The following is a 280305-nucleotide window of genomic DNA, read 5'->3' as shown; positions in this document are numbered from 1 at the left end:
ATAAGTTGTTACAACTTATCTGAAGTTACCAAAGTGGGAAAAGACAGCAAAATAATGTCGAGAGAAATGTTTAGTTTAAAACTTTTTTCTATATAGCGCAAAATAAATTTGTTAGCTCTTTTCTCAAGCGACTTTGGGAAATCAGCTGCTAGTAACATTGCTATGTTTTCTGTATCAGGTGTACAGCAAATATAAATTCTACATTTTTATATGTATTTTGGGTTAATGACAGACATAAAAATATAAAATGACAACTTATCATCTTCTTCTTATTTAAAACAAAGTGCTTCCTCAGCCAGTTAATGCTGGTAACTTACACCGTGACAAATACTGCTTAGTTGCTTGGTTTTGTTTCTCAGTTATTCAATACATTTGTGTTATTTACAAAGACCTTTAAAAGGGATGGGATTGGAAATATTCTCCACATTCTATTAATTTGTGAAACATAGAGCATTACCATAGAAGTCTCCACAACACACACACACACACACACACACACACACAAATGTAACGTCAGCACTGGCACATTTTGTGGTGTCAAAATGATCTCTCTCACTTTATGCTGGACCCCATGCGTTCAAATGTTCCTGTTGCATTATAGTTTGGGATGATTGCTAGGCATGAACTACTCTCCTGCAATGTGCCCTAATAAATAATGTTGCTGTTTCAAAGGGCCTGTTTTAAAATACTTCTAAGTATAACTTTAGATGCACTTTATTGTGGCCTAATTCACAGTATTGTACATGATCAAAACTTGGAAATGAATAAAGCAAGAACAGGATGTTGATGCTGGATGCTAATATAATAAAGCATTACATGCTGCCAAGAACAGAATTCTACTTTAGACTATCATTGTTACGGAGCTGAGAATAGGTAGTAGTGGTTTATAAAACCATTGTGCCCTTCACATTCACACATTTGATCTATTTAACATTGAATTTAATATTATGAACAAAATGCTTGTGCACGAGAAAAATAGAAGACTGCCACAGGATTAAATATCTGCCTCTTAATTTCTTTTGAAAGAGAGCTGTAATTTAATGCTATTTTAATGATCCTTTATGCGAAATTGAGGAACAACTAGGTATAAGTCAAGTATTCCCTATTAGATAAACCTAAATGGACACATTGCTGTGTTTTTAAATATAGCTCTCATGTCATCGTTCTGGTTACAGAAGGGTGAAACTGGGCATTATCTATTTGCTCCAGAACAGTCCCAGTAATAATAGCAGGACTTGAACTGAAGTCAGTGAGTTGCTGAACTCCTGCCTACATCAAGTTCATATTGACAGATAAACGACAGCAATTCCATAGTGATTTGTGCAGTCCTATAAATACTACTGTTGGCCAGTTTTGATGGTGAAATTTCGCTTGCATTACAATTCACAAGGTAAGTTGAAAAACAACATATCTTTCTCAATGGTGGGAAGGTTTAATTGTTTCCAAATTAGTCCTATATGCACTTACTTTCCTTTCTATATGTAAACCTCATTTATTGGCAGGGTACAGATTTTTTATATTTTAGAATGCTGCTTTTTACTTAATGACCATCATATCCCTATCCCGCAGAATACATAAATGGGCACTACCAAATTGTGTTTCATTTTTTAAAAAAGAAAAGATGCTGACACCGCAATAGAGGGAGCAGAGCTAATTAGGTTAAAGAAGGGGCTGGGTACATTTATTTATAGTAAATAAGGAACTTGGAACAACTTGCAAATAGTTCCCAGGCAGTTTCTAATCAAGTGTTAGACCAGCTTAGTTTCAGTAGTACAACTTTTATGATGTGTGCTCATCACCCAAAGAATGGTCTGAAGTGGCCATGAGCGAATTTAGGTTGAATTCACAAATATTCTATTAACAGCTAAAAAATTGCAGAATATAGTTTTGCATGGTATTTAAGTCAGGGGTGACTAACCTGTGGGCTATATGGTCCACCAGGAGGTTTTAAGTGGCCTATGGGGAACCTTCCAACAATTCAGTAGCTTTAAAAAATACTTTTCCGATTTACCCCCTTTTTCTGTTTTACACAGCTGTTTAGTTCCATTGGGTTTGCTCATGTGCCCTTTGTTATATTGGGAGTGACTTCCATTTCTGGGGGGCTTATTTTAAAGTCTGTTGTATGATCTCTGTCTGAGGATGCTTCAGTTTTTGGATGTGACATCAATAGCCCCACTCAAAGAATTGTAGAGTTGGAAGGGGCCGCAGGCGTCATCTAGTCCCACCCCCTGAAAAGCAGGATCCTGCCCACAGCCATCCCTGGGTAGGCTTGGACCACCAACCTTCTGGTTAACAGCCAGATCCACTGGCCCATTGTTTTGCTATACCATCGGCAGCTGAAGACTTGACGATCTGCCCTGCCTGCTGCCCAATTCACCACAGCTGGAAAAAACCGAATAGGCAGTAAGTAGCACCTCTTGAATATATTGGTGAGCAAATGAAAATGAAGTTGGAGGACGGAAGAAGGAGCAGAAATGGAATTCATGGAGGCAAAAACCAAATCTGGAAGGAATAAGTTAATAACAAAATTGATTTGCAGGAAGTAAGCAGAATGAATGAAAACAAGGGAATGAAATTGAGGGCAAAAAGGAAGAAATGAATAACATCATTTTCCCCTTTTTTTGGGGGGGGAGAGTTCTGCCTCAGCCATGTCTAGTTTTCTATGTGGCCTCGTAAGCTTTGATAATGGGTCAAAGTACTGCATAGAACATTGGATAGCTTGGAGGGGCACCTGATTTTCTGAGTGATTGCTTGTCCTGGTGTTTGACACCACGGCAAGAGCACAAACGGTTCTGCTTAAGTCCCATCAAAAACAAGGGCACTTGTTAGCTTTTACTGGTGTCCTTGATTTTAATGGGATAATAATGACTGACTGCCTCTCTCTGGACAAGTTCTGTGCAGTCAGGAAGGCATTTCTGCTTAGGTTGAAAGAATAGTTTAGGGAAGGGGTTGGCTGCCGTGCATTGTGGGACTCTGCTCTCGTCAGTTGCTCTCGTAAAGTCTTCCCATAACACATTTGCTCTGCTTTTGTAACTTGCTGCTTTCTAGATGAACCTGCTGAGTGGATGTTCTTGTGTTATGGAGCAGGCATTGGACTAGATCGGATGTTCCCGATGTGAAGCCCACATGTGAAGTCTACATTCCTCCCCTTCCCTCAGGGCCATAGCTGTCAATTTTCAGATTTGAAAATAAGGGATCAGCAGCCTCACCTGTTCCAGGGACAATCTACGGAATATCTAACAATCCAGGATAGCAGTGGGGGAAGCCGCAGGAAACTGCGCTGGAATAAGGGAATTTCCTGCAAAAAAAGAGAAGGTTGACAGCTATGCTCAGGGCTGTCTTTGCCAAGAGTTACCATTTTTGCCTGGAGCACTGTAGAGGGTTGGGAGAGGAAGTTCGAAGAGTGTTGCTCCTCCCTAGTTCCTCTTCTGGTTCTCTGTGGTTCTAAGCTGAGAATGCCACCTGAGAGGAAGGAAGCTTCCTCTATTCCTGATCGCAGCCACCAGAATGGAAGGTGAGATAGCATTTTGGAAGTAGTTGTGTAAGAAAGTAAGGTGGGAAGGAGAGGCCTAACTGGGTACCAAGGATAAGGAAAAGGAACAGAATTTGTGTGTTTTGTTTTTTCCTTTTCCTGAAGTTGAGGGTGTGTGCCCCCCCCAGGGGGGTCTGTTTTTGAATTTTGGGTTTCCACCCTCGCTGGGGAGACGTCTTGCATATTATCGTCCTCCCTCTGGGGGTGTCTGTGTTCAAAGCTGTCCCTGTGCTCTGGGCACCTGTAGGCTTGTTTCCCTCTTCTTGGGGAGCCGTTCCACTTGTTTTTCCTTCCCATTTGGTGTTCTGTAACTCTTGGTTCGCCAACCCTTTGGAATCTTTGGGGGAAGTCTTCCATTTGGCTTCCCCTTCTTCCGGCCGGCCAACCTGTCTCCCAACACCGAAGAAATGCACACGTACAAGCTAGCAAGGGGACACCCCCAACCATCCGTGGCTAGGTGTGCCTTCTCAAGGCCCCGGCAGCCATTTTGTGACTGGCAAAGCCCCTTAAGCCATTTCCCAGTGGGGCTACTAAAACCTTTTGAAAACTTCACATGTACCCACTGGCCCAGATGAATTAGGGACCCATGGATTAGATAAATTGGAAAGTTTGAGCCCATTCTAACGGATTATCCCTATGGCTTCTTGATTCAAATTATCTTTATCTCCCATCCACCCCCATAGGAAAAATCTTAGTGAGGAAAAAATCCTTCATTTTTGTGTATTTTAAACATGGTAATGCTTTTGAGAGTGGGTCATATGCATGTGGGACCAGCAGTCGTTTCAAATGTTTATATGCTACTCGTGTGTCCTTTGTGTACAGTGATTTATTCGCAGTATTTTTCGCTTCTAGAAGGCACTAACTTTAAATGAAAACGGCCAGTTCTGAAGCAAGCAATTCCATTTATTTTAGTAACTATACTCTTAAATGTTCTGGTTTGGCGACCACATCCTCCTGATCTCAGCAGATAGCTTTCAGCATTTTTAGTATTTTCTTCTTCCTAAAAGTCTGTTTAATTTGCTGAGGTTGGAGCCGATTTCTAAATAAAAAAAATACTAAAAAGATGTAAGCCGAGAACCAGTGTTTAAATTAGCTTTGGTACTGTTCCCATAAGCTGACCTACGTACCGTTTAATGTATATTTACATGGACTAAAATTTAAACGTAAATTTGACTAGCAGCCTTCCTTTATCCATTAATTCTTCAAACTAAATATTACGACTGTGGCTAAAATGAAACATGGGACACGGTATCCTGGCTTTAAACCTTCATTTCAAGGGGATTTTGTTTTCAAATTATTAAAAGGCCTTAATAATGTAAATTGTGCCTGGACTGCTTTTATGGAAACTGCATACACCAAGTCCCTCTGGAATTAATTTGATGCAAGTCCCTGCGATTTCTCTGGATTGTAACCAAAAGCAACACTTGTAATTGGTTTGGAAGGAAGGAAGACGCTGTGTGTCAACAGAGTGCTGAGAATCTTCACGTTTGATTACTTGCCGTGTCCAGGTATAGTAAAACAAGGAACTCTCATACCTATCTGCAAGGTACATTTGGATATTAATGCGAGCTGATGGGAAAAAAGAAAAACAAGGTAATGTTTTCTCCAATTAGCTCCTGTCCCATTACTTCATTTTTACCCACTCCTATAAAGTAGTTGGTGGGTTTTCCTTTTCTTTATCATTGTAGCTATTCTGTGTTAATAGGTGTATATTATATTGTAACCAGCACTGGGGCTGAAAACATATATAAATACATTGTAAAACTTTTAAATGAAGCAAGTGATTAAAATGTAGAAAGTGATTAAAATGTAGTATTAGGAAGAACTCCACTGAGCCACCTATTTGGGAGAGATGCTAAAATCATTTGGCGTGAGGCTGCATTCCAGATAAGGTTTTTTTACATAACTTATGGCGTTTAGTAATCAAAACAATGAGAAGATATACGAAACTGAGGCAAATGCTAGTCAGAACTATCTCTTTAGCTGCAGGCTTCTACATTCCTTTAAACTCATTTATCTTTCTATGGTTCTCAACATACAAAGATTATCTTTTCCTCCCTGTTGGACATACGCCATCATCTATCACACAGATTTTGGTTTTTCTTCAAGTTCCTTTATAATCGCTATCAGACTATAATCAGGTCAGCTTTGACAGGCACCATTTATGTATTGTTGCCATCGCCAACTCATTACTTCCCATTTTGTAGTTTATGCAAATTTCTTTATATTGAAATAAAGAAATGTGCATGTGCCATGCATGATATTTAACTGTACTGCATTCCCCACTCTCAGATTTGTTTAGATTGCTTTAAATTATCTGGGGGCATAACAGCATTGCTTCCCTTCCTTCTCTTGATTCCACTCATGATTTACCTCTTCGAACACAGGTGTGTTTTCCATGAGCTTGAAAGCCCTGAATTTTTTGTTTGAGAAATTTTAGGCATCATCTTAAAAGTTCCCTAAACTAGACATATTCATAAAGCAAATGTTAGCCTATGGGTTTTGTTTTGTGTTTTCATTTTTAAAATATTACCTCTTATCACACAGGATTTAACACGGTGCTAACCCTAGCAAACCACTGAGAAAACTGATATAATTAGCGCACCGACCCCTCTCACTCTCCAGGCTTCAGCGAAAGCCTGCATTCGCCCCATAGGACACACACACATTTCCCCTTCATTTTTGGAGGGGGAAAAGTGTGTCATATAGGGCGAAAAATGTGGTATGTTACATCGTTGAAAAGCTTGAGATGTTCAATGTGAATGCCATCTAGCCAGCTTAAGATTCGTCCTTTCAATAGCAGTTCATTAGTACAGACACAGGTTGGAATCCTAAACATACAGAGAAGCAAACCCCCACTGAATACAGTGTAACTTCTGAGTACACATGCTTAAGAGTTGCTCTACATTTGGAGTAGCTGACATGGTGCCCTCCAGACTTTCATCAGTCACAGCCAGCATGGCCAACAGTCAAAAGAGTTGATGTGAATTGTAGTTCAGCATCTGGAGAGCACTATATCTACCCCTGCTTTACATATTTGAAAACATCTGAAGTTAAACACTAGCTGGGTGATGAGGATTCCTGCTAAATCCCCAGTGTTGCTGCCCTTAAAATGTAGGGCCCAAACTATTTTGCCAGTCGTGATTCATCACCAGAATACAGGAGCTCCAGCCATAGCTTAGTGATCCCAGTTTCATCTTCCATTTAAAAGAGGCAGCTGAGAGCCAACCCAGTCAAGAGTTGGCCATACTGAGTTAAGATAGACAAGTAGCAAGGTTCCTATGCCCATCCCAAGGGACATGGCAGTATTACTCTGCCTCCAAACTCACTCTATTAAAACTTGTGGTTGTTTTTTCAGCTGCCTCTCTTTTCCAATGTTTAGCAGATAGGGAACTTCACCATTCCTGACTCTCATTCTCTTCGAAAGTCTTCAGGATGGGACCGCCATCTGGATTTTCACTCAAGCTGTGGCTTTGCCATTGGAGCACTAGCAAGGAGAAAGCTTGAAAGTCCTTGCAGCTTAATGTCTATCATTATCTCTTCTCCTTGCCCCATTTATAATAATAATAATAATAATTTATTATTTATACCCCGCCCATCTGGCTGGGCCCCCCAGCCACTCTGGGCGGCTTCCATAAAAACCAAAAATACAATAAAATATCACACGTTAAAAACTTCCCTGAACAGGGCTGCCTTAAGATGTCTCCTTAATGTCAGGTAGTTGTTTATCGCTTTGACATCTGCTGGAAGGGCGTTCCACAGGGCAGGCGCCACTACCGAGAAGGCCCTCTGCCTGGTTCCCTGTAGCTTTGCTTCTCGCAATGAGGGAACCGCCAGAAGGCCCTCGGCGCTGGACCTCAGCGTCCGGGCAGAATGATGGGGGTGGAGACGCTCCTTCAGGTATACTGGACCGAGGCCGTTTAGGGCTTTAAAGGTCAGCACCAATTTACTGTTGATGTGATTAGCCTTGCATTGCTATGAGGGAGGTTGGGGGTGATTTATGAAGAGGTGTGCTGGGTAAATAACCAGCAGGTACATGAATGAGTTCATTTGACTGATCCCTCTTTCCCCCCTTCTTGAGCTATTTTCTTCAGTTCTTCTGATGCTACAGAGGAAGCATAGGATGCTAGCTAGCTCCATTGATGTAAAGATCCAAGGTTGATGTGGTGGTCTTTAATATGACCATGGGGCTGCCTTGCCCAGCTTTCTAGCAATGGTTCTACAGGAGAGCTGCTCCTTTTGCAAAAGTTTAGCTATGCCAGTTTGTTTTATACTGTACTAAAACAGTTCTTTTGAACAAGAACTGCAAAAATGGCTAAATCTTGCCTTAACCAGATGTTAGTGCAAATCTCTACAGATTCATTCAGAAGGTTTTGAGAGAGAGATTGTCTCAATGAGCTTATCTTTGCAAGCTTCCAGTAACTGCATATTGTCATGTTCTGAAGACAATTTTCTTGAATTATGAACCTTCCTCATAATACTATGTACTGTATATGCTTCCTGTACTGCATTGCACAAGTTGTAGGGGTGCACATATCATGTACAGATAGAAATATTACTTTTCTCTGGAAACATCGGAGCCTTGTGGCATCTTAAAGGTGAGAAATGTTATTTAATATGGCCATAAGATGAAATCTCAGGCTATAATAAATTTGTTACGCAGTTGCTTGTGTGAATAGCAGGTGAAAGGGAGAATCGTGGGTTCATTTATTGACTTTTTGGGGGTGGCATGAAAAGCAAATCATTAAGCAAAACCTAAAAATGGAGCACTGGGGAAAAGAAGGAAACTTCCATGCTGTAGGTTACAATACCTTGACATTTTCTGCCATATATCTTTATATGAAACTTATTAAATGTCTGGGAGATTGCCTCATCACATCTCTTCCCCCACCCTGACAAAGAGCAGATTCAGAGGAGGGGAAGGGTTAAATTCCCTCTACATGGCTGAGCCTCCAGTGTCTGCAATCTGTGTTGCATCTTCAATGCAAAGACATCTCCTTTGGTCCTTAGTTTTGGGTTGCAGGCCTAGTTATATGCTTTTCTTTGAAAACTTCCACACTCCACATCCAGTGCTGAACTGCGGCCTGTAAAAATCCACTCTGAACTCATGCTTCCTTATGACCTGGTCGGTCCACGTTGATTCCTGACACTGTTGACTTTTAGATTTAAAACAAAACCCGCACATGTGTTCTTGAACAAAAGTCCAGGAAGCGAAGTTGCATTCTGAAGGAACTGCAGTAGTCAGCTGAGTTCACAGAAAGGGGGAATCTATAATATAGCGGCCAGCTCAAGTGATAAAGTGGTTATTGACTGCCTGTGGTGTACTGCTGGGCTCTCGTGGTGAGAAATTAAGTGTCATGGCTTCTGTTGTTAAGGATGAAGAATGCTGATGGGCTGCTGAGCGGGAAGCAGCGTTCTGTACCATGCAGCAGTGTGTGTGTGTGTGTGTAAGTTACGTACCAAGGCTGGTCCAGCTCTACCTCTGCTTCTCCATCCATCAGATCTTCTTAAGAGACGCAAGTTGGATTTAGCTCAGGCTTGTGTGCAAATAGGAACATCTACTGGATTAGCAGTGCCCATCCAGATTATGCCTCTGGTCTCCCCGCTCCCACTGCCCAATAAAAGCATGGTGGACTTTTTCAGAGCCCATGATCTCCAGTGTGGAGGAGTGGGTTGGAGTGCTAGACTAGGAACTATAGTTTACCCTCCACAGTTGCAATTCCTAGCACCCTTAACTATAAATTTCCAGGTTTCTCGGGCGAGGGGCGTGCTTTAAATGTACGGTTTGTATGCAGTCGTCTACAGTTCAAAGCACTGCTTAACTCGATGCCCTCCCACTGCTGCCAGGAAATCTGGATCCCAAATCTGGGGGTGCCACCACAGGGAAGACCCTCTCCCCACTGAGCACTTGGTGGGGAATGTGTTGTGGCTGCTGCTGTTGCAGTTCCCTTATCTTGCCACAGGGAGTTTGCCTGACCCCTCTACTGTTCCCTCTCCTGTTGTAGGCCTGATGAGGCGAATGGCGGTGACTGCCTTGGGTGGCAGACTCTGGACAGTTGGGAAGGCTGGCAGATCCACACCTGAGGGAGATAGATTCAGCTGCTGTAAACCAAGCCCCTTTGCTGGGTCTATCTCCCACAGTAGGGTTGCCATATGCCTGGAATTTCCTGGACATAGCTGGCAATTGGCCTTCAGGAGCAGTGTCCTGGCAGAAATTGCTGAAAAGTCCAGGAAAAGCCATGTCAGCAGTGTCTTTTTTGGCAATTTTCCTTAAAAATAGCTCAAAAGCTTCCTCCTTTTTTTGAGATTTTGCAAAAAAAGCCCAACAACTTTTCTGTCCAGATTTTCACTTTTTGAAATATGGCAGCCCTATCCCTCAGGAAAGAAAAAGGAAAAAGCAGTCACCAGAGAGGCATGGGCATGCCTGTGAACCAACCAATGTGTGTCATTTTCTGGTTTGCCTCAGGCAGCAAAACATCTTGGGCTGGCCCTGGCTTGGATTGGAGAAATATTTAACCCAATCAGAGGCAGGAGTTGAGGCGTCCTGTGATGAACTCTCTTCCATTAAACCCAGGCCACCAGTTCCCAGAATCTCTTTTCCCTCTGTTTCATTACTGCTAGTAGCAATTCCTGCCACTGGGTTTTTGTATATTCGGCTTTTTGTTTTTGAGCAGACTCTTGGGATGGTACTGCTGTGTTTGTTTGTTGGAGTTGCTTTAGATTCCCTTCATTGTAAGGATATTTTGGTTGTTTTATCCCATGGCTGCCTGTTGTTGTTCTGTAACCCTAAAGCCCAGGGCGTGGATAGGGGGACGTTCTCGAGAGAGATACTATCCATTGCGCAGGGGAGAAAAAACGAGGTTCCCCCGCCGCTGCCCAGGTGGACTGTGTAGTTTGAGCTGATCTTGCCCGGGAACCCGATTTGCCATTTGAACGATCGGAAGAAGAGCGCGGAATATGCACGGTGCCCCGTCCAGCTGCCCTGTAGGCAAACCCTTATTCCAAGAGACGGCGACACTTTGAAATAATAGTAATACCAAAGTTTTCTTGCCAGGAAATCACCACCATCATATTTTATAACGGGCATGCCTTTATTTCAAATCATTCCAGTGCACATGTAAAGCATCGGCTCCGATTTGGAAACTTTTACGCGGGGGCAAGAGATCAAGTGGGATGCGCATGTGGCTTCCGTCGCTGCTGCTGCTGCTGCGAGCTTGATGGTTGGCCAGCTGGGCCGGCCGGGCGTGGAGGGCACGAAGGGTGGGTGGGGGAGGAGAACGAGAAATAACTGAATGAGATTTCTCGGTCTCTTCCAAGAGATTAAAACGGCTAAAACCCCTTCATAAAAAAAAGGAGAGAGGAGCAAGCCGGCCTGGAGGGGGCGGCGAGCGCCTGCTGCGAGCCACGTGCTCGCTCCCGTTCCAGCGCGACTCCCGCGCGTCCCTCCCCGCGCTCCACGCTTGGAGGCGCTTGAATGAGCTGCACGTGGCGCTGCCCCCATTCAAGACTTGCATCCCTGCGGACGCCCTTAATCGGGGCGAGTAATCAAGCTCCACTTCCGGGATTTAAAACAAGAGATAATCCTGGGCCGAGCTGTCCCTGTCCGCTTTCACTGGAGATGAGGGAGCGGGGGGTGGGGCGGGGGAGGGAAAAGGAGGAGGAGGAGGTGGGGCCGCCTGCCTGCCTGGGTCCCTCTCTCCGATTGTCAATGGCGAGCCCCCCTCCCCGCCCTACACTCCCCCTGGAGCGGCTTGGGGGGGGGGAGGAGGGAGGGAAGAGATTGAGCAAGGGCAGCGCGGCTGCTCCGGCTCCCTCCTCCGCCGTAAGGCGCTTACCTCGTGGCAGATGTCGCCAGGCTCCCAGCCAGCTCGGATCCAGTCGGTGGGAGGCGAGCCGCGAGCCGCCAGACTCCGGGGAAGCCCCCTGTCCTCGGGAGTAGGGAAGCGCAGCGCAGCGCGCCCGGGTCTTTTTCCCGCCTTGCAAGGCCTGTTTGGCGCGCCGCGAGGGGAGCCTCCCTGCCTGCTCGCCGGCCCCAGGCGCCTCCCCCTGGGCTGGAGCCCGGCCAGGGCTAGTCCCGCAGCTGGGATCGAACGGGCGGCGGCGGGACGGAGCGGGTCTTGCGGGGCTTCCCCGCTTTGGACGCGAAGGAGCCAGAAGCAAAACCCAAACCCCTCGCCGATTCTGCTGCTTTTCCTCTTCCCGCCCCTCTCCTCCTCTGCCCGCCTTTCCGTTTGGTTCGCTCGCCGCCTCCCGCGATCCCGATGGCGAAGATCCGGGTGTCTTACGAGTACACCGAAGCCGAGGACAAGAGCATCCGGCTGGGCTTGTTCCTTATCGCCACGGGCATCGTGTCTCTCTTCATCCTGGGCTTCTGCTGGCTCAACCCGGCCCTGCAGGACCTGCAGGGCAAAGCGGCCAACTGCACGGTGGTGTCGGTGCAGCAGGTCGGCGAGCTCTTCGAGTGCACTTTCACGTGCGGCGCCGACTGCAAGGGCACCGCGCTCTACCCCTGCCTCCAGATCTACGTCAACAACTCCGAGTCCGACGCCCGGGCGCTGCTGCACCAGGACGAGCACGAGCTGCTCGCCAACCCCAAGGTAAGCCCGGCGGAGGCGCAGCCCCGGAACCCTCCTCGGCAAGCGCTCCTCGCCAGCGGGAGCGCCCTCTGGGCACGTGCAGAGGGCAACCCGCTGAAATCTTGGGACCCAGGGGGAAAGGTTGGGGAGGGGGGGGCGAACGGGAGTGATTTGAACAGGGGCGCGTTGGGGGTTTGAGAAAGGAAGCCCCGTTACTCGCCGGCCCGATCCGTCAGGGGATCCGCAGAAAGGTCCACAGGCGGGATTCGTGCCCTAGTCCTGGAGTTGGGCGAGTGTAAGCAGGCGCAGCCTGTTGCGCCTCCGTGCGTCCCCAGGTGTCTCCACTGGACTCTGCGGGCAACGATCGACTCTCGGAGCAAGAAAGAGGGTCAGGAGGCTCCGGGGATGTTCCGGGACTCGAGACAGCTGGCAACTCTTGAGGATTCGTCAGTGCTGGAGAAGCTTGCCAGGGATCTGTCCAACTGGCCGGGGACCCGAGTCCAGAGCGCAGCCCCGGAGCCCAGAACATCCTGTCCGTTCCATAGAATGCAGGACCTCCCTCCCATTGGGCCGCCCACGCTCTAGAAGTCGCCCGCTCCAGTAGGAAGCCGGAGCTCCGGTTCTTTTCAGAGTAGCCAGAGGCGCAGCGAGCGCAGCTTTGGAAAGTTTGCGCCGTTGCCCTTTTGCGCTGGTGGGGATGTCTTTCCTCACTGCGCCTCCTTCCCGCTTTCCTGATTGTGATCGCTGCAGGAACATGGAACATGTGGTATAACGGGGTTCCTGAGAGTGTGCAGAGCGCTGTTACTTACAGAGCTGTTCTGCCCTCTCATTACACCTCACGGGTAAGGAAGGTTGCCCAATACTGGCATGTTGTAGTGGTTAGAGTGCCTCAAATCCCTATTGTGTGGCAAAGCTCACCGGGTGACCTTGGGACATCCGTTCTTTCTTACCGCATAGCCTCCCTCACAGGGTTGTTGTTGTGGGGATAAATTTCAAGGGGAGGGTACATTCACCACCCTGGGCTCCTTAGGGTTTGAACCACAAGTGATGTTAAACGAGTGCATTGGCATTGCTTGTATCTTTTTAAAACTGTAAATAGCTGCAGAGGTGGAGTGTGTGTGTGATCGGACCTGGGACCCATGAGCATGCAGGTTTGAATCCTCCTTGCAGCACCATGGTCCTGATGCAAATTGTCCCCCCCACCTGAAGCTTCTATTTGCCACAGGAGGAATATTACTGTTGTTGTTTAGTCGTTTAGTCGTGCCCGACTCTTCATGACCCCATGGACCAGAGCACGCCAGGCACTCCTGTCTTCCACTGCCTCCCGCAGTTTGGTCAAACTCATGCTGGTAGCTTCGAGAACACTGTCCAGCCATCTCGTCCTCTGTCGTCCCCTTCTCCTTGTGCCCTCCATCTTTCCCAACATCAGGGTCTTTTCCAGGGAGTCTTCTCTTCTCATGAGGTGGCCAAAGTATTGGAGCCTCAGCTTCAGGATCTGTCCTTCCAGTGAGCACTCAGGGCTGATTTCCTTAAGAATGGAGAGGTTTGATCTTCTTGCAGTCCATGAGTCTCCTCCAACACCATAATTCAAAAGCATCAATTCTTTGGCGATCAGCCTTCTTTATGGTCCAGCTCTCACTTCCATACATCACTACTGGGAAAACCATAGCTTTAACTATACGGACCTTTGTTGGCAAGGTGATGTCTCTGCTTTTTAAGATTCTGTCTAGGTTTGTCATTGCTTTTCTCCCAAGAAGCAGGCGGAAGTAGGAATATTACTATTGCTCCTTAAAACCTTGTGAAGTAAGGTGTTGGTGTTCCTATTTCACAGATCGGAAAACTGAGCTGGGTGAAGTAAATTGCCCACTGTTCTCTTTGTATAGTGTGAATGTTCAAATTTCCCCCCATAAATCATTTCTGTTCTTGTTCTTTCACCTCTTCTTGGCAGTGGATGTGCCTGCTAAGGGTTTGGCGTTAAAGTAGGCCTGGATTTGGAGGGGAATCTGGGCAGAACCTGATTTAAAAGGAAAGGAGATTTCTAATTAATTTCAGGGAAGGAGCCAAAAATTGATTGATCGTTGCCTGAGGCACTGGAATCTATTAGAAGTAGTGGAGGCAACCGTGACAGGCTTGGGCCATGTCCACTGAGATGCAGATATCTCACTTAAACATATTTGTATCCCCCCCCCCGCGCCCCCAGTTGCAATAAAGGGATTAAGCTGCAAGCAGAAAGTCCCCAGTTCAGATTTCATCTCTGCCCCGAGCTCCCTAGGTAGCCATTGGGGAACCACTTCCCATCTGAAATATGAGAGGTGTTTATACAGATTTACCTTGCATGGTTTGGCGTGTAGATCACCTGCTTTACTCCCTCCCCCCCCCCAATTTTTTAATCACACACTACACAGAGGTAAGCCAAGGTTTGGCTCTTAGTGTGTCGTTTGAACCTGGGCTTGCAGTTAAACTCTCTCCTTGCTAACCACGAGCTCTAGCCAAGAACAAATCCTAACTGCAATCCCATGCCTGGATGACACGCTAAGCCAAACCTTGGCTTGGCTGGTGTGCTGCACTGAGTTAAAAGGCCCAGGGAGGAGCAAAATGGGTGTGATCTCCCCACGGGGAGTCCGCGCATTTGCACTGACCTATGGTTTGGCTTTGCTCTATGTGCAAACATGGGCAGCGTACACGAAGCACCTTGAGCACTTGAATATCCAAGTGTTGGGTGGTGCTACTATTGTAATTTTTTTGTTGTTGCACTTTTATCCACTTGCAGTTCAAGTAGGTAGGTTCACTTGGACTCTTTGAGTCACTGCATCCAGCTGCAAACTCCCAGCTGCTTGAACGTATACCCAAAAGGCAGCTGCAACCTGTAACAGTGGCCTGACAAAGTTTCCTGTATGAGGCATATGTTTCCAAATTTCCACCTCACATTTTCTGGGGGTACACTTAGTTGTTCTCATCAGGCCTGTAAACCCAGTGTGCAAGGTGGGGGGGGGGAATTAACATGAGTTTTATTTTTAAAAAAACACACAGCAATTTGGCTCTGTTTTGTAGGAGAGACGAAGAACATCCTGCAATTTATGTGCGCTAATGAAATCCAGATAATGCCTTGAGATTCTTACTTGCACCATCTTTTTCTTTAGTAGTGGCAATTTAAAAGTGTGACTGGTTTCTTTCTTTTCCTCGGGTGGCGAAAGCTCTCTGTCCATTATTCATTGCAAAAGTTGTAGATGGCAAATGAATTGCTCTTGCTTTTTTAAAAAAAAGTATGGTGGCTAAAGCAATAAAAAGGTGGGTGGCAGAATCATGGCTACTCCTGAGGCAACCTCTAAAATAAATGGATAGCTATCTCCTCCTGTATCCACCTCAAGCATCAGATTAAATGGGCTATTGGTTTTGAAGGTTCATGCTACAGTAAGCGCATTAGATGGGCAGTGAAGGTGTGTCCACTTTCCTAGTACCGGTACTTCTGCTCTTATAAGCTAACTGGCTATTCATCTTCACCTCTGATCTTCCTCTAAGAATTCTCAAAATGCAGGATCAGGTCCACCGGTAGGTCTTGGAAACATCCAAGGTAGTTGCTGTGATTTTTAAGAGCAGTGAAGCAGAGGCAGTCACTACTAGGAAAATAAGGACAAGATAGTGCTATCCTTTCATTCCATGCATACAGCCTGACCGGACTGACAGCTGAAACTTCCTATCAACCCTGGCATTGGGACAGTGTCCTCCACTGCACTTGGGGACAGCTGGCAAATTTAGGGTATGCAAGGCAGGGCATGCGGCATGCACAGCACCTGTACTACAACACCATGCTCACTGGTTCCTGCTCAAACAATAGCTATAATGTAGCAATGGTAGCACCAGTATGCATCAGCTGAGTGGGCAATCTGTGCACATGTGCAATGTCTGCTGGAAGTGCGTGACCTCCTTCCTTGGTCAGGGGCCTTTCCCAACAGTGTTATCTGTGATGTGTTGCGAGAAGGCGACTAGGCAAGATGGCCAGCCAACTGTTTTGTTCTGCTCCCCAGGAAGAGATCACTGAACAAGGCAGGTTGAGTTCTTTCAGCACCAAGGAGAGCTCCTAGTGAGCAACTTTCTCCATTGAAGGCTGGAGGTGAATTGAGACCTTCTGAGTGTCTGCTGCCAATTCCACCTCTTCTGTGCGCTGCCCTTTTTGTTGAAGAACTGCAGTTCTTGAAAGGCCAACCTTCTGACCCGAAGACTGATGCTTCTCCTTTGCTGCATGGGCTCTCACCTGGTGCACTTTCTGGGAGACAGTCAGTTCCTTGGGCCCAGAGAAGTGCCTACAAGGGTCCTGGCTCTGCTTCTACAGACTCTGGTGCTGTGGGATCTGGTTCGGCAGGTGCCTGTCTGCCAGCCTTGTGTTCAGAGCTAGGAACCTGGTCCAGCTCCTCAACTGGTGGCATTGTAGTTTCTGACTCAGTGGCTTGGTCACTGCTGGTCCCTAGGGTCATGACACCAACTAATGCCAGCAACAAGCAAACATTGCCACTGCCAAGTCACCAGCTTAGGAAGATAGAAAGGGCCAAGGAAGCTCAAGAGAAATGGCTCCAGGGGCAGGGGCATGCTACTTGTCCCAGTATCTGCTGCCTGAGGTAGCTACCTCACTCTGCTTAAAGATAGGACCTGATGTGATGTAAAATAAGAAACATATTGTTCCTTGTGGTAGTTGAGCTCTCTTGTTCTTTAGCTTTGACCTTGCTGCCTGCCTGCATCTACCATCATCCCCTCCCTTTCCTCTCCTCCTTCTTGCCCTCGTTTACTTACATCATTGCTGTGTTCCCTTGTGGCACAGACATATTTTAAGCAGGTTCAGAAAATGGAAAAACACCTATTGTGCTTAGGAACATCAGAAGCTGCTTCATTCCAAGTCAAACCATTGTTCCATCTGACTTACTGTCTATACTGATGAGAGCGACCTGCCAGCGTTGGAGAATGAGCAGGGAAAGGTGTGGTGTGAGAATCTAGTAGAAAGATGCTAGTCATCTTGTGACTAGTAGCTCATGGCTTTGTCTTATTGTTTGGGTAGCTCTGGAAGAGCCGCTTAGAATGGCTGTTCTCCTGCGACAACCATGTTGCACATGCATCCTCAAAGTGATACAAAGAAGATGCCCCATTATCATTTAAAAAGATGCTATGAAGTTTTGGGTGGGTTCTTTTGTCCCTTATATTTGGCTCAAATCTGAAAGTTCCTTATTTAAATGCTGGGAAGAGTGTATTGTGATTGATTGTGATGTCTTACAGCACCAAGCTGCTCATAAGCGTGATGTTCTGAATGAAAAGAAACTGCTGAGCAGAATCAAGTATGGATATAAATGGCTGTTAGGACTTTTGAGCATAAAAAGTCAAAAACTTTACAGTGGTACCTTGGGTTACATACGCTTCAGGTTACATATGCTTCAGGTTACAGACTCTGCTAACCCAGAAATAGTACCTCGGGTTAAGAACTTTGCTTCAGGATGGGAACAGAAATTGCACAGCAGCAGCGCAGTGGCAGACCCCATTAGCTAAAGTGGTGCTTCAGGTTAAGAACAGTTTCAGGTTAAGAACGGACCTCCGGAATGAATTAAGTTCTTAACCTGAGGTACCACTGTACAGTGCAGGGCAGAGGAGGAAAGAGAAAACCAGTTGTTCAGTGGTGCAGCAAAGCTTAGCTGTGGTTACAGGGCTGGACATACCATGAAGCGACATGAAGCTGGGCAGAAGTTTCTCGAGAGACTGCCAACTCACTTCCTTCCCCCAGTCGAGGTATCTGATTGGATACTTTGAGAAGCAGCTTGCTGGATTAGATGGATCTTTAGTTTGACCCAGCACAGCTATTCTTATGTTGCTTGCATGTCTCTTTAAAAAAAGTGAGCTCCACTTTTTAAGCAGGGTTACCATTCTGCCTTTTTAACTTCAGGTGCAAATGGGTCTAAGATCAGCAGCAAGTTGATAGACTGGGCCAAGCTGAGGGGTGCTGGCTGGCTGAGGGCTGGGGAGTTGCTGGACATTGCTCAGCATGTTCTCTTGCCAACACACACCTGAGGGGAAGCCTGGTGAACTGAAATGGACAAAGAGATGAGAAGAAAGGGGAGAAAATGAATTCAATAAATAAACTGCGGAAATAAGAGAGAGCCTGAAAAACAATGGTCATTAACTGGAACTGGAGGCATCTCCAAGTGGAACAGGAAGCACAATTGAGGCTTAGTTTCCTCAATATCTGTTGTTTGTATAGCTCCCACTTTGATGCTTCAGACTTTATGTTCAAGACTCATGAAACTGGGTAAAGGGGACCTGCAACTAGTTGAGCTTCTCATTGCCCATGAGTTAGTGTTTCTTGTATCGGGAGAGGGTGACTTCAGAGCTAGGGGATTCTGCTTGTAAAACTTTTGTCTACCTGTAAACTCTAGTTAACTACTCTGTGTCTAACTTTCCTCGCCTCACAGAGGCCTCCCATTTACCAGCAGGCTTTGAAGATGTATTTTTCTATTGGCAGAGCTCGGCCTCTCTTGTTTTTACAGCCTGGAACATTTCAGATCATCACACCTTAGAGGAGCATATGTAGGTTTTCAGCCCATGGGCCACAACATGCCAAGGACCACATGCCATTGGTTAAGTGAGGCCGGGGGCAGAAGTTGGTGGAGCAATGCATGTAAATGTTACCTTGCTGCAGTAGGGAGCTTCTACCCACACACTTACCTGCCCCTCTCTACCCTCTACCTAGGCAAGCAAAAGGCCTTATCAGAGTTCAGAGACACATTCCAGACCAGTGTTTGAAACTAGGCAGGCGCCAGGTGCATTTTGCTACTGGCACAGGTCCAATTGTGACCTCATGGAGATTTCTGGGTGACAGCTTGGTGACCGCAGTTTGAAGAACCTCTGACTTAGTCCATAGTTAATACCACTTCCATTTCCCCTATGTGGGTTTCTCCTTCTTGCATACTGGGACAAGTGAGTTGCTGTAAGAACAAGCTACAGTCAAGCAATGTGGTTGAGATAACAGAAGCAAACAGCTGCAGCGTTGGAACTGATCCCAAGGGCCATGTAGTCCAACCCTCTGGCTAATAGACAATATGTTGTGGCGACCGTAACCTAGGTTTAAGGTGCCATTTGGCACCTTGCTTATATATCTGAGTTTCTAACACTGTCAGATGGGTAAGAGCACTCAGAGTGCAAAGCTGGAACAGTGAGGGCTGGGGCAAGGGGCAAGGGGCCTGGGGCGGATTCTGATGACCAGATAGAGAGGCCTGGCAGGACATGTTCAGCCCCCAGGCCTGAAGTTCCCCACCATGTATGTATTTTCATCAGCCTGCCATGCTTCTGTAGAATTCTCATTCCATTGCTTGCTCGAGGATAGCTGATCTTCATTTTACATGTTGTTATTGTCTGGATTCTAGTAGAGCTGTTTTACTCCTCTGTTCGTTTCTCACTCTGTTCAGGTGCATTGTACCCTTCAAAGCCGTTGCCGCTGTGTTTTTGTTTTGTTTGTTGCTAATGAGGGTGGAGGTAGAGAATAAGAAGCATCTTTCTTGGTTAAGGGGGGAAAACAAAGAAGGCACAATGTGGATGCAACAGAGGTTGCGTCCTTTGGTTGCATGGCAACCAAATTTTGCTTCTTTCCCAACTGGATATGCAAGATGAAGAAGGCAAGTGGGAAACCAAAGGAGAGGGGGAAATGGAGCAGCAAGGCTGGAGGGGCAGAATTGGCAAGAGTGTAGGGTAGGGGAGGGTTCTGAGGTCAAACCACCTCCAACAATGGAAGTATAAAATAGCCATCAGAGTTGGTAGTCATTATCATCCATGAACAAGCTTTCCCCCCAATTTCCCCCCTTAAGTTCTCAGTTCATGGGCACTCACTTGCAAAAGCATTGAGTCTCTAACAACAATACAAGATTTGGGAAGCAAGTGACCCATAGATATCCCATCCAGTCCCCCCACCTCATTCTGCTTGGAATACAAAAAAACCAAACAAACATGGACAAGCTATTATTTTAATTAACTGAACATTACTAAAATGTCTATTTGTGCTACAGTGAGAATTAATGCCTTTAAACAAAATTAGAGGCACCATAATATTTACTTTGGAAATAGACACCATTTCTTGGTGGAAGGTGCCTTCTGAGCATTGCTATTAATTCAAATGTGCGTGCCTTTCTGGCTGCCTGCTGTTTAGAATGGATAAAGCACTAACTCTGATTGCTTTGTGAAGTATTAGGTTTTCAGGATGGCTTCTATGATAGCTCACGGTGATCCAGGAACAGAAAAGAAAGCAATTAAAGTAGTTTTTTTCCAATTTACTTGCTTTACTACAGGTGAAAGGAGTCAATGTTGCCTAATCCCACTCTAGTTGCAGGCAGAAGACACACCCACCCTTTTTAAAGGAGGCTCAAATCTGCACCACAATGTGCCCATCACCATCCATATTAGCCATGCCTACATCTGTGTATAAATCTCCTTTCCAGGATCAAGAAAAATGTACAACTGACGCTCGGGTTGCGAACGTGATCCGTGCGGGGTGCACGTTCGCAACCTGTGTCTGCGCATGCGCGGGTTGCGATTCGGTGCTTCTGTGCATGCGCAAAGCACAATTTAGTGCTTCTGCGCATGCGCAACCCGTTCCACATAACCCGTTCCGGTGCTTCCGGGTTTCGGCGTTCCATAACCCGAAAAAACGCAACCTGAAGTGGCTGTAACCCAAGGTACAACTGTATTCAGAATTTAAGGAGCAATTAAGTAAATACTGCCTTATAATTAACAACTTGCCTGGTAGCCATTGGTGATCAGGAATCCCATGCAGGTGAGTGAGCAAGGTGGAGGGAGCAAGATGGATCTTTCCACCCAGTCCACTTGGTTTCCAGGCTAGCCGTGTGGAAGGAAAGTCCTTTTCTTCATGACAAGCATGGAAACTGGACAGGTTGATGGAAGTGGAACAGATTGCTCTGTTTCTCCTCTGCAAGTCTACTTGCTAGAAGACTACTTGGTTTGCATTTCCATGCTGGCTGGCTGGCTGCAGCAGAGGGAGGCTTTGCCCCCCCCCCCCGCCCCAAGCTAGTAACTTTTGTGGGCTTATTTACAAGGCTGAGTAACTTGTTACCATTGATGGGATCCAGAAGGCTGCATGTGGCATTGCCCTCCTTTGCCCATGTCAACATCCTTCTTAACAATCCTTAAATTGTGGCATGCAGAACTCCAGGTGGGATATCAGAACAGAAAAGGTTTGTTTCCTCCATTGCCACTTGCCTTTTCCCTTCTCTGTTAGCCTCCAGTATCCCCACTCAGCACAAATGGGAAGCCTACAGGTTCCTGGTGGTTATTTACAAAATAAAAATAAATAAATACATTTGCTTACCTGTCTTCCTTTTTGTACATTGAACTTGAGCCACAACTCGCCAGGCTTTGTCTCAGAATCTGCTTTCGTTGCTAGGGCTAATGTACATACAGATAAAAGGTAAAGGACTCTTGGATAGTTGAGTCCAGTCAAAGGCGACTCTGGGGTTGCGGCGCTCATCTCACTTTCAGGCTGAGGGAGCCGGTGTTTGTCCACAGACAGCTTTCTGGGTCATGTGGCCACCATTGCTTCTGGCGCAATGGAACACCGTGACAGAAACCAAAGCGCACGGAAACACTGTTGACCTTCCTGCCGCAGCAGTACCTATTTATCTACTTGCACTGGCGTGCTTTCAAACTGCTATGTTGGTAGGAACTGGGGCAGAGCAACGGGAGCTCACTCCGTCACAGGGATTTGAACCGCCGACCTTCTGATCGGCAAGCCCAAGAGGCTCAGTGGTTTAGACCACAGCACCACCCACATCCCGCCATAGTGTACATATATCGGTCCTTATATAGAGAGTGTTTCCTTCACTACCGGTCCCAATGCACCTGAGGTTGTGGATATGGCCTTTGAGGTCTGAGTATATCTGCAGGGTTGTTTTTTTTAGAAACAAGTGCTACCTAAAACAGCTTCAAAAAGGATTCAGTACAGAATAGGGCTAACCTATGAGGACACAAGAGACCCTTCTCATCGACTGCTTATTTATGTTGTGCTCTGGGGGACTCGTTGGGAGTATAAAGCCAAATTTGTGAGTGCACGACTTTGAACATCTTCCCCAGACCTGAATGGCAATTTTATTAGTGTGCTGTCTTTCAGGCTCTTCCGGTCTGTTCTATGGCCACAGTAGCTTTTAATTAACTCACAGGGGTGTTGTGAGGGTTACTTATTGTTTGTACCAAAATTCCTGAGTTACTGTTTGGTGCTTAATCATCAAGCAACAAAATGTTAGGCTAAAGGAAGAAATTGAGAATAACTATGCAACCAAGATTAAAACTTTACTGAAGTTATTTATGTGTGTGTCTATTAGCTATGAGAGGCAAGAGGAATTTGGGGTGGAGTTGCGGGGAGAGGGAGAGAGAAGCAGGAGTTCAAAGAAGGAACACAGTAAAATATTGTATAATTGAGGGATATAAAAGGTGGTTGATTACCTGGAAAGTGAAAGCTAGGGACCTTCTTGTCATCCTGGTTTATGAACCCATTTCAACTTTGTTTGTCCCTGGACACAGCTGCATGCTTTTCTGCCGGAGATATTCCAATTTTCCCAATTTCTTTTCCATTCCATTTCGTTTTTTAACTGTCTCACGCCTTTCTATATTATTTTACCCAAGGCAGTTTATAACCCATAGAAATGTCAAAATATACAACCCCCAAATACATTGCCATTCTAAAACAATTCAGAATACGACCGAAAAGGAACAATTAAGGAAATTCAAGGATTTGTTTTGCTTATAATATTACAAAATGATTGTCAACAAAATATCAGTGAATGATAAATAAAACAAAATCACCGCAAAGATTACAATAAATGGTAAATTAAATTAAAAGCAGCCGTGACAATATCATCAGAAATATAACATACACAGACTGGCCTTGTCTGTTTTGTTAGCTGAGTGAGGCATTGGGAAGCTCCAAGACATTCAGTATTAGTTGTAAAAAATATATATATCAAAAAAATTGACTGACCTCTAGAGAGGACCTGTCTCTGTTGTGTTTTGTGTGCTGTTCTTTAGCTCGTTCCAAATCTAATGAAAGGAGTACTGGGCAGGGTTGCCTTTCTCAGTAAATCAAGACGACTCTTGATCTCAGTGTCGTGGGTTCAAGCCCTACGTTGAGCAAAAGATTCCTGCCTTGCAGGTGGTTGGACTAGATGACCCTCGTGGTCCCTCCCAACTCTTCAATTCTGTGATTCTGACATCTTTCATTGCTGTTGTTACTTTAATAATAATAATAATAATAATAATAATAATAATTTATTATTTATACCCCGCCCATCTGGCTGGGTTTCCCCAGCCACTCTGGGCGGCTTCCAAAAGAATATTAAAATACTGTGATACATCAAACATTAAAAGCTTCCCTAAACAGGGCTGCCTTCAGATGTCTTCTAAAAGTCTGGTAGTTGTTGTTCTCTTTGACATCTGGTGGGAGGGCGTTCCACAGGGAGGGCGCCACTACCGAGAAGGCCCTCTGCCTGGTTCCCTGTAACTTGGCTTCTCGCAGTGAGGGAACCGCCAGAAGGCCCTCGGTGCTGGACCTCAGTGTCCGGGTAGAACGATGCGGGTGGAGACGCTCCTTCAGGTATACTGGGCCGAGGCCGTTTAGGGCTTTAAAGGTCAGCACCAACACTTTGAATTGTGCTCGGAAACGTACTGGGGGCCAATGTAGGTCTTTCAAGACCGGTGTTATATGGTCTCGGCGGCCGTTCCCAGTCACCAGTCTGGCTGCTGCGTTCTGGATTAGTTGTAGTTTCCGGGTCACCTTCAAAGGTAGCCCCACGTAGAGCGCATTGCAGTAGTCCAAGCGGGAGATAACCAGAGCATGCACCACTCTGGCGAGGCAGTCCGCAGGCAGATAGGGCCTCAGCCTGCGTACCAGATGGAGCTGGTACACAGCTGCCCTGGACACGGATTTAACCTGTGCCTCCATGGACAGCTGTGAGTCCAAAATGACTCCCAGGCTGCGCACCTGGTCCTTCAGGGGCACAGTTACCCCATTCAGGACCAGGGAATCCTGCACACCTGCCCGCCTCCTGTCCCCCAGAAACAGTACTTCTGTCTTGTCAGGATTCAATCTCAATCTCAATTTTAGTGCAGCTGTCCTATGATTACACACTCACTTCTATACTTAGGGCTGCTCTGGCATTTCCAGCTTATGAAAACATTGCAGGGTATTAGGGGTTTAAGTCCCTAGCTGCATAGAACAGTTCAAGTATTTTTGTTTTTTTAACAGTACTGAAACCCTTGTGAACCACTGTCCTTTTGATGATCTGTAGAGTTTCATTCTTTTATGCTGCAGGTGTTTAAGCACCTTGAGATAACCTAATTTTTATCTGCTTAGCAATCCCACTTTGATGTTGCACATCAAAACGAAGGAATGCAAAGGTTCCGAATTATACTAATAAGGACATATGTCAGTGTTAAAAGTTGTAAGAGACAGCCTAAGGGCAGAGGAATCCACTGTCTCTTTAAGAACATTGTTCATAGTTAAGTAAGAAATAATATAAAAGGCACCCAGTCACAATTGGGGCCCACGATTCCCATTTAACATGAGCCCCCTTGGGTTAAGGCCCAGATATAGTGCAGGTGTGGTGAAACTTTGGCCCTCCAGATGTTGCTGGCCAATGGCTATGGTTGCTAGGGTTGATGGCAGTTGTTAGTTCAGCGACATCAGAAAGGCCAGGTCTTCCCATACCAGTGTCAGTAGTTGTGTGAGTTGAGCCTGAAATGTACAGAATAGTATCAAAGAGGCTCAGAAATGGACTGCAATAATTTTGTGTGTTGCTACATGAAGGGTGGTTGTGAATAGCCAAGAGTGAGTATGTCGTATGTATGAACTTGAAAATATCTTTTTAGCATGGACTACTGGGTGTTTCTAATACGCTTGCAGAAATGTTCGCCCTTTTGGTTTGTGTGTTTTTAATTAATTAGATGAGACTAAGTACATAATAGATGGTATATTTGTTTAGGTAAGTAAATTCTTCGGGCATAATTTTAACTAAACAAACACTGGAAGAATTGCATAGAGGAGATACATTTTGATTATTTTACGGATCCCTAAAAAACACACCCAGCCATATCCAAAAGTCCTCATACGTTGCATAATCAATCTCTTTTGAACTGGGTAGTAACATATGTGGGGTGGTAAGTCAACAGGGACGTTAAAAAAACTTTTTAGTGGGATAACAATAGTGAGTTCCTACGGGTATTTTTCAAAACTTTAAAAGCATAAAAGGTATCAGGATGAATCCATGTAAATCATGCATTTCCTGAACAAGAGTGTATACCAGCTAGTGGCTGCAAGAATCAAACCATATTGATTTGCAACTAAAAAAGACCAATCTTTGGTCGGTTCAGCCCCCTACTCCACACCTTTTGTATGAGGGTTGAGGTGATTTGGTAAACACTATTTCTTTGGATTTCAAAAAAAGCTTTTGACATAATTGTGGCGTTTGCCCTCCAAGGTGTGTGACATCATACTGGGTTCATAAGGAAAGGGTTAACTAATTGTAAAATTACTAACCAATAGGAACCCAAGGGGAGGAGTTAGAGTTAGAGTTGTTAAGAAGTCAGTCTGGTGTTAGAGAAGAGAGATGGAGAGGATAAGTCTGTGGGTTGGGCTAGTCTGATGTGAGAGAGTGAGAGAATCTGTTAAGAGGAGTCAGTCAAACAGTTGAGATAATCAGTCAGAAGGTATTAGGAAGGTATAGGCCGGTAAAGAAACTAAAGTTAAGAAACTGACAAGAATATTATCTGAGAAACCATAAACTTGTTAATACTTATAAAATAAACTTGTTTATTTGGTTCAATTTTAACAACTGTCTGGACTTCAGTGTGTACCTGAGAGTAACAGGTTGGTGGCAGCGGGGAAGCGAGCACAGTGGTGGCACAGGGATCAATAGACCGTTAAACGTCCGGGGACCCTGTGGTGATCGCCACAAAAGTGTCTTGCCAAGTCCCTCACCAATGACTTCTGAGGTCATGCTCACCCCAGATAATGTAGTGCCAGTTCCAGGATGGCTTACAAAAGTGAACAATCAGGATAAGGTGCGCACTTTTGTTTTGCAATGATGTGATTCTGCTCAATCAGTGCTTCTGCTGTATATTCAATATGCCAATTTTGGGCCAGCTTGAGTAGATCTCTCCATTAAAACAAAAATCCAAATCCTGTTGATGTCTTCCAGGGAATTGTTGCAGAACTTGTATCCTCTAACGTCTACAATTACTAATTACACATAATCAACACAGTCAAAGTAAAAAATTTTTTTTCTTCTTCCAGTAGCACCTTAAAGACCAACTAAGTTAGTTCTTGGTATGAGCTTTCGTGTGCATGCACACTTCTTCAGATACACACGAAAGCTCATACCAAGAACTAACTTAGTTGGTCTTTAAGGTGCTACTGGAAGAAAAAAAAAATTTTTTTTTACTTTGACTATGGCAGACCAACACGGCTACCTATCTACTACTATAATCAACACACCTTGGCTAGTTTGAGGGTCAGGGCAAAGTGGCTAAGAAAGTTCTGGCTAAGGCAGTTAAGGATTCTCGTAAGAATTCATCAGAGGAACCCATGGAAAAATTAATGAAATATAGATTAGAATACAAGATTTGCCTATCCTGGCTGACTTAGGTAAAGGTAAAGGGACCCCTGAACATTAGGTCCAGTCGTGGCCGACTCTGGGGTTGCGGTGCTCATCTCGCTTTATTGGCCGAGGGAGCCGGCGTACAGCTTCCGGGTCATGTGGCCATCATGACTAAGCCGCTTCTGGCGAACCAGAGCAGCGCACAGAAAAGCTGTTTACCTTCCCGCCAGGGTGGTACCTATTTATCTACTTGCACTTGACATGCTTTCGAACTGCTAGGTTGGCAGGAGCAGGGACCAAGCAACGGGAGCTCATCCCGTCGCGGGGATTTGAACTGCCGACCTTCTGATCGGCAAGTCCTAGGCTCTGTGGTTTAACCCACTAAAAACAACATGGGGCAAATGCCCTCTGAATGGAAAATGGGTATCACTTTCCCGATATATATGGAAGGTGATCATTCCTATCAGCTAGCTAGATTGTTAGGCATACATGCACATTATTTGATCATTCACCACTTTATTTGCCATTGTTTGACCCTTGAGGACTTGCAGGCTCCATTGAAAAGTGTTTCCTTTGAGGTTGACACTGGGATTGGGTGACACGAAAGCTCAATCCGTGCTCTTAGATCTGTGGCAACACATTTGCACACGGAAGTCAAGTGATGAACATGCGTCTGTGAATTAGCATCGTGTTTCCCTAGACATTCCACTGATGATGTATTCTATGTCATGCAACCAGATGCATTGTAATTATTGAAAGAAAAAAACTATAGTACAATGAATAAATTAATTGTTGGTGTATCCCCCCCCCCCATGTTAAAAGATGACTCTTCTGCCCCCCTCCTGTTTTACTTCTCAGTAGGGTTATCTGCCATCTGCTAAACCAATAGCTTAGGGGAGGAGCAGAATGTGTACTTTAGTCTCAGGAGTACTTCCTACACAACAAAACCAAATTAGCTGCCATTTGAAATCTTCCCCAAACACTTCTTGGAGCTGTAAAAATATTTTTTTCCAGTTTCTATAGTATCACAGTCTTATTTAGATTCATAATACCCAGTAAGTCTATTCCTGCACTAGCAAGTGCCACAAATCTGAAGGAACAAAACTCTCTCCCCCAAGAGTGTGACTGCTGGATCCATAACAGTTGTCATCTTGGAGGAAATCAGAATACCTTGATGCAGCCCTCAACTTGTTTTGGTTCTTAAAGGATTAGGCCAGGTAAGGTGGAGTAAAGCCTAAAATATAACTGTATCTATCTATATTTATAACTATATATATTCTGTTGGCTTAAAACAGCCTCAGCCCATCTGCTTTGTGGATCTTGTTTTGAAGATAAATTAATTAAATTACATCATTGTGGCCTTCTTCTGGTTCCTTAAGTAGCAGTCTATATTTTTAATCCATGCCGAAGACTGACAGCTTAAGAGACTTGGGACAAGAGTAACTGTGTTTGAACCTTATGCCTTTCTTGCCACTGATTTCATTAACAAAGACCCAGTTCTGGATCTGTCTGTCTGTCTGTCTCTGGCAAGCTGCAGGTTGCTTGTTAGAGCCCAGGGGTGAGGGAAGGATGTGGGCGAGGGACGAGGGCCATAGATCATCATCATCAGAGCTTGTGATCTGCATGAAGGAGGTTGCAAGTTCAATTGCCACCACCTGCAGCTAATAAGTATATGTGGTTTCTAGCTGGGAAAGGCATCTGTCTGAGGCCATGGAATGTCAAACTAGACATGGTAGGCTAGATGGATTTGGTCTAAGGGTCTTCAGGTGAACTTGAGTGCCTGCGGTGGGAATCTGTGCCCATGTTGATGAATATTCATTCCTTTGAAACACTTTGTTGGTACTATATGTATAAAGATGGAGAGTACCAACCACTAGGCCTGGAGAACAAGTGGAGTTCTAACCAGCTGCCTGCTTGGAAAAGAGTATGACATTGAGATTGGTTTATAATGTTTGTGCTCAGAAACTTCAGTCTCACTCTCCCTGGGATCCACCTCTACGTGGACAGATCTCTGAATTCTGTTTTTGAAGTGTAGCCTGTGCTACCCATAATTCACTTAGTTATTATTTCTGGTGCTCTGGAAGAGGCAGCAGCAGCCGCCAAGATATCCTTAATATTTATGGTTAGCAATGAACTAAACACCATCCTCGTGATAAACCGAGCTGGGTGGGAGCTTTAATCTCCTTGCACTTCATTGCACCTTAATCTTCTTTGCTTGTCTCTGAATCGAGTAATACCTCCATGCCTGTTGTGTGCCAGTGGCTAACTTCATCACATTGCTCACTAAATTATAACACTGCATAAGGATTTTGTACACGCATATATCTGTATTTTCTTTTATTTCCAGTTTCAAAGTCATAGATTTTGATTAGAGATAAAACAGCAAGTAATCCTCTGTTTTTTAAACGTGCAGAATGACAGATTTATTCTGTTATGCATGCATTCCTTTTATGTAACTTGTCTAAAATTAGAGGTTAGACCCACCCACTTTGAGTTAGACCATTGAGCATTCAGTAACAATTGTTAAACAGCAACAGTATTCAGTTAAACCTCCTGCTTGTCTTTTTGCCCAGTCCTGAAACATATGCTTTCGTTTTAATTATAAAAAACTATTGAGGCATGTCCAAAGAGAATGGAAGTCTTTACTTGTTACAAGGGAAAATGATGCCATCTTAATGCCATTTATTTCAACAGTGTTCGTATATCCCTCCCTGCAAAAGAGAAAACCAGAAGAACACTGAAAATGTAAAGCTCTGGCAGGTTTACTGGGAAGATGAAGTTGGCTCTCAGCCTTTCACGTGCTACTTTAATCAACACCTCAGGTGAGTATCTTGGCTCATTTGCTGTCAGGGTCCAGGTGTGGATCTAGACGCATCAAAGAAACGTTTCCCTTAAATGCGTTGCAAACTTTGTATGAGAAATCGGGTGAGCGAAAATGAAACTCCACAACGCCATCTGGTGTCACAAGTGTTAGAATGCATAAACAACGCGTATAAAGCATTTTTTCTTTGCCCATGAGAGCGGAGTCCCAGCAGGGCTCTGGCGAGTTTGGGGCGGAGGCAGTGGGGCGGGAGGTTGAGGAGAGGGGTTGGGTGCCACATGCAAGGCAAAAGCCAAGGCGAAGGGAATCAGGGTCTGAACAGCTCAGGACCTGTCGGAAGCGGGGGAAGAGGAAGAATGCATATGCACTGTTTATGCATTCAGGTGAGGGACAGGCTGGTCAAATACCCTAGAACAGGAGGGGCTTGAAGACGGAAGCACAGCAGCAACTTCTATGCAGCAGAATTCTCAGGTTGTGCGCATGAACCCGTCAGACGAGGGTACATAAGCCTGGGGAGGGGAAGGCATGGTCCCAATGTTGCTTCATCTGCTCCACCAGGCAAGGCACAAACCTGGAAAAGTTAATGCCAGCTACGTAGACTCCAGAAGTCTGCGTATCCGGTGCACCTGAGGAGCTGCTGCAAATGTGTGTGCTCCCCCCACCCTGCAAAAATTTGACTATCAGCCATTTGCTTTCTTCGGCTGGGTTGCGCAAGACACCTGCTAGTTCATATACATCTCAACAGTGCTCGGGTCTGACTGGAAAAGAAATTCCAGGATTCAAGCTAAGATATAACTGTACAGTGGTACCTCGGGTTACAGATGCTTCAGGTTACAGACGCTTCAGGTTACAGACTCCACTAACCCGGAAATAGTACTTCAGGTTAAGAACTTTACCTCAGGCGCGGCAGCAGTGGAAGGCCCCATTAGCTAAAGTGGTGCTTCAGGTTAAGAACAGTTTCAGGTTAAGAATGGACCTCCAGAACGAATTAAGTTCTTAACCTGAGGTACCACCTGTATAGCAAATTTGACACCCTGTTTGGGCATTCAGTTTACTTGTGCGTAAGGAACAGGAGCATGTCGTTTTCACCCAGGGTGAATCTACATGCAGGGGGGGGAAACCCTGTTATTTATAACCAAAGTCCGAAATTTAATCGTTATAACAAAAGTTTTTTTTAAAAAACCTATGTAAAAATGCTCTAGAAAGGTTTTGTGGTCTCTGGTGCCATGCTTGTCTCTGGTGTTGCATGTTTACAATGCATTCATTCAAATTGCTGGTTTGTTTGTTTTTTTACTAATGTAGCTGAGTTCCCCGTTTACAGACTGAGGCCAGAGATCTGATGTGGCAGCTTCTGCTCATGGAGTTCTTCTGGCAGTTTAGAAAACCCTGAAAAAATCAGGTTCTTCATGAGGCGAGAGGTGGCTCCCCACTTCCAACCTCTCATACTCAAGGAGGGCTGTAAATGGTGCGAAATGTGCTGTGCTGAAGGGGGTGGGGCTTAGCAACAAGTCTCTGCTGCCTTTTGCGTACTCTCTTACACAGGAGTAAACTGAATGCCCAAGTAGGGCCACAGTCTTGCTGGTCACTAATTAATAAACGTTTGAAGTTAGAATTACTATTTTTATTATTTTGTAGTTGTAGCAGTATTTATTTATTTATTTATTCATTCATTCATTCATTCATTCCCCGCCCATAGTCTATTAAACATTAAAAGCTTCCCTAAACAGGGCTGCCTTCAGATGGCTTTTAAAAGTCTGGTAGTTGTTTTTTCTCTTTGACATCTGGTGGGAGGGCATTCCACAGGGCGGATGCCACCACTGAGAAGGCCCTCTGCCTGGTTCCCCGTAACTTGGCTTCTCGCAGTGAGGGAACCACCAGAAGGCCCTCAGCAGTGGACCTCAATGTCCGGGCAGAATGATGGGGGTGGAGACGCTCCTTCAGGTATACTGGATAGTACAGGCCCTACTATTCAGTTAAAAATTTACAAGATGGCTTCCAGTATTTCATTTTATTTTTAATTCTTTATTTAAGGTAGTTATAGAACACTTAATTCCAATAGTTTCTAAGCAGCGAACATAAAAATTACAGAAAGTGTACGCGAATGAAATCAGTGGAAATCAACAGTAAAAGCAGAAATCTTCCTTAAAATGCCTGCTGAAAAAGAAAGATCTTTGACAGGCACTTGAGGTTCAACAGGAAGGGGGACCCATCTAATCATAGCCTGGAGGGAGCTCATGGAATCCATTGCTTCTGGTGGATATAATAATAATAATAATAATAATAATAATAATAATAATAATAGTCATTCCAAGAAGGCTTCCTATAGTCTTTCCTGTCCAGCACAATCCAACAACTGGCATGGATGCGCAATGTCAGTCCAGGACCTAAGGATGCATGCAACTCCTGATTGTTGCCTACAAAGCATTCCCAGGAAATCGTTTTTTTAGGGATTGTTATCTAATGTGGCACCGGTTGAGTTCTGCTGGTGCAATGGGACTTCTTCTCCTCTCATGTGCCCCCTAGACTCTGTTCCGGAGGGTTCCCCCAACCCCCCAGAGGTGATTTTGAGAGCATGTGAGGGGACTGGAGGCCCAGGAGAGGAAGAAGAAGCACCCGGGTGTGCACAGAAGTCTGTTGCACCAGAGGAGATGCAGTGTTGGATACGGTCCAAACACTATCCTGAGTAAAACGGGTTCTATATATGTAGACTGCAATAAGAAAAGGGAATCTTATGCATGCTGGGGTTAAAAAAAACCCTCTTGTTTCATTTTGACCCCAAAGAAACTGAGATTGTGATGTTCTGCAATTGGTGCTTTAATTTGCTTGGGATTTTTTGTCCGTTGGATCTTCTCCCAGTTGGATCCCTCCTATGGGATATAAAGAGATAAATATTATAAATTCTATTTTGTGTGGGAGAAGGGCTTTTTGTCCATTTGAACTGCAGCCCATTTTCTGTAGGCTGAAGTTGGATTTGATGGGCTGGCTTTGCAGCCATTTGTCCCATCACTAAAAGCCAGCCTACATGCAGTTTTCCTGTCCTATGTTCCTTTGCAACATTACATGGTGACCTTGAGGGCTGCTCTTTGTTAATATTGGAGCTGTCTTCCTCTCCTTCTGTTTCTAACCTGGCATTCCCTAGTTAGGAAGCAAGTTAGGTAACAGTCCAATGAAGCTGAAGTGAGACAGAGGGTTAAAGCTGGTCTCTTTTATATCTCATGAACAGTGCCTTGAATTGGCCTGGAAAACCAGTGCAGACACTGAAGAACAGCAGTAACTAGCGTGATTGAATTGAATTTCTTTGGCAGCTGAAGCCTCCAAACCTTCATCAAGCAGCCCCATGCCCACTTCATTACAGTAGTCTGTTGCCACAATTACATAAATAAAAAGGAGCTGCATCTTGAGCATGACTTGAAAAGTTGGGAGTCAGTTTATCAGCAGTTGGTGGAAAGTTATTCTGCTTAGTAACTACAACAGCAACAGAAGCCTGTAAACCAGAACTTAATTGGGAAGGCTAAACACCCATTGTTGTTGTTGTTGTTGTTGTTGTTGTTGTTGTTGTTGTTGTTGTTGTTTAGTCGTTCAGTTGTGTCTAACTCTTCAGTTGTGTCTAACTCCATGGACCAGAGCACGCCAGGCACTCCTGTCTTCCACTGCTTCCCGCAGTTTGGTCAGACTCATGTTAGTAGCTTCAAGAACCATCTCGTCCTCTGTTGTCCCCTTCTCCTTGTGCCCTCAATCTTTCCCAACATCAGGGTCTTTTCCAGGGAGCCTTCTCTTCTCATGAGGTGGCCAAAGTACTGGAGCCTCAGCTTCAGGATCTGTCCTTCCAGTGAGCACTCAGGGCTGATTTCCTTCAGAATGGAGAGGTTTGATCTTCTTGCAGTCCTTCATGGATCACTGCCTTGCCGTGGCAAAGGGGCTTGAATAACTCAGAGAAGCTATGAGCTATGCCGTGCAGGGCCACCCAAGATGAACAGGTCATAGTGGAGAGTTTTGACTAAACGTGATCCACCTGGAGCAGGAACTGGGAAGCCACTACAGTATCCCTGCCAAGAAAACTCCATGGACAAAACACCCTTGAAAACCATCATTCCTAGGTCAGAAGAACTGCTGGACACCATGATTTCTGCCTTTGTAATTTAGCTTCAGTTTCATTCTGTTTCCATTTCAGTACCCAGTACAGCACACTGCTTCTTTGGCAGTGTTTATCAGTCCACTTCCCCAAGAGGGTGGCAAAAAAGGACCATCAAGAGCCCTTTCAGATGTTGCTCATCTCTAAAGACCAGGAGCAGAGAGGGGAACAATGTTGAAAGAGAATGCCAACAATAAGCAGCACCTGTTAGGTTGTGCTGACTCACTGCACCAGCCTTAATTACTTTCACCATCAGCAAAGCTGTAATTGATTGCATGGCACTCCAGGTTTGTTTTCTCTCGAAATGTTTGTATTTTATTTTAATGAACTTAAATTTTATTGGTAAACGCGTTGGCAAAGCTTGGGCGTTTTAGCATTTTGCCTCCAGCCATGTTTCCCTTTAGTGATCATGCTGGAGCTTGTAAAAAGAAGGGAGAAAGAAGTTCATCACTAAAAATGCATTAGCAGCAGTCCAGTGGACACCCCTACAAAGCCATTCAGTGTAACTGATGTCCTTTCTTGCTAGAGACAGAAACGCGGGTTTGGAAGGTTCGACTTGGAGGCAGGGCCAGGCTAGGCATGCAGTTTAACAGATGGAAAACAACATTGCAAAGATTGATGGGGGAAAGCCTAGTTTATTTCTTGTGTTTTCTATTTTATTGAGAGCTGAGGACTCTCAGCCTAGGGGCCAAATTATTATTATTATTATTATTTTATTTATTTATTTATACATACCCCACCCATCTGGCTGGATTTCCCCAGCCACTCTGGGTGGCTTCCAACAAAAGATTAAAAATACATTAAAACGTCAGTCATTAAAAACTTCCCTAAACAGGGCTGCCTTCAGATGTCTTCTAAATGTCAGATAGTTGTTTATTTCCTTGACATCTGATGGGAGGCCATTCCACAGGGCGGGCGCCACTACCGACAAGGCCCTCTGCCTGATTCCCTGTAACCTCACTTCTCGCAGTGAGGGAACCGCCAGAAGGCCCTTGGAGCTGGACCTCAACGATGGGGGTGGAGATGCTCCTTCAGGTATACTCGGCCGAGGCTGTTTAGGGCTTTAAAGGTCAGCACCAACATTTTGAATTATGCTCAGAAATGTACTGGGAGCCAATGTAGGTATTTCAAGACCGGTGTTATGTGATCTTGGCGGCCCCTCCTAGTCACCAGTCTAGTCACCAGTTAAATATCTGTTAAACCAGATATTTAAACCAGATATTATTTTTATCCTAACATCCTGTATGCGCAAAACCCGTGTTAGATGTCCCAGCTTGTACTCTCAGCTTTACCATCATTGATAATGTCAGATTGCACAGCAAAATACAATTTTTGGACCACTGTCAAAAGCCGCAGGTGCACAAGCTTTAAGAGATGATGCCTCCTGGAGCAGTACGGCAACTGTGTGGGCTGGCTTAAGACCACAAGAATTAATGCGCTGGATCAAACCCAAGAGCTGCCCAGGCCACATCCACACCATACATTTAAAGCACTGTGACACTACTTTATGCAATCATGGCTTCTCCTAAAGAATTGTGGGAGCTGTAGTTTATTAAGGGTGCTGAGAGTTGCTAGGAGACCCCTATTCCTGGGGCTTTTTTTCAGCTGGAACTCACCGGATCTCAGTTCTGGCAGGTGGGCGCCATTGCCATTCTAAGAGAAAAAGGAAGGTGTTCATGGTGAGTTCCGGCACCTCTTTCTCTAGAAAAATAGCACTGCCTGTTCCCCTCGCAGAATTACAATTCTCAGAGTGGCCTAATAGTCATGAACTCTGAAGCCTTGTAGCTCTGTGAGAACAGGGACCTCTCAGGCCCCTTAATAAACTTCAGCTCCCTTAATTCTTTGGGAGAAGCTGTGATTATTCAAAGCTGGTATCATAGCACTTTAAAAGTATGGTGTGAATGCGGCCGCTGTACAGCCACCTGTTCCTAACTGTTGTGGACCATATACCTACGGGAAGCCCATAAGCAAGACATGAGGAAAGAGTGCTGTCCTCAGCAACTCCTCAGCAGTGGGTGTTAGAGGCTAACAGCGTCTGAGGCTGAAGGTAGTTCACACACAGACATCATGCCTAGTAGCCATTAGTAGACTTAACCACCACAAATTCATCTAATCCTCTTGAAATGCCACCTGAATTGTTGACCGTAGCTACATCTTGGAGGAAATGTCATCGCTTTAACCATGGGCTGTGTGAATAAGTACTTCACTTTGTCCGGAATATTCCAACAGTCAGCCTTCTTGGCTGACCCTTCCTTCTAGTGTTACAAGAGATGGAGGAGTCTCTCCACGCCACACATGGCTCTCTGATCCCACACTCACCTTTTTTCCCTAAACCCAAACAGCCCAAATTGCTGTAACTTTGCTGTGTTACTGCAATTGGCTGGGAACCGGTGTGGGTCTCACTGTACTCCCTACTAAGCATCTCGTTGAAGAGTGAGATTCTGTTTGCTCAAGGAAAGTTGTTTGCCAGGTGTTGACTTTGCCTCTCTCCCCACCACCACCACTTTTTAATACTGCAAGCAATTAGCATGGCAGTTTGGGGGCTGTGCATATATCCTCACCTATTGTGCTGAAATAAGTTCATTGTTTATTTCCCATTGTGACTTGGCAGCTGTACCCTTTATCCTGTGCCAGGAGAAAGTGCTATACACAAATATTTGATTAGGGTTCAGTAAATGAAAGTATGTAATAGACCGATGACTATCTGAGGATCACTAGTTTGCACCCTGGGGGTCATCCATCTTGGAATAATTACTTGCTGGCGGAGGACTTACTGTTACGAGACTGTTCTGCTTTAGAGCATCTGTTAGGCTTTGCTTTGTCCTCGTAGTTTGATCTCTCTTCTTTGGAGTGGCAACCAAATCCAGATTGAAACCGGGACCCCATGCTGAAAAGATCATGCTGTGCAAGACAATCTGTCTTTGAATGCATTTCATTTATGTAACAGAATTAAGGAAGTGAGTGGAGTCTTACAGGGGTGGGGCAGGCTAAAGAAGAGGGCCAGTGAGCTGCAATCAAGAGAGATCTGCAAAGCTGCATGAGGATGTTGATGACTCGGAAAGGCACTCTGGCCCAGAATTCTAGGAGTGCAAGACTGCCCATGAAGTTCCTCTCAGAGAAGTTTCCCCGTTCACAGGAAACAGACCCATTGCCTGAATTGTCCAGGTGTTCATGGAACTGTTGCTTTCAGGGAAGTGAATGGATAAACGTTTACAGGTGCGGGTGCTTCACATGCACATCAGAGCACCCACACTCCCAAGAAATTATGTGCTAATGTTGTTGTTGTTGTTTAGTCGTTTAGTCGTGTCCGACTCTTCGTGACCTCATGGACCAGAGCGCGTCAGGCACTCCTGTCTTCCCCTGTCTCCCGCAGTTTGGTCAAATTCATGCTGGTAGCTTCGAGAACACTATCTTACATTCCAGGTTCCTATGCAATATTTTTCTTTACATCATTGGACTTTCCTTTCGCTTCCAGGCATATCCGCAACTGAGCGTCCTTTCGGCTTTGGCTCAGCCGCTTCATCAGCTCTGAATCTACTTGTACTTGTCCTCCGCTCTTCCTCAGTAGCATGTTGGACGCATTCTGACCTGAGGGGCTCATCTTCCAGCGTCATAACTTTTATATGCCTGTTGTCTTTGTCCATGGAGTTTTCTTGGCAGGGATACTGGAGTGGCTTGCCGGTTCCTGCTCCAGGTGGATCACGTTTGGTCAAAACTCTCCACTATGACCTGTTCATCTTGGGTGGCCCTGCACGGCATAGTTCATAGCTTCTCTGAGTTATTCAAGCCCCTTTGCCACAGCAAGGCAGTGATCCATGAAGGGGATGTGCTAATGTAGATATCTGCAAATGTAGTATATGTCATACAAACCGATTGGTGATGCGGTTTAAATATTACCCCAGGGGAGCTCCAACTCACCTGCTTCATTGCATTTATGGGAAAGAGACAAAATACACAGTGTTTGGGGGGATTGGCAGTGCCCCTGGAAGGCTAGTGGGCTCAGTCTGCTGGAGGCTTGCAAAACGTTCTGTCTGGAAGCGCCCTAAGTGTTCACAGGAACACAAGTCAGATTCCGTTGTTGTGTTCTTTTCCAAAGCACTTTTTACAACCTAGGGATACAAATCAATAAGGTGTCCTACCCTAGGGAAACCCATTAACCATCACTATTGGCTGGGCACGAGGAGCTGGCCTCACTGTGGGTTTGTGTTGCCACCTTTGGTTCACGCAGCAAGCTGGTTGCTGGTCTTTTTTCAATCCCCCAGTTGTTTGAGGCGGATGCTTAGACACATAAATCAACTCAGATGGCATAATTCAAGATTTGAGATAATAACTGTTGTCCATGTATCCTGTATCTCACAGTTTTTTCCACTTGCATAGTTAACTATTATTGGCTTAATTTAAAGGAAAGATGTTTGGATATATTTTTGAAAATTAAAATATTTTTGTATATCCCAACACCTATGCACTTATTGAAAATGTTACGCAGTCTGAAGTTGTTGTGTAATGTTTCTCTGAGTCATTTTCAAATGTGGAAAACTCTAGAATTTCTCTTTCCAGTTAATATTTGCCATGCACCATGGTGGTAATTTGTAGAACTTCTTGTAGTTCCTCTTCTTTTTATTGTTTGACTTTATTTACAGGGTGGAATCCCACTAATCGGATGGTCCTGCAGGTTGAAGCACTGGAGATAATGTTTACCAATTTCCACTGCAGGCCTCACCCATTTAAAAATCTACTCTGGGTGTCTTGGTTTTTCTGCCCTGCTTTCCTCGCTTCCTTCCCCCTGTAATTCTGCCTTTCCTATTGCAGACCGGACGACGTACTGTTACGACGCACACACGACGAGTCGGTTCTTTTGCACTGCTTCCTTTGGCCGGTGGTGACGTTCTTGGTTGGGGTCCTCATTGTGGTCCTCACCATATGTGCAAAGAGCTTGGCTGTCAAAGCAGAAGCGATAAAGAAAAGGAAGCACTCCTAAGTGGTTCACTTTCCTTGGACGAAAGCGGAGGGGATTTTGTAGGAGGAGTGTCAGCAGTGCCAAATGCAATTGACAGGCACTCCTGTGGCGCTTCCCAGCGATGCCCGTTCCCAGTGTATTGCCAGCTGTTGGTCTTGCTGATGCCTGAAGATTACTCTTAGGTTGACCACGCTGCGAATTGTTAGCTAGCTGCTTCTGCCACTAAAGAAAGCAAAATGTGTCTATTCCAAAAAAAAAAAAAAAAGATCCTAAGCTGCACCAAACTGGCTGTACTGCATTTTATGAAATCTGAACGATGGCTCTTCACTCCAGGTCTTTTGATGGACTGAAGGACAGTTTCTTGGGGGGAGGACCCCCCCCCCAAGTGTGGTTGACTTCATCTTAGCAAAATGATCTTTCTTACCATTATTATTTAGTATTGAATATTTATTATTTCCTTTCTCATAGACTGTATTTCTGAAATATTAAAAAGTGGTTGGTTTTTATTAGTCTGCGTTTTTATTTTTTGAGTGGGTTTACCTTCCAAATCAAAGACAAAAAAAGTGTCACAATGACCTAATTGTCCTCATTTTGGAATTAGAATTTTGAACACATGTATGTGCCAAAATTATCTACTGACTGACAACAGAATTTCAGGGATAATCTCATCATACTCACCCTTCTCATATGCTGCTCTGTACATTGGAGACTCTGCTTATTGCCGATTCCTCTGTGGGCAGCTCCCCTCTCCCAAGGAGTGGGAACACTGGATTGAGTTCATAGTATTAGCTGTCTTGTAGATAAAAACCTATCAACCCAGCGTGGTGTAGTGGTTAAGAGCGGTGGACTCGTAATCTGGTGAACCGGGTTTGCTTTCCCGCTCCTCCACATGCAGCTGCTGGGTGACCTTGGGCTAGTCACACTTCCCTGAAGTCTCTCAGCCTCACTCACCTCAGAGTGTTTGTTGTGGGGGAGGAAGGGAAAGGAGATTGTTAGCCGCTTTGAGACACCTTAAGGGGAGTGAAAGGTGGGGTATCAAGTCCAAAAACTCTTCAGTGGTGTTCCCTTTTTTTGTTGCAAGAGGAATAGCAGTTTTCTGCAGACCAAAGTCAAATACAATGAATTCATTATGAGCACACTTTGCTGAAACTAATTTAATTCCTGTCTGATTATTGTGGCATTTTTAAGCTCTAGAAACAATAAATCCAGGAGGTGTTCTCCAAGTCCAGATCCTATTGAGATCAGTGGAAGCTAAGTATATTATTAAGCACCTAAATCCTTTTGCTCGATTAATTGCTTACCCGTCCCGCTCCCATATTCAAGTTGGCCCCCTTGCGTGCATTTAAAGTTCGGAGCTCTTGAAAGGTAGAATAGGGCTTATATAAGGGGTGAACAAATTTCAGTCTTGTGGAATCGACTTTGTTTTTCCACTAGAACCTTGAGATTCACTAAGGGAGCTAGGTATGAAAATCATGCCCTTAGATTGAAAGGCTTCTGAACCCAGCTATTTGGTTTCAGTTTCAGAGCTGAACTGAGCGCACTGTCTTCCTGCAGAAATACCATTTGGCTATTCTGCCCTCCACCCCCAAAGAAGATTTGTTTTTGCCGTTTCAGTAGTATGATTTATTTTCTTTTATTTATAGTTTCTATACAGTGGTACCTCGCAAGACGAATGCCTCGCAAGACGGAAAACTCGCAAAACGAAAGGGTTTTTGGTTTTTTGAGTTGCTTCGCAAGACGATTTTCCCTATGGGCTTGCTTTGTTTCCTTTTTCTTAAAACTGTTAATACAGTTGCGACTTGACTTCGAGGAGCAACTCATAGAACGCGGTGTGGTAGCCTTTTTTGAGGTTTTTGAAGACTTTGGTGATTTTTGAAGCTTTTCCAAAACTTTTCCGAAACCGTGCTTCGCAAGACGAAAAAAACCGCAAGACGAAAAAACTCGCGGAACGAATTAATTTCGTCTTGCGAGGCACCACTGTATATTGCTTTTCATGCAAGCCTCATAAAGCAGTTTGCATAAGATTACTGCAACAATAGGCATTGTGGGATGGGATGGGGGAGAGAGCTATAACAGCATAGAAAATACAATTGTAATTGTGTACATAATCCCATTTACTCTGCGTCCAATATGTTCCCGGTATGGAAGCGGGATACACACAATGTTAGCTACAATCCATATTGTTCCTTAGGAAATACTTGTTCGATGTGAGAAAAGTAAAAACCTAGCTGCATTTCAAGCAGTAATGTGTACACAGCTTGCTTCTTCTCTCTTGGCAAGATGATTGTGCAGAAGCCCCCCGTGGTGACAACTGGAGGGCAGAAGGACCACCGCTGGCAGCTGGAGTGAAAAGCCAGAACTGGGACTCAAAATCCTCACCAATCTATTTCTGAGTCACCTAGAGATCAATCAGTAGATCCCAATTTATGGTAACACCAAACATTGGAACAGGAAGGTGTGGGTCAACTGACAACATCCTGCATTATGTTATGACTCAAGCTGTGAACTTACCTGTTTTCATCTTCTCAACTGTGACGGCTAGACACTTGCCATTTCACACTGGTTCTGTTAATTTCCAGCTGTAAGGCCGGATGAGGAGTCTTGTGCCTGCACATAGCTGTGTAATGGGCTGAAATGGAGACCCGATCCTGGAGGTTGAGAAATCTGTGCAATTCAGCAAAATCCTCCATATTATTCTTAGAGTGGGTAGTATATTTATTTCATAAAATCTATGCGCTACTTGATGGTAAAACAAAAATACCTCAAAGTGGTTTACAAAGAGAATAAAACAATAAAATTATCAGTAAAAACAGCTAATTAAAACATTTCAAACCCTCAATAAAATCAGCAAGAAACTACAAGCAGATTGAAACATACATCAACATTATACATTTCTGGTTAGGATTGTCTAAATGCTTTTAACCAAAAGAGTACAGTGAAGGCGTCTGCCTGATCTCAGAAGGCAGGGTGTATATGTGTCTGCATGTCTCCGTGCAGTATGCAATTAAAACAAAACACTCCTTTCTCCCACCTGGAACCAAGAAAATATACTACACTCAGGGAGTGTCTCACTGGAGTGTGTGGAAGTGCAACATGTCATCGATAAAAGGTGCGATTTTTATTTAACATACCTAACCAAAACCAGCATCCCTTGGAAACCACTGTGTGAAGCTGTATCGATCAGCCAAGTACATCTTTTTTTAGCCTGCTACACTAAGTCGCTCTTGAGCCCTCTGTTCCGTATGCTGCGGTTCTGTTACCTTGGTAACCAAGGAAAACATTCCAGGGCTTTGCATTGTTAGGTTTGGCAGAACGCAGAAAATTGCCACCTTCTGACCATTTTGCCATTTGACTGAAATTATGGCAAACCTCTTTGTTGCGTCCTGTGAGCGTAACTCAGTGCGGATGAACACTTTTGAATAAAAGCCCTTTGTTTTGTTCTCTTTTCCTTTTTTTTGTGGGATTTGGTTATATATTCGTTGAGAGTTTTCCTTCAGCAGTTTGATTTTCTTCAAAGGCTTATTGACCGAAATGCCCCTGTTAGGCCCACTGTGACATGATCGCCCAGTTGACTCTCCGCAAAGGTAAGAGGCAAAGCGAGTTTGGACAGTTTTGTCCTCTCTTATAGACCCATTTGACCTCAGAATCTGATAGGCCCATGCAGCTTACGTGAGCTCAGTGGAAGTAAATCAATTCTAAGAAGGTAAATCATCTCCTTGCCTTTCAGCTTGGAGTGAATGATTGGCAGGAGGAAATGGTGGTGAACTAAGAGGCCTGGCTGAGCAGCAGCAAGCCATTAACACGCCAGACACCAGGAATTTATCTTTAGTGCAGATGCCACAAATCGTACCCCTTCTCCAGTGCCCAAGATGTTTTCACAAATTATGAATCTGGCACTTGGCTGACTGGATTGAGCATTTCTCTGCATCATCTTCCTTCTTCATATAGCTTAATAGGGTTTTTCCTAGCACATTCTGTGTAGATCCGAAGGTAAGACTCTAGAGGTTGTTGGGAGAAGTGTACATTATTGGTACTTCTCTGCAACTTACTTATTTAGCGTAACGTTTGGGGTAAGCATGTGTTGCATCCTCTGGAATAAGGTTTTCTCTGCTTTGCCCCCTTATATAAAGGTAAAGGTAAAGGGACCCCTGACCATTAGGTCCAGTCGTGACCGACTCTGAGGTTGCAGCGCTCATCTCGCTTTATTGGCCGAGGGAGCCGTTGTACAGTTTCCGGGTCATGTGGCCAGCATGACTAAGCCGCTTCTGGTGAACCAGAGCAGCGCACAGAAATGCCGTTTACCTTCCCGCTGGAGCGGTACCTATTTATCTACTTGCACTTTGACGTGCTTTCGAACTGCTAGGTTGGCAGGAGCTGGGACCAAGCAACAGGAGCTCAACCCATCACAGGGATTCGAACTGCCGACCTTCTGATCGGCAAGTCCTAGGCTCTGTAGCTGCACCCAAATCAGGAGAATGGGACAATATGACAAGGAGAACATGCCTCCCCTTTTTGCTTTGTTTTTGGCTGAACTTTATAGAAGCTTTGAAGAAGAAAAGCATGAAATTTGCCACAGCATGTGAGAAATGTCAACATCTCTAAGTGCTACTAAAGGTTTGTTCATTGCCCACTGAGTCAATTCTTCCAGCACAGCTACTTGATCCATTAAGCAAGGTGTGGATATCCTGCAGCCCTCCAGATGTTGTGGGATGTTGACTCCCATCATCTCTGGCAATTGGTCATTCTGCCTGGTGCTGATGGGAGTTGGAGTCCCATCACATCTGGAGGGTCACAATGTTAGCATTTCTTGTTAGACCTGCATTTTTTATTCCTCAGTTCTGTGGAGGTCTCATTTGTTTACATTTGGTTTCATCTATCTTGAAGGATCCTTTTGGTTGCACATTTTTCAAACATATCCTGCTGGGTGTATGTATCTTTTAAGACAGCCAACTGTCCTGATTTTTCTGTTTTATTCAATATTTATATTGCCATTACTTTGAAAAATTCTGCTTCAGCAAACTCTCCGATGCTCAGCTTTATTAAAAGATGCTAATTCTCTTTCATGTGTTTCAGTTACCGGTAGGTTTCTTTTTCTCATGATATCTCAATCCGGTTAGCTTTTTATTGCTCAGATCTCTAAATTTGACATAGGAAATAATTTCAACATGACTATACACCTTTTCTGAAATTTAGCTTTGTATGTGTTGCTTTTAGCTACAAGACAAGTGTGAGCCACTGTTTCAGACGGTGGTTTTACTATGCCTTAAAAATGAAGTACACATTTCAGTATGTACCGGTATATTCAGTCTGAATATAATAAACATATCATGTTTGGTTGAGGCACCGTTTGAGGAGCTACAACTGTCTTTCCATAATTATTTCATCTTAAGAAAAGAGCCATACAGGAGAGTCTCAATTCTCATGCGTAAAGTAAGGTTGTATCCAGAATATGAGGTTTTAGTCCACTTATTCCAGAATAGTTCTGTTCAAGTAATATTAAAGTCAATGAGATCTGGGCATGACTTGCTTGACCATTTTGAGAGGAGTTGAGTCTGCAGAAAGCATATCCACACACAGTTTAGTGTCATTATATAGCTGAGTTAGTAAGTGGCCCGAGACCTAGGTGTACCTGGGTATATTCAGAGGTTTCCTGTTACTGTTCTTGTTGTAACGAGACAATAAAGTTCTTGTCTAGCATTTGCCTGAACAGGTGAATATTTAAACTGTGAATGGGAGCATGGGCACAGACATAAGTCCTGCCTGGTGCATATTGCCCTGATCTTCCTCATGATGTGTGGAGAAGGTCTAAAGAGGGTGCTTACTCATGTTTGCTTGAATAGAAGTAGAACCCTCCACATAATTGGGGACCCTGATAAAGTATGGTCCTTGATCATGCAGAAGTTTCCATACATATTGAAGGAAAAGCTCCCTTCAGACCTTCCCATTCAACACAAGAAATGTGGGGATCTGTTGGGTAAGGCTGTTGAATGTTGGGGGCAGGACTTCTGTGAACAGCCAACACCTCCATCGCTTGAGGAGGTTTCCTGTTAAGGTCTAATACTGACCTCTTCTATGATATCTTGGTTATACCACTGCTTTGTTCCAGGTGTGCTGCATGGGGAACAAGAGGTATCCTAACAACCACCAGAGCGATCAAAACTGAGAAACGAGAGGTTTACACAAGCGCCACAGATGGATGCTAGATCTTTTCACAATTTGGTCAGTTGAACCAAGAAAGGTGGGTAGGGCTGGGTACCTGGGCAGAGTTAATAAAAATCCACCAATTCATGGGCCACATTTTCCAAGCTATCATTTTATCTTTAAAAGCAATGCTTCCCACAATATATGTTACATTAACAGATTTCTAAAAATGCAAATTGAAAGGAAATGGGTGTGATTCGCATCACTTCTGAAAGTAACCTGCAATTTACTGACCAGTTTGATTGGGGAAACAGATTCCTTGATCCACTCCTCCCTACCTGCTTGCATATCTGCCTCCCTGAACTCAACCTCATGGAAACATTTCCATGGATTGTGAGTATCTGAGTCCTGAAAAATTACTTTTCCAGTATAAGAACAAGTATTCATTTGTGTGCTTCTATTCTGAAAGAGTAGACTATTCATGTATATTTAGGCAACATCTACTAGTTGGTCTGAAGCAACTATTCAGCATTTGTTTGTATTGAGAATTTTTTTTCACTCTCCACTTCTTTTTATTCTAGTGTATATGCTTGTCTTTAGTCCAATCATCTCCCAAGGAGTGCATATTTTAACCTAAAATGTTAAGAATATGAAAGATTTCTTTAACGGAACAAAAGAGCTGTTTGCTTATACCTTACAAATGAGATAAGATAATACAAGAAAGAAAAAGAAAGAGATCATGCTGTTTTAATGGCAAGTTCCAACAGCAAAATAAAATGGTTGGAGGTTCGTGAAAGCTCCCCTTGAGCAATATTTATAGGGATCAAATGAACATCAAGAAGTACGTCTGTCTCAGCAAGGGATATATTATTCTTCCAAATATCACGAAGTGTAATGGATACATTTGGAAAGATGAAACATTCATGACTGAAGGAATAACGTAAGATGCTGGGTATGTGTTTTATAGCAGAGGATATATCCTTATAATGAATGTCATCGCCCCCCATAGTGTCCTTTGTATTAGAAGCTGTCAAATGTGCATTTCTTTTCTTGCATAGAACTTTTTGCAGTTCAATGTACTGACCCATAAAGTTCTTTGTCCACCTGGTGGCTTCAAGGACATCTTTTCAGCACCAGGTAAAGACTTCATTTTTCCTGTAGGCTCTTGATGGACTGAGGTGATGTTGCTGGAATTAGTGTTCTGCCAAAGCTTCCTGTGGCTGTTTTGTGTGTGTGTGTGCATTTATAATTTTATATGAATGGTAGGTGTTTTGTATGTTTAAGGGTATAGTCAAGACTTTTTTCCAACCAGAACTCACCGGAACTCACTTCCAACACTTCTCAGCTGGGCACCATTGCCTTTCTAAGAAAACAAGGGAGATGTTCATGGTGAGTTCCAGCACCTCTTTTTCTAGGAAAATAGCACTGGGTAACAGACTTCTAACAAGTCTAAATAACTACTACTACTACTACTACTACTACTACTACTACAAATCTTATGACAATCCCAGATACTAGATCACAAGGAAATTTTTCATCTCTAGTACTGTTTTTCTAAGGAGTCAGCAGACCAGAGAACAGGTGAGCCAAGGGAATCAGGTCCTTGGACCCTGACGGATGATTTGGGCCTCCAGTTAAACAGACATTCAGGTTAAGCACCAGCTTAGGTCCTGGATGATTTTCTAGGATTAACCTAGGATGGGCATATATCCTCCTTTGCAGTGGGGCAATCCTCTATTTGAAGGTGTGTCTCATTCAAGTTCAGATTAAAGATAAACAAGGGAGATCAAAGAGGCCTTAAAGTTGCCCATCAACAGGTAGCCCTTAGACAGAGGGCTATGCGAGCACACATCATGGTCATTGTCTTCTGAGGTAAAAATATAGAAATTTATTTCTAAATATGCATTTATACATATAAATTAGCACTTGCAAATCTGTGCCCTCTTTTGATATTCTCTTTAGGCACTGTGGAGCGGCCATTTTTTGTCCTTCCTTCCAAATGCCAACACAATGGCTGTTTTAAGAATGAGGTTGCACTTCATGTTCACTAGATCCATAGCCCTGACCTCCAGGAATATTTAAAACTCAAGTTTCCTTACTGGGCTTATTGGCCTTCACACTGTGTCAGGTTGTTCAGCAGGGTGAAGCAACCCACTTCAGGGGACACCATGATGGTGGAACAGGAAAGGTGAAAGCAGGAATTGGTGTATAAATGGTGACAGCAAAGCTTGCTTAAAGTGTTGAGGTTAGTGGAGGAGGGAAGTGCCATTTGGGCCCTGTTTAGGCTGACACTGCCGAAGCCATTATTTATTGTGGGGTGTCATGAACTGGCAGGACGACAGGGAGAAGGAAGAGGATCCGAGTGAGGGGTTTAGCTGGGACTAGGACACACTGGGGCAAGCTAAGGATGGAGAACCAGAGGTGTAGAAAATATGGGGCGATGGAGGATAGTGAAGGGATGGGGGTCACTGCACAGGAACCAGAGCGGCAGGACATATCACCAGAGTCAGAGGAGCCCCTGTCTTCCCGAACACGACAGACTCTGAGGCATGAGGAACACTCTAGGAGGCCGAGGCAGGCAAAGGGCCCACAGCCCAGCTTCCTAGTTGGCCAGATGGGGCTCGCTAGCTCTGAGAGGAGGTGTGTGATTCCTCAGCTGGAGTAGACTCAGAACAGGTGAGGATCAACTGACTCAGCAAGCCCAGATGCTGCAATCAGCATGCAAAGTGCAAAAGGGAAGCAGAGCTGAAGTGCTGTGCCTGCTTGACTGTCTGTGCTGATGAACCTTGGGTTGGCTTCTCCTTGACCTCTATGGGACTGTGCTTTGGGTTTGACTCTGGGCTGTATTCTTGAGTGCTGGACTTTGGACTTGGCTCCTTGGATCAACCCTAAACTGTGTTTACTGAACTTTGGAGTTTGTTTGTGTGGGTTGACCTGCAGACCTTGAACTTTGGATTGGTGTGCTGACCTGCTGCCAGGTAGGCCAGGGGTTCAGGACATGAAGACACGGTAAAAGCAACAGTTCCCTATTAAGGTGCTTTACAAATAGGGTTCATATCTTGATAAAAGAGCTGTGGGTCCCAGCACAAAATGGCTGCCAATGGCAACAAAAATAGAAAATAGAAAAAAAGTGATGGCACTTCAGACCAGTGACTACCATCACAAAGAAACCACGGGTATCTTCCAGTGTGCTGTAAATGTCTGTGTTGAGTGCATGTTGATTGTCACTTTAAAAAATAATAATGCAGTGATGCAGCGACAATTTTTAAAACATTGTTTAACTCATTTCTGCATCTGAAAAGACAGAACCTCTTGCATTAAAGTGTGATTAGAACTGTAAGCATAATTGAAAAATGGTGCATAGCACTGATTTTTAAAAACAGCATTATAACATTTACATACCTATCTTTACACAGCAGTTCAGAACATTGTTAGCCACTTAGTCTGCAAACTAATGCACATTTATCTAGGAGTCGGAGCCATTGATCACAGTGGCACTTACGTCTGAGTAAGCAGCATGAAATGGCACTTTCAGCCTGTTCCACTGTGGCATGGCTATCAATGAGCAGTCAGGAATGACTTCGGTGGCAGATTCCTAAATGCTATCAATTCCTTCAATTTAAGATTATTTTCCTATATACTTGGAATAATTTCCCCTTCATCTGTTTCTTTGTACCTATCTCTTTTGCCTTATGTTTTGGCAGAGTTTACTCTAATTTGTGTTGAGTTTCATAATATTAAAGTTAGCTATTTTGGGCATATCTTGTCAAGTTTCAAATAAGCAACAGAGACAAATTGATGAGGTGAAATTATGAGCACAATGGAATTAAACAGAGTTTAGGAACACAAGAACCTGCATTTTACTAGGTCAGACTATTTATTTACCTCAGTACTTTAACTGGCAATAACTGTCTTGAATCCCAGAGAGTCCCTGCCCCCCCCCCATGCCAAATGCTTTAAAGCAGGGGTGATGAACCTGTGGCTCTTGCACTTTGATTGGATTCTGGCTCTCATCGTCGCTGCCCATTGGCTATTCTGCCTGGGGCTGATGGGAGTTGGAGCAACAACATCTGGGCGGCCATTTTCTTCAAGGTTGTGCATGGCAACCATGGTGGACACCTCATGTTTGCATTTATGTAATTTCTTTTCCTCACCAGCTTCCTGAAGTGGTTCCAGAATGCTATAAAAATGTAATCTGGCATCAAGTCTTGAAAAAAGAACATAAAGTCGGCTGCCAGCCCTGTAGAAACAGCACTGAATAACATGCTCAGACAATAATAGGAAATGTGGTTTTTATTAGGTCAATGTTTTATGAGATTAAGAAAGAAAACCCACTGTTTTCCTGTGCTCCGTGAAAGTTAATAGTGTCCGCACAGGAAAACAAATTAGCAGGGAAGTAGAAAATCAAGTTATGTTTTACCGAGGGAGCTGAGCATGAAATGCACAGATTTGCATGGTAATATATCCCAAAACTATAAATGGAATGGATTTAGTGAAAATATTTTGAAAGCTATGGTGGTCTAGGAAAATGAATACAGGCAAAATTAAGCAAAGTACTGTTTGGAAGTTAATTAAAAGTTAAAAACAAATATAAATTGTAGAAAATATAATACTGGCACCAAAGATCCATCAACAACAAAGGAATAATACAGGACAATGCAGCAACCTGAACACAGCTTGATGGGGAGTGCTGCAGCTGCTTGGCTGAGAGAAGGAAAAACAAGCTAAACAGTAAATGTAACTGATATTCAAAGCCATATTAGACTGCAGAATGTCAGGCGATGCCAGCATAATGCACTGGGCCCAAGAGAGGGGTTAGCAGTCCAGGCCAGAAATAGAGTACTGCTGAACACCTTGGGTGGGTAGCTTCCAGTTTTTCTGCCCTACAAACAAGGTTGTTGGAGGGACTCTTCCCCTCCCCTCCAGTACAATATCCTTTTGTAGGCATGGACTTGATTCAGGTGACCTTTTCTGTTCGTGAATGTGGATTAGCTGTAACACAAAGACTCTCCTCCCTGAAAGGGAGGGGAGGGGTTGTGGTCGGGGCCCGAGCTCCGACTAGCAGGGGGCGGGGCCCCCTGCCGCCCGCTCGCCTGGCTGGCGCTCACGCCCCCTCGGTGGCCATCCAACCAGGGGCCACGGAGGGGGCGTGTTCAGCAGCATTTTGCTGCAGCGCCAGCCTTCCCCGGCCTCATTCTTTCTTCCTTCGCCCCTCGCGAGTCATCGTGAGATGTGTCTGAGAGCTGCAGGAGCAGAGCAAGGAGGACATCTGAAATGATTTCAGGTTTTACTATTATAGAATCAAAGACTTGTAGAACTGGAAGAGACCTTGAAAGTCATCTAGTCCAACCCCCTGCAACGCAGGAATTTCAACACACGGTCACTCATCCAATCTGAAACCATATCTGACCCATTTTAGCTTTGCACATGTGCTTGCAGCTTTATTGCTGCAGCACTAGGATGCCTTACATTTCAAAAATCTTAATAATAGTGTTATATTGATGGGGGCATTATGTAATTTTCCACTGCTTTGTTATGGCTGTGACGTGCTTTGAGCTCAGCTTTGTTGTTGGAAAACCAATAACCAAACCAAACCAAATTTAGCGGCCGTTTTTGAAATGGTAGCTTTCAGACCTGAAGCCGAGTACTACATAACTTTCAAAAGCACCTGGTGCAATCCAGGAAAAGGTTTAGCACCAAATCGATGGGATTTAAATCACAGCTCAATGCACTTATCAGATGGATGCCAGAGAGATTTAATCATGCCTTACTGTCTCTTACTGAGGCCATTATGCCTGATTTGTAACTTGGTTATTGGTAATTCTCTCCACAGATTCATAAGATGTTACAGGGATGTTACTTATACCCAACTTGCTTTTTCTTCTTCTGGTTGGTTGACTCTGTCACAGAAGTGGAAACTGAGTGTCTGATTCAATTTGGCTCAAGGTTTCAGAGCAAATTAAATAAAGCTGAAGCAAACTAAACAAACCTGAGGTTTGCCCAACATTGTTAGTTAAGTTGGTGTTGTTAAGACCATTTATGTGACAGAAAAGGTCTCCTGTTGCATAAATAAAATATAATTCTGGTTAATGGTTTTGGAAAAATCATGGTGTTCCTTTACCTTAGCTACATCCAGGGCCCCTCAATATGTCCCTTTAATTGTACATTCATGATGATTTGTGCTGCTTTCAATACTGTTTGTGCCTGCAAACATTTTGGGGTGGTTATGCTGTTCCTTTCCAATCAGTGTATGCCATATAGCTTGCTGCTGAAATCTTACAACTTTTTATAGCGTGAATGTTCAGGTTTAATGCTTTGCTCCACTTTTGTTGCTCTACAGTATGGGTAGGCAAACTAAGGCCCGGGGGCCGAATCCGGCCCAATCGCCCTCTAAATCCAGCCCGCAGACAGTCCGGGAATCAGCATGTTTTTACTTGAGTAGAATATGTCCTTTTATTTAAAATGCATCCCTGGGTTATTTGTGGGGCATAGGAATTCGTTCATCCCCCCCTAAAATTTAGTGTGTCCCCCCACAAGGTCTGAGGGACAGTGGACTGACCCCCTGCTGAAAAAGTTTGCTGACCCCTGCTCTACAGTGCAAGAATGCCCTTCAAGACGGCAACAGTGTGATAACATCTAGCATCACAGAACTCCTCATAGAATGGAATGATGAGGGGACAGTCCGGTATACATCCACCATGAATGCATTGTTTTTGCAAAAAATAAACCTGCAAAAATCTTCACTGGTCTGGAGGACCCCCAGTCTCATGTCTGCATTAAATGCATCCGTTCCTTCAAAAATAGCACCACCATATCCTCATGGTGACATACACAGAATGGTAGGACGACCAATTCTAGGATCAGTCCCATAAAGTTAGGCTTGGCCTCAACACATGGGTGACATTAAGCCCCACACAGAAAGTTCCAAATAAGCAATTTACTCTGGGGTGTATGTGCCCACAATAGTATAATAATATTCCCCTACTTTAGATGCCATCTTTCACACTGTCTGTTGTCCAAGACACTCAAATGAGTTGCATAATTTAATTACTGAGATAAGGAACACAGCAAAAGTAAATGAAGGATGACGTGTATAGAAGGGAGAAGCATGCAGAAAAGTATGCAATGTGCCTTCTGTAAAAGCTACAAGCTTAATACGCTCACAGCTAAATGAGAACAAATGAGCTTGAAATGCAAAAACAATGTTTCCCCTTGAGATTCCTTTAACATTCTTGGAGTTTTTAAATGCACACTTTCCTGCACCGTTTTCCAGGATCTCTAAGGTTGTAAGAGTGATGATTCTTAAGGAGCAAAGCTTTGAGTGAATTTTGTTTCTTCAGTCCTGCAATCAGGTATTGTTCACATACTTTCCTACTGAAGGGTTGTCCCTCCATAATTGAACCCCAAAACATATTCACTACAAAAGGAAAGTCAATTTGTGGGATGTGGAGTTTTTGTGTGGGGAGAACAGAGATAGGTATCTCTCCTTCATGTCGTCCCTCTCAGTGAAATGTGAACATCGAGGAAACTGTATTACAGCTATCTTTCTTTTTTACATTTGGGACTCCATCACCTTTTGCCCCAGTGCTCAATCCTTGTCTGCTATCAAAAGATCTCTTTAGATTTCAAAAAGTAAATGTGATGGAGCACCAGGATTTTTTTTCCCAGCCGGAACTCACCAGAACTCAGTTCTGACACCTCTCAGTTGGGCGCCATCGCCATTAGAAGAGAACAAGAGAGATGTTCATGGTGCTGGTACCTCTTTTTCTAGAGAAATAGGACTGTGGAACAGCTCATCACATACTGGAAGCCACTTCCATACCAGCAAAAACCTGCCAGAGTTCTACCTAAGGTAAAGGTAAAGGGCCCCCTGACCATTAGGTCCAGTTGTGACCGACTCTGGGGCTGCGGCGCTCATCTCGCTTTATTGGCCGAGGGAGCCGGCTTACAGCTTCCGGGTCATGTGGCCAGCATGACTAAGCCGCTTCTGGCGAACCAGAGCAGCACACGGAAACGCCGTTTACCTTCCCACCGGAGTGGTACCTATTTATCTACTTGCACTTTGACGTGCTTTTGAACTGCTAGGTTGGCAGGAGCAGGGACTGAGCAAGGGGAGCTCACCCCGTCGCGGGGATTCAAACTGCTGACCTTCTGATCGGCAAGTCCTAGGCTCTGTGGTTTAACCCACAGCGCCACCCACGTCCCTTGAGTTCTACCTAGATTGCTCTTATTTTGTGGCCCAAGAATGCGGTTTGACTTGATTTTAGCATCCTTCTAATGCACTCCATATGTTTGTCTGCAGAGCTCATAACCATATTGTTCTGCATCACTGGCTGCCCTCGTTCACAATGTTACAGCAACCCTAATCGCACCTACCTGGGAGTAAGCTCCACTGAATTCAAAAGCCAATTACTTTTGAGTAGTTATGATTAGGATTGCTCTGTTGGTGGCCTAAAATACCTGTCCCCCCCCCAATGTGTTTTTCATATGTTCCTATTTTTAAAATATGTAATATGTAAGCCACCTTGGCAGGATTTATAAATAATTGCAAGAGATAAATAAATATGGTCCATGTCTTCCTGGTTGCTCCCTACAACCTAATGTGTGGGAAGCTTCCATTTGGATGAGGCCATAAGGAGGCATTTCCTTGGTGGAATGATGATGATGAATGTTCTGCCATTTTTTATGAAAGGCTATTTTTAACTGGAGATCAGTCTAGGCAGCCCAGCTGTGATGCATCCCAGATTCTTTTTCATTCCCCAGTTGGACAAAGCTGTTGGCATCCATCTGTCTTGAGAGACAATGGTACTGGATCCAAAAAGGCTCAGGACTGCCAGCTCCTCCTTACTCCAACTGTAAGTAAAGTTACCTGCCCAGAAAGGAGATTTCAGCTAAACAATTTACTTGATGAAAGCTACAAGTTACTTTCCCCCAAATGTCTAATTCGGTTTCAAGGAGGTAGCTTATATTTCAAGTTAGAGGAGACAGAGCATGTGAAAAATACATGGCTCATAATCCCTTCAGCACTTGGCCCCTGTGTCAACAATACCTGATGGGGGAAGGCGTTTTCTCAAACAGCATTAAGAAAAAAATGGGGGAAATCATTTCTAAAACAATTCTTTTCTGAAAAAGGTTAGTATTTAATGTACCACAGCTGGAAACATTTCAGAATGTTCATGGCCATCTCCACTATATTTTTTTAAAGATACTGGATTTTCTGCTGTTCCTGTAATTGCTGAGCACATCCATTTTAAAGGTCAGACGAAGCCAATTATCTTGGTGTGACCTCCTGTATAAGGGGTGAGGGTAGCATTCAAATGATCCCTTCTAGCAGAGGCAATAGTAGCTTGCCTTTGGACTGCAGCATACTGAGGGCGAAGATAAAGCTGAAAATCAATTTTATACTTTATGGACACAGTTAATTTACCATTCCACTTAGTAGTTTGCTCCCATTATGAATGATCTCAGTATTACAATACACAGCTCTTATTTCCTGCCTTGGAATTTTTCAATAATTAGAAAAACTTGTTCTGTTAATTATTTTTCTCCTCGGTTTTAAATCTCCAAGGTTCACCACAACGCTGTATAGATTTTCCTTGGTCCAATGGGAGACGATGTCTGGAATTTTCAGAGGTAAAAAGTGGATGGGGGTGAAACACTCCTCCCCTCAAAAAAAGAAAAAAGAAAAAAAAAGGCATGGAATTGCTCAGGTAAATAGTACTGAAGTAGCTGCACGTTTGACTGCAGGTCTCCCTTGTCATTGTTATGCTGTGGCTGGAAGCCTCTGGTGAATGTGAATGCCCATCTGTAGATGCAGAAGCTGGAGTCAATTCGATGCATCTCCCTGACCCCACCCACCCCTAACTTCACATTGAAGCTCACTCATGCCCCCAGACTTCGCACATAACCCAGACTCGGGGAGCAAAGGGAAATCAAAGAGTGTGGTTTTCCAAACTTGTAGATGTATGTCTACAGCGAATCAAATTTGGTCCCAAATGACATCACTTAGGCATCCAGATGTGTAAGGATTGACAATGCCCACCATTGTGGACAGTACTTAAGCTAGGGAGACCTCTGTATAAAACAGTTTCATAGGGATTAGGAGCACCTCTTCAATGACCTGTGTGATGCTCTTGCCATTTCCATGTGGTTAATGAGCCAAACTAGATCTGAAGTGAGAGACCTGTGCTGAAGTGGGACATTTGTGACATCATGAAGCTTCTTCTAAACCAGGCACGGCCAAACTTGGCCCTCCAGCTGTTTTGGGACTACAACTCACATCATCCCTAGCTAACAGGACCAGTGGTCAGGGATGATGGGAATTGTAGTCCCAAAACAGCTGGAGGGCCAAGTTTGGCCATGCCTGTTCTAAACCAACCAACCAAAGCAGCCACAGGAAGGAGGGAATAGAGTCAAAGGAGAAACAAGGCAGACAGAAGGCTTAACCTTTTCCACTGCACGTTTTACTCAGTTTAAATTGTCCCTTCTCCCCACGCACAGATGCGTGGACGTGGGTTGCGTTCACTTCAGGATGTGAACGGGCTCCGGAACGGATCCGGTTCGCATCCTGAGGTACCACTGTAGTGGCAGAACTGGCCTCCAAGGAGCGTGCCACAGCTGTTGCTCTCACTGAGAGCCAGTGTGGTGTAGTGGTTAAGAGCGGTGGACTTGTAATCTGGTGAACTGGGTTCGCTTCCCCGCTCCTCCACACACATGCAGCTGCTGGGTGACCTTCGGCCAGTCACACTTCTTTGAAGTCTCTCAGCCCCACTCACCTCACAGAGTGTTTGTTGTGGGGAGGAAGGGAAAGGCGAATGTTAGCTGCTTTGAGACTCCTTCGGGTAGTGATAAAGTGGGATATCAAATCCAAAACCCTCCTCTTCTTCTCACTGCAGCAGTGGCAGCAGCAGCAGCAGGCATTGCATTCCTTGGAGGCTGGATCTGCTGCCCCCGTGAAGCCTGCCGCCCAAGGTGGTTGCCTCACCTTGCCTCATGGGTGGGCCAGCCCTGCTACTGCTAAACTATACACTATGCCTGGGAATCCAGTGTTCTGAAAAGACCAGGCCAAGTGGCAACTCCACTGCCATTGGCATAAGGACACAGCTGCTGTTCTTTTCCATTAAACTGAAGAGAAATCCTTTTATGTGCTCAGTCTGGATGGGAAGCTCTGTCCCTCCAGAAGTTGCTGGACTCCACTTCTCATCATCCCTGGTCACTGGCTATCATAGGAGCCAACTCCTAGGGGCTGTGGCAACTTTGGCCCCTGCAATAAAATATTTGAGAGCGCTGTGCCCCTGCAAAGTTGATGGGCATTGCCATTCAAATAGGGTGTGTGCACCTTGTCATTTGATCCATTATGTGGGGCAGGGCTTACCTTGGGCCCCCACAATATTTTATTCAAGTTGGCACCCTTGCTGGCTTTGCTGGCAGGGGCTGATGGGAGTTGGAATTTGACAACATCTGGAGGGCCATATATATTCCACCCATGGGCCATGGGGTGCTTTTTGAAAGACCAACAATTCTAGTTCCTGGAATTTAGGACAGCATAAATAATAATATACCAAGTAACCAGACAGCCTTTATTCAGAAATAGCCTGACTGTGTTCAGTGGGCTTTACTCCCTGGTAAATGTGCATGGGATTTGTATGGGTTTTATAGTCTAGAGTGGAAAATCTGTGCAAACTTGCTTGGGAGTGAAATATACTCCCAGGTTAAGCATATTTAGGATGGGGCTATAAATGTACAGTATTCTTTTTGCTTGCTAAAAACACAAAGGCAAACATGCTGGAAGAAAGAAGTTAATGATCAGTTGCGACAGGGTTATTTATCTGTGACATACGAGTACAAGGAAATATAAAGGAAGGGCGTTGGATTAATTTTAAGTTCCCTGGAAATGCTTTTCTCCCCAATCAAACTTCCTGATGACCTTTTCTCTGAACAGCTTGACAAGAAAATCCATAATACAAAAAAGCAGCCAGGTAGAATGCAAAGAGCTTGCTTTAAATAAGCAATTGTTTTATTTATGAACTGTTCATAAAAACGTGCATCACATGCTCAGAGAGTTTGGATTTGTTGATTCCAGTATAAAAATACACTTAAGATACATAACTTAAATCAACAATAACTGTATTACCTTTGGTTGGTAAATGGTTTGTTAGGAACACAGATGGATACAATAATGCAGCATATAAAATGTATTATATTCCCCCAGATACTTTTAAAGTCTTCAATGGTCAGAACAGAATTTATGGTCGACATATTTCAGAATAATTCCTGGACTGCTGTAAACAATTTCCCTCTATCAAATATGTGTTTGGCTGCTTGGCTTTTAGCAACACTATTTTATTTATTTACTTTGCTTTCAAATAACCCATGGAAAATTAATTACTTCTACATGCAATTGAATCTGATTTATTTAATTTTTTTTTTTTTTACAATATTTGTTAAATATAATGAGCTTGTCGAAATCACTATTCCACCCCCCACGGACTTTAAAAATAATCCAATGTGTTCTTTTGTTGGTGTGTTCAACAGGCAACAGCTGCAATGTTATGGTCTTCTGCTTCTGTAGATAGTCTTTGAACATCTGTTGATGGTGAGGTGACCTATAACAAATATTATTGAACCTTAATGGGATTACTCTAGAGTACATGGTTATTTTATACATTGTGTTACCAGACCCTCCAAGTGTCCCTATTTTCTAGGGACAGTCCTGGATTTACAGAAGGCACCCCCATTTCTGATTTGAACCCAGAATGCCCCACTTTTCCTTAGGACATCCCTATTTTCATTGGAGAAATGTTGGATGGTATGGAGCTATGCAACCCCTGAGCCAAGGAGATAAGTAAAAACGTAAAGGACCCCTGTACGGTTATGTCCAGTCAAAGGCAACCATGGGGTTGCGGCGCTCATCTCGCTTTCAGGCCAAGGGAGCTGGTATTTGTCCACAGACATCTTTCCAGGTCATGTGGCCAGCATGACTAGCCACTTCTGGTGAAACAGAACACCGTGATGGAAACCAGAGCGCATGGAAACGCCGTTTACCTTCGCAGCACTTGCACTGGTGTGCCTTTTAACTGCTAGGTTGGCAAAAGCTGGGACAGAGCAACGGGAGCTCACTCTGTTGTGGGGATTTGAACTGCTGACCTTCTGATCTGCAAGCCCAAGAGGCTCAGTAGTTTACACCACAGCACTACCCGCGTCTCCAACTATTGGCAGCCTTATATAGGGAATGTTTTTTTAAATGTTTGATGTTTTATTATGTTTTTATATATGTTGGAAGCCACCCAGAGTGGCTGGGGCAACCCAGTCAGATGAGCAGGGTATTATTATTATTATTATTATTATTATTATTATTATTATTATTAACATTATTATTAATAATGGAATAGGACATCCCTATTTTCATCAGAAGGGACGTAGGTGGTGCTGTGGGTTAAACCACAGAGCCTAGGACTTGCCAATCAGAAGGTCGGCGGTTCGAATCCCTGCGATGGGGTGAGCTCTCGTTGTTCGGTCCCTGCTCCTGCCAACCTAGCAGTTCAAAAGCACGTCAAAGTGCAAGTAGATAAATAGGTACCGCTCCAGCGGGAAGGTAAACGGCGTTTCTGTGCGCTGCTCTGGTTTGCCAGAAGAGGCTTTGTCATGCTGGCCACATGACCCGGAAGCTGTACGCCGGCTCCCTCGGCCAATAAAGCGAGATGAACGCCGCAACCCCAGAGTTGACCACGACTGGACCTAATGGTCAGGGGTCCCTTTACCTTTATTTTCATCAGAGAAGTGTTGTGATCTACAGCCCAATCTGGTATTCTCTATGTCCTTCCTCCCACCCCCATCCCTGAGTTGTTGAGGGGCACATTCTCTTGGAAGTAATAAATCTATCAGGCCAAAAACTAATCTATGTTGATGGTGGGCTGGACCAATGGACCAAACTCCAAAGTGGTCAGGGCCACCCATTTTTGTCCCTCCTTCTACCACATCTCTCCCTTTCTGACACCTCTCCTTTTTCCCCCACTCAGGAGGCTGTAAGAGGAGGAACAAATCCCTTTGGCCAGAGGCCTGGCTTATGCAGATGGCTTTTGAAATTATGCCAGAGGCTACAGCAAACTAGGCCAAGTTTCTATGTAAACAGGGACGCGGACTTATAAAAAATATTGGGGGGGGGGGCCCGGGAAAGCTCATGAATAATAAATAAGCTCATGAATATGCAAATAAAGTGGCTCCGGCCCTAAATAGGGCAAGCCACGCCCCCCAGCCAGCCGATTGGCTGGCTGGGAGGTGTGGCCAGTCGGGATTCCCCTGTTCTCGCGGGGGCTGAAACCGCCAGGAGGAAGGAAATTCCCCCCGGCAGTGCCTTGGCAGTGGCGGTGGTGCTGCGAAGCAGCGAGGCAGGAGCCCCCGCCCCCGGCGGCCGAGATTATTGGGGGGGCTGAGCCCCCCCAAAAATTTTTTTGAGGGGGCTCGAGCCCCCTCAAGCCCCATGGAGTCGGCGCCTATGTATGTAAATGGAACCTTTCAGCATAGTCATGGCACTCCTACTTCGCAACACTATTCCCATTGAAATCAGACAGGCACCTGCAATTTTGATATTTCGTCTCCCACTGAAAACATTTCTGATTTGCCAAGAGCTTTTAGAGGATAGATTTACTGAGTGCTTGGGCATTTGGTCTGTATTTTTTATGATTTTATGATATTTTAAACTGTGGGATGGGGGTTATTGTTCTGTTATTGTGTTGTGTGTTTTTATTTTAAACTACCCTGTGACCCTCAGATGGAAGGTGGTATAGAAATTTAATAAATAATTATGATGATGATGTTTTTAGTGGCAGTACCACAATATTTTTTTTAATGAGCTGGCTAGTTAATGCTTTTAAAAATAAAATAAAATGAAAGTGCTACAGGTTGCCCATTCCTGGATTAAAAGTTGATACTGTATTAGATTATTATTTGGCAGAAAACTCAAACCATTTAAACACTCATTCTGGAAAACATGGAATGACAGACCCTGAGTAATAACATCTGCAATCAAACCTTTTGCAGGAGTTTTGTGGAGCAAGTGAGTTGCCTCCATATCTATTATTTTTTAATGATAGCAAAACAAATGAGTACAACAAGCTTACCAGACTCATTCACCAGCAGCGTAGTGCAAATTGCCAGGTGTTTGATTAGCCGCCTCCTTTTTGCAATCTGCTTTTGGCTTCCCAGTTTGACATTTTGCTTTTATGCCTGTTGTATGAGCCTTAATGATTTAAATGGAACACAGTTTTAAGCTTTGTAAACTTTTAGTCAGTCGCAGGAATAGTAGTGTTTTTACACACACACACACACACACACACACACACACACACACACACACACACCCTCATGCACAGAGAGTACAATCCAGCCAACATTAATGATTTTTTAAGTCCCAGTGATGTTGAAGAGTTAATAATAATATGCTGAGTTTTTCTCTGCTGAAATGAAGAAAAATTGGAAGTGCATAACTGTATCTGGATCATAGGATGAACTGAGGTTGTGGGGTCCTCGTTCTCCTGAAATCCATAGAGTTCTGGTTTTATAAACAGAAATGTTGTAGGACTAAGTTCTCAGCATGAAAAATTCATTGCCTTGGCAAAGGAAACAATGGTCTCTGCTGCAATGCTTTATTTTTTAATAAAATAGTATTAACTTTAGACTATCCTCTCATGTTATTTTAATGATGTATTTCATAAAAAGGGAATTTTGCATTGGCTTAAACTCCCTGCATCATGCATGCCTAATCTGCTGTTTTAGGATGCAATCGTATACCGACTTGCTTGTGAATAAGTACCATTTAATTCAATGGGATTTCCTTGCATCGAATTATTACTTTAATCACGTCATTTATTTATTAGATAAATATATCCTTTCTTCCCTCCAAAGAGTCTAAGGTTATTTCCATTTTTATCCACACAAGTACCCTGTGAAGTGGGTTAGGGTGAGAGATGGTGACTGGCCCAAGGTCACCAAGTGAGTGGAGATTTGAACTCATGTCTCCCCAATCCTAGTCTGATACTCAAGCTCAAACTCAATACTGGCATAACATGTGCAGCTTTAGCACAGCTCATCAGAAGTGATGGATTGCTAAGCAGGGACTGCCAAATTAGTTTCATGTTGCTTAGTTTATATTTGTTTTAGACTGTAAAGGTAAACGTAAAGGGACCCCTGACCATTAGGTCCAGTCGTGGCCAACTCTGGAGTTGCGGTGCTCATATCACTTTATTGGCCAAGGGAGCCAGCGTACAGCTTCCGGGTCATGTGGCCAGCATGACTAAGCTGCTTCTGGCGAACCAGAGCAGCGCACGGAAACGCCGTTTACCTTTCCTGCTAGGTTGACAGGAGCTGGGACTGAGCAACAGGAGCTCACCCCATCGCAGGGATTTGAACCGCCGACCTTCTGATCGGCAAGTCCTAGGCTCTGTGGTGTAACCCACAGCGCCACCCGCTTCCCGTTTTAGACTGTACTTACATTTAAAATATAGGGATGCGGGTGGCGCTGTGGGTTAAACCACAGAGCCTAGGACTTGCCGATCAGAAGGTCAGTGGTTTGAATCCCTGCGATGGGGTGAGCTCCCGTTGCTCGGTCCTTGCTTTTGCCAACCTAGCAGTTCGAAAGTACACCAAAGTGCAAGTAGATAAATAGGTACCGCTCCGGTGGGAAGATAAACGATGTTTCCGTGCACTGCTCTGGTTCGCCAGAAGCGGCTTAGTCATGCTGACCACATGACCCGGAAGCTGTACGCCGGCTCCCTCGGCCAATAAAGCGAGATGAGCGCCGCAACCCCAGAGTTGGCCACGACTGGACTTAATGGTCCGGGGTCCATTTACCTTTACCTTTACATTTAAAATGTATTTACACGACCCAAAGTTCTAAAGGGTTCTGCTTTGCACACAGTAGAACTCTAGTGATGCACACGGATAGCCTTGCTCATTTTGATGTCATGCAATGCTCTGTGACAGCAGTGAGGATGCTTGCAGGAATTATTATTATTATTAAATTAGTTTTATTGGTTTTTTTGTGTTACAGATAAACAGGGGAACAGTACATCTGTTGTCTCCACTTTGAATTCAGTCTTTTTCAATTTGTTTACATTTGGTGAGAGACATTTTTGTAATAGACATCTTGGTGAAGGGGTAGAGAAATGGGGATATTGTTCTTTCGTTCTGTTGCCTATTCTTAGTGTTGGGGTGGGTTGTGTCAGCATCACATGAGCGGGTTCTTTGAGTATTTATTTAGTTATTTATTTATTATCAATATTGCGATAGGTTAGGGGTTCCTGAGCTTGCTTGGTTGTGTTTAGTTGATTGCGGTGTGGTTTATTTGTGTGAGGGAGGTGGGCTAGGTTGTTGGGTCAGGTGAGCCATATTGATTTGTATGCTGCTGAAGGGGGAATAGGTCATTGTCTTGTTGTGTTGTGTATCTAACAAAGGGGAACCACACTGGGGTGAAGGCATCTTCTGTAGCTTGTCCCCGTGCTAGTTTGAGTTTGTTGGTTAGCTTTCCCAGTAGGGCGGTTTCCCATACGCTTTGGGACCAGTGGCCTATGTTGCTTGCAGCAATTATCAGTTCACAGAATAAATTGTGCAGGATGGTTCCTGAGATCATGGAGCAGGTTTTCATCTGTGTTTAGATCATTTTGAATCAAGAGGGTGGGCTGAACCTTTCAAAACTGCGTTGTTGTTATTGTTGGGTGTGAGGTTGCTAGTAATTACACTGTTCTTCGGCAGAATTCAAGAACTAAATTATACAGTAAAAAAAAGGGGGGGAGTTCATTTGAGGGCCAATATTTACAAGGAGAGCAGCATTCCAGTTTGGATTTGCTATAAATGGTGTCCAAAGGCATAGCAAAGAGACAAATAATTTCCAAAATATATAGAAAATAGTGGTACCAATCTTATACAAAAGCATTGTAATCTGTCAATACTTTTATTCATCTGGTTTCTGGGAACATGCCAGATGTTGATTCTGCAGAGAATATGGTAACAATAGGGAGCAATAGATTCATGAACCAATCACAAGTGTGGCTTCCAGAAGTGGTTGAAATGGCTGTTGGCAGAATGATGTGGTCTTATTTGTATACACAGAGTGTACAAATGAGAAAAATGAAAACAAAGAGCAGTGGAAATGAGAAAAGGGAGTGTCATTTGTATTCTTTGGCGAATGATGTACAATCCAAAATGCTTGCTCTCACATCATATATTACTGAATAGGATTCATTTCCTCAGCAGAAAGATGACACTTTAATAGATCTCGGAGATAATTTATATAGGGCAGTTGATGTTTCCTCAGAGTTGCTCAACACATTGTAATTGTATTACTGGTAATGAATCTCATTTTTGCCGTGATGCTGAGGAAACAGGATTGCTGATGAACGTCAAATCAATTGCCCTCAAAAGAGACACAAGGTTTTGATCATTTAAATTCACTCCCCTCCTTCCCACTGCATTGTTTTGGTAGGTAAACAGGGAAGTAAGAAGCAATGTGAATTTATAATTGCACACTACTTTCCATTTCACTCCCACTGGGAGTGGGTGGGGTATAAATCATTTATTATTATTATTATTATTATTATTATTATTATTATTATTATTATTTATTGATAGCTATTGAGAAGGAGTCATGGAATGTGCTGATTTGCCAGCACAGGAGCATAACGGCCATGGCAGGTGAAGGGAGGGCCACACTGGAAGGCCTTCACTGGAATTAGATTCTATGGGATCAGGGAGGGAGATTTCTTCCTCAGCTGTTCCCTGCCATGCGTTTTGTAGCCAAAAAACACCTGGTTTGTAAAGTGCTAAAAACGAAGAAGCATCTGCTCCATCTGTCTCCTTGGTGACAAGAGGGTTGCACACTGGCTCCCAGTTTCTTTTTCCGAGCATAGACAAATGATTCTAAATTTAACTTTGATTTTCTGCTTAGCTGAGCCTGTGTCCAACCAGTTTAAACAGATACCTGCTGTTAACAACGGAGAGCCAAACAGCCAGAAGCCTGCTGAAGTCTTCCTATGAGTAGGGAGGCAATGGGCAGAGGGGTAGCAGGCAGCGGCAGAGCAAGCTGATTGGGTGCCTGGGGTGGCGCGTGTGCCCTGCGCCCGGGGGTGGGACCGGCCACCCACGGGGGCACCATGGGGCCTCCAAGGAGTCTGCCTGCTTCCTCCCACTCTGCCACCCTACAGCTGAGGGGGAGGCAACGGGCGGACTGTTTGGGGCAGCGCTGAGCCTGCAGGCACCCAAGCCACTGTGTCACTCCCAGGAGAGACGCGTGGCTCGGGTGTGCTGCAGGCCCCGTGGCGAGTGTCGTCCACCATTTTGTCACTCCCCTCAGTGGGGACACCCAGTGTGGGCTGCACCGCCTTGCTGTGCCCCTGGTGGCAGGTCCCCTCAAAAATAAATTCTGTGCTTCTGTTCAACAACCCCATGTTCTGGGCAAATTCACTGAGGGCTAAAACAGGTTTTATCAAGTTACTACTCTTACTAAATACTAGATGGATTACCAACAGCCACATTGCTGTTTGAAAATATAAAAAAGTGTGCAGGGGTCTTCTGGCTGACCTTTACATTTTGTTTGATTAGTTTTTCCACATGTGATTGATCAGAACAGAAAAAAGAATCACAAGCTTATAACAGCAGTTACTAATGAAAGCTATGAGACGACCACTTCACTGTGCAGCTAGCCAATGTGTGCTTTCAGTTGCCGTAATCTTAGGACCAGTTTGCGGGGGGGGGGGGCACGTGAGTCAGTCTTTACCCTCAAATAAAATGTTTGTATGATGTGTGTAAGGGGAATTGTGTCCTATGTAAAACATTCACGTCCCATTAAGGTTACATGGGGGAGGTGCACGTCACTTTTGTTAAGCAATTTTGGCATGGCAAATGGTCAGGGAGTTGTAGTTCAGAAACGTTTGAAAAGTCACATGTTTGAATTAGAGGATGTAGGTCAGGGATGGGGAGCATTTGTTGTTGGACTGCACTTCCCATCAGTCCCAGGAAGCATGGCCAATGGTCAGTGATGATGGGAGTTGTAGTCCAACAAAACTAGGAAGGCCACAGTGTTCCTATCCCTGCTTTTGTATGGACAGAGACCCTGTGAAAGCCTGGCAGGCTACCTCTCTTCTTGCCATCTGTGATTTAGTTGAGTCATTTTGTTTGCTGAGGCTGCAATCCTATACACAACTTACCTGGGAGTAAGTGCCATTGCCCTTAGTAGGTCTTACATCTGAGTTGGCAACATGTAGTATTGTGCCATAAACAAATATCTCTCTTAATTGCTGCTACTTGTATTTATATGTTTTCTGTATCCAGTTGTTGCTTTAAAATTTGATTTTACTGGCATTGCATTTGACTGTAAATGCTTTCTTTTGTACATCACCTCGGGCACCTTGTCAGAAAGGGGGCATGCAAATGAAGTAATTAGATGAAGTACAGCAGGGATTCTTTGTGTGGTATGTCCAGAAACACCACAACATTGGCTATAAATATTAATGACCTCCCTCCACCTCTTTTGGAAAGAAAGCAATTTGCAATGAACAGCAAGGTTTGAAGTATTTTAAGAATGTGGCAAAATCTTGGTTATAATTCATTCTCTCTGCATATAGAGCCTTTGTCCTCCACATGTAGAGAGGATTGATGATAGTCTTTATGTCTTTATTGGGCTGAAGACTCTTTTCTATCAGATGGTCTCTCATCAAACTCAGGCTCTGTCTTCAAAACTTTTTTAATGTGCTGCACAAATATTCTAGCCTTTGCATCTAAAATACATTTGTGCTGTGTAAGTGTTTATTCACTGCATGCATTTTTCAGATCAGGCTGCATATTCATTTTATAGTGAAAATATGAAGTTAAGCGTCAACAGTGGAAACAGTTCAACCTCAAATTATTGTCCCATTTAGCAACAATGTTCTATTTAACAGAACTCTTTAATGCCCTGCATCTGTTCCTATTGACCTAACATATTGCAACACCTTCATAAAAGTGAGCCAATTAAAGCAGCTGGCTGTTCTTAAAAGTTGAGCAACTTTGTTCATTCCAGAGTGTCTCATTGGAAATTAATCTGATGCTGAAAAATAGGCAGCAGGCCTTGGGCAGAGTGTCAGAGTTGGAAGGGACCCTGAGTGTTATCTAATCCAACTCCCGGCAATGAAGAAATCTTTTAAAACAAACCTCCAAGGAAGGTTAGTACTCTTGGGTGCACTTCATCAGGTCCCAGAGATGTGAATTCATTTAAGGTAGCTAGATGTTCCATTACCACATCTTGGGCTGTAGCTCCCTCTGTGCATCGTTTATTCTGTTCTCAACAGGTTGGGCACTGCTTTTCTTTTGAGTAATGAAAGAGGTAAAGTAGGTGTTCCGCCTTCTGTCACCTAATAGTATTTATCTGTCTTCTCCATACTGTGTTAAGAGCTCATATTTGTCTTGCTTGTTTCCCCTTACTCTGTGCATTAGTACAGAGACAACCGAAACCATGAGTCATTCTCTCCAGCTGCTTCCTCCTTGTACTTTCCCAACCTTTAGCAGGTTTTCTGGAGCACCACTTCAGTTTCCTGTGCATCAATGAAGCTATTATCCCTAGTGCCAGGTCTTCCCCGTCAACTATAATATGACAGTTTCTTTATTGTCTCCCTCCCCCTCAGGATTGCAGTCTTCATTATTATTTAAAACCCTGATGCCTTCAGAAGTCTAAAGAACATGACATGCGCACAGATGAATGGAAGCTGATATCACAGTTCACAAGGTATGAAATATGCATGCTTTTGCAGCTCTTGAATGATCAGTAATTTTTAACCCTTAACAACATAGCTGCAAGGAGGAGCAAGTCTAGGTATGTTGGTTGCCCACCCATGCCTGGAAGTGTTGTGTTACACTGTTTTGTCTCATGCTTAAAAACTTGCTACTTATTCAGCAAAAGATAGTTTATAGGGAAGAATTCATTAAAATAACTTTAGCATGGAAAAATAGTATTATCTGAAGCTTAATATAAACATTATAGATAAAATACATATTTACACAATAGCAAAGTACATTTATATACAACAATATCTATTATATTTAAATTATATACTTTAAAAATGTCACCAGACTAATAAATTATACACAGTATCAAACATGTCTGGCACTTCTGTAGTGCATAAAATATTTTTTTTTAAAAAAAACCCAACAGATACAACTGCAACAAGCAGGAATCTGTTGGAGCTTTAGTGCCTTGAATAAACAGCATCTGAAACAAAAAGAAAACAGAAGTTAGGAAGAGCATACAGAATGGTTTTGTTTTCGTATTTCCAGTACCAGCCTGTAAACATGTCCTTATGAAAGCACTAGAATGATATAGATAGCTGGATACCAGAATTGTGTCTCTATGCAAAATAAGAAAGCGGCAACTGTGCCTTAGAACAACAAGACAGAACAGTCATATATTTTTTTTTCTTGACAGGACTCCTGCCTTTTTAACGCTAATAGGACATTGCCCTATAAATCTTTTAAACAAAAACAAATAACAAATCCAAGCTATATAAAAAGCAGAAATTGAGGAAAGAAAGCCCTTTTAGGCATACAAGTACTGTGATTAGGTTAAGCCTTCCCTGCTGGATTTCTGCTTATCACACAGCTCTTAAAGGACATAAGCTCTGCAATGGGGGGTGGGGAGGTAGCCATATTGGTATTCAGTATCATCTACTACAGACTTACAGTGCAGTTCTAAACTTGTCTACTCAGATGCAAGTGCTGCATAGTTTTGTAGGACTTCCTCCCATCTGGAGTTACAGCTTTGAACTGGTTAAGCCATCATTCCTTACCCCAGGGAACTCTGGGAACTTTAGTTCTGTGAAAGGGGAAAAGGTTCTTTAAAAAAAAAGTATCTTTTTCAGGGCAGCCATCTTGGTACTCCCCAGATGTTATAGACTTCAGTGGTCAGGGATGATAGGAGTGAGAGTCCAACAAGCCTGTTTAGTGGCTTTCAACAGTGCTGTAAATAATCTGTGCTCTGGAGAGTTGGCATACGCATGTGTTGAAAACAATTCTAGCAGGGAATTAACAGAAATCTTAATAATTCATGCAGTAGGATCAATTTTTTGCTGGGGGGTTGGGTGGGGGAGCTATGGCAGTTAAATTGGCCTAAAACACCCACACATTTGTACCTATGAAACAGCAATAAGATTCAAACTGCAAACCCTCGCAAAGGAACATCCATTAATCTTGTGAAAATAAATGAATCTAAATCAGGTACAGTGGTACCTTGGGTTAAGTACAGTGGTACCTCGGGTTACATACGCTTCAGGTTACAGACTCCACTAACCCAGAAATATTGCTTGAGGTTAAGAACTTTGCTTCAGGATGAGAACAGAAATCGCGCTGTGGCGGGGCGGCAGCAGCAGGAGGCCCCATTAGCTAAAGTGGTGCTTCAGGTTAAGAACAGTTTTAGGTTAAGTACGGACCTCCAGAATGAATTAAGTACTTAACCCGAGGTACCACTGTACTAAATTTGTTCCGGAGGTCCGCACTTAACCTGAAACTGTTCTTAACCTGAAGCACCACTTTAGCGAATGGGGCCTCCCGCTGCCGCTGCGCCGCCAGAGCACAATTTCTGTTCTCATCTTGAAGCAATGTTCTTAACCTCAAGCAATATTTCTGGGTTAGTGGAGTCTGTAACCTGAAGCGTATGTAACCCGAGGTACCACTGTATAGTTATCATGCCTACTCTCTGGAGTTTTGAACTAAACCTTCCTTCAGCCCCAGCCACCATGGCCCAGGGATGAAGAGAGTTGTGGTCTACAATATCTGGAGACATCACATTGGCTATCCTTGAACAAAATAGAGACTTTAAAAAAGTTTACTGGGCATTTAGCTGCAGAATAGTCAGATATTCTGTGAATCTACCACCACAGAACTGATTACTATACAAGACACCACTATCAAAAATTGATAAGGCGGCTTTAGTAAATCCTCTCATTATGACTTCCTATACTGGAGCAAGATGTCAAGCAAAGAAAGTGATGGAAGGGCAAGGCAGGTTATTCTTATCAAGATCGTTTGTTTGGTATAGTAAATATGTCTGGTATTTTATTAGCACAATATATTCTCCCTTCTCCAGAAAGCCTAAAACCTCAAAAGGCAGCAAAAGGGTGCTATTCTATAGCATAAAATATGGCATATGAACATACAACACATGAAGGGAAACACATTAAGCCTGTAATGGAGCCTTTAAGTAGAGCCCATGAAAAGTTGAAAGAACTAGATGGTGTTTAGAGATGCCTTGAATGGCGGAGATTTCTTTCAAATAATAGAAAGGTCAAGTTGGAGGACAGTAATATACTATATCCATGAGATTTCGTTCAAAGTTCTGGGGTGTAAATTCTCAACTTTTTCAATGGGAGTAGACTGGTTTAAATAAAAATATTTAATCCTCTGTTGTGGTGGACTGCGCAATAACAGCACAAATGTCAGGGAGTTGTAGGTTCAAAGGAACTGCATGAACAACTAAAGAAAAAGAAAATGAGGGTTAATGCTCAGAACCATCTTGCTTCTCTTCTCAGCTCATGATACCTTCTTACCCGTAAGAAGCAGATTATATGATTCACCATCCATTGTCAGCTCTTTTAACAGAAGTCCCAGGTTGTGTGCTGACATTCAAAATTGCAATCTTTATATTTACTGAAAGAGATGGCTGCTTTTGCTATAACTACCAGTTATATTATAATCATGTTGTTATACATCATAAAGTTATATTATTAATCTTAAAAAAAATATCCTTACCTCTGTGATACTCTGGATTCACATTTTCATATATTGGAAACAATGGGTTTTCCTGTTCACTGCGTAGCTTTCTTGCTCTTAAGACATCTCTCACACATTGATGTAAATACGCATACTGACACTACAATGAAGGAAGAGAATGTGTCAAGATGAGGAAAAAAATGTTTTTTCAGGTCTTCCTTTCCTAGTGATAGGAGAACATATTTGTTCAGGTCATTTTGGACTTTCTGAACCAATATATGAACTGGAAAACAGCTTTCCCTGGGAAAAAACACACACTCTATTTTATGAATTTTGCATTGTCATTCTCTAACCAAACCATATTAAAGAGAGAGCATGCACTGGGTGCAAATTGCTTGCAAAAAAATCATATAACACATAAATCTGTGTATATTAGCAGGCATGCACACAATGTTATGAATTTTCATACGGTTTCTTTGAAAATTGCAAATGTGCACAGAAACTCGATAAGCTGAATTTAAGATTGGAAAAATGAGAAACAGAGAGAAATAAAAATTGACAGATCCCTCTCATCTCTTGATACCAATCAACACCTGAATCATTAAGTTGTTTGGGGGGGGGGGTTCCTGCTTCCTTCACAGCTTAGACAGCCTTTTGCAGCTGGCTTATTAGGATGGAAAATCCTCTTATCCAAGTGTTCTCTTTCCCCCATAATTTAAGGTGTTAAAGGGCCAGAATTCCTAATAACTGAGTGGACTGGAGGCATTGGGTTTGGATGGCATACCACCAGACTGGAATGGAATGTTAGCTCCCCACCAGGCACACCACATTAGATGGTTCAGAATGGTTGCTCCTGCCCTAGGCTTGACTTCTGTAATGCTACTAGATTATAGAGCATGAAGGGCGGGGGGAGATTTTCCCACTGTTTATTTCAACATCCACCTGTAAGTTCTTGCTAGCCCCCAAAGTGCTATGAAATATTGACCTCTTGATCCAGAAATGTACAAGTAAGGAGGGCCTAATTGGTTTAAATGAGCTGCATTGCATGACTGCACAGTACATTTTAGCCCACAGCCATGCGAGGTAGATCTGAAAGGTCCATTTCCTTGACAGAAGCAGCAAGTCACCAAATCTCAACTCTGGCAGTAAGACTGTGGAGGCCTCTTTGCCTCCTTCCTATTCTGCTTGGATCATAGTAAAGTTCAAAATGTTGAATTTTGAATGTAATGAAAGAACTCAAAACCATTCAATCATCTCCTCACTTTTATACCAGATAACTGGAATATTATTGTAAATCCCATCTAAAAATAAATTAGTTCACTTTTCTAACTAGGAAGGAAGAATATCCCCGTTAGTTAATTAAATTAATAATGCATGTATATTTGATTTTCATCATCTTAATAGTGGTAATATTTTTCCAGAGTGATGCCAGCCTTGTGACTAAGGCGTCTTTTTTTTCTTTTTCTTTTGCAATGCAATCATTTTTAGTGCCTACATGGAAAATCTTCCCCACAATTATAACACAGGCTTCTCAGCTTTGCCTGTTAAAAACCTTAAGCTTGAACTTATTAGAGCATCTCATTTATAAGGAAGCGCTTGGATTTTTCATTATGATCCAAGCAACAGCACCATAGCATTTTCAAACAGTGCTAAGGACAGTCTAAGTCTCTGTATTGTAAGAGAGACACAGGAATTTGTAGATGACCGTAACCTGACAAATTAAACAGACCCAGATTCTGATACCGCTGGAACAGTCCCTCTCTCATTGTGCCTGGTTGGAGGGGAGGGAGAACCAGGAAGAATTTAAACTAATGAAGGCTTGCAGGATCCCAGACTACAACACTGAACTTTAACAATCCACTCTCCCAGTTCTGCTACTCTTCCTGTTTAATCCTCCCCTACTCCATATTTCCAGCATAATAATAAGACTTTCCCATCCCATTGGTCCTTCTGTTTGTTTCCTCCCCTGTTCTCTACCAGTGAGGGAGATGTACTGTAATTCTCTATTGTGGCTGATAAGTGCAAACTGTTTAATTATTATTTGCTGAGGTTTAATTTTACTGTTTACTATTAGATCCTGATGGATTGCTGAATGTTGCTTTGCTTGGTATGTTGTTTATTTTAAAGTTATTGTGACTTTTTATATTGGGTCAGATTGTTACTATGAGGCTGGCTCTAGACACATCAAAGAAGTGTTTCAGTTAAATGCGCTGTAAACTTTGTATATGAAATCGGCTTAGCAAAAATGAAACTCCACACTACCCAGCTGGTGTCACAGTCTTAGAAAGCATAAACAATGCATATAAAGCAATTTTTATTTACCAATGTAGCCAAGTCCTTAATGTTTGGTTAGATTTTTATATGTGTTGGAAGCCGCCCAACACATATATTATTATTTTATTTTACTGGTGCAAGATGCATGTTTTCCTGGACTTCACAGCAGCATGCATAATGCTGTGATGGTTTCAAATAGGGGCTTAATATTGCAAAGATGTCCTTCAGATATTGCAAATGGGAAGCTGGCATCAGGGTGTTTTTTGTTTTTTTTAACTTGTCTTATTTTACACTGAAAATCCAGATTAAATGAGGAAAAAATATTAAACAAACAAACATGCATGCACGAGGAGCACCTATCCCTATCTGGAAGCACCCTGATTGCAAGCATACCAAGTGTCCTCACCAACAACAGTAGCACCAACCTCTGGGAACTGGCACTGCAAGTAAAGCCACTAGTATCATAGCTCACTTTGGGTTAGCCTGTGATTGCAATACCTCTTAAGAGAGCACAGAAATGTACACATTGCTTTTCTTTGTTTTCTAGTAGCTCTGATTAAATACCATTATGTGACTGACTTCTCTCTCTCTTTCTGTGTGTTTTAAATTAAAGAATTGTGCTCTCATCTTGTTTTATTACCCACTTGTGAACAACATGTTGGGAAGAGACTGATCTCTTCTTCCCAATACCATAATAATGAATGATGGCAAGACCTGCTTGGTAAATAAATAGAACACACTAAAAGTTGTCTCTCCCTCTGACCTTGCAGCTTCTAAGTAATAAGCTCACAGATAAGTATCTACATCTTCAGTTATATATCCTTCTTTATCTCTGCCTGTTTGTCTGATGGTTTTCTAAGCACTCATACACAGAGCTCCTAAGTATGTCTCATCTTTTGAACCATTGTCTACCCTACTAAGCCTAATGCTCTGAAACACTGACCCTATTTCACCCATGGAGGGGGGAAAAATCCCTAGTTATTTGTCAGAAGAATTTCCAGAGTGCCTGTAAATTGCTGTCTATATAAATGGATAGTGAAACAGGCACTTCCCCAGAGCTGGTGAAAATTGCTTTCACTTCCCTCATTGTAAAGGACTACATTTCTTGTGAGGCTGCTGTTAGGGAGCAAGTACATCCCCCTCGTATTTTGAAAAGTTAAGTAATTAAGCTGCAGCAGCTACTGATTGTTTTGTAGTACCAGCATTCATCTGTGCAATACAGAAGGTGTACAAAAAGGAGCGAAGAAAGGAGAAGGGGGAAAAAACCTCCTGTTGAAGTGCGGCTAGCCAGCATCATGGGAGATAAAAGGTACTTAAGGTACGGCTGTACAAGCAAAGCTTTGTTATAGGACGGGTGGCTGGATAGCCATAGAAATCCAGATGTTACATGAGAGCTCAGCACTTTTAGGAAATGATGCATGAGGTCCAAGAAGACAAAGAGGGATGAGCTAAGGCCTAGACGATACATTGGTTCACTAATCTGTGCCCTTAAGTGCAGGGTGTTTTTTATTTTTTAAAAACCACACATTTTCAGCAAGGGGATTGAGTGGAGGGGGGGACTGAATCATGACCTTAGTGTGGGAAGCAGTAGGCTTTACCCAACTGCTAATTGGGAATGCCACCCCCGCCAACACCCCCTGCATCAATATGCATGGCAGGGGGGACGTTCCATTTCCTTAATTGGTGTTCTAATCACAGCAGGGAACAGAGACTCTGGCCCTTGAGGAATGTTACCTGTGCCTAGCTTACCTTTGCTAGCTGACTTCCTCCCATAACTGACAAGCAGTTGCTAGCTGACCAGCAATTTATTTATTAACTTTGTATACCAGCTTTCATTTGTACACAGCATAAAAAATGCAAGATAAAAACACATAAAAATGAGAACAGCTTATCTATGCTAGCTGACCACTTCCCCTAGCTGATTAGCAGTTTCTAGCTGACCAGGAATTTGAGAGGTGAGGGAGAAGATGTATAATTGAGGAAAGAAGGGCACAGGAGGAAGAGGAGCTAGAGAAACCTCACACATGGTCTAGAGCCATGGTTCCCAATGTGGGGCACACACACCACAGGGGGGCAATTTGATTTTTAAGGGGGGCAATTCGAGAATGAGTTAACAGTTAATGGCCTTTTAAGCTTCCTCCATGTGAATAGGAGTTCACTTTTTGAATAATAAGAATTAATATGTCACAGGGAGGGCATCAGGATTTTAGAGATGCTTAGGTGGGGCATGGCTAAAAAAAGGCTGGGAACCACTGGTCTGGAGACTTATTTCTGTTGAGAGGAAGGGAGAGGGTGGAAACAAGCAGTGTTTGGGGAGGGCTGGTGAGGGAAGGGGCTTGTGGGAAGGTAATGTTGCAATTGCTGCTGCTGCTGCTGCAGCAGCAGCACCAGAACCTTACCCAAACCCAGAAAAGTGGACCAGGAAGACCGGAGAGTGGAAAAAGTGTGCTGGAATTTCATACACTGGTTTGAACCAAACAATTCAGTTTTTAGCAAGGACTCTCCGGTTATTGTGGTATGATAATAGTGGCATCCTAATAATGCTTACCTCTGTTTGGACCATGTGGACTCTGTGAAGCCTCAGATCATGCACAGCCCCGTAAATATCCACAGAGTCTTTTGAGTCCAACTGCTGAAGAATTCGATCCAGTGCAATAAAGGTGCCTGTTCTTCCAACTCCAGCACTGAAAAAGAATACAGAAACAGTGTGTCTCCTGATTTGCTGCTCCTCTTCCTCCTCTGGCTAGAAATAGACACTGGAGGCTCAAGCTGAGCTCTCATTTGTATTTCCATCTTTTCAATCCTTTGTGTTTTAACTGAGAGAGAAGCAGGGAGACTTCTCAGTGCTGCCCACTGGCAAAACGGTTGGAAGAATGATCTCTTGGTAGGTACACTTTGCACTTGGGGAAGACATAAACTTCCAATTGGCTATCAGAAGTCCTACCTGTTCAATGAATCTGGAAAGCAAATAAAGGCAAATACTTTTTGATGCTCTCTTGCCCACCCCCAACCCAGTCTTCAAAGCACTGTTGTCCTGCTAATACCTGCAGTGTACTATGGTTGGTCCTGCACGGGGTGTTCGGTTGATATAATCTCGTACAGTTCTCACAAACTGGATGAGGGACTGGGTGGTTTCCGGTACACCATGGTCTGGCCACACTGTGTAATGGAACTGACGAATGAGTCTAGAGGAATCAAGCTGCTCTTCCTATAAGGTCAATTGAAGGCGGAGGGGAAAATTAGACATAGAAAGCAGACAATATACACCACTGTGTATCTCCACTGAGTATCAGAGGGCAGGTTCTCACACTGTACGGATAAGGGAGGTGTAGGGAACCTTTGGCCCTCCAGAGGTTGCTGAACCTCAACTCCCAACAGCCCAAGCGATCACGGTCAATGGCCACAGATGAAGGCAGATGTAGTTCAGCAACATCTGGAGGGCTAAAGCTCACCCCCCCACCTGAGATAAGGGATGACACTTGGCTTTTTATTTCAATTGTAAATAGCTCTCAGTCAGACCAGGAAAAACTGAGAAGGATCTGGCAGATAGGTAGGTATATTAAGTTTATGACACAGCAGCAACCAGGCCATATTTGCCACACACTAGTCAGATCTAACAGTTCAAAGAGTTAGCTGAAAGTTGGGTGCTTCATGCTGTGAAAGTAGAATGATATCTGCATGCCTTTTCAAAACACAAACATACTCTCATGTTTCATTGTAATGTGAGAAACAACTTCCACAGAGCAGTTCTTACATGCCTACTCAGAAGTAACTTCCATTTTGTTTAGTGAGACTTACTCCCAGGTAAATAAGTATCGGATTGGGGGACTCCTAGTCTTTAACTTCTGGCCCAAGGAACCAGTTGATTATTTAATACTCAGTCTCTGCTAGTGTAACTTTATTTTTGAGGAAAGCTTGCTAAAATAGTTATATTATACTTACACTGCAAACCTTAAACTCTCTTATTGTCCATTCTGGGAGTACTGACTCAGATAGCATCTGGACTATTAAGTCTCCATAATATAAGGAGTCCTGATCAAAGGGCCAGTAATGGTCACATTTCACCTAAAGAAACAAAGAAGAGTCTGCTTTTACTATCAGAAGAATAGATTTACTTTTATGCCTATATTCCCTTTGGTAATCAATAAACAAAAATGACAAAACATAACATCAGTTGATGTGAATTCTTTATATTTAACTTTAAAAGGCCCAGCAAATTATAGACAATTATATACAATTACATGGATGGCACAAATTATGATGTATTCTCTTCTAGAAGCATAGTGCAGATTTTATCAGGATGCAAATTACAACTGTAGAATGCTAGGGTGCTTTCAGACAGAGGGTTTTTAGTGCTGCCCACTCATTATTCTCCCACAGTAAGCCACGCAACTAGCCACGCTTCAACAGGTACATCCTGCTATCTTCTGTCATGTCAATGTTCACTCATTTCTTATGGGGAAAAGAGTAGCAATTTCACATTAAAATGACAGCTGTCCTGTGCACCAATAGCATCACTGATCCACACCCTGCCTTCCTGCTGGAAGATAATCACATTAGCACACTGGAGGACTAATGGCTCCAAGCCAGAAGGCTACTTGGATTAACTTCTGTAGATCTTTTCATGCATTTGTTGTGAAGCTCTTTACAAGATGTGGAATGTAACATGTCCTGACCCTGGTTGGGTTATCTCAAGTGCTAGTGTGAGATATAGATACATATATGTAATCAAGAAACAGGAAAGTTATTTACTCACCCGACCCTTCTCAACACATTGGGTTACCATGACAACATTGTGAACATTCTGTTCCCATGCCATTTTCCAGAAATCATCCTTTGTGCCGGGCAGAGGTCCTTGAGTTGCGATATATTCCCTGCGAAAATTATTGCCCTGCCAATTTAGAAACCTATGATTAGTTTAGATAGTGTCGCTGTATGCAGAGGCATCTTTCTTGGATAACTGGCTTTAGAGCACAGTGCTGAAGGTTGCTTTGAGGCTTGAGAGCAGTTAGGTGATTGGAGAAGAGAAAGAGAGAATGTGTCAGTGCATTGAATCACGGGGATCAAAAGGCACTGTACTCCAAGCATCATGCCGCAAAACAATACCAGCCAATCGTCCTTGCCCTCTCAAGATCAACTCACACAATGCAAAACAGAGAATGATGCAAGAGGAGAGCAGGCTTTTCTTTAAAAGATGCCTGAAGGACAAATAGCTCTAGGTAAAAAAAAGACTAACGGTTTTAAAATTAAAACACAACAGCAACCACTCTGGCCCAGATTATGATCAAAGCCTATCCACTGATTCTTCCCAAGGAAAATGTTAAAAGTAAAGGTAAAGGTACCCCTGACCATTAGGTCCAGTCGCGGATGACTCTGGGGTTGTGTGTTCATCTCGCTCTATAGGCCGAGGGAGCTGGCGTTTGTCCACAGACAGCTTCCGGGTCATGTGGACATCATGACTAAACTGCTGCTGGCAAACCAGAGCAGTGCATGGAGACGTCGTTTACGTTCCTGACGGAGCGGTACCTATTTATCTACTTGCACTTGATGTGCTTTTGAACTGCTAGATGGGCAGGAGCTGGGACCGAACAATGGGAGCTCACCCCATTGTGGGGATTCGAACCGCCGACCTTCTGATCGGCAAGCCCTAGGCTCTGTGGGTTAGACCACAGTAAATTCAGTTTACCCAACAACTTGGATCTTGTTGGGAGATATTCATTAGCTCCTTTTGTTCATGTTAACTATATTGTACTAGGCCAGCCTTTACCAACCTGCCCCCCTCTGGCTGTTTCGGATTACATTTCCCATCAACCCCAGGCAGCATCGGCAATGGCAAGGGATGATGGGAATTGTAGTACAAAGCTTCTGGGGAGCACTGGCATGGCCAAAGCTGTTCAAATCCCTCATCAGCCATCAGACTCATTAGGTGAAATTGGGCCACTTGTCCCTATCTTGCCTACCTCATAGGTTCATTATGAGAATAGAATGGGAGAAGGAGAACCATTATGCAAACAGAAGGATGGGCAGGATCAATAACAACAGAAATAATATCCTAAACTGGGATGTCATGGCAACAAAGTCACCCAATCAATTCATCAAGGTCTTCTGGAGTGTTCACAAATATAATTACAATAGTTGACAGAGTGAAAATCTTAACATTGAGTGTTCACAACAGTATAGCTCATTGTCCTTCAGCCTTGGGTCTCTGAATCCCCCATGATTGGCTAAGCAGTTTGAGGATGATGGGAGATGCTGTCCAACAATACAGGGGAACCCATGGTTGAAGAACACTGGTCTACCTTAGGAGAGGAAAGCAAAACGTAAATGTGACTTAGGAAAACACTAATACAGGGATTAGAAACCAGATCACAGGTTGTGGGAGGTAGATAGACCACCACGGATAGGACATTATTTGGTGATCTATGGATCTGGAGGCATTCTGCCATTTATGACAAATGAGAGTGTAATCTTTGCCAGTTGTGCTTTAATGTAAGATATGCATGCTTTCAAGATGAAATACAATTTCGGGCACTGTGTGCCAAACAGTTGTACCTATCTGTAGAGGTTCCACAAAGACAGAGATATTTAAAAAGTTGTTCTTGGCTGATTCTAATGCTGCACACACAAAGCTACAGAAAGTCCAGAAAATGGCCTTAAGTGATTACTGAATTTCAATTCTATGGCAGCCCGCCAGGCACAATTTTCAAATTTGGATTGTAAGTATAACTGGGCTGGGTATGAGGATTAGAGGTTTATGAACTTGAGTAAAGATTGCTGTCAAATACCCAATTTTTAAAAGAGCTGTAAAAAGGAAGCATGGAGTCACTTACTGGGATATAGCTTGCATTGATATAGTCAGAGCATGGGTCATCATCTACATTTGAAAGTTTTACTCTCGTTGTGTCATCTGTGGAAGAGATTCATTGCAAAAACATTTTCACTATTGGTTCCCTTAATTTTAATAAATGCATAACAATGAATAAGTACTGACAGTCAAGGTGGGAATCTAAATATCCAATTGTATGTAGCAATGATTGTCCATATTTATTCAGTATGTTTCATCTAGGCATGCTAGAAATGGGGGCCTGGAATTTCTTAACTGGGAGACAAATCATGCTAATGGCTCTAAAAATTAAACAAAAAATGCATTAGATTATTATTATTATTTTAAAAATCCACAAAGTTTTCACCTCCCCAAAATCACTAGTGGCTGAGGTTCTGGTAAGTAACAAAAATGGTAAAACTCCATACAATATTGCGAGGATGAAAAAGCCTTTTTCTTTGTTTTTTGCTTCCAAGGCTGCTCTAATGGATTTGCCCCATTATCAGAGCCCGGAATGAGGCTGGGTGCAAGCCAGAATTTGCAACATATGACAGCAACATGGAACTATGGAAAGTAATACCCAAGAGTGAAGAAGAAGAAGAAGAAGAAGAAGAAGAAGAAGAGGAGGAGGAGGAGGAGTTTGGATTTGATATCCAGCCTTTCACTCCCTTTAAGGAGTCTCAAAGCGGCTAACATTCTCCTTTCCCTTCCTCCCCCACAACAAACACTCTGTGAGGTGAGTGGGGCTGAGAGACTTCAAAGAAGTGTGACTAGCCCCAAAGTCACCCAGCAGCTGCATGTGGAGGAGCGGAGACGCGAACCCGGTTCGCCAGATTACGAGACTACCACTCTTAACACCACACTGGCTCTCAAGTGAAAAGGACAATGGGTTAATTCAACATTATTTTGCATCTGAGCAATTTCCCTTCTGTGTTGACTGCACACCTGTGGTTCCCTATGAGGAATTAGCATAGGAGAGACTTGAGTGCCATTTGACTTGCAGGTGTAGTGAGCAAGCACAACTGGGATTTATAAACCCCAGTGGGCAGCAGCAGTTGGTGGGTGGTGTAGGCAGGGAATACAGTGGTACCTCGCAAGACGAATGCCTCGCAAGAAGAAAAACGCACAAGACGAAAGAGTTTTCCATTTTTTGAGTTGTTCCGCAAGACGAATTTCCCTATGGGCTTGCTTCGCAAGACAAAATGTCTTGCGAGTTCTTGCGAGTTTGTTTCCTTTTTCTTAAAGCCGCTAAGCCGTTAATAGCCGCTAAGCCGCTAATAGCCGCTAAGCCGCTAATAGCCGTGCTTCGCAAGACAAAAAAACCACAAGACGAAGAGACTCGCGGAACGGATTAATTTCGTCTTGCGAGGCACCACTGTAGCTCTGCATCTGGCTTCTGAATGGAGAGCGCTACTGCCGCTTACCAAGAGGAAGAGGGATGAGGCAGCAGGAGTGTTGAGTTGCCTCCATTGCCACACCCACACTGGGTTTTTCATGCCTTGTCCCTCCCCCTCTTGGTAAGTGGCAGTGATACTGTTCATTCAGAAGCCAGTTGAACAATGCTGCCCTGCCCAACTGCTGCTAGCGGCAGATACCTAAACCCCAAATCTGTGCTATCATAGAAGGAATATGCCCTCATTAGAAAGGATAGTTATTCTGTGCTATACTGCGATGTGTCCTGAAACTATAAGCATCTACAGCAGGCATCCCCAACCTTTGGCCCTCCAGATGTTTTGGACTACAATTCCCATCATCCCTGACTATTGGTCCTGTTAGCTAGGGATCATGGGAGTTGTAGGCCAAAACATCTGGAGGGCCAAAGGTTGGGGATGCCTGATCTACAGCATATTTTCTTCCAGTGTATGCTCACCTCTACCACACAGAACTATCCTCTTCATCAGCGGTGGCCAACTCCCAAGAGACTGCAATCTACTCACAGAATTAAAAACTGGTAGTGATCTACCCACTTTTGGGGGGGGTGTACAGGTTGTGGAGCTTTTTTTAGGAAGGAGGAAATTCAAGCCTAAGCTCAAGGGAGAAAGGGGACCAGCCACTCACCAACAGATCGCTGGGCAAACAAACAGCCTCAACTGAGTAAACTCTGTCTTCCATTCTGCAGATTGTGCAACAATGGAGGGCGGGGTGAGGGGGCGGGCTGTATTCTATTTTACCTACACTAAGGAAAGGGTCCCAGCGATCGACTGCAATCTACCAAAAACCTTCCGGGGATCTACCAGTAGATCGTGATCGACCTGTTGGACATCCCTGCTCTTCATGGTTATTTAAGAATAACCATTTAGTATAATGGTCATTTAGGGGGGAAAGGATTCCTGGGCCTTTAATAGTTGTGTAGAAGAAGGAATTTCAACATGAAAGTCACACCTGCAGAATTTCCCCCTGTTACACAACAATTAAAGGTGGAGGAATCTTGTCCTCATTTTTATCTGGCTGCCCTCTCTTTTGGTGAAATATAGTAGCTGAAAACTTTCAGAAGCACGATGCAGAAATATGGGGTTGGAAATTAATTCTTACAGGCAAATATACTGGGAATTATTCCAACTGGCTGCAAAACCTCTGATTAGCTAAGGCAGGAATTGACAATATAGAAGAAATATACATGTAGATTTTTAGATGTGTCATCAGGCTATTTCTTTTGTATCTTATATAATGGACAATTTTATAACAAAGCCAGAGAACCAGGATTCAGTGTTCCTTGGGTTTGTGCAAGAACATCTCCATGTGTTCTGGTGTTTTCTTTTTCCTGACTGCAGTTCCTCATACTACTGGATGGCTATACTGGATGGCTTTGGAGCAGCTTTCAGGTTCCAGATTTTGAGTTTCTTGGGACACTACTTTAGGTAGCAGAAGGTACAAGAGGGTGCAAGGAGGGGAGAAATGATGATGAGCTGATTCTTCCATGACTCCAAGATCAAGGAAGAGAGATGGAGGAGCGGTTGGCATATAGACATGCCCAGCTGTTGAGGTTTCACAGTGCACAAAAGTCTTCTGGAGGCACAGCAGCAAATGAAAAATGTATTTCATTGCAGCCATAAAAATTGGTTGCATTCTTCATTGTCCTCTTATTACCTTTTAGCAAGCAAGTAATATGATAAGCTTGCCAGACTAGGATTTCCCACAAAACCTCTATTCCTGGACAGAGTGGAGACATATGACCATGTTTTTGTGGATTAAAATTAGATCTTCTGTCCCCAGTTCTTTTCTCAAACAATCTGCATTTATGGGACAGGACACTTGCTTGTGCGAAGCTGAGATGCGGACTTCACCATGGGGCCAAATTCTGTTACAACACTGTAGCCCAGATTTTTGTCTCCAAAGATTCATTATTGGTTACATTGGGTACTACTTTTATTAATAGCTGAAAGAAAAACCCTCCCACATGAAATTATACTAAAAATGGAAATGTTGCTTGAGAAGTTTCTTAGCTTTGCGATATCTTCTCTCTGATCTCTTAAACTGACCCTTCAAAAAGATGTCATGGAAGGTTCGGTTGACGCCTTCACCAGTCAAGATGAGGGAGGCTGTTCCTCTTATCTTGGCTATTTGACTTGGGAGTCCTCACTGTCTCAGTAAATGTTCCCAAAACATGAGAGAGTATACTATGGAGATCCCGTTTTTATTGCTATTCTCTTCTCTACATGTTGCAGTAGAGTTCTTAGAGTTTGTAGATGAAAAAAACACATGCACTCTTTGAAAACGCATCCTACTTTCACTTGTTCTGTGTTCTAAAGTCATGGTCCATTAATCTTTCTGTGGACTTTAAATTTATTCTGATAGATAAAAGAAAAATCTACTGCCTACCAAATCAGTAATGTTGGTTGAGTGATTTATGGACGTATTAGAACAGGTTTGGTTTCTGGGTTTTTTGAGCAAATACTAAACTCGGCTGTTTGTCTTTTGGCTGATCACATAAAACCAACCATGCATGCAAAGGTTGCTATTTATTGCTACATCTGCCTACCATCAACAGTGACAATTCAGCAAAATTGCTTTAACGGCTGAAGCCTTTCATAACCAAGATGAACATTATTAGTCACTGTACTTCGGGTGCGAAGTGAGAGAGTTCTCTCATTATGCGACCTGCAGTATGAATATCAAAGGGTTAAGACCCCTTGATGGGAGTGGTGCTTTTCTGCCAGGTAGAAGTACTGGGATGAAGGATATACCTATTTCCTGTCTCTCTTATTCTTGCTGAAAAGATGTAGGAAGAGAAAAAGAAAAGGCTTGCATCCAGCAGGAAACTTACAGGGCAATATATTATTGTATCGATTTTTCCCTCTGTTCTCTGGCAAAAGTGCTATGTCACACAATTGGTTTCGACCCACATCCTTTAGATCCTGTAAAATCCAAAAGAAAGAAAAGGGGAGATGAAAATGGTTAAATTATATTAATATATGGTCTCTATAGCACATCAGCTATCCAAGACTAAAGGATGGAAACAGATGTGTGATTGAATTCAAGCAGTTCTGGATTTGTGCCAAGTACCAAGTGGTTCAAGCCTTTGATCCTCACCTATCCAAGGCAATTTCTAGTGCTAAGCTACTATACAATAGAGCCACTTCTCATCATGCCAGATGAATCTGTTGCTTAGAAACTTAGGAACTTGCTTAAATAAATGCAAATAATAAAGACTTTGGAGGCTGACATGCAATGCACTCGTATTGTCCATAGAGGATCAACCTGGAAATCACAAGAAAGGAATGTGATGTTCCACTCAGGTCCTGCTTGCAGGTGTCCTGCCAGCCCCCCACCATAGGCAACTGGTTGGCCTCCCTGAGAACAGGATGCTGCACAAGATGGGCATGATCCAGGATGGCTCTTCTTAATCAGATTGAGAGGGGATGCCTGAGGGCGATGTACAAAGATGGATGAGCTGCACTGCTCAGAGACCCAATGAATGCCAACCAAGAGTGGAAAAGCACCATATATACATACTGTTGGGTACTGCAAAGGAGAAACAGCAGAGAGGGGACAAACCAAGAGGAACAAATAGTGCACAGTAATATTCAGCAGCCACTTCAGGTCAAAATGCTGATATAAACAGTTTGTGTCACTTGCTGAAAACTGTTGAGCAAGGACCCCAAAATGGCACCTGCATTTTTTAGCCTAGGCCCTAGAGCCCTAATCCATTGATACCTCCCCGCTGGCACCTGCTGCTATCTATGTCATGTCCCTTTCCATCTTGATTCCCAGTATACCTGAAGGTATACCCCTATCGTTCTGCCTAGACGCTGAGGTCCAACGCCAAGGGCCTTCTGGAGGTTCCCTCATTGTGAGAAGCAAAGCTACAGGGAACCAGGCAGAGGGCCTTCTCGATAGTGGCGCCCGCCCTGTGGAACACCCTCCCATCAGATATCAAAGGGAACTACCTGACATTTAGAAGACATCTGAAGGGAAGTTTTTAATGTGTGACATTTTAATGTATTTTTAATTACATTAAAAATGGGGTACAAATGGGCAGGGTACAAATAATAAAATTATTATTATTATTCCCAAACAATGCAACATTTTCTCCCTGTGTATGTCAACCGCCACTGATTCGGTCTCCTTTAATATGACTGGCCTTGAGTCAATGCATTGTGAATGATAGCCAGATGTACCTAAGCAGCCCATTCTTTTCACTCTGTTTGGTCCTTACCTCATATTCCTTTGACAGGAGGTAGTTTGAGTCTGCTTGGAGTTTGGTGAAGTGCATTTCAAACTGACTGACTTTTACTGGGCTAAAACATTCAAAGCAGGGCGTGGGGAGGGGCAAGGAGAGAAAGAAAACACCATATGTTAACGCATTATTAAAACAAAGAGCCAGTATTTTCCAATGCAGTAGAAAGGATGACTTAGCATTGGCTCTTACCTGGACATTTTCCGGCTCCTTCAGGTTATTTGGAAAGAAAGAAAAAGAAAGAAAAGGTCAGATGGTGATTAGACAGACTGCATTGTTCAAGGATGCCAGGGCAAGCACTTTGACCTTACCCTTTTTGTCCCAAGTTCAGGTGAACAGAGAGCGGTCTGTCCCTGCGAATGCTCATTCTCACCGTTGGTCTTTCATGGCCACTACTGCAACACAAGAAGTTGTCAAGTGTTTGTTACATCTAGTGCCCTAGTGAGGGAGATATGTTGTTTTGCCCACACCTCCTGTGGCCAAAAGCAAATCATGTCTGTTACAAGAACAATTAAAGACTGAATCATTGCAACATCACACTCCTCTATTTTTCTGTGTGATGCTGCTGCTTTGCACATGATGTATCTCCTCTTCAAAGCACAGTACAGTGGTACCTTGGGTTAAAGACACTTCAGGTTACATACGCTTCAGGTTACAGACTCCGCTAACCCAGAAATAGTACCTTGGGTTAATAACTTTGCTTCAGGATTAGAACAGAAATCGTGCTCCGGTGGCGCGGCAGCAGTGGGAGGCCCCATTAGATAAAGTGGTGCTTCAGGTTAAGAACAGTTTCAGGTTAAGAATGGACCTCCAGAACGAATTAAGTACTTAACCTGAGGTACCACTGTATCAGCATTAAGGCTGCAATCCTGCTCCTACTTTCATTGACCAATAAATATTATAGCAAATCTTTCTGCCATTCAAGATTCAAATACACACACACACACACACACACACACACACACACAGAGAGAGCGCTTAGGACCTACTGAGGAATAGCTTCAAAAGGTGCAACTATAAAATCGTAGTTCTCGCATTTAGAGCACCTGTCATAAAGTGAAATTTACATTGCATGATGAATAAGTTTACATTTATTCTTTCTGGCGCCAGAAATAAATAAATGTGAATTTCTACTCACTTTGCTTTTCGTCTGCAGACAAGCAATGCAGTGACAGCCACCAGCATAATTATTAGGAACAGACCAGCGCTCACCCCTTCAACAACTCCAAGTGAGGGCTCTGAAACAATTGTATACACGGATCAGAGTTTTAAAGTTAGAAGAAAGGTCATGATATAATAGTCTATGTCTACCTTTTGCTGTTTTCTGATACAATTCCTAGCAAGGATCTGCACATGCAAACACATGTGCGTGCACACAATGGGACAGTTTCGACTGAATTATGTAACTGTTAGAACCACTGCCAGTTTGCTTATGCTGTTGTTGTTATTTCAGTTTGCAGTTTCAGCAAACGTAAGAAAAGCCCTGCTGGATCTGCCCCAAAGGCCCATATTGTCAAGCATCCTGACCTTAGATGGCCAACCAGAAACCTAAGGGAAGTTTGCAAGCAGGACCTGCATACCGCAACACCCTCCCCTCCCCATGGGTTACAGCAGCAGGCATTCAGAAGCATACTGTCTCCAACTGTGGAGGGAGAACATAGCTATCAGGGTTAGCAATAGCTAAATCCTTCATGGGCAAAGGGTAGTATTCTATCAGTTACCAGGACAAACAGCAGAAGAGGGGCTGTTACTTTCATCTCCTGTTTTATCTCCCTACCTGTGATTCCAAGACAACGGTAATGCAGAGGCACAACATTATTTAAATTTAAATTTATAAACCAACCTGTGACCATTTGGTCAAACCACAATATAGAAACTCCTGAATGAATAGCAAAAAAAAATTAAAGTGTGTGTGTGTTGGGGGGGGATAACTGTGTTAAAAATAAACATTCTAGTGCTGAACCCATATTATTTCAGGTTTCAAAAGTACGTACTGTAATTATGAAATGCAGAAAATGCTTAAATAAAGAAGGAGCGAAGAAAAAGAAATCCTTAAAGCAGAACAATATAAAACTTTACGAGTCCCAATCAGCAATGGCTGAAATTAAACAATGCTTTTAGACTTGCAAAACTGTCTTCTGATGACCCATCCCTATTAAGAGGCAGGCTTCCACATTCTCCACAACACACATGCCACACTCTCCAGAGATTCATCAAAGGCGACTTGCTACAGAGTCTCCAACTGAAGACGGCATGAACCATGTTGCTTACAGGTTCTCATTAAATAGCAGTGGCTGAATCAGCCTTCTAAATGGATGGATTTGACGAAAGTCACTTTTGGCCAATATAGAGCTCTACAAACCCCTTCCTGCTGTCTTTTGTCTCCATCAAATGCTCAGGTTTTAGATACCTTGAAATGCTTCATAGGTAGGAGGGGAAACTGACCTGACTCGGTAACAATTGGCAAAGAGAAATAGGTATCAGAGAACAGGGGCTCAGGAAGTTCCTTCAGGTCTTCTTTGAAGAGTTGTGTGAAAGCCCGGATGCTGATCCTGGAAAGAAGGGGAATGGTTTTTAAAATTAGATTTCCCTGGGATGTATAATTTACAATGATAGTCCTAAATGAAAGGAAGCATTTGACTTAGTAAGGGTTATAGGAATACTGATTATTAAACCAGGGCTGGGGAACTTGTGGCTCTCCAGATCTTGATGGACTCCAACACCCATGATCCTTGACCAAAAGCCACGTGGCTGGGACTGAGGCCAATGATATCTGGAGGGCCAAAGGACCCCAGTTCTGTATTAAAGGCTACACAAGATATATATATGTATATATATATGTATAAGATATACGAAGCCAGGTTTCTGACCTGTCACTACTTGTAATTTACTAGTAATTTCCATCTCCTACTGCTTTAGAGTGATGCAACAGCCAGCCAGAAAGCATCTGTAATGTGCCCATATTGGGCCAAGGCCACAACACTTTGAAGTGTGGGGACGGAGAAGAAGTGTTAACGCTTCCCATCCTCTCCTCTGTGTACTTTCCTTGAGTTAAATTACCCCACATTCAAAGCTACTATTAGCTGCAGTGGTAATGTTGGGATACAGGGCCTGTATTGCAGCAAGAGGTCAGCAAAGCTGTTTTGGTTACTCTCAGTTTCTGATATTTCCAAGTCTAAATTAAGTTATCCACATATCTACATCAGTTTGCACACATGCATGCATATGCACACTAAAAGTCCTAATGGAAATTTATCAACATTTCAGTGTGAATTTCTCCTAACGCACACATTTTTGCAAACAAGAAGAAGAAGAGTTTGGATTTGATATCCCGCCTTTCTCTCCCTTTAAGGAGTCTCAAAGCGGCTAACATTCTCCTTTCCCTTCCTCCCCCACAACAAACACTCTGTGAGGTGAGTGGGGCTGAGAGACTTCAGAGAAGTGTGACTAGCCAAAGGTCACCCAGCAGCTGCATGTGGAGGAGCGGGGACGCGAACCCGGTTCCCCAGATTACGAGTCTACCGCTTTTAACCACTACACCATACTGGCTCTCAAAGCATTTCCTTGAATATAATGCATCTTTGTATGTCATTTCCACAAATATCTGTGTTTTTATGCCCTTTTTACCCTAAGACATTTTACATTTTATTTGACTGGAGAAGTGTGATTTTTGGAAAAATGCTGCGTTCTGATTTTCATATTGTTTTGGAAAGTCTAGACTGGGGAAGATCGCCTCTAAATGCAAACTTAATCAAATTTCTCTTCCATTCCTAATTGTACCTACTTTCCTCTTATTCTACAACCGTTAGCAACTTCAGACTATTTGTGCATGTGTGATTTAAATAAGGGAAACTGTTAGAAAGAGTTAAGCCTGCTTTTCTAGCACTGCGGGCTTAATCCAATCCCTCTGTGGTTTCTTTTTTGTAAATAAAAGGGCTTTGAGCAATCTAGTTATGGATCTCCTGAGTTCTCTGCAGTTTCGCTCCTAATAATTTAAGAAAGAAAGGAATGCAAAAACCTAGGATGCTTCTGACATTTTGCGCTTAACCCCTCCCCCACCTTTTTCTTATGAATTCCTTGCACCTCAATCATACTGCTTGCTCTCTGTGCTGCATACAGTGCTTCAGATTGTTTGCTAAACCACAATGCAGAACCTGGCCTTTGTCTTTGGATATGTTGATCACAAACTGCACAGGGTATTCCATAATCCACAAATGCTCCCTGCTTGTTTTAGGGGATAGCCCTGCAAGCAAGCTCAAAAAGCCCTTTGAACATAGTCAGAGGAAATGCATTATAACAAAAGTTTTGCAATGACCTGTAAGAGAGTGGGAGACATGCTGGCCCATTTTGCACTGAGACTAATGCACACACTTAAGAGATGAAAGAAACCACATATGATTAGTCTCACTACCCAATGGGCAGTGTTGCTTATTTTGCTTTATCATTGTCAATTCTCAGTCAAAGTTGGCTGCATAATACATTTGGAAAACTGGGCCCACCTTCTAAAGAACTGGCACTCTGATTCTAAAGTTCTGCATTACGATGACTAATCTTGTTCTGGCAGAGAGTTTGGTACACTTATCCTAAATACGTATTTGTTGGCACAGCAAACCTAAGTTCTGGGCTGTAGCAGATTATTCAGCAGCCCCATACTAATAGGTAGACCCTGGTTAGTAACTCCACACTCAATCAGAAAATGAAGAAAGAAAATATTGTACATTTATATCTGTTTTTAAACTGGAACAATGGCAAAGTTATCCAACTGGTAATACTTTCATGAGATCATTTTTCTAGTCTGAGAATTTCAGAGAAAAACGTACCATAGACAGTAGTTTAAATAGGCTAGTAAAAACTCAGACCCTACAAAGTTGGAGTTTCTTCTCGCAAATGAACAGGATTTATGATAAAGGTGCAGGGACCCCTGACCATTAGGTCCATTCGTGGCCGACTCTGGGGTTGCGGTGCTCATCTCGCTTTATTGGCCGAGGGAGCCAGTGTACAGCTTTCGGGTCATGTGGCCAGCATGACTAAGCCGCTTCTGGTGAACCAGAGCAGCACATGGAAACGCCGTTTACCTTCCCGCTGGAGCGGTACCTATTTATCTACTTGCACTTTGACATGCTTTCAAACTGCTAGGTTGGCAGGAGCAGGGACTGAGCAACGGGAGCTCACCCCGTCGCAGGGATTCGAACTGCCGACCTTCTGATCAGCAAGCCCCAGACTCTGTGGTTTAACCCACAGCGCCACCTGCGTCCCTTTTAGGATTTATGATAGGGAGGGAGAAATGGAAAAATAACTTGATCATGATTTTTGGACCATTTGAGTTTGGCAACTGGTCTTACACTGACAAAAGAGTCTAGTATATTTTGCCCACAATTTCAAAAGTATCCATCATGTGTATGCTGGTATTTTAGCTGCACTGAACACTTTTATACTGCAAATGAGGACTAGGGACTATCCTAAGGTTTTCCGCTGAGGGATTAGCACGTTCACTGATCAGTGTGAAAATGACACATTACAGAGTCCTCTATCTAATGCACTGCAGGATAGACAGACATGGGTGAAGGAAATGTTTAGACATTATCTATGAGACAGAGCAGGGCAAAGCTATTATAAATGGCACAGTAAAGCACAGATAACATCATGCAACAGAGGCTATTAATCTTTGGTAGTTCAAATGCTTCCAGAGAGCACAGTTCCAAATGACAAGCCACAATTTTTCTGGCATGATTACCGCACTAAATCTGACCTATAGGCAGTCCTGGGTTTTAGTGGCCCATCGCAATATTTCTGCTGATTTGGATCACACTTTCCTCCCAGATTTTCCATCTCTGCTCCAAGCTTAATATCAAAGCTCTCTGAAACGCTGTCAGGGCTTTCAGTGCATTTACTTGCAAAATAATCTGTTTGATAGATTTGGATGGAGTTGTTGTGTTTGTATTCCAAGTAAGAAGGCAAAGGGTGATGCTGTTCTGGCTTCCGTTCTTCACTGCCTAGAAAGGGGCGATTGGAAAAGTAAAAAAATGGAAGTTAAATACTGTGTTATTACTGCAGAATAAGGCTTGTGGGGATGAAATTACAGACCTGTAGATTACCAAGGACCCCTGATACTTTTCTGTTACGATTATTGTATACACTATTGAAATCACCCTTGTGGTCATAATGGGATTTTACAATGATCAACCAGATTGTGGAAGACTATGGCAAAGGCAGTATGTCAATGCAGGCTATCTTGTATAGCCATGGAAACTTACCATCAGCTTCTCTCACAACCACAGTAAAGTATTTCACAGCTCCATTGGTGTCACTGAACCAGCTGCAATTGAAAGCGAAGTGGATGGAAGATTTGGTAATGACTGCATCCTTTTTGTTCACTCGAATATGTGCAGGTGGTGGTGGAGGGCCTAAATGATAGCAGTAGTTGTGTTACAAAAGCTGTATTTCGTCAATACGTACTAGGCACCTAAATGCAAACTTTTACCCAAGTGGAATCAAATATCCACTGAAATGCTCTTCCTAGCCACCAGTGGCGTAGCGTGGGGGGTGCAGGGGGGGCCGGCCGCACCGGGCGCAACATCTGGGGGTTAGGGTTAGGGGGCGCAAATCCACGGGTTAGGGGGCGCAAATCCACGGGTTAGGGGGCGCAAATTACTTGCCTTGCCCCGGGTGCTGACAACCCATGCTACGCCACTGCTAGCCACCAAAACATCTCTTGTTGTTGAAGATTAACAAGTAGAATGCAGCAGTGTGTTAGGTTGCAGTGACCTCCATTGCAGATTTTTGTAGTCTTTCTTCATCTCTTTACACCAGGGGTAGGAAACTGGACTCACCCACTGCAAGCCAAGTTTGACAGGTGGGCAGGGCTGCTCGGTGTACAGCACTTTGCAAGACCCAAACATCAGCTGCGAATGCCTTTAGAATTCAAATTCTAATGACTCAACAGTGGTTTCAGGCTGCTCATCCCTTCTTTGATAATAGAACACTTAGCATTAAAAGTGCATTTATATTAAGGAAAGCTGCTGGTACATTAGTGAGATATACAAAATGTGTTCATTAGGGAAAAAATCAAACTAAAATGTAAAGGATTTTCGTCATGATTTTTCTTTAAAGAAACCCTTGCAAATTGCTGCAGAGAATGTAGAGAACCAAATTTAAGATGGGGAAAAATGAGAAACAGAGAACCGAAATTGGCAGGTCCTTCCATCCCTAGTGGAAATAAGGTTCACTGTACCTGTGCACATACAACTCCTTCCTCGCTTAATTCCCCCCCCCCTTGCATATGTTTTAATAAACCAGATTTCTGGTGGGATAGGAGGAGTGGTACAACCCTGAGACATCACTAGGTCTACACCAATAGGAAGTGACTTAATAAAACACTCTCTGTATACAGATGGTGGCAGCAAGTGCTTGAGAAAGGCATTCTCAGCATGAATTGGATTAAAACCAGAATGTATTTTAGATCAACCAACAATGTGGGACAGCACTGACACAGCTGCAATATGTGTACAGCAACCCTAAATGCAACTGCATCCAGCACTGAATGCACACCATCAGACTGTGTGTGTACATGCCCAGAAACCAATAGTAGTCACCCACCATTATGGAATTTTCTCCATTTTTTTCTGAAGGGGAAATGATTGAACTGCTGAGGATTCACAGAAGCTATGCTTTCTTCCCTTAACATCTGGTACAATAAGCAAACGTCAAGAGAAGGGAGAAAGGCTTGTGAGAATCTAGATTTCCTGTTTCATAACTGTAGGAAGGAAGATACACCTAGCTGTTTTGTCTGAAGGATGCAAAAGGGGGTGGTGGTGAAAGAAACAGTTTGCAAATGGAAGGTAAACCAATAACTGAGTTTTGCTGGCATGTTAGAATATATAAACTGCCTATGACTCTTAAAAGTATGAGTCAAGCAAGCAAGTTTAGCAATTAAAAATAACATCCAGTGCTTTGAGAACTAGTGGCAGCTATTACAACATGAACTGAATGCAGCGGAACAGATGTTCCACATTATGGCCACATGTCATTCATTTCAAAGTATTGCATCATGCATTGGGAGCCACCCCCCCCCACTTTTTGCTTTCCATTGCAATGTAGCCATCCATACAATAAAAGGCTTACGGTCTATCATAGTGATGGTATTGTCTTCTACCACTTCACTGGTCATGTCGGCTGACTGCACTTTGATGGAAACCAAGTATCTTGTATGGGGCACGAGGGTCATGATGTTATACACAGATCTCTCCCTCTCTATTCTTCTGGAGAACTCAATCTCCGCAGTGTCCATTTTTTTGCACTCAATACTATATCCATCAAAATCAGAGTCAGGAGGGATCCAGGAGCAAGCAATGGCAGTCGAGTTCTGTGGTCGGCAATGCAAACTTTGTATCTTGTCTGGCCCTTTGAAGCAAAGCAGGAGCAGAATCAATAATGTGCATTGTATATTTCGAGCTTACTTTATAGCACAAAGATGTATCTCACCATACAAAAGCTAAAATTAAATTAGGGAACAGCATGGTAATGTACTAATGCTAATGTTAATGCTACTGTTAATTAGATGGCAACCACATTATTTAAGTTCCTTTGAACTCAACCTATTACTTTGCAAAATCATATTTATATCTGCTGTTATGAATCATTTATATAGCACTTTTAAAAATTGCTATGTCTTTACAGTGTTTGTCTTACTCAACCTCAAAATAATCCTGTAATAAAATTAGGTCACTGTTTTATTGCTCACTGAGATGAGAGTTAGGAATTTCACTGCTATTTGTGTGTGTGCAATATTTATACCACACCCTCCCTATAAGAACCCAGGGGGGGTCATAGATATGCCTATCCCATTACAGTCTCAGAACAGTCATGTGAGCCAAGTCCAAGGGCAAGGTTTGAAGACATATGGATACAGCAAACTTGCTGAAGCTAAGCAGCTCAGGGTCTTCTCAGTATCTGGATGGGGACAGCACAGGAAACCAGCAGGGTTGTCCTAAGACATTTTGCAGAATGGCATCCCCATCATTCCATGTACAATGGAGCCAACTAGACTGGCCATTAGACCTTATTTCAATTCTGGCAATGGGACAGGGTCCTTTACCATAGTGTTTCTCAACCTTTTCCCCACCTAGATTCCTTTCTGTGGCCCCCACTTGTCCTACCAGGACAACCTGGTGCATTTGATCATTGAGAGCTCTGAGCTCTTCACCAGATGAGGATACAACAGAAATGTGAAACAGGTAAAGACATCAATCCCCGCACAAGCACTCATGAATCAGCTGGCGGTTGGGGTGGAGTACTGGGTCAAGACTAACATTAAGGTGGATTGCAACAGCAGTACCACAACTATACAAATATATGGCAACATAGTAAGAAGGAGGTCCCCAAATGGGTGTTGGGGCTATGGATGTTGTTGACTACTGTGCTAATATAAATTAATATAATATAAATGAGCATTAACTAAAGCACTGGAGGTTAATACCAAACTTTTCATCAGAGTCCCAATATGGTGTCTTACTTGTTCTCACGGTTCCAGAAAGTGATTTACTGTACGTTTTATGAATGATTCCACTAACGCTCCTAACACTGAAGTGATACAGTCTCCCTGGGTGGAGTCCATTTATTTTGCGTCCTTTTGATTTGCTACTACTGTAAGGATTGGAAACTGTGAGGGTCTCCCTTGGGGTCCATTGAAGTTCGAAGTCATCATAATCTGTCCAGTCAGGAGGGCCCAACCACATGATGGACAAGGAAGTGTTGGTGACATCAGCAAATGACACTGTATTCGGAGGGATTGGCACTAAGAGAGAGAAAGCGTAAAATGGGGAAATAAATAATTACCTGGTACATTACTCTTGAATACGTAATACATAATAATTCCAAAAAAATTTAAGAAGGAAACCAAGAAATAGATTTCTGTTTTGTTCAGGAGTTATGTATTTGGCCTTGTTCACATTTGGGTTGACTCTCATCCATGTTTCCGCCATTCAGATTTGACCTTATTAGTCCATACCTGTGTTCATTTGCAGCTGAAGATCAAATCCACTAGTTTCCATCCATACCTGTAGACATTCCCTTTTGTCTTTCTCCCAGCATTCAAATTTGCTGATTCAAATGTATTAATTTTGTGCAAACAGGGCAAGCATGCAGGAATCTGCCGAGCAGTGTGTACACCCTTTTTTAAAAAAAGGTATCCACCCAGGAATCGTCAGTAGCACACACCAGGGAATTCCCAATTCCAAATACGTCTGCATGTACACACTTTATGTTCAATCCTAAAATGGCATGCACTTCCCATTCTAAAATAGGAATATGGTCGTGTGATAGAGCAATATATAGTGAAATCAATGGGGGGGGGGGAATGAAGCAGGGAGATCTGGAGAAACCATGGGTTTTTTGTTTTCCAGTATTGCACAAATATGTTTTATTTTTATTTTTAAGCTGCCTAAGGAGTTTGCAAGAAATAGGTACTACCACTGCCAGAACAGAGCTGGTGTTAGGGAAGTGTAAGGTGTGTGGAAGGAGAGTTGCAAAATGGATTCTTGAGCCCCAGCAAGTAGAGTTGCATTTTTCAAAATTTATCAAATTATCAATGGATTAGGGAAGTTCAAATTTGCATGAGGAAACCAACAGGATAGGAGATGTTTGAAGGGGACATCATGTGGACAATGCTATTTAAATGGGACTTGAAATACATATTAAAGTCAGGCGTGGACAAGTCCTTTGTTCACTCCTTTCATATTTCCAAAATCATCTAATGACAGCTGTAGGAATGCCCGCTGGGTGTGAAGCACACTTCTGCCCACAGGCAAGCCACAGCTGTCTGAACGCCATGTTCTATATCTAACCTTCTGCTTTCTCAGTAGTCTGCCGTGCCCTGTCTGTGACCTTTGTCTCCTTCGTTTAAACATTGTTCAAGGGGAAAGTGACGTGGTGGAAACAGGTGCCAAAATAACTTTGTACCACCCCACGATCTCATGTTTGGAAGATGTGTAAAGGGCACAGTCCAAAATGTATCTGACTGGTTCTGCATATTGTGCTAATAAAAAGAGCCTCTGCAAAGCTAGCCGGCAGCTTGCTTATGCACAGCTCACCTGCGTCATCAACTCCTGTCTCGTCTCCTTCACTTCAGACAGCAGGTTCACTGGAGAACTTCCCAAAGTTTTCTACTAGCGGAACATGAAATATTGAGAGTGCTAAAGCCTGAGGGGCAGGGAATGCAAAAGTCAAATCCAAGGTGCACAGGTGAAATTGTTGGACTTAAGGCCAAAGCAGATCAATGACTGGATTTCCCAGTGTCTTTAGTTTGCTACACCTGCTGAATAGAGCATTGAAGCAATCAATGATGGCAGCAACAATATAAACAAGACAAGGAACTGCTGTTCTTTACCTGTTCTGCCTTTAGTATCTGCTGTATTGGTCAGGTCACCACTATAGGTAACTACAACAAGGGTGTATATTCCGCCAGGGACTAAGCCCTGGAAGTGCCATTCTGTCAAGTCTTTTCCGTACTGTGCTTCTTTCTGTGTGCCATTTGGGTTATAGAGATTCAGTTCATAGGAGTCAACGTCTCCTGCTGCTGGGTCCCAGGTAAACCACAGACTCTCTGTCATGTTTTTATTGAACCCTTTCAGATTGGTAACTGAGGCTGGAACTATGAAAAAAAAAGAAACAGTGGAGAGTCATTCTGCATCCTAGGGCAGGTGAAGATGACAATTAGTTATGGTATCCATACAAGGGCATAATAAAAATTGGTTAAATAATAATAATCCTAATGTCTCTAATCATTAAACATTTTAATTAAAAACAACCCTATTAAGTTCCTTTTGGTATTTTATATTTTGCGTTCATATTATTCTTTCCGCTTCTTAGCTGCTTTTCTTTACAAAATGTAATCCAAGGTGAAAGATTAAAACTAGCATAATAGCCAAAACAGAATAAAAACATATTCATACATAGAAAAGGCAGGTCTAACACATCCCATCCACTAAACAAGGCCGCAAATATCTGAAACTCTCCCAAAGGTCTGGGTAAATAGAATTTCTTTGCCTGGTGCCGAAAATAGTGGTGGCACCAGGCATACCTTCATGGGGAAAGCATTCTGCAAGCAGGGAGCTACCACTGAAAAATGACTCTCCCTGTGTTGTCACCCTCTGTCCCCCCCCTTCCAGAAAACACACAGAGAAGGGCCTTGAATACCGAATGCAGGGTCCAGATTGGTTCATGTGGGGAGAGGCAGCCTTTGAGGTACTAGGGTCTTGAGCTGCAGAAGGCTTTATAGGTCAAAACAAGCACTTTTAATTGAAACTAATCAGTAGCCAGTGGAGTTATGCCCAAATTGGTGTTATATGCTCAGGCTGTCTTGCCTTGATCAGCAATCTGGCTGCTAAATTCTCTACCAGTTGTAGTTTCTAAACCGTCTTCAAAGGCAGCCTCCCCATGTACTTCCTGAAGGTTACCAGAGCATAGACAACAGAAGTGAGTCCAGAAAGGGGTGCAGCTGGGCCAACAACTGAAGCTGATGGAAGGCACTCTGTGCCAGTGAGCTCACTAGAGCCTCAAGAAACAGTCATGGATCCAGGAGTACCCTCCAAGCTATGTACCTGCTCTTTCAGAGGGAGTGTGACCCATCCAGAGCAGGCCTCATCCCTTCCATCTGGTCTAGGGAGCCAGCCACCAATAATGCCTCAGTCTTTTCTGGATTAAGCTTCATTTTACTGGCTCTCATCTAGTCTCATCTACTCTCAAGGCCAGACATCAGTCTAGCACTTCCACTGTCACACCAGCAGATGTAAAGGAGAAGTAGAGCTGTGTGTCATCAGCATATTGCTGACAACAACTGGACTGGTTGCCCAGTTTGTGTACATCAAACACATGCCCAGTTAAGCTTTAGACAAATTGGGGTTTGCCAACACAAATTTGCATCTTTGATCTGTTCCCTTGAAGAAATTCAAACTTCGTTATTTGTTTTAGGATGCTTCTGAGAACCCTTCTATCAAGACATAGGAAAGCAGTCTGTGTTTTCTTTATCGGCAACTCCTCTAGCAATCCCTTCTTACAATTAAAGTAGCCCATTGAGGTTTTAAAAGTGTATCTCGCCGCTGATGGATCAGCTCATTAGATACTTTTACCTGTTCTCCCAAAGATGGATGATTCATTAGTAAGCTTGCCACTGTGGGTAACAATCACCATTTTGTACAACCTTCCTTGTACTAAGTTCTGGAAAGAATACTGCTTGAGATTCTGGTCTCCTGAAGTTCTGTCCTGGAGAGATTGGTCTGGATTATATAGAAAGATTTCATATTTGTCCAGCTCCCCCTGAGAAGTTGTCCAGCTAAACGACAGGCGCCCAGTGGTGGTATTTGTGACCTTCAGATTTGTGGCAGCTGCTGGAGCTGAAATAAGAGAAGATATTGCATCCACTGTTGTAGCTTTTGGCAAGCAGTAAGAAATGGGCAGCAGAAATGTCCTTTGAACCTCAGAAACTATGTTTATACATGTTTCATGCCAATATTTTCCTTCTATGTAGATTAACCCTTTGCTACCATTAAACACGACACATAGTTTAAGGGACATTCTCAGAATCTTGAGTAGATTGTTTTGCATTTATTAATTTATTTATTATCCTGCCTTTATTTGAATCAAAATCAAAATGGTTAACAAACGCCAAAAAACGTGTAGTTAATACAGTAATTTATTTAATAATTTTTGTGTTTGTGCAAAAATATTTGCTCAGGCCAAAATTAGTGCCAAAGAATTTTCACATGGTACTAAGATTACCCTTTTATCTGGGACAAAGTAAGCAAAATAGCAAGCATAAGAAAATCATTTTCAGGCTGAATATACATTCTAGCCAATGTTGCTTTTACATATTTTTAAGTTGCATATTCTGGGAAAGTAAATGCTGATTTAAGCATCATGTGGCCCAAATCTGTTTTGCTAGATTTATATTTAGTACCCTCACTATCAGTTGCCTCCATCTCCTGCTCAAGCAAAGTTCTCATTAATTTCAGCGGAACCTTCTGACTGAACGAGGACAATCCATTTTACAGGTAGCTGCGGTACTGCAGGCCCGTCTCCAAAAGCTTAAGGGAGGGATGATTTAAGGAGTTATATTATTTGTATATGTGCTGACATATTTAAAACCTATTCTGGTGCCTCAGCTAAAAAGAAAGTAATTAAAAATAACAATATTCATTCATAAAGGTACAGATACAAATATTCACAATACACTTTCCAAGTTATTAAAAACGGAGCAGGTCTTCCGGAATAGTCTACGTTTATAGCCTCAGTTATTTTGCTCTCCCCTAATAAAAATGCTGGAATTACCTGTTCGGCCTTCAGTTTCTGCCCGACGGCTGAAGAGGCCACCGCTGACTGTCAATATTTGTACTTTATACTTCTTCCCTGGTGTTAAATCTTCAAATTTGTGTTGCTTAGCAGTAGCTGGCTCTGATTTGTTGCTCAGAGGGATGCCGTGCTCAGTCAGAAGCAGGATGTCATAGCGTTCAGCCACACCAGCAGCGCTTTGCCAGGTTACAACCAACGAGTAACTGCTGTATGCATTGTCTGCATGTAATTTCTGAACAGGAGCAGGGACTGGGAACAATGGTTTAAAAGGTGAGGCTCATTCATGCGTCTTGAAAATTATTAACTAATTAGTTGTGAACACACACACTAGACACACACACAATTGTTGTTATCAAATTCAGTCAACCAGATCTCTTGTTCAGGCCAATCTGTGTCATCTTCCCATTTCCTTAGCACACAGAATATTTTGTAGTCTTTTGTATCCATCCTCATTAAAATTATATTTTGCAAGACAGAGAAGAGTGGGGGTGACATACATACCCATTCTCGTTCAACCAGGAGTCATTCATATTTATTCAGACCTGAGTTTAGCTAGATGCAAATAGTGCTCAAAAACTGATGTACCGTATATTATAAATGTCAGGCCTACTAATCTAGTAAAGTTTTTACTGATTTAATGATTGAGAAATTCAGTATAAATGTATTTACATTTTTTTTTAAAAAAAAACACACCTCAGTGGGAGGGTGCCTTTTTGAAGATCTTGAAGAAGTGAAATCTTTTCTCTTTGATATTCTGTAAATAATGTTTAGCATTCATTGGCCATATTCAGACAATCATATCAAGGTGTAATGAGCCAAGCTATGAACAAGCCTTTACACAGCATTTATAACTATCATTTCTTTTTCTATTCAAACTGGGAAACAGAGGTTACCAGCTTTGAAACAGATCAGTATATATTAACCCACAGTTTGACTTTGGTTTTAATATTCTGACTTGTGCTGGAGCAGGTAACTACAATTTAAACAAAGTTGTTGAGAATTTACCCATCTCTGTTCTGAGATCATGAACTTACAGAAATAATGGATGAGATTCACCTAATGAACTGTGTCGGTGGAAGCCCTGCACAGGGGTGTCCACTTGTTCAATGGGGTTTCCCACACCCCAAGAAACAGGCTCTGGAGAATCAAGAAAATCCCCAGATAGCACACTGGGGGAGGGGATCGTTCTACCTGGCAATCTGATATGCTTGTGCAGATAGAATGCTTGTAATTGTGCAACGTTGAATTCCACTCAATGAATTTTAGCCTGTGAACCTAAAATTGCAACTGAGTTGCTCTCTTTCCCCTTCCCCATTCCTTTGTGCTGTTCAACAGGAAACTGAACGGTCTTCTTAATTATTTTGCCCTGCTTTGATTCAGGGAGAAACTTACTTGTTCGCCCAAAGGCTGTTGAGTTGTTGTGCAAAGTTCCGCTCCTTGTCTGTACAACAACCCTGTACAGCTCCCCTGCTTCCAGTTTGTTAAATGTGTGATCATTCACATTTTTGGAAACGGTCTGGGTATCAAGGGGGTGGTTCTGATGGAATATTGTGACCGTGTAGGAATCAACATCTCCTCCTGCATGGGTCCAAACCACTTTCAAGCTGTCTATCATTCCGTTGGGCGAAATATGAATGTTTTTGACAGCGCTTGGAACTAAAGAGGGGGAAATACCAACAAGAACGGCCAAAGAAGTCAATAAGTATTTTCTTACCATGCCAATTTTTTTTGTTAAAAATTGTGGTTAACAAAATTGTGAAAGCTAGATCATGACCAGACCACAAGACATGGAAGGCTTTTACCTTGTGATTTTTGTAACAGAGTATTAAAAGGTTGGCATTAAAGCAGGATGCAGGAATGGCACAGTCAAGTTGGAGAGGAATGGCAGATCTCTGTCCATGAACCCACAGAAAGCACATGGTCATGACAAGTGGCATTTCTAGGATGTGGTGGTAACAGGATGAGGGAATTTTCCAAATTCCTGCACCTGAATGCACATATAGCCAGAGTCCTGTGCTGAGATGGGAGTTAACATTCTAGGTGCAGCTGCGCACTGCTGTTCTGTGCTGTTGCTTTCTTCCTTTCTCACTGGTGGTTTTATTTTACGATTTCAATGTAAATGCTACTTGTTTTCATTGCGGCACTTGCCATGGGACCATTCAGCGAAGGTTCACTTAATATTATATAGTTACAATACAGGGAACGAGAAAGACAGACAGACAGAAACACACAGAGAGAAAGATACAAAGAAGCTGCCGAGAAGTGACGAGCTAAAAAGGCAAGTGTCATAGGGAGATAAAATAAAGAATTTGAACTTGTTATATAATGGACCGTATTATACATGGCAAAGGGAGACCTGAGTCTTTAAAAAACATGACTGGCCTAATAGCAGGAGGTAGCGGATGAATGTAAAGTGATCAAAGGGACAGGCAGGTGAAGGTTGATGACCATTCCTGTCAGATGGTGGTGGTGGTTGCTCGTGAGTAACCGGGCAGGACTCCAACCTGTCTTCTGCAGGTTTTATTGGTGCAAAACTATTTACAGTGCAGAACCACAGAGTTCATGTCTGTCTTAGTCACTTGCAGAATCCGGGAGTAGCCCCTTCCTGCTTCTCCCCCAACATAAGAACTTCGGCACCCCAAGCCTCCGTCTCCCTTCCTTGTGTTTTACCCCTCTGTGCAAGGTGGGCGACAGAAGAGGCGTGTTTCCCTCCTGGCCAGCCTGGCAAGGTGAGGTGCTGGGGTTCCCAGCAGCATCCTCTAGCCCTTTCCCCTGGAGGTGTGGCTTTCCCCACACTCAGACAGACGAGGTCTGGTTTGGGGCTCCCAGCAGCATCCTCTGGCCCTTTCTCCTCTTCTCCACTGGAGGTGTGGCTTTCCCCACCGCAGGAAGAGGAACTACTTCGCAGGATTTTCGGAGGCTCCCTGTATCCCAACGGTCCCTCTGCCTCCCTCTCCTGTTCCGATGGCAGACCCCTGACAATTCCCATCTGCTAATAATTCTTCTACCCAACTTTCTTTCTCCCATGCAGGTTTGTTTCCAACACTAGAGTTTGACTGAAGGAAAAATGACTTTAGGGGTTATAAGTAAAGGTAAAGGGACCCCTGACCATTAGGTCCAGTCATGGCCGACTCTGGGGTTGTGGCGCTCAACTCGCTTTATTGGTCGAGGGAGCCGGCATACAGCTTCCAGGTCATGTGGCCAGCATGACTAAGCCACTTCTGGCAAACCAGAACAGCGCACGGAAACACCGTTTACCTTCCCACCGGAGTGGTACCTATTTATCTACTTGTACTTTGATGTGCTTTCAAACTGCTAGGTTGGCAGGAGCAGGGACTGAGGAACGGGTGCTCACTCCGTCGCGGGGATTCGAACCACCAACCTTCTGATCAGCAAGTCCTAGGCTCTGTGGTTTAACCCACAGTGCCACCCGTGTCCCATTTAGGGGTTATACAGTGATGGGAAAACAAGATAGCACAAAGTGAGTGAGTCAGTACTCCTTACTTGCATGTGTCCTTTCCACTTTAAATCACCACTCCATCCCCAGTTTTACATCTGATTGAGGCAGAATAATGTTTAAAGACATAGGTCTGCCTGTGTCTTGAGTGGTGAGAAATGGCACCTGTATTTCTCAGTCTGACCTACCAGTTTCTGAAAACTTGCAAAAAATCACATTGTAATGTACCAGCACAGACACTCAAAATCTGTTTGATATACATTTTTCCTAACCTGTCAGTCCTTGTATAAAAGTAGCTCGTTCTGCTTTTCCACTAATTGTGATGACAACAATTTTGTAAAGGCGTCCTGGAGTTAGAGACGTGAACCTGAATTCTTCAAAGGTGTTTTCAAGGTGATTGGGTGGGAAAACCTTCATGTCATTGAACAGAAGCTGTATCTCATACTGATCAACATCACCATCAGCTTTGGACCAAGTAATATACAGCTCTTCAGTGCTTTTACCACTTAGAGTCAATTTCTTTACAGATTCTGGGACTGGGAAAGGAATGACAGGACATTGTCAGGCAGCAATAATGACTATTACTGAAAAAGAAACAAAGTGACAACAAAGGTATATAAAGTGCCAATACATTGCTGAAAGCAATTATGTGTTGAGCATAAAAGTCTAGTTTGTGAAAAACAAAGGCACATATATATTTTGCATATGTATAATTTCTCATAGGCTCTCACAATTTTTGTAAATACATGTCTGCATAGTGACATATATTAATTTATTAATAATACAAACATATGATATAACAATTTGGAGAAAGCAAACCACATCAAACGTTAAAGAATGGTTAATGACACTGATTTCAATAAGACACATTGGTGAAACCTGGGATAAACTACTACAATGTTGTAGGCCATGTTGAATTTTTTTTAACTTTCAAATTCCAAAAATGAGGGGGATTTGCTAAAAAGTGGGTACATGACTCGGGAATTCAAAAGATATTTCATTTAAATTAATATAATTTAGTTTTGCTTGGTAAATAAGGTATGTGTAAAATTGCATAGAAATCATTAAAAATGATTGCCAAGTACTTGCAGTGATATTAATATATTATACATATTTTACATTACCTGACATTTTCAGAAAGTAAAATTAAAAATTCTTCAGTTTACTGAAAACAGCTTTTGTTTCTCAGTCAACATAGACTTACCAAGCTAAATGTTGTCCAATTACAAAAACAATAGCAGATTTGAATTCCCCACCCCGAAAAACATATTTTGAAGACCCCTCACTGAAGAAAACTAGAACGCTGGATATTTAACAATTAAATTGGACATTTTCAACATTGAGAAAATATTATTATTGTCCACCCGGAGCATTTATTTACCTGTTCTTCCACTGGCCCTTTCACTAGTCTCATATTTTCCACTCTTTGTGCTGACTGTGACACTATAAAGTCTTCCTGGAACCAAGTTAGTGAACACACTTTCGTTTTTATCCTTGGGGACGGTTTTTGTTTGGATGAAGTCATTGTTGTGCTTGATGATCACTTCATAATTATCATAGTCTCCTGTGGCGTGTTGCCAAGACACCTTTAAATAGTCACTTCTTGCAGAATTGCTCACTGTAAGTCCCTGGACGCTTGAAGGCACTGAAAAGATAGAACACACTCCAACGTGTCCTGATTTCAGAAATAATAAACGTGCAATGCAGACCGAGGCTAATTTGAGAAAGAAATTGGTGTGTGTGTGTGTTGGGAGTGGAGAGAAGACAATGAAGCCCAGCCAGATCCAGCTGTTGTCATGCATAGTTAATGTGACTAGATGGGCCAAAATGTGGATGGAGATGTAAGTTCAGAACCCATCCAGATTTAACTGAAAATAAGATGACAACATTCACATTTTTTGCCTACAATTCCTGAATCCCAATCCAGCAAGTGATATATGCCTGGGTCATGTTACCGGGACCAAGGTAGGCATGTCTTATTTCAGGGGCGGCAAACTTTGGCCCTCCACATGTTCCTGAACTACAATGCTCATGATCCCTGACCATTGGGCCATGCTTGCTGCAGCTGACAGGAACTGTGGCTGAGTAACATCTGAAGGACAAAAGGTTCCTAACCCTTGTTTTATTCGGACATGTGAAATCTGAGCAAAGAGACAAACTACCTCTGCCATGGATTCTCTCTCAGTCTCAGGTTTCCTGAGATATAAATGACCTTTAACAAGGGATCTTTTGCAAGTAGATTTCAAGAGAAATAGACACCTGAGACTGCAACTGAGGTGTGACTCAGTGGGGCTTACTTCCAAGTAGACATGCATAGGATTGTACTGTTCCATGTCCTTGTCCTTTACTGCCTTCGTATAAAATGCATTTCGCTAGAAAATGTGCATGCAAATATTTTTAAGCTTTGAATGTCTATTTTTAATTTTTTCCCTTTTGTAAACTTTCCCCAAAATATAATTAAACATTCTTATGAAGAAGTATTTTGAAATCATTCGACATGTTGCTTTTAAGATTAGGGCGACCAACATCTACAGCAGACATTGTTCCTCTGTTGTCATATCATCATTTCCCTCTTTTCCGATTTACCCCATGCTCCCTGCAGTGGTATGAATAAAAATATATATGCCTAGGAACAGTGACATGGTTTCTCTGTGACTGCGAGTATATCGTATACCTCTTTCCTTCACCTTTTTACCTGTTCTTTCCTGACTGAAGGATTGCTTTTCATATTTTCCACTCTTTGTAGTTATTGTCACATCATAGAGTCGCCCGGGAGTGAGGGTGTTGAAGGAACATTCATTGGCAGATTTTGCAATGGTGACAGTATGAACAGTCTGCCCTTTATGAGAGAGTGTTACCAAATAGCTGTCTACATCTCCAACAGCTGGCAGCCAGGAAATACTGAGGTAATCGCTCCGCCCTGAATTGTTCACGGTTACTCCGCTTACACTGGAAGGAACTGTACAACAAAGCATTAAAACAAACACGTGTTTACAATGTATTTAGAGAAATTCCTCATGCTGTATAATAGGACTTTTTTTTCTTATAGTGGACCGAAACCTAATACAGTGGTGCCTCTATTTAAGAACAGCCCTGTTTATGAACTATTTGGTTTACGAACTCCGCAAAACCGGAAATAGTGTCTTGGTTTGAGAACTTTACCTCGGTCTAAGAACGGAAGCCGAATGGTGGAAGGGTACCAGCGGTGGGAGGCCTCATTAGGGAAAGCGCGCCTCAGTTTAAGAATGGTTTCAGTTTAAGAATGGACTTCTGGAATGGATTAAGTTCGTAAAGTGAGGTACCACTGTACATATTTCCTGCAGGTGGCTATGATAAAGGCTAATATAATACTCTTATAACTTTTAAAACCACCTCTCATATGTGAGAAATAAACAGTTTGCATGCACACATGGTATAAGTGCTGTACACTGAGTCAGCAAATTCTTAAGAGCAATATGCAGCTAAGTCACAGAACATAAACGAAACATCAAAGTCCCTGGAATTTTAGTTACAATTTTGAAGAGGGGAAAAAAGACCCAGAAGAATGCCAAACTCAACCAAAGAAATACAGCAAGCACCTGGAGTAACACAACTTACTAATTTCACAAGAGGCTGTTGTACATTAAAACTGGTAAAAGCATCACAGCAGATAATTCTAAGAATTACATAGAAATATTGAGAGTTTCCCGCCCTCTAGTGGAAAGAATTATGAATAATTTTTTAAGAAGTGAAACAAGGTTTATGCAGGTCACCCTGTAGCCATCCTTTCTTGTTAGGACAACAAGCAGATACCAAAACGCGTTAAAGCAAATAAAATAGTTTATGCTATAACAAAGAAATTAAAAAAACACTAGTGTGGCGTTTGTTTTCTTGAAAATTCAGTTCTAATTTTGTATCACAATGACAACAATTTTAAAAAGCCACCTTTAGAAACAGAGTATGTTACAATGCCATCACAGGCAAATATTTAAAGAGTGATGAAAATAATATGCATATCTTTTCCTTGCTGAAGTCAATGAGACCGAGTCCTTAACTTTGTGAAGTATTTGCTGCATAATAGACTTCCTTTCAGAAATTTATAAAAATGCTTGATAAACATGAAATAAACTGGGCTATATAAAGGAACAAACTAAGCAACTGGAAACTAATTGTGGAAAGCATTTGGATTTTTTAAAAAACTGGTTGCTGGGTGGACTTATTTGAGGAGAAACTCTGAAAAGGCCTCATGATGAGTTGCATACATTGGAAAATTTGGAAACTAGGCCTGAGTTACAGCCTAGGTGGCCAGCCAGCTAACTGTATTGGGCACAGCACAGTTTCTCTTCTTCATTATTTCCCATTAAGCCTCAAGAAAAAGCTTCTTTGATTGCAAGTATAGTGAGTGCTTTAAAAGGATAAAAAAAAATCCAGGTCACTTTAAGCTCTCTCATTATTTCACCCATTATCAATCATCACCCAATGCTGTTCTACGCATCATAATAACTGGAGAAGAAAGAAACTCTTTAATTCTTACAGCAGGCAAACAAACGTGCTTTCTCGCTGTCTTTAAACAGCTGAAACTGAAAAACAGAACAAAGGAAAGTCCAAGGGGTGGAGTTCAACTCCAAAGGCCTAACATTTAACACTTCAATGTTCATGTTCTCAGGGTCATTTCATGACTGTGATCATGAAAAATCCACACTCAGTCAGGGAAAGTCTTCAGTCAGGAGGGGGTGGCGAGGCTCTTCCAGATTAGGCTTTATTGTCCTGTTCTCTGTCGTTCTTTAATTGGAGACTGTCATGTTATAATTAAAAAATAAATAAAAAATCTGGGAGGGCATGAAGCAGCATTTTGCCCCACCTTGGCTGCAGAGCTAAGCTAGATGCGTTTAATTCTCCCAAGAATTACCAGAAGTAATATGTATGTGCATGTATATATATATATATATATATATGGCCACATCCCAATGGGACATATTTCCAACATATAAAAAACACTCAACAAATAAACTCCACTCCTAAATGCTTCAGTTCTGCTACTGACAAACCTTTAGTAAAAAAAAATAATGTGTCTGTCATTTTTTAAAAATTCAGTTTTTTATCAGCTATGTTTTAAAGATCATTGTCATATTAACGGTCAGCCATGACACATTCTTGCGATACCTGCATTTTAGTGATGATACAGAAGGTCTTTGAACTATAGTCATTTACACACACACACACACACACACACACACACACACACACACACACACACAAATGCATATATGGCTGGAACTGAGAAGCTCAAGACTAGAGAACCCATGATGTTGTGCAACTGTGGATAAAGCACAATATACAAAGCACACAGACCCTTTTGCTGAATTGAACTATGAAACAACAGTGAAACATGGCTGCACATGGAGGAAAGCTGAAGCACTGAGTGATATATTTTCGTGGGATGGAAAATAGAACACTGCCTGTGATTTTCACAGTTTTCTATCTCAACAAAGCTTTCATTTGTTCCCCTTTACCTGTTCTCCCTTCTGCAATGGCTTGTCTTGAAGATACTCCTCCACTAACCGTGGTGACAACCACTGAGTAGAGCCCTCCAGGTTTTAGAGACTGGAAGTGGTATTTGTTGGTGTCGCTAGGAACACTTTCGTTTTTTATGACAACGTTTTCATGAATGAGTAAGACTTGGTAAGAATCCACATCTCCTTGGGCCCTTATCCAGCTGGTGAATAGGCTGTTGCTTGTTCCTTGGTTTGCCACATTTAAACTTGTCACTTGTGCCGGAACTGCAATTCAAGGCCAGAATCGTGGTCAGTGAACAGATAAAAGATTATTTATCCTAAACAAACCCGACAACCCTAACAGCTGCAACAATACAGCTACGTATATTGATTAAAGCACCACAATTTCATTCACAATAGTTTTAAGTGTGCACATCCCCTACTTTATAAAAGGCATAGAATCATAGAACTGTAGAGTTGGAAGGGACCCCAAGGCTCATTCCTCATCTATGCAGGGATCTCAAGTTCCTGGAAAGCGATACATGATGCTTGCTGTTTAAGGAAAGCTCAAAGAAACATTACGCCAACTGTATGATACCTGTGCGTCCCACAACAGAAGTCCTATTGCTCAGATCCCCACTTATGCTGGTGACTGTAGCTGTGTACTTCCGTCCAGGTAACAGGTCTGTGTAAGTGAATTCTTTGGCTTCTTTCGCAAGAGCCTTGTTTATGACCGTGAGGCTTCTGTCTCCCAGTGAAACCACATAACCATCCCACTCAGCCACAGGGGTCACCCACATGATGGTGAGAGAGGATTCATTGGCGTGCTTTACACGGAGCTGGAGAACTGGCTGTGGAGCTGTGGGAAAGAGAAACGGGGGGTAAGGGGGTAAAGGGGGGTGGGAGAGAGGAATACTTAACACCAGATGAGCCACAGCAAGAGGGGATTTCACAACACTAAACAGTAAGGCTGGAGGGATCCGCCCAACAAAATATTAATACCATTACACATTTCAGCCATCATGCTAATGCTCAATGCCGAACCTGACTGCAAACAATGGGCTGAACCATAGTAGTTATGATTTCTGTTACAAGAAAATAGATACAATGGCTTAAATGTGAATAATCGTTACATATGTCCCAACAAACTGATGGCAGTTGGCAACATTAGTTAGTGAACAGACATTGATTAAAGCAGCTGAGATACTATCTGTATTCTACTCAGCTTGCTGTGTTTCCTCTACAGGTTACTTTATTATTATTTAAATTTCTATTCCGCTTTCTATTTTTTAAATAAAAAAATCTCAAAGCAGTTTACAATGCAGGGAAACATCAAATACATAAAAAAAAAATCCAAAGTAAAACATTACTGAAGAAAGTCAAATATAAAGCGTACATTCGAAGTGACATAATTAACAGGAAACTAGAAGATTATCTTAAAGATTCTGAAACAAATCATTACAAAGGAGGCCAACTACTTTTAGTGCAGCAAAGTTCACAAACAAAAAACACTGAGCATTTCAAAAGAAAACATTGCTAAAGGAAGTCTATTATAAAATGCGCATTCAAAACAACACAATTAACCAGAGAATAAAATAACATCTTAAGCACAGGGTTCACGACTCATAATATCAACATGAGATGGGCACCAATTCTCACTGCTTCTGTAGGGTGGTAGCTGCCCCACAGCACCGCCAGACACGCCTAGCAAAAACTTTCAGGAAAGCTGCACAGATGGGCCTCATCCATAAGTCAGAAGAGAAAAAGCAGCCACGCAGAAGCAATTTCAAGCAACCCCCACACCCTAGCCAAATGAATATAGGAAACAGCCACATGTTTATTAAGCACAGTAATAGCTATTCTGACAGGTAATAGCTCTCAAAAAGAAGTCTTTTAAATTACTTGCAACCTGATCCTTTTCAACAGGGGATGCCAAAAACTGAGGCTGGGAGTAGGATGAGACTTCTGCATGCAATTCCTCATTCTGGCACTGCCAGGGGTTGGACTAGATGATCACTGGGATCCCTTCCAATTCTATGATATGAGCTACCACAGAGTTATGGCCCTTCCCCAGTGAGAAACACCCCATCATAACCATGCTTCAGCTCACAGTTTTCAAAACCTGTGTAGTTTACTTTTTGCAGATCAGGAAGTTGCTTTTTGAAGGAGATTTCCTTTTCCTTTTAAAGCACAATACCTTTATTAGGTGAACCCAAATATCACCGTGTACAAGCACTGGAGTTCGCCAGAAGGTTAGAAAGCCTGGCTTCATTTATCATCTAGCTTCATGAAGAGTTATGGAGAACTCAAAAGCTTGCATGCTATTTTGTGACTTTTTGGCAGGACTGATAAAAGTTACTGCCCTAATGCAGATTTTGGAAATTTTCTGATGGGCCAGTGTGGTTACCTTTACTTTTTGTGTTTCTTTTGGTTTTCTGCCTGCAAGTTGCTATTAGAACAGGCTTTATTCTCTTGCTATTAAATGAAAACGCGTGTGTTAAGTATCAAAGATGACAATTATGCTCCATCTGCTATTTAGCTATGCTATTAGGATTTAACAACGTAGCTCCTAATTTATGAAAGGCTTTAAACAGAGTACAATGTGTGTGGGAGGAACTATTCAACAAATGGAGTGTTCACTCATGAAAATTCACAATCTGTATGAAATCAGATTTTAAACTAAACTAAACTGAACAAATCAAAAGGTATGATCCAGTGATTTACAGAAATGTCTGGGAGTTTCTGTGAGATGCAGGATTCTGCATCTGCATCTAATTGGCTTCAGTTTCTTAAAACAGCACAGAACACTTTTTATCAACTGAGACTTGAACTCAAGAGCCTAACCTCATAGCTCTATTTAGTAACACCATTTTATTCATCTCCTATGTGGAATGACTAAAACAGACACACGACTCCATAAGCACTGTCTCTAAACGGGAACGTTATTGTTACCGAATAGCAGTTTCCCTCCACTAAGTTAAAAGGATTTGCTTCAGAATGACATCAAAAGGATGCTTGTTGAACTTTGCAAGATCACAAAATGACTATGAATAGCTCATTCCTACAATCCACAATAATCTGGCATTCTGTGGTTATGAAAAAAATATGGTGTCAAAGAGTCAAAAAGCATGCAACGTCTAAAGAATCAAAAGGGAGGGTGTAGCAGGAAAAATAATCAACACGAGGTGTAAGATAAGGCACAGTTTCCCACCCTGATTTCTTATACACCCTTCTATCTATTGTTTTCCAGGCTACTCCCTTCCTTTTTGTAAATTTTGAATACTTGGCTTGCTGCACACAGCAATAGCTTATTTCAGGAGGAGGCAAATTCCATTTAATGGGCCAGTTATGGTTAGTCTCCAAGGCTTTTTTATGCAGTGCAGTTTCTTGTCAAAATGATAAGAAAACCAGTTTTCAGTTCATTAATAATAATAATAATAATAATAATAATAATAATAATAATATCTAAACCTTGTGCTTAAATAAATATCAGTAGGTGACGGGAGACATCACAATGTGATATTCTGTTCCAAAAATCACCCTCCTTTAGATTAATGACTGCACAACAGGCAAGCATAAATGTATATACTATTAATACTTCTTCTGTTTGATTTTTATACAATACCAACAATGTGGCAGTTTGGGGGAGGTTCTCATCATTCAGCACCTATTTGTTCTCTCTGTTTCTGTCAAATCAATTCACACGAACTGATGTAGATACATAGGGTCCGCTTGCCACACACCCCAGCCCAGGCCGCACGACTTCCTCTAATTGTGACCCAAATAATCTGGTCCCTCCCAGTAAACCAGCTGCAGACAGCTTGCTCTGTTCTTGCCTGTGCTGTGCCCATTCTACTTTTCCTTATAGCAATGCTTTTTCTTGTAACTGAAGCCTCTCATGCCTGCCACCACTGCCATAGCCAGAGACTGCTGCCATTGGAAAAGTATCCAGCAGGCAGGCATTCCTGCAGTTGTGCAAACAAACCACAGACCATGGACCTACTAGCCATTTCCCCTCTGTCAAGAACAGTGCTTTACAGCAGCAACAGCTGTGTGAGACTTGGGGCGCTGCATCTAGGGAGGTGGAAAGACACAGGTTGAGTGGTAGGTAAAATGTAAAGGACCCCTGGATGGTTAAGTCCACTCAAAGGCTACTATGGGGTGCGGCGCTCAACTTGCTTTTCAGGCCAAGGGAGCCGGTGTTTATCCACAGTTTTCCAGGTCATGTGGCCAGCATGACTAAACAGCTACTGGTGCACGGAGGACCGTGACATAAGCCAGAGCACATGGAAACACCATTTCCTTTCTTGCTGCAGTGATACCTATTTATCTACTTGCACAGGTGTGCTTTTGAACTACAGTGGACACTCGGGTAATGTAACTTTCGGGTTGCGAAAGCAGCAAACCCGGAAGTGTATACTTCTGGGTTTCACCACGCGTGCATGTACAGAAGTGCTCTGCGCGCCACGTATGTGCACAGAAGCTCTTTATTGCGCTGCGCGCATGCGAAGAAGTGGTACCTCATGTTGAAGACTTTTTGGGGCACGTAAGGATCCTCGGAATGAATTAAGCTCGTATCTGGAGGGTCCACTGTACTAGGTTGGCAGAAGCTGGGACAGAGCAATGGGAGCTCGCCCTGTTGCGCGGATTCGAACCACCAAACTTCCGATCAACAAGCCCAAGAGCAAGAAACCAAAACCAACTTGACAAAGTTTCTTTCAGTAGTCATACAAATCAAAGATCAACATACCCATGACTAAACAAATAATGCTTCAGTCTCCCTTCCCTTGGGGGTTATCTATATGAGTCTGTATTTTATTCTGTATCTATGTTATGGGTCGTTGGACCGTAATAAAGATTATTATTATTACTTGAAATATGGCCTTTTGTTTATTCTGGCCACATACCGTATATCCATACATTTTAAGCAGTGTCATACCACTTTAAACAGTCATGGCTTTCCCCAAAGAATCCTGGGAACTGTAGCTTGTTTAGTTGCTGAGAGTTGTAAAGAGACACCCTATTCCCCTGGCAGTGTTACAATTCCCAGCGTGGTTTAGCGATCAATGCATCTCCCCAGGAAAATTTGGGAATTGTAGCTCAGTGAGGGGAATAAGGGCATTCTAAGAGCTCTTAGCACCCTTAACAAACCATAGTTTCCAGGATTCTTTGAGAGAAGCCATAGCAGTTACATGACATCCACTTAAAAGACGTCACATAACAGGTAATGCAAAAGATTGCAGTCTGAGTAAGCAATAGGTTGCTTATTATAAACGTGTAAAACTATACCTATGGCAATAAGGACAATGAAAATAAAAATAAAATTTTTAAGCCACCTTCTCATGACTGATCTCTGCAGAAACTGTACACTTAATGCTCATTGAATCTGTTCATGCAAACACAGTCAGCGTTAGAATAGCATTATAAATCCACACATAAGCATTTCGCGAAGGCAAATGCATCCCATAATAGACTACATCTAATCACACGCAAGCAATCTCTCTGTCAGTTTTCAGAGTTTCTTTCTGACCACGATAAAAAAAAGTTTGCTTACCTGTTCTGCCTTTGCAGCGTGCTGTGTTCTTCAAGTCTCCACTTACGACAGTAACTTCCACCTCATACTGTCTTCCTGGAATAAGCCTTAAACCAGTGATAATATATTCCCTTTGGTCTTTCTCCACTGTAGTATTCAGCAGCACCGTAGCATGGTCAAACAGCACAATACAGTACTTCTCCCAGTCTCCAGTAGGGGGCAACCAGTTCACTTTCAGAGCCCTTAATGAGCCCATGCTGTCGGCTTTCAGCTCTGAAACTTTCTGGGGAACTGAAACATATAATTTCAACAACATGAAACAGAAGACTGTGTTCTATCATGGAAGAGGTCATTGGTTCACAAGTGTACTTCAGTGAACAACCGTCTAGTCAATAGCTTCCCATATGTGTTCTCAAAATCACTAGGCAATACTGGAAGCATGAATTTAACATTACTTTTCAATGCCCAATGAAAGAACAGTATATGGTTCTGTTTCCTGTATCATGCCAGCAATGGAGGACAATTGTAAGGGAGGAATGGCAGGTGGGTGGGAATACTTTTTTATCCAGCTAGACTCTGAAACTAGAAGTGACCAGGCTGGGATGAAGAATGGCTGATAGGGTATTTGAACCGTGAACTGTTGGGTGTGGGGCACACTTAAGCATTCCTCTTGACAGCAGTTCTGTCCTGCAAGTACCCAACCCCACAGTCCAGACTGTCTCATCAAATGCAGGCCAGAGGACCATGTGTTTTCTGAGATAATATCAAGATCTGGCCTGATCTTCCTTCAGAGGATATAACACGGATTTGCAAAAAGAAGGCTGCTGCAGATAGACTGGTCAGTAGAGAGAACTGCAAGTGGGTACCATGTTTTTGTATTCTACTGGAACCAAAATCTTCTCTTTCCCCATAATATCTCCTGTATGGAAGGTAATAGGTGGAAAACGTGAAAGTGTTTCTGATTAGAAAATTGTAGAAACGTACCTGTCCTGCCATATGCTGTCGCTTCAGTGAACAATTCACCACTGACTGTGTTGACATCAACTTGATAAAGACGTCCCGGTATTAGTTTGTTGAAGGATGTCCCTGTGACATGTGACTCTAAAGATTTCCTTTCTTTAACAGATCCAAGATGAAACAAGGTGACGTTGTAGAAATCAAGGTTTCCTGGAGGCCCCTTCCACGTCACTTTTAGGGTATCCAAGCTGCCGTCATTAGTTACCAGCAAATCTAAAACTTTGGCTGGAACTATTTTTATAAAAAAAAGAGTAAGAAATTTATCGGCTGTGTAGACTTCAGAACTGTATGTAATACTGGAAACTAGGATACCAATGCACAGAACAGTAATAGATACTATGGCTGAGTACAAAAATGTTTCTCAAAATTTGGGAAATGATACCCTTTTAAGTGATTATTCACAAATCATTCATAAAGGGCTGCAATGGTGTTGACCCGGGTGACCTTTAGAGGCAGCAATGCCTTCACTAAATGGGCTTAATTGTTCCCTAGTGAAATCAGCAAATAGCCAAATCTGACAGCCAAATAGACTGTAACATCATCACATCTAGTACACAATCCCTATTTGTCTAGGAACACTTGTGGAAGGACAGAAGTGAGGAAAATAGCAGCAGTGAAGAGGAAAAATAGCGGCTGCCATCTAGCAAGCAGCCTTGGAAATTGCACGATTAAATGGGTTTGGCAGGGTTTATCTTCTCTGTGTAACCAGGGAGTGGGAACCAGATTCAGCCAGTGAGCTGGGTCCCAAATTTCCCCACCCCACAGACTATCAACCACCATGCATTACATGACATTAGGTGATCTGACTTCAACATTCTGTCTTAGAGAAAATCCCCAATTACAGAGAATCCGTAAGGATCATCTAGTCCAGGGGTCTGCAACCTTTAAGACAAAAAGAGCCACTTGGACCCGTTTCCGAAGGAAAAAAAACCTGGGAGCCGCAAAACCATTGCGGATTTAAAACAAATATATCTCCGGAGCCGCGATCTGACAGCGGGCGGGAAGGTGACGTCGGGACGGTGCGTGACTAACGCACGCATCGCCCCCATGCGACATCACAGCCAGTACAGTGCCCGCCACAGTGGGGAGTGTCGGGGCGCACAATGCGCCTCCTCCCCTCGTTAGTATCCGCCCCGGAGCCACGGCAAAGGTATAAAAGAGCCACATGCGGCTCCGGAGCCGCGGGTTGCAGACCCCTGATCTAGTCCAAACTCCTGCAACACAGGAAGATGTAGCTGTCCCTTATGAGGATCAAACTTGCAACCTTGGCATTATCAGCACCACACTCTAACCAACTGAGCTATCCAGCTTATAATGGCATAAGATTGCTAATTTATACCTCCCTTCATCCGAGAATCAAAGGGTGGTTTACAGTTTAATTAGAATTCTTTGTTGCTCTGACACAGGACATTTTGCGAAATGCTAGAGCATCTGCTTTGAACACAGATGGCCCCAGGTTCAATATGGTGTCACTGAGTCTACAGTAGCGATGGACAACATGTGGTTTGGAGACTCCTGTGGTTTGGGGACTCTAATTCCCATTGGCTTCAACCAGCATGGCCAAGAGTCAGGGTTAATGGGAACTGCAATCCAACACCATTGGGAAAGCCACAGAATTTTGAGCAACCATATTTAACTGCTTTTGAAGCTGGCTTTTTGACTACTATCTAATATTTTCTTTAAGGCGACAGTGCTTACACAAAACATCCAAGTGAAACGGTCAATGCACAGAGAGTCTAAAATATAAATGATGAATACAGTTACCTTAATTCAGAGTCTAAATGAGTAAAGCGAATGTTCAGAAATACCTAACGTGCCAACTGCTGACTTTATTATATTCAGTTGCTCTAATCCAGCAATTGGCTGCTGTCAGTTGGATCTCTGATGTGTGCTCCTTGGACTCCTCCAAGGGGAATGCCTGGAGCAACTTCCATTACTGATGCAAGACGGACAACCCATATATGCTGGTGACTCATATGCACTCACATTTACACACGAGACTCTGAATTACACAAATCTCCTAAAGATCTCAAGCAGCTTGAGACTGCAGCCCTTCACATTTCCCCAAAAAATCTGCATGCTCTCCTTACAATCTCATGCTCTATAGGGACATTTATATGAACAAATATTTCAGATGTCGACTGTGATCCTTGCAGGAGGCCATGTTGTTAGATTTCTACTGAAAAATGTATTGGTAGTTTTATCCTCACACTCTGCTCTCTTATTCAAGGAAAGATCTGTAAAACCTTACCAGTCCTAATTAGTCTAAAATTGTAGTTCTCCAGCCCTGCAGCTTTGGAAATGACAGTGAGATTATACAGACGTCCTGGTGTTAGTCCTGAAAAATTGTATGCCAAATAGTGTTTCTCTAGATCCATTTGTTGAACTGGACCATCTTTATCCAGCAAAACCAGCCCGTATTGATCCACATTCCCAGCACCTGGCAACCACGAAACATGGATTGTTTCAGCCTTGACTAAAACCTGGATATTTTCTACTGGAGAAGGAGCTGTTAAGAGAGAAGGAGTGGGGAGGGAGAAAAATGGTTTATATACAAACAAAATTGTACAGCTGTTAAAATATTTAGGATTTGCAACACAAATGTCCTTAAAATATACTGCATATTTTACAAAACAAAGACTGTTACGTTTCACTCAAAATATTTATTTATGCTTAGAAGAGAAATCAAAATGGCTGCAATTAAAACATAAAGCCATCCTAATGCTACTCTGATGCAATACCTGTTTAAATGGCTAGATGGGATTATGGATATCACTTGGCTGATTTTCAGTAACTAACCCGTTGTCATCTTTTTAATGCTTATTTCTTGTTTGATACTATGTTTTCCCCATAGCCTTTTAAGGGATATGAGAAATGCAAGTGGAATAATATTATTGTAAAGGTAAAGGTAAAGGGACCCCTGACCATTAGGTCCAGTCGTGACTGACTCTGGGGTTGCAGTGCTCATCTCGCTTTATTGGCCGAGGGAGCCGGCGCAGCTTCCAGGTCATGTGGCCAGCATGACTAAGCTGCTTCTGGCAAACCAGAGCAGCGCACGGAAACACCGTTTACCTCCCGCCAGAGCAGTACCTATTTATCTACTTGCACTTTGACGTGCTTTTGAACTGCTAGGTGGGCAGGAGCAGGGACTGAGCAACGGGAGCTCACCCTGTTGTGGGGATTTGAACTGCCAACCTTCTGATCAGCAAGTCCTAGGCTCTGTGGTTTAACCCACAGTGCCACCTGCATCCAATATTATTGTAGGATTAGTCAAAGAAAGATATCTTACCAGTAGAACCACTGATGTTAGTTGAAGGGCTCTTTTTATTTCCAGCAGCTGCACTGATCGATATAGTGTATCTGCTTCCAGGGGTGAGATTGGCAAATGTCTGTTCATTTCTTGAAAGGCCTCCAGGAACTTGGACCTCATGGACTTTGTTGGTGTCACTATCAAGTAACTGCAGCTCATACCAGTCTACTTTTCCTAAGGATGGGCTCCACCACACCTGCAAGGTTGTGGTTGTAATTCCTTCTTTTTTAATTTCAAATCTTGCAGGTGGCAAGGGGTCTGCATTCCAGAAAACAAACAAACACGTAATAAACCCCAATGCAATGCACACAAATTCACTTAATCTTTTAACAAGTATGAAAATAAAAGTTCTCCACAGCAGTCACTGGGAGGGTGAGCCGAGGTCAACAAAGACCTGTTTAGAGAAAGGGAGAGGAATGGATTCTACCTCAAAGTGAAAAAGGCTAAAGCAAGCACTCTGAGGACGAGGATGGAGGAGGAAGATATTTGACTGAGAGTGATCACATTTTAGAAGGGAGGGGCATAGTGGGTGATGACACAGGTGATGATGACAGAGTAGGAATTATTAGTGCACGATGCTGTCTCAGTAGCCTCTGTTGGGAGCAGGACCAAAGGCAACCCAGGTTGAAGTGGTTCACAACTCTCTTGCATCGATTTTGGTGTGGTAGCACAAATCCCTAAGTCAATCATGCCACGCAGGCAGGTTGCGTCTCACCTGGATGGCACCCCCCCAAAAAAAAATGACTGAGTGATCTTCAGAGCATGCTCTCCTTCATACCAGAATAGGTGCCACAGTCAAAAGGAGCACAAGAAACACTTGTGCACCGATTCCAAAAACCACCGTGGAAAGTAATGGGGTGATTATGCAATGGCAATAGGGACACTCTTGAATTTTGCTTTCTCAGAAGTAATATAAGGGTCAGAAGCTGTGTGTTGATCGCTTCCACACTGCTTTTGGCCAGTGGCCTTGAGCACCGGAGAGATTTGTGTATTGCTTCTAATGTAGATGCCCCATTATCCATCTCAGTAGCTCATTGGCTGGGGCTTGCAAGAACAAACCATCTTATCATCTGACAGGTGTGCTGCCTTCACCAATCTAGGCTACCAACTGGCCATTCCTGTATCAAGCCATCTGTAATCCACCTGGTTACACTGCCTTTCCCCTCAGATTTGTACCTAGCAGCCATCTTTTCATAACTTCACAACTAGACTACTGCAATTTACTCTACAAAATACTGCCCTTGATAGCATTTTTTGGAAGCTGCAGCTGATACTGAACACTGCAGCTGCCTTCTGACAGAGGTTGGTCATTAGAAGCATGTGCCATTGGTGCTCTCATAATGGAAATTCAAGGTTCTGCCTATGTGATTTACAAAGCGCTAAAAAATGTTTCTGGATTTTGGATAGTAGAAGAATATGATGGTATAAGGGCTGAGGTATAACACCTGGTAGGGCTTTATGTTTTTACCAGATTGTTACTGCCCTGAACTGTGGGATGGAGAAGGCTTCAAGTCATCCAGTCCCCTTTAAAGACCTGCAGTGATTTCTGCAGAAGAATTAAGCAAATACAACTTTCTCAGGGTGCTTAAGTCTAGTTGGGGTTGCCCCTTAAATTAAAAATTTACACAAATGAGGAAAGACGTGGAGGTGGGATACAACTTCTAAAGCAAATTTTAAAAGGTTGCGTGCCTAGAAGGCGAAGTTCAGAAATTCAGACTTTATCTAATCTATCTAGCCCAGAACACAAAACACTCAGTCCTCTGTACATCCGTTATAACAAAGGAACAATGAGCTTGGGAAGTGCCTGGCCTGAAAAGCCCTGGCTGGAAACAAACACTTAAAAAACCATTTACATTGTTATAAAGTTCTTGACTGGCAGCTGTCCAATACCGATATATCATAGAAATAAGATATTTCTAAGAAGATATTTTTGCGGGACTCTTATTGAACGCTGGCTACACAATTTAACATTTAAATAAGAAATCAATTGTGCCGAAACTTTGAAAAGTTGTGCTTTTTGTAAAGATTCCAAATAAGAAGCCAATTGCACCAGTTATTATTATTTCAGTTTCTATCCTTCTTCCTAGCAAAGTATTGCAAGTGGCTTCAATAGGAGTCAGTATTTTACCTTCCACATCAATTTATTGTTGCCAAATCAAATTAATGTATTGACAAAAAGCTAGTGCTCTTACAGAGAAGCTGGATGTCTATCTGTCTCAAATTTTGAAAAAATATGAACCTTGTTCTCATAGAAAAATGTGTTTACTTTTATTAAGTTATGTCCTGCAGTACAATAATGTCTTAGAGTATTTCATTTGCAGAGCAATCTTACGCTTGACTACTCATAAGTAAATCCTACAGAGTCCAATGGGGGCTTACTCCCAAGTAATGGGTACCTAGGAGTAAACCCCATAGAACACAATGGCACATGTTTCTGAGTACACATGTGCAGGATTGTACTATTACTCTTTTAAACATCCAAGTTGAAAAAGCATTTTAGAGTATTGTGCACAGGAATAGATTATATTTCACAATTGATTATATTGCATCTGAAGGGGATGAAGACTTCTTAGCTATATATATTTAATATGATATGTCTAAGGTTTAATAATTTCATTGGTCTGCTCTGAGGACTGAGAAGAATACAACCCATTGCCTTTCTACAGTACACAATTTCCAGAAAGCATGGATATATGTTGCAAATGATATTTACAAACCAAATACAAAATGTTTTTATTTGCATAACATTTCACTTGCTGTGGAAAATAACGCTCTGTAGTCTGTTTCTACCTTGAGAACTTGCCTATCAGTAATGTGATATTGCAAGATACACCCTAATCATTATAGTGGAAGCTTTACTGGGCTGTGTGAAATTACATTAATAATGTACCTGTTAGTTTGAGGTGTAAGTAGGTAAGGAAATGTGTCCTGAGACAATAACTAAGAATCATCACTTTGGATTATTCTGCTGCCATCAATTTCAAATACAAACTACAATGCACTTTAAAACTGTGCATCTAGGACTGCATTTGATAACATATTACAGAATATTACACAAATGCTCGGTGATGATTGATGTTGAAAACTAAGAGCATTTTCAGGTCCTTTAAATATATATAGGACCGAGTATGTTTCCTTGGAAAGCTATCATAATCACTTTCTCTTTAACTCTTAAAGCTGCAATCCTGCGCTCCACATTTACTAGGGAGTAAGTCCCACTTAACTCAATAGGACTTACTTTTGAGTGGACATACATAGGACTGCACTGTAAGTGAGTATTTGTGACTAATCTCACCTATGTACCTGTAAGAAGAACCATCCATATTTTTTCAGTGTTATTCTAACTGCATCATTTGAGAAAAGAAAGTCACTTAGATAGTTACCATCAAGTATCACTCAACTATCCTGTGTAAAATCTGTATTCAGCCACTTAACAACTAAAGGCAGGAAAGATACCCAGCAGTGCAAAACAGGTTACCTCCAGGTAAGGGAGCATAGGATTGCAGCCTAAATTGGGACAAAATTACTAAAAATGACTAACATAAGCAGAAGCTCAAAATATAAGCCCAGTTGTAAAGTACAATATATATGCTTGAATTTCTTTTTCTTTTTTAGATTTCAAGCCACTTCTTTTAATGAGTTCCAGATCATTGCTCACCTTGAAAGTCAAATCAGCTATTAAGCTTAACTAAGAGAGATTGTTTTTAGGAACTAGAATAAAGTTCTAGCAAGTGGGTGGGTGTGGATTATTATGTACCCACTGACCTACATTTGGAATATATTGAAAAGTGTTTGGAATGACTTGTGCTATCCCTTGATAATCTCCATTTCACAAGTTCAGGTTGAGCATCACAGAGACAACAGGGCAATGACAGATCTTCCCTCTATGCCAAAACTCCCCTCGAAGGGCTCATCAAACCTGCGCCTGTCACCCATACCTGTTTGCAATGTGATATTGCTGGTTTCTCCATCAGACAGAGAGACAATCCTGATATGGTACCAAGTCCCTGCTTCCAAGCCGTTGTAGTCACATTCATAGGAACGGTTGACTTTCTGGATGGGCTGGCAAACCCTGTACAAGGCATTGCGGGAGTTGCAGGTAACGCTGAAGTTACAGGGATATCCCAAACTGTCCCACCTGAGATGGACAGACTGGCTGGAGACCTTCCACTCTGTCTGGTTGATGGTGCATTTTACTGGAGCTCCTAGACCACTCTGGAGAAGGATCAGAAACAGCACACAGTGATTATCTCATCCAAGAGCAAACGATCTCTGTCTCTTCTACGGTCACCTGAGGCAATCGTTCTAAATTTCAGACTGTTGCACTTTAATCTTAAACTTGGAACAAGTCCCTCATTTTGGATGGAAATGACTTCCTTATATATGTGCATGTAAAATCACACACACACACACACACACACACACACACACACACACACGCCTTGCACTCTGTACATGTTATACCCAAAACCTGTAGACACAAACCCCAGCCGCAGAACACAGCTTCCACTTCACCCCATTCTCCTCTTTGAATAGATGTGTGCTGGTCACGGGTGTGAAAGGATGTTAATTCATGTGCAAGATGATGAACTCTTTTTGAATACCCAGAACTGCATCAGTAGTGGTTAACTTCTGTGCAGCCAGCTTGGAGAAGTAACATTATGTGTGTAGGAGGGAGAAGAGAACAAAGGAGAGAACTTCCATCCTGGATGGGATCCTGTGTGATAAGCTAGCGCTGAAAGCAAAGGTAAGTTAGAGGCTGATCTGACAGGTAGCACTGGAGGAGGCAGGCTGCGTTTGCCAGGAGGGTGAATCATAGAAGGGACCCCGAGGGTCATCTAGTCCAACCCCCTGCAATGCATGAATCTTTTGGATCTCGATATTCAGAAGTCTCCAGCTTAGGCTCCTGCCTTGCAAGTCCCCCCCCTCCCCATCCTCTTGCTTTGCGCGTGGCTGCCACCCACCTTGAGAAGGGCCAGCGCGAGAATCCACAAGGAGACTCCCGCTCCGCATCTCAGCCTTGCCATCCGCTTGGATCTGCAAGGCAGCCTGCAGGTGGTGGGGGCGAGGAGGCGCCTTTGGCCCCGCCGGCGGCGGCGGCGCCTTCCTCAGCTCCCTCCCCTGCCCGCCCGCCCGCCCGCCTGCGGGGCCGAGGGTAGCAGCCCGCGGCCGCCCTCTGCTGGCCAGCTCGACTTCGACAGGCAGGCCGGCCCTCACGACGCTCCTCGAGGAAGTTTCCTTCGCGCCGGCCGAGCGCACGGGCCGCTGCCCAAGGCGGGCAGGCGCGGTGTAAAGGCGCGGCGGGAGACGGCTGCCCGCCGCTCTCCCCGCGCGGCCATGGCCAGGCGCTTCGGCGGCCGGTTGCTTCTCTTCCCCTCACAGAGCCAATGCCCGAGGCGGCACACACACACACGAGAGAGAGAGAGAGAGAGAGAGAGAGAGAGAGAGAGAGAGAGCCCTCTGCCTCAGCCAGCAGCTCTTTGCCTCCCTTCCCTTTGCTCCTCTCCTCACAGCGCCTTGGCGCGCGCGCTCTCCCTCTCCATCATGCCCTCTCCGCGTTTCTCTCTTCCTCCGCCGCACCCTGCCCCTCTTCCTTCCTCCTCCTCCCCTCGCTCGCCTCGGACCTTCTTTTCCCAGGGCTATTTCTGACACTGGAGATGGTTTCCTTCAGGCGTTTCTCCTCCCCCTGGAATGTCCTCTCTAAACCTCCTCGGTTCACACTTGCCCCTCAGTGGTCGCTTGCCTCCTTCTCCTCTCCCCTCCGGGGATTCCCCCCCCCCAGGTCCAGAGCTTGTTTGGACAACAACAAGAGAGGCAGCTACTGCTTTCACTCGCTTCAGCCATGGGGTCGTGAGGTGGAGTGGGTAGAGCCAAGGCTGAAGCGAAGTTGGACCACAGGAGGCAACTCCTAGGGACCGAGGTCCCTTTGACCCCCATAAAATATTTGAAGGGGTTGCCCCCCAAAAGTTGATAGGCATTGCCATTGTGTTATGGGGCTTATCTGAGGCTCCCCCCCATTTTTTTAAATTCAAGTTGGCACCCCTAAGTTATCAGGGTCATGGAAATGAACCCAGGGGTAGTAATATTTCCCTCAACACAGTTGCCGTGCCCGGGGGAAATGGCTGCGTGGACACCGTGGCTGATACCTGTGGTGAACACGTGTTGTGCAAATTTTCTACAAACACAGAGCTGACATGCCGTCTCTGGCGTTGGGCTCCCTTGCACTCAGAGTAAAGATGGCTCTCCCCACAACAACCACCTCAGCAACTATTCCAAACTCTCTTGACTGTACAAACAAGACCTTAAGTGCCCTTTCAGAGCTGAGATATAATTTTTTCTCTCTGTAGGCAAGCTCTTTTCCTCCCTTTTACCGGAAATGCAAATTTCCTCTGTTCTGTCTTAGCAAGCACAAATCCATAATCAACAGACAACCATTATTTTTCTCTCACACATTCCAGCCAATATTGCTTAAAAATATAGCCTTGCTAACTTGAAAACAACAAGAGTTGTGTCAAGTGCAAAAAGTCCAATGGTATCTCAATTCCATGGCTGTAGGAATATCATTAGTCTGAAAAACTGCCAGTTTATCTCAGTTTTTCTTTTCCTTGGATCAGCATGTGCCCTGGAGTCAACTACCACCCTTGACCCAAATAAATTGCCCTTAAGAAATATATATAACTCAAAGCAAGCAAATTTCCATATTTTCAAGGAATATTTGCCTATCCTTTGGAAAAAGAACAGACAAATGAATTCTGTCATTTCTTTTCCAATAACAATTAGTTAGAACTATTTATCACTAAAGAAACAATCTGTAAACAAACTGTAAAGTTTGCAGGAGAATTAAGGCAGCACTGATGGAAGACAATCATTTTGGTTTACATAGGTAGAGTGCTCTTGCAGCTTTTACTATCTTAAATACTGCATAATTTGTAATGGGACAACAAATGTAGGTAGTGCCAAATAAATATTACAGCTGATACTGAATAGATGTGCAACAATACTATTTCTGCTGACCCAAGTTTTAAGAAGAGAGAATAAAAGAAAGAGCTGGAAGTAACTGTGGGGAGTGACTGAACATATCATCAATAGTAGGTCCCAGTCTGCTTTAGATCCTTTCTCAAGGTTTCCTGGCTTTAAAACACACACACACACACACAAATCTCTCTCTCTTTTTTATCAAGAGGAAATGGGCTTTGCATAGCTTTTCTCCTAGTTCTGAAAGTGCGAGCTGCTGATTTACTTCCAACCCAAGGTTGGTCTTGTGTAAACAATTTTAAAAACCATCATCACCAAGCAACCACCATCGTGCCTTGAAAAACAGTTGACCTCAGTCAAACAGCAGCATCCAGCCTTTCATTGTGTAAATGAATAACTGTTATTGTTCTTCACAATAATGTTTAGCATTTTAACACTGTCCACTATGTTTTCAATGTCTCAGATATATATTGAACATATATGTGCCTCCCAGAACAATTGACGTACATGGATATGGATGGTCAGAAGCAGAACAAAGTAAAGCATAATTAACACCGCAACCCACCATGAATCCATATAAAAAGGAATCTCCTTTCAAAAATATACTCAAGATGTGCTGCATACTGAAACATGCCTCAACACATAAGTGAATCAATATTCCACTGCTATCAATGGAAGAGGAATCTTCCAACATTTCTCTTCACTGGATGTCCACAAATTCTAGTGGCATGTATACTTTTGTAAACTATCATGTCACCTCTTACTTGCCTTTTCTCTAACCTAAGAAATCCCAAATGCTGTAACTTTTTCTCACGTTGGAGTTGCTTCATGCTGTGAGCTCCATGGTGACCCCTGCTCTGTCTATGAAGCTACAGTTTCCTCTTGTGTAATGGTCTTTTGAAAGTGGCCTGGAAGGCAGCATATAAGTATTTAGCCTAAATCAATATTAAATAAATAAATCTCCTACCCCTGTACCCTTAACAAGTTAACGATAATTTGCACAAGCCACAGCATCTAACCCTTTAGCCTCATATAACTCAGCCTTCTTATGCAACCCTTTGTAAAGAAGCTTTAGATTCCTGATTGGACAGGAGTGAATTCTTCCCCGGACTCGTTTCCCAATTTGGGGTACATGTCTTTTCTGAGCTGAAAGATAAATAGCAAGACCTGTTGTCGCTGTTGTGTGGCACATAGTTCCCCACTCTGAAGCATGCAACCAAAAACTGGTTGGATAATTCAACTGAAAAATATGTGAAAATGAGTGAAAATGCTGCTTTTTGGTTCCCATTGCCCCTTTAGGGTTTGCAAGCCGCTTCCTAGTTTATTGTTTATCCTAGTTTATGAATAGTATCCTCCATCCCAAATACAACAATGAACAGGCCTGGCAAATAAATCATACTTGGACACCTGCAATGAGACAGCATCCTCAGGCCTGTTCCGAGGCATTTTGCCACCTGAGGCAAAGATCAAGATGGTGCCTTCTCCCCATTCCATGGTTCAGAAGCTTTCTAAACCAGCAACTGAACCTGTGCTTCCACACTGGCAATGGGATAGTCTCTTCCACTGCACTTGAGGAAGCAGGCTATCTGAAGCGATCCAGCGCAGGCCATGTGGTGTACACAGTTGTGCCTTCCAACAGAGGGGGACATTTGCGGGGCTTGGGAGGAACAGCTAGCAGCCATTGCTGTCCCCAATGTCTTTGCTGGTCTTCCAACAGAAGGAAGATTTCTCTCCCTCTCCCCCCTTAATGCCTGGCACGCTGCCATAGTAGCATACCAAGCATCCTCAGAGAAGGAAGGAGGGGGGGCAAGATATCTTCCTCCCTTCCCCTGCTGCTGGAACAGCAATGAAGATAAGTGAAGGGGATATGAGGCAGGAATGGGGTGGGAAAGAACAGGGAGGCAGGGCTTAAAGTTCTTCTGTGACCGTGAGCTAGAGAACTTGTGAGCCTGCAATGTTTGCCTTTCCTGAGCCAGGAAATATGAATTTTGGCTGCACCATTATCTAATACAGTAGCTCAACCAGCCTGTGCCAGAAGCTGCAATACAGATGTGACTCTACTTGCTAAATCATTTGCCAATGGTGAGGACCACCGTCCAATCCCCTAGTGTTTGAGGCATTCTGTTTTGTCATAGGTTGCTGTTTCTTGGCAATTTAAAGCATACAATAGAACCACATATCCACACAAACTCCTCCACACCTTATGATTTATCTCTTAGCATTATGAGGGTGATGATCAAGTTTCTGGCAAATCTCAGTCAGTTTTGTACGCCTTAGATTGGGTACAATTTGTGAAGCTTGAAGGATTCTATCCTCAAAGTAGCTGCAGAAGAACTACCGCCAATCCAAGCTATGAGCTGAACTTACCTGTTCTTCGGTGGTAGAGAAATGATGGGTAGGTGTGGGAATCCAGGGTGTTTTTGTCACTTCAAGTACATTCTGGGTAGGGTTGACTTTGCCCACGTTTTTATTGTTGATTTCTGTGACATTGCTGATGAAAACCACCATACTGCTCGTGTCAAGAACATTCTGTGGACTGTGTGTTATAGAATTAAATGTAAGGGCTGTGCTTCTCGTAGTTCGAACAAATGTTTCAGCATCTTCAAAATCTAAGATGAATAAATGACAGGAAATAAAGTCAGTGCTAAGCATAGTTGAAAATACTTTTAGGCATACTAATCACATCTTGTTTATTGTTCTAGCCAAAGGCCATGAGAAACTTGCAGCAGTAATATTAATAAAATAATCCAGAACAAAATACATACATAATAAAAGCCAACCTCCATGATGTATGAGAGAGAAGATACCAGAGTCACCAAGAATCTAAATTTAGCTTAATTTCAGGTTAAACCTCAGAATCACCAAAACAACTTATAACAATTTTATCTATTTCATTTGTCCTGATTTTATTTTTGCAGCTAGTGCATACCGGATGCTCTCTGTGTTATTGTCAAGAGAAGCCAAACCATTCCTGCTTGCTAGTGAGAACAAAGGTTTCAGAAAGTGATCTCTTGGATCTCTGCAAAAAGGGGCAGGCTAAAAGATAATGATTGATGTCTTCCACCTCAGGTTAACCACAGATACAAAGTGTGTCTGTGTATGGGATCTTGTTATAGTGGCCTTCAAAGACTGTGGTGGGCATCACTTGGAAAAGCAGATTCATAAAAGCATTTCTTAATGAAACTGGCAAGAGTTTGGTCAGATAACTAGCTCTAAAATGCTGTTATCAGGAGTGGGTACTAAGGGGAAAATTGGATGCTCCTGGCAAATAGAAGGGGAAGAAATGGAGGCAGTGAGAGATTTTACTTTCTTGGGTTCCATGATCACTGCAGATGGTAACAGCAATCACGAAATTAAAAGACGCCTGCTTCTTGGGAGAAAAGCAATGGCAAACCTAGACAGCATCTTAAAAAGCAGAGACATCACCTTTCCGACAAAAGTCCATATAGTTAAAGCTATGGTTTTCCCAGTAGTGATGTATGGAAGTGAGAACTGGACCATAAAGAAGGCTGATCGCCGAAGAATTGATGCTTTTGAATTATGGAGCTGGAGGAGACTCTTGAGAGTCCCATGGACTGCAAGAAGATCAAACCTATCCATTCTGAAGGAAATCAGCCCTGAGAGCTCACTGGAAGGACAGAACGTGAAGCTGAGGCTCCAATACTTTGGCCACCTCACAAGAAGACTCCCTGGAAAAGACCCTGATGTTGGGAAAGATTGAGGGCACAAGGAAAAGGGGACGGCAGTTGGACAGTGTTCTTGAAGCTATCAACATGAGTCTGACCAAATTGCGGGAGGCAGTAGAAGACAGGAGTGCCTGGCGTGCTCTGGTCCATGGGGTCATGAAGAGTCGGACATGACTAAATGACTAAACAAGAACAACAACAACAACAATTAGTTGCAGATCGCCTTCTAGATTCTATCCAGAAGAGCCAATCCCTTAGTTGTCACTTGTTCAAGGGCAATACAGAGCTCAGTTCTGGAAAACACCAGCAACAACATCTTGACAAGCTGCTTTCCAGGGTTCGTTATCTCAGGAAAGTGCTTGATTGGCTTAGTAGCAATTCTTTTAATATATTTTAACTAGAACTCCAGGTTCTAGCTTGGAAATCCATATATTTAATCCACAAAGAATAAAATGGAAAAGTCCTCTCAAAAATGGGGGGGGGGAATCCTTTTTTTTTTTATAAAAGGGGGGGGGGTCCAATTCCACATCCAACCAAACTTATTTAATCCCCCCACAAAAATAAATCCAATTTAAAGACTGAAGAGCAGGCAGATTAGCAAACAGTTCAATAATAAAAGTGAAGTGCCGATAGGTAGGTAGGTAGATAGATAGATAGATAGATAGATAGATAGACAGACAGACAGACAGACAGACAGACAGACAGACAGAGATATGGAACCTTTCCAGGTAGCTATCTAGCTCAGTATGGTCTATGTTGGCAGTGACTCTCCGGGATTTCAGAGAAGTATTTCCCATACTGCATCTGATTATGTGCAGAATTGAGCTTCTCAGTGTAAAACAGATGTACTATTACTGAGCTATGGCAGACAGACAGATAACAGTACGGTTGTAGGTTGCTTTTTTACCATTCTAATTTGACTTATTCGTTCATTATGACTGATGAATTCAAAAAGCATGCTTCTCATGTGATAATCAGCAACCACCCTACAATAGCAAGCTTGTTTGAGATCTTCAAAATGGATACAGAAAAATGCATATGCAATAAAAGACGAAATGGAATTCAGTCGGATTATGTGGGCTGGTTATTAGAAACCCCTCTGCCCAAGGTCAAGGAATTCACTTTTAACAGGCACCTGTATATACAAGGTTCACTATGTTTTGTGGGTGTGCATGATACATGCAACTGCATCCCTGGCAAACCTGTAAATGCTAAGCCCATTCACACCTGTTCTTGAAGCACTTCCTAGCAGTCTGGGGCAAGTTCCTATCCCTCTCCACACCCAGTGCTTTCTTCACTGTTAATCAAGGGAGACATGGGTAACCCTTCAGCTTTGGAGAGTCTGGTCCTGATGTTCCTGCATGTGCCCTCTCATCTACCCATTCATGTGCTCTGTACCTGTGTACCTCTTTGTACAAGGCATACGGGAACAACTTGCTTTTGCAGATTTTGGTGGTCTATTACAAAACCAAGAAGTTCTCCAATTCGTTTGTGGACTGCCGTACAGAGCTGATAGGCTGCGTTAAGCCTGGCTGGTCACAAATGGCTCAAGACTGCTTTATAATAACAGATATTCAGAACTCTTCCATGTAAAATCTCATGCCCGCTCTGTTCAGGAAATAACCTGGAGGGCACTGCCCACAAGCTTCTGGTAATGGGCTGTAATTATATGAGCTTTTTAAAGTCACCTATCTTTTAGGGAATGCCAAAATTACAATGGGAGTGCAGGAAGAAACTTTTACACATTTTCCGTTCACATTCCGTACTTCTCCCTATGTGGTAAGAGAATGTTGTCCTTTCTATGTGACTGGGAATTAAGGCTCAATCTGTGGTGTTCTATGACCACTACGGCTACATTTATAGGCCAAAAAGTTTGGGACTGTTCCTTTGCAATGTGAACTTCCCCCTCTCACAGAAAACCAGGTTACCTTTCAATAGCAGGATGTGTTTGCTTGAGGTAAAGTACTCCTAGAAGCAGAGTTTCACGCATGGCAAAACCTTGTTTTGCTGCCACAACAGTAGGCTGCCTGCCACGTATAATTTTTTTTAGCTCACGGCCCCTCTAAAAAAGTTGTAATTACTAGGTTAGAAGCAGCAGATGTTTCCAAATATGATCACTCAGTGTGTAATTATGAAGTCTTAGAATGTCAACCTATGATTTCTCCCCTGCCAAAAGGACCACTTTGTGAACTTTCATCTTGAAGTGAACAACATCCCTTTAAAACAACAACATTGACATGCATGTGTAATGCTACCAATAAAATAAAACTGTCTATCTTCTGTTGACATGTACAAGATGCATGTTCCTCCGAGGTCCTTTTCAATGTAAAACATGTGTGTTATGTTAGCCTAACATGTATTTTGAACTCCTCAGGAAGGCCCACCCCCGCCAATGAACACACAACTCACTTCTAATGTTTTTTCTATTTTAAACTATAATCTTTGCTCTTCTCCGAAGAGGAAATTGTAGGAGTCTGTTAAATTACACACACAAAAGTCACTGTAAGTGTGAGGCCAGCCCAACATCCAGCACTGGCCCTGTGACAATCCATTTGCAGGAGTCCAACAATACATTTGTGGGTTAAACTCCTTCATATGGGAATCACTACTCTGTGTTATTATAGAGCGATGTAGCATTTGTAACATGATGATTGCTTCAATTAGTGCCTTCAGGAGATTTTGGAACATATGGGCAACACTGTGTCAACAATACGCTAAAAAAAAAAAGTGCCAAGTTAATTCAGGGCCAAAGTGGAGGTGATGATAATGGTCATGCAGTTTATAGCAGTATTTTCTTTTGCAAATATCTGGCATGGGGATCCCTAAACCGCATGGCAGAGAGTTGGGCACTAACCCTTTCCCCCATCATGGTCCTGATTTCAGAATTGAAATCGAAATATTCACCCATCTCTACTTACGAATCACTCAAGCATGCTGACAATGATCAGTCCTGACAATGGCACTTCCCTCTCACAGGCCTATGTGGTGGAAGGTCTATACTTGCTTACAAACAGCCTCCACCCCCGGTCTAACACTGCTACTCATCAGCAACAACATTACAGAGATATGGACACAAAGACCAAACCCTATAACAATTCTATCCTAGTGTCTTCTTTGGCAAAACTCTTACAGGGCCTGATAGTGCCACCTACCATATTGGGTACATTAGTTTTTCTCATCTTTTAATGTGACATATGCATCACAATGCATAAACACAGCATAAACAGGGCTTTGTCTAAACTCTTGAACTCAGAGGGAGACTCCAACGTGGAAACATTGAATTGCAAGTTATCCATAGAATGAGTACCATCACTTCTGGATTGAATCAATCAACACAATGGGTTTTATTACACTAAGTGTGTTGTTTTGCTTACCAGTGCTAGGATTGGAACAAATAATAACACTATGCATATTGGAATATTGCATGTGACTGTGTTTTGTTTTGTTTTTAAATCAGAACTACAATAGAAGAAATGTGGCGGAGGAGCAACAAGTGAAGCTTAAGGCCCAGGCTGTGTCCACTGGGAAGGACTGTGATATTTGCAAATTTTAGTAATCTCTTTCAGGTTGCATCCTATGAGCATTTGCCTGCAAGCACTATTGAAGTCAATGGGACATACTCTTGAATAGAAAGTATGTTTGTGGCAGAGACAAAGCTGATTTCAAACCTGTGGGTTCAAAAGTAGTTTGTGATGCAGCACAAGGAGTTGCTGTTATGGCTTTACAATCAATGTTATTTTATTGACTAGTTGATTTGTATATTTGTTTTGTTTTTGTATTGACTTTAAGCAGTGTGGCAGATATAGTAGTAGTAGATTAAAGGTAAAGGTAAAGGGACCCCTGACCATTAGGTCCAGTCACGGATAACTCTGGGGTTGCGGCGCTCATCTTGCTTTATTGGCCGAGGGAGCCGGCGTACAGCTTCCGGGTCATGTGGCCAGCATGACTAAGGCGCTTCTGGCGAACCAGAGCAGCACACGGAAACGCCATTTACCTTCCCGCCGGAGTGGTACCTATTTATCTACTTGCACTTTGACGTGCTTTCGAACTGCCAGGTTGGCAGGAGCAGGGACCGAGCAACGAGGGCTCACCCCATCACGGGGATTCGAACTGCCGACCTTCTGATCGGCAAGCCCTAGGCTCTGTGGTTTAACCCACAGCGCCACCCGCGTCCCAGTAGTAGATTATGATGATGTAATAAAAAGCCAACAATGCTGCTCAGCTCTTAGTAAGGCTTCCATCAACAGAGTGGGAAGGGAAGCAATTTTTGCTCCCACAATGTCCTCACACACTAGGGATGAGCCAACCCATCAATGTTGGTTTATCTCAAGTTATCATTCCTGCAGTATCAAGTTCAATACCCCACATTTCCACATCAGTTGCATTTCTTTTTTTCCTTTTTTAAAAAAATGTCCTCATCAAAATTCACCAGCATGTTAGTCAGATTTCCCCATATATATATATATATATATATATATATATATATATATATATGCTTTCGTAGATTTTCACGGGTACAGGAATGCAGGTTTTGGTGTCTTCGGGTGTCTTCCCGTGTAAGAGTTGGGGTGTCTAGGCGACGTTTCGACGAGGTCTCACTCGTCATCTTCAGGCTGGTGCTTTCGGCTTCTTGTTACTAGAACAGAGCAGGGTCTCAGTGTTTGAGTTCCTATAAATACTGTTGAGGGGGTGTGGTGTATAGCCTCCAACGTTCTGGGCAGAGAGGAAGTTCCCAGGTTAATGTGCCTTTTCTTCTTTTGTTCATTAATTACTTGAGGGATATCTTGAGTGATTACTTGAGTGATATTCTGAGTACCACTTAGGAGGGTCATTAGGTGTGGATTAGTTGCTAAAGCTTTCGTGTCTTGACCTCTTGAGCTTGTGAAGAGTTTTTCTGAGAAGATGGCTGTACTGCACTTAGTTGTGCTCTGGCTTGGCTTCGTGTATAGGGGCGAGCTGTGGTTTTGTGCCCTGTGCCAGCCAGATCTGTGTAGGGATTGCAGGGGGGTGCAGCATCCGGAGGTGCCACTATGGTTTGGCTACTGGATGGTGTCTGTAATTTATCTGTGGAGAGGGTCTGGGTTTGGGTCTGGTGTGGTTGATTGGAGATGGCGTTCTGTGTGCCTCTGGTTCTGGTGTCGGTTTTTGTGGGGAGGGCTAATTTCCAGATGTCTGGCAGGCGGGACGTGTCGTCACGCTTGTTCATGTTGTGAGGGTGTTTCTCTATCTCGATGGCTTCCATGATTATTCTCTTGTGGTGATGTTCCATGTTAAAGAGCAATTTGGAATCTGCAAAATTAATTTCGTGTCCTGTTTCTTTCATGTGTTGGTAAAGAGAGGAAGTTTTTTCTTCTTTTTTGACGGCATTCTTGTGTTCTGCGATACGTGCATTTATTCGTCTGTTTGTTTGTCCAATGTACGTGGCTGGGCAGACTTTGCAGGGTATTTCATAGACCCCTTGGTTTTCTAACTGGATTTTATCTTTTGGGTTTCTGAGGATATTGGCTATTTTTGGGTTGGTGCAAAAGGCTGTTTTGATATTGTGTTTATGGAGGATTTTGCTAATTTTATCTGTAGTGCCCTTGATATAAGGAAGGAGGGCCATGCCATTGTTTTCTTCTGTGTCTTGGTTTTTGGGGGGTGTTTCTTTTTGGATTAGCTTTGTAACCCTGTTTTGCTGGTATCCGTTGGCGATTAACACATTTGAGAGATTCTGTAACTCAGTTGTCAAGTGGTCTTTGTCAGCCAGGCGTTTGGTTCTGGAGATGAGAGTCTTGGCTACGGAGTTTATTTGTGCAGGGTGGTGGTGTGATTGTGCATGTAATTTGTAATTTGGCCACACGGGAAGGAAAAACTAGATAGCTTCCTCACACATCTCAACAGCCTACACCCCAAAATACAATTCACTATGGAAATAGAAGCCAACAACCAACTTCCCTTCCTTGACGTCCTAATCTACAAAAAACCTGATGGCTCCCTAGGACACACTATCTACCGGAAAAAAACACACACCAACCGCTACTTACATGCACAATCACACCACCACCCTGCACAAATAAACTCCGTAGCCAAGACTCTCATCTCCAGAACCAAACGCCTGGCTGACAAAGACCACTTGACAACTGAGTTACAGAATCTCTCAAATGTGTTAATCGCCAACGGATACCAGCAAAACAGGGTTACAAAGCTAATCCAAAAAGAAACACCCCCCAAAAACCAAGACACAGAAGAAAACAATGGCATGGCCCTCCTTCCTTATATCAAGGGCACTACAGATAAAATTAGCAAAATCCTCCATAAACACAATATCAAAACAGCCTTTTGCACCAACCCAAAAATAGCCAATATCCTCAGAAACCCAAAAGATAAAATCCAGTTAGAAAACCAAGGGGTCTATGAAATACCCTGCAAAGTCTGCCCAGCCACGTACATTGGACAAACAAACAGACGAATAAATGCACGTATCGCAGAACACAAGAATGCCGTCAAAAAAGAAGAAAAAACTTCCTCTCTTTACCAACACATGAAAGAAACAGGACACGAAATTAATTTTGCAGATTCCAAATTGCTCTTTAACATGGAACATCACCACAAGAGAATAATCATGGAAGCCATCGAGATAGAGAAACACCCTCACAACATGAACAAGCGTGACGACACGTCCCGCCTGCCAGACATCTGGAAATTAGCCCTCCCCACAAAAACCGACACCAGAACCAGAGGCACACAGAACGCCATCTCCAATCAACCACACCAGACCCAAACCCAGACCCTCTCCACAGATAAATTACAGACACCATCCAGTAGCCAAACCATAGTGGCACCTCCGGATGCTGCACCCCCCTGCAATCCCTACACAGATCTGGCTGGCACAGGGCACAAAACCACAGCTCGCCCCTATACACGAAGCCAAGCCAGAGCACAACTAAGTGCAGTACAGCCATCTTCTCAGAAAAACTCTTCACAAGCTCAAGAGGTCAAGACACGAAAGCTTTAGCAACTAATCCACACCTAATGACCCTCCTAAGTGGTACTCAGAATATCACTCAAGTAATCACTCAAGATATCCCTCAAGTAATTAATGAACAAAAGAAGAAAAGGCACATTAACCTGGGAACTTCCTCTCTGCCCAGAACGTTGGAGGCTATACACCACACCCCCTCAACAGTATTTATAGGAACTCAAACACTGAGACCCTGCTCTGTTCTAGTAACAAGAAGCCGAAAGCACCAGCCTGAAGATGACGAGTGAGACCTCGTCGAAACGTCGCCTAGACACCCCAACTCTTACACGGGAAGACACCCGAAGACACCAAAACCTGCATATATATATATATATATATATATATGCAATTTTACCTTTATACACATTTTTACCAAGCAATTTTCTTAATACGATGCATGTTAATGTTATTTTCAATGATACATACATTTTTGTGCATGGTTTACTGCAGTATATGTATTTTTTTGTACACAGTAATTGCCTGAAGAACTGCATTGCAAAATTCAGGGAAGTACGAATTTTAAAGGATGGTTGTGTTTTGGTTCTTTGATAGTACCTGAAAATGCAAATTTGGGAGGTTCAGCTTAGATACAAACAGAATCAATTTTCTCCCCCATCCCAGCCCACACCCAGCTAAAACTGCTCTGAAAGTTTAGGGATCATCCAGAGCAGATTTAGAAAGGCGTGAAGGTACAGGGGAGAAGGGGAATCACAGAAAATTGCTTCCCTCTTTATTCTGCTGAACATCGGTCAAAGGATACCACTGGATATGCACATCACCACCATCGTTATAGAAATAGTGAAGTCACAACCCTTATTGTGCACACACATGCCTTTGTATGTAATGGGGCTCATTGGATCACAACTTTGCTCTCATAATTGGGCTCGTTGAGTCATAGCTGGACTATTTAGGAGAAACTGTAAGTGCATTCTTATCACCATGCCTTCCAAAGGCACACCAGTCATTTAGCTATTATGCTATATCCTTTTCGCTTATCCTCTGTTTTGTCTACTTAAGACTGCAGACAAAACAAAGGGAGGATATAAAGTACGAGTAAAATGACTCATGTCACACTTGGTGTCTGATAATTTTTTTTCTTAGTCGAAATGAGGATTCTTTTGGGGGATTTAAAAAAAATATTAGTCTCCTAATCAGAGTACAATTTAGTCAATAAATAATATGTAGAGTTGCTTTTCAAATAAAACAAAAAATGAAATAAGTTAGCTTTTAAAATAAGATAAGGATTGCATTTGCAACCACTGGACGATTGTTCCTTCTCTATGCTTTGTGAACTATCCACTCCACAAATTTAGCTAGCAAGCTATTTTTTTAAGGACAAATTGCAAATAACAGTTTAAACAAATAAGTCCTTTCCCAAGTTATATAAATATGTTGAGTCTCAAAATTTGTGCAATGCTGATAAGATTTACAGCAAAATCATAGCCATGCCTACTCAGAAGGAGGTTCATTGAAACCCCTTATGCACTACATACAGAGTGCTACAATTCTCAGAGTGGCTTAAAGACCATTCCTGTTTTCCCAGAGGATGCTGAGAATTGTAGCATGGTGAGGGGAATAGAGGGTCTCCTAACAACTCTCAGCACCCTGAACAAACTGCAGTTCACAGGATGCTTTGACTGTTTGAAGTGGTATGGCACTGATTTAAAGGTATAGGAGTGCAAAGGCTGAAAATCTATATCCATTTACTTGGAACTAATCCCTGTTGAATTCAAAGGGGCTTACCACTGAGCAGTGCCGGCCCACCAACAAAGCTAGCTGAGGCCACCACCTTGGGTGGTGGGATTTCAAATGGGTGCCCCACCCTTGTGGGCGCCTCACCAGCCTCCCCAGCTCTACTGCTTGTGGAGCAGCACCACTGGCTTCCACAGAGCTCTGCAAGCTCTTTTAAGATCTCGTGAGACCTTGCCAGAACTTGCCACCGCCCCTTGGCAGGCACCACTGCACAGCCCAGGTAAGGGGGGCTTCGGCAGGGGGGGGGCAACTTCCCATTTCTCCTCAGGCAGCAGAATGGGATGGGCCATGCCTTCTGAGTAGACATGGATAGGATTGCACTGTTGGTGATACAACTCGATGTCCTGACTGCTTTCTAACAGGTTGATCTACTGAAATGTCTTCTGGATTTCAGTTTGCCAATATTATTGATGGTACTCCTCACAACTGCTCCCTTAATTTCTCAGGTTTATCCCTAAGGCTAACATAAATATTTACAATGCAATTCAATGAATGTCTGCTTAGAGGTAAAGCTCCTGGAATTTAGTGGGGCTTACTTCCAGGTAAGTAGATATAGGAATGGTGTTTTAAAAATCATAAAATGTTTTTAGCAAGGAGAAAAGTTCAAAGAAACTGAATACTCCTTCACATGCCTTGAATAGTCTTTGAATCTAACCCTGTGGCTATAACTTAAGACTGCATCCAGAAATTGTATGCATGGTCTTATTTAGAAAAGGCTGGGCCCAACTTCCACCCAGTAGCTCTTGATCTTGGACCTCACATCTGTCCTGGGGGAAGCAGAACAGACCACGTGGCAAACACAGTACTGTCCTCTAACACTTTGCTGGCATTTGCTTATTGCTCCACTTGGTGCCTGCTCACTGCCCACCCAAACAAATACCGTAATGTGGCAACAGTGGCACCGGCATGCACATGAGCAGGCAAAATATATGCAGATGTGGTGCTTGCTGGAGTCTGTGGCATGGGTTGACAGCCACCTGCCTGCTTTCTGAACCAGGGAACTTTCCCAGTGGTGCAGCCTGTTTTGTGTGAAGAGAAGGTAACATGTTCAGCCAAGCCAGGACAGCAACAAGCAAGCATCACCAATACCAGGGCGCGGACCCAGCAGGTTGTAGTGGCCAGGGAGCTCACGATAAATGGACCAAGGGGCGGCAACGACCAGCCCCCAGTATCTGCTGCCTAAGATGTGTTGAAGTAAGAGTAGCGAAATCACAGCTAAGAAGCTCATATCATAGATATGACTGACACCCTTCTTCGGAAATTAAACCAATATCCAGATTTTAACATTCAAACATTTAACTTGCAGAAACTTATAGATGAATTAAAAGGTAATATTTACAGTCACATGCTTGTCCAAGCATGGGCTTTCATTCTCTTCTTCTAACTTCCAAACAGTTGCATTTTTCTCTCTTTCCAGAGCTCAGTACTTAACCTTCTGTATTTCAGTTAGGCCATGCCTTGCAGATCCTTTGAGAGATTACCACTTTTACCTTCTCCTGAACCTTTCCTGTCTTTCTTTCAAGCAGAGAAGCACTCTAACACTCTATTCAACTTAGCTGTGTTCGCAGTGGATTCTAAAACACAGTCATCTTGCTTCCCATAAAATGGAGTCTCTCCATCGTTATATACCTCCCATGTGACCCCTGTTAGCCAATCACATGAGAACTACTAGAGAACTCTCTAGAATTCAGTTACCAACTAATCAGATTTAAACACAAAGTAAGGCACACAAGCATTTACCATTTCAGTGAAATATAGTACTATACTTAACTGGGTGGCCACCTCACACTGCTTAAAAGTAGGATGCCCTTGATAGAAGAACAGCAAGTTTTTATCAGAAGCATTTTACACTGCCTCTGATTTAAAGCTAAACTTCCTTGTACTCAGATCTGTGCTGAGGATGGTGGTTGAGACTGCCTCACTTGCTTTCCAATCTCCACCCTCTTCCCCTTTAAGCCCACCTTTGCTCCTATGGGAATGAGAGATTTTGACAGGTGGGCAGTTCTGACAGATTTGACCCATGAGGCAGATTCCCAATATCCCTGGCCACTGGTCTTGCTAGCTAAGGATGATGGGAATTGTAGTCCAAAAAACAGCTGGAGACCCAAGGTTGGGGAACCCTGCTCTAGATGACACCAACTAGCTAGGGAGAGCCAATCAGGCTGCACCTGCCTCCTTGATGCATCTGAAGGGAAGCTGGTAACAAGCTTCAAGAAAGCAGGTGAGGGTCTAGTGGAGAAAAGATACATTCTATACCTTTTAAAACCATACTAAGTATGAAGTTACTGACCATTTAGTAACCTAATTACTAAATATATCAACACATAATTATATTAAAAAGCTAAAGGTACCCCTGCCCATACGGGCCAGTCGTGTCCGACTCTGGGGTTGCGTGCTCATCTCACTCTAGAGGCCGGGGGCCAGCGCTGTCCGGAGACACTTCCGGGTCACGTGGCCAGCGTGATGAAGCTGCTCTGGCGAGCCAGACCAGCGCAGCACACGGAAACGCCGTTTACCTTCCCGCTATAAAGCGGTACCTATTATCTACTTGCACTTAGGGGTGCTTTCGAACTGCTAGGTTGGCAGGCGCTGGGACCGAGCGACGGGAGCTCACCCCGCCGCGGGGATTCGAACCGCCGACCATGCGATCGGCAAGCCCTAGGTGCTGAGGTTTTACCCACAGCGCCACCCGCATCCCATAAGTATATTACATTTCTTCTAAAAGTGCTACCATATGACCAACTCCCCTTGGCTGACTTATCTTTCAGATAAGATAAGTTCCTTGATGGCAGGCACCTGTCTCTGTAAAACTCTGTAAGGTGCCCCACACTGATGATATGGTAGAAATATCGGGCCTAATAATTATGAAATTCTCAGCGAAGGAATTATGACTGTCCTAAAAATAGGTTTAAATGACAGTACATTTATGCTATGTAAGTTGCACATTGTGGTATATTACATTTGTCGCATTGCATGTATAACACATTTCAGGAAACATTCCAGCACCTTTTCTTAAGGCTAAGAACCTTACAGAAGAATTTCAACCAACGCAATTTTTACTGAATTTGTTCTTATCATAAAATTTCTTGTCAATTCACCCAATGGGAAAGCAACACTATCAAGACGACAAAGGGTCATTGTGTATTTTCTTGGAGAGGTCTTTAACAGAACTTTGGTGGCAGCAGGGGGGAACCAGACGTCCTGAGTTTTTTTCACTCAAGTGTAAAATTTTGAAGAACTGTTGCCAGATAACAAAACTTTGGAAAATTATATTTAAAATGAAATAAAACATGTTAACAATATTGGAAAATGAGAAATGGGTCTGTAGGTCAATTTTTTGTGTGAATTTCCCCTGTATTTCTTCTATTTTATCCTGCTTAGAAACTATAGTACTAAGCAGCATTTAAATTATTAAAATAAATAATACAGTTCTAAATTACCTGCTTATTATTAGGATTACTAAGTGCTTGTAAATGCTATTTAATATCAGATGAACAAACAACTGAGGAGCTTATGTTTGTGAAGATATACCTGCCTATGCACCACTACTGTTGCTTGATTTTGTTTTTAACAGATTGCTGATTTTTGACTCTTCATTTCTGTGATGAAATGTTTTAAGAGGGGATGTTGTGTAATTTGTATACTTCTTTTTTTGCAGACTGTATCAGGCCTACACACAACAATAAACAAAACAATAAAACCAAGAAAGGCCATTTAAAAGCTATTTCAGAGTGCCAAAGGGCCAAATACGAGAATTTGTCTTATTATTTATTAAATTTATATCCCACCTTCTCCTCCAAGGTATTCGAGGTGGCATACATGGTTCCTCCCTGCTCTTTTAATCCCCACAACAACTCTGTGAGGTAGCTTAGGCTGAGAGGCAGTGATTGGCGCAAAGGCATCTAGTGAACTTCATGGCTGAGTCGGTATTTGAACCCTGGTCTCCCAGCTCCTAGTCTGACACTCATACTATTACCCCATACTGGCTTTCAGCTAAGAAAGCACCCGACAGGCTAAAAATACCTAAACATACGAGGAAGAGACATTTTATTCCTTTCCTTTAAAATGTGGCTTTGAAGCTACCCTTAATGGCTTTTTATTAGTGCAAGTCATGTTACTTAAATGCCAATGTAGACAGGGCCATGAAGTTGACTGGGTGACCTTGGGCCAATCACTGCCTCTCAGCCTAACCTACCTCACAGGGCTGTTGGAGGGAAGGAGGGAGAAGAACCACATACACTACTTTGAAAAAATGATATAAATGCAAAACAAAACAAAAACTTCAGCGCAAGACACACTTATGGGAAGCATATTCGGAGGAGTGGCTTACCATTCTTTGAGCACAGGTTGTCATGGAGAGTCTCTCCCTTCTTGTTGACGTCAATTCTCTTCCAACTATGAAGATATTTCCTCCCCATCTTCACTACTACCGCCGAGCCTTGTTTCTTGAGGAACAGAAAGCTGTTTTTCACCTCAAGGAGTCCTTCCCTGCTGTGACAGGTCCAACTGGGTGCCTCAGAGCAGTTGGTGGTGATGGCTTTGCGTGAATGGGCCGCCTTAAACCTGCTGATAGCCAGACATTGGCCAGATCTAACATGGAGGAGCTTTTCATTCTTCATCCATCTCCACTGCTGGTTTATATTGGTCAGGTTGCATGTTCCCACATATACTGTTTTATTGCTCTCATAAATACATTGCTGTTTTAGCTCATGGATAATAAGAAAACCACCTGAGAGGGGAAATGAAGAACCCATACAAATGGGACAGAGTATATGTTAAGGTTCACAGAACAGAAACAATAGCAACCATACAAGCGCCACAAGTGTGATAACCCATTTCCATAACCATTATCATCTCACTATCTTTCTGTTGTGGCACTCGCCTACAAATCATGGTAAAAAGAAAGTTCACAGTTGTGTCAAAAGGAGGTTTGGGATCATGGTGTACCGACTTTCTGCATACTTCTGTGGATTCCCTAAACTTAATTCCACTCAGAGCGGGGGGGGGGGGAATCAAACCAAGCCATTAACTGCCCATGTTTTCATTTCACAATGAAGTAATAAGTCGAACCCTTAATAATCCTTTAAAAAACTGGTTTGCAACATGCAAACTATTTGCTTGAAAGTGTTTTCGAATCTGTCTCTGCTTCTTTTGCCCTTGGGCTCCGTTTACTTCATATAAACCTAAGATATGGTGTTATTAATATAAACTCCCTGACTTATGCTGCTCATTGCAATGCGGTTTCCATTCACTGCTTTGCAATAATGACTGGATTCATGCCATGTATACAGCAGTGATTAGACTCTGGAATCACAAAATCACAAGGCATCACTCCCTTGCATCACAAAATAAGTTCTTTCCCATCCCATATTTTACAGCATGGAATAAATACAATTTCAGCTCTTCGGTGATGAGCCCCATCTTCAGCTAAAGAATATGCCTGGCTGCTCCCTTTTTCTGTGTTTCATCTGTAATTAGCTGTGGAATGATTTATATTATGATAAGTTCTAGCAAAAATGTATCTGTAAAAGCTTCTGATTTTATAACTTGCCTGCACAAAACATGGATAAAGTCTCAAAGTCCCTCACAAATGAACATGGACCAAAGAGAGTGTCCAGTGGGGAGGACTTCTCAAAGAATGAAGCAATGATTCAAAAGAAAGTTTATTTCCTTTTTTTGATTGGAACCTAAACAATCTCGGGTTTTACTCGGCCAATGCCTCTCTCCCTTATTGTATAAACTGAAGCACGGAAATCATTCCCTTTCAGCAGCTCAGGGGAAACTCCCAGGAACTCTTGGGAACCACGGCCAGAACAAGCAAGAAACACAAAAATCTGAAGGGGAGTTGTACTTACCAGAGATCCCAAAAGCCAGGCAGGTAGAAATTAGAATGTGAAATAAACTCTCCATTTTTCTTCTAACAACTCCCATTGCTTCTTTCTCTTTCTCTCTCGCTCATTTTTTTTTCTTTTTAGAAAAATGCATACCCTAGATAAGTGAAGCGAAGGCTAGGAAGGAAATGTGCCTTCACAGGAGGAAAATGTCAGTGACGAACACTTCCTTCTATTCAATTGTTTTTTTTGGGTTTTTTATACCACTTTGTCGTTTCATACGATTCTTCAGTATGCACTAGCTATCTGTCCTGGCTAGGCAAAACACAAGCAAAAGAGGGGTACATTTCAAAAACAAATACAGGGCTTAAGCATCTTTGAAAACTCAGCAGAGGAAAAGGGGCTATAATTTCCTTTAATTGCCTGTCTGTAAACCATTCTGTGTCTGCAGGTATTCTTGATTGGCCGATGTAAATATATACTATGTTGTTCTGTAAACACTCAAGCTTGTATAATGATATGTTATGAATCTATCCAGGAGCGCCACGTGATTAGATACCACGTTTGACTCACACCCAGAAGTCTCTCCCATTAGGCTTATTCACACATTATATTGTCCCTATGGGTGTATAAGTGCTTGTGTGAAAGAATGGACACTCACAGATTTGGACAGCTCAGCTGTTCTGAACCCAGGTACACAAACTGAACACTTGTTGAATGTCATGTGTGAACACTCCTATTGTGAGTTTAATTGATGTCAATGGCTTGGACCTTTTGTATTAGGAAGCCAGCATGCAAGGAAGGCCACGACACTGAATTCTGATTATTCTCTCAGTTGCACAGTGGTACCTTGGTTTTCGAAAGTAATCCATTCCAGAAGACCGTTCGAGTTCCAAAATGTTCGAAAACCGAAAACTCAATAGCCAACAGCTAGGCCTCCAGATCTTGAACTCAGCAGAAGCCGTGTGGCATGTTTGACTTCCAAGGCATGTTAAAAAACCGAAGTATTAACTTCTGGGTTTACGGTGTTTGAAAACCGAAACGTACGAGATGTTTGAAAACAGAGGTACCACTGTATCCTTTTTTTGATCCTATCTTGTCCAGATGGATGGAACACTTTTATGCAACATCTGCCCCTTCTGAGTGCAGAACTGTAAATCTTAGGGCTTCTTCCTTTGTTCCAGGAAGACATGTACATGTCTCTCAATCTACCCACCAAGATATACCCATGTCTATCTCTGCTATATCTCTCTGGTTTCTCTCTGTTTCTCATTTTCTCAATCTTAAATTCAGTTCTTCACAATTCCACACAATTGCTATTTTAAAAAGGCCTCACAAAAATTAATCAGTATTTTAGTGCAGATTTATTCTAATATCCACATTTGGGTATACAATTTTGCCTAAAATACACATTTTTGCAAGGTGGTTTCTCTTAATATAATGCATTTGTGTATGTTATTTTCAGTAATGTAATCATTTCTATGTACACTTTCCCCTAATATAGGCATTTTTGACACATTGGCTGGAGAACGGCATCACAAATTTGGAGAAGCGTGACTTTGAAGGACGGCTGTGTTTCAGTTCACATTTTGTTTCAGAAAGTGCAGATTAGGTAGCCTTTAAATGCAAACTGAGTCTCATTTCGCCCCTACCCATGTATAATCCTGAGGTACCTTGCACCCTTGGCTCTGGCTAATTGCCTCATCTTTAGCTAATACTACTTTCACATATCTTTAAAGATGGGTGTGTCAACTTCCGTAGCGCTCACATCCAGAGGGGAGATTTCTGCACTGCAGGTTGAACACTGAAGTACTCAGCTGAAATTGCAGAAAATGTTTCAGGGGAAGGCCCTATGAGCTCACCAATGGCCTTACACCACTTTCTGCCAGCCGAGGAGATGGCCCAGAGCCAGCCCTACCATTAGACAGAGTGGGGAGGGCACCTTTAACAGCTGATGCTGGTTTGGGTACAAGTGGTGAGGTGTTGGAGGACAAAGCTATGTGTGCTGTGATGAGTCCTGTCCTACAGGCCGTCGGAAACTAGTCTGCTGCCCCAGGGTCAGTGGCGTAGCGTGGGGGGTGCCAGGGGTGCCGGCCGCACCGGGCGCAACATGGGCGGGGGGCGCGCTCGCACTAGCAGCTCTCTGCCCCTACTAAAATCCACGGGTTAGGGAGCCCGCGCTCGCTCGGCTTGGCGAGGAGGTCGCGGAAGGGGGAGAGCGAAGCCTTCTGCCGCGGGCAAAAAAAGGAGAGGAAGCCGGGCGGGCGGGCGGGCGGGCTGGCTGGCTGGCTGGCGGGGGTCTGGCTGCGCCTGCTGTTGCCGTTGCCGCTGCTGCTGGGGCTTTGACAGCTTGGCGAAGCGGAGGGAGAGGAGCTTTATGGTAATTGCGGCTCTCTCTCCACTGGCTGCCTGGGTAGTGAGCCGAGCCGAGCAGGGGGCGGGAAGAGACTTTTCCACCTCGCCTGGTCAAAAAGGAGAGCGGAGTCTCCTCAGGGCGCCGCAAGGCAAGCAGAGCGAGGAGGAGAGAGAGGGGAAAGGGGGGGGGGAAGCAGCCAGGAAACGCTGCGGTGTGGAGGAGGAATCAATTAAGGAGAGAAATCGAAAAGCCTTGGAGAAAGGGAAAAAAGGAAAGAAAAGAGGCAGCTCCAGGAGAGCGCGGGGGAAAGAGAAGCCTCGCTGCTGCTGCTTGGGAGAGTAAATTACTGTACTTGCCTTGCCCCGGGTTAGGGGGCGCAAATTACTTGCCTTGCCCCGGGTGCTGATAACCCACGCTACGCCGCTGCCCAGGGTGCACTGGAGGGCACGGTAAGGCTCAGATGCCAATGAGACTATGTTTTGTACATGGAATTAAGGAGGTCAATTTGTCCTTCACCTCAAGCAGAAAAGACATCTTGGATTAGGCCTAGGTAGACCAGAGGAAGGAGCATATTACAGGGTACTGTGGGAAGTAAAATGCCCAGAGCGGGGTATTCCGAGATGAGTATCACTTCAACATGAAGCTAAGAGACAGACCTGAGTTTCATGGGCTTGCTGAGGGAGAAAATTGGCTGGTAATCGGTGAAATAACATGAGGAAAATATAGACACCTTTAAATATTTTGTATCAAGTTTATTGGTTGGATGAAGCAAAGGTAACATAACTGCTTTAGAAACTCATTATCAAATCCTATGCTGAGACTCCTCAGTTCTTGCCAAATGGGGGGTTCCAGCGATACTTTTTTGTCTTTACAAACTGATCACTGCGAAGATAAAAAGAAGAAAACACCAAGATCCTCATGGTCCATTCTAGTTTGTGTTCCCCTGAACACCCATCCATCTCATTACAATAAATGGAACTTGATTTTTTTTTTTTAAAAAAAAGCTTTTGGTAAAAGACAGGCAAATATTTAAAATTCTTACCATTTAGTATATGTTACAAAGTTTCTTTTTTAAAAATTAAAACGACTCACGAGATTTACAAATACACCGGATTCTGTCCTGGAGCAAAAAGCAGCTTCTAAGACAATCGACAGTATCAAATATATACATCAACATTGGAAAAAAGACACTGGGCTCAATCCACTGGAAATGTCACTTGTGCAAGCCCCAATGAAGCGAAAGAGAAGTCCACAAGGGTACAGCAACCTCAATTGAAACACAGGATTTCTTTTATAACTTTTATTTGTTTCAGTCAGGCTCGCACAGGAAACACTCCCTTTGTGTGGCAGCCATTGTGTTCCACAATGCTTTACAGAATTTACTATACACACTTAAATATCTAAGAGTACTTGGGAGTTGTCGTATAAGACAACTTAGGAGCTGTCATATAAAAAACCTAACTGATTTCGAATAGTTTCAAAAACAATGGGCTTTTCTTCTGAATGCTTTTTAAAAAATATTTGTTTCCATTTGAAGCCAATAATTGACCAAGAATCATAATTGGCAAGAATCATAAAAGGCTCGGAATAAAGTTTACCACATAATAGGTAATAGCACTTAACAGGTACAGTAGAACACCTGACAGCCTATTCACAAGACAGACTTTTTGTTGTTGCAAACGTTAAAGCATTTGTACACATTTCTTCAGTGGAATTTCCCAAGTCCATCTATTGTAGAACATACAAACATACGTTACATACATTCTGTGTGGCAGATCCCACTAATACAGAAACAAATCCTCCATAAGATATATATGTGAAATCCAAATGTAACACCAGTACATTAACCTTCATTTAAAAACTGGTTCAGGGAACTCACAATACATTCAAGACAAAGGTCCGTCAATCTTGTATGCTTTTGTTTTTAACCATCCACATTCCTTTTACAAGTTGGCTGCAGCGCCACTCCTCTTCACGGCTGTAAACTCCTTGAAGAAGTTGCTGGTAGGTAACGAATCAAATTACCCCAAGAGAGATCAACATATTTGCTTCTTCCTTCTTGGTTTCACTGGACAGCTTCAGCAGATGGCCTGCTTTCGTACAGGTTCAGCGCATGATGCACAAATTCATACTGTTCACTGGTTTGGACCATTCCACCTCTGGGGGGAAAAAGGGGGAGGTGGAAAGAGATGGCAAGTACCTTTAGTGACAGAATAGTTCCCGCCACCCCAGAGAGCTTATAGGGGTATCACTGCTAATGGCATAGCCATTCAGATGTTATTGAGCTCCAGTTCCCATCAGGTCCAGTCAGCATGGCCAACAGGGATGCTGGGAGCATCTCCTGGTATGTCCCACAGAGGAACTTACGGTCTTTAAACAAAAACATCCTGAAGGTCCCAGGCCACAGAGAGGTTAGGCTGGCCTCAACTAGAGCCAGGGCTTTTTCGGCTGTGGCTCCAATCTGGTGGAACGCTCTGTCACAAGAGACTAGGGCTCTGCGGGATTTGACATCTTTCCGCAGGGCCTGCAAGACAGAGCTGTTCCACCAGGCCTTTGGTCAGGGCACAGCCTGACTCCCTCCTTTGGCAATCTTCACAGAACTTTAGCCTAATGGTTGCCATCAATTTGAGTTGAATTAATTTTATAATGAAATGATTTTAGAATGTTGTACTATTTTATTGTTGTTAGCCGCCCTGAGCCCGGCTTCGGCTGCCGAGGGCGGGATATAAATAATAATAATAATTATTATTATTATTAGTCCAACAAATATTTGGAGGGTCAGAAATTTCTCATCTCTGGCTCATGGTGTGTAGGTTCACATTACTTTTCATTTCTGTCTAACGAGGTTTCATATGGGGTACTGTATCAGCCCCAAATGAGCAGAAACGTAATGTTAAAGATGGATGTCTGCAGACAATCTGCTGCATTTTATATTTCATGCTATGAAAATCTAAAATTACACTGTCAGGTTTTGCTTCCTCTTTTTGCAACGTGCAGCGCCTCAGCCACCGAACTATTTATTCCAAATTAATTTGGACGGAGCAACGTGCGTCTTAAAACGTAGCAGCAAATCAAAACCTGGCTCCCAGTGTCAATGCATTTTCATTCTTACACTAAATATGTGACCTATTGTGACCGTAGGGGCACATGTACAAAGTGCAGGTTTTCCTGTCCTTTTTCTAACGCCTCCCAGACTTCCTGCCTTACCAGCTGACACAGAAGAAATTCTGCAGCAGTGACTCACCGACTGCAGCTTTCGGCAGTGCCATTCTTATTTGGTTTTGACCATAAAAGTATAGTGTGTGGACACCTATGACAAATGTGTTAAAAGTCACTGCAAAAGTACCCTGGAGTTTCTGCACCGCTATCAAACAAGGACCTATACTAAAAGGGAAGGCAGGGAAAGAATTAAGTACTAATCCTACCACCACCACCATTTGTCTGCTGAAAATTGCAGTCTGTTGAAGTTGCTTTTTAATATTTTTCTTCAAAAACTCCTAAGCTAGGGATGGGCGAATCTGTCCATTTCACTTTGTCTCCATTTCTACTACTTTTTCTTGCCTTGACCTCTGTTTGCTGTATTTATGCATCGGTTTGTGTTAAAAAGCAACAACAGAAAAGACCTCGCAAAAATTATTCAGCATTTTAGTGTGCATTTCTACTAATATACACATCTTCGCAGGCTGTTTTGACTAATAAACACATTTCTGCAAGCAAATTTCCTAATATAATGGATTTTTGTACTTTATATCCACCGGTGCCTGCATTTTAAAGCATACTGTCCCTACAAATACCCATTTTTGTACACATATTTTGGTTCAGGAATTGCATCACAAAATTTTGGAGATGTGCAAATTTGGAAGGCTATCCAAGTTCTGGCTCACATATTATATCCGAAAGTGTGAATTAGCTATTGCAAACCAAACCAAATTTATCTCCATTCCTACTCCAAATGAATTTATTGAGTCTTCATTATACACAAAAGTGAGTTTGTTCCTAGAATGATTCCCTAAGGGCCAAACTAGATATGATGACGGCAATGCATGAACGAATCTCCATCTCTTTGATGTTTTGGCAAATAGTGTTGGGTGGGAGAAATGACCAGGACTGGGACTGCAGATGGATTTTGCATGTGGCATCATCTTACCTGTCCAAACGAAGTTGGCAGACAATGCTTAATGCGTCAACAACTCCTTCTTCCTTCAGCTGATGACAACCAATTGCGGTAGCAATAAAACATCCAGTCCTTCCTATTCCAGCACTGAAAGTTTTAAAAAGAAAAAAGCCACACCAAAGATCAAAGGGACAAAAATGTCAGTCATTATCATCTTCCATCATCTGTCAAAGTTCTACCCATGGAGAAGAAGGAATGGTGAGCCCAGGATAATCTTATTGGTTCATATTTCACCCCCCCACACACACACTTAGCAGAAAATATTAATGCTTGGTGAATTAGTAGATTGGCATTTTCAGGTTTCTATTCTGTAAAAACACATATGGCCCTGATTATGCTGAGGCAGGGTTCTTCTTTAAAATGGTTCTTTCGTTGGTTTTAATATATCCTTATAAACTCACTTTGAAATCATCCCCCCTGCCCTATACTATGAGGGATGATCAGGGCCGGATTTAGGTTTGATGAGGCCCTCCGCTACTGAAGGTAATGGGGCCCTTTATATGTCCAGCTGTCCTTTGTCAACAATAAATTGCCACCGTTTTTTTGTGTTGAATATATGCTATATGGTAATTTATGGACCTAATAGGTATCTAAAGCCATTTGCATAGTGTAATGGGTATGGGGTTGCTCGTGCGTAAGTTGCTGCCTCTCCTGGTTATGTTGCCTTGTTAAACCTTTCTGTCTGGACAGCCCTTCAATTCGTGGCTGCCTCAGTCGCTAGCAGAATCCGTCAGTGGGCGTTTCTTAAATCTTTTCCAACATAAAAGTTGTTTGACACCCAGTCTCCTCCTACTCTCTCTGCGCGGAAGCCTTCTGTGCAGGGTGGGCGTGGGTAGCGGAGGACCCGTGCTCTCCCCGCTGGTGTCTGGTGAAGAGTCCTGGAGCCCTCTCGCCGATTCCCCCATCAGCCCCTCTATATCCCTGGTGTTGCGCTGATTTGCTTCCCCATCTGCGGAGCTGCCTCTCTCCCTGCTGGGCCCTTCTCCAGCATCATTTGAGAGCCTTCCCTCTGCCTCAAGCTCCGATGTCAGTTCCCTGACACATAGGTTGCCATGCAACCAATCCATGAGAATGTAGGCACCCTATATATAGAAATGAGCAAACCAGTGATATTTTAGGGAGCAGGCTAGCAGGAGGGGCCCATTACTTACACCATTGGAGCCTACACAACACAAAACCCTGTTGCTGTATGTAGGTTTTATTTCATTTATTTTTTGTCTTATATTTTGGAAATGTACCTCCAGGTTTTTTCCCCTTTAATTTTTTTGGGGGACCCCCAAGAGAATGGGGCCCTAATCTATAGCTTGCTTAGCTTATACGTAAATCTGGCACTGGGATGATCTTGCCTTCTATTCATACGAGACTATAATGTTTGAAATCATAAAAAAGAGGAAAATTGTTTTCCAAAAAGAGGAGCAGAATTTAGACACTGTTAACACTGACAAGGAGTGACACATGTGCCATTTCCTCAAAGCATGAAAGGTGTGCTTCAATCTGCCAATTTCCCTCCTAGTTTTCTAGGTTTGCTTATGTTTCAGTTTGCTCCTTTCATAACTGAGCAGCGATCCACAGAACAAAACTGTAATGGTTTCCTGCCCCAGCATGGTGGGAATGTGCAACTGCACATTTCTCTGCTTTGTTAAAAATTAGCATATAGAGATATGCTGAGGGGAAAGTTGAGGCAACACCTTGGCAGAACAGCAACGGTGTAAAGGTAAACACATTTCTGCGACTGCAATTCTAATTCAGTAGAAATGTTGTTAGCTACATTGGGATGGGAATAACCAGTACAAGCTTTCTATCTTCCTATCAAATGTGAAGATGGCAGCAAACAGTGACTTTACATAGTGATTTGGTTTCTGAATCCCAACCCCCCAGCACCCCTATAGAAATTCCACTTCACTGAATTTGAAAGAGAAACAACTTTTTAAAAAAGAAAAGAAAAGAAAAGAAAAGAAAGAAAGAAAGAAAGAAAGAAAGAAAGAAAGAAAGAAAATTACCTGCAATGCACAATTACAGGTCCTCTACCAACGGATCCCACCCTGTCCTCTTCAACATCCAGCATGAGCTGTAGAAGGGGCTGAGCACTATCTGGAGTTTTGTGGTCTGGCCAGGATGTGTACCAGTAATGTTTGACATGTCTTGAAAGGCTTCCTTGCTGAAAATAAACGTGTACACTGGTGATGAACCACGAATAGTGCTTTCTTAATTGTATTACTTGTTAAAAGAAGACACGAGCAGATATGGTAGGAGACGAGAAATGACCAGAACTTTTATTACCTTTAATGTAAGGTTACGGACAGTGTAATTCTCACATTCTTGCACACTGTTAACAAGAACTTCCACTTTTCCATATATCCCTCTCTTCTCCGGCCAATAGAGCACACATTTCTGGAAAATAGAAATTTTAAAATGCTTGATTAAAAACAAACAAACCCTGTTTTGCTTGATAGTGGCGATGGAATAACTCCCTTGTTAGAACTGCGAATATTTCAATATAATTTTTAATATAAATACCAATATTTCCAATATTGTCCTTATTTCCCATGGGCAGTTCCATTTTCTGGAACCTGACCCTGTTTTGTCCCCTCTTTGCTTTTTGGGGAGAAGTTGCAGGTGACTTTTTAAAAATGTCATTTGAGTTCAATGGTACTTACCCTAAGGTGTGTGTGTGTGTCTTGTCTCCAGCCCACACCCACATAAATGCATATGCAGACCCACTACAGCACACCTACAGCACATGCTAGCATTTCACACCTTAGTGAGATTTACTTTTTTGGAAACAGATTTTATGACGATTCATAATCTCCACCCTCTACACACCTTTAACTGAGGCTTTCTGATACTTTGGTCTCCAGATGTTGTTGACCTACAACTCCCATCATAGCCAGTGCTGAGAGGTGATGGGGGTTGAGGTCCAACAACATCTGGAGGGCAATCCAGTGATCCAAGTCAATGGTTTATGATGCCAGAAAAAATAGTCAACCATGGCTTTTCCCTGTGAACTTTAGATGCAAACCTTGGATTCAAATTCATAACACATTTTAATTACTTTGCAAATTTATTACAGTTGCCTTTACACGCCTTGTTTTGTGAATAGATAACAGAAGTGGTGGTGGTGGGGAACCAACATGCAATTTGTAAAAAAGAAATGTTACAGATCAGAAATAGGAGCTCTGTATGTTCAAAATTCATTTAGCTAACACAGAATATTGCCTGACTTCTTTTCCATTGAGTTTTCATAAAAGTCCAGTTTCCCCACACATTCTTCAGCTGTTAGCAGCTTCTTCTTCAACTGCCTACACGTTTTTAAAAGCCCCATTATTATACCAGTGCCTATGAAATTATTTTATTTAAATCTCATGCTGCACATAAATGTCTTGATTAAAAACCAATTGCTATATTAAGGCTGCAATCCTCTCTGGATGGAACTGGAAGTAAGTCCTATTATAAAAAAGAGACTAAGCATGACTCTTTCTAAGAAATAAATTATGTGGCGGGTGGAGCTGTGGGTTAAACCACAGAGCCTAGGGCTTGCCGATCAGAAGGCTGGCGGTTTGAATCCCTGCGACGGGGTGAGCTCCCTTTGCTCGGTCCCTGCTCCTGCCAACCTGGCAGTTCGAAAGCACATCAAAGTGCAAGTAGATAAATAGGTACCGCTCCGGTGGGAAGGTAAACGGCATTTCCGTGTGCTGTTCTGGTTTGCCAGAAGCGGCTTAGTCATGCTGGCCACATGACCCGGAAACTGTATGCCGGCTTCCTCGGCCAATAAAGTGAGATGAGTGCTGCAACCCCAGAGTCGGTCACGACTGGGCCTAATGGTCAGGGGTCCCTTTACCTTTACAGTGCAATTCTATACTTGACTATTTAGAAATAAGTCCTACTGAATTCAGTTGAGGTTACTCTTAGGTAAATGTGTATAGGATTGCAGCCTAAAAGACTATTTTTTTTTTTAACCATGTATTATTATTACAGGTAGGTAGCCGTGTTGGTCTGCTGCAGTCGAAACAAAACAAAACAAAACAAAACAAAACAAATCCTTCCAGTAGCACCTTAGAGACCAACTAAGTTTGTTATTGGTATGAGCTTTTGTATCTGAAGAAGTGTGCATGCACACGAAAACTCATACCAATAACAAACTTAGTTGGTCTCTAAGGTGCTACTGGAAGGAATTTCTTTATTTTGTATTCTTATGTGCATGAAAAGACCTTTTACCCACCGTTGCTGTATGCACCTCTTTTTTAAAACAAACACACACTTAAGTTTTTGGAAAAGCTGAGAAACTTCTCACTCATTTTGTGCCTCCTGAGTGTCCCCTGAAAAGATTGTCGTAGGGAACCCCAGTTACCACTTTTCTATTTCTGGAACAGCTTAACAACAAGGAAAAACAACAACAAAGCCAACCAACAGACCAAAACAACAGGTGAAACCTTTCTTGCCCTTACGTCTTTGAGCTAGAAAGCCCTCATACAGCTGTTGAAGGTGTAAAAGCCACACCAGAGAGGGGGAAATTTGCAACATTCCTCTTGTGGATCCATTTTGCAAGTTATTTTGGATTGTAATTGCAGATCATTTCTCTATGAAACCTGCAGGTTTGAGAACTAGACTCTGGGCTAGTTTCATTTCATGGCAATGCTTCTGCGTTGTTACACAACTGCAGTAAAAATGGTTAAATTGTTGAACATTTCACTGCTGCCTTCCCCCCCCCCCCCCACAACAGCACCATGATAAATTTCTCATAACCCAGGTACTTTATTCATGGCACTTATCTCTAACTGCAAACATGCATTTCCCCCCCTTTGGGGAAATGAAAACCACAGATATCTGCACATCCCTATGTAATAATTGGCTTGCTATTGAAAACCAAGGCTGGTCCTTTTTATTGGTTTATCCACTTGTTTCCCTTTCTACCTAGTGTTTAAGGATTATTATTATTATTATTATTATTATTATTATTACTACTACTACTACTACTACTACTACTACTACAGCAATACTGGTGCACCTGCTAGCGAATAGATTAATCACCAGTGAAAAGCAGGCCTACGTTCATTAGTAAAAGGTAAAATTGAAACTGAATATATATATACCGAGGAAATTGTCTCAGTGATAGGATCAGCATTTCTCCCCATAAAGGACAAGGGAGTGATTTACAAGATCAAGAAATACCTAGAAAGCAGCCAAATGCATTAGATCAAAATTGGCTTGGAAAAAACCTGAGACCGGACTACAAACAAAAGGCTAAGGGAGGAGTCTTATCTTCAGTCCACAGTAACAAATGTAACCCATCAGGTTCTGGAACTCCAAGATTTGGAAAAGCAGGGGAAAACATTCAGGGAAGCTACCCAAGGAAGGGAAAACCTCCACAAAACAACACAACGAGGAATGAACATGCTCAATAGGCATGGAATGCTGACTAATGGACAAAGGGAGATTGAAAATGGGGGGGGGGGGGAGGCGCCGGGTGTGAAATGGAGTGGCTGCCAACTTGAATAGGAGCACCTCACACTGATGGTGATGCTCTTAGGCCTGTTTGGGGTCTACTGCCATTACGGATCTTATGTAAAAACTGCTACTGATAACAACATAATGTTCCTGCTCTTTTGTCTCCCCCAATGTTTCTATTCTCTTTCATATAGATATTGTATGCTTTTCGATTCTGTTGTGTTGCCTGCCCTGAGTTCTTTGAATGAGAGGCAGACTATTAATGGTCTAAATTAGTAAAGAATGCTCCAATCAGCTGCTTTAAAGTCTCATTGAAAGCAACTAGAGATGCGGATGGGGTGCCTGCACTCTCTCCTCTGGCGAATATGGATTTAGCAGTAAGCCACTCAAAATGCTTGGGTTTTGGTTTTTTGTGTGGAGTGCTGGGGTTTGCACATTTTTATCCATGCCAGTACTTTCCAAATAAAAACAACTCCCTCTCTTCTTTGAAAGTTGATGAGCAAACAAAGATATGAATCCTCATGACTTGCTAGAGTATTTCAGTGAGGCCTGATACCCTCAAGGAAGGGTCAGCTGAAACACTTTAGGCATTATATATTTCTTATTAAAGCTTTTACACAGCTCAGCACCATTTCGATGCTTTGTCTCTTCTCTTTTTTATTCATCAGTCCTTTTCCAGCTGCTCCTTCCTTCCTTCCCCTGCTCTCTGAATATCTGACAGACATTTAGATAGCAAAACAACCGTGTGCCCAAACCTCTGTGCTTCCAGTAGCAAATAAGGTGACAGAATCATTCATCTACCATCGCAACAGTCCTTAATACTCTTGCCAGGGTTTCTCAGCGGAATGTCCGAAGCTCATGTAAACACAGACTTTCTCCATATAGGCTGGGAACTACTTAAGACGTCTCCCCTTCTTTTATTAGGAGGAAATTGCCACTGTCAGTGCATGACAATGTAGATAAACAATATTGTAAGGAGCCTAGGCAATTCAGGTAAACACAGGGCTTCCTGATATGTTGGAAACCACTGGGTGTTCCTTTCAAGTCATTCTTTTCAAGCAGTGTTAGATGTAAGTGTTCAAAAAATTGGCATTTCCTTTGGGAAAATATTTCTACTTTAGGTCATATTATAGGTTTAAGAACGTAAGAAGAGCCAGCTGGATCAGGCCAATGGCCCATCTAGTTCAGCATCCTGTTCTCACAGGGGCCAACCAGATGCTGTAGGAAACCCACAAGCAGTACCCAGCACAAGAGTGCTCTGCTTTCCTGTGGCTTCCAGCCAGTGGCGTAGCGTGGGTTGTCAGCACCCGGGGCAAGGCAAGTAATTTGCGCCCCCCTAACCCGTGGATTTGCGCCCTCTAACCCTAACCCCCAGATGTTGCGCCTGGTGCGGCCGGCCCCCCTGCACCCCCCACGCTACGCCACTGCTTCCAGCACCTGGTATCTAGAAACATTAGGCAGAACAGAGCCACCATAGCTAGTATCCTTTGATAGCCTTATCCTCTATTAATCTGTCCAACCATTTTTAAATCAATCCAAGTTGGTGGCCATCACAGGTTTCTATAAGCATTCTTATCAGGTCAGTCAAAGATCTGTTTAATTCACGATATCTCACGTGCCCTTAGAATACAATCTTTTAGAACTGTGGCTTGTTTAGTTGCTGAGAGTTGTAAGGAGACACCCTATTCCCCTGGCAGTGTTATAATTCCCAGCGTGGTTTAGCGATCAATGCATCTCCCCAGGAAAATTTGGGAATTGTAGCTCAGTGAGGGGAATAAGGGCATTCTAGGGATGCGGGTGGCGCTGTGGGTCAAACCACAGAGCCTAGGACTTGCCGATCAGAAAGTCAGCGGTTCGAATCTGTGCGCTGCTCTGGTTCGCCAGAAGCGGCTTAGTCATGCTGGCCACATGACCCAGAAGCTGTACGCCGGCTCCCTCAGCCAATAAAGCGAGATGAGCGCCGCAACCCCAGAGTCGGCCACGGCTGGACCTAATGGTCAGGGGTCCCTTTACATTTACCTTTAAGTATATTTTGGACAGGGCAATAATTAAATAGATAGGTCTTCAATCTATTGCCTAGACCAGGGTTTCCAAACTTGGGTCTCCTGCTGGACTACAACTAACACCATCCTTAGCTAGCAGGACCAGTAGTCAGGGGTGATGGGAGTTGTAGTCCAAAAACAGCTGGAGACACAAGTTTGGGAAACCCTGACATAGACTCTCTTCCTGATCACAGTACCCACTCCACCCACCCTGCATGCTTCAATACAACTATGCTGTCAAGGTAGGACTTGAAGGCAGAAGTCCAGACACAAGGTATGGAGAATGAGCAGTGTGTATCTGGGAAGTGTGTATGGAGGTCCTGGGCTGCCCAGATGACCAAAAAACAAAACAAAACAAAACAAAACAAAACAAAACAACAAAACAAAACCCTCTTGGCCTCGCTGATGTGGTCCAAAGGAAAGCAGAGAAATACACTTGGCACCAGCTTGGCTGCCGGAGTTGCCAGAAGGAGGCATCCAAGACACCACCCAACCATCTTAGGGCCTCCACTCTAGATTTGCGTAGGGTTTACACCTTAGCTTTTTCTTCTCCCAAATATGTCCTGCATGGCAATGGGTTCCGGTTGTATATAGCATTCATCATGATGACGTCTGGGTCTTGATCATTTGATCCCAGCACTGGCTGGTTTCCACATTCGGAGGGGTTGTTTTCACAAGTGGCTCATCTGAGAAATCGTACCTCATTTTTCTCCTTCAGCTTTGTGATCATAACAATGACAGGACTGTCCTCTTGCCACACCATCAGCCAGAAATCATTCACTGTATTAATCATCGGGCCCTGGGTTGCGATGAAAGCCTTCTCCTGGCCACCATAACCCTGGGTGAGAAACAAGATACCTTACATTTGAACAATTAACAGTTAAAGATCTTCATTTGTATAAAAGAATCAGACACCTAAAAAGGAAGAGAGCTAACACAGAAAGCTTGTACAGCCCTTTAGCTTAAAGCACCAATAATCTAAATGTGCCTCCAGGCAATCTGTTATTGTGCTTTCATTGTGATTTGCTTGCATAAAGCTCACACAAAGGTTAGGTGCTATCTGCTCTTTCCTGGACATTTGCTCTGATATGTTTGTGGGGAGGCTATCTGACAATGAGCATTCTTCCTGATTTTATCCTCATTTGTTTGTATGATGGTTATATGCTTGCTGATTAATCAGTCATTTATCCCATCTTTTTTTTTTTACTGCATTTCCCTGTCCAATCAGGTCCTACTCAGAGTAGACCCCTTGAAATAAATGGGCCTAAGTCAGTCATGCCTGTTCATTCGAATGGGTCTACTTAGAGCAGGACTAGCATTGAATGCAACCCATGGGTTCCTGGGGTAGACAGAGAGCAGAAGTAAAGAGAAACATGGTGGCCTTTAATTCAGCAAAGCTAGGGAACTAATGCTGGATAGTTTCCTAGGTAAACAAGAATCAAGTATTCCTAAATTGAAGGCACGAAAATGAACTTTAAGAAAGTAAATCCTCACACAATTCACATCGATTTACTTACCCGAATGTAGTTAGCATTTATGTAGGTGCTCAAAGCATCGCTTGGGTTCTTTGGTTTCAAACAGACTCTGCTTACAGGATCTGGGAGGGGAAAAAACAAACTTGGAAATCAAAATGAAAATCCATTTACCTTTAAGAGCTACAGAAGCATACGAAAAGGAATAGGTGATGAGGTGGCCAATGGTCAAGAATGATGGGAATAGCAGTCTCCTCTCTTGTGATTCCCAGCATGCAGTGGAGGTAGAACATAAGCACCATGGCTTCTGGCTACCATGTCCATCAACCCCTGGAAGACCACAGGTTTGCCACCCCGGTCAGTGAATTTGAGTTTGGCTGCATTCTAGAGTCGGCTGAAAATCTACAGCATCAGTTTCAGTACAATTGAAGCCAGACATTCAAAAGGCATAGTGCTAATTGATTGAGTAAATAATAATAATAGCCTGTGTGTGGAGGGATTATTGTTTTCACTTGTTACTATGGTATGCATTTTTGTGTTTTTATATTGTGACCCTTGGTTGAAGGGTGGTATAGAAATTTAATGAATAGTAAGAAGAAACCTCAATGAATTTTGAAGAAAATAATGTTGCAATAAGCTATAAATACCGGGGGGGGGGGGGAGGAAGGGTCCACAACTCAAAAGAACACATGGTCCTTCCCCCCGAAAAAAGGTGTGTGTGTGGGAGGGAGAGAAAATTCTGTCATTTTAAAATTAAGAACCATGCCACATTATGGTTAGGTAACTGACCAGCCCAGGAAAGAAAGATCATAATTCAGAAGTACGGAAAACTTTTAACACAAGTCACTGGCGAACTTCACAGCAATGCACAGGGTGGGGTTGTCAGCCTACAACCCTTTTCAAAGAAAAGCCATCATTTCACACATCCCTTGTCAGGTGCCCTAGTTCAAAAGGCACACCCAGTGTTGGGAATGGAAAGGCTGACATCAGCAATGGACTGGCGATAGGAAAAGGGAGGACTGCACCACTGGATTAAATAGCAGGCGGATAAAAACATCAGTTTAAATGGACTTACTTGGAAGAATGGTCTTATAGCGGTTTTTAGTTCCGTGACTAGGGATGTCAATTTCTTTAGGATCCACAAAATTCATGGGGATTTCCTAGAGAGGAAGGAAACACATACACCCATAATCAAGTCACATTAGCCTTTATAAAGTGCCACTTACCACTTGCCTGAAAGGAACCACAAAGCAGCCTTGAAAGACTATAATTTTGAGTACAGCAGCAATGGGAGGAAGGCAGGGTGCTTAGTCTTATTCCCGCTTGCCATTTCTCTGGCTCAAAATGGCCTCTCCCAGGGTGATGGATGTTCATAGTGGATGGCACAGTGGAGCTGTGCCACATACTTGTCCTCCCTCTGGCTAAGCAGCTGCTGCAGAAGGGGATGGAAAGTTGCTGGGGAGGTTGGCATGGTGCAAACATGCTGGCAGAGCTAATCTGGTGTTCCTGCTGGTGCATTTGCACCGCACCGACCTTGTTGCCACCTTACTTCTTCCCGTCTCCCTCCCAGTAGGCAGCAATTGGGCCACAAGGAGGTCGGGTAAACAGCACAGCCCCAGTGCGCTGCCCACTACTGGGTGGCAGGTGTGGAAATATTACTGCATTCAATTTCCCTTGGGATGACTTAGCTCATCAGGACCAGTTGCATCAAGCTGCAAGAGGCTCTGCTGGCTGGACTGCCTTCACAGGTGTCCACCTGGCCATTGTACAGAAGAGCGTTCCTCTGGCAGTAAGCAAGCAGTGGGCCCTGATGCTGGATGGTTTCAACCAGAACAGAGGAGGGAAATGTACTTCTTGTCGTCGTCACTTTTTTGCTGTTCTGATATTGGTGGTTTGGATTTTTGGTTTTAACAACTGGATACCTCTGAGTATATGGTCTTGCATTATATTTAATAGGTAAACCACTTTGGCAATTCATAACAGAAAGCAAAAGCAGCATAGAAACTCTCTAAAATAAATACATAAAAATAAGCTAAGTCATAGAGTAGGGTCACAGATTTGAGCTAGTTGTGATGACAGGCCAACAGACTTACCATAAATTCGGTCTGGAGCAAATGAGAACTTGTCACTGTGTCTTGCAACTGCTGTCTTGTCAGGATCCGGCTGGCTGACTGCAGGTACTCCATGGCAACCTTTTCTCTTGGCGTCGGCACGGCTACAAAAGGTTCGATGCTGCCCAAGCTGCTCATATCCAAGGTGAGCGATACATTGGATCCTCGCCTGCGTTACAAAACAAGTGATGTGGAATCAGCTCTTTATCTCATGAGGACCTTACCTGCTATTTTAAAACTTGATCTAGGTTGAGTGTGGAGTTTGGGCTGCAATCCCAAACATACTTCCTGGGCAGTAGGTCCCATTGGAGTAAACATGCACGGGATTGAACAGCACTTTCTGGGTTCCATGTGATTCAAATAGCCATGTGTGTTCTTCTGATCTCCGCCACTCTGTAAGCTCCTCCCTAAAAGCTTCCTAAGAACATCAGAAGACTGTCCATCAGCCCAGGACCTATGAGGTGCTGCTGTTGTCCTGAAGTCATTGGAAATGCAGGCAAACAAACTGGCATGGTTCTGCTCTCAATTATCACGGCTGGGAGTCATCATCTACAGTGGTACCTTGGGTTACAGACACTTCAGGTTACAGACGCTTCAGGTTACAGATGCTTCAGGTTACAGACTCCATTAACCCAGAAATAGTACCTCGGGTTAAGAACTTTGCTTCAGGATGAGAACAGAAATTGTGCAGCGGCGGCGGGAGGCTTCAGGTGCTTCAGGTTAAGAACAGTTTCAGGTTAAGAACGGACCTGCAGAACGAATTAAGTTCTTAACCCGAGGTACCACTGTATTCCTATTATTTCACACTATTCATTTGCTTGCTTTTCTCTGCTATGTGTCAGGCAGATTGAAACCTAATTCACCTTAGAGCACATTGCTCCTTGCACCTAATGGACTTTGGCTCTGGACAGTCCTCTGATCTCAGGAGGTTGTGAACTCTTCTTCCTTGGAGGTTTTTCAGCAGAGGTTGGGTGTCCCTCTGTCATGGATGCTTTAGCTGAGATTCCTGCATTGCAGGGGGTTGGACTAGATGACCCTTGGGTACCTTCCAGCTCTACAACTCTATGATCTTCTGGGTCAGGTTTGTGCATGTGCATGTGCAGAGGCAGAGGCAGAGGTAGGAAGAGGTAGTTTCAAGTAAAAATTACCAGGAGGCATTTTTGTCACATCAGTTAAAATCATATGAACATATTGTTGGAATTTGGGATGGACAAATTTGTCAGTTTTTGTTTCTCTCAATCTTATCCCTCCCCCTTCTTAAATTCAATTATTTGCTTTTCCACAGAAATTTGCACATTTTTTGGTAAAAAAGTCCACAATTTAGTGTGAATTTCTCCTAATATTTCTATGCAGTTTTGACCAATATACACATATTTCTAAGCAATTCCCCCAAATACAATGCATTTCTGTCTATTATTTTTACTAACACAGTGGTACCTCGGAAGTCGAATGGAATCTGTTCCGGAAGTCCATTTGCCTTCCAAAATGTTCAGAAACCAAGGCACGGCTTCCAATTGGCTGCAGGAAGCTCTGCAGCCAATCAGAAGCTGTGTCGGATGTCCGGGTTCCAAAGAACAGTTGCAAACCAGAACACTCACTTCCGGGTTTGCGGCATTCGGGAGCCAAAACGTTCGACTCACAAGGCGTTCAGAATCCAAGGTACGACCGTATATGTAATCTTTTGGATGAGACCTAAACAGTAATCAGAGTATGGTGTGAAAAGGCATGGGGCCATCACCTTTCTGAAGCTAAGCAGATCTAGGTTTGTCCAACCCAGCTGAAAGAGTTCTAGAGCAGTGTTTCCCAAACGTTTTTGGGCAACGGCACACCTGTTTACCGGAAAAAAATCTCGCGGCACACCACCATTAAAGCCCCGCCCCGTGACGTCAGCGCGCAGCGTCACGCCGGGAGGGACGCACAAAAGTGAAAGTTTTTTCCCTCCCCCTTGCCGGGGTGGGAGGAGGCAGCAGAGCGAGGGACTGAGGGACGGCGGCAGCTGAGGCGGCGGCGGCTGTTGTGGTGGTGGCGGCGATAGCGGGCGGAGGAGGGGGCGGCGGCGGGGCTTGAGGAGCCGTCGCCGGGAGTTGCTGCTGCTGCTGTTGCTGCTGCTGCCCGGACATTCCGGCCTCCTCCTCCTCCGCTGTCTCGCGCTCCTCCCTTTTGCGCGCGCTGCCCCGCCGCTCGGCACCACCACCGCGGAGCCGCCCCCGGCTCGACGCGGATCCTCGCCGCCGCCGCCCGACTCGCCCGCCTCCCTCCCACGGCACACCAGCCGATGTCTCACAGCACACTAGTGTGCCGCGGAACACCGGTTGGGAAACACTGTTCTAGAGAACCACATGTTAACCACCTTGGGAACAATGATATAATATAAATGTAAGAAATAAATAAATAACTTCAATAGGTGGATCATGGCCTCACTGCAGGATCACTCCATGTAATATACAATTCTGTCACTGTTAGGTCTGTTAATTCTCATTTTATGGACTTGTCCCCTTGAAAAATATTCTGTTGCTGCCAATGTTGCCCTGCTTTTTCAGCTAATTAGCAGCTTCCTGCATTGCAAAACTAACTTAGAAAAGAACCATTTCCCCTTCTTTATATTCTGGAAACACAATCCTTCATTCTCTCTTATTTGCTGCCAAAGGATCCTTCCAATATACACAGGTTTGTTTGATTGAATCAGCTCGCTCCTGCCATTTTGCAAGAGTGAAAATGACTTTAATTATTTGGATGTTGCTTGGGAATAATTTATCAAAGAACACTTGCTGAAAATCAATGAGGCCAACTAAAACACTATTGCTTGCAGGCTTATATCTGTTTTAAATAAGAGCTTTGGAATTATTAATGTATCCACCAAGAAAGAGAGTTGCTGACAGATGTTTGCCTTCCTCTCATAGCCTCCACCCACGGCAGTTTCATAAAGAGCCGGCTGCCTCATTCTGGCACTTTCCCTCGAAGAATCATAGAACTGTAGAGTTGGAAGAGACCAGAAGTCAAACCTCCTGCAAGTCAGGAATCTTTTGCCCACCGTGGGGCTCAAACCCACAGCCTTGAGTTTAAGAGTCTCATGTTCTAACAGCTGAGCTATTACTTGCCTTTCTAAGGGAAACCACCCACTGATGCTAATCACATGGAACACTCTGCCAATAGAGATTCAGCAGACGACTTCCGTTTCAACTTTTAAGTGTCTCTTGAAAACTTTCCTAGTCTGTCAGGGTTATAGCTATTCTTACAATAGTCAGTCAATTTCTGATTTTAAAATTTTCATGGTTTTTAAAGCTGGTTTTATGCACAGTATATACTGTTGCCAGTTCTGATATTTTTCGTGAATAGAAGCATATAAATATTTTTAATCAATCAGTTGTAGCCTGATGATCTGCCTATACGCAGTGCTTTTTTCTGGGGGGGGGTATGCAGGGGTACGCATACTCCTAAACATTTTGTGAATCTAAGTTTGGCCTCATTGAGGGGCAGTATTTCCTATGAGTAGGAAAATGAGAGTACCCCTAAACATTTTTTAAGGAAAAAAAAAGTACTGCCTACTGTACAATCACTCAGAATGTAGTGGGAGGGCATCAAAGATAAGAGAATCTTCCTTGATTTTATCCTTGCTTTTAGCAAAGTCCAGAGACATACATACATACATATATCCCAATAATACTTTACTGAGGAAACTGAACAAAAACAGTATATAACTAAGGAGAAAGAGACAACTAGGTTATATCTTTCTTACTTCAGGCCTTGGACATAGCAGGGAGATATTCAACCACAGGTACAGAGGAAAAGCTCCCTCAGAACTACACAGCCAGTCAGATTACATGCCTCCTCAGTTGGGATCATGCCACTCCGCCTGGTTGGTAAGCAACATCTTCTCCAACACCGGCTTTTGGTTAGCTGACTTACTGAGAGCAGAATTAACCCTTAGGTTACACACTGAATGATCCCCGCTGTTTCACTCCCAGCAGTTGTCATCCTTGCCATCTAGTGGAATACAGCTCCTGCTATTTTACATAGAAAAGGGTCCCCATTTCAATACTCCACTCTCCCAGAGCACTTTGCAAATGGGTGTGAAACTGTTCACAAGGGGGCAAACATCAGGGAGAAGAAGGTGCCGAGGCAACTAGATCAACTGCCCCCTCACATGGTGTGCAATCTTAACTTTCTAAAAGGTCCTGCGTTTTCTTTTCCCCAGCAAGCCGAGAAAACCCATTTGTTTTGTTTTGTAACAAAGCACAATTGAAATGTTAATATTTTCTTTGGCATTTACATTGCTATATCTGTCAGTCGTGGCAAAAGGGCTACTTCCTTTTTAACAACAAAAAAAGAAATGTGGCCAGATCTAATTATAACTTTGAATTTATAGCTTTTCCAGTTCAAGAGATTGATCAAGAAAACTGCTCAACAGCCCTGCTGGACAGACGTAAAGAAGGCAATTCATTGGAAACAGTTTAAGGAGATGTATGGAAAGAAACACAATAATTATAAATATAAATTTGCTATTCAAATGGTTAGGGAATAACAAAGAATTGTTCCAAATGGTATTTAACGTCAGTGTTAGGGATGCAGGTGGCACTGTGGTCTAAACCACTGAGCTTCTTGGGCTTGTTGATCAGAAGGTCAGCACTTCGAATCTGCACAATGGGGTGAACTCCTATTGCTCTGTCCCAGCTTCTGCCAACCTAGCATTTGAAAGCATACCAGTGCAAGTAGGTAAATAGGTACCACTGCGGTGGGAAGGTAAACGGCGTTTCCGTGCGCTCTGGCACTCATAATGGTCCTCCATGAGCCAGTAGCAGTTTAGTCACACCTTTACCTAATGTCAGTGATAAGAAATGCGTCAAGGCCTTCAGCACGTCCTTGCTAAAGCTAAGCAGGTCTAAGACTAGACAGTTCCTTAATGAATGACCACCTGAGTACATCATGCATGCTGTCTTGGGTTACAGGATGAAAGAAGGATGAGATATAAATGTAAGAAGATTATGAGGCAGTTCTTCTTAGGAAGGCTTTTCTGTAGAAACTCACAAATCCTCCTTAAATTTCAGAATATTTCGCGTCCTCCCCAACTGATTCACACAGCAGTTTTGAGTGAGTGAGGCAAGGGTGAATGGAAGAGACATTGAACTAGGAAATAGTCTACAAGAAACTCCTCTTCTCCTTCTCGGGGGCATCCATGCTGGTGAAAACCACCAAGCCTTTAAAGGGGTTATTTCCTGAGTGTAGTTTACTGTACATTTAAATTGCTTCTCTCGTCATACGTGGCTATTTCATTTGGCACCCTGCTCTCTCAATGTAGTTTAAATTTACTGCTTTCTTCCAATGCAAATTGGACTGCCATGCAAATTTTCCTTTCTTCCTTTTTTATTAATTTAAATTACACACTTATACAAAGAATTTACAATCTCATACTACAAAAAGTAAATTAAAGAAAAAACAATTAAGAAAAAAGAAAAGAAAATACAGAAAAAGAAAGAAGAAAAAACAAATTTGCGTACATAAAAAAACACTTAATCTTCCTAATTAATACTTAATTAAACAAATAAAAAAGACTTCTGACAAAACGAGTCCTCCAATCATTCTCATTGTACTGTTTATACTGTCTTTTTTGCACTTTACATTTAAATCGCTTCTCTCTTCATACGTGGCTATTTCATTTGGCACCCTGCTCTCTCTATGTAGTTTAAATTTACTGCTTTCTTCCAATGCAAACTGGACTGCCATGCAAATTTTCCTTTCTTCCAATCTGTTCAAGGAATTAAACAAGGCTGACTGATGTCCAAAAGTCTCTGCCTTCTCACTTTGGTATTCCAGACAAAGGGAGGAGCTGCTTCCTTCTGCCCTCCCAGACCTCCAGGACATTTGCCGAGATTCCCCGTTGCTGCTGGGGGCTGTTTGTTAGACAGTGTCAACAGTGCAGGTGGAAGGAAGCCATTCATTAGCTGGCAGGAGGACCGATTACAGAGGAAAGGTGCTTGGCTTTGCATGTTAAGACTGCATCACAACTATGCACATCCTGATCTGGAGATTGCACTGACAGGCAAAGAGAAAGGATTGCCGAAGAGGCAAGTGTGGTGTAATGGTTAGAATGTTGGACTAGGACCTGGGTGAGAGACTTTGGGAATAATATATAGTTTACAGCTTGGGAAAATCTAAGTTTGTTATTGGTATGAGCTTTCATGTGCACGCACACTTCTTCACATACCAATATCTGAAGAAGTATGCATGCACACGAAAGCTCATATCAATAACAAACTTAGTTGGTCTCCAAGGTGCTACTGGAAGGATATTTTTTTATTTTGTTTCGACTACAGCAGACCAACATGGCTCCCTACCTGTAACTAGAGCTTGGGAAAAGTTATGGAATTGGGATTTAAAGTTCATGGCATGTTGTACGTTGAAAGAAAATTATATGAAAATGATGTGCCTATGGTATTTAACTCCTAGTAAATTAGCAAAAGTGTATAAAACATGCTCAAATGTATGCTGGAAATGTAAGGAAAAAGAAGGCACCTTTTATCATATGTGGTGGAATTGCAAGGCAGTAAAAGGACCTTGGGAAATGATATATAATGAGTTGAAAAAAATGTTTCAAATAACCTTTGTTGAAAAGCCTGAAGCCTTCCTTTTAGGAATTCTTGGTGCTGAAATCCCAAAGATGCAGAGAAGACTATTATGTACATGACCATGGCTGCACGGATGCCACCGGCCCAGAGATGGAAAGAAGATAAAGTTCCTACCAGAGAAGAATGGCAGATGAAGTTAATGGACTATGCTGAAATGGCGAAAATGACAGGAAGAGTCAGAAATCAGGAAGACCAAAAGTTTAATAAGGAATGGGGGAAAATTATAACTTATCTGAAAGACCATTGTAAACAGTTAAAATCGTTAGTAGGATTGGAATATCACTTGTGGTTTAAGGTTGAATTCTGGACATAATGGAAGAGGTAAAGGACTTGGATTACCATAAAAGATGTGGGAGGAAAGGATTAATGATAGGACCCACTAAGGGGAAGATGGAAGACCAGGAGATTCCTTGGAATCTTGTTTTTATGATTTATATTTGATATATCTCTGTAAATTTTTAATTTGAAAAACCAAATAAATAAAGAAAGAAAGAAAGAAAGAAAGAAAGAAAGAAAGAAAGAAAGAAAGAAAGTTGGACTAGGACCTGGGAGGCCAGGGTTCAAATCTCCACTTGGCTATGAAGCACATTGTGAAGGTAGAACACTGTGAGGAAGAGAATTATGTATGCTACCTTGATTTCTTTCGAGGAAAAGCAGGGTAGAAATGTAATAATAAATTTATTATTTTTATTATTAATAAATGCTGCTTGTGCAAGCAAGTTCCAGGTGCACGTCAGACTAAAAAGCATCACAAGATCCTCAAGAATGAATCAAGCTGCCTGGATGTGGACCCTGTAAGTGTGTGTATATCCTGCGAATTCTGCCTTCTGTATATTTGGGGATGAATCCTGAAGGAGGATAGGTTTTTCCACCGTGTTCCCAGGATTCTTGCAATATGCTATAGCCGCTTCCATGCTCATCAGCGGAAAGGTGCTAAATTGTTCTTGTTCTTTCAGTTCAAGTGCAGTACACTGCCCTGTGGGGTTTGCAACCCTATTTTTGGCTCTAGGGCTCTCTGGTTCTCTCTTTCCAAACGGACGTTTAGAGAGCCTGTTTTCTAATATCAACATCATACAATGAAGCAAAGTAAAATAGTACTTAGATATTTTGTCCTTTGCTTTCAACTGAAAAGTTGTAAAATAAAAACCAAACACATTGGATTTAACACCGCAAAGGGGTTGGTGGGAGAGCTGGAGATCAGGCAAATTATCCCATTTGGGTGGGGTGGGGACACACAGAAAAAGCATGCATGCTGCACTTTAGTTTGATAGGAACTGCTCCATAGGGCTTCTTTGTGTGTGACGTTTGTATAGAAGAAAGCACACAGAGCATCATGTATAGAGTGTGGCATGAACATGCTTTAAAGACCGGGTAGCCAGTCTATGAAGAGTGATCACAGAGAGCAGAACGTGAAAAGCACACTGTGCAAGCACTTGCGTGCCTAGGGTGGCATGTGCCAGCTGCTGCTGAGATAGGCCAGGTGGTTGTTTTTAATTAACCACCCCATTCATTCAGATGGCATGAATACACTAAAACGCCAGCTGGTTTAACCCTAGTAATGTCCATGCATACACTATTCTTGGAAGACAGCTGAACACATTTAGGACATCATACAGGCACCTTTAAACACCCCTGACATGTGTAGGACAACTGCGATAAATTCAGTGATATACATGCATATGTGAATCCACCTGGAAGGGAGACCATTTGAGAACCACTTTGGGTTCCATGATGGAAGAAAGGTGGGAAATGGATGGATGGATGGCCTTGCTTGTACTTAAAAAATTATCTTGAAACCGAGTGTTAATTGGGACAGGACGCAGGATTTAGTGCTGACTGCTTAAACTACTTGTTGTATTTATGAAGAGAAGAAGAAGAAGAGTTTGGATTTGATATCCCGCCTTTCACTCCCTTTAAGGAGTCTCAAAGCGGCTAACAATCTCCTTTCCCTTCCTCCCCCACAACAAACACTCTGTGAGGTGAGTGGGGCTGAGAGACTTCAAAGAAGGGCGGTGGAAGAAGAATGGAAAAAATTTAAAAGCTATCTTAAGGACTACTATAAACTGAATGAATGTTAAAATGTTGTGGTTGCCAGAAGCAATAGGGTACAGGGATACAAGGTTAGACAATAAAAGAGGACTAAGATGACAGAGATTAGAAAGTAACAATTGGGAGTTGCTAGTTCAAATATGGACATTGGGATGCAGAGAGGGGGGGTATGGGGAAGTCCAAGAAAAGAGGTTTATGAAAATATCTTTGAAACTATTTGTGTATGTTTGTCATTTTTTGTGTTTGTTTGTTTTTCTTAAAAATGTTGTAAAACCAATAAAAATTTATTAAAAAAAAAAAAAGAGAGACTTCAAAGAAGTGTGACTGGCCCAAGGTCACCCAGCAGCTGCATGTGGAGGAGCGGAGACGCGAACCCAGTTCCCCAGATTACGAGACTACCGCTCTTAACCACTACACCACACTGGCTCTCTTTATGGGCAAAAGACTGTGTGAAAATTGACAATTATAGGGCTATTCTAAAATTAAATAAACCACTCTTTATGGGACTTTGTTGACCAGTTAGTTAAATGCGTGAGCAGGGGGACAGGATATTATTCAAGGTATGTGTCCCTGTTAGCCTATGCCAGGGGGCAATCCTTCATACAAACAGCTAACAGTGGCACATCTCCATGGACCCTGCTTCCTGGTAGCAAGCCATGGAATCAGGATAGCATCTAAACAAGCTGTGTGTCTGTTGTCCCCAAGTTTTCTGACACAACTTCTGTCTCCCTTGGTTCTCCTTTCTGCTTATTGTATGTTTGTGTCTACAGCATTCTAAAACCAATTCATTATAAAATCAGTTCAAATCAGATTAATGGTAACCATTGGGCTAGAGTTCTGTGAAGAATTACCAAAGGAGGGGGTCAGGCTGCGCCTTGGCCAAAGGCCTGGTGGAACAGCTCTGTCTTGCAGGCCCTGCGGAAGGATGTCAAGTCTCGCAGGGCCCTAGTCTCTTGTGACAAAGCGTTCCACCAGAACCGGGCCACAGCCGAAAAAGCCCTGGCTCTGGTTGAGGCCAGCCTAACCTCTCTGTGGCCCGGGAACTCCAAGGTGTTTTTGTTTGAAGACCATAAGGTCCTCCGGGGGACATACCAGGAGAGGCGGTCCCATAGGTGCAAGGGTCCTAGGCCGTATAGGGCTTTAAAGGTTAAAAACGTTAAGGGAAGTGGGACCACATTACTTAGGCACCTGTTTTACTTGGGCCACACAGATTGCCTTGGTTTAAAGCTGTGGCTCAATGGTCACCCACCAGGGACGTGGTAGTCGTGGGTTTCTTGCACTGGCAGAGGAGTCAACTGGATGATCTTTGTGGCTCCCTTTCAACCCTGTTGATTCTATGTCTCATGAACTGCCCAGCATCTTCAATGCCCAACTTCACACTCCAAGTCACTCATTCAGACTTTATCATCTCAAAAATAAATAAAATTTAAAAAAAAATTAAGGAAATGATTTCGACAAGTACTTCTAGACTTAAGTTTTAAGCAATCAGTATCTGGTTGGGACAGGAATCGCTCAACATCCTGTGCAGGAAAACAGCTGACATGAGAGCAATTTCAGCTTTCCCTCTTTTAATCAGGCTTTCTAAAGTACTGCCAATTCACTCCTGTACTTCCCTCGATAAGGCTGTGCTGCTGAGCAACGGGAACTGACTGTTCAAAACTGAACGCTTAGACAGCCTCCCATCTTTTCCTGTCAATTAGTTCTACCATCAAACTGGAATGTTATCATGTAAACCATACTTTCAGATAAAACATTGGAAGTAAACCCTCCCCCCAAGATTCATGCCTCTCGCTCTGTGTGTGTGTGTGTGTGTGTGTGTGTGTGTGTGTACACACCCACACATCCACACCCCTATCAACTTCCCAACATTTTGTCCTGCTCTCCTGCTGGTCCATCACTCTCTAGCATAGGGACCGGGACTCTATAGCCCTCCAGATATTTATCCCATCAGCACCAACCAGTGTGGCTCAATAGTCAGGGATGCTGGGAGTTGGAGGGTTCCCCATCTATTGTGCACAAGAAACACAAATCAGTCTGTGTGGTTAGGAGAGGACTTGATTCTCGACGACTGGAGTCACCACATTAGCAGTGGCCCTGAGTGCATTCTTTTACTTCCCCTTTGTATTAAGTGACTGGTTGCTGTTCATTCCTACATGGAAAGATAAAGCACCGGAACAGTGCTCTCAGATGCAGCAAGGACAAAAGTATCCTTTGCTGACAGTGATTTCACAAGGAATCATGTCTTTGTATGCAGAACACATCTTCTGAGGTGCATAGTCAGGCTTGCCCTCCCCATACAGCCTGCCATCAAGGCTGACGTTAGCCTGGTTGATGAAGAACCAGGGATGCTTCCATATACCAAGTCAAATCCATGGTCTAGCTAGCTCACCAGTGTCCACACTCTGAGGCTCTCTAGGGTTTCAGACAAGGGACAGTCCCAGTCTTGCCCAGGCCTGTACCTGGGATTTTCTGCATTCAAAAGCTGATGAGACCATTATTTGCATGAGCTGTGGGGAGGGTTAGGGTGGGGCTTCAGAGGAACAATTGGGAGCTTAAAGTGAGCAAGGCAGACCAATACAGACTGAACAATTCTTTAATTTGTACATGCATTTAACTGCATCCACACACCCTGGTTTTCTTAATGCTACATAGCCACAGATTGACACTATCCATCCTCCTTTTTTAAAAAAATAATTTAATTTTTATTAATCGACCAATCAAATCAAACCAAATCACATCACATAATTCCGAATTACAAAGCCGAATTGTATTTTTTTTGTTGGGGGTACCCATATTTCAAGTTCCAAAGGGGATTCCAATCATCTTCTTGCTGAGCATTAATATCCACAAATCTGTCCAAATAATGTTCATATTTCTATCCAGTCCTCTCTTGCTGTTCCCACATCTCATCTTATTCATATAATTTTCTTTTTTCTTTATGATCTCTTCTGATAGTCTCCTTAAGCAGACAAACACCAGTTATAATCCTGTGTGAATTTTTCCATTTGTCCAATCACCATATCGAGATGGTTCCATATATCATCGCTTCCATAAATAAAAGCACTCTTTCCATCATTCATCTTCGCAAATCTGTCGCCTTCTTTTAGTCCTCTGAGGAGGCCGCCCGCAATATGAAAACAGATCCATTCCTCCTCCCAGACATAAGTCTTTCGACAGAACTTGCCAAAATGGCGACACTGTTTTTTTTACTGCGTCATCCCAAAGCTCTTAAACTTTCCACGGTCTCCTTAAAACATGCTTTTGGTTAGAGATTATCTCCACACAGTCTTAAATCATCAGCTTAGGTCATTTAAGCGGCATTTCTGACTTATGGGGGGGGGGGATTCTTGGTTAATCACATAAAGAAAAGAAAGGAAAGTCCCCCCCCCATCCAGTCCCGTTGCCGACATACCGAGCCTTGGTGTGTCTTCTCATGATATATTCTTGTTTATCCGACCCGTCTTCTTTATCAGAGATCTCTTCAATTAGCAGTCTTTTTACTCCCCATTCTTCCTTGAAGTATGTGCATTTGCTTCCACCTAATTGTTTCTTTTGAAGTTGCTGCAGCTAGAGGCGCAAATCAGAGACAGCGTCCAGGAGAGCCAAAGTCCGTACAAGGGCTTTCTGCCTAGTGCCCCCACCCCCTCAAATTCGGGGGTGGTATAGGGCACAGCAGGCAAGGGCAGTCCCCCCCACTCCCTTGGGGGGGGCAGGGAGGCTGTTTACTCCCATCACAGCCTCTTAATTACCTCGTGTGGGTTGGAGAGATGTTATTGTCGGCCATCTTCCAATGCGCCCCTAGTTCCCCCCTCCCCCGCGGAGAGAACACTATCCATCCTCCTAAAATGTTGGGCGAACGGAAAATTCTAAACTCTTTGAAAACGATTTTAGTGCTCTCGTGTCAGAAATAAGACTTATTGAGTTCAACGGGCTTACTCCTAGATAAGTTGCAGTCTAAGCTATTGATCCTTCCCTTCCTCTCACCCCCAGCCACTTATAAATACAAGGAACCTTTTAACAAGCCACTGAGACAAATCACTGACAAGCTACCAAAACTGTCTGCCAGATGTCAGCCAGTGATTAATCTGTCTTAAGTTCAGCCAAAGGGAATAAATGCAATGGGTGGTGCAGCAAAGACAAGCGCAATCAACAACTGACTGAAGAAGGTTTCCTGTCACCTTGGGAATGATATTGATTGGCACTGCAGTTTCCTGTGTACAAGCTAAAACCAGTAGCAACGACTGTAACAAGAATCAGGCCATGATAAGAGCTGGGAGCCTGCAATATGCTTACGCTTCTCTTAGGAAAAAAAGCAAAACAATTTACATAAAAGGATTTGTATCAGTGTGGTGGCAACTGCAGATTTATTTCACTCTGGAGATGCTGATGCTGTAAGTAGAATTGTCATAAAAACCGAGTGTCTCTTGGGAGTTGTCTAATCCAAAATATAACCACCACAGTTTATGAGCTCTTTTGAACATTCTTTCTTAGGAAAGGTGGAAGATCTCCTTTGGTATAGGACACAGCGTACAGCAAAAAAGGCAATGCTGTGTGTTCAGGGAGGTGGGACCAATTCGGATGGTCCGCCCCCGCCACTTAATGGATCCAAATGGTTTCCAGAGAGTGGTAGGGGATGCTTTATCCCATGTTGGGATAAAGCTGATTCCCTGGTAGCCCGCTGGAATGCGGAGTTAACCAGGGCTATCGACTGTCTGGCTCCGAAGCGCCCTCTCCGATTGCATGGAGCCCGGACAGCCCCGTGGTTTTCTTCGAAGCTGAGGGCGATGAAACAATCGCTGAGACGGCTAGAGCGTCGGTGGCAGAAAACTCACTCCGAATCTGACCGGACACAGGTTAGAGCTCAACGTCGAGCCTACCAAGTGGCGATAGCGACGGCGAAGAAGACTTTCTTCACCGCCTCTATTGCATCTGCAGAAAACAGTAGCAGGAGACTCTTTCAGGTGGTCCACAATTTAACGGAACCACCTTTACCACCGGGGCCTTGTAAAGACCCCAAGATCTCCTGCAACGATTTTGCAAAGTTTTTTGCAGATAAAATCACTCATATTCGGAAGGAGCTAGACACCACCGTGGGAGCAGGGCTGGGGCGGGAGAGTGCTAGAGCCCTGTCTGGTCAAGTTGCATGGAATCAATTTCAATCCGTTACCCCCGAGGATGTGGACAGGCTGCTTGGACGCGTGAAACCAACCACCTGTCTCCTTGATCCTTGCCCATCCTGGCTAATAAAAGCAAGCCGGGAAGGGCTGGGCGATGGGCTCTGCGGGGTGGTGAATGCTTCCCTCTGTGAGGGAACATTCCCAGATCCGCTGAAAGAGGCGGTCATTAAACCGCTTCTTAAAAAACCATCTTTAGACCCGGCCAGTATGGCCAACTATTGCCCAGTCTCAAATCTTCCATTCTTGGGCAAGGTGATTGAGCGTGTGGTTGCTGAACAACTCCAGGCACGCCTGGAGGATGCGGACCATTTGGATCCCTTCCAATCAGGGTTCAGGCCTCATCATGGGACTGAAACTGCCTTGGTCGCACTGGTTGATGATCTCCGGCGAGCTAGGGACAAAGGTGAGAGTTGTTTCCTAGTTCTGCTGGATCTCTCAGCGGCCTTTGATACAATCGACCATAACATCCTTCTGGACCGTCTAGAGGGGTTAGGAGCTGGGGGCACTGTTATACAGTGGTTTCTCTCCTTCCTCCTGGGCCGTGTTCAGAAAGTGGTGGTGGGGGATGAGTGTTCAGACCCTTGGGCCCTCACTTGTGGGGTGCCTCAGGGTTCCGTCCTCTCCCCCATGCTTTTTAACATCTATATGAAGCCGCTGGGAGAGATCATCAGGGGGTTTGGACTGGGTGTCCATCAATATGCAGATGATACCCAGCTCTACCTTTCTTTCAAATCAGAACCAGTGAAGGCGGTGAAGGTCCTGTGTGAGTGCCTGGAGGCGGTTGGAGGATGGATGGCGGCTAATGGATTGAAGTTGAATCCTGACAAGACAGAAGTACTGTTTTGGGGGGACAGGGGGCGGGCTGGTGTGGAGGACTCCCTGGTCCTGAATAGGGTAACTGTGCCCCTGAAGGACCAGGTGCGCAGCCTGGGAGTCATTTTGGACTCACAGCTGTCCATGGAGGCGCAGGTCAATTCAGTGTCCAGGTCAGCTGTCTACCAATTCCATCTGGTACGCAGGCTGAGACCCTACCTGCCCGCGGACTGTCTGGCCAGAGTGGTGCATGCTCTAGTTATCTCCCGCTTGGACTACTGCAATGCGCTCTATGTGGGGCTACCTTTGAAGGTGACTCGGAAACTACAGCTAATCCAGAATGCGGCAGCTAGACTGGTGACTGGGGGCGGCCGCCGAGACCACATAACACCGGTCTTGAAAGACCTACATTGGCTCCCAGTACGTTTCCGAGCACAATTCAAAGTGCTGGTGTTGACCTTTAAAGCCCTAAACGGCTTCGGCCCAGTATACCTGAAAGAGCGTCTCCACCCCCATCGTTCTGCCCGGACACTGAGGTCCAGCGCCGAAGGCCTTCTGGCGGTTCCCTCATTGTGAGAAGTGAAGCTACAGGGAACCAGGCAGAGGGCCTTTTCGGTGGTGGCGCCCGCCCTGTGGAATGCCCTCCCATCGGATGTCAAGGTGATGGACAACTACCTGACATTCAGAAGACATCTTAAGGCGGCCCTATTCAGGGAAGCTTTTAATGTATCATATTTTAGTGTTTTTTGGTTTCTGTGGAAGCCGCCCAGAGTGGCTGGGGAAACCCAGCCAGATGGGCGGGGTACAAATAATAAATTATTATTATTATTATTATTATTATTATTATTATTATTATTATTATTATTCAGTGGAAAGAGCTTCCGGTTGTAAATATATGAAGTCTCGGTTGTGAATATTTACTGCAGGGGTGGGGCCCTCTAGACAACAACTCCCATCATCCCTGACCACTGGCCATGCTGGCTGCAGCTGATGGGAGTTGTAGCCCAAAAAAACACCCCCAGAGCCTTAAGTTCCCTGTTCCTGATTTACTGTCACAAACAGTTGTACTTCGGCCCTGAAGATACTAACCTGATGTTTGTTCTCCATTTCCCCTCAGACTGAAATAGCTGCATTGTGAATCAGTAAGAGAAAATGCTTACTTAAAATTTTAGCTTCTTTTAAATTCACTTCCCTTAATTATGATATTTCTAATTACTTTGTCTTAAGGTCTTTCGTGTGGTGAATATATGTGTGAGGGGCTTGTGGAGTTGTGGTAGTTAGCATGACCCCTGCTGATGTCATGCATGTCAGCTACATGCACCCACTGACCTCACATCTGGCTTTTCCATGAGATGAGGAGACTCCCCTTGCATGGAGCTGCCCTAGGCATGGACATCTCTTTGCACATGGGGCATTTCATAAGGCCACCAAATGCACAAACTGTAGAGAGTGGGGCCAGTACACGTATTGCCTATTCATGCTTTCAATACTCAAGAAGAATGATCTAAAACTGGGGTTTCCCAAGCTTGGGTCTCCAGCTGTTTTTGGACTACAATTCCCATCCTCCCTGACCACTGCTCCTGCTAGCTAGGGATGATGGGAGTTGTAGTCCAACAACAGCTGGAGACCCAAGATTGGGAAACCCTGATCTACTCCATGGGACCAGGGCACCTTAAGGACTGCCTGAACCCTTAAATCCCAGTTCAGTCACTATCATCTGCAAAAGCATCGTGGTTTGCCCCTCATCTTGGTGGGGCTCATTTGACATCAACATGAAACCAAGCCTTCTGCGTTACTGACCCACTCCTGTGGAATCCTCTTCCAACAGAGATTCAGCAAGTGCATTCTACAGTAACTCTGGAATGTTTGCTGGAAATGTTTCTTCGCTGCCTGACGTATGCAGACAATGAACCCCCACCCCAATAACAGTTAGCTGGTGATACAGTTTAATTTTTGGTTTTTTTAATGGTATTATAATTGCCGGCACAGGTGCAGAATGGCTATGTCAGGTGAAGGGAGGGCCACAATAATGTCATAGGAGACTGGCACTGGGTTGAATTAAGCCACAACTTTATTGATTACAGGAAAGAATAGGCTTGGCTAAGGCATTGGGCATTGATAGGAACCTGGTGGGGTCGCTTTTGTGCTGCTTTTTATGGTATAGTGGTACCTCGGGTTAAGTACTTAATTCGTTCCAGAGATCCGTTCTCAACCTGAAACTGTTCTTAACCTGAAGCACCACTTTAGCTAATGGGGCCTCCCGCTGCCACCGCACCACCGGAGCATGATTTCTGTTCTCATCCTGAAGCAAAGTTCTTAACCCGAGGTACTATTTCTGGGTTAGCGGAGTCTGTAACCTGAAGCATCTGTAACCCGAGGTACCACTGTATTATAATTGTTGCATACCACGTTGAAATTTTCAAATGAAACTGTGATATACAAACATTTTTATAAATAACTTAACCACAGCACTCTCCCCTCCATTGTGTCCAATCTTTGAAATACTCTTCTGAAACAACTTTTTTTTTTGGGGGGGGGGGGTTATCCCAAGCTTCTGGTTTAAACAATTGTTACTGACATTTCCCTGAAAGCAAATGCCTAAGGGTTATATTAAGCACAAAGAAAAGCATATTCATCTCAACACAATGGAGTAAATTTATCCTCCAAATCTATGCAAAGCTGTGTATTTCGGCCAGGAAATTCCAGATCCCTTCCTGTAAATATATATTAGGTTCTCATGCTTGTGAAACCATCCACAAACACTGGCTCGGTTTCATTATTCAAATTGCAGAGAGCTACACAATGCCCGAAAGTCCGTTAACAGAATGCTGAACCATAAAGGCAGGAAAAGTTTAATAATAATTAGGTTATAAATAGCACAAGCAGTGATACTTAAGCCAGCAATTCTGCTCAATTAATTAAATATTAGAAAGGAAGGAATTTATCAGTACCTAAAAGGTATGAGAGCGGAAGAAACACTCGAGGCCCTGCTTTTTTCCCACAGAAGTATTTGAAAAAGCAGATAGCTTGTCACAGGTGAATGGTGGCCTTTTCCAGCCTAGTCTATACCTGATGAACCGAATGCGCTTAGAGGCTGCACATGCCTGCACATTAATAGGGCTCCCCACCAGGGCTGGATTTAGGCTGGATGAGGCCCTAAGCTACTGAAGATAATGGGGGCCTTTATATGTCCAGCTGTCCTTTGTCAACAACAAATTGTCGCTGTTTTTTTTTGTGTTGAATATATGCTATATGGTAATTTATGGACCTAATGGGTATCTAAAGCCACAACACAACACAAAACACTGTTGCTGTATGTAGGTTTTATTTTATTTGTTTTTTATCTTATATTTTGGAAATGTACATCCAGTTCCCCCCCTTTATTTTTTGGAGGCCCCCCAAAAGAGTGGGGCCCTAAGCTATAGCTTGTTTAGCTTATACGTAAATCCAGCACTGCTCCCCACATTGTAACATATAAAGGTTAAAGGTAAAGGGACCCCTGACCGTTAGGTCCAGTACAGATTTCCCCAAATTGCAAGGCAATCCTAATAATGGGTTGCAGTCAACTAAGTTCTACTGAGAGTAGATCAATTGAAATTAACAGACCTAAGTTAGTCATGTCCATTAATTTCAATGGGTCCACTAACCTTGGATACAATCCCACGTCTATTCAAAGTCCTATTGAGCAATGAAGCTTACTCCCAGGTAAGTGGGGTTAGGATTGCAGCCTCAGTCATTAACATCTGTGTTTGAAAAATAAAAACACGTGAAACGCGAGAGGATAAACCCATAAATGACACCAGTCTGTGGTATTTAGATAATCTAATCAGAATTAAAAGGAAGAGTGGGGCATGTTGCCCTCCTGGGACCAGTAAGCCTAGGCAGGCATTGGGGACGGGGATGACTTGAGGCCTGCAGCATCTCTAGGCACTTTCTCCAGTGGGAACTTGATCCTTGATCCTGAAAAGGTTGACCACCTCTTTAACTGCTGTAGCGCGTGCTCTCTCTCTCTCTCTCTCTCCCTACCACAAGATATACGAACAAGGGTAAGCTAGCCGAGGGACACGGGTGGCACTGTGGGTTAAACCACAGAGCCTAGGATTTGCCGATCAGAAGGTCGGCGGTTCGAATCCCCGCGACGGGGTGAGCTCCCGTTGCTCGGTCCCTGCTCCTGCCAACCTAGCAGTTCGAAAGCACGTCAAAGTGCAAGTAGATAAATAGGTACCGCTCTGGCGGGAAGGTAAATGGCGTTTCCATGCGCTGCTCTAGTTCACCAGAAGTGGCTTAGTCATGCTGGCCACATGATCCGGAAGCTGTACGCCGGCTCCCTCGGCCAATAAACAAGATGAGCGCCGCAACCCCAGAGTTGGCCACGACTGGACTTAATGGTCAGGGGTCCCTTTACCTTTACCTTTACTAAGCTAGCCGAGGCCCAGGGGAACAGGTGAAGCAAAGGCAAGTCTAAGAAGGGGGAATGACCCCAGTCAATGCTGTATCTTGCTTTGTGCCAGTGTAATGGGCTGCTTCCTGATCTGTAGCCAATGGAGTCCACAGAGATCAGTTGGTACCACTTAGGAATGGTTGCTGAGGATATGCATCCTATTATCTGCTCTCTTTTTCACTGTGTAGAGATCACTATTGCCAATGCCAGATTTCCTCTGTGAACACTAGAGAATAAAATTATCACTACCCCCAATCAGCCCTGAATGCTCACTGGAAGGACATATCCTGAAGCTGAGACTCCAATACTTTGGCCACCTCATGAGAAGAGAAGACTCCCTGGAAAAGACCCTGATGTTGGGAAAGATGGAGGGCACAAGGAGAAGGGGACGACAGAGGACGAGATGGCTGGACAGTGTTCTCGAAGCTACCAGCATGAGTTTGACCAAACTGCGGGAGGCAATGGAAGACAGGAGTGCCTGGCGTGCTCTGGTCCATGGAGTCACAAAGAGTCAGACACGACTAAATGACTAAACAACAACAACAAGACCCCCAAACACATACACATACAAGGGGGAAAGAGACCTTCCCCCAGATTGCTACTACCCAGTAACTTCTCTTATGATAGTAATATTAGGCCACACTATAGTGAAAGAGAAATACAAATGGACTACTGAGCTGGTTAAAGCAGAAGGGTTGCCACCAGGGGGCACATTCTAATTTCTCGAATGAACTCTTACAATAATTTGTAACAGATGGAACAGAAGATCCACTGACAATATTATCTTCTTCCGCTAGATGTCACTATCCATCAAGCAACAGCATCATGGCTACACCAGGGAGAACTCTATGGCAAGTTCTCAGCCCACACCATATGCACGTAAATAATACTCCAGAGTGAATTTAGTGAACTCACAAAATATTGCTAATAATCTGGAAGCTTCTAGAAGAACTAATGTCTGGTAGTATAATGAAAGATGTGGCATAATCCTGATTAATGATGCTTTCGCCACTGTACACCGTGCTTCACGGTGGCATTTTGCACAGCATTGAAGCTGCTCAAAAATAGTTAGGATAATGTGTTGGAACTGTGATTGTCAATCAGATTATATCCACTTGATATTTCCTACTTTCGATTTTTCAGACATCAGTATTTGTCTGGTTGTCTCACACACTGTCTGAGAATGTGAATTTCAGGGCAAGATGTTCCTGGTTCAAACTTTACGTTGGTGACGAATGACAATCCCCATCACACTGACCAGGGAGTCGAACCGATTGATCTCAATGGGGCTTAGTTTTGAGTAGACATGTGTAGGACTGCATTGTGAGGAGCCCTAGGCAAGTTGCCATCACCTCAGCCTGCATCTGCAATGTGTGGGATGCTAAACTGTCCTACCTTGAAGAGGTACTATAAGGATAGCTTACAATAATCTAAAGCCCTGCACCTCATCCATGAGAATTTCACCCCCCCCCCAATCTCTCCTTCCCAATGCTATTTATTTTATTATTCACCAATGGAGAATGGTTGAGAGAGATGTTGGGAGCAAACATAGTACACATTTTTGGGGGGCAGACATGTCCTTTTTTCTTCACCGCACAGACAAGGTCACGTATGAGAAAACTATTTCACACAGACACCTGATTCGCTTAGTTCTCTCTGCTGCTCCCCACCCAATTTAGGTATGAATTGTTCAACAATGCAGTAGAGATCTGTCTGCTCATATCATATATCCCATATTAGCTAGAATTTTGTACACCTGTTTCAGACTTTGTCAGAGTGCTATTTCATATTGAAGTGTGTTGAGGGGAGCAAAATATTTTGTAAGGATCAAAAGCCCACCCTAAGATATATTTTAAGACCGATCTGGGGTGGTGAGGCAGGAAGCAGGGCACTTTGAAGAACACTTTATGTTGTTACTTTTTATGAACATGATAATAATAGCAATGTTTTCAACAAATGTCAAAGGGGCCACCTTTATAAGCAAAAGGATTTATGCCTCTAGCATGTATACCTAGGGCATGGGCCTGCTAATAATCCCTCTCCAGCTTGTAAAAATAATGACTTGGCCAGAACTGTAGTTGCTCCAGAGGAAGAAAACGACATGACGTCTGAAAGGGGTGTGGGGAGCGATCATACTCTGTTCTCTTTAAATAAAATTTGTGTCTATCTGCAGCTCAGTAATCCAGAGAGATTGTGATAGACTACTACATTTATGTGCAGATTTAAAGATCCCAAAAGAACCTTTGGGATCACTAAATACATAATGTTTCTAATCCAACCAAGCAGATCTCCATTTACTAGCTTTTTGGCAGGGAAAGGAGAGGCAGTGGTGATGGGGTACCAAAGCCAGCTTCCCATCTTTCTCCTGATTGATTGGGTCTCTCTCCAAAACAGCTGATTGGTGGAAGCTGGCCACAGAGCCTAGGACTTGCCAATCAGAGGGTCAGCGGTTCGAATCCCCGTGACAGGGTGAGCTCCCGTTGCTCGGTCCCTGCTCCTGCCAACCTAGCAGTTCGAAAGCACGTCAAAGTGTAAGTAGATAAATGGGTACCACTCTGGCAGGAAGGTAAACGGCGTTTCCGTGCGCTGCTCTGGTTCGCCAGAAGCGGCTTAGTCATGCTGGACACATGACCCGGAAGCTGTACGCCGGCTCCCTTGGCCAATAAAGCGAGATGAGCGCCGCAACCCCAGAGTCGGCCACGACTGGACCTAATGGTCAGGGGTCCCTTTATCTTACACATATATCACTTGCTTACGGTTCCCCATCCAGGTACAGATATCCATGCAACTTGGGCATATCTGTAGAATTTCCATTTCCCTCTTGAGAACCAATGGCCTTTCTTCATTGTTGACTATTTTATTGCACAGAGAAACCAGCAGGACTCCTTTATTTGAACAAAAGGGAAGCCCTTTTAAGTATTCAGAACACATCCTGTACACTGTTGCAATTTCTGACATACCTTTGATGAAAATGCATCTATTGGTGAGATGTTGTTGTTTAAAAGGAATCTGTTCTTCCTAAACAGCAATGCTCTTAAATAACAATATTTTTGAGCACCCACCCACCCTCCCGCCTCGCTTCTGTTGCCTGCATGCTCTTTGCATCTTTCTTTTGTCTGCTAGCTGGGCTTAGGCACTTTAGCCAACAAGAGTCACTGCGTAGCATATTGATGATTTATGAAAAGTGCTTGCACTAGAAGGTATGTTTCTAATTGATGGCTTTCCAGCAGATGTGCTGCAACCGAGGCCAGGACATAAACACAGGAAAGCAAAATGATGAAATTAACCACTCAATCCAAAAAGATCACATTGCGGATTCAAAGCATGTTTGTTTTCCTCTTCGGAAATATTCGGAAGCTTCCAACCTTTACTGATTCCAAACATTATTTCAATACTTGGCAGTTTAAGTGCAAATTATAATCTCTGAAGTACTCAGAAAATAACATCCTTTATAGCAGGGGTGGGCAACCTGTGGCCTTCTGTATCTTGCTGGAGCAAAACTCCCAGAGCATTTGGGTAGATGGGCAGTGTACAAATGGAATGAATGAATAAGCTCTCATCATCTCTGCTCCTCCTTGGCTGGGACGGATGGCAGGAGGAGCACAACAACATCTGCAAGGCCACATCACTTGTCTCACCTGCTTATAACCACAAAGGGGAACAATGGCAAACTGCATCTGGAGAGGTGTAAGCCTACCTTTCTTGAAGCCCCACTGACTTGATCTTGAAAGGCGATGGGCTGGTTGAAAGGGTGGGCTTGATCTCAGGAGCGCATTGCCCTTGTGGATCTACTATGACATTCACAGCTTTAGGAGCCGGTTCGGGCTGGACCATTCTGTTTGCTGCCTTGTACTCAGACGGAGTTCTCTGCAGTGGGATGGATGAAAGGTGTACTTCCTGTTTCTTGTTCTTATCTTGTCTCACCGAAAATTGTATTTTCTCTTTCAGTCGGTACAGGACCTATTGAAAACAGAGAGAAGAGCTGATTTTATCTTAAATTCAGTGTGTGTGTGGGGGAGAGAGACAAACTGGATTAAACGAGGCATCAGTCAACGGCAAAGTATGTGAGTGGCAATGTTTTAAAATGCGCATTTTGTGCTACAGATTCTTTTCAAAAGAGGCCACACCCACATTTAAAGCACATGGTTCCCCCCAAAGTATCATGGGAACCATAGTTTGTTTAAAGTGCTAATAACTGTAGCTCTGGAAAGGGTAAACTGCATTTCCCAGGATCCTTTGGGATGAAGTCACGTGTTTAAAATGTGCATGCAATGTGCTTTAAATGTATGGTAGGGATGAGACCAGAATACTCAGCACTTCCTGTAAATAAACCTCAGTTTGTATTGTCTGCAGCTGAGGGTTCTTTAGGAATCATTTTCATGCCAATATTTATCATTTCAGTTGCTTTTTGAAAAAGATAAATGAGATACAGTGGGAAGTAGCTGAGCCAAAATTATTGCAAAGAAAAGAAATGTTGGGACAGAATGTATAAAAAGTATAAAAGATTGATCCTTTCTTTCAAACAGCAATCTTGCATAGTGCCTCATACCTCTCAACGGTGCAATATTATTCTTGTGTATTCAGTAGTAAGCCCCATTCAGTTCAATGGACCTTACTCCCACACCAGGACCTACAGAATCTATAGATTTATTACAATCTAGGTTCCCATTTAACTCTTAAATACTCCTAGCATACGCTTCAAAAAATGTAACCACTCCAATCCATCTAAGGGACATATATACAAAGGATTTTGCACGAATACCCCCCAGCTTTGGAGTCAGCAGATTTCAGCCATGTGGAATCTACATTGCTTTTTTTAGTAGTAGAACCTCAAGATCCATCAGCCAGAACTGGATGCAAAAAATAGACATTTTCAATTAAAGAATTAGTAGCCCGGGATTTTGTTTGGAGTACCAGAACTGCATTATCCTTGCACAGAAAAATCTACTTCTGCTCCCCGCCCCCCACTTCCTTTATTTCATGAGCATAAATGAAAAGGTGGGGGCATTTTTGGTGTTTAGCAGTTGGGAATAATAAACATTTGACGATATACTTCATTACTATTATTTATTATATTTTTATTGTATTTGCTAATTCACTTTAATTGCCCCAAACAACCTGCAACCAACCATAACAAAGCTCTGATGCTACTTTGAACCAGTAGATTCAATAAAATTAATAATAATAATAATAATAATAATAATAATAATAATAATAATAATAATATTTCTTATACCCCGCCCATCTGGTCGGGCCTCCCCAGCTACTCTGGGCGGCTTCCAACAGAATATTAAAAACACAGTAAAACATCAAACATCAAAAACTTCCCTTCAAAGGGCTCCTAATCTACCCTCTGCCCTCCCCCCCCAGCTGAATGAAGAATGGTCTATGCAAAGAGTGCTGCATAGGGTGGTGTTCAGCACGTCCTAGTCAGAGTAGAGCCTTTGAATCTAATTAACAACTAACTTCAATAGCTCTACCCTGAGTGGGAAAATATCATCCATGGTTTCTCTCCACCAGTCGAGCTGCATAGCCCTCATCTCTGAAGCCCCCTCCAAAAAGCAGTCAGTACACACAAATCAGCTGTTTAGTAGAAGGACCGATGGGCTGGATGTCATCTGTTCTACTCTTTCTCCCCATAGAGAAGAACGCTTACTGATTTTTGAGGAGGGCTCCTCATGATCAGCAACGCCGGCTGTAAGTAAGCACACATGCTTTGAGTTGGGCTCTACCCCTTACAAAATAAATGTGAGGCGTAAGCCGTTTTCGAGTCAGCTGCAGAAAAGCTTTAGTCGTTCCAGATGCAAACACCCAGCTTACATCAAGTCTGGCTGTGCATAATTTTTTATTGCTTTTTGTTAGTGGTTAAAGACTGGACTGCATTATGTAAATACTTCTGGCACAAATCTGTCGGTTGGGCTTTTGAGACAAGCATGAGCTAAAGAAAATGTAAAGAAACAGACTTACCATCAGACATGTCACAATGATAACAAAGATGCTCAGAAATATGATGACAGCATAAAATCCTTCTTTGCTCCAGAGTTTACCCGATTCGTGCTTGCCTTGCAAGACGTTTTTCTTTGATTTTATAAAAACACAAAAGCAAAACAAAATGTAATTACACTGTTCTGGTTGCACACTTGAGAGCCCTTGTCAGGTAGATATGAAGGTTTTTTTTTAAAAAAAATTTGCTGTGTTTTTCTATAATATAAAATGCTTGGATGAATCAGTTCCAATCACACTTCTAACAAATACGATACAAAAACCACCCTAGTCTGTCTACGAAGGAGACTTTATACCTTCCTTAGTGAGCACTGGAAAAGTCTTTCTACCCATGAATCGAAATGTGTCAAGTTATATAGCCAAGTCTAATTCCTTCTTGGAAATCACCAGGTTCAGCAGGTGAGAAGGTAACTGGAATTGCTTAAACTTTCGGTCGACTTGTTTTGTATCTCCACCCACAACTCCTTCAATAGCTATATATGGCAACCTTAATCTGTGAACCATATAGAGAACTGAAAGCAGGTGCAAATGAAATCTTAGGAGGCAACTGATAAGCAAAGAAAGATAAGTTATAAAAATCCCGACTTAGTCTGCATCTAACCCAACTTTTGTATTATGCTGTTTCCCAAGGCACTCAGTTTTCAGTAGTCAAGGCTCTTCTCTGTTGATATATCCTCAAATGGAGTGGAACTAAATTTTTGCTCAAGCTAAATTGCATTTTTCAATTGCAGTGTATGCATGCGTATTTGGGTAGTCAAAACGATGTACACTTTGTTTCAAATAAGCTAAAATTTTAATCACAAGCCTTGAAAATCTCATGTCAAAACAAAACAGCTAAGCTTTAAGGTGCCACAAAGTTCTGTGTTAATGTTTTGATTACCTTCTGGCTGAGCCTTGGTCTTCCCCCCATAATATGTACATTAGAAGCCCCATTCATGCATTTGGTACCTGTGGTTACCAAACACACCAAGAACATGTGTGGGGCTGCTACCACTCCTTAATGCTGCTGTGTGCATCAACCATGCGCCATGACATGCAATTAACATCAGTCTGAAGGAGGCTGGTTAATGCCAGCTATGTGTCAGCTGGGGAAGTGGCCAATGAGCAGTTTCAAGTAGCAGGGCTCACACCTCACATTCTCACTGATCTTTTCATAGGTGGGGATGGAAAAGAAATTTGATTCAGATTGCATTTAAATGCAAACTTGCCTCATTCTCATTTGCTGAAACAATACGTAGCCAGCCTTCACAATTTTCTGAATTTTGCAATGCAGTTTGCAAGTCAAGTAACGTACAGAACAAAATGCATATGATAGGGTAATGTATGCATATGTTAATGAAAATAACCCACAAAAATGCATTACAGTGGTACCCTGGTTCCTGAATGGCTTAGTTGATGAACAAATCAGCTACCAAACGCAGCAAACCCGAAGTAAGGGTTGGTTTGTGAACTTTCATTTCTGATGTCAACATTGTTCCCGGGGCCAATCAGCCAATCAGAAGCCGTGCCTTGGTTTTCAAATGTTTGGGAAGTCAAATGGACTTTCAGAACGGATTGAGTTTGAGAACCAAGGTACCACTGCATATTACAAAACTGCTTTGCAAAAATGTGCATGTTGGGAGAAATTTGCAGTGACAAATTTTCATGAGGACTTTTTAAAAAATTGCGAACTGATGTGAAAATGTTAAAAACCAAACTTCAGACTGAAAAATTTAGAAGCTGAGAACTGAAATTGACATATCTGTCATCACTGCCTAATGGATAGGAAACATCTGACTAAGGCTAGAATCTAGGCATGACTAGGAACACATTTATCTGCTATGCACTATATCACTACCTTTTGAAATGGTAGTGCTTAATAAGAGCACACTTGAGATGCATGTTGAATAATGAGATGCGGCATGATATACTCATGATTGCTTACCTCTGGAGAGACTTCGGTAATTCCAAACTGGGATAAACTGTGGTGTAGCACATTGATATTAAGAGATCGCAAGACTTCTTCAGACGGCAGTGTCTCAGAAACGCCTTTTCTGTTTACTGGTGATACAAAGAGCTCAACACAGTTCTTCTTGCCCTAGCAGAATTGGAGAACATAAATATGAGCTGGATGCAGACCTCTAAAAAATCTCTACTAATAACAAAACATGGTACGATTCTATGATTTGCTCTTCTTACAAGTGTTCATGAGAGACCAGAGCTGGGTGAATTCCCCTCAGTTCAAATCAGAATTATTGGATTAAGTAGAATATCTACCAAACTGAGTCCAGTTGGTATTTAGAACATCCAAATGGCACTTCAGATGTTTTAAATTTCCTCTTCCTTATGCTGTGCTTAAAAGTCTCCAAATCTGGGTGCATAGTGATGATGTCATTGCTACGCACCAGGGCAAGAGGAGCCTCTGGAAAAACCTAGAGTTCTCATGGGGACTTATCTGGGTCTATTTTATAGCAGACAGATTCCTGAGGACCTAGAATTTAAATCCCACATGGATCCAAGAGAATCAAATACCCCAAATCTACTACTAGATTCACATGAATACTGGAATATGGTGCAGAGTGTGTCTATGCAGTGTCTGTGATATTAATCTGGGGTTGCAGCATCTATTAAGTGATGTTACAGTCAGTTATGTGGATGCAAATGTTTAGGAGTGAGTGAGGTGCAAGCCATCAGTGTGAAGATATAAACCCCAAGGGCAGTATATAGAGGGTTTGAAATTCATGGATTAAATTTGGTGATTCACCTCCTTTCCTGATAATAGCTACTTATTTACAGTTTTCTAATGTGTCATGTTACCCTTAAGCAAATAATCTGAACTTGAATTCACACCATCAGAAAGATGCTACATCATACATTTGGACAACTTCAACTTCATTTCGTTTGCTCCAGCAAATTCAGACTGCCATGAAAACAGACGTTTCATCTCCCTCATAGGGGCACACATGACATGCTGTCAACCAACCACAAGTAAGTCCAGCCAGCTACAGGGCCATGAACTCTCAAAGGCCAAAGTAGAACATGGAAAACTGATCTAGACATAATTGTTGTGAAGTTAATAAATCTAAAGGTGAAGCTCTCACTTTTGTGATTCACGTAACATTCCACGTGACATTTCTTCTGAGTCAGAAGTGGGATTGTGTTTTGCCAAATTCAGCCATGGCTGCTCCTCAGGCCATGTATGAGCTGTGCACATCCATCTTGTGTTGTTAAGAGGAGCATGCTGACTGTGTCTTATAATCCACACAACTAAATTTGGTTTTAAAATGAATCGTCCCTGATTGAGGCGATATACAGTGTGTTGTACGTGTGGAACACAATATAATGTCTATCACTGCAAGTAAAATCTCCCCATCGGACCAGTTTCACCAGGTAAGTTCTGCAGAAGCGAACTGGTTAAGAACGGATGCAAAAATAACCAGAACTTTGCATATGCACTTCAAATATGTTGTGTATAACATTATATAGAGCAGGGCTGGAAAACTCCCTTTCAGCCCAAGGGCCACATTTTTAACTCCTGAGGGTCACCTGCCAATGGTGGGTGAAGCCACAGGCAAAGGCAGCCAGAGCAATTAACACTGATTTTTATTTTTGTATGGTAGGCTAGTTTCTACACATACTCTCACATCCCTCTCTATCCTTCATTCAGACAAGCAAGAGACTGTATCAGAGTTGCAGGACACATTCCATCCAGGTGACACTTCTGAGGGCTAGATGGAGAGTTCTGGAGGGCCATATTCAGCCCCTGGACATGAGGCTCCCCACACCTCATATATAGAGAAAAGAAGCTCAGAAATGACCCTGCATGATCCTCCTTAAATTGGTGGGTAGATGTTCTCTTCTCAAAAATCTGGAGCAAACTTCAACTGCTCATTCATAATTTGCTCATTGTTCTGCTAGATGTCTGCCACATGCCTGCTAACTACACAAGGAACCAGGATGGAATCAACTGAAGAGCTGTAGCTCAGTGGTGGATTACATGCCTTTATATAAACAAAGGCTGTGTTCAACCCCTGGCCATATTTAAGAGAAAGTCTCCTCTCTGAAAACATGGAAAGTGTCACCATTCAGCGGTGACAAAAACTGAACTAGGTGGGCCAGTGGTTTCACTAGAATTCGGCAGATTCTTACGAGCATTGGTGGGATACTTTCCCAGCCCAAATAGGAATTTGCCCAGGGGAAGGTGTTGGGTGTGGTACTTCTCAACTCCATCCTAGCCTCTCTGGGCACGGTGTCACTGAACCCACCCCTGGAAGATTTGCTACGTCCTACGGTAGACCTTGCACATAACCCGTTCACCATATCCAATGGCAATTCAAGATGCAAATTAAAGCTATCTGGTTGGCCATGTGGAATGTAATCATGTGACTTGACCTTCTGATTCTACAGTGGTCAGGTTCTGGGGTAATTTTGGTGCTCAGGACAATATTAGAGAAAAAATTGTCTGTTTTCACACTCATGCAACCACAGTGGTATGTATAAACTGGGACTCTCTAGAGAAGAATGAGCTATATGAAAGAGCTTCAGTGGCTATCAGAAGTCACCCTTGCAGTCAGCAGTTAGGGGAAATTTTTTCACTGTTTAAAACTGTGCTGGGTTTTTATTCCCAGGACATGAAAGCTAAGAAATGCAAATTGTCACACAAAATGCTCACCACTTACAATGAGTCTGTTGATGTGCACTTGCTGCGGCAGCAGTCCTAAAGCAGCAGCTACTCCTTGGCGGAAAATCCGAAGCAATGTGATATTCAGCTTGTTTACATCCATTTGCAGAGTCTGCAAAACAAACCCCAAACAGACAAATGCTAATCTTGCTCGGAATACTCGGTTCCCTGCTAATGAATGACTTCGGTGAATTGTGCAAACGTTTTTCCCCAGGACAACGACAAAGCTGCACCGGCTCTACCCGGAGGCAGAGGAGTTTAGGAGGGTCATGAAATGACAGCAAATTGTTTAGTTATTTAATTTGTTATCATGAAGGATGTTGCGGGGGTTTCTGTTCAGGTGACCAAATAACACCCTGCGGTCCATTGTGCCTTGACCAGAGGAGGAGGCACCATTTGCTGTCCTGCCCACAATTAGCAAAACATGGCCCTGAAATCTGTGAAGCCAATGTGTGTTTTAAATCAAGAACAAGGGGGGGGGGGCTGTTGTCATTTTTCAGGGCGGGCAAATTGCAGTATGTTGAAGGCTTTCCCCTGTGTGTAACATCTCGTCTTTTTCCAACCTTCATTTCAAGGTGAGGTCACGGAACGTTAGAAGGCTTCTTTGGCTTGCAATCTTAAAAGCTTTACTCAGGAGTAACCCCCCCTCCCAAGTCAATCAGAGCAAAAGCAGCAGGGTAGTAACCCCTCTAAAAGAAACAGCATTACATAAAATAAGCAAAGGTTTGTTTTTGATTACCATTTCACTTCCGAGGCATAAAGCAATTGAGTACAAAATTTGATGGCTTTGCATGCTTGTTTCCTGAGCTGTGGTCATTATGCTGAACATCCTTTTTACTGCCACTTCCCACATTCCTGATCTGAGCCCTGATATGCCTAGCATGTTCTCTGGCTGATCCTTGACGCCAATGAAGCCTTGCTGACTGCTCATTCACCCGCTTCGACTATTCCCATCAGCTACTAGTCTAAATGGTTCTCTAGAAAGAATAATCTGTTTTCTTAGGACTATAATGCACCCTTCTTGTCATGAAAGAACTCATCCTACTTTGTAAAACGTGCAACAGATTACACCCCCCTAATCCAGCTGATCTTAATCAGGACACATGCCGTAAGTCACCTGACATACATCATGCCCTCTTTTTGTCTGGAACAACCAGGCCTTGCCACGTGGAACCAGGCCTTTGCATGGGAAGTCAGAAATGTCTACCCCCTGGTATAGATTCTTGTAACTGAGCTTAAGTTGGTGAGACAGCAGCAGAAGGGAGAGGGCTGCCGCTTGTAGGAGTCTGATTGTCTCTGCTGCATTTTTGCATTTTGAATCTGCTTGTAGTTATTATAGTCCCCATATGTTTCAGTTTATAGTTGTGTTCAAGAATATAGCTTATCTAATTATTCTCTGCACTGCTCTAAAACATATAATTTTTAATAACTTTTTTGCAGTTGATTTGTGATATTTTGGGGACATCGTAAACTGCTTAAGAGTTTTCCTTTGAAATGCAAAGTGGTATATAAATTACCTAAATAAAATAATGACCTAAATAACAACAATGCAAACTGCCCCTTTACATCTAGGGTATTCATGGAATATAAAAGCAGATCACGGGCACCGAGTGCACTCTGATTTATTTATTTTTTTAAGTCTCCAAAGTATTGCAGACACTTTTAATTCAACAGAGGAAGTGTTGAACTGTCCAGAGTCAGCTGACACTAATTAATCATATTATTCCTTGCTGATCTGTACTGTTTATCATTTACAGCACTTGTTCCCTAAGGGGAATGCAGTTTTGAATGTGTGGTACGTGCTGTCAGCCGTGACTTTGTATGCCTAAAGGAGCGGAAGGTAAGTCACCTTGGAGGGAACACGTTCCCAATGCAATCTATTAATCTAGCTACTGCAACTGTTAGCAACAGTTTCCAGGTTGCTGTGCTTCAGGCTATAAATGCAATGGTGTTATACTGTCAAGAGGGGCCTGGAAAGGTGGAGTTAAAAACAAAGAGGACGTCAAGGTAAAAATCAGTGGCATCATGGAATCTGGCTGGAGTTTCTGTAGAAGGGACAGGAGGACAATTAGGTGATCTGAGAAAAGGAAGGAATTCACCATCCAAACTACAAGGCATATCTCTTATATGCAGGGGCATACATAGAGGTTAGGGATGTGGGTGGCGCTGTGGTCTAAACCACTGAGCCTCTTGGGCTTGCCGATCAGAAGGTCAGCGGTTCAAATCCCCCGCGACGGGGTGAGCTCCCGTTCCTCTGTCCCAACTCCTGCCAAGCTAGAAGTTTGAAGTGCTCCAAGGCTCTAGGCTCCAAGTGCACACACAGACAGATGGATTGAAGGAATAGGAGGAGGATGAAGAGGAGGAGGAGGAGGAGGAAGAGGAGAGATGTAGCTGAGCAGGCCTGACCCCGGTGGCTGTGGAAGAAGTCACTGGCAGAGCACAAAAGCTGCTCCTTGCCAAGGGTGCAAGGGATGGGAGGAATGCTGATATATCTCCTTGCTAAGGGTACAAGGGAGCCTAAGTACTATCTATGAAAGTTTATGGAAGCAATCTCAGTTGGTCTAGCATAACAAGGGAATCCACCGACCAGGGGAATTAGAAAGAATAGGGAGGTTCCCCACTTCAGATTTGGCCCTCCAACTCAAGCAGGAGGGCAGGGATGGTGGTGAATGTGTGTGTTGTGCTAAGCATGCATGCTTGTCCCTGCTCACGTGTAGGATTCTGAGGTAAAGTGGCCAGACTGTTGTATTGTCTCCTAACATCGCTCCTCCACAAGGGGATAATTATGGAATGAGGGAGATCTCCCCTCCCCGCTGCCAGGAGCTCTAACACAATTCAAATAAGGAACTGCTCCTTAAAAATGGCGCTTATGGGAAAGTCTCTCAGCCATGCCCTCTGTTCAGCCGTGAGATAAGGACAATGGACAATGGACAACAACAGCAGGGCAGCCACTGGCTGAGCAGAGTCAAGCAGCCAAGGAGGCAGAGGTGCCCGTGGCCTGCCTTCATCCACCACTGCCTCAGAGAATAAGCAGCTCCGCCTAGCTGGCTACTACCACCACTTCCTATGGTGGGTGCCTGGCAGCAAGCAACAGGTGTGCTGCAGGCAAGCAGTGACAAAAGCACCCTCAGGAACTGCTGCCTGAGGCAACTGCCCCACCCTGCCTCACAGACAGCCCGGCCCTGATGGCTCTCATAGCTGTTGATAAAGAAGAATTCCAATACATAAAGACAGACATTTCCCTTACCTGAATAAAAGCCTTCGCTTCCTTTTTTTTGAAAATGGGCATTTTGACAAGCTAACCCCTTTATCCTTTCAGGCTTTGGCATTCTAGGCTAAGTCACAGAGGAGGGAAGAAAATATCCCAGAGATGTTTTCTTTAGATACAGCTTGATTTCAATACTTATGCCCAACTCTGCCTTGAAAAGTTTGCTCAGATCCCGCCATCGTTTGATTTGTCATTTCCTTCTGGGAGTGCAAACTAATTGAGCACAAAGTGGTGGGAAGCTGCTTGAAAGAACAGTCTGAGATATATTTCAAAGGCTCTTTTAAAAAGTTTCCACTCTTGCCGGGCGATTTTGGTTTCTCTTTTAAGCAACATGAAGTAATTGGCAAGCGTGGTCTCCCATAGAAGCAGATTGCTTATGATAAAGAGAAACATGAAGGGCATTGAGCCCAATTGTACGTTTAGGCTGCCATTCTTCGCATGCTGCATGTGTAGGTATTAGGAATACTTTACAAACACTGTGAAATCTCGCTTCGACTTCTGAAAGATGCCTGCAGTCCTCGGAATAATGTCATCTTACAAGCGTGTTTAGTGCAGTAGCGTCTATTTAGATTGCTTTAATTCCCCCACCCCCAACAAATTATTTGAGTATTAAAATAGGAGGCCACTATTGCTGCGGCTACATTTATAAGCCTCAGCTCAATAACCCAAGGGATGCAGATGAACTTAATGCACCCATCCAGAGCTCCTGTATTGCTTCTCCTTTTGTGCAAAATGATGAGCAAGCCAAGAAGCCAAAGTTTCCCATAGCTCCAAGGGATGACGAAACCAGGAACTATAGCAAATGGCTTCCAAGCAATTCAGGGTCTGGAATCCAGCTTTAGATCATGTCTTCGTGTTCCAGTTTGTTTGGAAACCATTAGCCATAGCTTCCCAGTTTGGGTATCAACAAGGATGATAACAAGGAACTGCGGCTTCCTGGCTTCCTTTGTCACTCATGCGAACAGGGAACTGAAGTAGCTGCACATGGGCATTTAAGAACATATAATCACAGAACTGTAGAGCTGGGAGAGACTCTGAGAGTCATCTAGTCCAACTGCCTGCTAGCTCAGTTAATATTCTAATGGGAAGCTACCAATTTGCACTTACCAAAACAAAAACAATATAAAAAGTAAGTATGGTGCTTGAGTAACCTCTACTCACGTATATGGGGCACATTTTTGGAGAATAAGGCTATCAATGGCTAATGATGATGGTGGTGATGATGATAATAAATAATAATAATAGTAATAATAATAATAATAATAATAATAATAATAATAATAATAATAATAATAATAATAAATTTATACCCCACCCATCTAGCTGGGTTTCCCCAGCCACTCTGGGCGGCTCCCAACAGAATATTAAAAACACGACAAAACATCAAACATTAAAAACTTCCCTAAATACGGTAGGGCTGCCTCCAGATGTCTTCTAAAAGTCAGATAGTTGTTTACTTCCTTGACATCTGATGGAAAGGTGTTCCATAGGGCGGGCACCACTACCGAGAAGGCCCTCTCTGCCTGGTTCCCTGTAGCTTCACTTCTCACAGTGAGGGAACCGCCAGAAGGCCCTCGGAGCATTACCTCAGTGTCCAGGCTCAATAATGGGGGGGGGGGGTAGAACAATGGCTATGTTCTACCTCCGCCAACACAGTCAGTGTGCCTCGGAATGCCATTGGCTAGGAATCACAAGTGCTGCTGCACTCGGGTCCTGCTTTGGGGCTTCCTGCATACACCTGGTTGGCCACTCTGAGAGCAGGAGGCTGGACTAAACGGGTCTTTGGCCCAATCCAGGTGGTTCTTCTGACTGCTGTCACGACACATGCAAGAACCCCCACTAAAATGAAAGGAGGCTTTCAGCAACCTCCGCTACCCGGAGATGGTGGGTGGACCCTGATGGCTCACAAACCCCAGGGTTTTATTTGGAACTTGAAATCCGCACTTCAATTTTTCAAGGAACGAACTTGAAAGCATTGTCTTCTGCTCCGCGAAAACAGCAAAGCAACAGTATCCATTTCTGTTTAAAACAGTTCTGAGCAGAAAGCAGATGGGATGCTTCCTTCCATGTAGCGCTAAAGAGCATAAACAGAGCCAAGGCATTATTCATTCATTATGGTTTGCTGGCGCCAGTAGGCACACTCCCCATGCTAGTCTGGAATCGGGCTGGTCTGCACGCTGACAGAGAAACTTAGATCTTAAGGTGGCTATTGCAGAACCCCCAAAGAAGTGGTGTTCAGTGGCCACCATGTCTTTGGCATAACCTTCGTAGGTCTCAAGGTTAATGAGTTTTTAACCGGCGGCCCAAAACCAACCAAGGTTGGCATCACTTAAACCTAGAGGGCATGGCACAGTTGGCACGTTAGTACTGAGAACCCCCTCTCACACGCTTCCACACAGCAGATGCTTGGCAGATGTGGGCATCCTGGCTTGATTGGAACATCTGGGCTAGGTATAGGAGCAGGTATTCCACATAGAGCTTGACAGGTCCAAGCAAGTACCTTGGATTTGGCTTGGCCACTGCAAACTGGCAGCCACTGCAGCTTGTTCAGAATGAGTGTAATACGTTCTTGGCAAGCTGTCCTGGTGAACTTGCTGCAGTTTCCAAATGAATCCCAAAGGTGGTTCCATATAGAGTGCATTGCAATAACCCACCTTTGAGGCTATATAGAGCACCTCTTTTCAGGATTGGAAATCCTGCTCTTGCAGGATTTCTGACCACGGGGAGAGGAGGGATGTTTGCCTATGCATGTATCTTTATGTCTCTAAGGGAGTCCCAGCCTCACTCAAGTTGCCTACACCTTTCAGATAGGACACCCAGACATGATCACACCCAGAAGCTCTACAAGAGTCAGAAGTGTATATTTTGACACAAATTAATGAAATTAAAAATGGCTCTGTAAATCATGGTCTTTCCTTTTAACAACAACAACCCAGTTTGAAAGTTCAATTTCATGCAACACTTTACCTCAAATCCAAATTCAAATCCAAGACTGCTGTCGCCACCATTTACTTTGGTGAACCTCCTTCCTCTTTCAACATAATGAATCACAGACCGGGCTAAACTTTATATTAGGCTTAGAGGCTGGAAGCCATGTGCAAACATCAGCTAATTAACTTCCTTCTAGTTGGGGTTGTTTACCTTGTACTTTGCCCCTCCGTTTGCCTTGTTTCATGAACTCTACAGATAAGAAAGTGAATGGAAAAGCAGGCACTTCATTTAGCGGAGAGGAAGTGTTGCTTTTGGAGTTGCTGAATGCCTCTATTTTTCTTTCTGGGTACATTTGACAGGTGGCCTTTCTCGGTCTCCCTGGTTATCCTCAAGAAAGGTACCCAAACACCTGCTTTGCTTCAGAGGTAATAGGTTGAACCCAATGCTATACAAGCAGAGTTTCACTCATGCCACAGAACTTCCATTTTCTCTCCTCCCCCTGCGTAACCCCAAAATACTGTATTTTTCACCCCATAGGGTGCACCGGCCCATAGGGTGCAATTATTTTTTTTGGGGGGGATAAAGAAAATCCACCCCGAGCTTGCCAGGCTGGGGGTGGGGGAAGCCCAAGCTTCCCCCAACCCCAGCCCCCAGAATGGGTCCGGGAACGATGGTGAGGTTGCACTCAACCTTGCCATAGCTCCCAGAGCTTGCTGCTATCCGAAGCCCGGGGAGTGCGGTGCTGTAGCCCACTGCGCACCCCGGGCTTAGGGCAGCTATCCGCAAGCCTGCAGCAGGTTGCAAGACTTCGGGCTGCAAGCACCTATCTGCAAGCCTGCGGAGCCTGGTGGGAAGTCCCGCCAGGCGCCGCAGGCTTGCGGATAGCTGCCCTAAGCCCGGGGTGCACAGTGCCGCGCTCCCCGGCCTTCGGGCTGCAGGCAGCTATCTGCAAGCCTTCGGAGCCCACAGGAGTTCCCGCCAGGCTCCACAGGCTTGTGGAGAGCTTCCTGAAGCCTGGAGAGTGAGAGGGGTCGGTGCGCACCGACCCCTCTCGCTCTCCAGGCTTCAGTGAAAGCCTGCATTCGCCCCATAGGACGCACACACATTTCCCCTACATTTTTGGAGGGGAAAAAGTGAATCCTATAGGGCGAAAAATATGGTATATGCTCTGGAGGGTCCCCCTCCAACATTCCAGATCATATTTTGAGGGCGTGCAGAGGGCTGGAGGGGACAGAAGAGAAAATGAAAGCTCCACTGCGTATGCGAACGTTCTGCACACTGACCAATTGTTCCATTTCCTCTTTTGCAGTCTCTGAAGGAAGATGAGAGACTGCCAATCCATGCTGGCAGTCCTGCTGTGACTGGCACATCACATTTACCACAGATTTGTCAAATAGCAATTAATTACCCAAACTACCACGGATTTTTTTTCTCATCCCTTAAAAAAAACAACTTCCCACAAATTTTCAATCAGAGCTAGGATTGTGTGGAATTTTCATTAAACTGAAAAGTGCCGTTCCAAGAGATCGAAAGTGGTCTGAGGGGGCAAAGTCTCAAAGGAATTCCAAACAAAAACCCTTGTCTTCTGTTTTATGTGCTGTGGCTTTGGTTTGGAACTATATTTCCACTTAGGAACTAACTCATTTCCTGGTTTTTGAACTCCACTTACCTGGTCTTCCAAATTACCTCATGATACATGCATGACAACATAGTGTAGAAAACCTTTAGGGAAGTTTTTAATATTTAGTGCTGTATTGTTTTTAACACTTGATTGTAAGCCGCCTAGAGTGGCTGGGGAAAGTCAGCCAGATGGGTGGGGTATAAATAATAAATTATTATTATTATTATTATTATTATTATTATTATTATTATTATTATTATTAACCTACAGTAACACAAGTTGGTGGTGAGTAATGGAGATTGTATGTATATGCCATCATGCTATTATTTGGTGACACTACACTGCTTTGATAGCCATGGAAATAAAATGTCTGGCTGGAGTGGGGGGTGGCTGAAAATAACCCTTCAGGTTATCTGTTTATTGAGATTTCATCCTGATCTGCTTGCACAAAGCATTTGCTGAGGTTAGGCTATGTCTAGTCTTAATTGAGCATTGGTGCTAAATAGGGTGGTTATATGACTATGAGTAATCAAGCCGATTTGCTTGTGGCTATTTAGACATCTTCCCATTAATAATTTGACCATCTCATTCTTTTCAGTGCATTTCCCTACTACTTTTCAAACTGCAAAAAATCCCGCCCCATCTTGTCACCCCTCCCAGAGTGGCACCCTGGGAGACCCACCCCCTCCGCCCCCCCTTCCTACGTCTCTGTATACAGTGTCAGGATTTCAGCAGGAAGTTATGGGACATGCTCTGATTGGTGACAAAGCAGTATGTCCTCCGCAAAACTTTTGCAGGCCCAAACAGTATTGAAAGCTGCCTTGATAAAATCTTTATGAGTGCACACAAAACACATGTGGAGAGGTGATCTCCCCTTCCTTGCTAATTTATAAACAATAATTTATAATTGAAAACACCAAGACAAAGGCATGTAAAGCAACAAGTGTTTTGTTTGTAGACTTTTAAACTACCAATGGTTGGAGGGGTGTTCGAACGTTGGATGGATCTGCCCCTCTGTGAAACAATTTCCAAACAGAATATTAAACCCTACTTCATTTTGTTTGAATACATTAGATTAAGCATTCTACAAAACAAAGTTTCTCAGCACAATGCTTTGGAATTCCCCAGATGCTAAGGATATTAGATTATCCCTGAAAATACGGCATGCCATTGCAGAAGATGGTCATTGGAGACAGGATAATGAATTACAGGGAATGGGGAATCATTTTATTTCAGACCATTTTAAATATATATATATATATAAACCAGAATATTTAACAGAAGTTTTTGAATGTTTAATTTATATGTCAAATTAGCCTTTCTCAGTAACAATGTTTAATTCTATTGAGGTATGGAAAAAGTAGTTATCTATATTGTAAAGGGTAAATGGGAAACATTCTGTGTCACTCCAATATGCTTAATAGCCTTACTGAAATCCTGGAGCCACATACAATACAAGAAAAATGCTTTAGTTGAGCTACAAATGACAGCATGTGCTTGCTTTACATGTTTTAAAGTTTTTAAAGGTATTTTTATTTTATTTTTTAATTGCATTGTTTTTATGCTCATGTTTATTTTTAACTGTATTGTTTGCCACCCTAGCCTTCTTTGAGATAAAGATTTGCTAAAACAAATAATACATTTTGGGGGGCGCAAACAGGAGCAGCAGCATAAATTAAATCATTTGAACACATTATGGAACACATGTGCTCAGAGACACAGACTGAAAATTGCATACAAATACAAAGAAAAATGCAGCATTCAAATGCAGAGCCTGCCTATTTCTGAGAGTTGAAGAAAATGCTTTCCCCACTTTTGAGTGAAACCGTTTTTGAACTATAGGATTTATTTGAATGAAACAATAGCAAGGCTATGAAGGAAACCGTGAACCAATAGCTTCTTGAAAACACCTTGATGAGTATTTTGCAGGGCACTCAGGGGTCAGATGAAATGGCTTTTGGGGGGCGAGGTGTTACACTGAACCAAGTAAAGTGAAAGTAAAAATTTCACACACACACACCCTCAGAGTAATTTGCTTTCCTGTTATTAACACCATAGCAAACTCTAGACCACAGCTGATTCGAACAGAACATTAAAGTGGAAAAACAATTATGCTCTTATTAAATTAGACACCTAAGAACTGGAAAACAGCACCTTTTAATCACTTGCCATCATTTATCATCCTGGTGGCTAAAATGTAACATTAACCACCACTGTATCAAAAATGCCCGAAGGCTGTATCTAATAAATAAGCATTATTGCAAGTAAATCCACCTGGAAGCCAATAGGGCTGGTTCACATGAAAAGATGGCTTTGATTGAGGTACCAGAAACGGAACACTTTCAAAAGGATGTGGCAAGGAAGTTTAGTTGAATGAAATGGTTAGAAACTGGGAGATATATCTGCACCCAGCTTGCAATATCTTGTTCAGATTATTATTATTATTTTAGTTTAATAAACTAATGCAATCAAGCTACATAGTATGCTAAGCTTTTAAAAAACCGGGTTGCCCAAATTTAAAATCCAATACTATATCAAACCAGGTTTGAAGCCACTATAGTTGCAATCCTTTGCACACTTACCAGAGAGCAAGTCTCATTGAAGTAAATTGTGCTTGCTTCTGAGTAGATATGGATAGGATTGAACTGTAAAACCCATGATATTGCAGACACCGTAGTTCTTAGCCTTACTTAATATACAATTTGTTCTATTTTGTGGTTGTTGTTTTTAAGGGGCAGGGAGGTTGGGGGGAAAGGAAAAAATGCAACATTGTACCTTGAATAATTTCCTGGCTTCTCTACTTTTTTCAGATCTGGCTGATGTCGCCACCTCCATGTGCAAGACACTGATTGTCTCATTTTCTCGTCAGGGTGTGATTCACTCTAACCACCCTGGTTTCTAAGCCAACAGAGAAATACAGAGCAATTCCCATTCAGTCCCTGTAAACTCAGTGCCTGCATAACTGGTCCCAGAACTGCTGAGACCGGCTCCTTTGGGATGCCGCTCAGGTGCCTGCTCCTGGATCCTGCAGTTTATCGGAACTGAAACACACAGAGACTTTTCACAAGAGGAAGATCTGGGGAAGGCACAGTGTTGAATAGTCTTCATGGTGTCTTTGATGAGATAGAAGCAACAACAGAACTAAAGATTCTGGACGGAGAAAATAAAGCACAGCCCATCATTAACCTGCACAAATTACTGCCACAATTTAGATTCTCAGGGCTCATCCAGACTTCCTTTTGTGCCATGTTTCCAGACACAGGTCTGTGTTTTAAAGTGTCATGTCCAAGTGTTTGGGTTTGTCGCTTGCTTTTTGCCCTGGCATTTTCCCCACGAAAACCTGCTCTTTACCACTGGATCGCAGCAAACAACAGTTCGCAGAAAACCCAAATTGCTGTTCGTTCCAATTCAATGTTAAAGGCAGTGCTTTTTTCCTGGGGGGATGCAGGGGTAGGTACACATACCCTCAACATTTTGTGAATCTCAGTTTGGCCTCATTGAGCAGCAGTATTTCAATATGAGTAGGAAAACGCATACCCCTGAACATATTTTTTTTTAATAGAAAAAAGCACTGGTTAAAGATAAGTGTGGATGAGCCCTCAGAGTTGCTCAAGTCCATGTGGCAAGGAAAATGCCTCTCTGAAGCACATGTTTGCACAATGTTCTTTATTTAACAAGTTTTGGGAGAAAGTGTTGGACTGTGTAACTATGACTGCAGAAAAAGTTAAATCTCGCAGCAGAGAATATCTTATTGAATTTTTAAATAATAATAATAATAAATTTTATTCATACCCTGCCCTCCCCGGCCAGAGCCGGGCTGAGGGCGGCTAACACCGATAAAATTGCAGCAGAAACAAAATAAGGGAAGGGGGGAAAAAATCCCACAATTTAAAATACAGGTTAAAATGCAATTTAAAATGCAGCCTCATTTTAAAAGTAGCCGATAGATCAAGACCATAAGGGGAGGGCAACATAAGGGTCAGACCGAGTCCAAACCAAAGGCCTGGTGGAACAGCTCTGTCTTGCAGGCCCTGCGGAAAGATGTCAAGTCCTGCAGGGCCCTAGTCTCTTGTGACAGAGCATTCCACCAAGTTGGGGACAGTACTGAAAAGGCCCTGGCCCTAGTTGAGACCAATCTAACCACCTTGCAACCTGGGACCTCCAAAATGTTGTCATTTGTGGACCTTAAAGTCCTCCGCGGGGCATACCAGGAGAGGCGGTCCCTGCAGTATGGAAATTATCAATGGGAGAATGGAAATGGATTTTCCGTGCCCTAATGGTGGCCAAGAGATTGATATTGATGAACTGGAAAAAATAAAGATATGATACCCTTCAGTCAATGGACTGATGATACGACATCACTGGCAACTGAGGAACCGATTGCTTACAGGCACAGACTCTATATGGTTAAATATGGTAACATCTGGAATGAGTTTTTACAAAATGTAGTAGGCTACTAGCACTTACATAAGCACTAGGACAATAACACCATACCAATTTATACAAGAATGTGTGGGAATATCGTATATTGCTCTTTTGTGTGTATGTTTTTGTGTGTATGCTTTTTTGTGTGTATGTTTGAGGGACGCGGGTGGCACTGTGGGTAAAACCTCAGCGCCTAGGACTTGCCGATCGCATGGTCGGCGGTTTGATTCCCCGCGGCGGGGTGAGCTCCCGTCTTTCGGTCCCAGCTCCTGCCCACCTAGCAGTTCGAAAGCACCCCTAAGTGCAAGTAGATAATAGGTACCGCTTTATAGCGGGAAGGTAAACGGCGTTTCTGTGTGCTGCGCTGGTGCTGGCTCGCCAGAGCAGCTTCGTCACGCTGGCCACGTGACCCGGAAGTGTCTCCAGACAGCGCTGGCCCCCGGCCTCTTAAGCGAGATGGGCGCGCAACCCCAGAGTCGGACACGACTGGCCCGTACGGGCAGGGGTACCTTTACCTTTACCTTTTCATTTTTATATGTATCTTTGTGGTTGTTGTTTTTCTCCCTCTCACTTTTCCTTCTTTTTTCCGTATCACTTTATTTCTTTTAAATGAAATCACCTTAATAAAATATAAATATTTAAAAAAGAGTTACTCAAGTCCATTTATTTCAATAGGTCTGTTCTAAGCATGTCTAAATTTGGACATCACCAAGGATGTCTGTCAAATCTCTAGTGGAAGAATTGTCTACCACATGGGACTAAGTGCTCAATTTCCAGTTTGAGGCAACTTGGTTCTCTGTATCAGTCCAATCTCTTCATCCTCTGCTTTTGGCTTCCCAGAAGCAGGCAACTGTTAGATGCAGTGGAGCAAAAAAGCCCCTTTTCTATGCTAGCAGGACTCTTCTTATGAGTGGAGAGAGCCAGGTTCAAATCCCTTTTAACCACTCAGCTCACTGGGTAATGCTGGGCTTGTCACTCTCTCATTTTATTCAGAGTTGCTGTGAAGGTCAGATGGGGAGACCGTAACCGTGTGTGGTGCTCTGAGCTCTTCAGAAGCCAAGGTGGAATAAAAGTTCATAAATACATAATAATAAATACGATTCATAATTTAAACTATTCACAAAATATTTTGTTCTTGGTTGTATTTTGCCCTTTTTGCTGGATATATTCAATTTCTCTAAGGCACACAGCTGTGTAACTGTGTAGATTTGTGAAACTTCATTATCATAAATAGGGCTAATTTAAAATGTCCTTTAAGATTTGGAAGAGAATGGCTAAAAACAAATGGCTTGAATGATCAACGAAAGTCAACGCTGGACTGAGGGGGTGGCACGTGAACATTTCATTTTGAATGCAGAAGATTGGGAATTCGATCAAATGTTAAGGTATTATCGTGTTTCCTCCACCGGGAATTTTTCAGTCCTTTTTTTCTATATTCTGATGCTATTCACCTGTTCTAATTAATGAGGTGATTCCACACCTCAGTTGTTGCTGCTATCGTAAGTTTTTGTCTAATGTTTCTGCCTTTGTGGTGAAATGCCAAAGTAACTATGTCTTTAACAGAAAGGGGGGGGGGATATAGATTAAAAATATTCTTTCCTGAAAAGAGGAAAATAAAATACAGTTTGAAAATTGTTGTAGCCTGAAGACGTGCCTCAGAAGTCAAACAGAATCTGTTTCGGAAGTCTATTCGACTTCCGAAACATTTCACATACAAAGAGCAGCTTCTGATTGGTTGAAGGAAGCTCCTGCAGTCAATCGGAGGCAGTGGAAGACCCGTCAGACATTCAACTTTCTACATAATGTTCGAAAACTGGAACAGTCACTTCCGGGTTCTGATCGTTCGGGAGCTGGAACGTTCAGCTCCCAAGGCGTTCGGGAGCCGAGGTACAACTGTATGGCTTGAATCTAACAGCATGAAAGTCAGTGGGCCGGTGTGTTGTTTTTGTGTGTGTGTGGTGGTCCCAGCTTTCACTCACCACCTTTCTCCTTCAATGTCACAACCACCTCTACATGTTACCTCCCAGGACAATATTTAGGATCTTCTAAAGATTTTCGTGGACGTGGGAGACTGAAGGGAATTCTGTTCTATTCATAGACTTCAAGTTTGGGTCCAAGCCTAGTACTTTTATTCTGAGCACACTGAAGTAAAATTCTACTGAAAATATCCATTTCTGTGTACTGTGCCTTCTTAGTATCAGATGCGTGATTGTGGCTACTTTACCAGGATCACGCTCAACCAACATCATCCAACATTGATTTGGCTATTATAGTGGATGAAGTGAAAGCTCTGTGTGTCTCGTATGCACAATATACCTCTCTGGAGTTTGTCATTTTAGTTTCTCTAGCAAATTGGGTTAAAAATGCAAAATTTATTGTCGCAAATTGGACTTTTATTTACTATTCTCTATCACATACTCGCATATATGCCCATGCAGGCTGCGTCAGCTACAAACAGCAACTCAGAGAGGAGGGGGAAGGGCGATATTCCAGCTGCTTCTAGCTTTGTAAACACATATTGACTTTATTATGGCTAATGAGCTGAATGTTAGCAATTGACACACAGCACCTGAGGAGTAGCTTGCACAGAATGCAATTTGCTCCTGGTTCCTGTAGGTGTTATTTAATTAGCACAACATCAATTTAAACCACTGAATAAGCCCCACAAAGAAAACACAGGAAATTACCAACAGTTAGACTTTATCTTTCACAATTTCGTATGTTCAGAACAATCCCATATACGTTTACTGTGTTCCACCAGCTAACTCCTGGAAAATGCGTACAAAAGATTTCAGCCAAATTGTATACTTACGTGGGGAAAAAGTGTATTGAACACAGTGGAGTTTACTTCTGAGTCTACAGAAGATTGCACTGTTAGTGTACCAAAATAAGTTTCTTCACATTAGCCCCATGCCTCATCAAAAACATAGAAAAGCCAGAGAAGTATATCAGATCCAGGTAAAGGTAAAGGGACCCCTGACCATTAGGTCCAGTCGTGACCGCCTCTGGGGTTGCAGTGCTCATCTCGCTTTATTGGCCGAGGGAGCCGGCGTACAGCTTCTGGGTCATGTGGCCAGCATGACTAAGCCGCTTCTGGCGAACCAGAGCAGTGCACGGAAATGCCATTTACCTTCCCGCCAGAGTGGTATCTATTTATCTACTTGCACTTTGATGTGCTTTCAAACTGCTAGGTTGGCAGGAGCTGGGACAGAGCAACAGGAGCTTACCCTGTCGTGGGGATTTGAACCACCAACCTTCTGATCAGCAAGTCCTAGGCTCTGTGGTTTAACCCACAGCGCCACCATCTGTCAAATGCAGCGAACCCCAAATCCCAAGACAAAAAGGAATGCCTTGAAGAGATTTGAGAATTTCCCGAGATGAAGAGGGATTTGTATCAGGCTGTCCCAAGATTTCCCTGAAGTGTTTCCTGGTGCTTCAGGAAAGTTAAGAACATAAGAAATGCCTTGCTGGATCATGTCAATAGCCAATCTAGTCCATTTAGTCTAGATTTTTTTTTAAAAAATTATGCTTTTATGCATACCCTTATCAATTTTATTATATTTGTGTCCCAATATATGACATTGCGAAAGGATTGGAAATTTGCCACAGGGACACCAATTCCAATTGTGACAGCAATAACTAAAGTGGTTTAAATCATTAAAGGAAAAGGGGGTTAGTTGTACTGTCTGGGTACACTTTCTGACCCTGTTACATCATCCATTTTAGCAGCCGCAGCTGCTCCTAACGCTGCCCTACTTGCTGAACATTAGCACAAACAACTCGGCAAAGATGCTTTGAGTGCAGTAGGCACCAGAGTGGTTTCCAACAATCATTGGATACCATGTGAGTTCACATGTACATATTTATCAACCAAAGGAGCATCGGTTGAAGACTTGCATGAGTGAGCACAGCCATCCCCAGTCAAATACCAAGATGACCAAGGGTTTGTATATCTCCCAATAATAGCTCGAACAAAGGGCTTTTTATTTATTCATTCCATTTATATCTCACCATTCCTCCCAAAGGAACCAGGGAAGGTCACGTGATGAGCTGTGAGAAATCAAATTATCAGGTGTGAATCAGCCTAAAGCTATAGGCAAATCTAAAGGGACTCAAGTTAAGAATCAGATTCTACGCAAGGGTAACAAGGAGACAGGAATCGTCCAAACGTCAACTCAACAATTAATGAAACTGAAGTGTGCTATCCATTAGTCAACTTTGGCTTCAGCAGAACTCCTGTCTTTTCAGGAAGCCAGCCTAATGTTCCCTTGCTTTTCCCCCTAAGGGCTCATTTGTGAATTCGATGTAGTTTTGGATGCCAGCCTGACTCCCCTGAAATACGATACATGCTATACCCTCTTGGTAGCTATGGATTACTCTTATTCATTCCCTCGCCATCTGCCACCACCCTTCTGCTCATGAAATTCATCCAAATCATTTCACAAGCACAAAAGGAAAAGGTAAAAATAGAACTCTTTAACCACACCCTGAAGAGGAGGTTGCGGAAAAGCCACCCGTGGGAGGAATGTTGGCCATTTCAGGAATCAGGGTTAACGGAAATATTACTGGGATTAGCTCTTGCCACCATTTTAGAATGTGTGAGCTCACACATTTCAGGCTATGTAGCTGCCTACCTATAGCTGTGGTAAGTCCAGCTCAGATACCCCAGTACAATTTCTTGGTGGAATCAGAATCCTCTTCCTTACACCAGATGCCAAAAGGTTGCTGTTGCCCCAGGTTTTATGGCTCACACTTATTTCCAGAGCCACTGCTCCACAGGCACACCAACTAGTGCTCTTCATTTGGGTGTGTGTACACACACACACTCTATAACAATCCATCTATTTTCATCTACACTAACTTTTAAAGTTTTGTTTTGAGTTACATGTTTTGAGGCTCCTGTCCAAAGGGGAAATATAGAGGCATTTAACAGTTTGCAGAAAAGCACTGAAAATAGATACCGTATTTTCCGGCGCATAAGACGACTGGGTGTATAAGACGACCCCCCCAACTTTTCCAGTTAAAATATAGAGCTTGGGATATACTCGCTGTATCAGACTACCCCTCTTCCAATGCACACCAAATAAAATTTTAAAAAACCAGTCTCCAGTCTGGTCGGATATCCGCTCTACTTCGCAGTGGCTGGGGGCTTCTGGGGCCAATTTTCAAGCGTATTTCTGCTTCATCTAGAGTGTCCCCTGATTTAATTTGCTGTCGTTTTATCCTTTGGTGGGGAGTTGCTGCTGTAGCTGCTGCTGTAGCCGGCATATAAGACGACCCCTGACTTTTGAGAAGATTCTCCTGGGTTAAAAAGTAGTCTTATACGCCAGAAAATACAGTAATTGAGATAAATACAAAGAAATACATTTTAAGAGCCTAAGTGTGCTTTCAATTCACTAGAATCCCCTTTTTAAAAAACCCCACTTATGCCTGCTCTTCAATATCATATTTTGTTAACAGAAGAATGCATGCAAGTTTATCCTACTGGCCCAGGGATGAAATGTAAGAATGCTTTTGAATGCAACTGGATTAAGTGTTTGATTCCACATTAAGTGTAATAACTACACAATTTAAATCACACTCATAACCGTGTGATAAAGCCACTCCCAAACAAAGGAGGGGGGTGTTGCGGGCTCACGCCCTCGCCTACATTCTCGCGGGGCTGGTGCCAGCCCCGCGAGACTCAGGGATTCCCATTCTCATTAATAGTCATTACCCACAGCGCCAGCCAATCGGCTGGCGGTAGGGGTGGGGTTACTGAAGGGCATTTAAGGTCGGGGCAGCCCTGGCTCGCCCCTTTTCTTTCCTTACAGCAGCTGCGGTTTCCCACCCACCCGCCCTCTACGTTTGCATTCAGACTTTGCTATGGGCTTCGGCTGGTCGCCGCAAGGGGCCTGGTAGGAGTTTTTCCATTTGGCTAATTGGCTGCATTTTAGAAGCCACTTGGTTTTTTTGCCTACCTCGTAGCAAAACGTCACAACTCCTTGGTTTTGGCGGTAGGCATTGGCAGGAGTATTGTTATGCAAATGAAGTCGGGGGGGAGGAACGCCATCACCTCCCCCAAATCTTGAAGGGTAGTTCATTAAAGGACTCCGGGGGGCGTCGCCTTGTCCGAAACCTACGGAGGCTAGGGCCTAAAGCGCGCCCCCGAGCGGTGACCCCTTGGGGAGCGCCTAGGGATGTGCATCTCGGGGGCTCCCCCTGTTGGTGCTTAACCCTTCCTGGTTAGACTGGATAGTCTGTTAGGGCCAATGCCTAAAGCCAATACCGCTCTTACCTGTAATCAATAAAGTTGTGGCCATTTTTCGCCCATTGACCTAAGTTCTGGTGTCCGGTGTCTTTATTTCCTCCATCTGGGGAGGGGGCGGGAATCGCCACACAACATTTACAAAGTCCCATCAAAAGAAAACTGCAATATTTGGGGGGATATCTTAGCAAACGTTAAAAGTAACAGGGGGTGAATTACTGAGTTTGGTTGTTTTTTTGAAAAGTGCCGCGAGTCTCTCTTCTTTTTAATTCTTTCGTTATGAATCAAGAAATAAGAAGTCACGCACATTACGTCCCTAAGTGGTCACAGAATTAGGGACGTAATGTAATAAATAAAAGCAGGGAAAATACAATATAATTGCAAATCTCACCAGTTTAGGAAATCAAAAGCCTAAGCAAATACTGAGCTAACCAGAACATGCTTATGATTCAATCCTATGGCTAGCTGGGCAAAAAATTAAATTAGGTCAGCATCACCGGCAGAGATCTCAGCAATGAGCAGTGCTGGGGTGCTAATACGCTTGCATGCTTGATGATTAGTTACTTCTGCTCTCTGATTACATTCTGTATTCATTATTTCCAAAGAAAGATTGTACACTTTCCTGCTTGTCCGTGAGGTTTTCCTGCTACCTTATATGGGTCACTCCTTAAGGGGAACTGGATTACTGACAGTTGCAATGTTAGGATATAGTTACTGTTGCATAAACCTGTCAAAGCCAATTAGTTTCTGAATTTTCTGAATGAACAGGGTTCTTTTGATGTTCTATTTCGGTTTGCGGTGTCCTCTTTTAAACCAAGTGAAATCACATTTGTATAATAGGACGTTACATATGGAACTGCTATGACAACAACAGCCATTTCTAATAGATGCTTCTCTGGTTAGTTAGTAAAGCAAATAAACACGGACAACGAAATTTTGCTTCTGGACAAGCACCACAGCAATAATAGGTAATGCATGAAAGCTGAAAATTAGAATTAAAAGCAACATTGGCAAAAAAATATTGTTACACACTAAAAGGTAAAAAGGTAAAAGACCCCTGGACGGTTAAATCCAGTCAAAGGCAACTATGGGGTTGGGGCAATCATTTCGCTTTTATGCCAAGGGAGCTGGCGTTTGTCCACAGACGGCTTTCCAGGTCCTGTGGCTAGCATGACAAAACTGCTTCTGGCACAACGGAACACTGTGACGGAAACAAGAGTGCACAGAAATGCCGTTTACCTTCCCGCCGCAACGGTACCTATTTATCTCCTTGCACTGGTGTGCTTTCGAACTGCTAGGTTGGCAGGAGCTGGGACAGAGTGACAGGAGCTCACCCCATCACGGGGATTCGAACTGCCAACCTTCTGATCGGCAAGCCCAAGAGGCTCAATGGTTTAGACCACAGCACTACCCAAATCTCCAAGCAGTGAAAGATTCCAGGGGCACCAGGTGCCTGGATGGCGAGATATGGGGATGGATGTAGAAACCCTTGGCTTTCACATAGCTAGAAAATGCAAACACACAGAGATCCGCCCTCTTCTACCTCAGGCTCCGTCCACTTCTAGCATGTGACCTTTGGAAGAAATGTGGTCCTTGCGTGGAAAAAGCTTATTCAGTGTGACAGCACCAATGTTAAGGAATTCCCTCCCCATCCATATTAAACCAGCTCCCTCCAATTTAGCTTTACGATATACAATAGACGATATCTTTATTGTCATTGTCCCATGCAGACATTGAACATTAGAATGTTCTTGTTCCACCAGTCTTTCAAAGTGTAATGAGTTTGGGGTGTTTTTTTTTGCATTATTACATATCTGATTATTGATTTTTTTTTTAAAGTAATTACATTGAGAAAACCTAAGGATTTTAGGGCGAGCCATTCTGTGAAATCGTTGCTTCTGCTCAGTGAATGAGCAGCATTATTTATTTTTAGTTCAAACCGAGTGCCAGAGGCTGCTTATGAGGCTAATGCCAATTTATGCACCCCAAGGGCTGCTTGCAACAGTATAAAAATATATACTGTATATACTGTAAATGAAATAATGCTGAAGTAAAAGCAAATGCCTAAGGCCACAATCCTGCACACACTTACTTAGGGAGTAAACAGCAAAGTACCTGTGATGTTAAAGGTGTCCTTAGAGATAAGGGCAGCTTCAAAATATAATAATAACATGTGTGGGAGATACATTTTATTGTGATGGCAGTGTGATGGGATGGATGGCTAAGTCCTTTCTCCCTAACCATGCTTCCTCCATGTTGCTATTAGGCTTAGGAGGTGGGATAGGGGTGAGGAACACCCTATTACTGATATATATTGCTATAGATTTTGGGAGGGGTACCCCCCTAAACCCTAGAAATTAATAAATGGTAGGTTTTTTATTATTTGGGATGTGAAAGGAGAAATGCAAGCTGCAGAGGAATTCCTAAACTAGCCTATGCAAAATGACCTGGCCAAGCTAGGGCCATTAAGAAACAATACAGGGTCACTGGGAGCCAATGGTGATGCAAGAAGACTGCCCTCCCTCCTTGCCCTGAGGTGTGAACAGGGGATTTGGAAGGTTGCCAGGGTAACTGGGTGTGAGGTGACAGGAAAAGAGAGTTTTTAGCAGGGTGTTCTAGGAAAAAGAAGAGGAAGAAGAAGAAGAAGAAAGACTGAGATCCATCTTGGGCAGGCTGGCTGAAGGCCAGCTGCACTGCTGTGCGGGGACAAGCCTTCTTGAAATGACCATGCTGTAAGATCTGGTCTCCCTCCATGCAGACTGAAGGTGTAAATAGGTGAATAAACCATATTTCTTAAAGCTACAACAGTTTTCGCTATATCTCAATTCACCAAGGGAACACGGACCCTGGGTAAATGCCTGGAACCTTCAGGAATCTTGCAGAGATTGGGGGCAGCACACAACTTTTGTAACAATATATAGATTAGACTTAGGTTTGCACCCTGTCAACTCCTCGAGGAACGCATACACACTGCATTGTTCTTAGATACCACAGTATCACTTCCTTACACCCCTTCTGCTGGTTTAGCATGTGACAGCACCTGCTGGCAAAATGGATCCCAGCATGGGAGAATCTCTGCACTTGAGCCATATCTATCTCACTCCCTTCTCCTCCTTGCTTTTAAAACGACACATTCTTGTCCTGTGCCAAAGCGCCATGTAACACGATCCCCTTACCCTTTTAGATGCACTCCTTAGCGACTGCAAAGTTGTGCGAGTCCCATGCGTTCCCTCTCCCCAGCCCCTCGGATAATCGTGTCTCCCTCTGCGATGGGGAGACAAAGGCACTCTGTGGCAATTAGCTTTTAAGACCTTTTAGGTAAGGAAATCAAACCTAATTGAAATGCACTGTGACAGTTCTCTTGCTGCAAGTCATGTCAACATTAAAGAGGATCAGATTTAACTGATTAGTTTTCCAAAGGGCAAAGCACATTACCGAGAGCATAGACAAGGCGTCTTTGAAGTAGCGTCGTGGTGCTGGTGAAGGTCTTCAGTAAGTGGATCCCTAATGCAAATATCAAAGCCGGTTCTTAGAAAACTGGCAAAGCAATTATTCTGCATCAACACTTGGCATCGCATACTTGCATTGAAAGAAAAGAGCATCTGAATGCATGGTGGAGAGCAGGGAAGGGAGGAGAAAATAGGAAGTCTCTGGCTGCGTTTACTCTGGCTCCAGCATGCTCCCACCAGCAAAGTTTGAAGCCATGCACACTTGATGTTAGCCACAATCCATATATATATCCCAATATTGCTGGTTTGTGCATTTTCTCTCAAAGCAGTGTGCAAGCACATGACAGCTTCATGAATAGGAACAGAACGGGTGTGGCATGCATGAGGAAACCAAACAGGTCACACAATTCAGGGGAAGATATCCCTGCCCTCTCTCTGCTGTGCACCAGAACATGAAAATGTGCCTTGAAACACAGAGGGGGCGGGACACGACCTCGCTAAATTTTAAGCTACTCCATAGCCTCTTTCTCTGCACCAGTGTAATGGGGTACAATTTCAAAAACATTCTGGCTTGTTCAGAATGTAGCATTAAGTAGCTGTCCCACCACTGCAAGGATTTCTGTTTGCACAAAGGGATTTCCCCACCTCTGTGCACCCCGGAAATCCGTTCTGGGGGTCTTCCCAACCATCTTGGGAGATGGAAGTCCCATCTCACAAGTGGAAATCCTTGCTCTGATGAGACAGTTAGTACCTTTGCAATGACACAGTGACGATCCTTTGTAGAATCACTACATTTTTATGCAGCAAAAACAGCACCACCCAGATGGACAGAAGTATCAGCAGGCATGGGGGAGTCCCAATTTGCAGTCAGTGCTGGATTTACATATAAGCTAAACAAGATATAGCTTAGGGCCCCACTCTCTTGGGGGTGCGGGAAAAAGGGAAAAAAACCTGGATGTACATTTCCAAAATATAAGATAAAAAACAAATAAAATAAAACCTATATACAGCAACAATGTTTTGTGTTGTGTAGGGTCCTATCATGTAAGTAATGGGCCCCACCTGCTATCCTGCTCCCTAAAATATCACATATAACGGGCCCCATTACCTTTAGTAGCTTAGGGCCTCATCAAACCTAAATCCTGCCCTGTTTGCAGTAGTACTATTTATTTTATTTTTTTAAGTATAGGGAAAATACCAAACCAGGACAAAAAACAACAGACAATGAGAACTGAAAATGCTCAGAGGCCAGGTAATGTTAACTGACTATGGGAGACAGAAAACCTGGGGCTGAGAACAGAATGGGAAATGGTGTGGCTATAAATGAGAGCACTCCACAGTATAATTTAGTGTTGCAGGTCTCACTTATTTATCTCTGGCCAGGAAGGACCAAGAAATTGTGGCCAGCTTTGGAGCTGGGCATTAAGGGTTCTCCATTGGCCATTCAATTGCTCTAGATTCTTGCAATGTTTGGCTGACCCTTGCGATTGGGAAGACATTGTGTTCTGGTTCCTCCTTGCTCCTTGTCAAAGCACACCTGTCACCCCCCAATTCTCCTTCCATCATTCTTGAGCGAAATAAAACAGACAGGCAACATTTCAAATTCTAGGACAAGTCCCCCTGCCAAATTGTTCTGGCCTAATGAACAAGGCCTATTAGGGACCATTGTGTAAATATGATTGATCTATTCCAAGCATACATTTCTTGGCTTTCTTGTTGTCCGCCCACCTCCGTTTTTCAATCACAGAAGCCACTTCGTATTTCAACTTCAGAGGAAGACACTGTTAAGTGTTACTGGGAGACAGTGACCTACATTTCTCAATGAATTGCAAGTTCCTGCCAGCCATTCAGGCTTGCAATGAGCAAAAATGGAATTGATTCACTAACTCAAAAAGCATTAGGATGTGTCGCTGCAGAATTATCTACCAGGCAGAAGGAGAATCCCAGACACAGGAAATACTAGCCTTCTAAGAGGAGGTGTGATCTTATTCCAATGAAGCATTAGCATGGATTTGCAGTCCATTGTTCAAAGTCAACGGCTAGCTTAAATATTTTCAAGGAAGCTCTTGGTCAGTTTTAGTCTTATTAGTGCCCTGCTTTTCTTCTGTTTTAGCATGCTGGGTTTATCCTGCACAGGACAATAACAGAACCTTTGGGGTGAGTGGGAAAAAGATTAATCCAATATGTGTCTCCAGGACAGAATATGAACTGTTGATGGAGACACAGAGGCAGGTCTTCATGGTTCTCATTGGGTTAGCAAGCTAGAACCTGTACTTTTGTGTGTGTGTGTGTGTGTGTGTGTGTGTGTGTGTGTGTGTTTAAAGCAAGCGAGGGCCAAATTCCCTTCTGGGCAACATTCCAGAGGCCACATGCCAGTGGTGGGAAAGGCCAAGGTGTGACTGGTGAGGGTCTATGGTATGGGTAGAAGACTCACTACACACTGTAACGGTAATTTATCTACTGCAGCCTAAGGCATCATTTCCCATTAAAAAGGTAGCTGAAACTCTATGGAATCTCTGTGGTTAAAATGAACTTTGCACTGGGACTGGGAGTGCAAAAATTATAGATACAGTAAGCCCGCGATTTGCATGGAGGTTATGTTCCACGGATCGTGCCTAAAGTCAAAATCGTGTACAGTCAAAATGCACTGGGTTCAACGGCAGGTGGGATTGCCAATGTCATCGTTCCCAGAACCCTACCCATTTTTTACAAACATTTTTGCCACGCGTATAAAGCTGAATGCATACAAGTTAAATGTGCATAAGTTGTGGGCTTACTGCATAGAAAAGATTGGAGCAGGCATAGGCAAACTCGGCCCTCCAGATGTTTTGGGACGACAACTCCCATCATCCCTAGCTAATAGGACCAGTGGTCAGGGATGATGGGAGTTGTCATCTCAAAACATCTGGAGGGTTGAGTTTGCCTATGCCTGGATTAGAGTCATACACCACCACAGGCAGTTCCACTTTCAAAAGGGGCTTTCTATTTCTCTTTTACTGCCAAGCATAGAGGGGTTTCATCACAGAGATGCCAAGGGATAGAGTTACACCACTCTGTGGCCATGTGATCTTATCCTCTTAGCTTCTGAGCAGTCAGCCATGTAAATTTCAACACTAGCGAATGAGCCTTTCCCCTTCTGGAAGATTTATGTGTTGTTGCCCCCTGCTGGGGAAGGAAAAAGAGGCAATGAGTGAGTTGCATAATGTGATACTGGGTAATCAATTGCTGAGATCATTGGGGGCAACTGGACAGGGTTCCTGACACTAGATCTGAGGCTAGCGATTAGAAGCCAGCAGAATCTGTGCCGGGACTCTCATGGATGCCTTTCCCCAGGTGCGATTTACCTGAGTTAAGTGCCTTCTATTTCACTGTGCCTGCCCAACTGCACCATAGAAAGAAGGAGCAATCCGATGGGAGGTTACGCTTTTAAGGATTCACCCTCCTCAGGAAAGCGGGTGAAGCTAAGGGTGAATAGGCTGGACCCAGAGACTCTTAGGTTCACCTCTAGCCTTTGTTGGAAGACATTGCTCACTGGGAGCTTTCCATGGTGCTGAAAACACTGCCCTGCCTTGTTTCCTCCTGGTACAAGCTCCAGATGGCTCCTGACAAAAGATTAGATTTCCAGCTTCACTCATGCAACCCTACCCACCCACCCCAATGGAGGAGTGCACTCAATTGAGTTGTTAATGGAGACCTTATTAAGCACTGGGTATACTTTACAAGGAATTAGGTTTGCTAACCTCCAAGCTTTCAGAGTAAAGCCTGATATGTATAAAGGAGGGAGGGACATCAATACAAGATTTATAGAAATGGGTTTTTAGTAGGACCTCCTGCTGACTGTCACTTTGCATTACACTGATCACTCACTTGTGACTAATTTGGCTTCAATGGACTTTTCCAAGCAATATCACCCTAATGTACTTAACAGTGTCTAGAAAGGTCTAGGTGGGCAGCTTTCATCTTTGTAAAATTGTGCATTACAACAATTCTCCTTTAGAGTCATTGCTCTGCTCTTCCACAAGACAAGACTGATTAACTATTATTTTTATTGTGATCCAGTTAAGCAACAAATGATTAAAGAAGGTAACTATCCTGTTTACAAGCAGCAATTACTGCCTCAGAAGGAATGATGACTATCTGGAAAATGAATGGCCTTTGGACAGGTGAGGGCAAAAAAACCCTGGCACATTTATTATGCGCAGCAACAGATATACCATTAAGAATGCTGCCTCTGGAATTCCAGAAGCATTCTGAGATTGGAGAAACATGGAGGCAACTGGAGTTCTTGTTCCAGTGGCCATGGATTTAATTGTAAACATGGGAGGAGATGTGGAGGAAGAGGAGAGGAGCCCACTGCCCAACCGCCAGTGGTCTCAATTCAGCAACTTTTTGAATGTTTAAAACAGGGCTTGCAAACCGAGTACAGTGGTACCTCGGGTTACATACGCTTCAGGTTACAGACTCTGCTAACCCAGAAATAATACCTCGGGTTAGGAACTTTGCTTCAGGATGAGAACAGAAATCGTGTTTCGGTGGCGCGGCGGCAGCAGGAGGCTCCATTAGCTAAAGTGGTGCTTCAGGTTAAGAACAGTTTCAGGTTAAGAACGGATCTCTGGAATGAATTAAGTACTTAACTCGAGGAACCCTATGTTATGGGGGACAGAAATCACATTACAGTGGTACCTCGGGTTACATATGCTTCAGGTTGCATACGCTTCAGGTTACAGATTCCGCTAACCCAGAAATAGTGCTTCAGGTTAAGAACTTTGCTTCAGGATGAGAACAGAAATCGTGCTCTGGTGGCGCGGCAGCAGCAGGAGGCCCCATTAGCTAAAGTGGTGCTTCAGTTTAAGAACAGTTTCAGGTTAAGAACGGACCTCCGGAATGAATTAAGTACTTAACCCGAGGTACCACTGTACCTCTTATGCAGCCTGTGAAAGGTATATATTCCCACAATAATCCACAATGCACAAGAGGCTGCTTGACCTTGCTTCTCAGTCTTTGCACTGCTTTGGCCTCTCTGACCTGGAATGCTCACGTTTCACTGGTGTATGTGTATTTTTTCATGGTCGGGGAGGGACGGGCATGCCCACACTTCTTGTGGCTTTTGTCTCTTTTTCAGCTCTTTCACATGCGGTAGTCATTCTGTGTTAAGCAACATCACCGTGGTAGCTATTTCATGACTTGCGCCCATTGCGCTTCCTCAAAATTCCAAAATGTGCCCACTGGTGTAACAACAAAAAAAGAGGTTGGTGACCCACAGTTTCATTATTTTTTTTAACGAAGCCACTGCTACAGAAGGATTCCTCATCCAAACTGGACAAACTGGTTTGGGGCCTTACGCTTGAAATAGCTGCCCCTATTTCACGGCGATGACATTGTGTCTTGTTTCAGGGGCAAATTGTGAATCTGGGTAAAAATCTCTCTCCCTCTCTCTCCATATATATATGTGTGTGTGTGTGTGTGTGAAAAAAGATACACTATTGAGCAGCTGTGTGTATAGAGAGCGCTCATCTGAAGATTTGGAGGGGCCAGAATTCACTTTAAAGGGTTGTTAAAACTATTTCCTTTTCACTAATTATCCCCTGGAGGGTCCTGTACATTTACAATTTATTTTATTTTTTTACTGTGGGTTTGCCAATACTAATGTTATTAAAGTATTGATCTTGGCAGCTTGTGTCTTAATCATGAAAATCTAAGGAAACTGAGTTCAAACAGAGAGACCGAGACCTTAAAGTGGCCACCAGTACTTGGAAGAAGAGGCTGACAAAAAGTGGAAGGTGGGAACAAGCGTGAGATCAGCAAAGTCTAACAAGAGACATTTCCTGAACTTCACCAAAATCTTCATATCCGCTGGCCTTACTAGCCTAATTTGCAATGGTGCTGGTGGGGAAATCATTTGCTGAATGGATCAGTTACCTCAAGTGATCCACACTGATGTGTGTGTGTGTGTTTGGCCTTGTGCCCATGCCCATTTCCCCCATTCTCACTCACTCTATGCAATGAGTGGGGAGGGGATAAGTGTAATTTAATATCTCTCCTTGAAATGCCCTTGTACTTTCCATTCCCTCGCCATGTGTTTTGAAAGCATGGAAGAGAACCTAATGGCCTTAGGGGACTATTCTATCTCCTTGATGCCTGTGGCTTTCTCCCGTTAATGTTAATGGGAATTGAAAGTTGCATCCAGGAAAGAATACAGCATTGCTTTTAACATGAAAAAGCAATACAGAAAAACAAGGAGTAAATGTAGTGTGTGCATAGTGTGGATATAAACCACAATAAGCTATGAACACACTTCATATAACACGGACATTGAGATTTTAATCATAGGAAAATGACAAAACTCATGACTAGAAATAATTTCAATGCTCCAATTTCTTGCCAATGATACTTAGGAGACCAGGAAAAAAAAAAGGTTGAGTTATGTACCAGCCAAAATACATGTGAAAAGTGAAAGAAGCTTCCCAGTGAATTAATTTCTGATTTTCATTATCTCTCTTTCTGCATTACTGTATCCGCAAAAGTCAAATATTATGAACTCTAGAGACCAAGCTCATTAGTGATATATTATTTAGCATTTTAATATGCTGGAATTGTGGAAAGCACTCAACATGGCAAAAGAGAAACTCAGCTAAGGAAACGAGACTCCACAGATATTAGTAAAGCCTGTTAAGATACCTGCATATACTTTATAACTGATCATTTGCAGCACATTCCAAAATGATCAAGCTATCGTCACATAATGATGTGGATATTCTGCAAGTCACAATGAGTAGAACACACTAGAATCGACAAAATGCAGCTTTTACAAAAGTTCAGGTGTGATTGATAAAGGCTGGAATGTAAACAACCCATTCTCAAAAAATAACTATGTTTCTAAACAATTGAAAGAAACTTAAATGAAATTTGTGTACAAGGTGTGAACATCAAGCGGCATACCAGGTTTTTTTTATACTTTTCCAAAAGAGAGATGAAATATGCCACCGGGGATGCTTCTAGCTGTGCATCTTCGCAATGTGGCTGCATCAATTGCTCATGGAAAGAACGCCACAAGTCAAGCTTAAAATTGGGCGGGAGGAGGGAATACAATTTGGGGGGTAGAGGAGCTACGAAAATAACTCAAGACTGCAATCGTAGCCCCAGTTATCCAGGAGCGTCACTGAATTGAATAGGACTTCTGAGTAGACATGGCTGGGATTGTGCTGTCCATTTATTCTGAGCCAATTCAGACTCTGCCGCTAACCGATCCACTTGCCTGCATCTCTCCAAGCCCTGTATTTGACTTGCTCACCGAGAGCTGAAAAACAACATTTCCCTACACTCCTTGCAACTGATGACCGCAGCAGTGACCCAGACATCAGAGGCTGGAGTGAAAAGTGAGACCTCCCTTCCTTCTACCAACCTGGATAGGTTTATAAAGGGATTAGATAAATAGCTGGAAGATAAGGCTGTCCGTGGTGACTAGCCACTGTTGGAGACAGCAATCCTCTCTATACCAGTCGCTGGAAACTACAAGTGTGGCGAATGCTGTCACCCTCATGGACTTCCCACAGGCATCTGGTTGAGCACTGTAAGAACAGAATGCTGGCCATCAGTCCAGCAGGTCCTTCTTATGTTCTTATTGGACTATATTGGAAGGTTGCTTATTTCCCAGCTGAGGGACATGCAGAACTGTCCTTTAGTATCTGACAGAGATGCAGAAAAGAACAAGAAGCTTCCCTTTCTGCCCCCTGCACAGTCACACAACGCACCTGAAGCCACTTCGTTGCTTGCTTTTACCTTATTCGCGGCACGGTTGCCTGAGCCATGGCTTTCTGTGCCTGTTGACTGAAGAAATTAATACCTGCTGCTGGAGCATCTCTCTGGCTCTTTAGTGCACACAGACTTCGGGGAGATTCCTGCCCTCATTTTGAGTCCTATTGACACTCATTTTGAAGTGCACGCAGAAGAGCTCTCCAAAACTCCAGCTCTGCATGCTCAATATCTCTACTGTTTCTCTTTGATCTCATTCTTCCCCAGTGCCAAGAACTCACCACTGATTTTTAAAAAAAGCATATTAACACATGTGTTTGGAAAAGAGGAAACAAGAGGTGGAGGAAAGTCAATTGAACTGGAGACCTAAAGCATCCTTGCAGCCTGTCTCTGGGCTGATGCTTTGGTTAAAGCGTGGCACAGCCTCTTCTTACCTTGCCTCCTTCCTCAGTGGTAACAGACACTACCACACTCAGGAGAAAAAGGAATGCAGAGGCTATAACAATAGGCAAGATCTGGAGCATGTAGCAAACTCCAGCCATTGAGATTTCTCTAGGGATGGGGGAAATATTCTATTTTATTTGCATTTTAACGAGAAGCTATCTAATTTGCACTTCTCAAACCAATGTGCAAATGAAAACACAGCTATCCTCTGAAAACCACACTTCTCCAAATTTTGTGATGCAGTTCTACAACTCAACTGTATGGACAAAATGAACATATTAGGTGAAAATAACATACAAAAATGCATTAGGGGAGATTGCTGGCAAAGATGTTTGTGTTAGTTAAAACTGCACACAAACTTGTGTCTATCAGGAGGAATTTGCGTTAAAATTCTTGTGAATTTCAGGAGGGTTTTTCTGTTTGAAAAATCTCAAATTGCTGTGTAAGTCTGAAGAACTGAATTTAAGACTAGAAAAATGAGAAACTTAGGGAAGCAAAACTGGCAGATTCATCCATCCCTCAAAAGGCAAATTAATCGGGATACAGATTTAGACTGCCCAACACGCAATCTCAGTTGTGGATGTCCCTTAAAATCTTTGCAATTTTAAGGTGTTGTCCCCAGGTAGAAGTTTAGCCATACAAGAGAGGGGCCCTAAAATAAGAGGGAGGTAATTTTCTATCATCTGAAGATGGTATTGCTTTACTTGGGGGGGGGGGGGGACATGCTTTCTGACCACTAAGTAATGCTACCGAATTTGGCTTCCCTTGACTTCTTATCTAGGCAATCACCTGAAATGATCTTTGCTAATATAATGACCACCACATTTTTCTTTGCTTCTGTTCTGTGCTTCTTGGGGGACTGATATGCTTCAATTAAGGATTAAGAGAGATGCAAGCAAAGTGCTGGATGTTATGTTTTCAAAAAATAGGGGATCAGTCATTTTGATTTCTTAGTCACAACAGCCCTCTGTGCAACTTAAAAACTCTTTAGTACCAGGCAGAGACTAATCTCAATTAAGCCTGCACAACTCCTCATTAAACCGATTTTAAACTGCAGAAATTCTGGCTTAACACTGTTCTCTCTCTCACACACATAATAGCAGTTGACAGGGCTAACCTGACCTCCTGTCTACCAGTCGCAGCTGGTAGGTGGAATAGGTCTCAAACCTTTTGCTGGGTTCCCCCAGCAACTCCTTCCTTCCTGATTCCCTGCCTCCCTGACAGTCCTGGATTGTCCTGGGCCATTTAACCCCACATATGACCATCTGCACCAGATTCGTCCAATGCCTGAGTCACCCTGAGTATGCCTGATTTGGCTCAGTACTTGGGCCTCAGCCAAATCTGGTGCACAGCCCTAATAGAAAGTTGCATTAAAGAGTGTATTTCACAGAATGCACCACTTCATATAAATAAAGCTTTTTCTGAAGCTTTTTCTGAAGACTATAGTCCCAAATATATAATAAACTGGAATTACATATAGAGAAATATCAGAGTTTGTGTTTCTGGTTTTTAAATGTTCAGGACAAACCTATTTCTGTCTTCTGCAGAATGTTTCCCGTAAGGCTAAAAGGCAAGAACAGTTGTGTCATCTGTGTGATTTGCTGACTGAGCCCAGTAATAGAGTGCCTATTATGGAGGTAAATTTAGTCATTCCTATAATTATGGGCTGCAGCCAGAATTTTACCACTGGGCTTATCTCTCTTGCTCCTTTTATTTTCTGTTTCTATTTACTCCAGCAACAGAGCAGCACATCTTTCTGGCCAAGTGAGTGAGGATGAGTTATACCAAAAGGAGCCATATACAAACAGTCCATAATTTAGGGCTGCCATATTTCAAAAACTGAAAATCCAGTTTGTTTTTTTTAGAGGGCAGAATACCAGCTATACCCGGGAAATTCCAGACATTTGGCAACCCTGCCAAAATTCTGATTGCTTCAGTGACAAGGTTTGGTATAGCACTGTTATCGCAGACAAATATTAATTCCTTAGCCTTACAAGACAAAGTTTTCATTGTATCCCCAAATTCTAAACTTGAGCTTGGCAAATCAGATTTAAGTCTATCTCTTTATTAAGGACTAGCAAACTACTTTTTTAAAGGCTGATAGATATTCTAGAAGAGGCTTCCAGTATGAACATAAAGGCTTTATGGCATCTACACTAATCTTAATCCATTTTTGTTTACCAGGCCTATATGCAAATTGCTAATGTTTAAAGACAGTCCAATTATTCAAAGCAAATTATTTATCAAAGGCTATTTGACTTGACTTGCAATGAAACCCCTGCTATACTATTTGAAACTCTGGCTAGCTGTATAATTTCAGTGAGTGGGATGCTCAAGTATTTCTTTCCCCTCTTTATGATTTATTATTATTGCATCTCCATTTTCTTCATGAGCACACAGGAAAATTGCACATTAAACGCCACAGTTAAATTGCACCTTCTCCCCCCAATGTGTCTGAGTACTGGATTAGAAACTCTGGTTTTACAGATGTTTAAGATTTATATGGCCCCAACCCTGTGCTAGGTACAAACACCAAAAAGGAATGAAAACCACTCCAGACGTTGTTGTTTTCAAACAGCAACTGGAAAAATGAAGTAAATGAACAAATGTTCACTAGAATCTAATAAAGTCAATCTATATAGGAGATGGGGAAATAAAAGTTATGTTACCGTCTCAGTTCATCTGATAAGAATATCCAAAAGCAGAGATGCAAATCACATTAATCAAATCACATAAACCATATTTACCAAAATCTATCAATAGATAAATTTCTAACTACTGATTCCCTTTTAATGTTAATGACACCTTAAATCCCCAGGCTCTTTAATCATCAGTACTTACATAGTCACTCTTCATTTTTTTAATGTACTTGTAGCTGGTGCTTGCCAGTATGTTCAAAGCAGTACATTAATTTGAGAGTCTTTCTTAAACTTTCAAGTTGCCTCCATACAAAGCACGCAAAGCATCATATGCTATGAGATTACGCCACTACGGATATTCCCGGAAGCCTCAAATAGGATGACAGGATTAAAATATATAGTTAGCTCCCTGTAAATGTAAACGCATCAGCTTCATTTACATCCTATAAACCAAGGGTGACTCATTTTCCAAGGGTAGATCCTTATAGTTAAGATGACACCCTTCACACGCAAAGGGGGTGGAGATCAAGAAGCTGAGGAACCCCAAAGTTTGCCAAACGGTAGTTTACAAATTAAAACAAAGCCTAAGGAGAATAAAAAAATAAAATAAATATCCAAATAGCCAGTAAGGATTGGACATGCTCAATTGCTATGGATTGCTGGCAGTCAAAGTAGGGAATGGAAAACTGGGGAGGCGATAGTGGAAGGGAGCGTCCTGGAAAAGGTGTATGGCACTGAATAGGAGCCCTTTACATTGCCACGTTTTGCTGCTGTTCCCACTTATTTTTGTTCTAGTAGCACATCTGTAGTAAAGTATCTGAAAGCTATTTTATTGCCATCAACGAACTGCCTATAAAAGTGTCTTGTTTTTAAAATTGTGGATTTCAGTCACTCTAAATATGCAATTCTTACAGCTAAGAAAATCACTGCCTTCAGTGGCACACGGATTGCATTTAAAGCCTTTAAAAAAATGAAAACTGCATCTTCCATTCTTTTTAAAATAAAAGCATTTAAAAGGGGGGAAAACATTTTTGTTATTGTATGAATCAGGAGGCATGGGTAATGTTCTATCACACTCTTCTTTTTGCTCAAGGAAAAGAGTATGCCATTTCCTTTACTCTGAAGTTAAGGTTTCCTTTTATCTCCTCGTGTTGTTGTATTCTCTTTGGTCCAGCTGTCTCTTTGCAGGAAAATGTGAACCGCCGATGATTTCGTGGAAAGCAGAACGGTACAGATCTCCTGCTTATGAACAGAACGTGGTTGTCAGGAGCTGAATTAAAAAGATCCTACACTATTCACCCTCATATATTTCAGGAAAGGTCGTTTGCACAAAAGGTAATGACATCTAGGGTCCCAGAATATATATAGATTTTTCATTCCGCAAAATACTTAAGATCCCACGCTTGTTCCAAAGGAACAAACAGACTTCTTACATATCTTTTCATGGTGTGTGCTTTCACAGGGCAGGGCATCATGATGCACTGTGCACTTGAACACAAACACCTATATCTCCCATTTAATTCACCTCAGCTAGATCATCCCTATACCACACTCACAGTACAATCCTGTAATCTCATTCAGCCAGAGCACTTCCTGACATCTTTGCAGGACGGATGGTCAAAGTCATGCATAGGGTCCCTGGCTACTGATGAGAGTTGGGTGATCTCTTGCTCTTTGTGCTTTGTAAATCTACCCTGACTGGCACCCTAAAAGTTCGAATCCAAAAACCCTTCTCTACTACTGATCTGTATAAAATAATAATAATAATAATAATAATAATAATAATAATAATAATAATAATAATACGCCAGCTGAGACCCTACCCACCCTCAGACTGTCTCACCAGAGTGGTGCATACTCTAGTCATCTCCTGATTGGACTACTGCAATTCGTGCTACGTGGGGCTACCTTTCAAGGTGACCCAGAAACTGCAACTTATCCAGAATGCGGCAACAAGACTGGTGACTGGGAGTGGCTGCCGAGACCACATAACACCAGTCCTGAAAGACCTTCATTGGCTCCCAGTTCATTTCCAAGCCCAATTCAAAGTGTTGGTGTTGACCTTTAAAGCCCTAAACGCCTCTGGCCCAGTATGCCTGAAGGAGCGTCTCCACCCCATCATCCAGCCCGGACACTGAGGTCCAGCGCCGAGGGCCTTCTGGCAGTTCCCTCACTGTGGAACGTCCTCCCATCAGATGTCAAGGAAATAAACAACTATGTGACTTTTAGAAGACATCTGAAGGCAGCCCTGTTTAGGGAAGTTTTTAATGTTTGATGTTTTATCGCGTTTTTAATATACTGTTGGGAGCTGCCCAAAATAATAATAATAATAATAATAATAATAATAATAATAATAATAATGATGATGATGATGATGATGATGATGATTTAGAAACACATTACAGAACATTAAAGATTAAGACATAATAAAAGCATACTGACAGCCTAATAATAAAATAGTCATCCTAATAACAGTCTGCTCCCCCACAGGCCATAATTTAATAGCCATAGGCCTGGGTAAAGAGGAATGTTTTTGCCTGGTGCCTAAAGACATGTAATGATGGTGCCAGGTGAGCTTTAAATGTCTGGTGTGGATCTGCCCAAAGTGGCAGAGCTCAGGGACACATTTCAGCCAGGCAAAGGAGGTTACTAAAGCAAGGGTTGTGAGGTAGCATAAAAGAGTCAACTCCTAGGGGCTGAGTTCCCCTCAGCCCCCATAATAAAATATTTGAGGAGGCTAGGCTGCCCCCCTCCAAGTTGATTGGCATTGCCATTCAAATGGGATGTGCACGTCATGTCTTGTGATCAATTATATGGCAAATGGCTTACCTGGGCCCCCCTAATATTTTATTCAAGTTGGCAGCCCTGTGAGTTGGTGCAGCTCAGGAGGGGTGTGGCCTGGGAAGGGCCAGCTGGGGTCACATTTGTCCCTGGGCCTGACGTTCCCTATCCCTAACTCAGGAAATAAATAGCAGCAGCACCTTATTTGAATATTTGTTCTAAACGCAATTTTCAATACAGAGCTCAAGACTTCCAATGCTGAATGCTTTCACACTTGGCAGCACAAAGCATTTATGTCAAACAGTTAGGGGTTGTTGGGGTTGGGTTTTTTTTTTTGCTTCTCATATTCTTCACATGCCTTTAACTGGGTATTATAATCACCTATGTGTCCCTGCAGTTCTTGTATAAGCCAAGAACCACAATAAAGAGGCAATTTCTTGCTAGTTTGCCTTTGGGTGGATGCTAATGTATTTGATTTAAAATGACTTCAGTGGTAGGCTTTTAAGAGATTGCTTTGAACTAAAGGAACAAACTGCCTGGGAAACTGAGCAAAGCCCTCTCATCACTTGTTGCCTGTCATCCCACGTAGACACGTTGCAACAATCTCCCATGGATATCTTCTGTTAAAAGGACAAAAATAGGGAGCAAATTGACAAGATCAGTGGGGCTGCGTTGGGGGAATGTGGAGGAGTGCAGCTCTGGGACTTTTTTCAGAGCAGGAAACGTACTGCTCTGCTTTCCTTTGGACCACATCAGAGAGGCTATAGGGGTGGTGGTCTTGTTGTCTGGGCAGTCCAGGACCCCCCATACACACTGCCCAGGCTTGCACACCCTGGAAAGTTGCTTCAGTGCTGCTAGTGCAGCGGCTTGACTTCACCCCTGGAGGCACACTCCATTGTCTCTCGAGACAGCGGGATGCCGCCAAGAACCCTGCTTGAAAGGATTAAGATGTCCATTTGTACATATAGCATTTTTTTTTACGCATTTGATCCTATGCCAGATCACTGGACAAAAGTTGGGTCTCTGTGACTCATTTACACTGACTGAATAAAGAAAGTGATTAAAGTGAAGGACACTAGACAAAGTCTAGTCCTGGTCTGTAAGTATGTTGAATATAATTAGATTTTAGACTGTAATAATTAATTAATACGTTAATGGAAGTTGTCTGGCATGCTGCTAATGAATCTGCTTGCTCTCCTGTGTCGCTGTCTTGGCTTTCCCTTAAGATTCAAAAAATCCATGAGCCTTTGCACTGGACGTACATTAGCTATGATTTCCTATAAGTATTTAGAATAAAACTGAACAGGCAATCAATAAGGATGGTTCGTAAAAAGACAAGACATATTGGTCACATTAGGACGGCACAAATGAGTCCATTACATGCAGGTTTTGCCCTGTATGGAAGAAGTTAGGAATTGCCAGCAAAGCAGGGCTTGTGTTCATTAGCCTGGGTGAACTGTTCTGTTATCGGTCAAAGTCATATTATATGCAGTGCAATGTAAATTGTGCCAGCAGCCATTTGCCCAAATAATTCACAATTACAAAAATACTAACAGATCATAGAAAGACCAAAGCAAATAAACAAAAACCACTTGTACCATTCTTGGGCAAAAAGACAGCCTAGCCAATACAATTTCAAAACTGAAATCTCTGTATAATGTTGTTTTCATCTGGCATTCTTTAATTTGGCTGGTTCATACTGTATTGCTCAACTGTGTTATTTGGACCAGTTGGAAAACATTTTGCACCCCCCAAAACAGTATATTAATGTCCAAAATAATAAATAATTATGGGAGAAGGATAATTGGGGAGGGGAGAGAAGGAAAACAACTACCCAAACTGTTACTCTGAATTGAAGTTTAACACAACATAGATGCATTTATGGACTAGATGACTCGGGGGTCCCTTCCAACTCGACAGTTTGATGATTTCCATACCATCGTCTCTCAAGTATATATCACACAAGACTGTGGAGAATATATTCTCACAATATTCTCCAAGAACTGATAAAGGACATAAAACTCTATTTCAAACCCACATTGGAACTAAGATTGCATGAGGGTAACACATATATTTATCATATATCTTCCTGACCATACCCAACACTAATGCCTAATTATGATGTTTTATTGCATATATATTCTTAGCTGTAGTTCTTCCCCATAAGGCTTCCACCATGCAGTGAACAGGACATGCATTAACTCAACCTTCGATTTCTGAAAACCTTTCACCCATCTCTTTCTGGAACACAGCCAAATAAGAATTAAGCTCCATTACCAATTGTCAGTCAGGAGTGACCTTGAAGCCAAGGACAACAGAAGGATGATACAACATTTGTTATGGGAAACGTAATATAGTACTAATAACGATAATAGAGATCCCAGCTTGGCCCCATTTGCAAAACTTGCTAACAGTCCACTAGGTTTTTTTTAAGGCAAGGTTTCCTTGTGCATTTACAGCCTACAAGCTATAGGCCATTAATCATCCACAAAGTCACATCATCAGGAAGAGGGTCCCCATTTTGGTCCAGATGGAACAGAAGGATCAATGTGGGGTCAGGGGCAGGGGGGCAGGGGGCACAGGATTTTGAGGGAGCGTCTCAGCATAGGGATTCCCATCCCACCCTGCCTGCTGCTGCTGATCTCTGGGTCCCAGAGTCCAACCTGGCCTTGCTGTAGTGCCACAGCACCCCTCGATGAAAGGATGCCTGACCAACATTGGGGTGATGCACCCGCCTAGGGCTGCATCGGTTGGCTGGGCTCCCCGCTGCACAGGCTGGCGGGCAGGTGGCGCAGCACAGCCCTGTAAGCCCTCTGTGCCCTGTGCCCACCCCGCAACAGCAGCGGTGAGGGCTGGGCTGGCACAGTGGGTTTTGTATGCATGGTATACACTAGTCCTTGTATACACTAGTCCTTGTCAGAAAAGATCCCTTGAAGTTAATTTACATGATTAACATGTTCAATCATTTCAATGGGTTGGATTTGAGTAGGATTTAGTTGAATGCAGTCCTACGGCTGCAATCCTATGCCCACTTAATAGAATAGAATAGAATAGAATAGAATCATAGAGTTGGAAGAGACCACAAGGGCCATCGAGTCCAACCCCCTGCCAAGCAGGAAACACCATCAGAGCACTCCTGACATATGGTTGTCAAGCCTCTGCTTAAAGACCTCCAAAGAAGGAGACTCCACCACACTCCTTGGCAGCAAATTCCACTGTCGAACAGCTCTTACTGTCCAGAAGTTCTTCCTAAAGTTTAGGTGGAATCTTCTTTCTTGTAGTTTGGATCCATTGCTCCGTGTCCGCTTCTCTGGAGCAGCAGAAAACAACCTTTCTCCCTCCTCTATATGACATCCTTTTATATATTTGAACATGGCTGTCATATCACCCCTTAACCTCCTCTTCTCCAGGCTAAACATGCCCAGCTCCCTTAGCCGTTCCTCATAAGGCATCGTTTCCAGGCCTTTGACCATTTTGGTTGCCCTCCTCTGGACACGTTCCAGTTTGTCAGTGTCCTTCTTGAATTGTGGTGCCCAGAACTGGACACAGTACTCCAGATGAGGTCTGACCAGAGCAGAATACAGTGGCACTATTACTTCCCTTGATCTAGATGCTATACTCCTATTGATGCAGCCCAGAATTGCATTGGCTTTTTTAGCTGCCGCGTCACACTGTTGGCTCATGTCAAGTTTGTGGTCAACCAAGACTCCGAGATCCTTTTCACATGTACTGCTCTCAAGCCAGGTGTCCCCCAACTTACTCAAGAGCAATGCCCATTTAATTCAGTGGTGCTTGCTTCCACGTATATTTGCATAGGACTGCACTGCACTCCACACATGATAAATTAAGAATATATTGTACTCTTATTTTTCCTCTTCATTTTATATGGAACAAGACAAAAATAAAAATAAAAATGCCTTTGGGATTTTCTAGTGTACATTAGACTCTAAACACAATCCTTTTTGCCCTCTCTACAAAGACTGACAGCAAGCACAATGCCAGCATAATAGTTCGTCCCACAATTATCCCTGCTGAAGTGAACCGAAGGAAGCAAAAAGGAAATGAGGCCAGCAAACTTCTTTGTGCAAACAAAATGCAGAACGACAGAGCTGGAGGCTCCTTGGATGCCATTTGGAACACGTGCCGTGCCAATTAGAATTATTCACAAAATAAAGGGGACGAGGCATCTTTCCCTAAGAAGGAAATCTGGGATCTACATGGCTTGAAGGAATCATGTTGCCATAAAATGGTCCAAACCATAAAAAGAAAATGAAGGTCTTGTGTGTGTGTGTGTGTGTGTGTGTGTGTTTTTTTTTGGGGGGGGGACAATCATAGGAAGGTGAAGTTAAATGATAAGAGACATGCATGTAATGACCTATTTCCACACTGCAAGCTGCCAGATGATATCCCTTGGTACCAGTGTGCAGACCCAGCCCTAGCATTAGACAGAGTGAAGCAGCTGCCTCAGGCGGCAGCTGCCAGAGGTCACAGCAGCCCTTTTACTGTTCTCCCTAAATCTATAGTGCCAGCCTGTTTTATGACCCCCTGAACTACCCTGCAACCCTCGGGCACAGTGTTGTTCTGTCACAAGTACTAAAGAAAGATTCGACTGCTAGTCCAGTTGGACTAGGTACAGGATTGGTGGATGGGTGCTATCATCTTCTTTGCCTCAGGCAGCAAAATGTCTTGGGCCAGCCCTGCTAAGTGGTGTTTCTTAGCGCTGCAGGGCTAGATTAAGACATGCTGAGGCTCTAAGCTTTGCCAAGTTTAGGAGGCCGCATCATGTTAGAAATATACACGTGTTTTTCAGTGACACAAAGTACGATGAAAACAGAAGTACTAAACTTTTAAATTTTCATATATGAGGATTCAGCGAAAGCCAATCACCTAACAAACATAAACAACTTGCCATCAGCCTATTTGCATATAAAATACCTTTAAATGAAAACACCTTATGAATGGCATATACAAAACTACATTATAGTTATTTATGCACAGATTTATCAACACTATATGACAAGGAATTGTGTAGGAAATACCATATTTTTTACTCTATAAGACTCACTTTTTCCCTCCTAAAAAGTAAGGGGAAATGTGTGTGCGTCTTATGGAGCGAATGCAGGCTGCACAGCTATCCCAGAAGCCAGAACAGCAAGAGGGATTGCTGCTTTCGCTGAGCAGCGATCCCTCTTGTTCTGGCTTCTGAGATTCAGAATATATTTTTTCTTGTTTTCCTCCTCCAAAAACTAGGTGCATCTTATGGTCTGGTGCGTCTTATAGAGCGAAAAATATGGTAAGTGCATTTTTTTGCCATCTCACCATACCCCACAAGTGCCCTGGGAAAAAGGGACATCCCAATTTCTTGTGTGAACATGGAAACCATTTTTGGTGCTGGGATCTCATGAAATTTTGCATCAAGATCTTGCCCAGAAAAAGCGCTTTTTGGGAGGCCACAGTTCTGGGGCCCCATGCAAGCATGGCCCTGAAAAGAAGTGCATATTTTGGGCTTCATGATCTTGTGTGGGTCATGTGACTCGAATGGGAGCACAGGTAGGAAGACCCAACATACTGGTTTAGGGTCTCAAGATGTTGGAGGGTATGCCTCAAAACAACATCTGTTTTATAGTCTGTTTATCCTGTTTCCTTTATTAACCAATTATGCAAAACTTTAAATCTAGTTTTTAAAAAATTGAATTTAGAGGCCCCTCATAATCTGAGGCTCTGAGTTGTAGTTTGCTTAGTTTATGCATAAAGCTGGCCCTGCACATGGGTCAATGAGCTATCACACAGTTCATTGGCAACAGGTGTTTTTGGCATTTTGATGAAATCGCCATTGTGTGGGAGTTGCAAAAAACGTCCACATTGAGGAGCATCTATTCCACAATAATCACCTGCCTGCAAGAGTCCTAGAGCAAAGGCCAGGCCAGAAGATCACATTTCAAAGTGCAAATAATAACACCTTTTATTTTCACTTTCTAATTTATTTTTCAAATTGCACCAGACAGTTCCCATTCAAACAGGGCAAGTTGTCAGGTTTGATTGGATTCTTCTGTTTTCAGTTCAGCCACTTCTGTGAATATCAAATCTTCTGGGAAACTAGGAAAGCCACATTTGATCTTATATTTTATTTCAAGTGCTTCTTTAAAAAAAAACAACAACAAAAACTTAAGGCAGTCGACTGTGAACATTTGAAAAAAAGGCACAGCTAAAGCCCAAACTTAAAGAGGAACAGTCAGTCTGAATCTGTGGGGCCTACTTATAGTATAATCAAATTCTGCTTAGGGCACTTAGAAATTGCATTGCAATTTCCTGTTGCTCCTTAATAGAAAAGGCTAAAAACATCAGATAAGAACAACATTGTCTTACAGTAGGAAGCCCCTCAAGGTTATATGAAATTATGCCTGGGAGGGGGAAAAATCCCTCTACCTCCTATTCATACAAATAAAATGATCAGATTTACACCAAGATGTATCCTCAGATTATCCATTAGCATAGTTCCTTTATTGAGAGATTCACAAAGCAATTTTCTTTTTCTTTTTGCTTAGCTACATCCAGTTCTCAGCATCTGCAATCTGTTTCAAGGAAATGGTAATAGGGTAGCAATACAGCTTTTGGTGTTTTGTTTTTTTGTTCAGATTCTCATTTTCTAATGCAAAATTTTCACTCATAATAAGGAGGATTGATAGCACATTCACCCACCCACCATTCCTGCTTCGACTTTGCAAATACATAAAACTGGATTGCGCTCAGAACCTTCTTGTTCTGCTGCAAGCGCTGGCAGCATTTAAAAGGAAAAAATAAGCTCACTTTCCAGACTTTCCTACTCCATCAAAATGCACTCAAAGGATGCAATTGGATTGCAGGAGATATTATGACCTGCAATTGCTCTCATGAGTTCAAGAATCAGGAGCACTAGTAAAGTCAGGATCTAAAGGTCAGGTTTCCTTGGCAAAACCCACTCAAAGAAATGGGACCTGTAAAATAACGATTGCTGATCTGGTGGCAGGAGGGGAGAAGGGATATCTTAGGCAGCCATATTCTTTATAATAACTGGTCCCCATGCTTTAAACTCTTTCCTCCCACCCCGTTTCCCTCACATGCCATGTATTCTTAGAAGGTAAACCTGAGAGCAGAGATTCCTGGATTTTTGTAAGCCACCCTAGCAAGATTGAGTAAATGGTTGAAATAAGTATAATTTTATTTAAGACATTATTCCACCCTTTCCCCAAGGCATCCTTCACTGATCTTACCCCATTTTTCTCTCTCCTCATAATAACCTTATGAGCAGTACTATTTTTCTAGAAAAACAGGTGCCAGTACTCACCATGAACACCTCCCTTGTACTCTTCTCACCTGAGAGGTAACAGAACTGAGCTCCATCGAGCCCTGAGCTCCATCAAGCCCTGCCTATGAGGTACGCTGGCATGAGATAGAACAGCTGGCCCAAGTCAGGGGCATAGGAAGTGGGTTGCAGGGGTTGTGGTCTACCCTGGGTGTCACCCTGACGGGGGGATGACAAAATGGCGGGTGGCACTCGTCACGACGGGGCCTGCAGCACACACAAGCTACGCGTCTCAGTGCCTGAAGGCTTCGCGCTATCCGCTCACTGCCTCCCCCCCCAGTTGTAGGTCGGCTGAGGCCCCATTGCACGCCCTGCCCCTATGGGTGCCGCACATCCTGTATGGGAGCCACACACCCCATCCCTATGGGCACTGTGTGCCCCGTGGCGCCCATAGGGTTGGGGTGCATGACACCCATAGGGGCAGCACAGGGCGGCATGGGACAGCATTGGATGCCGAGCGCCCCATTCTGTCCCTGTGGGCACTGCACCTCCCGCCCCTATGGGCGGTTCGCCCTGCCCCTGGGCACACTGCCCCAGGTGCCTGAGAGGCTTCCTCCGCCGCTGGCCCAAGTCACCAGCTGCAGATCTGAACCATTATTTGAGTAGGTGTGTTAATATTGTAAGCCTGCCTCAGTGGCACTTTGGGTGATCAAATGGTGGTGCAACTGGGGGTTAATAAATGAATAAATATAATGGATTCAGATAAAGACCACCTGAGAGAACACAGGAAAAGCCCTACTATCAAAGCCTTCACTAAGATTTTCAAAAAGCAAAACTGGGTGGGGAAGCTGTGACCACCACAATCCCTGGGTGTTGTTGGATTCCAGCTCCCATCAGCCCCAGCCAGTATGGCCAATGGTCAGGCCTGATGGAAGTTGTAGTCCCAAAAAACCTCTGAAGGCCACCAGTTCCCCAACCCTGACATAACCTCATTTCTCTGAAGGTGACTAATGCACAGGGGAGCGTCTTTGCGTATTAGTGTTCCTGAAAAGGTCAGCAAAATGACAAAAAATGTTCCTGAAAGTTCAAAGCAAAAAAAAAAGGGGGGAGAGCAAAAGCAGCAAGCAAACAAAGAGGAAAAGTGCACGGCAATAAATGAAAATCATTCAAAAAATGTTTTGAGAGAGGAATGACTCTCTGCGGGGAAGAACATTCAGATTCTTAAACCCAAATCTCTCCTAACCGCTCGCTGGCCCACAGCTTTCCTGGAACACGGGAGAACCCCAACTGTCAAGGCTTCCCCAAAGACATTCCTGAGGGAAATTTATTTGTGAATGATTATTCAGTTTGGCAGTTGACTCTCCTCTCCATAATTGTGCACTGAAATACTTCTCTGCCCACCCCAACGAGGCAATACTATAAGTAGAAAGTCCTCAGATATCCTCACAGAAGGGCTTGTACTCTAAATAGAGGCTAACCGGGTGCTTAATTCACACTGCTGTGCTCCAGCCATTGCTGCCCATATGGCTCTCAGTCAGGCCGGCACTCGCAGGAGAGCAGCCTTTGCTCTGCACAAATGCATTAAGTAGAGGAAGTCAGGACTCTCACTAGGCAGCTAATGGAGATTTAATAGGGCAGTTATGTAAGAATGACCAACTGCAAATGTGCTTAATTCAGGCTTCAGGTATTTATGTAAAAAACAAAACAAAAACCCAAACCCCCACACACAGTAGAAGAATTCAGGCCAAATTGAGGGAGCTTTCACATTCTGTTCTACACATGTGGGGTTGCCATATAATTCATGCAAATTGCAACACATTTTCCTTTTAAAAAGCAGCTGCTGCTATGTTTATGGTAGCTGTGTTAAGCGTGCGCCTGCCTCCCACCTGCAAGGCTCAGCTTTATCCACATGCGGGAAAAGAAAGGAAGTTTGGCAATTCTTTTGGTCTTTGCTGATCTGGTGCTTTGGATGCAACTCCCATCAATCTCAGTCAGCATGGATGGCCAAGGCTGATGGGAGTTATAGTCCAAAACATCTGGAAGACACAAGGTTGGATTTCCCACCTTATTTTCATTGACACTGGTGCTGTATCTCTAACAACTACACAGAAGAGGGGCAGATGTCCTCGTCACTGCATCTCCTCAGCGGCATTTCTTATAGCCTCCATATATTGCTAGGTTTCAACTCCCATAAGCCCACTCAGTGTGCCCAGTGGTCAGGGATGACCACTGTTGCTCCTCTCTTGGAAATGTGATCGTTTGTCCTGTATATGCTGTCTCTAGTACACCCAGGGCAACCAATGGCAAAAAAGCTTTGTCTTGAGTTGGTGGTCCTCAACATTTTTTCATTTTACACTAGGAAAGTTTGTAAATTCAAATTCATTCATCATTTTGCTCTTCATTTCCTAGCAAGCCTTCAGGGCTTCTTACACTTCATCACCTTCTATGTAGAACAGGTTATAGCTAGGTTTGTCTATTTTATAGACAATAAAGCAGATGTTCCCAAGGTATCCTACAGCATCGGAACGGTTTTGGTTTTGTTGAGGATCATTCAATCACACTCAACCCCTAACTTCTAAAACATACATGGTCTCTGCCTTTTGTGCCACCAGCAGCCTAAAAACCAACAACAGGCTATACCAGCAGTAGATAACACATTGCCCCCAAAGTGTGGTGAGCTACAACTCTCATTATCCCCACCAACTGTCTGTGTCAGCTTGGACTGATGGGAGTTGGACTTCAATTACACCTGGATGGACAAAGGTTCCTCACCCCTGGAGTAGATAGTTCTCAGCTATGATTCCAGAACTTAGAGTGAGAAAACTTACCACAGTTATCACATTAGCTGCTGGAATAGGCAGATTTTCCACTTCCTGGTCCTCATCACCAGTCATAGCTAATAGGTTGAGGGACGGTTCGTACGCTGGCTTAACTATGACAGCAGGGTGCAGTTTGCTTATTTTTCCATGGGAAGATAAGTGGGAATTGTGCCCATAATCCTTCCGATCACTTGTATCCAAACTTTTCTCGACACTTTGCACATGGTGGTAAATGAATATTGGCTTCCTGCTCATTCTCTGATGAATTGCCAAGAAGTGATCATTGTCTCCTGAAAAGCATCCTGTTAAAAAAAGGGGGGATGGAGGAAGATAAGTCATTATTTCCCTTTACTATTTCTTGATTTAGGATGATTTAAAACAAAAACAGAAACAAGACTCTTTCAAAAAGGAAAATAAAGAGAGTTATTTTTTGGTTATGCCCATTTCCTTACCATCTTGAAGTAATGAACCATATTGGGAAAATGTAGAGAAATACATTTGAATGTGGTATGCTGCGTGCCTGAAATGTTTTGTGGGGCTGTATTTGTTGCCATTGTCATTTAAACGCTCACACTACAGCTCATAAGAAACCTTATTCTTCACTTTTTGCAAATTTGTTACATTTGCCACCATATGCACTATGTGCACACTGCCTAAATCTTTGACTGGATTTGCTAAGCTCTTCCCCATCTATATGACAAGATGCATTTTTTAAAATAAAAAATCCACTTTACATACATGATGCTCTCTTCAAAACATGTTCCCAACAGCTGCGGTTAAGGAAGAGGTTTGCTCCTATCTCTGATGTAATTAAAGTAATTTGTATCTTGTCTGTCGATTAAGGGGGAAACAATTATTGTTGATCAAAAACAGCCCCACACTCTTGTCTCCAGATATCAGATTTCACAGAGAGAACAAAACCAGATGGGGACTGGGAATTTAAAAAGCAAGGCAGGCCTCCCACCTGACAGTATTAGGCTCAGAGAAGGATAGATATATGGTACATCTTGTTGGAAGTGGAGGGGAAGTCAAAGGCATCGAGCTCTTGGGTTTGAGCTTTGCGAGCATCAGAAGATTTTCCAGGTCTGTCTTATTACAAGGAATTTATGCAGAAATGTAATGTAGAAGTCAAGTAGCCCTTGGCAAGGAGCTATACTGGTCCCCCCCCATCCCTTGTGCCCTTGGCAAGAAGATGTTGGCTGCCCAGGTCAACGGAGCATCCCAGGGAATGTGCAGGCAGGTGGGCTCCTAGCCACTCTGAGCCAAAGTGGGGAAGTGCAATTTTTGTGCCCCCTTGCGCCTGCACCCATGGTGGGGGCTAACCTAGCCAACCCCTAGGTATGTCCCTGTAGACACAAGATTGGAAAGGATTTAACACATCCAATATCATGTATGTGTTTTGGCAGATTTTACATGCAACATCTAAAGGGCATTTTCACATTAGAAATGGCTTTTAATCTAGGAAGTGTCACTGGTGAATATTGTTAAGAAAAATATCTCTGTTCCATTTTCTTTAGCATTTCACTGAAGGTAGACATTTATTGTATTGGTTTAGAGGAACGGGAAGCGCAAAAAATCTTATTGTATTTTAATACCAATGATGCTTCAAACAAACCCCATGGGCACATTTATTTGGGAGCATAATACTCCCAAAGAATGGGCTATGAAATCTGGATGAAACTAATCCAGATTGCCTTTGATAACGGGGAAATCCAAGAATGTTATTAAACATTTGGGTTGGCAATTGATTTGTGGAAGTGGATGCACCAATGGCAAATTTCATTAGGTGTTACATTCCAGATGACACTGGGAGTTATGGAGTACCTCATATCAGTCTGAAAAATCAAGGAAAGAAGGATCTAAGACCATAAACATAAGAAGAGCCCTGCTGGATCAGAACAAAAGCCTATCTAGTCTGGTACCCTGTTCTCAGGGTGGTCAACACAGTACCTATTTTGAAGCCTGTAAACAGGACCTGAGTGCAACTGTACTCCACTTGTGATTCCAAGCAGCAGGTATGCAAGATGCATGATGCCTCCAACAGCAGAGACAGAACAGAGCCACCATGAATAGTGACCACCGACGGTCAGAGATGATGGAAGTTGTAATCCAACAACATCTGGGTGGCACAAGTTATTTTTAGCTCTTTACCCGGGTTTCCCACACTTGGCTCTCCAGCTGTTTTTGGATTACAACTCCCATCATCCCTAGCTAGCAGGACTAGTGGCCAGGGAACTGTAGTCCAAAAACAGCTGGAGATCCACGTTTGGGAAACCCTGCTCTACACTGTGAAACAGCCCTGGTCATACATCATACATCCGCATCAGCACATAAGAAGAACCTGTTGAATCGTGCCAATGGGGTTCATCTATCCCAGCATCTTGTTCTCACAGTGGCCACCCTGATGTCTACAGGAAGCCCAAAACCAGGACCTGAGGACAACCTGAGGATTTGCAGCAACTGGCCTTTGGAAACCTACCGCTTCTGACAGTGGAGGCAGAACACAGCCACAGCAGGGGAGACAGAAGGATTGCAAAGGACTGTGAGTAGATTAACACAAAAGGTAGTCAGTGTGGTGCCCTCCTGATGGGGTGCCCTCCCATCATCCAGTGACTATGATTGCTGGGGCTGATAGGGGATGGAGTTAAGCAACCTCCAAATGGTATCATATTGGTGGCATAACAGGATGGGGTGGATGGTTTTTTTGGGCAATATTTTACTTTGTATATCAGCATAGACCTGTCCTTGAAAAATACATCTCTAAATAGCGATGGGATCTCTAATAACCATCATGGTATTTATGATATCAGGTGAAGAGTCAGAGAACTAACAGGCTGTCGCAGCTCAGGCGGTATAATCTTATGGTCTTTACCATCAGACATCAAATAACCCTGTGAGTTTGCTACATCGAAAAGTAACATGAGACAGAGCAATATGAACTTGCAGAAAGATCCTGCAATCTGTGACTAATTAAAATCAGGATCTTACACCTATGATTTCAGTTTATAACCCCAAAATTGTATCTTCTTGAAAGGAGTGTACGGCATATCAGTTGCATACTCATTTAAATGTACAGAATCCAAGAACTGCCAAGGAATCCTGGGATACTGAGTCTGGCTCAGGAGCTGAGAATACTGTGTTAGAGATCGCAACCATTCCTTGCATATCTACAATTCCCAGAATTCCCTGGGGGAGGGAATGTCTCTGACACCAGCCCATAGTACAGAGATGCTCTGTGTGTGTTGAAGAAGGAATTGGCATGTCTGTAATGCTTGGCCAGTGGCTTGTGCGCATAGTATTTAACCAGTTATATTGGGAGCAGAAGACCTTGGGTTGATGTAATTGTATCAGTACAAGATTTCCCAAGTATATCGTGACGATCCTGAAAAGGTTACAAGATTATCCCGTAAATATTCAATTGTTTCATATCTCCCTGCTTTCAGTAAAAGACAAAAGTCCATACTGTACCATCAACTTCAGATATGGGACTGAAAGGTAACAAGCAATGTAGCTTACCAGTTATTTTGTCTTTTATTCTAGATAATGAGAGGATAAGGATTTGATTACTCAACATAATTCGGAAACAAACTACACCAGGAGAGCAATTTTTGCAGTCTTTGAAGTTGTTTTTTTTTAATCACTGATCAAAATATGTTTCATAAGCAACTTTTTGAGCCAGCATCCACTCTTTGAAAATATGAGCAACCCCATTGATGTAAGTGGCCTTTAAGGGCTTGAATCAAAGTCAAATGAAGTCAGTGGGAAGTCTCCCTTTGATATTAGTGGTCTTTGGATCCGGTCGTATCGGTGAGATCAGAATTTGGCCTCAGAACGGCAACCCACACAAAAATCTCCTGCTTCATGAAAGGACTTGACTAATCGTTGAATGTTGCCTACACTTTAAAAAGCACAAAACATGCTCATAACTGTCTGGCTTGCACTGAGGACGCAGAGTGAATGGAAGCTGTTAAGGCTTGCTTAATGTGATTCCTGTTTGTCATTATTAAGTGTGCGTGAAAAAAAACAAAGCAACAGAGCAGACTTTTGACTCTCAGTGTATCAGTCTATGCTGGTGCGTGACAGAAACACAGCGTCGTGCTCCAATGCCATGAGGGATGGTCCCTCAGGGCAACACAAAACTTCCTGTGGAAAACTAGCATGGAAAAGAGGGAGCCTCAGCTATTCTGTGCATGGGGAGTTTAAGAGGTTTTGTACAGGGCAGAACCAGCTCCAGGAGTTGGTGGACCCATGACCCAAGCAAGTTCACTGTGTGTCCCTTTAACCTAGAAGAGGCATGGCATTCTTTCATTCTCTCTCCAGTCCTCTTTGATGGGCACTGAAGCTAGTTTGTGACCCTTTTGGGCTTGGGAGCCCTAGCAATAGTCTCATCTTGCTACCCTCTTGGGCTGGCTATCTAGGGCGGGCTCCCTCTCCTATCCCTTTACCTTTACTTTAGGGTGGAGTACAAATCTGAGAAGCTAAGAATTCTAAAAGAAAGGAACTCCTGAAATCTTTCCACTATGTTTGTTACAGGAGACTCTATGTTTGTTACAGGAGTATACAGGGGGAAGGTGCTTCAAAACAAACAAACATAGAGGAAAGATTTCAGGAGTTCCTTTCTTTTATAATTCTTAGCTTCTCAGATTTGCACTCCATCCTAAAGTAAAGGTAAAGGGACCCCTGACCATTAGGTCCAGTCGTGACCGACTCTGGGGTTGCGGTGCTCATCTCGCTTTATTAGCTGAGGGAGCTGGTGTACAGCTTCCGGGTCATATGGCCAGCATAACTAAGCCGCTTCTGGCGAACCAGAGCAGCGCACGGAAATGCCGTTTACCTTCCCGCCGGAGCGGTACCTATTTATCTACTTGCATTTTGACGTGCTTTCAAACTGCTAGGTGGGCAGGAGCAGGGACCGAGCAACAGGAGCTCACCCCGTTGTGGGGATTCGAACCACCAACCTTCTGATCGGCAAGCCCTAGGCTCTGTGGTTTAACCCACAGCGCCACCCACGTCCCGTACTCCACCCTAGCCCGGGCTAAAGGTAAAACTAGATATGAAGCTAAATGCATCCCTTGTTGCTGTGTCCTTAAAACAAGAAGAAGCAGAGAGCAGGGGTGGATTTTATTGGGACTATGAATCACATGGATAGAGTATAACCAGGGCTTTATTTCCAGCCAGAACTCACCAGAACCGAGTTTTGGCACCTCTCATGTGGGCACCATTGCCGTTATAAGAAAAGAAGGGAGGTGTTCATGGTGAGTTCCAACGCCTCTTTTACTAGAAAAATAGCACCCTCCACTGAAGACTCTATTAGCTCTAGGAAGGAAGCTCTGTTTAGGCAAATTTTGATATTTCCCTATTTTAAGAACACATTATATGGGAAGAGGTCAGAATAATTAGACAATTTCAGACAAGTTTTTACGGTAAAAAACACTTTTGACTTGTCTTAATTTTCGGTTGCTGGGTGGAGGAGGAATCATGTGAATTCAGTAACACAAAAGGACAACTGAACATTATCATTCTCCATGTGTATGAGATCATATGTTAACACTCTCACATGCCCAGACTTCAAGAATATTAAGTCTCCTGCTGTAGACTGAATTGCAGTCTGTCACTTCACTTTGGTAAGTGATGGAAAAGGCAAAATAAAACAGACTTAAATAGCCAGAAAGTAGTTCAGTAACCTAAGAGAGGGGGTAAGGATGGATGGGTAGATGGAAGACCACGTGCAGTAGCAGCATCTGAACTTTGGTAAGTGATGGACAAGGCTGAGTATAGCAGAGTTAGTAGTGAGAAAAAATTCAGTAACCTGAGAGAGGGGGAAAGGATAGATGGATGGATGGCCAGTGCAATTGTAGCATCTGAACTTTAGAACTGTGATGTAAAAATAAAGGAAGTTGAAGTTCCATGGAAGAAGAAAAAAACCCCCCAAGAACTATGCAGAGTTTCTGGATGCTCAAGGAGATTCCAAAACTCAGATCTTGCAAACAGATGCAGTGGGACAGTTATGCAAGTGAGTGCTTTTCTAGTTGTGTTCAGGTGACATTTAATTCTGTGCTTTTGTAGAAAGAGAACCAGACAACAGGTTTGCAACTATGTGAGCAAGCCAGGAAAAACAAAAAAAGAAACCTGTAACGAAACAACAACAAAAAATCAAGCCAAGAGTGATTGACATTTATATATATTTCAGTAGCCATTAGATATTAGATTCAGGCTTGCAGTCTAGGCACCAAACGGGCAGGTGTTCACATCAAAGAAATCCGAGTTGACACCTGTCAAGATAATTATACATAAGCATAACAATGCACCGACACTACCTCTATAGCAGCGTTAACCTCTGGAAACATACACAGCCCATTTCAGCTGCCTAATATTCCAGGTCCTTGAGCAGCTACAAAAGGCCATCAGTTAATATTTATAGCATAATTTGTTTCCCACAGAAATAATTCTTCCAGAAATGGAATTCTTCTTCCAGACTCCCAACATTCTTTCCCTTTGTTGCAAAAGTGGTCAGTTCTATTTTTAGAATAGTAATCATTTTGAGTCAGTGCCATGAAAACGTAGAGCCAACCAACATTTTTGGATCCCTTTGTTATACTTCCCCGGTATCTTGGAAGGACTGATGTTTTCACCTCCCAGCTCAAGCCTGCCCCAAAGGGGAACAAATATTTAGTGTTGGCACTAAGGGGCTTTCAGCTTAATTTCCCCCTGTCCCCCCCCCGAAGAAACCATATTGAAGTATCTTGGCAATTCTGCTCATGCCCTTTTAGAGCAGGGCTTCCCAGCTGTTTTTGGACTACAACTCCCATCATCCCTAGCTAGCAGGACCAGCAGCCAGGGATGATGGGAATTGTAGTCCAAAAGCAGCTGGAGACCCAAGTTTGGGAAACCCTGTTTTAGAGCAAGCAATGAAAATGGATACTTTGAAAAACAATCTACACCACGACTCTGACATGGTGGGAATGTGGATTGATGAAGCTGTGTGTTTTGCTTGTACAGAAGGGGTGGGCAACATTTTTCAGTCTGAACGCCATGTCACTACCCCATCACTTCTGGGCAACCTTTTGAATGCTGCTTGCTGGTGGTGTGGAGGTCAGAGGCAGAAGTGGGTGAAGCAACAAATACGACGTTTAGCTTTGTACACTAGGCTAGTTTTTGCACACATTCAAACACACCGTACCTTCAATCCAGACACACAAGAGGCATTATCAGAGTTAAAATCCTGGAACTGTAGAATTGGAAGAACCCCCAAGAATCTTGTAGTCCAACCCCCTGTAATGCAGGAATATTTTTGCCCAAAACAAGGCTTGAACCCACAACCCTCAGATTAAGAGTCCCATGCTCTACCAACTGAGCCAGGGCATCAAGGAAGCATTTTAGCCAGGCAAAAGCACTTGGATCAGTGATAGATGTGGCCTAGGGAGAAAGGCCAGACAGAGAGGCCTAAATTGTCACATTCAGCTCCCAGGATGAAGGTTTCCCACCCTTGGGGTAATATGACTGCTTCATCGCTCACTATTCAGTGAGCATCCAGGTTTTTCATTCAGCTAACTTTCAGTAGCTTCACAACATTAAATACAGGTTGACTTGGGAATTACAGTCAGGGTGAAGAATCGCACAATCCTTTCATCACACCTCACCCCACATTCCCACTGGGACAATTTGGTCATATGAATTTTGACCTCACAGGGATGGATTATTCCTCTTAGTGAGAGGCAACGACACATGGTATCTGCCATTCTGTTGGCGTGAATAAAATCCAGTGAATTATAAATAGTCATCTTAATGGCAGGTTATTTCACTTTTATCCTCTGGTAATTATCTTGGGTCTATGGGGATGTTCAGGAATGGAAACCTACTTCACACCCGAGTTTCCCAACCTTGAGGACTTTCTTTTTCAGAACCTACCATGCAGATAGGCTCTGAAAAATAGAAAAAATTCAGAACCTACCCCCTAATATGCTTTGTCTTTCTCTAAAATGAAAAAGAGAAAGAATTTCCTGTTTCCACATAAAATCCTTTTCATACAATCACCTGATCTCAGTGTAGTGATGGAAAAAGTTTGAGAGTATTGGCTCCTTTTGTGATTGGGTGTCATTCTAATGGAAAGTGGGTTTCTTTTGTTTACTGTTGAAAACTGAAAGAGATTTATTTTTCTTAAGGCAGCTTCTGTCTCTTATCACCACTGTCGCTTTCCTGGTTTATTTTCTCAATCTAGATCTGACCTACCATTCAGACCTGTGTTTCAGGTATTTTTTATGCTCTCATTCCTCAACACACACACACACACACACACACACACACACACACACACTATAGCTATCAATAAAATCCATTGGCTGCTCTGTATAGGTTTTGAATTGACCCGACATCCCACTCGCCACCTCTTCACAGCAGATGGTGCTTCCTACTGAGAGAACAGGCTGCCTCTTCTATCCTCCTATTCAATGCACTTAACAACGAAGACTACTCCTAATAAATCAGGACTGCGAGTTTTAATCAGATTAATCAACTGGACCATTAATTGACAGTTGGAGGCAAATCTAACGAGTGAGAACTCGTGACAGAGTTGTTAATCTTTCGGTGGCTATTTTTGTCCTAGTGTCCTACTGCAATAAGGAAGAAAAAATAAAAATCTTTATGATGCCATCTCCTCCTAACAAGGAGTACTAACTTTTGTTTCTGAAACTACAGGTTCCCATGCCCTTTTTTCTTCAACAGTGGAAAAAAAGACAACTGGTGGGGCAGCTGAGTGGGGCTACTTTCCTCTCCCACCTTTCAAACACCGTTCAGCACCAGGAGGAGGAAGGGGGCTACTTATAGCTCCTTCTATAAGTAAGGAGCTTGGCAGGTGCAGGCATGGCAGCGGAGCCATTTCTTTTTTTTTTTTTATAATAATTTTTATTAATTTTCCAAACATATAATAAAACAATAACAAAATAAAATCATCACAAGACAAACAAACAAATATACATGTATAATTTCTTAAACTTATTTTCATAAACCTTCTTTCCTGGACTTCCCCATACCTCCCTTTTTCTGCATCCTTATGTTAACCCTTTCTCAGCAACCCTTCGTTTCAATTTAATCGCTCCTATTCATTATGCATTTTTTCTAGAATTAAGATTTACAGCTGCAGTTCTCTATTTCTTATAACCATAACATCTCAGCCGTCATCAATTTTGCAACAGTCTTTAAGGTATTTTTAAAATTTCTTCCAGTCCTCTTCCACCGTCTCTCTCCCCTGGTCGCGGATTCTGCCGGTCATCTCTGCCATGCTCATATACTCTATCACCTTCGCTTGCCATTCTTCCAGAGAAGGTAGCTGCTGCGTCTTCCAATACTTTGCCAGAAGAATTCTCGCCGCTGTAGTAGCATACATAAAGAAAATTTTGTCCTTCCTTGGCACCAATTGGCCTACCATACCCAAAAGAAAGGCCTCTGGCTTTTTCAAAAATGTCCATTTAAGGACCTTTTTAATTTCATTATAGATCATTTCCCAGTAGGCCTTTACCTTCGGGCAGGTCCACCAAAGGTGATAGAAGGTACCTTCAGTCTCATTACATTTCCAACATTTATTACTGGGCAGATAATAGATTTTTGCAAGTTTGACTGGGGTCATGTACCACCTATAGATCATCTTCATTATATTCTCTCTTAATGCATTACAAGCTGTAAACTTAATATCTGTATTCCATAATTGTTCCCAGTCATCAAACATTATGTCATGACCTATGTCTTGTGCCCATTTAATCATGGCTGGTTTTACTACCTCATCTTGTGTATTCCACTTCAGCAGCAGATTATACATTCTCGACAAGTTCTTTGTATTGGGTTCTAACAATTCTGTTTCTAATTTCGACCTCTCCATCTGGAAACCTATTTTCCTGTCCTGTTTAAATACCTCATTTATCTGACGGTAATGCAACCAATCTCGTACCTTAGACTTTAATTTATCAAAACTCTGCAATTTAACTCTTTCGCCATCTTGTTCTATAATTTCACAATATTTTGGCCATTTGGACTCCATATTCAGTTTTTTTATCTCTTTGGCCTCCATTGGTGATAACCACCTGGGGGTTTTACTTTCCAACAAGTCTTTGTATCTTATCCAAACATTGTACAGCGCTTTCCTCACAATATGGTTTTTAAAGCCTTTATGCAATTTTACCTTGTCATACCATATATATGCATGCCAACCAAATCTATTATCATAACCTTCCAGATCCAAAATGTCTGTATTCTCGAGAAGTAGCCATTGTTTCAGCCAGCAAAAAGCTGCCGATTCATAATAAAGTCTCAAGTCCGGCAGGGCAAAACCCCCTCTGTCTTTTGCATCAGTTAAAATCTTAAATTTTATTCTGGGCTTTTTGCCCTGCCAGACAAATTTTGATATATCTTTTTGCCACTTCTTGAAACAGTCCATCTTGTCCAAGATCTGGAGTGTCTGGAACAAAAACAACATTCTAGGCAATACATTCATCTTGATGACAGCAATTCGGCCTAACAAGGAGAGTCTCAGCCTTGACCATATTTCTAGATCTTTCTTCACCTCTGACCAACATTTTTCATAATTGTCTTTGAATAAGTTTAAGTTTTTAGAAGTCAAGTTTACCCCCAGATATTTCACCTTTTTTGTTATTATTAAACCTGTTTCATTCTGAAACTTCTCTTTTTCTGCCATTGTTAGATTTTTCTCCAACACCTTAGTTTTTTGCATATTCAATTTAAATCCTGCTACTTGACCAAATTTCTCAATTAGTTCTAAAACTCTTTTGGTACTAGTCTCTGGCTCTTGCAAAGTCAATACCAGATCATCTGCGAATGCCCTTAATTTGTAGTCTTTTGCTCCGAGCTGGATACCTTTGATCAATTGGTCCCCTCTAATCATATTCAGCAAAACCTCCAGGACTGTTATAAAAAGTAAGGGTGATAGTGGGCATCCCTGTCGTGTACCTTTTTCTATAGATATCTCTTCCGTTACCACATTGTTAACAATCAACTTTGCTTTTTGTTTAGAGTATATAGCACCTATACCGTTTTCAAAACTTTGGCCTACCCCCATCCCTTGGAGATTCTTCTTCATAAAGGTCCAAGAAATATTGTCAAAGGCTTTCTCCGCATCCACAAAAATTATAACTGCTTTCCTGTTAATCTTTACTTCCAACAACTCTAAAATGTCTATAATGTTTCTTACGTTGTCTGACATATATCTCCCTGGGAGAAAGCCTGTTTGGTCCTTATGAATCTCCTGTACCAAAACTCTCTTTAATCTCTTTGCTAAAATGTCTGCAAAAATTTTGTAATCCACATTGAGTAATGATATAGGGCGGTAGTTTTTAACCTGGTTCTTTTCAGTCTCTGTTTTCGGTATAAGTGAAATAAAAGCTTCTTTCCACGATTCAGGTGCCTTTTTCCCTTCCAAAACTTCATTACAAACTTCCTTCAGTGGTTGTATTATCCATTCCTTCAGTGCCTTGTAATATCTAGCAGTCAGTCCATCTGGGCCTGGAGATTTTCCCAGTTTCATCTTCTGAATGGCGTCCTCTATTTCTTGTCCTGTTATTTTTTCATTCAGAGTCCTTTTACTTTGTTCTGAAATCTTTGGTAATCCATGCTTTTTAATAAATTCTTCTATTTCCTGCTCATTTGCCGGCCCCTGTGCATATAATTTCCTAAAAAAACTTTGGAAACAATTATTTATCTCATTTGGTTTGTGGATAATTTTTCCTTCCATTTCCAAACTCGTGACAGTGTTCAATTTTTGTCTCTTTTTCAGTTGCCATGACAGAAGTTTCCCACATTTGTCTGCTGATTCAAATGTTCTTTGTCTCATTTGCTTTATCTTCCATTCTATCTCTTGATTCGTCAGTTCCATATATTGTGTCTGATAATACTTTATTTCTCTCAAAATCTCATGTGACTTTGGTTTAGACCTCAGTTTCTTTTCAGCTTCTTTTGTTTTCTCCATAAGTTTTTCTTTTCTCTCATTCTGTTTTTTCCTCTTTATGGAGTTTTGTTGTATTAGGAAACCTCGCATCACGGCCTTACTTGCGTCCCAAATTGTTCTTTTTTCCACATCAGTTCTCAAATTTATCTCAAAGTAATCTTTCACTGCTTTTTGGGCCTTTTTGTAAATCTCTTCATCTCTAAATAGGGCGTCATTCATCCTCCATCTGAAGGTTCCATTTGTTGTTAGTTTCATCTCTATCTTCACTGCGTTATGGTCGGAGCAAGTTTTTGGGCAGATTTCTGCTTTTTTTATCTTCGGTGCCATAGAACTTGATACCCAAATTTGGTCAATCCGTGTCCAGGTCATTTTTGCTTCAGAGAAGAAAGTTCCCTCCCTCTCTAGAGGGTTCCTTACTCTCCAAATATCAATCAAATCCAGTGTTTCAGTCATTTCAAAAAAAGTCTTTGGAAGTCTTCCATCGTTAGAAATTGTCTGTCTCTGCGCCTTGTCCATGTTAGTGGAGACAACACCATTCATATCTCCCATCATTATGATTTTAAAGTCCAGATAGTCCATTAAAGTCTCATGCAACTTCCTAAAGAATTCCGCCTTCCCTTCATTTGGTGCATATATTCCTAATATTATAATTTTTTCTCCTTGAAGTTGTATTTCTATCGCCAGGTATCTTCCTTGTTCATCTTTAAAGATCATTTTAGGGGCCAATTTTTCTTTTGCATAAATCACAACACCTCTTTTTTTAACTTTGTCTGATGAGATAAATTCTTGTCCAAGCCTTTTATTTATCAGTAATTTTCTATGTATCCTAGTCACATGAGTTTCTTGCAAACAAATTAAGTCCAATTGCTCTCTTTTCAAAATGTGAAAGACTTGGCGTCTCTTCCTGGGGAGGTTCAGTCCATTACAATTCCAGCTAAGAAGTTGCAGAGACATTTTAATACTAAGTGCCTACTCCTCCAACTGCTCCAAGTTTCTGTTCCTCCTCCGATGGTGGTAAAAGTCCAAATGAAAGATTTGCTATATCAGTTGGTTCTTTCTCTGCTGTTGTATCTACTGTTCCTTTCTGTAGATCCTCCAAGTTTTTTTCCAAAAAGAATTCTTTATCTTGAACTGTTTTTATTTTGACTTTCTTTCCTGTGTAGTTAAAGGAAAGCCCTTGTGGAAACTCCCACCTGAAAGGTATGTTGTTCTTCTTCAGAAGATAGACAAGATCTTTGTAGAAGGCCCTCAGCTCCAGTATATATTTAGGGATGTCTTTAAAGATCTGGACTTGACAATTCTGAATTACAAGAGCTTTTTGATAATGTAGATCTAGTATTTTATCTCTCTCTTCTTTAGATCTCAGTGTAATCAAGCAGTCCCTGGGCTTCTTGCCTTGCCTTCTTCCCAACCGGAAGGCCGTTGTTATTTCAAAATCTTCCTCCTGAAATTCGTCCTGCCAAAATTCAAAGATGTTTTCTGTGAGGAATTCTATAAGACTGTCTTTTTCTCCCTCTGGAACTGATCGTAATTTAAGATTCTTCTCCTTTCTCTGAAGTTCCCACAAAGCTAAAGTTGCGTCGTGTTCATCCACCTTTTTGGTAATTGGTGCAAGCTCCCTCTTAGTTTCTTCTGCTGTATCTTTTGCACTTTGGGCCAGTTTTCTTGTTTCAGTATTTTCTTGAATAAGTTTGTTTATAGAGTCTGTATTAGATGCTACACTTGCCGTGTTCAGGTCTAGTCTTGTTGTCAGGTCATTCAGTTTTTTTGTATTCTCCGCCGATTGCTTTGTCAGTGCTTCCAAAGACTGGTTTATTTTAAGCAATGCCTGTGTCATTGACTCCATAGATGCAGTTGGTGCTTTTTCCTGTCCAGCTGGTATTATGCCTTGCATCGAACCCCTTTTCTTTTGAGGTTGCTGGGTTTGTTTTGTCTTGGATCTAGTTGTTATCTCATCTGGTTGGCTACTCATGTCCTCAAGGTCAATTCTCACAGGAAAGATTTAGCAGTGGAAAACTCCACTCTTTCCCTCTCACAGTAGCAAATTTTCTTTAGGTCCTCTAGAGGGAGCATTTAATTGTATCCAATTTGAAAAGCCATAGGCACATGAAACAGTAAACAAAGAATTCAAACGGCAAAGTCCAAAAGTCCACAGTCAAAGCACTTTTTACAGTTTCAGCTTAGGTGGTCACAAAATATCTCCATTAAAGTCCTGTAACTTTATCCCAGTCAAGATCTTAACTTTGTATCCAAATCAAATTGACAGCTCAGCTGCCCGGTGTTTTCCCCGGCAGCCCGACTCAGGGTTTTGACGGTGGAAGCTCTCTTTCCTTCACTCTTTCACGCAGGTTGTAAATTTCCAATTTTCCTCCCCCCTTCTCCTGCTTACTGGGGGGGGACGATTTAAGTCCGATGTCCGATTTTAAGCAGCTTACTAGTTAACTTTCATTTAAGTGCAGCTTTGTCCTCTCGTTGCTTTATTTACATGCAGTCCGGGGAGGCAGACTTCCTTACTTTATGCCTTTCCCGTTTTCAGCCAAATTTTAAATTAAATGTCCCGTTCAATCTGTCAATCTTACTCACGGGTTTATAGTCCTGTTCCGACTTTCAGGAAGGAATCAGCGCTCTCTGCTTAATGGCGACGCGGCTTCACTCCGCAGGCTGGGTGACGACTCTCAGCACCGCGCTCACTCCCGATGCCGTTCCGTAGCCTTTAAAAAGGCTCTTTCACAGTACCGGGGGGCGCAAAAGGTGCCCGCCGAGTCTCCTTGCTTACAGGCTTCAGCGCCTGCAATTTTAGGGGTCCCCCGCACGCCGTAGCGGGTCAGACCCGAACTTGCGGAGCAGTCCTCCCTCGGAGCTCGAGGCTAGGACCGCCATTAAACACAGGCGCCAACCGGAAGTCCCGGCAGCGGAGCCATTTCAATGCTCCTGCAGCTGTGTCCGCACCATGCCGGGCTCACTGCTTCCTTTCCCCTCCCTCCAAAACTGGCCACAATTTTATAGGAGCATACAGTTTCCATGTTAAACACTGGAAAAGCATGAACCTGTGGTCAACTTCCTTATTGCTGTCTTTGTGCAGAGTGTGTTCTAGTGTTTATCTTACACATGGCATGAGGCAAAGCATGTTTACTCAGAAGAAAGTCCAACTGAGTTCAACTGACCATGCCAGCTTGCATAAGATTGCGTCTGTAGTTTCCTACACACCCTGAAAGCAACATCACTGTTGTTACCACTGAACAGTATTAGAGGACTGATGCTCCAAACTCTCCCAGTCAGGGTTCAAATCCAGATTCCTCATCTTGCAAGCCTTCTCTCACATCCCTAGAGCACACTGATTCTCATGAAGACAACCAAATTACTACCCTATTTAAGTGAATCTAATGCACCATTGAATCTAATGCACACCTCAATTTTCGAAACCTTGAAACCAAAAAAATATTTGCTGGCGCCATCAAATCTAATGTGTACCCTGATTTCTGTGATGTAATTTGGCCAAAAAAAGATGTGTGTTACATTTGAGTAAATACAGTACATCTAACCCCAACTTCAGCTGTACTCAGCCCCACCACATAACTTGTATTCTTAAACTCTACACAGAAAGTGTGCACGCATCCAGCTTTGGACTATTATGGACTTGGGTTTGGAAATTCATAGATTTCAACCAACTTCAAAGAAGAGATTCTGCGCTTCATGGTGATGTTGTTCTCTATATTCCTTAAGCATCCCATGTACCTGTTTAACCATTCCAGCTACCATTTTTAATCTTACAAGGATGAGTCGGCCACGATTGGACCTAATGGTCAGGGGTCCCTTTACCCTTTACCTTTATGTGTGCACTGATGATAATCATTATCACATCACCTGTTCCACATATGGGGAAGCTTTGGGCCTCTAGATGTTGCTGAACTACTGTTCCCATCATCCCAGGCCATTTTCCATGTTTGTTGGGGGTGAGGGTAATGGGAGTTACAGTTCAGCAATATCTACAGGGCCAAAAGTTCTGTTCACCTGGCCTACTCTTATGGTTTACAACAGGGGCTGGAAACCTGTGACCCTCCACATGTTGCTAGACTGCAACTCCCATAATCCCTGAGCATTTTTACCATGCCTGCTGGGAGCTGGAGTCTATCAGCATTCAGAGAGCCACAGGTCTTCCACCCCTAGTTAAAACGAGACACGGATAGAAGTAGTCATTTATTTACAGTGTTTTGATTCAATCTTAAGAAGATCAGGAAGCCTAACCATTAAAGCAATCAATTAAAACAACGGTCATCAATAGCAAAATATACCGAGTAAATTAAAAGCATTAAAAAAAGAGTTGTTCTTAAAAACCATAGAAACCCAGAGCCAGGAAGGGTAAACAAAACAAAACAAAACCTATTATAATAATCGCTATTAATCCTAAATAAATACAAATACATCTTCAGTTGGTGCCAAAAAGATAACAAACCTGGTGCCACTTGGAGGACTGAATTCTAAAGCCTACTTAGAGTTACATCTGCTTGCAATATTTTGCTGATAATTGAAGGCAGAGGAAGCAGTGTGAGTATAAAGAGTGTGTTCTCCCCATCTCAAACCCCATAAGTAAACGCACATATCTGATTCCATGGACAACTCTACTAAAAACTGCTTAGACAAATAGCTTGCTTTAATTATATCCCCTTTCCCAATTAAACAAACCAAAGCATAGAACATATTTACCCAAAGGATGCTTTCAAATGATGCTCAACGTCCAACTGAGTACAGAGCCATCTGGAGCTAGCATCCCTGGCATCTGTAATATCTGCTTAACAAATCCATCTCAAATGACCAGGAGGTCACATGCCAGTTGCGACAGACTCATTGCCTGCATTTCCCCTCCCCTAAATCCACTGCATCCAGAGCAAAGCTCTTCCTTGATTTTGCATATTTTAACATGCATTTAAAATATACTTTGTGAAATAATAAAATACTGTTCGGTACACTTTTAAGCGAAAATCTGACAGGCTAGAAGTCACTGAGAATCAATCATCCATGTGTGTTTAACTCATGACCAAGGCAGCATTTTAGGGCTCAAAACCAAAAAGTGCTTATTTGAGCTTCTGACTATAGAGATGTATTTCACGATCAACTTTTAGGTGAAGTGGAAATCTGATATTGTGGGCAATTGGATTTCTGTGGTACACTCATGTGAATTAAGAGTTGATGGATTGGTCCCTAATGCATTCACAATCCTGACTCACTCATACACAGAATATTGATTCATTTAATGTTGCGCAAAATTTGGACATTTTCCAGAAGGTGCCTTTTTTTCATCATCCCTGAGAATCCATTGAACAGAATGGATAATCTCACTTTAAAAGGAATGAATTTGGGATTATTTTCATGCATCCAAGGCTGCGTTCATGTGTTAGATATTCCGGAGCATCTACCTTCTGCATTAACCACACTTGTTTTTGAATATAAATTTATTTTTTGCTTGTTCTTCACATGGCATTAAGTAAAATCAATGAAGCTATCGGAAGTACCATTTACTCCTATATGTACCATCCCATTAAAGGTAAAGGTAAAGGTAAAGGTAAAGGGACCCCTGTCCATTAGGTCCAGTCGTGACCAACTCTGGGGTGGCGGCGCTCATCTCGCTTTATTGGCCGAGGGAGCTGGCATACCGCTTCCAGGTCATGTGGCCAGCATGACTAAGCCGCTTCTGGCGAACCAGAGCAGCGCACGGAAACGACATATACCTTCCCGCCGGAGCGGTACCTATTTATCTACTTGCACTTTGATGTGCTTTCAAACTGCTAGGTTGGCAGGAGCAGGGACCGAGCAATGGGAGCTCACCCCGTAGTGGGGATTCGAACCACCGACCTTCTGATCGGCAAGTCCTAGGCTTTGTGGTTTAACCCACAGCGTCACCCCATCCCATTAGCAATGCACAAAGCTGCCTTATACTGAATCAGACCATTGGTCCATCTACTTGAGTGCTGTCCACACTGACTGGGAGCAGCTTTCTCAAGTTTCATGTACAATGGGAAGAAATCTCCAAATATATCCCAGTTCATCACTCTTCTCAGTTGACAGATAAAGATCTCCTTAGGATCATGCTAAGATCTGCAGGACACGTGGAACCCAGGCCTCCTCAATCTCAGTCTCAAATCTCTGTCTGATGGATTACAGCGGTGCTGACAGGCTATGGTCTGAAGACACATAAAGCTAGCACCTTGCTGATGCTAATCAGGTCTGGGTTTGGGTCAATGCCCTGATAGGCAACTGCTGAGGAACCGTGATTTTCACAACAGAACAAAGGCAGGATAGAAATGTCAGGAAATCAATCAATATGACTTGCACCATGCAGTGCTCATTTGATTGCTTTACCATGTGCATAAAGGCAGATTTCAACGTGCCACTGCATTTGTTTCCAACAGGGATATGGTGGCAGCATAATAAAATATAGGTGTGCTTTGAAACAACAACAGCAACAACAATTATGCAACCACTCCATCACATTTCTAAAGTGAGATTGAGTCCAGTCAGCCCATATATTACCACACAAGTCCTGGATTGGTCAGTATCTTCTCTACCGATATTCTTCCATCCTACAGATTTGAAGATATTTTTCAATGTAATAACACATACAGTGGTACCTTGGGTTACATACGCTTCAGGTTACAGACTCTGCTAACCCAGAAATAGTGCTTCAGGTTAAGAACTTTGCTTCAGGATAAGAACAGAAATTGTGCTCCGGCGGCGCGGCAGCAGCAGGAGGCCCCATTAGCTAAAGTGGTGCTTCAGGTTAAGAACAGTTTCAGGTTAAGAACGGACCTCTGGAACGAATTAAGTACTTAACCTGAGGTACCACTGTACACCCCCCTCTCAATGCAGAACCACCAAGCTATTTCACATGCACACACCCTAACTAGCTTCTTCTGAAACAAAGCAAAAAATAACTTTGTAATATGTCTGCTGAGCTTTCACATAGAAAAAAAGATAATCGTCTACATCCTCCTAGCATAGATTACGTCCTAATAAAATTTCAGCAGGGAACCTTCTGCAGCAGAACAAATTTAAGGGATAATGGCTGGAAAGTGTTTAAATTAATTAATGCCGTGAAGCAGAATTCTAAACACGTTTCAAAGCAGAGTCGGCTACGCTCATTCTAAATATTCTTTTCATATGCATAGTAGACTTGCAATGTACATAGCAGCGCAAGTCCTCCTTCCCCCTAAAATAATTCTGCACATGGAAATTGCATTCCCGTAGAATGTAGTTGGATCACACTGAGCAGTCCACCTCCATGGTGACAAGCTCTTCTCTCAAGATAATACATTATGTTCCTCTCTGCTTCAGTTTAGGCAGAGCTCCTGGAGCATGGCATGTGGGCAATATGAAGATCAGCCTTCATCAAGCAGGAGCTCTCCAGGCATTGTTGGACTACAACTCCCATCAGGCCCCAGCCAGCATGGCCAACAGTTGAGGATGGTGGGAGCTGGAGTCCTGCAACATCTGGAAGGCACCAGGATGATAAAGACTCAGGGATGGTGAACCTGTGCCTCACAAACACCTTGATGTTTCTGGACTCTTGTCATTTCTGATTATGTTTGCTGGGGCCAAGAGGAATTGGAGTCCAATAACATTTGGAGAACCATAGATTCCCCATCCCTGCTTTAGTTAAACCAGAAAGGGTCAGTAGAGCATATGCCAGGCATAGGCAAACTTGGCCCCCCAGATGTTTTGGGACTACAACTCCCATCATCCCTAGCTAATAGGACCAGTGGTCAGGGATGATGGGAGTTGTAGTCCCAAAACACCTGGAGGGCTGAGTTTGCCTATGCCTGGCATATGCTCTATTGCGTGGGGACTCCCTGGTCCTGAATGGGGTAACTGTGCCCCTGAAGGACCAGGTGTGCAGCCTGGCAGTCATTTTAGACTCATTGCTGTCCATGGATGCACAGGTCAATTCTGTGTCTACCAGATCCATCTGGTACGCTGAGACCCTACCTGCCCACAGTCAGTCTCTCCAGAGTGGTGCATGCTCTAGTTAGCTCCCGCTTGGACTACTGCAATGCACTCTACATGGGGCTACCTTTGAAGGTGACTCAGAAACTACAACTAATCCAGAATGCAGCAGCTAGACTGGTGACTAGAAGTAGCCACCGGGACCATATAAAACCAGTCCAAAAGAATCTTCACTGGCTCCCAGTATGTTTCTGAGCACAATTCAAAGTGTTGGTGCTGACCTTTAAAGTCCCAAATGACCTCAGTCCAGTATACCTGAAGGAGCATCTCCACCCCCTGGACACTGAGGTCCTTCTCTGAGGGTCTCCTGGTAGTTCTCTCACTGCGAGAAGTGAAGTTACAGGGAACCACACTGAGGGCCTTCTCAATAGTGGTACCCTCCTTGCAGAATACCCTCTCTTCAGATGTCAACGAAATAAAGACCTACACAACTTTTAGAAGACATCTGAAGGCAGCCCTGTATCAGGAAGCTTTTAATATTTGACGATTTACCATGTTTTTATACGTACTGTAGGCTGCCCAGATTGGCTGGGGAAACCCAGGCAGATGAGCAGGGTATAAATAATAAAATTATTATGATTATTAAAAGGTCACAGATTCAATCCATCCATTTCCTGGTAATGCTGGAAAGACTGCTTTCTGAAAGCCAGGAGAGTAACTTTCAGTCAGTACTAACCACCCTGAGCCAGATGAACCATGGCTTGAATCCATATAAGGTGGTTTCCTATGTTCCAAACCTATCTGAGCCTACTTGGGTTTTTAGATCTTCAGCAGACACTTTTCTCTGTCCTGTCACCCTCACCACACATTTGGTCAGGATATATGAGAGAGTCTTGTCGAGGGCTGCTCCCAGATTTTGAAACTCCCTTCCATGGGAGTCCAGGCTGGCCCCCTCTCTGGTTTTCTTTCACGAGCAAGCAATGACTTTTTTGTTTAGAAGGGTCTTCGGCCATTAACTGGCTGTTGTGACAAGATCCTTTAATGGTGGGTGTTGTACATTTTCTTCTCCTCTTGTGCTTTTGGATGCTTTTAACTTGTTTTGATTCAGCGTTGATTTTAATATGCAAAATTCCCTAACTGTTCTATGCATGTTCTTAGCTGCATCTGTTTTTTATTCTTGTTGTGATCTGCCTTGGGTCCTGCACCGATTAAAATATAGGATATAAAATAAAGTAAACTAAAACAAATCGTTGTTGGCTAGTGCTGTGCTGAAACCCGTCCCCCCAATTTCTAAAAGTTATCTTCACCTGTGAAAGAGCCTTCTGTTTTTCTACCTCAGTGGCAGGTTGGGTGCAGTATTGAGCTTGCTTTATTCCTGTGAGGTCAATGTGGGTAGTGTGGGTGTTTTTGCATCCCATGAAACATTTCTTCAGGGCTCTGCAGCCTACAGAGTTGCCTGTTCTTCCTGTTCTGGGGAGGAAAATAACTCAAGGGAGGAGTTCTCATGATGTATTCCCCTGGGTTTTGATCGAAGCATGGGAAGTAGGGAGGGTGGCTGCTGAGCCCCTAAGATCGGTTCACTCACTGGTTTTGCTTTTAAGGGAAGTGCTTCCTTTCTTTATTTCTGCGCTGATTTCTATAAAAGCAAACCAACTAAACAACAACAACAATGCACAGCTGTCAGGCACATGGTGGGCAGGCTCCTTGAACTTATGAAAAACCAGCGCTAGGACAACATAGAGTTTTCAGGTAGCATGGCCATCCAAGGAAAGGTCATAGCCCAGTCAGTGGCAGACAATCTGCTTCTCATGCAAAGGACCCAGGTTCAATCCCTGTCTGAAACTCTGAAGAACTGCTGTCAGTCAGTGTCAACAATTCTGAGCCAGATGGACCAACAGCCTGGCTTCAAAGAAGGCAGCTTCCTCTGTTCCAAGTGTGCAGAACACTGGATTTGTAGAATGAAAGGACACTCACAAGCATCCTTTGGCCATGCCAGAGGTACGGTAAGTCCTGAATTCCACTCATGAGACTTTTACAGAAATTTGTGGTAGAATGGCTGAAAAATTCAGGATAATTTGTCAGCATAGCATTCTTGTTGAGAGCTTTAATGTGACCCGATAGATTTGTTTTAGAGGCTTACATAAAGATCTTCTGAATCAATCATCTCCTAGTGGTGGTAACCAAGTTCTGATGCTGAACAAAACTACCCAAAACCTTCCCCAAATGTCGAGGATTCAGTAAAGGACAGGGACAGATCTGCCCTATAGATCTGATTCATTGGCTGCAATCCAGCAGTTACGCAGCTTATGCCAGTTCATTTTAATGAGCTGAATTGCACTCATAGCCTTTAAATAAATACTCTAATGTAAATAAATACTCCAAGGTAGGTGTTTGGCACAGTACTTTATATATCTACCAGTTTTAGATATCATTACTGCCTTCCTTAAGATGTCTCCTAAAAACTGTGTTATTCAAACATGCCTTTACAATGTGAATTTCTTTTTACCAACCGGTATTTATTTATATATTTTACTGGTGCTTTTATTGATCTTACTGTAATTTTGTATGCTGTATATCACCTTGCTGCCTTTTACTAAACCAACAAACCTATGTGGCATTCTTTTTATTTACCTGTAGGCCTTGTCAGTGAAAGCCTTTCACTTACAAAGGACATCCTCCACACCCAGTCAATGGGATAAGATGTGCTCTAAAGACGCTGTACAGCCTATATGTTTTTTAAGTCTGCTTAACTTTTTGGTGGGCAGCGCTGTGGCCGGGCCTAGGGTCTTGCAGTGATCCAGCTGGGGGCGGAGATCAATGCAGGGGCGGGGTCCCACCCATCTCACCCATGGGCGGGACCCCACCAGCCAATCAGCACTGGAGGGAGGTGTGGCCAAAGGAGATTTAAACCGCAGCACAGCTGGGGGCCATCCTCTCACGCCCAAAGCACAGTCACTTTGTTTCAATCAGCTTTCTTCTATTGCTGTTGCAATAAACCAAACTATATGGTTCTTGGATCTCTCCCATACAACAACAACAACAACAACAGGAATCAAACTTCTGGCCAATGGCATCCTGGAGCTCAGCTAATCAAAGCCCACAAACCTATTTTCCTTCCTAGCTTAGTGAATGCTAGAGATTTTTTTAATGTGTTGCTTATTGTTAACACTGAAAATGTCTCCGCTTGTACCACAGAATGGGAGCCATACTGAGAACCAGAGATGTTTTAGCCACATCTCACAGAGGGATATAATGAGAGACTCACAGCCGCACTAAGTGCAATGCAGCTGATGGCTATAGATGGAAACCACCATGTATAATTCATAACTGTAGTCCGTGATTAGATGAATTTCTCAATCTTGTTGGCCAGATTCCTCTTTTGCTGTATGCAAGAGATCCAGGAATCGTAGTTAGGTGTATCACAAGAGCAATATGGGGAAGGCCATCAAAATTTGTGTGCATAATATCAAGCCATGCATCAGGGAGGTACAGTTTTAGGCGGCACGTGAGGGCTCTCCAGAGTGAAAATTACTCCATTAAAAATAATAATCCTCTCACTTAGAAAACCAGAATGTCTTGGAGAAGGCTAAGCTAGAACTCTTCCCTGACACCAAGTATTTTATGTGCAAAGTTGTTGTTGTTGTTGTTGTTGTTTTTAATAGAGAAGCATTATGAAGCAGTGCTGCTTAGACACAGGCTTACTTCCACCATGAGAACTAAAAGACACAGTTTCATAGAACTGGAAGGGACTGCAAGGGTCATGTAGTCTAACCCTCTGCAATGCATGGGGCTTGAACCCATGACCTTGAAATTAAGAGTCTCATGCTCTACCAACTGAGCTATCCTTTGCCTAGTGGGTTGTGATCCTAAACTAATTTACTTGTGGCTTACTCCAGCTAGATGGCTTATAGGGCATGACCTTAAGCACAAGACTACATTCTTAAGAATATTGATTCATGAAATAAGATTCAAATGAAATAACGGGTTTCCATTGGAATGGGCTGTACAGATGCAATCCTAAGCAAATCGAATGGCTCCTCAATTGTTATGCCTACACACTCAAAGTACGTAGATGTGCTTGTCCATGAGGAGGTGCGACTGCCCATTCAGCAGACCACCAAAAAGGGCAACCTATGTGCCTATAAGCAGAACCTATCCACCTGATGTAAAGTTCCTGACGGTGGGGAGAATCTACAGCTGAACACACACAGGCTCTCCTTTCCTATAGTCCAGGCATGTCCAACTCCCAAGAGACTGTGATCTACTCCCACTAAAAAAAAAAAAGTGGCAGTGATCTACCTACCCTCTTCTGGATTGAGCTTCAGGGGTCTTAAAATTTTATTTAAAAATAAAGGACAATAGTCAGCTAAGTTTTACTCAGAGTAGACCCACTAAAATTAATAGACTTAGCTTAGTCATATGCTGTCATTTCAATGGGTCTACTCCAAGTAAAGTTTAGGTGACTACTATCCAAACACATGCAGACATGCAAGTTTAGACTGTCCCAGCCATGGCAGAAGATCAGTTGAGGGGCATAAAAAGGGCCTTTTTCTGTGGCCACACTTAAACTCTAGAAGTATTTGCCCTGTGAGGCTCAGTTGGCAGCTTCTCTTATGCCATAGGGCAAAAACCATTTCCTTTGGTAGGTTTTAGGTTTATCTGATCCACAATTTTTATTATCTGCTGCACCAGTCTCTGTTTCCACTATATTGTAGCTCTGAAATATTTTGCATTTTATAGTTGGTTTTAGGGTGCAACGTTGCAGTCCCCAAGAGTACATCCCAGGGGCCAGAGGTTATTGTGGAGAGAAAGGTCCACCTGTGAAGATGGAGGTCCACAGCTGGAAGCCCTCCAGGGGCAAACCATCCATACGAATGCAGAGACACAGAGAGCACTCAGGGCTTTAAGGGTTCTCACTGAACAGTCTTATAATATATATTCAGATGTAAGTTTCACGGTTGTCCAGTGGAACTTACTCCCAGGTAAGTACGGTAGATACAGGGTTGCAGCCTCATAGCCTCCATCATCCAACACTAACTAGCTACAATTAGAGATTATAAAAATGTTGCATTAAACTAGCAGGAGCGAGAGAAGGTACATCATCCCAGTATTAGACAGATGACTCAAAACTGCAATCCTAAAAGAGTTATTCCCATTGAATGCAACAGCATTTGCTTCTGAAAAGGCATGTAAAAGAGTTACATGCTTAAACACCTGAGTTTTATGCAATACCTGAGTTTTATGCAACAAAATGTGACCAGCTGGGGGAGGGATGCTCAACTCCAAATCAGTTTGAGCCTGTGATTAGTGAGGTATTGAGTCCGCAAGATTTTTCTTTCTTCGATTTTTCCAAACAAACCCCTCGGGCAACTAACATCTCCCCACCGCACCACCACCACCAAACTGTAGCCATGTAAGACCACTCAGACAAACTGGGAGTGAAGCTCCTTAGCAAACGACATCCATTTTCATTGCAGGAAGAACTTAACAGCAATGTTTGCTGAAATGAGGTGATGATGTGGTTCTATTAACAGAGAGTTATCTTTAAGTAATGGTCTTTCTGTTTAAAATGAGGACATTGCATTTTAAATGACGGGGATTAGTAGCCCAAGACGACTGCGATATTCTTTGAACCATCTTTCTCTTTCTGTGCAGAAATTCAAGCATATAATAACTAGTCTAAAACCGATGGCCATGATTGAAAAGGGGTCTGTAATGCTTTAATTGCAGCGTTTCCCCGAAGGCGGCAAAGCTTTTGCTAGGTAAGCAGAGAGGGGATTTATTATCCCCGCTGTACGGCTATTGCACAAGAGAGAGCTGTCGCAGCAGGATTTCACCTTTCCTAAAATGCTACTTCCACATCCCAGCACGCATTTAAAGCGCAGCCTCCATCATGCTACAATAATGACTTGTGCGATTTCCCCCTGGAAACAAACGAAAAAGAAAGAAACGTGCACAGGCATAAACCTCTAGTCCTTCGATCTCTTGTTACCTGGAAGGGCAGCCGCTGAGCGTTTGCAATGCTGTGTTGTTTTGAATTACCGTATTTCTTATTAACAGAGCTCAGAACAGCGGGGACCATATGATTGCAAGATGTAGAATTGTCTGGCCCGGTTCCCCGCTGCTTCGCATTTCTAGGTATTTCGGCTTGTCGCTGACCCTGGTGCTGAAACCCGAAAACATGCACTGTACACAGACGGACAGAGGCGCCCACACCAGACAACACCGACAGAAAACAGCCCCACCCGCTCCCCCCAAACTGCTCCTGTCTGGGCAGAAAACAGACACTTTTCCCGAACAAAAGAGGGATCTTCAGCTTTCGAGAGAAGCAGCTCCGGGCTGCTGGGGGAGAGCTGGAGGCGAATCTAGCCCAGATTACGGCGGGGCTAAAACACGTCGCCGGAGCTGCAAACCAGATGGTCTGCCTCTACTAAAGCGAACAAGCTATTGCTCCAAATCCACCCTTTGGAACGCGCAAAAGCAAATGACCCACAAAAACGCGCAGATGAACAGCGGGGAAGATCCAACACCTCTTTGCTCGTTTTTCATTCCCAAAAGCCTTCGTGGGACGCCAATAAAGGATGGTGGCCCCGCACCCAAGGAGGGGGACCACCCAACAGGTGGTTTAATGGCCCCGATTCTCCCTCCCTGTCTCCCTCTCAACGTGCCCGGGCGCTCAGAGAGACCCCTTCCAACCCTCCTAGCCCAAGCCTCGGCTGCTCTGCACGCCATCCTAGCACGGCCAGATTGGGTCCTCTTGCGTGTTTACCTGCAGCCTGGAGCTGGAGCAAGAGGCACGCCACGGGCAGGCAGGCTGCTGTGGTCCACATGGTGCGCGCCTGCGGCTGGGAGAGCGCCGATCTCCGCCTCGCTCGCTCTGGCCGCGCTTGGGGTTTTGCTTCCCATCAGGTTTTCCTCCTTCCTGGTTAATGAGCACGCTGGGGGAAACGGCGCGTGCGCAGCTGCAGCGAGCCGAGCGACGGCCCCTTGGCCGGCCGAGCCAGCTGCCGGCAGAAGGGGCTGCCCGGAGGGGCGCTTAGATGATGGCAGGCAGGCATCCAAGTGGACAGGCTCGGGGAGCTGGGAGGAGAGGGGGCATCCCTGGGTCTGGAAAGGCAGTTGAGGACGGGGAAGAAGGAGCAATAGAAGAGCCTAGAGACCAGCTCTCTCAATCAGGTGCTACAGCTGGTCAGAATTGGAAGGTACCGCGAGGGTCATCCAGCCCAACCCCCTGCAGTGTGAAGGGATCTTATGAGACTCAAACCCACGACCTTGAGATTTAGAGCCTCGTGCTTACCCACTGAGCTATTCCTCCACCCCTTATTTTCACCCATCCACCCACTTTGCATACTGTGATACACAGACAGTTGGGTTAACTCTCTACAGTTGCCCAAGCAGTGACCACCATATTTTCCCACTCTGCCTCCAACTCCTTAAAAACTGTTCCTGCCAGCTGAGCCAGCCCTACCATGAGGCAAAGTGAGAGGGCCATGTTGCAGCCACCTCAGACAGTTGAATTTGAGTGCCATGAAAGTTCAGCATATTACTACTTTACATGTAATATTATATAAAGGTGGAGAGAGGCATGTGTGGGATTTTTCTGCTTCAGTCTGTCTGTCAGTCAGGTGCATTTGTTAGAAACCACTGGCTGCTGCAGAAATGAAGTACAGTGGTACCTTGGGTTACATACACTTCAGGTTACATATACTTCAGGTTACAGACTCCGCTAACCCAGAAATATTACCTCAGGTTAAGAACTTTGCTTCAGGATTAGAACAGAAATCGTGCAGCAGCGGCGCGATGGCAGCGGGAGGCCCATTAGCTAAAGTGGTGCTTCAGGTTAAGAACAGTTTCAGGTTAAGAACGGACCTCCGGAACGAATTAAGTACTTAACCCGAGATACCACTGTACAGTACATTTTAGCAGAGGTGGTCATCAGCACATGGCTCCCCATGTGGTAAAATTATATTTTGTCTGAGCTGTTGGGCTGCTAAGGCAAACATAGCAACCTTATGTGTCATGCATTTATTCCCATCCATGAACAAATAACAGATTTCCCCATATAATTCAAAAAGGAAATGCTGGAGAATTTCTGACTGAATTTGACTGAGTATGCCAACATCAGAAGTAGTGGTTAAAGTGTTGTACTAGGACCTGGGAGATCGAGGTTCATAGCCATGTTAAGTCTGGAAGCTCACTGGGTGCATTTTGGGTCAGTTGTTAATATCTCAGCCTAACCTACCTCTCAAGGTTTTTGTGAAGATTAAATTTGTGGGTCGAGGAACATGTATGCCATCAGGAGCTCCTGGGAGGAAAAGTGGCATATAAATGGAGTCATCAGCATTATCAGCATCATTTTCACCTTGACTTGGAGGGAGGGAATGTGTGCTATTTCCACAGTCAATCCATATCAGATGTGTTTTAAGGGTCACATGTGAGTGCACACATACACACAAATAATAGCACATGCTCACTGATGGCAGGGAAGGGCTACTGCAAGACTTGCCACAGGTCCAGCAGGTCCAGCACCTTTCTAGTTGCAACTGGGTTTTACATCTCACCTGTGTTGCCATCTCTTGTGCCAATTCCCACACCTTCCCCAGCCAAAAAACAACAATAACCACTCTGACTTGGGGAAAGAAGAGGCAATTACAGACAGCAGAGTCAGTCTTCGCTTTCAGAAAGCCCCACAATTCCTTTCCTCATCCATAAATGACACGCAGAGCATCATTTCCAAGATTCGAAGACTACTGTGAAAGAAATTGCTTGTTGCTTCAAAAAGAGAGAGAGAGAGAGAGAGAGAGAAGAGAAGAGAGAAGAGAAGAAGAACTTTGTTCCTCTTCTTCAAAAAAAGAAATCAGAGCAGCTGACAACATAAAATAAAATCCAATTTGCAACAATAAAACCATAGCTTCAAAGGATAAAAACAAAAACATTTATTTATTTATTTATTTGACACATTTCTACTCTGCACTTTTAACACACGGTGTTAAATCCAGGTAAAATATAAAGCTAAAAAATCTTTTTCATGAAAACAATGGAGCAGCAGATGGGGGGGGGGGGGGAGAGACGACGATGACGACAATTTTAATGCAAAACCAGAAAAGGATACAAATAACAACTGACCTAAAAATGTTGAATGTCGGGGGTAGCTGGGTCAGGAAGTAAGGTACCCCACAGGGTTGGCATCCTGATTGAAAAAGTCCTGCTATGTATTTTGTCCACAAGATAGCAGCCATCTATAAGGAAATGTGCAACATTTACAGCCAAGAAAAGGCCTTGTGGGGCTTTGTTTGGAAGGGAGTAGTCTGATGATATCTCCTCCTCAAATCCCAAAGTAGAAAGTTGTTGGTTATTATTTATTATTTAGAGACCTTCAAAGTCCTCAGATCAACCACACTGCTCAGTATATGAATCTTGCGACTACAGAGCCTTTGAGATATGTCTATCCACTTTTTGCTTAAATACCTCTGGTGGAGAAGTTCCTTATAATGCTGGGCCCAAAACCTTGCCATTTCCACCCATTTGTTCTAGATTTGCCCTCTAAAGCAAGTCTAAAGAGAGCAGGTCTGCTTAATCTTCTACATGATAGCACTTCAGACCCTTGAAGACACGCCTCATGCCTCCCCTTAATTTCTCTCCTCCAAGATAAACATACGCAGGACTTCTCAGCCATTCTTCATGAGACTTGGGCCTCATCTGCACTATATATTTAAAGTGGTATCATACCACTTTAAACCATCGTGGCTTCCTGCAAAGAATCCTGGGAAGTGTGGTTGTTAATGGCGCTGAGAGATGTTAGAATACTCCTGTTCCCCTCACAGAGCTACAGTTTCCAGGGGGGTTAACAATCATTCCCTCTTCCCAAGGATGGGGAATCTGTGACCTTCTATATGTTGTTGGAATTCATTAGTATGGCTGGTAGTCAGGGCTGATGAGACCCCAACAACAATAGGGGGAGCTACAAGTTGCTTGTCCCATATTTACTCTACCTGGCAACACCCTCCAAGGTCTCAGGGAGAGGTTTTTCCTCACTGCACAATATTTGATGCTTTTTACTAGCCTTGGATCTTCTGCATTCAAGGCATAAGGTATGACCCCTTACCTATTTAAAATATTAGTAACTGAGAAGGATAATCATCCTTTTTAATGTTAAATATCTGATAAGAGCAGCATCTTAAAGAGCAGGTTTTATTAATGCTAGTCAATGCACCATATTTTTAAAAAAGAATATTTTCCTCAGTTATGTTCAACTCCTCTTCCTCCACTCCATAATTTGAAACCTATTCGCTTACTGCAGTGGTTTTTTTTTAAAAAAAAACACTTATGTCAAGATAAGCAGAAGCAGACGAGATAATTTCAAACTGGATTTGCAAGCTGTTGTCTGAGAAACACTTTGCAATGGTCTGTGGGAACCTGCCTGGTTAAATTTGTGCCCACTCAGTTCCTTGTTCGCCTCAGTTAAGTAACGTTCAAAGCTGTGTGACATACATTCATTATGACTTTTTTGTATGTTCAACCACAGAGTTAACATTTGGTTGCCCGTGGGAAAGAGAGTGGGCCACATACCAAAGGGCTGTCTATATTGTCGTAAAATGCACTTAATGTATGTATCTACATAATAAAGGACACCTGACATATGGTTTACAAATAAAGGATAGAAGTGCTGAATCTCTCCTGGAATCCACACCACAGGCTTAAAACTGGTTTAACAATTCTTTCCCTATAGCAAAGGTAGAGCTAGAGATCTCAGCATATTACAGTTCCCATGATGCTTTGTCAAGAAGCCATGGCGGTCAGAACTGTCTGATGGTTGTGCCCATACAATTGTCTGCCCCCAAAGTAAGGAAGTCACAAGTGATTCGATTTATTAGACTTGTATATTGCTTTATACAAAAAAGTCTCAACACTAGAAGAAGAAGAAGAAGAGCTTGGATTTGATATCCTGCTTTATCACCCTGAAGGAGTCTCAAAGCGGCTAACATTCTCCTTTCCCTTCCTCCCCCACAACAAACACTCTGGGAGGTGTGTGGGGCTGAGAGACTTCAAAGAAGGTCACCCAGCAGCTGTATGTGGAGGAGAACCCGGTTCCCCAGATTACGAGTCTACCTCTCTTAACCACTACACCACACTGGCTCTATAGAATACAATGGAAAAAATATTAAATGGCACAATGGTGGTACAATAACAATTGTGGAAAATGCACGCAACATAGTGACCTGGCTCACTCGTCATACTGAGCCAAACCATGGTTTAGTGTAAACCAGGTTCCTGCAGAGGAGCTCACAGCTGCTTTGCTCCCTCCCTCCCTCCTTTTTGCTACCACACTAAGCTAAGCCCAAGTTGGCTCATGGTTAAGCTCTCTCTAGATGTGCATTGAGCTGTCACCAAGGCCTGCTCTTGATTTACCATGTGTGGTTAGTCTGGGAGAGACTTAGATACGAGCCCAGATTTGGACAACATGCTAAACCAATCCTTGGCTCGACTCAGTGTGGTGCAACAGCACAAAGGGCCTGGGAGCAGCAAGGCTTCTTTCCAAGAGATGCCCACTCATATGTTCACACTAAACCATGGTTTGATTTCGTGTGCCATGCGAACCAAGCCACTGTTTCAACAATATCATGAGTGCTCCCCACATGTGCAGGGGGATAAAAACTGCCACTGAAATGATAGTGAAGTTGGTTCCACACATGCCTTGCTGAGAAGTGTGTTCCAACAAGGGAAGTGGGTGAGATCTCAATCTTGTGAGATTTCAATTAGTAACTGAGAAGGATTGGAAGACTTAAAGAGGAGTTTCTCCTCTCCAGTATTGCTGCTGATCTCCTTGCCTCATGTGCCTTTGTTGTCCTATTAGCTGTGGTGCTTTATCACCAGGGATATTACTTTTCCACAGTATCAAACCTGAGAAACTCGTGGGTTGGATTATGGTGGGTTAGTGTCTTTACTGCATCGCAGGAGTAAACTCCATATCTGATGTGTCTGGTTTCCCTAGCAACCGAGCATATTAAGTTGTCTTCCCAACTAGAATTTACTTCAGTCTCCTAACTCAACGCAGCAGTTTACCTTTCTCTTGGTAATAGAGATAATCCAAAATTATAGGTCTTCTGTAATTTTCTTTAAACTGTTTGGAGAAAGGGTGGTTGGTCTTGATGAGTGGGTTCTAAGAACCTAGGACAATAAGGAATACATGTGAAGATACATATTTTTTTCCACCTGCAAGTTGAAAACAGCAACATTTTCTGAGACCCTGAGCAACAGATTGATAGAGATAAGTGCATTTAGGAATCTGCCTGGTGATGATTTTGCCAGTAATGGTGTCATCCTATGCATGTCTGAGAAGTAAGCATCACTGAGTTCAATGGGACTCCCTCTTGAAAGTGCATAGTTGATTGCAACCTAAATGTGGTTTTTGGGACTATATTTAACCATGATAGGAAAACAGAACCTGTATTCAGGTGTAGTATACCTCCAAATACCTTATGCTAGAAACAAACTAGTGGGTAGAACTTCTGTCTTCATCTCCTCCTTGTCTGTTTCTCAGAGCATTCTATGGGAAACGTACTGTGTGAACATTATCCACATTCTACAGCCTAGGAACTGGAGTTTACCTCTCATTGAGTTACAGTTCAAATTGTTTCATCATCTTCATCATTACAAACAAAAAACAAAAAACCCACCCTGAAGGAGTGTCTCCACCCCCATCGTTCTGCCCGGACGCTGAGGTCCAGCGCCGAGGGCTTTCTGGCGGTTCCCTCATTGCGAGAAGCAAAGCTACAGGGAACCAGGCAGAGGGCTGTAGGAAAATGGTTGTTAGTGCCCATGTGGTAAGATGGGCGCGTGGATGGAAATTTACTGCAGGTTCTCGTCAGAGGGCCTTCTCGGTAGTGGCGCCCGCCCTGTGGAACGCCCTCCCATCAGATGTCAAAGCGATAAATAACTACCTGACATTTAAAAGACATCTTAAGGCAGCCCTGTTCAGGGAAGTTTTTAATCTGTGATATTTTACTGTATTTTTGGAAGCCGCCCAGAGTGGCTGGGGAAACCCAGCCAGATGGGTGGGGTACAAATAATAAATTATTATTATTATTATTATTATTATTATTATTATTATTATTATCTTGGTACATATATATTGACCTTGAATTACCAGTACTCTTGGAAAGCGAACACCTAGGGGTCTGTTTCTTGAAAGCAATTTTCCTGGTTGCAGTGATGCCTGTTTCCAGTAAGTGGCAGTAAAAGATTCATGCTCAAGTCTGTGCCATCATGAAATCCTTCAGAAAGCTGAAGGGGGGAAAGCAGAAGTATGGCATGGACAAAGTATCTCTGCGTCTATCTGGCGTTTTTCCCCCAGAGTCAAGAACCTGCTTGGAGTTAGTATGACACAAGAAAGGGCATCATAGAAGGCTTAGAGGACACACCAGTTAGGAAGCTTGACAAGCACATCAATTGTCTCTCCCCAACAAGAACGGAACAGTCACAGGAAACTCCAGACTGTTTGAAATACAGATACAAGGCCAGTACCAATCAGCTACTAAACTGTGTACAGTGGTACCTCAGGTTACAAACACTTCAGGTTACATATGCTTCAGGTTACAGACTCCACTAGCCCAGAAATATTACCTCAGGTTAAGAACTTTGCTTCAGGATGAGAATAGAAATTGTGCAGCAGCGGCACAGCGGCAGCAGGAGGCCCCATTAGCTAAAGTGGTGCTTCAGGTTAAGAACAGTTTCAGGTTAAGAACAGACCTCCAGAACAAATTAAGTACTTAACCCAAGGTACCACTGTAAGGACATTATCCACACAGATGACCAGCCATCTTCAAATCTGATCCTAAAGCGCTTAAAAGAGGTGTGCTAACACTGGTGGTGATGGTGATCCTGTACTCTGATTTTAGAGAACTGTACTCTGAGAACTACCTGTCCAAGGATTTGACCCCAAGTGCAGCTAGTCCAAACCTAGCCCTCTTATTTGCTTCCCCACACTGGCTCTCCAAGTTCTCCAGTTATGGCCAGATCCACACTATACATTTAAAGCATGTGGTGCCCCCTGAAGAACCCTGGAATCTGTAGTTTGTTAAGGGTACTGGGAATTAATCTACAGTTCCCAGAATTCTTTGGGGGGAGTCATGTGTTTTAAATGTGTGTTGGGTGTGCTTTAAACACATGGTGTGGATCTGCCGCATCTTTCACTGAGTATCAGTTTAATTTCATTACGAAAGGCATAAATATCAATCTTATTATTCTTTAAAATAAGCTGGCTGTAAATAGGACAAGGATTAATGTGTATGCCAAGATGGAGTTGCTTGTTGCAATTTAGCTCATTTGATTTTCAGTGGAACTAGTCTTAAGTGCTCCCATTACTGGGATTTTCTTCCATTCCGTCTAAATATGTTGACTACACAATATCACAAGATTTATTCTTGGAAAGTACAGATTTGGTCAGCAGCGAGGATGACTTGGAATGACAGAGTAGCAGCCAGAGGGTGAGCACTTTCCAACATGTCAACTTCAATGCTATTTTGGGATTTCTGGGATTGTTCATGACAGTTTTTTGATCAAATGGTTGCGTAGGAGAACTACACAGTGTACTTAAATCCTGGAAATATGAATTGGACAAAATAATATGAACACTGCATGCATGAATGGACTGGGGAAAATGGCTGATTTCTACCTTATAAGAGTTGCATTCTGAAGTTGCTTTGGGGTCACAGAGGTAATTTCTCTGTATAATGACAATTATGTCTGTGTGGATAATGTCATTATGCTGCTGATTACATATTTTGTCAAGAACGTATACTCTCAATGAGTTCTTAGTCTTTCTCATTAATGTAGAAAAAACACATGGAAGGTGGATCAATCTAAGACAGTCTTAGTTCTTGTTTTTTCATATTGCATTGCTACATCAGAGAAAATGTAATATTGGATTCCAGACATTCATTAACCTTCTTTGTTAATATATGTCTTCTGCGGTGGAAGGCCACCTTACACAGGTGCATCACTGAAACAGAAAGCGTTGACTATCAACAGAGAGCAGTTTCCCCCTTTGGTGAGTGTTTGGCAAAACATGTTCATTGTTCTCTCCCGAAAGTTGGACATAAGATTCTTTAAGGCAGCATAGGCCAACTGATGGATATTAACATGATTAATTGGAATCTCCAGATTCTCAGGCAGTTCTCTGAGAGTGCCAACAAGCATTCAGACAGAGGCGATCCAGTCAGCAGAGTGTACTTAGATATTCAAAACTCCTTCAACAAAGTACCTCACCAAAGACTCCTGAGTTAGCTTAGCAGTCATGGAGAGGTTCTCTTCTGGGTAAGGAACTGGTTAAGTAGCAGGAAGCAGGGAGTTTACATTGAATTGTTTTCAACATTTTATTGCCCATTCCCTCAGTTTGGAGAAATCCTTTTTGGAGCTCTTTGTAATCTCTTTTCGTTTTAATGACCCTGAACAATTTAGTATTATCAGCAAACTTGGCCACCTCACTGCCTACTCCTAACTCAGAGGTAAAGGGACCCTTGACCGTTAGGTCCAGTCGTGACCAACTCTGGGGTTGCGGCGCTCATCTCACTTTACTGGCTGAGGGAGCCGATGTAGAGCTTCCTGGTCATGTGACCAGCATGACTAAGCCGCTTCTGGTGAAACCAGAGCAGCGCACGGAAATGCCATTTACCTTCCCGCCGAAACGGTACCTATTTATCTACTTGCACTTTGACGTGGTTTTGAACTGCTAGGTTGGCAGGAGCTGGGACTGAACAACGGGCGTTCACCCCTTCGTGGGGATTCAAAGCCCTAGGCTCTGTGGTTTAGGCCACAGTGCCACCCACTCCTAACTCTAGATCAAGTTAAAAAGCACAGGTTTGAATTCTGACCTTGGGGTGGACTCCACTCTTTTCTCTCCATCTGGAGAACCGTCCACTTATTCCTATTCTTTGCTTGCTGCAACTTAACCAATTTCTGACCTCTCTTCCTATTCTTTGACTGCTAAGTTTACTCAGGAGTCTGTGGTATTTTGTTGAAAATCAAAGTACTCTGTGGGCAACCTTCCGGGAGCCACATGGCAGTGGTCAGTGGGACCAGAAGCAAAAGTAGGTGGGGCAATTAATGTACATTTCCCCTTTGTACAGTTGCCTAAGTTTCTACAAATACTCACACATCCTTCTTTGTCCTGTATCCAGGCAATCAAGAAGCATTACCAGAATTCAATGAAGCTTTCCAGTCAGGGGAAAACATTCATGGAGGTTAGGAAGCAGTGCCAGTTGGGGTGTGTGGCAGTGAAGGGGTGTTGCCAGGGGGTAGTCCTGAGGCCCAGACAGAGAGGCGTTGAAGATCACATTTGACCCTGCAGGCCTGAGGTTCTCCACCCTGAAACAGACCCTTACCTGGATCCCAGATGGCTCTTATGTTCTCTGCAGCTCTGATTTGCAGGAAAAGCATGACTGACTTTCGTCAGGGAGTGGATACAAAAATATAGACGCTGTACTTTTTATATGGAGAATGAGACATATGTCCACATTTTTATTCTTGGCACAAACAAGCTGACATTTTCTGGCAGGTGTGAAGGCTGCAGCATTCAAGGAAGCAATGCACACATCTTTAAAATGACAGCTTCCAAGCTCTCCAGTTTGCAAAAAAGCTGACAGTTGGCAGATATCTTTGTAACTTGCCAAAATCCAAACAGATCCCCTATGAAACATTTCATTGTTGGGGGGGAAGGGGAATGACAGATCCTGGCCTTAATGCCTCCTGGATTACTGGAGTAAATGCCGTCCAAACCTTATAGCAGCCTTCTTGTTCTTCTTAATGAAAGCCAAGAAGAATCCTGAAATGATTTGTAATGAAGAATGAGGTGTTTAATCCTCAATTTCAGCTCAAGGCAACTGGGAGCTCCTTCTCAAAAACAACAACAAAAAACCCTCTAGCTTTCAAAACTGCAAAGAGCTGTTGTTCCTTGGAGCTAGAGAAGGAAGCACAGAAACTGCTGGCAGTTTAGGTCAGATAAACTGATCCTGGTTACGTATTGATAACAAGTCAACAGAAAATCTTGAATTGGTCAGCAAATGCTGGTGTGCTGCTTGATGCAGTGTTGTATGTTCTTGGGAAGCTCTTTAGTAAAACAAGACTCTTTTACGTTGTGTTTGCATGGTCTTATTTCAGAAGGTCCAAAGCAAGAGAATAAGAGAAGTAGAAGAGTTTGGGTTTGATACCCCGCTTTATCACTACCTGAAGGAGTCTCAAAGCGGCTAATATTCTCCTTTCCCTTCCTCCCTCACAACAAACACTCTGTGAGGTGAGTGGGGCTGAGAGACTTCAGAGAAGTGTGACTGGCCCAAGGTCACCCAGCAGCTGCATGTGGAGGAGCAGGGATGCGAACCCGGTTCACCAGATTAGGAGTCCACCACGCTGGCTGTACCTCTTTAGTCAAGAACAGAGTGATCCTGAAAGTCCTTGAGTCCCATCACGCTTCTTTGTCATCATCCACAGAAATTCACCAACACAGCTGTATTACAGAAGGATGTTTAGCATCATGCACACAGCTCGTGCCTGGTTGTGCACTTGTAGAATACCAATGGGCAATACAGGAGGTTGCATGGTTTCCAAATTTGTAGGTTTTCAAGGAAAGGTTGGAAAGGCTTCTTTTAATCATTCTCGTCCAGTCCATAGGCAGAGGGTTTGGTTTAGGATAGTGCTCAGGGCCGGCCCAAGGCATTTTGGCACCTGAGGTGAACCACAAAATGGCGCCCCCCTCCTTTCCAAAGAAGAATGGGTGAGCAAAGTTCTACATCAAAAGCAGGCAGGGGAATAAAGATCTACATTGGGATCTGCTGCCTCTGTGGATCCTGCCACCTGAGGCAGTTGCCTCACCTTGCCTCATGGGTGCGCCGGCTCCTGATAGTGCTGTATGTTATGGCAGGAAGCATTATGCACACATGCCCACCAACACTTCATGCACACATCATTTTATTTCCTCCAGTTGTGCAGTTTTTATCCATCTCTGAGACTGTGAATTCTGTGGGTATGCCTTTCACTTTTTAATTAAGGAATATTTGGTTCCTTATGACATGGAGATTATAATGTGCAGATTCATTACAAGCACATATGTGGAGTGTGACGGTGGGCTGTGGCAATGGATTATCCACCAGTAAACTAGAAATAGCAACAAAAGACATGTTTCTTGGCAAATATGCATAATGACAGGGAAATGTGTATAATGCCAAAGAACATACAAAATGCAGTTGAGATGGTTGGAGTTTATGCACATTGCCTGGAGGATGTACAAAACCCTGTTAAGTTATGGATACTCCTCAAGGCCTTATTGGAGAGTATGCAGAGTGCCCAGGGAATATCCAAAAAGCAGCCAAGATAAGTAAAATTCCCTTATTCCGAATAGGATTCTTCACAAGAAAAGGGAAAAGTTGACAGCTATGAGATATGCACATTCCTCAAAGTGTATATGTATGCCTGGGAATTGTGTACAGTTTCTTCTTCATGGACAGATAACGTGAACATTCTTCATAAGATATAGTAAATGTGCACAATGGCTGGTTTTTATGGACATTAACCACTTAACTCATATTATCTCTAACACATACAGCACTTACAGTTCTAGGGTTTTTTCCTAGAAAAATAGGTGCCGGTACCCTTGAGTACCCCCTGGGGGGGGGAGAATTGGCAGTAATACAGACTTTTATAATACAGACTTTTGCCTAAAAGTCAAATTACACATTCAGAAACGCCACACATTCTGTGTTATAGGAAGGCTTTACTAAGAAGTCTTTCCAATGCATAGAAAAACTATGAGTCTGGTTGACAGCTGAGAGGAAATGCATAGCAGAGCATTTTTGCCGTTGATGCAATGGTCTATATGTCATACCTTGGGTTTTGTACGATAGCCCAGAAATTCCTCACAAGGCTATTTGCCTCAAAGCATTTCTAGGCTCCCTATCTAAGGAATAATTTAGTGTCTTAGAAACATGTCACAGTGTTGGCAAGGATTTTAATATGAAGATTAGTGCTTATACTGGCACCTCTCTGACATCGAGTGAAAGGAAAAAATGGTCCACCGCAACAACAATGATAGCAAAGGCATGTGTGTGAAAGACAAATGGAGTCAAAGCAAGACTGCCTGACTGCCATTATATAAGCCAGGCTGGTAAAAAAAACCCAGAAGCCTTTTTAATAGGTATTTTAGGCCAAGAATTACCAAAAGGGAAATGCAAGTTATTTATGTATGTGACCACTGCGGCAAGAATTTTAATAGCTCAGAACTGGAAATCTGAAGAAATACCAAAAAAAAGAACAATGGCAAGAAAGATTGATGGACTATGCAGAGTTATCAAAGTTAACTGACAAACTACATGAAAAAGATAACAGTGACTTTAGGAACCATTTACAATTTATCTGCAGAAACAACAAAAAGAAATGGACTCATTGGCAGGATTTGAATAAACTTTCACAACTTTATTGAATACAAAAATAGAGGATGACAATGCAATAACATTTAATAGTATATATACATGCAGAATGGGACGCGGGTGGTGCTGTGGGTTAAACCACAGAGCCTAGGACTTGCCAATCAGAAGGTTGGCGGTTCGAATCCCCGCAACGGGGTGAGCTCCCGTTTCTCGGTCCTGGCTCCTGCCAACCTAGCAGTTTGAAAGCAGGTCAAAGTGCAAGTAGATAAATAGGTACCGCTTCCGCGGGAAGGTAAATGGCATTTCCGTGTGCTGCTCTGGTTCGCCAGAAGCGGCTTAGTCATGCTGGCCACATGACCCGGAAGCTGTACGCCGGCTCCCTTGGCCAATAAAGTGAGATGAGCACCGCAACCCCAGAGTCGGTCACGACTGGACCTAATGGTCAGGGTCCCTTTACCTTTTATACATGCAGAATACAACAAACAATGTAACAAACCAGAAGGGGAAGATGAGGGATGTCAGGGAGGGGATTGTAAATGTAATGGTAAGGTAGGATTGGATAATGACATATGATATTTGCTATTTGCAATTAAAAATTATATAAGCCAGGCTGAATGAGCTACAAGTCACCAGTATACTAATATACTATTACTTGGTTATTCCTCCTAAGCAGCTTTGGATTTCCCACCCCTAATTGCACATTTATTCCAATTTGCTAGGAATCTAATTCCTAGAGAGACAGATGAGCAGATGGTGGTCCGTGAGGAGGACGGAAACTGGGAGCCAAGCATCCATCTTCAACCGAATGTCAATATGCTGAGCAAGCTTCTTGGATCTGTTACTTAAATGAAGGAATTGTTTTGTCTACATACCCTCAGAACTGAATGCAGATACCATTGTCAAAAGGAGAGGCAGAACTAACTGAAGTGAGAAAATGCAGCTTTAAGACCCAAATATTCTTCTGATGTGTTTAGGGAGTTATTCCCCCACCTCCCTTTCCTATCTTGTATGGAATGGTTTCCTCATGTCTCAAAAGAATGTTAAAGGAAGATCTGGCAAAAAAGGAGAAGAGCTTTAAGCAGAATTTCTCAGTCATATCTGATAACGTATGTTTTTTGTCCTGACTCAGAGCTCTGCACATGTCTAAGTAGTTCATAAGTGCCTCATCATATTAGACAATTATTATTCTATTAAGGAGTCCAGATTTCCACTCCATTTGATAACATCCAAATCCAAAAGAGGTCAAGGTATCACCTTCTGTTTAATCTGGGGCCAGCATCAGAGCAGCATGGATTGTCTTTGCAAAGCTTACTTTATTTAACTTTCGTCTGCTCAGTTGTTGTCACTGCATTCCTAAAATCTCTTGATCAAAGGCGTCAAAGATTTCAGCCAGTAGAAACTTTCACAAGTGCCACTTGAAGCATTGCACTTCCCGTCGCTGAAACTCAAATCTAAATTCGACATTGGCTATCTTTGATTTTAAAAAGTCTCCGACTCATTTTCCATCTTAACATTTGTGCATCTGAAATGCATTCCAGTATCATGTGTAAAATGTCCTCAGTCTGACTCTGGGTAGTTTATGCAGTTCCCGTAAGACCTCTGGGTGAACTTCAGAAGATATATGGATGCCACTTACAGGAGAACATAAGCAGTCCCTCCCCCTTCCCCTTGCAAGATCATGTTATGCATAAGCATATCTTGGTCTATGCTGTGAAGCAAACATTTATACTGGTCTCCTTACTGCAGCCAAAATCTTGTGCATTAGCTGTATCCTCTGCAACTGGAAGGAAACTAAACCTCATTGATCCCTCACCCTCACTGCGATACCTCCATATCTTAGGTTCCTCAAAATAAATATTAAGCTTCGTCCTGCTGCCATCTTTGAGAAATCAAATAAATCAAAAGGAATGAATTAATTTGGAATGCCGCAAAAGAAGTCGTGTTCATGTTCTAAGAATACCACACAAACAATTATAAGCTCAAGTAACACAGGCAAGAGCCTGATCTAACTAATATGATGAGCCTGTCTGGCGCCAGCCGTAGTTTTGGCGAGATGCCAGCCAGTGGCCCAACATTCTAGTCTTGCACTTCGAGTTGAAATGGTCAGAGATAAGCTGCAAAGTATTTCCTTTTGGAATAACCTCCCTGTTGGAAAGGCCAGGATTCACAAGTCACATTTTCCATACCAACCTTGTGGCACTGTCAGTGGCAAACACTGGCGGAGGAAGAGGGGTGTGGGGGAAGCGCATTGCCCCTGGCAGCGAGATCCCAGTGGGATGCCATTGTTGCTCCCCCCTGCCCCCGCTGGGTACCACGCCCCCGCAGGCAGCATGCCACGCCCCCAGGATGCGCGTCATGCCCCTGTGGGCAGCGCACCACGCCCCCCGGGATGCACACCAGCCCTTCCCCCGCCTGGTCTCCGCCCCCCCGGTGCCGGAGCATGAAGCTGCACCACTGGTGGCAAATGATCCTTACAGGCAGGAATCTTGATGTTCACTCTGTAGTGATGTACTTCAGCATGGTTTTTAAAGAAAAACATGGAAATTTAAGTGTGAGAGGTCTCTTACAAGGTACCCAACAGCCTGGTCTAGTGCTTCCTTGGTTTGCAAGAGATACTTGCTTCTGGATACTTAGTCACATCTTAGATGGTCCTACTGAACTATCCAGCAGTGACCTTTGTCAATCTCATGCCCTCCAGTCTTGGACGGCAGTTCCCATAGAACCAGACTGGCCAAGGGCACCAGACTGGCAAAGGCTACCCTATTGTCATCCAACTGATATTTGCTAGAAACACATAGACAAAGCATGGGCATCATCCTGACCCCAAAATCATTTTTAATCCACTGTATTTTTGTTGTTTTCCCATATTTTATTGTATTTATATTACTCTTGTTAGCAGCTTTTAGTTGCAGTTACATCATATGGATTTGAGGAAGAGATAAATTATACACTGTATTCTACATTAAAATCAAGTCGTCCATTTTTGTGCCTTATTCAGAGTTCTGGCATTAACCTTGAAATACCTGAACACTTTGAGGCCAGGTTACCTCAAATCCTACCTTCTCCCATATATTCCTGCCCTAGCAGTTAGATCTTCAACAAGGACACTTCTCTGGATTCCTGCACCTAATAAAGTGAGACAGGGGGCTATTGGGGACATGGTCTTTTTGGTGGCGGCGCCTCCATTCTTAAATCTCCTTCCCAGAGAGGCTTGCCTGGTGCCTACATTGTGGTTCTTTCAGCACCACATGAATACCTTTTTTATCCCCCCCCCTGGCATTTTAATGATATGCTTTAGTGCATTTTAGATCTTTAGCATTTCATATTTTTAAATTTCATTTTAAGTTTGTAGACCACCCAGAGGACATGGTTGAGGGTGCTGTACAGAAATGTCACCACCTTGAAGGGAGAGGGAAATACAGTAAAAGCAATCTGCGTTGATTTTAGTGTTGTTATGTTCTCAGATTAGCAGAAAGGAGTCGCTAGTTGTTCTTTCTCAAAAATTTTCTTGCTAAATGATATATATATAATTAAATAATCTTTATTAATTTAAATTACACACATATACAAAGAATTTACAATCTCATACTACAAAAAGAAAATTAAAGAAAAACAATTAAGAAGAAGAAAATACAGAAAAAAGAAAGAAGAAAAAGCAGATTTACGTGCATAAAAAAACTTAATCTTCCTAATTAATACTTAAATAAACACTTAAATAAAAAAGACTTCTGACAAAACGAGTCTTCCATTCATTCTCATTGTACTGTTTATACTGTTGTTTTTCCTGCACAGTTTAATATTATTTAATATTGTTCCCGTCTACTCCACGAACGGTATTTGTTGTGTTTACAAGTATGCTAAATTATATAGCCAAGCAAAGACCACTACAGTTTTCAGTGGAGGAAAAAGTGGGCACATCTGGCTTGTGGTTTTTTATTATTTGGCCCCACAAGCCTGGCTACTTAGTGAAGCATTCAAGCTAGGAGAGGACCATAGCTCAGTAATAGAGCATTTCCTTTGCATGCAGAAGGTCCCCAGTCAATCCCTGGTGTCTCCTGGCAGGGCTGCCTGTCCATGCAGACAATACTGAGCAAGATGGATTAGTGGTCTGACTCGGTATAAGGCAGCTTCCTATGTTCCTCTGCACCTTAAGCTATATTTGGTAATGTCAGATTGCTATTGCTTGTCTTCTGTTGCATCAAGCAGTGTTAGTTGATTGCTGCCTTTTCATCTCCAGATCCTGATCTCAGCCCCACATTCTCCACTTGGAAGACACAGTGGTGGAGACAGAGGTCTCACAAACATTGAACATATATCCAAGCACTGTTATTCTTCATTAAGGACTGGTTCTCTCTGTCTCTGTCTTTCTCGCTGTGTGCATGCGTTTAAAGGCCAATACATTTCCCCTCCAGCTACATAATGAAAGTCTTGAGTTTGCATTGAAACATAAGAATCTATTATTTCTGGGGAAGGAGAGGTTAAGTTATTCATTTGTGTCTCACAAGTATATTAGCGTCATTCCACTCCCACCTCAAATTGCGTTCTCTCACCTTTTGCGACTTCTCTCCATGGGAGCTGAAAGAGCTCTTTCAGTGGGTGGAAGATGTCTTAAAATGACACTTTCCCTATTCAGTCAGCTGACTCAGCTGTGGGTGTTTGTCAGAGTAGAAGAAGCTACAGCAGAAATTACATTTGTGTGTGTGTGTGTGTGTGTGTGTGTGCGTGTGCGTTGGTCTGGGTATCCAGGAAAGGCCACAGGAAGGTGAATCAACCTGTAGATTTATCTGAATACATGCCCTTTTAAGGGTTCAAATGTGCTCAGGGTCACTCTGTTACCTTTTATGTAGCCTATGCGCAGGTGGTGTAGTTTGAGAGTGGGGAAAGCCTGGCTTCTTATCCTCCTTTCAGAGCATACCCACAGGTGCTGTGTCTGTTTGCATTGATTGCTCTTTGCACCTACCTGCAGGGTTATTTTTAGTTAATTGACAAGAGCGTGTGGGCATGACCTTGGATGTGTCAAAATAAATAGTTGCCTAAAAGCTAGATTGCGTTTGCTGGAGGGCATGTTTGTGACATATCGACTCTTGCTCAGGAGGGAAAACATGCTGATCTGGAAGCAAGCATTATTTGCAGCCACAAATAGGTGCTGGGCACATCCTTTATCACATGTGAATGCAGGGATTCTAAAAAAGAAAATAGTATTGCTTACTGATTGATGCACATAATTTATATCCACCTACCTTCAACATCTATTTATAAGGTGGCTAGCCGGTAGTTAAAAAAAACAAAGCAACCAAATTGCAATACAAAT

The 280305-nt window shown here is 43.1% G+C and overlaps 3 protein-coding genes and 2 long non-coding RNA genes across 11 annotated transcripts; 2 read left to right on the top strand and 3 right to left on the bottom strand.

The window, feature by feature from the left end:
* The first annotated feature begins 11335 nt into the window (after positions 1-11335).
* Positions 11336-39151, top strand: KCNMB4 (potassium calcium-activated channel subfamily M regulatory beta subunit 4). The gene is made up of 3 exons (XM_081211983.1): positions 11336-12129; positions 29430-29557; positions 38498-39151. Exons 1-3 carry the CDS (start codon positions 11794-11796, stop codon positions 38664-38666), a joined length of 633 nt encoding a protein of 210 aa, XP_081068109.1. The 5' UTR covers positions 11336-11793; the 3' UTR covers positions 38667-39151.
* A 1145-nt stretch (positions 39152-40296) lies between these two features.
* LOC308596764 lies at positions 40297-41885 on the bottom strand. The gene is made up of 3 exons (XR_014012693.1): positions 41777-41885; positions 41157-41309; positions 40297-40985 (listed from the first exon to the last, which is right to left on the bottom strand). It is a non-coding gene; the product is annotated as an uncharacterized lncRNA (long non-coding RNA).
* Positions 41886-41948: 63 nt separating this feature from the next.
* LOC308596765 lies at positions 41949-48126 on the top strand. Of its 3 annotated transcripts, XR_014012695.1 has the most exons (6): positions 41949-42229; positions 42373-42635; positions 43102-43259; positions 44752-44883; positions 45368-45738; positions 46749-48126. It is a non-coding gene; the product is annotated as an uncharacterized lncRNA (long non-coding RNA). The 3 variants fall into 3 exon arrangements; XR_014012694.1 differs by having other exon boundaries at positions 44752-44864; positions 45368-48126; XR_014012696.1 differs by having other exon boundaries at positions 45368-48126.
* Positions 48127-65504: 17378 nt separating this feature from the next.
* On the bottom strand, positions 65505-142798 carry PTPRB (protein tyrosine phosphatase receptor type B). Of its 4 annotated transcripts, XR_014012687.1 has the most exons (35): positions 142692-142798; positions 141167-141565; positions 126763-127004; positions 121359-121635; positions 117400-117678; positions 116362-116619; positions 114078-114341; positions 113115-113384; positions 108159-108419; positions 107579-107845; positions 104782-105045; positions 103468-103731; positions 102359-102622; positions 100022-100285; positions 98609-98878; positions 97411-97674; positions 95670-95933; positions 93798-94079; positions 92408-92686; positions 90541-90690; positions 90036-90279; positions 86732-86838; positions 85425-85524; positions 84598-84681; positions 84479-84496; positions 84266-84347; positions 82874-82964; positions 78617-78693; positions 76543-76677; positions 75729-75851; positions 74831-74994; positions 74335-74470; positions 69552-69672; positions 67488-67620; positions 65505-67020 (listed from the first exon to the last, which is right to left on the bottom strand). XR_014012687.1 is itself a non-coding variant. In XM_081211933.1 (34 exons), exons 1-34 carry the CDS (start codon positions 142765-142767, stop codon positions 66998-67000), a joined length of 6663 nt encoding a protein of 2220 aa, XP_081068059.1. In that variant the 5' UTR covers positions 142768-142798; the 3' UTR covers positions 65505-66997. The 4 variants fall into 4 exon arrangements, 1 of the variants encoding a protein (XP_081068059.1); XR_014012688.1 differs by lacking the exons at positions 141167-141565; positions 142692-142798 and adding an exon at positions 138176-138286; XM_081211933.1 differs by lacking the exon at positions 67488-67620.
* A 2962-nt stretch (positions 142799-145760) lies between these two features.
* Positions 145761-262524, bottom strand: PTPRR (protein tyrosine phosphatase receptor type R). Of its 2 annotated transcripts, none has more exons than XM_081211945.1 (14): positions 262349-262524; positions 235701-235993; positions 190032-190145; positions 187298-187450; positions 185338-185448; positions 183068-183330; positions 160250-160436; positions 159232-159316; positions 158202-158281; positions 157385-157522; positions 151478-151588; positions 151198-151355; positions 149171-149284; positions 145761-147182 (listed from the first exon to the last, which is right to left on the bottom strand). In XM_081211945.1, exons 1-14 carry the CDS (start codon positions 262407-262409, stop codon positions 147089-147091), a joined length of 1962 nt encoding a protein of 653 aa, XP_081068071.1. In that variant the 5' UTR covers positions 262410-262524; the 3' UTR covers positions 145761-147088. The 2 variants fall into 2 exon arrangements, with proteins under 2 accessions (XP_081068071.1, XP_081068072.1); XM_081211946.1 differs by lacking the exon at positions 262349-262524 and adding an exon at positions 252346-252423.
* Between the last annotated feature and the right edge of the window lie 17781 nt (positions 262525-280305).

The sequence above is a fragment of the Podarcis bocagei genome (assembly GCF_964188305.1).
Source record: "Podarcis bocagei genome assembly, chromosome: 10".
Lineage (NCBI taxonomy): Eukaryota > Metazoa > Chordata > Lepidosauria > Squamata > Lacertidae > Podarcis > Podarcis bocagei.
The sequence above is the reverse complement of the archived record's forward strand: the minus strand, read 5'-3'. Positions and strand labels throughout refer to the sequence as shown.

Bases quoted from the DNA above. Each gene is read 5' to 3' on its own strand.
- KCNMB4 (XM_081211983.1), top strand. From the start codon at position 11,794: ATGGCGAAGATCCGGGTGTCTTACGAGTACACCGAAGCCGAGGACAAG. The intron at 12,130-29,429 runs GTAAGCCCGGCG...TTATTTCAACAG, and splicing joins AGCTGCTCGCCAACCCCAAG to TGTTCGTATATCCCTCCCTG. The intron at 29,558-38,497 runs GTGAGTATCTTG...TTCCTATTGCAG, and splicing joins TACTTTAATCAACACCTCAG to ACCGGACGACGTACTGTTAC.
- PTPRR (XM_081211945.1), bottom strand. From the start codon at position 262,409: ATGTGGACCACAGCAGCCTGCCTGCCCGTGGCGTGCCTCTTGCTCCAG. The intron at 190,146-235,700 runs GTAAGTTTTCTC...TTTGTTTTGCAG, and splicing joins CAGCTAATGTGATAACTGTG to ACTCTGCAAATGGATGTAAA. The intron at 159,317-160,249 runs GTAAGTCTGTTG...CTTCCTCTCTAG, and splicing joins TGCTCCAGACCGAATTTATG to GAAATCCCCATGAATTTTGT.
- PTPRB (XM_081211933.1), bottom strand. From the start codon at position 142,767: ATGGGAGTTGTTAGAAGAAAAATGGAGAGTTTATTTCACATTCTAATT. The intron at 108,420-113,114 runs GTAAGCAAACTT...TCTTTCCCACAG, and splicing joins ACGCTGCAAAGGCAGAACAG to CTCCACAGCCAGTTCTCCAG. The intron at 74,471-74,830 runs GTATTAGCAGGA...ATTCTTTTTCAG, and splicing joins CCAACCATAGTACACTGCAG to TGCTGGAGTTGGAAGAACAG.